This window comes from Bombyx mandarina, chromosome 01 (genome assembly GCF_030267445.1).
Source record: "Bombyx mandarina strain Sakado chromosome 01, ASM3026744v2".
Classification (NCBI taxonomy): Eukaryota; Metazoa; Arthropoda; class Insecta; order Lepidoptera; family Bombycidae; genus Bombyx; species Bombyx mandarina.
In genome coordinates, this window is record NC_143208.1 from 3,159,402 (window position 1) to 3,416,602 (window position 257,201).

Consider the following 257,201-nt stretch of genomic DNA (forward strand, 5'->3'; position numbering starts at 1 on the left):
TAATATAATATTTACATATAACACCAAACTAGCGCAATTTGTAATAACATGTATTATCAACTTTTATCTATTAAGTGCTCGCATCAATAAATATTAACCACATTAATATATTATAAGTATATACCATAATAGTCAATATTACAAACGTATTCTTCCAGCACATTTGCCAAAAATATACACGATAAAGTAATCAAAAGTATTAATTCAACGAAAACTAACTTCCCTTACTAAAAAGTATAGAATGATGTAGATATAATTCTAAAAAAAAAACAAAAAAAATCAAACTTCTTTATACATTGTTTTTTGTTTAAAAAAATTTTACGTTTAAATTGTCTAGAAAATTATTTGTAAATGACAATGGATATGTTTTTTTTTTTTTGTCTAAATTAACAATCATGTTTAATTAATTCTTCACCTCAGCAGCTCAAACATGTTGCTTTTGCTGCGAGACAATAGTGAACAAAACAAGATTTTGATTCGTCAAAGTAGCTTTTTAATTTTTCAATCTTCAGTGCCACGAATTGACATTGTTCAGCCATTAATTTGAAACATTCGAATTTTACTGTGCTCTGTCTCTTTCAAATGCATATAAAAAACGAGTGAAAAAAACAAACCAATTTTGGAATTCGACCTCAAAGAAAACACGTTCGGAAACGTATAATATCCTAAAATTTTAATATTTTTAATAAAGAAATCATATTAAATAATAAACGTTATTTCAATCTATTGCTCTTAAGTAATATGTGTTCTCACTGCTGAGGTGAAAAGTTATGTGTGCAACAGGAGAGCAAAGTATTTTGCATCTCGTGCTGTTGAGTCCCTCACTACGCTCGTGAATCAATCATAGCATCCTTCGCTTGCTCGGGACTCAAAATCAGCACTCGAAACAAAAAACAACTTTGCTCTCCTCTTGTTGCACAAATAACTATTGTGTTATTACTGTTATAAGAATCTCCATTCATGTTGAAATCCAGTGTGATTTATCAATCACTACGGGAGTGCCAAATTAATTTGTTTCAAATGTTCTTTACACAACATCGATTGAAATGTGGTTTATACATATGAATCTGTAATATTATTGTGACGTGTTTGGTACTTTGAATTTTTAGAGAATATTTCACAAAATCTGAATATTTCACACCACTGGTCAGTTGTCTCTTGTTTGATTAATTAATTATAATGTAAATTTTCATGTAAAAAAATGTTCCTACGAATACTAAAATATTCAGCGAATATAAAAATTTACATGGTCTGACTAGATTGTCGTGCCCCAATCTAAATTGAAAATGCATTGTGATGATGTAAAGATAGATTTTAATAAACTTAGAGTATTCGATTTAATGTGCTAAAAACTTGTTATTGTGTCAAAATATCTATTGTTGTGTGAAATTTCATCAACAGAATTAATTACTTAAATTACTTAGATCGTTTTCCCCAAATTTAGGATAATGCAACGCACATTTTTTATACACGCAACAGTACGGAAACGCGTGCGAGCACGCACGTGGTAGAGCGTACAAATAAGGTATGCGAATTTGCGCGTTAGATAGTTAACAATACGGTCTTTATTCGTATAAATGGACATTGACTATGTTAACGGAAAAAGTTAGTACGAATCCCATATTAGTAGTATCACGGAAACACATCAATGTTTTAGTATTATGTATATTGTAATTCCGTCTAATAATTGAATCTGTCGTTTTTGTTTTAAAAAATATATAGAATTTTATTAACATTAATAAATTTTATTTACATCAAAGTAAATTTATGTTATCTTTCAACGGAAGGGCGAGTTTTGTACTAATAAAATTACTTAAAAAAATTAATGAATTTTCTTGAAATGAGGGTAGAAGTACGATTCGTATGTATTAGTAATATATAATATATATAAATATTTTAGTAAACTTAGTGTTGTATCCGTCAAATGTGAATTATAAATTAACCGAAGGAAACTTCTTGTTGAACTAGAAAGATGTTTTATAGTTTTTGAATTTCATAGAAGTGTTTTTAACAAATTTGTAAATTAAGCTGTTATTGTTATCTTGTTAGTTCATCGTAAATTTTAAGCAAAACTTAGTCAATTACAAAAACAGAACTACCTGTAATAGCATGCCTCTCTGTAAAGTAGCAAATAGTTGGCATCCATTAAAACACTATAATATAATTTACATTTGGACGGAGTTTATATTATCAATGTTGTAATATGTAAGTCGGTAGTATTATAGTACTCGTAGTTGTTATAAAAAATGTACTTAATTTAGCTTCGTCATTCGAAAAGTATTAGTTTATTGTTTGAAATTAAATTTTTTCATATTATATTAAATTTAAATTTTTTTTATACGTGGCAAAATATAAATTTCTTTTAAAGTATTTTACTATGCCTAGTAACATAATTATTGATGTTAGTCGAATCCGGATATGCTATTACGAATCTATAAGAATATCGAATTATTTGAACGAATGTTATTTAGTTATTGTTTTTTTTTCGATCAGTCAGCGGTGAAACGATTTTTTTTAGTCGGTTTCGATAATTCCTTGTCGTCTCTATCGATAATATTTACGTAATAATATTATGTTATAAGAATGGATTGTTGGTCTTTTCGATGTTTTGGATAGCAAATCTTTGAGACATCTGTTTTAGAGATTGGCTCATATCGAACTAATAAAAAAAAACCTATTAAATAAAAACATAATGAAATCTGCGCTGCTATCCTGTATTAGGATGTCGGACGTCAGATACAATTGGACCAACGTCGAGAATTATGTGAACGAGAATCGTCTTAGTCTTCATTATTCAACATTAGCTAGCATAAGTATTCGTAATTCTTCGTGAAGTTTTCTGGACAGTTTCAGTTTTTAGTGACATGGCTTGTCGGTTTCCTGCGTGTCGTTTCTTTCATGTAACGCTGGATTCACATTTGTAGGAATTGAGACTGCGTTGGCCATTACGTAAGATCTAATGTCTTATGTGCAGAAGAATATTTCGCGAGCCGCTTTAAGAAAATTCGTTGTTGGTTTTGGAACGAAGTTCCTTATGGGACAATGCGGAGGGGTACCCTAATGGGGAAAAATGTCCGTAACGTAAGATTTTTATTAGTAATGCACAGTATGCATTATGTGTAAGACAACTTTGTAATAACGTACAAAAAATAACATATTTTTTATCATTCATTGACCACAATCTCAGAGCGTTCGTTCGCGCAATACACTAACTCTTATGCAAACAACCGTGAATGAAGTGTACCACAATAAGTTCGCACGTTACTTAATGACCGTGGGTTGTTGCGAAACCTCCAGTTTTATTTTCTTTATACCTCGAATAGAACTTAAAATTAATATTTTTGGCATAAGGAACTTCGTTCCTATCCGGTGTCCCGCGACACCACACACCTTTTCTATTGTAGATCGGTGTTATGTAAATATTATCGCACTCTCCTTACCGGATCATACGACCGCATCCCGACAGAAACACAATAGCACCAGTGAAATCCAAATCGTGATTTGCTGTAGAAATCATTATATTACGGCGATTAGCTTCTGTACCGTGAACGCCATGTAATCTCCTGTTATCTTCGCAGCTTTTTTGCTGTGAAAACGGTTTTATCAAATCTCCGCCTCTAATCGCGATTCAACATAGTAATGAACGTTTGCCGGTATAATTGTTGGCACTTCAGTTGTTTTTGTTTTAGTACAATCAATCTATGATAAATGGCGGGTAGGTTAATGACTGTAGTTACGATTTCAACCAGGACCTTCATCAGTACAATATTATATTTTTATGCGTTACTCTCTTCCCAAACCTTGAGTTTAAACAAATGCCCTAGGAAAATAGGCCTTGTGGTTCGCGTGTTAGTTGCGAAATCAGAATGACTTGTGATTTTGTGTACACATTATCTGGCCTACGCAAGCTGCTACTATAAATGTGGGTTCAGATTAAGCATCAACGATTGGCACCAGGGAAATAATGTTCCAACTGAAAAACAAAAAAGTTTGAGTACCGTTGACTTGGTGGTGAAGTGTGATGGCTTTATTTTTTTTAGAAACATAATACTGATCTTCCACAGTGGGATGTGTCTGTTTAACCATTAGTCCGGATCGAACCGATATCTGCTATAACCAATAGAAGTTGTTCCTTGTTTAGTTTTATTATTATAAATATGATATAAAATAATGATCCTTTCTTCACATTCCAACGAAGTTCTTAAGATATATATACCGTTATCAGAATGTTGCCAGTGTAAACATGTACCATATTTACAATGTTCGTAGATTTCAATTTAAAAAAAAATGTATTTTTTAACGAAATTACTGCGTTTTTGCAGTAATGAAAAAAAGTTATCCTTAGTTACTTGTTTAAAAAAATATTTTATTATATTTAACATAGAGTTGAAGTTATCAAATTGATTTTAGTCGGTTAGGAATTTTCGTTGAAATTATTGTTTCAATTAATGGTGCCATTTAATGTTGATAGCACTTTAGATTGTCTTTATGTAATTCTAAGGGAATTTTTCACTCTTTAAAACCTTATCTACTTAGTAAGTTTGAACAAGGATTTTTATCAATCGTACTTTGTTCATTTTCTTCTTCCGCCTATTACGGAACATTTTTGTTAGTAACATATTATGATTATTCATTTTAATATCCATTCATACGTTCATTAATAAATATTTAAATTTTATTCAGATATTTAAACTTGCAATCAGTAATATCATATTTTTTGACGTCCCCTCTTATCCATCTGCCTTTATAAGGTTTTGTTTTTCATGGATTTTTTTTTTCATTAGACTATACCATTTTATTTTAACCCTTTGACTGCTATAGAAGTCATCATTGCCCTACTTTGCGCATTGAAGTAATTATGTCGATCTCTGTTACTAAGGCGCCGGAATATCTAGTAGACTCTGGGAAAGACGAATACGAAGAAACTGAGAATGAATCTATTTCTAAGAAACCTAAAAGACTAAAATATATATAAAAAAAGATGTGTGGTGTCGTGGGACACCAGATAGGAACGAAGTTCCATATAAAAAAAAAAAAGAATTACTAGAAAAAAATCGCGCGGTGAAATATCGCTGTGCGGAAAACAAGGCCTTATTCCACGGACTTTTTCTTACGGTTTTTACTATCACATTTTTTTCAGTTCGGTCGCGCAGCAAAATCCCTAACTCCTCCAAGCCTGCCGTAAGGAACTTCATTCCAAAAACAAAAGAAGGCAAAATTCGGCAATCCCGACGCTTAGTAACAGAAATCGACATAATTACTTCAGTGCGCCGCGTAAGGCACCGGTGACCTACATCGCAGTCATTTATCGTAGTAAATAGCTTCCAAGTTCATTGTTTATCAACGAATTAAAAACAAATGTCTTTTTGTGGACAGATTTCGTATTTTAGTAGTTGCACGGTCGATGATCTTACTATAAACGTAATCTTTAAATTGAACGTGAACGATGATACGTCTTGCAGTTTTTGTTTTGCCTTGTATATCCTGTCCGTTGGTATTCTAAGCTAGATATTATGTAGATTTATCGAATTCTAGTTCATTTCCACATGACCCCACTCGTTAATTAAACACCTACAGCCGTCATTTTGATTACTGTTCTTTTTATAAACCAAACGATCTTTTTTTGCAGCTTAATACAGATGCCAAATTATACGTGCCATTAATATGAGACCGTCAGCGCAAAAGCGCCCTAAGCTTACCATAGACAAAGAAATAATAATGTTTACAAAGCCATCTGTTATCTATGAGTGAAACTATGGATAGGCCGGTTTCGCATCAAAATTTATTATATATTAAGTAAATTGCAATATTGCAATAAGCATGAAAGTTGTGGGTTAGGCCACTTTTGCGCTGACGGCCTCATATCTGTGTTCCTCTCGCAATTGGCACTTATTTACTGTAATTCTCGAAGTTATTCATGAATCGTAGCCGTGCATCGTTTCATCTTAGACTTAGTCTGTATTTGTAAGGTTTACATACATACATAGGTCATACGAGTAAGTTCCGAATGACTGAGAAAAAAAAAACAAAAAAAATTCTAAACCCTCTTTATAGAAGTGACTTATTTTAGTTTCCAACGATTTTTGTGGTGTTAAAATTTAGTCTCGTTCTTACTTCACTCTAACGATTAATGATTTCGGAATTTCAAAGCTTTTGTAACCGTAAATATTTTTGGTAAATAGGTTAATATAGATTTAGTGACTATAAGATGTTATAGGGTGTGTAGTGGCCATGTTGAAACATGATTTCTATGGAATTAAAAGTAATAAATATTTCACAAGAGTCTGATTGATTGAACAAAATGATTCTAAACACAATATTATGTGGGTTTATAAGATTTAAATTATTTTCAAATAAAAACAATCTTCCACTTTGACTATAATTAGTCCTATGTTCCTAGTGCTACTATCAATCAGTAACTGTATTCATCTATAATCTGCTCTGAACTGTGTCCTCTCTCATGTGCCTTAAAGTAGTAAAATATAACAACAATTTTTGCGTGTACTTAATATTTTCCTTCTAAATCGATAGAGTGAAGTATTTAAAGGGCTGTTTTCAACGAAATCACGTATAAATTTCTGCAGTCCTAGTGAAAGAAATCGTTTTTAATTGATTAGGCTGTGAATAACCACGTAATCATTGTCAAAATTTTACCTTTACTTTTAATAAATTTCCGTATGTTGCTTTTGTCATTCGTCTTTTATTTATTAACCTACCTTTATTCCTTTGTTGATGAAAAAGTAGTAATATTTAAAATGTTTTGCCGACACTTTTGAAAACTTACTGTACGACAAAAATCGACAGTTCGTTTCCAGGGATATTTTCTGCCACGTACCATCCGGCTTTAGAATGAAATCTCAACGGTGTTTTCCGAGCGCTATGACATGTCCTTCTTCAAACGAGGCTTGCGGAGAGTGTGCAATGGTAGCCAGCGACTTGGCTGTGCGTCTGGTATTGCTGACGTCTATGAGCGACCGTAACCACTTACCATCAGGTGGGCCGTCTACAAAGGCAATACAAAATAAAAGTGAAGAAACTCCCTTCCAATGTTAATATTGGGAAGGAAACAAAGTCTTGCAATACCGATAGCTGGAATACATATACATGAAACTCAAGAAGCCTGGCTTGCGAGATGCCAAAAATCATGTTGTTGCTATAAATTAGGGAGGAGATTTCGACTATTATGAGGACTGTCGAGCTTCAGTGGCAACATGGAGGATACTGTGTTCGCTCATGCGGCCCGCGTGCATATAAACTTTATCCAAGTAATCCAATCCCGTTTCTGAAGTATAGCCGTCGGAGCACCGTGCTATGTGACGAATGATGTGTAATACTGTTGTTCATAATCTAGTCACAATAGTTAATATGTGTATTATTTTTGTTATTTTTTTTCTACCTAAGCTGAGCGCCTTGAGAGGCTATATCAGCCATTTACAGTCAAACCTGGGTAAGTGAGAACTGGATAAGTGAGAAAACTCTATAAGTGAGAGTAATAGCCAGGACCCGTCATTTTAAGCTCCCAAAACCTCTATTAGCGAGAAACAGAAACCTCTGTAAGAGAGAGTCGTTTTTCCCTCATGGACCTCCGTAAGTGAGACTGCTACTTATCTATACCTCTATAAGCGACAGTCAAGCTTTATTTATTTATATTATTTAGGAGGAACAAATAAAAAAATCTATGTATCCGTTTTATATACAATCTCAGAAAATTCGATCATGTTTCTCATTTTCGCAAAGAACTTAAATGGCTCCCTATACGCCTTCGTAGGAATACTCGAATATTATGTCTCCTATTCAATATCCTACATAAGCCCACTTCTCCCTTATATTTACGTGAGCGATTCTCTTTCATTCGTTCTCCTGATGCTCCCTGCAGGTCCAACCAACGTTCTGTTTTGTTATTCCCTTCCCACAAAACCAATTTCTATTCTCACACCTTTACTGTGCACGCGGTCAGACTGTGGAATTCGTTGCCGGCTGACATCCGAGTTTGCAAGTCTGTTTCTGTTTTTAAATACAAGGTCAAACAATTTTATCTCTCATCAACCGAATGATCATGGTTCTATACTCTTCGCATATACGAGTGTTACTGTGTTACTTATAATATTTGCTATGTGTATGTGCATTACTATAATTCTCATGTTGTATTTGTTATTTTAGTTATGTGTTATCTGTTCTACACACACTTATCACTTTTTATTATTATTCTCATTATCCTCTCGCAGGTCTGCTGGAAGAGATTTCTCAAAGAAATAAGCAGTGCCTTTGTACATAATTTTCCTATTACTCTGTACTGTGTCTTGTTTTCTGTGTACATAAATAAATAAATAAAATAAATAAATAAATAAATAAAAAAACAAATTACAAATTTAACATCTGCTATTTTATGACTCTTTCTTAACTTTTGTGGAACTTCCTACCATTGTTTTTGAATTGTTTTCTCATCAATATTGAACCTATTCTATTTCGTGGAACTAAATAACGTTGTTATTTTATCGCATTCTTTTCGAATGGAAACATGTGCCTGTTTACCGTCCTGTTTGTTGGACTTACTCAATTTATCGTTAATCAATTGCGAAGGAAAGTTCTGTTCTGCATCATGTTAAAACGGACAATTAAAGTACTGTCATTAAGTGATAAGCTTAAAATAGTGAATGCGTTTGAATCCGGAAAATCGCGAAATGAAATTCAGAGGGTGCATTAGCGAGAAACTCGGGTTAGTGAGAAACCTCTATAAACGAGAATGAGATTGTGCTCCCTTGAACTCTCGCTTATCCAGGTTTGACTGTATACCATATTACCATTCTATATTACCATTACTGGCTATATTACCATTCTCCTTGAATGTCAATCTAGATCGTTTGCTGTCTCGTTTATCTATAAATTGTACATATAATAACTTATTTAGAATAATATAATCAATTGATAATAATCAACACAGGGACTTTTTTTTTTCCTACCTAAACTGATGGTCTAGACATCTAGACATCAGCGTAACCTTAACTAGTAGGTGAGTTCACGGGACTCAAACCTGACGACGTTGCTAGCACGAATCCTAGCAAGAGCCGTGTGTCGCATAATCTACCACCGGATCGGAAACGCGACCCACTGAGAAGATCCGGCGAGAAACTCAGTGGGCTGTGTCTGGGGGTTAATTTACTCGTCGAGCCCTTCGTCGCAAGCGACGGGTCCGACGAGAACGATGACCGGTGCTTGATGTATCTAAAAGCACCGTTAGTGGATCGGGAGGATCCGAAATGACGTGTTTGGGACGACGTCGAATGCTTTTCATTCTGTCCGCAGGATCGGGGATGTAGTTACCGGCGGCCACGATGAGAGGGTTCTCGTGTCGTGCCGCTTTATCGAAGTGGTTATTTTTGGAAAATTTTACATTTATACGAATACGTAATGGACAACACGACGATCACTGCACCATTTCACATCGTTATTTTTTTTTCTCAAACATTAAAAATCATCAAAACAATAAGATTAAAAAGACATGCACAGAGAGAGTCTTAGAGATAGTGGCACCTACCAGCCAAACATGTTCGAAATATACCAACCAGATTTGCACGTTCATAAACCGAAAGCCATACGTAGGTCCGTAGATATTTAAAATTCGCGTCACTCAATCCGAGTTAATCGGGCATTTCACTTACTAGATCACGGCGATTATAATAAAACTCCGCAGAAATAGGTAACGTTGATATTTAGATAGATACAAACAAATCTAATAATATGACGTTAATGTGATGTCTCCTTATTTAAACTACATATTATCAGTACTTTGGACTTAATATAAATATTTACGGACAATTACTGTACCATTTATTTTGTTGATAACCCGCGCACGATTAAAAACTCATACATTATGCAATGTCTTGAGGTCGCTGTCAAATGTTGACATACTGATTATTAAATTGGACATAAACGTACAAGCCAATATTTCAGTGAACAAAGCGAGTAAATAGCACTTGTGACTGATATATGTGATATATTTTATACGAGTATTCAAAATGTCGTATTTGGCTTTAGATAAATGGGCTCGAGTTATTAGAATGACGATTCAGAACGGTGGACTGTTTAAATCTCTTTATAAAATTTGGAGAATGGACACGTTAAAGGTATATAACACTTAATAAGTTTAATAAAATCTTGGAATAACTAATATACCTATTGTTCTATCGAAATTTTAGATCCGTCCTCCATCTATACATACTAATATTATAAATGTTTAAAGTTTGTTTGCATATTCTTTTTTCACATCGAAACGAAGCAACGAAGAGACATGAATTTTTTAAATGTGATTGATTTAAATTAGGAGATTTGAAATGGGCTATCTTTTATTCCGAAAATATACTCTTTCTCACCGGAAAATACATTGACGCTTTAGTTGGAGCTAAGCGCGGCGAACATTTACCAAAATCATATATTTGAGCTTATCGAGACAGGAATAACAAGACAGTTCATATAAATCTAAAAATGTAAAGTATAATTTTGTCTATGTTTGACGAAAAGCAGTTAGTTATACGTTCTGGTTTGGAGGGTGGGTCCGATGTTTTGAAATACAACAGGCAACCGGAAACCATTAATATAGAAAAGTGTAAGCAGTAGTAGTTGTAAGAGACCTTAATTAAATTAAAACGATCGTTATCACCATCCTTATTTTTGTGAAATATTGACTGACCATCAGGGACGTCTTAAGCTAGGATGGGGCCCTTGGGCACACAAGAATTGAGGCCTTTTGGAAAGTAAAAAAAGCGAATTATAATAACATTTTTTTACTGAGTATGACCATTTATTATGGGTAATCAAATATAACTATAGTATGATATAATATGTCTTTAATGATATTAGAATGCTGCTGGTTTTTTGGTTACGATTTCGATAACGGTTTCTTTCGGGATTTCTGTTGAGCAAAATCTTTTAGGTATAGTATATGCTTTGTAAATTCCTCGTAACCTTCTGATTACTGATTTGTGAAAAAAGTGTAATGTGCCCGACAAAAATGTTTTGAGAATAAACGTGTGAGAGAAGTTGTCGGTCTTTCGGGGTCCCTTGAGAATGGAGGCCCTGGGCACGGGCCCCGTGTGCCCTTATGGTAAAGACGGTATTGCTGACCATTTATTCTTGGTGCCGTAGTTAGCGGCCCTTACTGTTCCGCCTAGGGTCGTTGGTTCGATTCTCATACCGGGCAAACATTCGTGCTATAAATAGTTTCGTTTACCCTTTGTCTAGGTGTTCATTATCTGTATATGTATATATTTAAACATATATAAGTATGTTTAACAGTCTCTGGTACACATAACACAAGTATTCCTAAATTAAGGCCGAATGACTGTGCGTGTTTTTTTCCCAGTTATTATTCTTATTATACTTGAAATTACCAAACGTAATTTGGTAAGTAGCCCTTTATTTGATCACTGCGTAAACGCGATTGTCCAATAAATCGAGGCGCCGTGAATTTGTAGTGCATTTTTACAAATAATCCTTACTAGTGATAGGACCACTTGTGTGTCTGCGCGGGTAGGTACCACGACCCTGCCTATTTCTGCCGTGAAGCAGTAATGCGTTTTGGTTTGAAAGGTGGGGCAGCCGTTGTAACTTACTTGAGACCTTAGAGCTTATATCTCAAGGTGGGTGGCGCGCTTACGTTGTGGATGTCTATGGGCTCCAGCAACCACTTAACACCAGCTGGGCTGTGAGCTCGTCCACCCATGTAAGCAATAAAAATAAATAATAATAATACAATATTCTTTATAGGAAGGTAAATATATCGGCTGTGATGAGTTCGGTAACAAATACTACGAAAATAAGAATTACATGCTTGGCAGAAGTCGCTGGGTCGAATATAATCCGCAATTCAAATGGGACTACGACGCTTCGCAGGTTTGCATAGAATTCATATCAAAATAACATCTGAAATAGATCTGATAGCGTCGACCGACTCCTCGATCAAGTAGTGATTGTTCTATCATTGGCTCCGGAGTGGACTCCTGGTCAAAGTCGGTCATCTTATTGAAAGATATATATTAGAAGAATTAAAAGGAAGGTTAATAAAAGATAAGATAGAATAGAGATTCGAAGTCCGGACGTTTTTATTCTTTTCTGACAATCCGAGCGAGTGAGGTAATTTTTTTTTAAATCGGTTGACAGATTGCTTTTTTTTTAATCCTACCTAAGCTGATGGCTTGACCGGCCATTTTAGCGTAGCCCTAAGAAGTAGGTGAGCTCACGAGGCTCAAACCTGACGACTTTGCTAATACTAACCCTAGCAAGAGCAGTGCTTCGCTGAATCTACCACCGCCTCGGAAATGCGACTCACTGAGAAGATCCGGCGAGAAACTCAGTGGGCTGTGTCTGTGGGTTAATCTACTCGCCGAGCACTTCGTCGCAAGCGACGGGCTCGACGAGGACGATGACCGGCGGGTTGCTTCAAATTCTATGTGCTCTACATAGAATAAGAGTGAAAAATTTATATCTTCTAAGTATTTTATTGAACAGAACATTTTATTTAGCAAAAACTGTGATTGTATGCTTGGCCTACACGAATTAGTTCTGCTGTCCTGTTTATTGTGAATTAAGTGGTGATTTGAAAGAATCTTGTCCTAAAATGTTCGTAGATGGATTTTCCTAATGTTATAGATGTGAAAGTTTGTCTGTGTCTGTTACGCAATTAAGAAAAAAATGACTGAAGTTTTTTATAGCTTGAATTAACATAGGATACTTCGATTGGTAGTTTACGGTGCAAAATATTATAGAAGTAAATCTTTCTCCCGACTAATTTAAAACGTGTTTAATTTTTTGTGATTTACAAATCTTACGTTGGTGACGCAGCAGGGCCCGTCCTGTCGATTCCACATAATAATCTAATATCTCTAATATTGAGTTTTGTATTGTGTGGGACTTTGGCCAGACACATTATCTATAAAGAATTAATTTTATATAGGTAACGATAGCTGGCCTAGTGCTCTTATATTTGTGATGCGTAGACATTTGCTATGACTACGCATCACAAATATTTATAAAAATATTTATTTATAATATATATGTAAGCTTGAGGGTAGATATTATCTTGTTGAACACCAAGTAAAACGAAGTCACGTTTGGTTTCTGATTTAATCAACAATATGTTAACTTGACAATTCACTTTAACACTTGTCCAACTTTAACCAGTACGTACAACAGTCACTGAATCACACAACGTAACAACGATATAGTAAGTGCACCGGGCAAACGCAGTCGAACGAATGTTCATTTCATTTTTTTTTTTTTTTTTTTTTCCTACCTAAGCTGAGAGCCTTGAGAGGCTATGTCAGCGTAACCCTAACTTTAGTAGGTGAGCTCACGGGGCTCAAACCTGACGATGTTGCTAACACGAACCCTAGCAAGAGTCGTGCTTCGCAGAATCTACCACCGGATCGGAAACGCGACCCACTGAGAAGATCCGGCGAGAAACTCAGTGGGCTGTGTCTGAGAGTTAATTTACTCGTCGAGCCCTTCGTCGCAAGCGACGGGTTCGACGAGAACGGTGACCGGTGCTTGAAGTACCTAAAAGCACCGTTAGTGGATCGGGAGGATCCGAGATAACGTGTTTTGGGCGACGTCGACTGCTTTCCATTCTGTCCGCAGGATCGGGGATGTAGTTACCGGCGGCCACGATGAGAGGGTTCTCGTGTCGTGCCGCTTTATCGAAGTGGCGCATGGACGCCGACTGCAGATACTTACTGATGGACTCTAAGTCCAGGTCGTCATGGAGGTCGACGTTCCTGACGAACCACGGGGCTCCGACGGCTATCCTGCAAAAACGGGATTGAATAATTTGAAATGTTTTTAGGTGTATGCGGGCCGCGTGAGCGAACACTACACTTGCATAGGTCATGACGGGGCGTATGCAAGTTTTGTAGAGTGTCACCTTATTTCTAAGGGACATTTTACTTCGCCTACATATCATCGGGTAGAGACGTCCTAGAATGAAGGCGGCACGGTCGCGTACCGTCTTAATGTGGGGGCGGAATGTCATCCTACTGTCGAGGGTGACGCCTAAATATTTGACCTTCGGGGCCCACGGTATGGGCTGGTCGAACATCGTGATCGGGCGAACGGCGGGGGCGGGGGTATTGACGCGCCTAGTCGGGAGGGGGATGCTCAGCGTGGTGTTCGGAGGGCGACCCCTTTTGAAGAGCACCGCTGTGCTTTTCGTGGGGTTAATGTCGATGCGCCACTTCCGGAACCACTGTCCCATGGTGGTAGCTGCGGTCTGAAGTCGTCGATGAAGCAACGCCTTCTTCCTACACGAGTAGTAGATGGCGGTGTCATCGGCGAAGAGCGCCAGATGGGTCTCCGGAGACCGGGGTATATCGTTGATATACAAACTGAATAGTAACGGGGAGAGGGCGGAGCCTTGCGGGACTCCGGCTGTGACGTGACGGGGCCGGGAACGCGTTCCCTCGACTCGATATCGGAACGAACGGTTCGACAAGTAGTCTCGTATGATGAGCACGAGTCTGTCTGGCACTCCCATGTTATACAGTTTGAATATCAAACCGTTGTGCCAGACTTTGTCGAACGCCTTCGCTATATCGAAGAAGAGGGCTCCTGTCGGAATGGGTTCATTTCAAGGCACGTTCCGCCTTTTTATACTAGCCGGCGCAGCGGGCTTATGAGTCACTCTGTTGCAGCTGTTGTTTACGAGTGGAACGATACGGCCGGCGCACCTGGCTTGTGTGAGTCACTCCTATTGCACGTGCTATATAACATAAATATCGTTAACGCCGTCATATATTAAATTAAGGTCATATTGTCGTTTTTTTTGCTTTATTCGAATTGCAAAAGTTTAATCAATGCAAGGCAAAGGCAAACTTTTAATTCTTATCCTGTATTATAGATGGCGCTGACAAGTCCAAAAAATTAACATCGCATCTTTATACAGTTTTGAAAATTATATGCTGGCTGTTAATAAAAATGTGACAAAATTCGTATCGTCTCGACTCGAATTATTTAGTTAACGTACCTTTGGTTAAAAACGAACGGTTTTGTTTGACAGGATTGATACTTACGATTTCGTTGATCAGTACCAGAAAATATTGAAGTTATACTTCTTTAGGCGCGTTATGAAAAATTGATGAGAGTGAAATGTTACGATGCGCGCGCACCGTGACTCAAAATTAACAGAATGAAGTTGCGCACTAAATCGCTCATTACAATACGACCGACGTAACTTGGCGAGTCTGAATATAGCCGCAAAGAAATTTCGCGCATGTACACTCGTAAAAAAAAGTGTTATTAGCATTATTTTTTTGGTAATATAAATGACAAAATTATTATTTAATATAATTCATACTAAATATTATTAAATTATTAATGTTAAATATTTATTATTAATTATTTAATATTTAAAAAAAAAAGAAAATATTTAATTAAAAATAAAGTATAACTTCTTACGCGCGTACATAAGTACACGCACCCTTTTTTTTTTTAGACTACGGGTTCAAACTCAATGTTTGAACATTGGCTGTTAATGTGAAATTAAATCGATTCGAGCGACAGTCTCGATTTAGTTGCTGTTTAATGAAATGAAATGCGTTTATTTCAGGCAACTTAAGCCCATAAAATTTCACATACAATTACATAACATCTAAATCAAAATACAATAAAATTAAAATTACAACTTATCAGAATGACTAAACACAAAAACAAACAATAAATGAAACCATTCAAATGAAACCGTATCAAAATTATTAAAATTAAAATTGTCAAATTCTAATATAAAATTAAAATTAATAAAAGAACTACATAATACAATAAATAATGAATTAATGTTAACTGAGTAACCGCCACCATACCAGTCACTGTGTTAGATTAATGAGAGATAGATGCTTATTACAACAGTGTCTTATTATATAGGGGCAGTCCAGTCTGTTTGCAATGATGAGGATATGACTGTGATTTAGTCTACCTGGCTCATTAAAAAATTTAATAGTATGTGCCCTTGTGGTTCCAGGTAACGCCAGAATGGTTCGGCTGGTTACACTACAAGACAGATCGTCTCCCATGTGAGGACTGCGCGAAGCTGTGCCTGAAGTGCTGCTGTTGGACTCATAGGTGGAGGTTACCTCATACCGAAAACATGAGTGCCACCGAACGCGCTTACTACCCATTCAGTACGATCCGAACTAAAATTTCTGTTTGGGATGGTTAGTTCATTGAATGCGTACAGTTTTTTTTATTGCTTACACGGGTGGACGAGCTCACAGCCCACCTGATGTTAAGTAGCTACTGGAGCACATAGACATCTACAACGTAAATGCGCCAACCACTTTGAGATATAAGGGTCTCAGTATAGTTACAGCGTCTGCCCCATCCTTCAAACCGAAACGCATTACTGCTTCACGGCAGAAATAGGCGGGGTGGTAGTACCTACCCGTGCGGACTCCCAAGAGGACCTACCACCAGTAAAATTAGAGGACTTAAACTAAATATTAGATCCTTACATATGAAATTGACGGGAGGAATATAAAGTCAGTTTTTTTTTGGAAAATATATTTGATTAATCAAATTATGCATCGTTGTTATCTATGCACTTTTGCCATCTCATAGGTAGTTCATTGATCCCTTTACTAAAAAAAAACTATGGGGGCGAGAATCAATAAGCTCTTTGAAGGCGGTTTGGACTGCCGCATCGGAGAGTACGAGACTCGTAAATGTACCGATCTTTCATGTTTTCCATTGTGCGGTAATAAGCGACGCCAAAGAAAAAAATAATGAGGAAAAACAAATGAATGACTGTTTTCAAAATTCAAACGTACCAGCTAAATGAACTTATAAATTTGGATTTGGAACTCTTAACCAAAGAGGAGGAGACATTTTGACTCTTATTGATTCTCGCCCCCATAGTTTTTTTTTAGTAAAGGGATCAATGAACTACCTATGGGATGGTGGATGGTGCATAGATAACAACGATGCATACTTTGATTCATTAAATATATTTTACAAAAAGAAAAACTGACTTTATATTCGTCCCGTCAATTTCGTATGTAAGGACCTAATAATATATATTCTCTACATGTAAATACTATGTAATATTACTACCGTACTAAGTATTACTAGCACGCTCTAAATACTTCTTTCACAATACAACCTCTTGATTCAAGTCGCATTATAATTCGTAAAATAGGCAAACCTTTAAGGTTTTTGCCGAAGAATATACGAGTTTTTATTTGAATATTAGAATTATTTTTATTTCTGGAAAATAACGATAGCGAGTAAGACAGTGATATTATTGTGCTTTTTGAATTACTAACGTCCACCGTCGTCTTCCAATATAGGCTATGATTATTTGTTATTAAATATATATATACCTGTGCGCATTGATAAATGTGTAAGGGAGGTGTTTAGACTAATGATAGTGCCAGGGATTTGACACGACACGACGCCGCAGAAAGGTTGTGGCGATAAATAATTTAATTATGTAAAGGAACCATTCTCATAGATGTAATAATACAATAAATTCGCTTTTACTTTCACTCTTGTTGTTACAAAATAATTTATTACAAGAGAATAGTACTATTTTTAGATGAAGGGTGTTTATTCTATGCTGTTTGCTGTACTACAGACATTTTAGTTTAAAATTTCATGGGAATTCGTTGAATGGTTAAGCCGTGGAAGCGTAGCAAACAAACAAAGCATTTGTGATATTACTATTTTTTATTGCTTAAACGCAGGAACGAGTTCACGGCCCACCTGGCGTTAAATGTTTACCAGAGCCCATATGATAGACATCATAAAGTTTTTGTCACCATCGACCTATTTGCATAGTTATTACGTAAATTACAATTTTGGCGGTCCTGATTTTTATTACACAATAATATTACGTTTATTACGATAATAAACACATTTTCTTTCGTTTCTTTGAATGTTTGTGAATTCCTCATCCGCACCGTACCTCCAGACTAGATCTGCTCTCACAAACTAGCATCTTTTGAGATCTTAACCAGAATTTTTGTTTTTTTTGCGGCTCCATTTGTAAATATCTCGGGTATTGTTGTCATTGACTCGTTTTTGGGGTGATTTTTATGTGAACTCCTGTGTGCATTGCCATAATTACCCGCTTACGATAGACTCGTGTGTTCTTTGATAGAATCACGTGCTACGACAGACTTGCACAAGTTCAGACTCATTGAATTTATTCATTCAATTTTTAGTGAGATTTAGTGTCGCCCAAAAGTATTTGTGTTTGACTTGCTCTCAGTATGATAAGCATGTCCACTTCTTCAACATAAACCGGAAATATTATTCAAAACATCAGAAACGCAGCTTATGTTTGATGTTTGCGGCTAACTCTTCTTCTAGCGCTTAATTATGTGAGGTTGGCGCAGTCCTGTGTCTCCGCATATCCTATTCTTCCGTTCCAGCTTGTCATACGTCGTCTCTGCACAGACACCCTTCTCTCCCAAATCCTCTTTCACACTATCAGTATTTTTAAGATGCCCTCTACTATGTAAATACTTTCACACCCAGGATATTTTCAGCCACATCCTCTCTTCGCGTATATTTAAGTTGCTGGCTAACGAAATAGCTAATTTTTAAAACGATATTTTTTGTCTTAATTACGCTGTGAGTGAATAGATTTTTTTTTTGTAAAACATATCTATATATCATGCATCTGACACTTCGTAAAAATGTTATTTTCGCGTGATATTGTGCATAATCACAAGCGCATATCGTTTTTGCACTTTACGCCAAGCGATAACTTTTCAGTGGCCGCTGATAGCTTTTCGACACGTTACATTGTTGCGAAAATGTTTAATTAAGATTAAATTTATTTATCTTCAATTGTATTTTTTTTGTGTCTTTGACTGCTTATATTTGAATTACGTTCTGAAAGTTGTTTTATTGAGTGTTGGCCAAGATCAGGGGGCAGTTGACGATTGCTGTTGAAAGATTTTGTTACGTAATCTCTTATTACGCTATCTGTCCGTCAAGTACGAAAAATCTATCGAATTCGTAACGTAAATATATGGAGTCCTCGATACGAAAACGGATCATTACATTAGACGGTAGTACTCGGCAGTCAGCCCTCGAGATTTACGTTACCGTATGTCAAAACAGTTGACGTGCTCTCGATTATGAGTGCAAGTTTCGAGGCTCAAGATCGTGACGATTCAATTGCAAAACGAAAGTAAAAAAATTAATTCGTGCTACTGAAATTAATTCTTTTTACGGACGTTAGGGGTGCTTTTTAAATCCTATACATTTTTCTCGACAACCATACGAATACCTTTCCGATAGTCATTCGTGCTCACCGCTCTGTTGGAACGGTCATCGTTCTCGTCAAACGAGGAAATTAACTCACAGTGTTAGCCCACTGAGTTTCTCGCTGGATCTTCTCAGTGGGTCGCGTTTCCGATACCGTATTACATTCTGGGAAGCACGGCTCTTGCTACGGTTCATGTTAGCAACGACGTCAGGTTTGAGCCCCGTGAGCTCACCTACTCGCCCGGTGTGGCTGATATGGTCTCTCAAGGCCATAAGTTTAGGTAGGATTAAGAAAAACCTCTGCTGGTTAATGCGGGACATCAAATAAATTAGCTGCATTAAGTTTATAACGAAACGAATGAATCTCTAGTTGTGTTGAGGAGCCGAATAATAATGGTGCAGGTTAAACCAGCACCGTACCTTCTTCAGAAATTATGATGAATATTAAATATTTGGTTATGGAACCACGCTGTGTTTGGAAGTGCCTAAAGTTTATCAGGAGCGCGAGCAGTAGGCTAAGTAACACAGTCGTAATGGGCATCCTACGAAATATGCTGATTTCACAACTATCTTTCCGGGGCTGCCGCTAGTTATACAATCGAACCAGGCGATGGATCAACGCAACGCCGACTTTACTCTAAGCAGGTCTTGCCGGATCCACGAATCCTCTCTCCGTGTTTTTAGGTTCTTCAAAAAAAATGTGGGTGGCGGATTTACGTTGTAGATGTGTTCCAGTAACCACTTAACACCAGGTGGGCTGTGAGCTCGTCCATCTATCTAAGCAATAAATAAATAAAAAAGCACTGATGAGCGCCCTCGTTGAACTCATCGAATAACAACGAAGAGTTGATTGTGCAACCTAGCCGATTGACACAACTCACTGAGATTCTCGTCTGATCCTGTTAGTGAGTTGTGCTTCCAATCCAGTAGATTCAGCGAAGCACTGATCTTGCTAGGGCTAGTGTTAGCAAATTCTCTCAGGTTTTTTTTTTTATTGCCCTTGTAGGCAGACGAGCATACGGCCCACCTGATGGTGAGTGGTTACCGTCGCCCATGAACTTCAGCAATGCCAGGGGCAGAGCCAAGCCGCTGCCTACAAAGCTCACCTATCCATCCGGGCGTATCTAGAATAGCTCCTTAGGCTTTTCTTTAGGCTTTACCAGCGATTAGATAGGAAAAAAAAAATTTCATTTACAATGAGATACAGTACATTTCAGAGTTCCGCGTTGCGTAAAAGTAGGGCCATACTTATGGCCTCCATCCGATCACTTACTGTTACTGTTTTAAAGTTTGCTAAGGAAATGTAAAGAAAATGTTGAAATGTTGTCGTAAGCCGAAAGTATATTAGATATACCTATAGGTACTTTGAAAATTAAAATTACATGAAACGGCAAAAATGATGCTCTATAGGGCTTAGAATGAACGCCCCTCCATCGTGTTTCCCGAGAGCTATTACATGTCCTTCTTCAAGCGAGATTTGCCACCACTATTCATCGGTAGGCAGCGGCTTGGCTCTGCTGGTGGTACCTGGCACCTGGTACTTCTAATATCCACGAACGCCGCCAATCACGCACCATCAAGTGTGGCTTGCTCGCCTGACTCTAGGTGCAATAACAAAATGTTCGTCTTAGCTAAACATTTTTATTTTTTGTTATTTTCAAAGACATAATAGCGAACCGCTTGCTTCAGTAGTGCATGCTGTCAGCATCAGTAATTGCGAGCGAATTAACCCACAGACACAGCCCACTGAGTTTCTTGCCGGATCATCTCAGTGGGTCGCGTTTCCGACCCGGTGGTAGATTCTGTGAAGCACTGCTCTTGCTAGGGCCAGTGTTAGCAACACTCCGGTTTGAGCCCCGTGAACTCACCTACACGTTAGGGTGAAGCTGACACAGGTAAACCCAGCTATCGTACCTATTTCTACGGCAAATCAGTAGGTACCTAATCAGTTTTGATTTGAACGATGAAACAGCCATGACGCGTCTCGAGCTGACTGGCAGTATTTACGTTGTGGATTACATGGGCCCCGGTAAAACTATAAAGGCTGTAAGATTATACGATCGAGAAGTTACTTTTACACGATCGAGAAGTTAAAAAGCTCGCACTAATCACAGTTTTGAAATAAAAAAATCGGTCGTCTGTAAAGTCGGTTTATTGACGATAGTTGAACGTGACAACGTCATAAGAAAATACGCCTCAGAGCGAGGTAACGCCGCATGAGTCATGTTTTTTCGTGCGTGCAGCCGGCTCCATCGAATTATAAGACGTTGTCACGTCAAAAATAAAATTTGAAACGATCACTATGGCGCTGATAATGTTGAAGAACGAAACGTAGTATGTATGCTCTTTCGTGCGTCAAATCGAGAACTTTGCGGTATAATCTTGCACGAGTGAATTATTGCGTACCTAAGTCACGTTTGTGCTTGCGAGTGTTACCGCCGTTTCGTATTCACTCGTACCTATTCGCGCAGACAAGACGATGCGTGTAAACGAAGCTTTACGCTTCACAGTATTCTGTGAGAAGGACTGGATTAAAATGTTATTTGATATACTTATGTAACAATGAGATTTATTGTTGAAATTATTATTTCCTTAAAGAGCAAATAATATTCACTATAATTAACTGAGCTCTTCAAAATTACAATAAGTTTAATAATTGTGGTTTAAATTGATTGAATACGTAGGTATAGAGCACTGGTTTTTTTTAAATATAAATATATGAATTTTGGTATCTATATGCTCGGTAATAATATGTAGCTGTTTTTATTTTCAGGTCGTTCGATATGCAATCGTCCTTGCTTCCCACTGTAAGCCGACCTTAAGAAATTTAATCACGTGGCAATACATTTTTTTCAACACTCTAGATGAGTACTTTAATAAATATTTCTGAACTCATATTTGGTTTTGTATTTTCGTAGTATATACATAAAGTAACTAATGGCGTGTTGGCTAACAAAGTAAGGATTCTCGAATTTAATCATCGCAATTCGTTTTTGGCAGCGAAATTTTTTCGTTAACCGAAAATGTGACGAGCGTCGGAAAGTTATGAGCTCGAACGAAAGAAAAAATTCGTAAACAGAAATTTTACAAAAAGCATAAAATATTACCGGGCGGCCACGACACGGGGCGTAGTAAGGGGGCGTCGCCTGGCCCGCCTCCCCACGGGCCCGAGGCTCGGAGCCCCAAGCCCCCAGTTGTCCGGCAGCGGCGGCTACGCACGCTCGTCTGTTATGCTCCGCGAGTGAGTGCCGCAGTGAAGTGGGGCAGAGGCCCAAACATTCGAAAATAGAAAACGAAAAAATTGACCGCCAGATGGGCGTTTACGAGGAGAGGGGAGCGATGCACTGGGTAAGAGCACTTCCTAAATAAATACCAGATTAATTGCTGCCTACTTTTTGGATTTTCAAACTTGCCGCCTTTTATTACAGAAGACGAGATTCTTTTTTCACTATCAATTTAATTGTAAGCGTTCTTGAAAAATTAAAGCCATTTAAATTCGTCTAAAAATACTTAAAAAAAACGTCAGAGATACATACAAAAACATTTAAAAAAAATACCATTGCTCTAATAATAAAGTAGACATCGTTTTGTTAATGAGGATGTAATACAGAAAAATAATGCACTAAAACAAAATACTTTTAAATTAATTCATATTCATCTGCATAAGTTGAATAATACAAATGATACCCGAGATTTTATTTAAGTAAAATAAAACTAATACACTAGTACGAAAAGTTCTGGTTTAATAATTAATAAATTAAAAACAAAATGTTCATTAATTAATTCAATATTATATTTTATATTTATTATCATACTATATTATCTGCAGAGATAATAACGAGTAGAGATAATTGCGGGTTTATATTACGGTAAAAGTTTAAGGAGACAACAGTGAATGGATTACAATAGGACCGTAAGGTATCTTTGAGTTGATTGAAACTCTAAAGCAATACTCAGACATATGCTGGTAAGTTGAAACTATTGAGGCTTTAAAAAAGGTTTTAATTTGTCTTTGTATATATAGTATAGTAATAGTAATTTTTTTTTTTTAACTTTTTCTACTTCCTCAAAAACAATTCAAACTTTTGTTGTATGTTTCTTTAAAACAAATTTAATATGAACGATATGTATTAGAATTACTTTTGTTTCTTTTATTTATTTACTTATTTATTTTAGTCTTCTTACAAAAAAGCTTAATTGAAGCTTAATGTTGCGTTTATGATAAAAAAAATTCTCGACGTTTAGAATATATCACTCGTGGTCACAAACAAGCGGTCAGTCGCTAATCAAGTTATAGTTAACTTTTGAAATGTTTATCTTATTTTTTTAGTATTTATCTGTTTATGGGCTAATAGCATTGAAGTTAAAATAGGTGAACTACTATTATTTTATACAGTAATTGAAAAAATGTTCTGATTTTTTAGGTAAAGTATTACGGTCGGAAAAACCTAATAAATTTAGGTAATTGTATAATATTTTACAATCGTGTTTAATTTTCGTTTTCCTTTTGGCTGATCGGAGGTATGAATTAAAATATTAAAAAGATTTCCATTAAAATTTGCATACATTGAAGTGAATTTCGTGCAACAGAATCTGCTGAATTTTTGGTTTTGTTTTAAGGTTACGTCGTCTGTAACTAATTGTCATTGAAATAATTTTTTTTTATTCAAATAATTTAAAACATTGTGCGCTCTTTATTGAGTATAAATATTACTAAATATTTATTTGACATCTTATAATAATAATTTGTAGGAAAGGCATTAGCAAAGTTTGATCTTTTAATCATAGTTAATTCGACTGGTAGTATAATTATTTACTAATCAGCAACCTTTAAAATGCTTTTGTAATATTAATATTGATTCTTGGGCTGAAATGAAAGAAGCATTTGATTTTCGACGTTCGTCTTATAGTTACTTGCGATCACCGACGGAAATAAGTTTTCCATAACGGTGTCTAATAAATGTAATAAAAATATCTAAGAGTCATTCTGTTACCTTGTATTTTATGTTCGTCACCGCTGTGTTCCATAGGAAAAGATACAATTTGTATAACTTTGTTCTTGATAGACGTTTTAAGGTGTGTAAAGTTTAATTTCTTAATAATTTTTTTATTTATTGCTTAGATGGGTGGACGAGCTCACAGCCCACCTGGTGTTAAGTGGTTACCGGAGCCCATAGACATCTACAACGTAGACGCGCCACCCACCTTGACATACAAGTTCTAAAGTCTCAGTATAGTTACAACGGCTGCCCCACCCTTCAAACCGAAACGCATTACTGCTTCACGGCAGAAATAGGCAGGGTGGTGGTACCTACCCGCGCGGACTCACAAGTGGTCCTACCATCAGCAGAATTGTGATATTACTCGCGATTTTTTTTTCTTCGATAATTTGAATTGGTCTGAACTCGATTTTTTTATTTTAAGTTTTAATTTTATTATTTAAATTTGGCATTTTGTAGGAGTGACCATCGAGTATCTTCATCTTAGCCTAGATTTATTCCTTGCGGTTTTTCATTCCCTCAACGAATCACTTGAGCCGTACCAAATATTTTTAAGTGAATGTAAATGTAATGTACATATATATGAATATCTATAGCATCTGTTATAGTTATTGTTAATTTAACTAAATGATATCGTATGATCAAATTAATGAAGCGTTTATTTTATTAAAGTATTTGTTACGTAGTAACATAAGACCAATTTGCTTTATTTGTTAAGTTAAATCTGTTATAATAAGTTATTTCTGTGATGAGATTCTTGAGAGTGTTTCTTGTTGTTCTTTGTATCGAAAATAATTTACTATTTATAGAAAATCTTGAGCTTAGCATATAACTTACAAATTGGAGTTGTTCTAAGTTATTCCTATTTATGACTGTTTCAATATTTATAAGTACATGACCCTAGTGATTTTCAATCGCTATTTTCGCTTCGGTCTTCGTGAGCCGTGGACCGAATATAATCTAGTTTTAGGGTTAAATGTCGCGTTTTTCATTATCGTTAAATTATTTCCGACGTTTCAAATATTTTACAGTTTTTACAGTAGCGGACGACGAAGTGTTATTCGACAGTTGAATATTAAATTAAATACCTTGTATATTTCGATAAAAATTGTTTCAGTTTATTTTAATTTTAATTAATAAACTTCCGTAAGATGCCATCGTTTGGTACGGTACACAAGAATAAAGAAAAACACGAAAACAAAAATAAACGATGAATATTTTTCGTCGTGACTAGGATAGCTTTGTTTATAAGAAAAATAAATTTTGAATTTGAAGGCTACTGATCATTAGATTGAGTATAACTGTGACAAGAACGAAATGTTTATTATAGTGCACTGACGATTAACTTGAAACTATAATCCGAACTGTCTAGTTAGAAACGGTCTCCCCTTCAGAATCGACCGCAAGATAGCTTTGCGGTCCATAGACTCGTAACAATGCGAAACTGAGCAATTAGTTTAAAATCTACTCTCTCGTGATGTTCAATTACAAACACTTTCACGAGTGCCTTCGGTGCTAAGCTGTCTGAGCGTTGAGTTTGGCGGCCGTGTTGTTTCTACCTTGATGCACAGTTTCCGCAACCGCTAGTGGTTTTGTCTGACCCACCACCGTTCGTACCATTGACTTCGCATCCTTGTACATGTCAGCTGCGATGTTTTTATTTTTATTCTTTAGATGAGTGGACGAGCTCACAGCACACCTGGTGATAAGTGGTTACAAAGATTGGTTCTAGACAGTAAATGCGCCACCCAACTTGAGATATAAGTTCTAAGGTCTCAGTATAGTTACAACGGCTGTCTCACCCTTCAAACCGAAACGGATTACTGCTTCACGGCAGAAATAGGCAGGGTGGTGTTACCCACCCGTGCGGACTCACAAGAGGTCCAAGTAGTCCAACCAGTAATAAAAAGAAGTCCTACCGCCAGTAACATAGTGTTTGAGTACATTCTTCTTGCGTAGGCTCCACCAGATCTTAAGTCCTCACGAATGGTTCGTCACAATATACGGAACGGCTTCTGAAGCTTAAACGAAAATAAAGCACTCCCTTAATGTAGGTTAATGTAGGTTTGAAGGGTGGGGTAGCCGTTGTAACTATACTGAGATTTTAGAACTTGTATCTCAAGGTGGGTGGCGCGTCTACGTTGTAGATGTCTATGGGCTCCAGTAACCACTTAACATCAGGTGGGCTGTGAGCTCGTCCACCCATCTACGCAATAAAAAAAAAAAAAAAAAAAAAAAAAAGACCTAATAAAAATATGTATGTATATTACTATGTATGTGAATGTCGGAAAAGTCTATAGTTCGAAAATACTAGATGAGTACAAATTTAGTAATGGCCCCGAAACATTTCGAAGCATACGTTGTTATATTTATTGACCGATATTGAAAATGGCTGGATATTCTTAAAACGGTGCCTGCCGAAATTATGCATATCGACGCTTGAAAGGCAAACGTGACTAAGCGACAATGCGTGAACTTTACAGTAGACTAATTTAAAGTTGAAATACCTGAAAACAAAATCTATTTTAACGAATCTAGCTGTAGGATTGAAATGATTTTAATAGACCTAGAAATATTTTTTTTTTTGCGCATCGAATATGGTTATTGCCTATCATTTATTTACAAAGCAGTTATTGTCGCCTAGTCACGTTTGCCTTTCAAGCGTCGATATGTATTTTGCCCGAATGAGCCAAGGTTCATTAATTAACTATTGATACACATTGTTTTTTCGATAATAATACCATTACGAATCGTATCATTACAGTGTGGATAATTTTAGATCTGTTATGTTTTATTATTAGGAAAACGATGGTTCGTTCCGGATTTTTGCAAATATAGGTCTTGGCAATATCCGGAATAAATTGACAACTATAGAAAGGATGAGTTATTGTAATCAGAATTCTAAAACTAGACAGTATAAGATAGAAAATGGTTTAAGAATGGTTTACTCTTAAGTATATTTTTAACGTAATTGGCGTGACTCAAGTTTTTACAATGAAATCTTTATGCAAATGCGATATTGACGGTGTTGCCGATGTCTATCGATTTAAATTACAATTCCGCAAGTGAAAAATACATAAGTTTTTAAAACTATTCGTTAGGAATATAAACGTAGTAAAAGCAAATAAATAAATAAAAAATCTAGATCTTTGTATTCGGCGTAAAGTTTCTAAATATCACTTTTCTATTATTTAATAAGTTTTATGAAGAAGAAAAATAAAATAGCCATAAATAAAATATTCTCACATTCAATTTATGTATTATATGTAGCTGAACTTGAAATAAATTGTAAAAAAATTCTGAAACTTACTGAGAGCAATGGCAGAGGGTGGCGGATAAAGTAGTTTTAGAGTTAACAAAAAGGCGATCGCGCATGATTGCTTCCAAACGGGTTAAAAGTTTGTAGTGAAGTATGCCGTTAATCTGATTGAGAACATATGTGGTTGACTTCTTCTGTCGAGTACTATGGAGAAATAAATGTGAAGAAGTGAGATAGCTGTATTGGTTAAAATAACTCGTCTCCTCAGGACAGCTTAATTTCCGATGAGTCAGACATCATCGATATGACTTCGGTTCTGTCAGAAAAAAGTATTATTCCCACTTCTTGGTATTGAGTATCATTATAAAAGGCAACTAAGGGATACCTCGATAGTCCCGTTCTCGCGGTTCGCTTGGAACCTCTGGGTCTACGGAGGCACTTTGGTTCTCTATGTGTTTTGTTCTGTTTGTTCCATGGGGAATTATTCGAGATGATCCCCTCATCTCCTTTTTATCATCACATCTGCCGCCATCGGAGCAGAGTTCATCCATATTATCTGGAACCGCTGTGCTCATCGACAGTGCGTTTCCAAAAATATGTTCTGCCACGTACCCTCCGGTTCTAGAATGAATTCTCCTCCACGGTGTTTTAGCGCTATGATATATCCTTCTTCAAACGAGACTTGCGGAGAGTACTTAAAGGTACGCAGCGGCTTGGCTCTGTCCCTGGCATTGCTGGTGTCCATGAGCGACGGTAACCACTTACCATCAGGTGGGTGGTATGCGTGTCTGCCTACAAAGGCAATAAAAAAGTAGAAAAAAAAATCCCGGAGATCAGGGAGCGGATCTCAGATATACCAGCGCACCGCGATTGCTAACCCCCATTTACTTTTAGTAAGGGGTTGTAGTATTTTAAGCCGGCACGTAGGTTTTTTTTGCCTACCTATCCTGGGGCTATAACAGGTTCACCGAGTACATAGGCGAGCTCATGTGGCTCAGCCTGGCGAATTTGTTAACACTAGCCCTAGCAAGGGCAGTGCTTCGCTGAATTACCACCGGATCGAAATCGCCAGCACGTAGGTACCACCGTTCTGCCTATTTCTGTCGTGTAGAAGTCATGGCTTCTAGATTGAAGAACGGAACAGTCGTTATAAAATAGAGCTAAAACTTTGCCTTCTCAAGCTGAAAGGCGGAATATATGTTGTCTATACCAAGTTCATACATCTATGCCATAGACAGTAAAACAAGTCGTCCGTGCCCACCAAAACTGTAAAGTGTTTCCGAAACATCGTAAATAATAAAGTGAAAATAATAAACGCGAGATTAAACCGTAATAGTGTTACTGTATATCATAATAAAAGTTAAGTCATAATAAGAGGGGCTTACACGGGCCTAGATATAATATTTTATATTTTTTAAAATGTACTCTTTTTAGAAATAATGGGGGACAATGAATCAGTCAGATGTATGAAAGCGATTTCTTTAATAAATAAACTGGTGCATCTACAATATTTTTTAATGCGGAACTGTTTTTTACTCTTTCGTTAAAAGGTATTTTTTATTACTCTTGAAGTTAGCGATTCTGTAACGCGCCTTATCACATGTGGTAATTGTCGCGATGCTGTTGGCACAGTCGCCTTAAGTATTCATTTGGAGCCTTTTCCTAACTGTGATTGCGACTTTATTACTAAGCCTAAAAGCAATATAATTACCGAAGATATTTAAGTTTGTCAATATGACTCATTAAGGGTATAATAGATTCATCATAAATCAGATCGAAGCAAGACGAGAATATTTAGACGCAGAGAATAGTTTCTCAATAATTTATCGGCACACAACGAACCAACAAACTGTGACACATTATCTCGAATGTAATAAACAGTACATAATATACGTATAAAAGCAATTTAAGACGAAGCCCTAAAAATGTAAAACCCCTCGAGTGTGAACATTTAATACTTTCAAATGCAAATATGTTATATTATTTTTATAATTTTTTTTTGTTAGTTTTTTTTTACGCTAGCTGTACACGGTCGGAATTCATTATTAATTTTAATGTAGTGTATCGTAGGGCTTTAAATGTACAGTTTATAAAAAGAAGGGCAAGTTCGAATACCGTTTAGTAATGGCAGTAAAACGGTCTCATAACGTTTTGACTTGGCGTTCGTCTCTTCAGCTTCGAGCAGCTCTTCAAGCAGCGTCTTTACTGGTGGTAGGACCTCATGTGAGTCCGCGCGGGTTGGTACCACCACCCTGCCTATTTCTGTCGTGAAGCAGTAATGCGTTTCGGTTTGAAGGGTGGGGCAGCCGTTGTAACTATACTGAGACCTTAGAACTTATATCTCAAGGTGGATGCCGTATTTACGTTGTAGATGTCTATGGGCTCCAGTAACCACTTAACACCAGGTGGGCTGTGAGCTCGTCCATCCATCTGAGCAATTAAAATAAAAAAAACTTTTTTATTTATGTCATTATTATTAGGGAGTCCAACACTCATATAAATCTTAGCCTGTTCATTAAGTACATGTATTTTCTACATGGATACCAAGTTTCAAGTCAGTCGGATGCATGGTTCAGTAGTTATAACTAGTATAGTAGTAGATTTATATATTAGTATAGATGTAGCCGTATGATGAATAATATAATAATAATATGGCGGGCTCGAATCAGACACCGTCATCTGGCCCTTGATTAGGATTTATTGTATTGTGGGAACCAGAGATATAGATAGATACTTATATGCGTTTTTATATGTGTAATTTATGTGTGTAAATACATGTGTTCTAACACACAGACAAATAGCAAATAGCAAACAAACCTGTTGATTGGGTACATTAATTTTTGCATGATTTAGGAATCGAACACTTGATTCACGGGTTGGAATTCGTATATTTTGGATACTTAAAAATAGAACAAAAATAGACGAATTGAAAATGCACAGAAATTCTATTCAATTTTATTTATCAAAAGGCGGAAGTTAGCGTTAATCTTGAATTACATTTTTTTTATTAAATGTATAGAGATATACGTAGCAACGGCCTATTTTTCAACATGTCTGCCTTAATCACAATCAGCAATTTAATTATGCACAAAGAAACTTTAATGATAATAAATAATTCTACTAACCGTGATTACTGAATGTAATTATCTCGACTAATTTCTAAATACGCCTAATTTAACATACAAGTTAATAGTATATAAAATATATTACGTTGTTTATTTTAAATGTAACGGTTTGAAAAGTCTCAAGTAGAATTTCGCCATTTCGTGCCGTATTTTATTTAAAGAAAACTGATCAATGTTGAAGAATGATTTGGGTCACTGCCGTGGCTTATACTTGGATTATCCAAAGAGAAAGATATTTTTATTGACATTTAGGTAAGATTTGTAGGCTGCAGTCTTAAGTGTGATTAATAACAATGTCAATACAAAGCTCAAGTTGATGGTTTGATTTTTTATTTATTTATTAATATTGAATTAATATTTAATATAAGGATTTGTGCCCAAAATCATGTCTTATTTCTTCACGGGAATGCCTCATATTGGATCTTCTCGACTAAAGGGCTTGTACCGTCAGAATGGTAATAACTCATGGTTTTAAAGAATTTATGCTAGGTTGAAGAAACGTTACGTAAGGTTTGCATTTTCCTTTAAAATATTAAAATAAACGTGAAGCTTATTATTATCATCTACCTTTTATGTATTTAATATATTATAAGCAAAAGTAAAGTGGTTGTGTTGGTTTAAATTCGAACCCATTCAGCGACGTCCTAAGATTTAGATTCGTTTTGTAGGCGTTCACTAATGTCGTAATGTTCATTACTTGATTTAGCTCTTCTTCTTCTTCTTCTTAGTCGAATACTTCATTGCTGAAGTTCGTGTCCTTGAAAGCCCTTCGTGGCTCTTTGTACCCTCAGCTTCTATTTGCTTCGGTTTTCGGCTTCTCTCAGGGCGTTTGTAACAGAGAGTCCAGTGAGCGCAGTTATCTGATCCGACCAACGGTTTGGTGGCCGGCCGGCGGGTCTTTTCCCTTCTACCTTGCCCACCACAATCAATCTTTCAAGGTTGTCTGGTGGCTGCCGAGAAATATGACCAAAGTAACTAAGAACCTTCTGGTAGCAAATCGTCGACAGTCTCGTTTCTACACGAAGTTGCTCTACGTCAAATCTTTTGTCTGCCTCTGAACTAAAAAAGAACTCTAAAAATTAGGCGTTCAATGCATTTGTTTTTGTTCATATACCCGTATTCCTCATTATCATTGCACCGTATTTCAATAAATGCTTTCATACATTTTTGTGCGCGAAAATAGACATGTTACTTTTTGTTTGAACACAAGCAAACGGCTCGAGTAAACAAACTTTGACTATTCATACGGCTAATGCATAATGTATCTTGAATGAATTTACGAACGCTTATAAAAAATATTGAAATAGATTTAACACACAATTATCCTTGTTCCTTCGAGTCACAATAACTTTTTTATTGGTTTACGATGACAGTCGTGCACGCGGCATGAACGCAAGCGGTGCCCATGACATTAACAATGTGAATAAATTGCTAACAGCCTGCTTCGCGTTGCGTTTGACTTTTAGAATAACTGATAACACAGTCTTGAGCCTGTGACCTTTTTTAACACGATTTCATTAGCTTGATCTGAGCTGAACTGAAACTTTCAACGTAGTTTTCACCAACTTGGACATCTACAATTAATTTGAAAATTTGATAACAATGTAAGTACAAACTGTAATACAATATATTTTTTTCTTTGGCCTAATATAGACCTCCAGAATAGAATAAGTATTTATTTTAATTTTCACTAGTTTCGTTTTTATTTACGCTCGCCTGATCGTCCCGAGTTTGGTGCTGCAATACGTGATCAAATTCAAATATTTCGATTTTTATACCTGTAATTTAACTATTGACGACCATTTTGAATTAAACTTAGCGACCGCCATTTTGAGTTAAATAGATAAAAACTGTACGAGATCTTATTTGTCACTAGCACTATAAAGCATATTTGGGTGGAATTGGTCGCGAGGAACTGGTTTAGGATTACTCGCGAAAATTTTACCTGAGCATCGAAATAAGCAAATTTAAATGAATTCTTGAAAAAAGAACATTAAACGGAGATGCATATCGTCTTGACTGAAATCTAAGTGATAACACAACCTCGCCCCACTGACCTTGTCCACATTGATCTGCATAACCTATCTGATAAACGGTTCTTCTATTAAATAACCCATATTGGCATAACATATGTAATGATATTATATTGAATAATGACGGAATGCTAGTGGCAGTGCGCGTTGTGTATCCACACGGGTAGGTGCGTCTTACCAAACTTGTGTTTGGCTATAGGGTAGTAAATTCGTTCCGAGACTGTGTTCGGGGAAGGCTTTCGTGTAGATCTGAACGGATACTTAGTGACATATATGTAAATAAGATTTCGTTTGTCGATTGATTTTTTTAAAAACTCCGTGTCATGGTAAGTGTTTAACTTTGTGCGTTCATAGGCTTAGTAGTAGTATCTTATCTTATACCTTTAAACGAGCAGTTCTTGTATATATATATAATCTGAATCTCGGAAACGGCTCCAACGATTTTCATAAAATTTAGTATACAGGGGATTTCGGGGGCGATAAATCGATCTAGCTACGATTTATTTTCAGAAAATGTTGTTTTCTTCGTGTTTTCAATAATCAACTCTTCCTGACATCTATTGGCGAATAATAATACTATTTTTCTTAATTGAGGGCAACTAACCGCTTTAAAGACACAACAAGATGGCGTTATTAAAAAAAAAAACAAGCAAAGCTCTGTCATCATCTAGTGTAGTGTTAAATATATCGCGTTTGAAAAAAATGTGTCGCTAGTTCAAATAGTCGCCAGTCGGAAACGGCACGACTGGGTCATTGTGTTGTGGGTTTTATAATTTAATTATATCGATTACTTATCGATAAGTCATTATAATAGACTGGATGCGGACATAGCAGGATCGGTACTAATTGCAAACTTCAGGGACAATTGACTGATTTATGGCTGATGATGATCGAGATGTGGGCATTTTTAATTATGTCATGTGCTTGACACGCTTAACTTGACTTTTACATAAAGAAACGCTACCTGAAAGGCAGTTCAAAGGCAGTGCAATGTATATAAATAAAATAGCGTATGTAATACTAAAATTGCAATGTAAGATGAACACGATAAAGTCCTTACGCGAAATTACATATTTATATTCGTCTAACTTCTGAAACGGTGTCACTCATGCCTTTGTTGTATAGTTTTATTCGTAATAATAAAATAATAAATAAATTTATTTATGCATCACTTACGTGTCAAGGCAATACTCGTAGGTATGTGAATTAGTTAATGAGCTCGGATTCGTTCGATTATTTTTGTACGTTGTATAATATATTTTTTCTGTATGAACGACTGCTGTTGATGGCTTACAACAGGACAAACTTCGGAAATAAAGGTGTACATATGTGGGGAGTGTTATTTTTATTACGTTTTTTCATTTTTTTTTGGGGTATTTATTTTTGCCTGTTGCAATGGCAACATTCTATTAGGTTCAGAAAGAGATATCAGTTTAAGGTTAGAGAGGGTAGGTCGAAAAAGGTAAAGTTTTAAAAATACGTGTATGAAGTGATTGTGAAGTAAAATAATTTCGCTATATTCATCCCACTTTTACTCATGAACGATCCCACCTACATACGGTCCTTTTGATTATTTACCGACTCAAGTACGAAGCCGGTCTTATTGTAGACATTGACAAGACAATGGGTAGCCAAGAATAGATAGCGAATCAGAGGCAGACCGAAAATAAGCCGGGAACCAAAGATACAGATAGCTACTTATATATGTTTTTATGTGCGTATCTATGTTATAACATACAGATAAATAGCAAACAAACCTGTTGATTGGGTACATTGGGTATTAATTTTTGCGTGATGCAGGAATGGAACACTCAATCTAAGTAGGTATTGGTAGGTAGGTATCAAATGATCGGATTTGGCTTTTGTACGGACAGGTCTTTGGAAGGCATGGCTTACTGGTGGTAGGACCTCTTGTGAGTCCGCACGGGTAGGTACCACCGCCCCGCCTATTTCTGCCGTGAAGCAGTATTGCGTTTCGGTTTGAAGGGTGGGGTAGCCATTGTGACTATACTGAGACCTTAGGACTATATCTCAAGGTGTGTGGCGTATTTACGTTGTAGATGTCAAGGGGCTCCAGTAACCACTTAACACCAGGTGGGCTGTGAGATCTTCCACACATCTAAGCAATAAAAAAAAGCATTTATGAGGAGCAACCGAAATGACTACATTAGCCCTATATCCAGAATACGATGCACCAGATTTATTATAGGTCTTTATATTCGTAATTGCGTGCTAGTTAATATGTGGATGTCGACTATTCGGTCTGAAGCGCGCGCTCTCATTTGAAATACGAGTATAAGACAGTACAGTTCTCATGACGTATTTTGTTCGGTTAGACGTGTTAGCTTAAGATCCACTTGGTGCTAAGTTACAGGATCGCGTAGGTATCACCACATGAATCATCATCTCGAGATACTAAGTCTAGGAAAGTGTAACCCGGAATGTCTGCAGTAGAATTGGGCCGGTGCTTACACTAGCAACGATTTCGGCATAGGATAATATTAAGAATTTATAGTCGATTGTTTTTTCATTAATATGAAAGATGTAGATCGACACTTCGAGCTCTAGTCTGCTGGCTCCGGTAACCGCTTCACACTGGAAGAGCCGTGATAAAAGCTATGTTGGATGTAAAAAAAATCAACGGCAAAACTGTCCTAATGGGATTTGCATTTGTTTGAATTTTAAACAACATGGTTCCGATTTTTTTTGTTTTTTTTTATTGCCCTTGTAGGTAGACGAGCATACGGCTCACCTGATGGTGAGTGGTTACCGTCGCCCATGGACTTCAGCAATGCCAGGGGTAGAGCAAAGCCGCTGCCTAAAATCTATTTCTAAAAATTAAAAAAAAATCGAAATCTTCAATATTTTCAAATTTCAATAATATTCTGAAAAAATCGCTCATTAGAGCTTTTTTTCCTTTATCATTGAATTGTGTTTCCCGGTATACTCCCAGCGACAGACAGTCAAACGTTAAATTTGTAATAGTAGATTCCAATATGTTTTACATTATAATGTATTATTCAGTTTTGCAGCGTTATAGTAGGTGAACATAAATAATGGCTCGTAGACGGCTTGATGTTTCCAATGTCAACATGACAACAGAAAATCACCTATTAACAATGCAATAGAAAAACGTTTTTAATGTCTAAAAGTTTAAATAAGTAGGCACAGGAGTTCGGGCTGCATAGTTTTTTTTGTATCGGGCTGCGTAGTTTTTTTTTGTAGGCACAAGGAATAACTCATCCGCCGTCTGCCGTCAAGAATTTGCTGCCATACTGTAGTACTTTTTAAATGTATCGCAAAACATTTAATACTGTATATTGGTGTCAACTATTTCTGTCATGAAACACTCATCATCATCATCATCAGCCTTTATCTGCCCACTGCTGGACATAGGCCTTCCCCAATGCCTTCCACATAATGCGGTCCTCCACTCACCAGTTTGAAAAGCGTGCACGAAGGTCATAATTGCAATATATATTTGAGACTATAACATATTTTTTTAAGATATAGGATGTCCGATGATCACTTGATTACAGATGGATTTGGAGCTCGTCTGCTCATATTAGCAATTTAACCTTTCCATTTTAATGTATTTTAGGGCGTAGCTCTCCTCTTGTTTTCATAAAAGATTACATTCTGAATAGGGGAGGCCCTTAAATATACGTACTGCTTCAGCTTTTAACATTTTTGGGTTTTAATGGTTTTTGTAAGTGACAGTGAAGTGATTTTCGCTTTAATCTATTTATTTCGGCGGATCATAGATGTACCTACATAAAGCCACTCGCAACGATTTCCATACGCATTGATCTAGTCTGTGGCAGAGACAGAGATCCCGCCAAAACCGAATCAAATGGCGGGAACGCGAGGAGTGAAGTTGTGTGATTTGTTTTATTTTGTCTATTTCGTGTTTCTTCAGGTTTAAATGTGTAATAACGGTGGTTTATTAACTGTTTAGTATCTGTTAAAGTACATCTCATCTGATTTCACTTCATATTATCATTTTTCATTAAATTAAGAATATAAATTAAAATATAATAAGACTTGACCTAAAGGTCTTAGTTACCAGGTCATAAAATCCCTTAAAAAATCCCGCCAAAAATTAAACGTAAAATTACACTATTATTATCATTTTAATTGTAAGATGTTTTATATTACAATTATAATTAATAATTTACGTTCAATACAAATTCTATAATAATTACGTTGTTTAACTAAACGTCAGCGTGTATGTACCTAGTGCGCGGATTGCTTACAATTTTTTTTTTCTAAAATATTCACTGTGTATTAAACTATGATAGTTCGGAGTACCTTTGCAATTTGCTTGACCTTATTGTTTCAAAGTTTCGTAAATATATTTATAAATTAAATTTACTGTTCAGCGTATCTAATTCTATTCTTTATTTTATATAATCTATTATCTATTCTAAGTCGTTCTGGTTTTCACCTATGAAAAAATAAGAATATATATTTGTAAGCTTTGAAATCGCAGTTGACACACCGATGCTAAGTTTAATGTCTAAAGTGCGTCGGATGCCCTTAAAATAAATCATATTATAATCATGAAAAAAAAAACTTTACTTATCTTAATGTTTAATATTTCGTAACAATCGCACGGCTATACATATTTTATTATGTAGTATCATATTTAGTATACTAAGACTTCATGTAATTATGTGATTTCTAGATTATTATTTACCCTTAAAAAAAAATTATTGCATTTTTATGCAGACGAGCATACCGCGCACCTGATGGTGAGTGGCTACCGTAGCCCATGGACTTCAGCAATGAAACAAGAACGCTGCCTAATTTTTGACTTCTCGAATATTTTAGTGTTTCGTGGTCACGGACGAAGAAAGTGTAACAGAAGTCGAGTTCCACTAACGTCGAATAATTTGTAAAAGTTATTCACTGACGTTTATGTTTCTTTGTACAAACTAGCTGCTACTTGATAACTAGAAGATTGTTTCTTTTTTTATATAAATACATATTAATATTTGAATTATTTAAAAAATACCGTCTTTTGGTACGTACAATGACGAATGTGAATCAGGACATTATTCTGCGGACATTTACTGGTGGTAGGATCTCTTGTTTGTCCACACGGGTAGGGACCACCACCCGGCCTATTTCTGCCGTGAAGCAGTAATGCGTTTCGGTTTAAAAGGTGGAGCAGCCGTTGTAACTATACTTTGAGACCTTAGAACTTATATCTCAAGTTGGGTGGCGCATTTACGTTGTAGATGTCTATCGGCTCCAGTAACCACTTAACACCAGGTAGGCAGTGAGCTCGTCCACCCATCTAAGCAATAAAAAAAACACCCACACACACACAAAATATGTTTTCATTTAACGAATAATCCTCGTCATGCTTGTTTCTGTAGCTGTCGCTAGGTGTGTGCATTGCATAATATTAAATTTAGACGGTATAGGTACCATACTATGATTTTATTATGACAGAAATCTTGCCAACAGCAGAAATGCCAACAGGGACAGAAATTTCATTACACAATCAGACCAATGACATTCGAACGTATATAACGTGAACATACATACAATAATCACTAATCGATCTGTAGTACGCTTTAAGCGTATCAAAGTATTCAAATAAAGTTTAAATTACTTATTTGATTACCATTGGTTCTTGCAAGCGTGTATTAAAACTTCTACTATGTTAAGTGATGTACAATTGAAAATCAAATTCGAAGTTTGAAAGGCAGTTCCAAAGCTTAAATAGAATGTTTGGTTACAGCAACAAAGCGAGCGGTACATATCGTCATACGAAGGCGGCGGGGACCTATCTCCGGTGGCGCCGGCTACGTCACCCGGGTCCCCTCGCGACTGCACGTCGTGTAGGAAACGCGAGCCCCCAGACGAGCCGGCCCAGCCTCCAGCCGACGATCCTTGCGCAGGCTGCGGGTGTCGCATCACCGACCGGTACTACCTCCTGGCCCTCGAGAGGAGGTGGCACACGCCCTGTCTAAGGTGCTGCGAATGCAAGATGCCACTTGATTCGGAGCAGCGCTGTTATGCACGGGACAGCAATATCTTCTGCAAGAATGATTATATCAGGTTAGTATTTTTATTTTATTTTTTATTGCTTAGATGTGTGGACGAGCTCACAGCCCACCTGGTGTTAAGTGGTTACTAGAGCCCATAGACATCTATAACGTAAATGCGCCACCCATCTTGAGATATAAGTTCTAAGGTCTCACGTATAGTTACAACGGCTGCCCTACCCTTCAAACCGAAACGCATTACTGCTTCACGGCAGAAATAGGCAGGGTGGTGGTACCTACCCGCGCGGACTCACAAGAGGTCCTACCACCAGTAATAAAAAAATTAAAGCAGCTTAGAATTAATTTAGATTTTAATTTAGAGGCTTGGACGTTGGTTGTTGAGCGACAGGAGGTTTTAGTCAGTTCGACTCTGACATGCCCCGCCCTCCATCCCCAGTGGAGGGCGGAAGTCCGGCGATTTCCTCCTGACCAAAAAAAAAAGCATCAAACCTGTCAAATAATGGTATGTCTCTTCTATCATAAATTAAAGTGGTAAATTGAGGTCTGACCATACTACTATGACGTATTTATCTGTTTCGCTTTGGAAGGTGGGCTATTGATGTGGGTGGGATATAATGAGAATGGATATTTAGATTTATCTTTCAAATTCCATAACGGCGTTGTGATATTAACGGTGAGCGCTTAACATCGGGTAGGTACTAGGCTCGTTCAATTAATTATAGCCACTATACAAGCATAGCTTCTGTCAAAAAATCTAAACGACCACAATTAAATCCAAACAGCTTACTGAAATGAGATTCAGCTTAGCTTGGCATTCTAATTCGGCTGCTGTGTTACTTGATGCTGAACCACAAATGTTCTGTGTTACTTCTCTTTAATTGCCAACTTAAAAAAAATATGTTTAAAATGATCCAAGAAGTTTTGTTGAAAAACACATTTAACCTAATAATAATGTGTGTAACAAGCGTTAAACACGTTTATTTTAGATTTGTTTAATTTTGAACATTATTCAGATGATTATTATTATTATATTAAACAATGAATTATTAATAATATGTAATACATTTAATTACTTGGAAACGGACAGAATATTTTTGATACATAAAAAACGTCAATTTAACAAAATAATATAGAGCAAAATGAGGTGAAGTAGATTGAATTTAATGAAACGAGATGAAATAAAGTCGTAGTATAATATGGCTATTTACTGAGGTTTCAGTGGAGATCTTGGATGAAACTGAGAACCCATATTCAGCGGCTCTGCTTCATTTCCTCACATTTGTGTACTTTTACAGATGCTAAATAAGTATTAAGTCACTTTTTGGAGGATCACGAGAAGTTACGTCCAGCGGCTTTGTTTCATTTTCGCACATTTGTGCACTTTCACAGCTATTGAACAGTTAATAACCAGTTAATAACCACTGTTATTACACATTTAAACCTGAAGAAACACTAAATAGACAAAATAAAACAAATCACACAACTTCACTCCACGCGTTCCCGTCAAAAAGTCCTCAAGAGAAGAGAGACTAGAATGAGGCAGTAGAGCTGAGTCGAGAAAAGCATGCGAGGTAGCTCGAGGAATTTGTGATTTGCCGACTTCATGTCTCAAGATTGGTGGTTTTAAATTTACGATCGATGGGCTCTAATAACATCTTGTAATTGCTTATTTGTATATATATGATGTTCAAAATTGGCATTTAATTTGAAGATAATGCGAATAAAAAAAGCATCAGAGCATTTTAATGTTAGAATAATGAAGTACGGAGTCGTTTAAATTTTCCGCAATACCCATGCATTGTACATATATTATTTGGCCTTCGAACCACGTTACTGTGGCATTTCAGGTCGAGGCTTAGGCCACCTAAGACGCTCTAATGAGTGACGAAGCGGCAAAGCATCCAATACGCTCGCATGAAGTATCTGATACAAGAGAGCCCACCGACCGCGGGAAAGACTAAGAGATTTATGTTTTTAAAAAAAATAAAATAAAAAATTTACCCTTTTCATTCTTCTGTGAGCGTGGCTCGAAGAAAGGGGGAAGTTCTTGAGCTTCCTTTGTCATAATAAAGTATACATATACGAGTGGGGGGGGGGGTGCACTCCGCTTGGTACTCATATTTGTATGGAACGTTTGCCTACATTTGCCACTAGGGGCGCTGTTCCAACTGCATACAAATTTGAGTTAACTTGTACATTATCGAGAATATTAAAAAATTCGCACTAAGGACATTGAATCAGTAACTCAATTTTTTTACGTAAGGTTCGGAAAAAAACTAAGTTATGTCACTAGATTTAATATTCACACATCGTTTTCTGGGTGGCGGTACTTTTTGTAATCACGTAGGTAATGGGGCAGACGTATTCAATGTGTTCTGGTAATTAATGCTTAGATGCTACGGCCTTATGTGATCTCCCTTCTTTATCTAGTAGAACTTCGGTCTCGATGGGTAGCGGTCGAACCTCGTCTAATCTTTCTAATGATATACGTACATACTTAACGAATGTTCACGATTGACTTCCACGGTGAAGGAATAACATCGCGTAATAAAAATCAAACCCGCAAAATTATAATTTGCGTAATTACTGGTGGTAGGACCTCTTGTGAGTCCGCACGGGTAGGTACCACCACCCTGCCTATTTCTGCCGTGAAGCAGTAATGCGTTTCGGTTTGAAGGGTGGGGCAGCCCTTGTAACTATACTGAGACCTTAGAACTCATATCTCAAGGTGGGTGGTGATATTTACGTTAGCTTAACACCAGGTGGGCTGTGAGCTCGTCCACCCGTCTACGCAATAAAAAATAAATAATAAAAACGTGTTCGACTCCCACTCTGTGGCTCTAAAACTTGGAGAGGCGTTCGCAATGCTCATAAGAAGCTCTACTTGGTTTTGGGTAGTATCGATCACCACATAAGGCACCGGCGTCGAAACGGGAGATCAAAGTCTATTGTATTAGAATTATCAATTATTTATTCGTAATGTACCGTATTAATATTAAACTTGTTTATTTGTGATAATTCAAGTGATCATTATATAGGTATTATTAATTGAATGCATTACGTCACTGGACACGGTTCGCTTCGTCGGGGATCTTAAAGACCGTAATTACAATATCACCAGCTTGTTAATAATCAGTTAATTAAATATTTGCACATGTAATTTCTTTATATAGTTCGAATGCTTTTTTTCCTTGCAATTACTCTTTTTTTGTGCTGTGGTTCATTAAAACTGCGCTGGCGTCGAAGTTCGATACGTTGGTTGATTATTTTGCGACTTTTTCGAGTTATCACAAGCTCTTTACTTAAATATGTATAGTATTAAGTATAGTTTTAAACCGGCGTTAAACGGAATAAAATTAAAATACCCCAATTTCATGATAGTTATCCTGATTAGGATATTAAGCCAAAATATAGTTATGGTGTTATCCATCCGTGAGGCGAGTGCAAATTTTTTATTTAATTGGACGACTTGAAGTAATCTTTCCATATAACATGGAAATATGCTTTTAAATGGATAGATATTTATAAATAGGTCAAAGAGCGTTTTAAATATTATCATCTTGTTTCCTTACGAAAACATTAATCACAAATTCATTAATGCAAATATATTCTAAATATGATTTTGACTATTTATATATTGAGATAGCAAATGCTTGATTTTTTTTTCTGAAATTAGCCATGGTTTTTAAATCACTTAGAGGCTTTGCGTTTTTATGCGTAAGGATAGTTGGAGGAGATGGAAAAATGGAAACAACACGACTTTATTTTTGAAAATATAGTAACTGGTGGTAGGACCTCTTGTGAGTCTGCAGGAATACCCCTGGCACATATACCACCACCTCGCCTATTTCTGCCGTGAAGCAGTAATGCGTTTCGCTTTGAAGGGTGGGGCAGCCGTTGTAACTATACTGAGACCTTAGAACTTATATCTCAAGGTGGGTGGCGCATTTACGTTGTAGATGTCTATGGGCTCCGGTAATCACTTTTAATACCAGTTAATACCAGGTTAATACCAGGTGAGCTGTGAGCTCGTCCACCCATCTAAGCAATAAAAAAAATGTTTTTAATTTCAGAAAACATAACTTTTTGAGAAGTGATTTCAATTTAGTTGAAATCTCTAAATTAAAAATAAAAGACCTAGGTAATACTATAAAAAAAACTGAAAAATTTACGATTAGGTTCGTAAAATTAAGTGGTTTATTTATAATTTTTTTTTAAAGTAATAATAATACACAATAAATAATAAATAAATAAATAAATATTTACTAACAATCACGCCACGTTAACTGGTCCCGTGATAAGTTCGTAAAGAACTTGTGTTACAGGTACCAGATAACGGAAATAAATGTAAGATTTTTTATTATACACATACATATATTTAATATACATCCATAGCCCTGGAAAATACATTTATATTTATCATACAAATATCTTCCCTTGGCGGGATTCGAACCCGCGACCCCCTTGTGTAGTGACCATGTCACTTACCACTACACCAGACAGCGGTTAATTGAAATGCGTTTGGTCTTATCTCAATTAATTAGGACTGCATATGCCGAATCGATGGATGCGGATGAAAATGGCTGGCGATCGAACATTATAGTATAAAAAAGGGGAGCCTTATGCCCAGCAGTGGTTAATTAAAGCGAATATGTATAAAAAATTTATAGTCATTAGTAAGGCTTATTTTATAGATACCGAATCTGTTGTCTGTCTGTTGCGCTAAACGTTAATCCACAGATCATTCTCGAACACTACTCAGAATTAAACAATAAATTACATAAATGTCAGTAGATACTAAAAATTTGATGAAAGGAAATGAAACGAATAATTAATATTTAATCGCGTATTTCAATTCAATTTACTGAGTTGCCTTGTATATTAATTCGGTTCCAGAGAACGAAAAAAAATATATCTTAATAATGCAAAAAACCTTCGTAACCAAACTCATTCATATACGTAGATACACCTATACTAATCTATACTAATATATAAATCTACAGTGGTTTTTACGGATGTTCCGTTATAACTACTGAACCATGCACCCGATTGACTTGAAACTGGGTATCCATGTAGAAAATACACGTACTTAATGTATAGGCTAATATTTCTATGAGTGTTGGACTCCCTAATAATAATGACAATAAATAATGTTAATTTTAAATGCGCAGCGAAGCGGGCGAGTACGGCTAGTACATTATAAAAATAATGACTGTTTTGTATTAACGTTGAATGAATCTTACGAAATGTTTCATGAATTATCATCATTGTTCAAAATTTGCATAGTCGGTGTGTATCGACAGAGTATTCATCGTTGTTAACAATTTTGGAAATGCAGTGAGTGATTGATGCTGAAATGGGCACTCCCAGTATTTGGTAATACAAACGAAATAAAAAAAAACGAAATTTTGATATCTATTAAGCTTCCGTCCGTCTGATAGAAATAGAGGTTATAGATGAAATGGGCATATAAATAGTTTGGTAATAAAGGCTGCCCTTTTTGAACCATAATTAATTCATGCCAGTAACAAAGAGCTTAGCGTTTCCAAGTTGTATGGGATATCGAAACCCACCCAACAATATCTACTCGGGGTTCAAAGTAATTGGCTGCTCATTTTTGTAGATAGCGGCTTGGCTCTGGCTTTGACATTGCTGAAGTCCATGGGCGACGGTAACCACTCATCATTAAGTAGACCGTTGCTCGTCTGCCTACAAAGGCAATAAAAAAAAAAAAAAAAAATGGTTTTCGAGATTTGGAATGCCATGTACCTTTAAATCGAAGTTACTGAACAGGTACTAGCAAAATTGAACACTATGTATTTGAATATTGGGTTCAACATTTCCAATCCAACACAGGTTTCTTTGTGAGTGCGTCACTCATTCTGATCTTGAGCTAATCTTATCAATTTTTGACCAAAACAAGTCAGTTGAAACTGGCGATGTCTCGTACCTACTGATTGCATAAGCCGCGTACAATTATAGCCAGAATCTTTCTACCGTTTCCAAAGTCGTAAACAACAAAAGATAAAACAAAAAAACAAAAACCTATACGTGTTTTTAAATTATGATGTTAAAAATAAAAATTCCGCCATCCGACTGCAAAGGTGCTTCGCAAATTTATGGTCGACTCCCATAGTTATGTCACAATATGGCGTCGAGATGATAAATATCACAAGTTTCTCGGACGGCGCCCGAGAGTTATGACGTTACTTACAAACATGTTATGTGTGAGAATACGTGTGATTTTGAAGAAGTTCCCCGGTAGCCAAGGTATTCATGCTCCCAATTCCTCTAAATTTGAATATCTATCAAACCTGATACCTATGTATCAGAAAAAAAAATGTGAATAATACTTAAATTGCGTAACTTATCGCTAGGCAGATATTTGTGACAAAATTACATAACGATAATTTACCGAAACTTTACGTGAGCACTAAATTAAATGTCTAAATTAATGTCTTAATTTCCGGAATTGAGAAGTATTTCAATAAAACTAGAGGTCCCGCAGTAGTCGAAATTCGACTATAATTAATTGGAATTGTAAGATTGTACACTATTATGGTTGTATTTTATACTTCTATAATCACAAATTTCGCCAAGGCTACCCTATTAAAAAATATTAATAAAGACATACAATATTTAATCTATTCTCAGTTTGACTACAGACGTCAAGAACAAAAGTTTGACAATAAATAGTATGCATGCGTGTGTGCGTCAAATACATGGTATGTAGTGTGTGTAATTTTTTCTTTATTGATTTAATGTATCTTTTATGCCTTATTTAAAAAAATATTAGCATTGTGCACTTCTTCTCTGTATTCTCTATAAGTGTGGAAAATTTCGTACTCCTCCGTCCGCGCAATTTTCGTGAAAAGGGATACAAAGTTCTTGCTTCACGTATTAATATATAGATAGTGTATAATAAGTGTGACAGGGTAAGTCTGTCGCTTCGTCGACTACGAGAGACGCCGCCGGGAATCGGATGCTTAGGCCACGAGCGGTCGAGATATAAACAACAAAGCTAACAAGGCAAGGTTGAACTCCGACAAACCACCCCGATACCTGAGGCGATGAAACTGTTATTCAGTGAAACGAATTGAAATAAAATGACCATTTGCAATATTTAAATGGATTCCTATTGGATTTGTATAAAAGATTAGTTCTTTTAGAAACCGCTTACAAAAGTCCATCGTTCTATCATTTGGGATTCCGTTGAAAATGAACAAACCAGAACTTGTATTGTTTGCTTGGCCTGCGATAAATGAATTTTACATTTTTCAAATATTATATTAATATAATTTGAGACAGATGCGCGCGTGAGGTTCATATTTCAAAATTTTATGGACCGCATTCATTAAGTTCGGATATATTAAAAAGTTTGCCACAAATGCGTAATGCATTTCGTGCTAGATATTAACTGAACCTCGCAAACGGTCCCTCGTATTAAATAAAGACAACTTACCGACACCCGCACACAATATATACCAGTGTGCTTAGTGCGAGTTTTTTAATGCTCTTGATAGTGTAAAAGTTAACTCAAATTTGTATGGAGCTGGAACGTTTGCCTAAATTTGACGCTAGGGGGGCTGATCAAATTGCATACTTTGAGTTAACTTTTACGCTATCGAGAGCGTTAATAAACTCGCACTAAGCACTTTTTCTTCTTCGTCGCTTTCTTCATTGCTGAAGGTCGTGTCCCTGAAACTTGACCGTTGCCTGTCTCGTGAGCTGTTTCCATCTCGTCCGGTCCTCAGCTGCTCGAATGGCGGTTGCGACTGGCAACCCAGTTAGAGCGGTTACTTGATCACACCAACGGCTAGGTAATCGGCCGTGGGGTCTCTTTTCTTCTACTTTGCCCGTCACAATCACTTTGTCCAAGTTATCTGACTGTCGGCGGGCAATATGACCGAAGTAGCTGAAGATCCTCTGGTAACAGATTGTTGAGAGCCTGACTTGGATGCGAAGCTGATCCAGGATAGATTTATTTGTCCTTTTGGCCGTCCACGGAATTCGGAGCATTCGTCTCCAGCACCACATTTCAAATGCGTTTATTTTCTTGCGCTCGGATGCCCTAATTGTCCAGGACTCTGCCCCATAGAGAAAGATACTGAGCTATAAATCACAACTATCGAAAACCTTAAAACCTACTATGCTAAATAGTGTCGTATGTCTATTAGTGAACTTAGCTTAAGTGATGTACATAATAATTCTTCATACAGCCTGTTTTCTTTTTATTACCCGACTATGGCACCCGAGAAGGAGCCTTTTTGATTCTCCTCTGAAGAAATGCATGCCATGTCATAGAGCATAGAAAACACTGTTGAGGAAGAGCTCATTCAAATCAGAACCGTTTTAGTCTTGAGCTAATTCGTTTGTGTAGTATTGTTTTTATTAAGCCTCTTATTGTCGTTCACGGACTCATCAATGCCAAGGCCAAGCTCAAGAATAAGGGGAATCATCTTAAATAATTCCTAAGACAATTTCCGTCAACCTACCTCTTCCACAGACCGTATCTTCTATACAAAACACATTTAGGAACAAAGTATAATATGCATTTACAGATTCCAGACACATTTACAGATATTCCAAGCCATTCTAGTTGAACCAATCCTTATGCCAATGGGTTGAAGTTAGATCGCTTATTCACTGCTGCCGTTCCTTCGTTGTCTGTTATAAAACCACATATCGTATAAGGAATCAGAGTTAAAGTCACCTAATGCATATGCGTTGGTAGCTTTCATCACAACGGGTTGTCCAGAACCCAGACCCCGAGAACTGTTCAAGTGAAAGAAGGATAGCGTTTCCGTAAGCGGATAGCGTATTGAAAGTTGTTTTCCTTCGTCGAGCTGAGAACTTGTTATTCTTGTAATTGTGTGGACCAAAAACAAAAATTTTGTATAAGATTTTGTATTTACAACCAGAAATACTTTTAAAATGATGATCGTTCATGACTTAGACCCATTCACATAAATTAGTTAAGATACATTTTTATGACTTCCATATCTGTCTACCTGCAGCATCTCTCGGTATGTCATGTTTAAATTACAGATGTGTTTGTAAGGAGACTAATAATTACTTATCTTCAGTATCTCCAATCATTAGCTAAACAAAACCGATATGATTATAATTCTAAATTTCTGAATTTCATTTACGATTTTGATGGATTTTGAATTCCAATAGAAATGTAATATTAGACAACGAGCACATCAGTAAATGGCCACAAAATATTTGCCACCAACTTTTACGCAACTTTTATAATAATGCGGTTTGTTTTACGGTTGATTTCGGTTATAATAGCACCTTCATGTCTATAGCATAGTTGCATGAGTATGGCCCGACGGAGAAGGATATTTGCTAAATGAACACAAATGATCATAGCCATAAGACCTAGAAAATATGCATATAATACACCCGAACTATTAGTACAATTAATATTAAAAAGAAGTATAAATGTACATTTTTCAGAAAAAGATACATATTTACGGTAGGCAGCGTCTTAGCTCTGCCCCTGGCATTGCTGAAGTCCATGGGCGACGGTAACCACTCACCATCAGGTGGGCCGTATGCACATAGCGTGACATAGCCACAGGCGACTCAGCACGGTATAGATAAACGAAAAAGCTTCATATTTATAAACTTTTAGTATTATATTATTTTTATTTTACTTTCACTTCGTGCTATTGCGGGCTTCCTTTCATGAACTTTCTTCGACTTTATTTTTCTTTGGTGAAGTTTTTGCAAAGTTTTGAACCATTTATCGCAATGACGCCGTTCGCGAGTACTGCACTAGTTTTATCGGCTTAATCTTTTATACGATATTATTTTTTGTTCATTGCAATTGTGGATTTAGTGCTGTATTCTTAGAGGGGTTTACTTCTGAAATAAATATCGTAGTTAGTCGTTTTGGTTACAAAATGCTTTCATGTTAATACTGAAGAAGTAACCAAAGAAACTATAAAATTTGAGAAGCTACGTTCCGTCTTGTTCTGTCTTGCTATGTTTAATTTATTCATTTTGCTCTATATCAACCAATCAGCGCATTTTAAATAAACACATTCTCGATAAAGCGTTCACGCGCAAAAATCTTTTATAATTCAAACGAACGCAAACACGCATTTTTGATTAAAACGAGTTGTGCCCTCACACGTGGTTATAAAATACATATATTCATTTAGAATAACTAGAGGTCCCGCAGTAGTCGAAATTCGACTATAATTAATTGGAATTGTAAGTTTGTACACTATTGTGATTGTATTTTATACTTCTTTAATCACAAATTTCGCCAAGACTACAGTATAAAAAATATGAATAAAGACAAACAATATTTAATCTGTTCTCAATTTGACAACAGACGTCAACAACAAAAGTTTGACAATAAATAGTATACATGCGTGTGTGCGTCAAATACATGGTATGTAGTGTGTGTAATGTTTTCTTTATTGATTTAATGTATCTTTTATGCATTATTGTAAAAAAATATTAGCATTGTGCACTCCTTCTCTATATTCTCTATAAGTGTGGGAAATTTCATACTCCTCCGTCCGCGCAATTTTCGTGAAAAGGGATACAAAGTTTTTGCTTCACGTATATAGTATATAGATAACAAAAACGAATATTGTAGTTACACAACAATATTGTTGACGTTTGACAAATTAACAGGTACAAAAATTAGTTGATTAAATCGCTAGTGATGTGCACCAGTTCACTTATAATTATCTCCGACAAGATTTACTCTGTAATCAGCTCGGTCGTCCGGTTGTGTGCATGCGATGTGACGCGTTCATTGAATTGTTCATATTCGAGCATCGAGACGTTTTTTAGAATTTTCGACACTTTGACTGCTTTTGACAGGTGACGACGACGTATAACGTGAATTGAAACTGTATTGAAGATTCGTAATATTACGAGTATTTTCTTATTTTATTTAATTTTATGGTTTAGATCAGGGGTTCCCAAAGTTATTTTATCTTTTGCCCACTTTAAGAACAAAATTCTTTTTTAGGACCCCAATTTTTTCACCTACTTAAAAACCACTATAGCGAGAGCTCAGTTGGTGTCTAAGAGTCCTCCTAGATGAAATTACAAATCGCCACCCAAGCCTTTACACAATACTTCTATTTTTTTTCTGGGTCTCTTACCGCCCCCCTTAAGGCTGTAGCGACAGGGGGCGTTATCGCCTACTTTGGGAAAGGCTGGCTTAGATGGTTGGACGAGCTCACAGCCCACCTGGTGTTAAGTGGTTACTGGAGCCCATAGACATCTACAACGTAAATGCGTCAACCACCTTGATATATAAGTTCTAAGATCTCAGTCTAGTTACAACGGCTGCCCTACCCTTTAAATCGAAACGCTTCACGGCAGATATAGGCGCGGACTCACAAGAAGGTCCTACCACCAGTTTGCTATTGATATTTGATGTTAACATTCTAATTCAAATCAATCGGTCGTTTGTCTATTTGCACAGCGATAAGGAGTTGTTCCTTAACAATCGGGCCGAAAGTTAACTGTGTCCCCTACTACATGTCCGTCCTTTACCATTCAAATATTACTATTAACTCTCGGGCCACTTGAAATATAAGAAACAATAAACGTGCGTCGTAAAACAGCGTTATGCCGACATAAATCAAAGTAAGTCCCGACTACGAGACACTTGTTAAATTGCTAATAAAAGTCGTCAACGCAACGAATGCGCGTATATTAGAGCTGGGTTTACGGCGTCCGTTGACGGAGTATCGGCACATTTTATTGGACGACTCGTCATCGGCTACGGTCGACCCTGATCGACTTTGAGTGTACGACAAAAAACCGTTTCCTATTTTATCGAGTAATTATCCCTGTTATGTTTGTTTTCTGCATTGAGCTCCGTTGTGTATTTACATTTACCAGTGGAGTTTGGAATTTGATTTATCTAGAGTAACGTATTGATAAGGCGCAGACACAGCTCACACAGCTATTTACAATTAGAGCGACAAGGGATTACATAATAACGTAGAAACGTAATTAATGTTACTAGAGGTCCCGCAGTAGTCGAAATTCGACTATAATTAATTGGAATTGTAAGTTTGTACACTATTATGATTCTATTTTATACTTCTATAATTACAAATTTCGCCACTATAAAAAATATTAACAAAGACAAACAATATTTAATCTATTCTCAATTTGACAACAGACGCCAAGAACAAAAGTTTGACAATAAATAGTATGCATGCGTGTGGGCGTCAAATATGTATGTGGTGTGTGTAATGTTTTCTTTATTGATTTAATGTATCTTTTATGCATTATTTTTAAAAAATATTAGCATTGTGCACTTCTTCTCTATATTCTCTATAAGTGTGGAAAATTTCATACTCCTCCGTCCGCGCAATTTTCGTAAAAAGGGCTACAAAGTTTTTGCTTCGCGTATTAATATATAGATTTAACAATTTTTATACAGCTCCAATGACCTTCATAACCTCGGCTCTAGCACCTACGTGTTTTGACTATGATGTACCGTTATCGTGTAATCGGCACTGTTAATAAATTAAACTGGATTATAACGTTAGAACAATTTCATAATAAAGAGTGTAATGTTGAATTGAACGTGAGCTGACGTGGGAATGCATCAAGTGTACCATTGTGCGGCGATGGAGAGATTTTGTTGCCCACCATTATGTAGATAGTATCCGATATAAAATTTTAATGGTAATTCAAGAATATTTATATTTTATACTTTTTTTTTATAATTTGCGTGTCGGACAGACGCGATCACAGCCTACCTGATTTTAATAAATACAATCCATTACTTAATATTTTAATTAAATTTATTCGGGAAATGCTCTAGGTTTTAACTGGCTGGTTTTGCATTATGTGATGTCGAATAAAATAAAGTAATTTAGTTTTTAGCTAAATACGTTTTACTAGTTATATCTAGTCTAGTAACAGGGTCCATTTTCCTATTTAAACTCTCCCACTTAACGGTCTTCGGAATCCTTCTGGGTGAGGTTATTCTCCTCCATATCCACCTTTATCACATCCAACCAGCGTTTCTTGAGTTTACGTATGAATAGACCTTTTTGGACTGACTGACTGCAACACAAAGTTTTTGGTAAATTCGAAGTAACTCAGAACACGACGCTATGCATATGTCACGTTTTTCCCCAGCGACTAGCTAATACTTCATCAAGTATTGCCAGATTATTTTTTTCCTCCTACCTATGCTGATAGCTTTGAGAGGCTATTTCAGCTTCACCTCGACGTGTAGGTAAGCGCACGGGTTCCAAGCCTTAAGTGTTGTTAACACTAACACTAGCAGGAGCTGCTTCGCAGAGTCTACCACCGAATCGGAAAGGCGACCCACTGAGAAGATCCGGCGAGAACTCAGTGGGCTGTGTCTATGAGTTAATTTACTCATCGAGCCCTTCGTCGCAAGCGACGGGTTCGGCGAGGACGGTGACCGGTGTTTGAGGTACCTAAAAGCACCGTTAATGGATCCGAAGGATCAGCAGTGACGTATTTAGGGTGACGTCGACTGTTTACCATTCGGTCCACAGGTCATAGATTTTGTTGTTGTTTTGAAGTTCGCGCAGTGTATTCACAATGACTGATAATGAATGATAAGTTTGACCCACCCTTCCTTAGCTCAGCAAGCATTAAAACTTAATGTAATTGTGTGTAATCCACACCGAGTCCCTAGCGGTGATTCGGATCTCTAACATCTACATATCACGTGCCACATCGCGTAATGTGATATTACTTCTTCACAACGGAACGAATTGATAATGGTTGTGTCGTTAGAGATTCAGTTTACTGTTTTCTTCGATTTCGTTCGCGAGTAAATGAAAAATAAATTAGTACCTTATTGGTTTTTACTCTCCATTCATCAGGTCGAAAATTGTAGCGAGTGCTCGATGAAATAATGACTTGACGTTTGTTTCAGTCGAACACTGAAAATTGACGTTTGAAAATTACGAGCTCATTCCGTCTTTTATTAAAAGTTGTTTGTTATGAAGCAAATAACATCTTTTCCAATGTAAACAACAAAGCTTAGACGTTGTGAAATACAATATCGTGTTCAGTAAAAATCCAAGATAGCTTATTTCTGCGAAAGCGTTCGATATTCCCCGTGTACGTTGAACACTTTAAGCGACAGACTGGGAGCTTTTTGAAAGTTTATTTATGTGTTTTTTTTATTTTATTTTTTATTGCTTAGATTGGTGGACGAGCTCACAGCCCACCTGGTGTTAAGTGGTTACTGGAGCCCATAGACGTCTACAACGTAAATGCGCCACCCACCTTGAGACATAAGTTCTAAGGTCTCAAGTATAGTTACAACGGCTGCCCCACCCTTCAAACCGAAATGCATTACTGCTTCACGGCAGAAAATAGGCAGGGTAGTGGTACCCACCTGCGCGGACTCACAAGAGGTCCTACCACCAGTAAGTGTGTAGTACGGCGCTTCCATATAGAGGCCAGAATATTTAAATGTCATTTAGAAATTATTTATAATTAATTTAGATACTGATTTGGGGGGTTTGGTGAATCCGTGCGGGTAGATACTGCCACCCTACTTTGTCTGCCGTACTACTTACAGTTCTTGGCTTTGGTAAGTAAGCGCTTAGTACTAAGTAGCCTGAGAGCTCATTCATAATGTCGGGAATAAAAAAAATGAGACTGTTAACTGCCCACATGGACGTGCGGATTGTTATGTCAATAGGCTTTAGGAGCGGATTGACGTCAAAAGGAGCAGGGGATTCTTCTACCAATAGGCAAGGAAATTTCAAGGAATCTAAACATATTTTCGACAAGATAACAATACTTAGACGATAATTCTTAAGTTGACCTAGAGTAGAGAGGTAATCATTTCAAAATTAAATTGTCTAATAACTTTAGAAATTTGTTTCCATAAGCGGATTGTATGTTGAGTACTTATTAAATTATCTCAGTTCATGAATTAATAAACCTGTCTAGACGTACCAATGTTTCCCAGGCTTTAATATTATTATATGTGCCTTATGAATAAGCCGGCACGGTGTCAGGCACGGATATAACCCAGACCTCTTAAAAATAATTAGTGTTTTAATTAACTTCTTCTTCTTGTCCTTATCCAATATTATGTGGGTTCGGCACACCATATCCTCTTATCATGCTGTATAGGAATTTGGGATGACTTTTAGTCAGGCAAGGGCTTATACCATTCTTGGTTTATATCTCCAGTAGTATATCCATTGTAACGTGCCACCAGGAAGGATTGTTTTGATTGGAGAAGCTCTTTACACGATATTTTTCAACAGTGAGCGTTGTAAACAGTGAGATCTTTAATGCCTCTATTAATTTATACCAGAATTTTTAGCAATAAGGCTTTCATAAGGCTGAAAGCTTGAATGGACATTCTTCACATTTGTGAAGAATTCATTGTTCTCACAGATCTGAATGTCGCATATCTGTAATCTGAAAATTCAGACGAAACTAATTTTACATTGGTCTCTGTTTACTCAAAAACCAATACAATAGAAATGTAATAGGTAGGTAGAGTAATGTAGGTGTAACGTGTCTTCAGGCTAGGCAAGACAATCGGCATGTTTCAGAATAGCATGGTGCGTTGGCTTCTGTCCATAATTTGCACACGTTCGAATTATTATTACATTAATCTTTTTTTATGAAAATAAAAATAATTTCAATTATATGTAGAGTAAATTTGATAATTAATAAGCTTTTTTTTCGATATCTGTGAACCGTACATAATTAAAACCACTTTTACGGTTTAATATCGTGGTTATTATTTTCATTTTATGATTACCGGCGTTTCGGTTACTGAACAGTTTTCATGCTCACGTGCGACTAAGGTGTTCGTCAACATTTGCATATTGTGCTAACTACCCTCTATTTTTGAAATATTGTTAATGTTAAAATAATGGAGATCACGTAAAATTGGTGTATAGTAGAAATATCTCGCATCACTTTGGCGCAACGCTTCTCAAAGAAGGTATTGTCATGTTACGGAATTAGCATTCCCTTTTCATCTGACAACTACTAGATTTTCTAACTTAATGGAATATTCTAACTTAATGGGATTTTCTAGCTTTATCTTTCTTGTTTTGTATAAAAAGGGGTGTGATGAGCTAAAATTTAAAAAAAACATAAAAATCATTCATTCCCGATACTTTTTTGACTGATGTAGTTATGTAGCTATGCAAATAAGTAGATAGATACTGCTAATGTGAAGGATTTTTAGTTTCAAGAAAGAAAAAAAACATTTCCTTTTTAAAAAAAATCAATAGTTCTAAAACTTTGGTCTATTAAAAGAATAATATTATTCGTGCTATTTTTTCGCATAGACCCAAACACTAAATTTATCGCCGGATCTTCTCATGCGGGCGGCGACTCCAATCCAGTGTTAGATTCAGTGAAATACTGTTCTTGCTAGAGCCAGTGTTAGCAATCTCTCTCAGGGTGAGTCCCGTGAGCTCACCTATCAGCAAGAACGCAACTGGAATAGTCCCCTAACCTATTAGCGAATAGGTAGAACAAAAAGTGCCATTTTTAATCCAAAACTTAGTTACATCCTCGAAGCCATCTTAGAAAGATGTCTTTTCCATTTAAACATTTAAAATGTTTGAAATATGAATCTCACTTAAACTTGGAACCTGTGTGCAAATTATTACATTCATTTTACCTATGTGCATCTTTATTGCGCAAATCATTTTAAATAGTTACCGCTCTTCATAATTCAGTGTTTTAAAACACAATTTTCTGGGATTTTTTAAGTCTGTTTCATGTGAGTAAATTAAGTAATTTCCGTTGCTAAATTTCTAGCACCACTAATTAGTAATAATACGGGCCATTAAATAGGTATAATACAATCATTAATTTACATAAAACCGATGTACAATTACAATGTGAGCAATCTACAGCTCTGGACAAAGATGTAATATTTGCCGATATAAAATCATCTACACGTCGAAGCTACGAAGTCAATGAGGAAGCTTATGATAGTTGACATTCTAAATCGTATTAAAAAATAAATACAAACGCGTCAAGAATAAATTTGGCTCTTTGATATTTTGTGGTATTTCACGTGTCTCCATTGCTCTAAGCTGCAGTCAAGAGGGGGAAAAATAGTTAAATATTGTTAGCGTAATTTCTAGTTCGCAATTGAAAATATATTTTTTTCAGCTCTAAGATTAAATACCCGGCGTGTAAAAAAATAGCCACGATTCACATTGTAGTATCTGCGGTTGCCGAAAAATTTAACACAAGATGAATCACTGACAATCATGATAATTACCTGCGTTCTGTTAATATGAACCTTCAAGAGTTTCATTCAAGTACTGTTGCGTTTCTAAAACTACAAAGAACATTACCTTTCGTCTAGAGTACCCGAATAAAGAGCAGAATGAATATTGTCTTCCACATGCTACTGATGTTGGTATTAATAATCGTTAAGTATAAAGCCATCCGATTGTAATCAGTAACGACGATAAAGTTTTGAATAATTCAAATGTTTATGACGCCATCAGCTCCCGTCGTGTGCTATCAGCTTTTGAAACAAGTATATTTCTTTTTTAATGATTTTTTTTTATTAGTATCGTCCCATGGGAATGGTTTGGCTTTGGACGGTTAGAGTATGGTGGACAGTGAAATCTGATGGAAGCGTTGACTCGCGCGATTAATAATTTTAACTAACGGTCTACCTAGCACAAAGTTCTACGGGAAGATCTTTTTTAAATAAGATATTAAAATTATCTTAGTATGTAAATCTACATACATTACATACATATAGGTACACGAATATTAGTTTAAATAAATTTTACTGCATCTTACCGCCAATTTTTTACGCCAATTTTTTTATTTTTAATTTAAATTTTATGAATTGCTTAAAGTTTTCTGTCTAATTTAACTTCCATAATCAACCGCTTAATCTAGGGAGGGATATGGCTGCCGGGCACAACACATTCAAGCAAGATCAAGACCTCGAAAGCAAGATATTTTAATAAAGATACTGGTCTCTGACTAATAATCGCACTCCGATCCGTTGTAGGCAGCGTTGCTAGACCGACAGACGATCGACAAGACTAATAAGCTCGGAAGCAGATTGGATTTCATGCTGACTCGACGTGGTACCAACGCGCCACATGCTGAGCTTACATTTTGACGGATCGTTCATTCCATCACAACGTTTTCCTTAGATGCTGATGACAATAGTGGGTTCGTGAAATATTAATGGACGCCGATAGTGTAACTATGAACACTACTTGTTAGAATTGATACCGCTAACACAAAATAGTTTATTACTTTTAATTATTATTAGTTTATTTCTTAAGTGAACAAATCAAATTTTAATGTTCAAAATTATTTATGGGGGACATAAAAATTTTAGGAACGTAACATGTTATTACTGAAAATAAAATAAAATCTGTTCTCAGGTTAAGAGCGCAAAAATAATTTAAATGCAAAGTTTATTCTAAGACATGTACTTACATAGTCCGATTAGTAAAATAAATTCAAAGTTAACAAATTTATGCGGAAAATATAATTTTATTAATTATGTATTTTTTTTTGTGTAATCTTCTTCGAAACTCCATTGCGAAAGTTTTTAAGGCGAACGCGTAGTCGTGATTCGCGTGTTCGCAGCTGTTACGCGAATCAGAACTTTATTGCGTGAAGGGAAAAGTTCAGTTTGTTCTTATGCATTGTGTTATCTAGGGTGCGGGCTGTGATTGTATAATATTATCATAATAAATGTTCGTATCTCGCCCGTTTTGAACTGGACCACATTAAAATAGTCTATGGCTTCTCTTATCAAATAATACATTTATACTGAAATTTGTTTTACTTGCAGATTTCGACAGGTCGACAGTTATATTTATCTAATAATAATTTATACGAAATGGGAAACCTACGTAATATATAGGTTGTTTATTGTATTTTATTTTTATATTGTACAGAATTTGTAAAAAGCAAGGATCTTTTTTTTAACATAATATTCTCTGAATGCAATTGTTATTATGATTATAAGGAAAATTATAGGTTTAAATTTAAAGATTTATCCAAAAATTTATTCAGTTGGTGTGCTGTAAAGTTTATGAATGTTTTAAATTGCGCACAGGATGAAAGGAGGCAAAAAAAATTGTAAACATCCTGATAAAATTCGGTTCTGTTCGAAGAAGATTAAGATTAAAAAGTCGGTATTCTGATGCTGTAATAGAATTCGACCTCAAGTCTCAAGGATATTCACGTGGTAGTATCTGTAAGCTCCGTTAGCCGCTTACTACAAAAAAAAACAATAAACAGACCCACTCTTCTTTTCATTTAATATCAATTGTAGATTAATTTAATAACGAGGCAGGAACGGTCCAAAATATAAATATGTAAATAATTCAGAACAGGTTTAATAAACTGAGTGCGGCTTGAAGTAATTAACTGTAAAACAAAAAAGAATGGTAGAACTGATATGGTTTTATTGATTTTATATGTTCTGTTAGCGAAGATGATAATAGCTAATTTAGTAACACTGTCCCGATTAATGCTGCCGCAAAGACACCAGACCTCTCGGTTTGAAGGGCAATATATCTAATATAAATACAACAGATACACAAACATAATATAAATACATGTAAGCTTGAGGGTAGATATTATCTTGTTGAACACCAAGTAAAACGAAGTCACGTTTGGTTTCTGATTTAATCAACAATATGTTAACTTGACAATTCACTTTAACACTTGTCCAACTTTAACCAGTACGTACAACAGTCACTGAATCACACAACGTAACAACGTAGTAAGTGCACCGGGCAAACGCAGTCGAACGAATGTTCATTTCAAGGCACGTTCCGCCTTTTTATACTAGCCGGCGCAGCGGGCTTATGAGTCACTCTGTTGCAGCTGTTGTTTACGAGTGGAACGATACGGCCGGCGCACCTGGCTTGTGTGAGTCACTCCTATTGCACGTGCTATATAACATAAATATCGTTAACGCCGTCACGGCCATACTGACGTGCGCTCGTCCTCGTGCGCGCATTCTTATGGTATGTCTGTGAACAACAAACGTTCGTTCATCCTGACATTAACGGATGCAACTTAAAACGTGGTCTATGATATTAACAATCTAGTACGGTTCGGCTCGCATAATTCTTCAGAAAATCCTATACTGGCTATAAATAACCTTCAGACTGCTTACATACCTGGGCCAGTTCATTTAAAACTCTTCAGGTATGTAAGTATGTTCCTTTATGTAAGTATGTCCCTTTTAACTTAGACCGGAATTGTTATCCCTTCAGTTTTTCGAACTGGACCGGATAATGCTAGACCGAATCGCAATCCCTGTAGCTAATTGTTGTGGCTAATCTGGATGAAAATCCCTATAGCCAAGCCATTGGACCGGACAGACCCTTCAATGACTTCACACTTTTTTTTTTTTCTTTTTTTTCTCTCTTTTTTTTTGCTAGTCCGGATTAACATCTCTCTAGCCACATACAATTCTCTTTTTTTTTTTTTTTTTTTTTAATCTGCGTGTACGGTAGCGTTTGTTAAAACATTTCTTAAACCAGAACATTTATACGGAATTTCTTCAGAAATAGTGCGAGACCGACCATCGTTTTCTATATTTCCAACACCTGCACCTGAGGTGCCTGAGCTTACAGACATTGTATCACTACCCACAGACTATGTTTGCTGTATCGCTATTTGCGGACAAAAATTTCGCTTCTATTGTCAGTGATAGAGTCGTCATCATTAAGATCAGTTTCATGAACAAGATTAATTAACCCATCTGTGTACGCCGTCACGTCATCGTCACTATAATTTTCAGAAATTTCTAGTAGGCCTGACGGGCCCGAGGTATTTCACGTAAGTTTTCATGGGGAAATTTGTACACTCTATTAGAACTATTTACATGTCTCAATTCATACCTATCGTTTTCCAAAACTGCAGTAATGTTGAAGGGACCTTTACATTTTCGGTCAACTTATGAAAACAAAATCCCCAGCGGAAAAAAGTTTGACTTTAGCTTTGCCTCGACTAAACCAAGGGATTATCACTCTGTTGAAACTTTAGATATTTCAAGTGAACTACCCTGAACGGTAAACATCTATTCTATTGGAGTAAACCCTGTTACTTGACAACGTGTACTATTAAGGGCGAGTTGAATATCCCCTAACTGCTCTTGCCATGATTGGTCCGAGTTACTTTCAGATCAAAGAGTGACTTGTTCATGAAACCTCTTATCATTGAATAAATTACTATGGCTTTGTTTTATAAGACTACATTGTGACCCTCAATGGAACATAAAGGGGAAGCCAAAACCACTTATCTGTAACACACTGAAGCTCTGGAACACACGTTGACGTCTCTGGTTGCACCTGCCACAGCACCTGGAGCAGTGTCGTTTTTCTTCTTGTAGCGCATGGAACACCCAGAAGCTACATGACTCGCATCACCGCACACGTAACAGCTGACTTGCAGGCGAGAGCCGGGCGCCCACGGATGAGGAGGTTGTTCAGGTTTTGCTCACAGTCTCCTACGAGGCGGCGCGCCCTAGCGCAAGTGCAGCCGGAGCGCGGGGGCTCCAATATCGGCAGTCCGTGCTGGAGGCGTGGTCTCGTCGTTTGGCGGACCCGTCGGCCGGCCTCCGTACCGTCGAGGCGATTTGCCCGGTTCTCGCGGACTGGGTGGGCCGCGACCGCGGAAGTCTCACCTCCGGCTACCTGTGCAGACTCACAAGACATTTTACCACCATGCAAACTTCTTACCGCAACAAATCTTACCAGCCACCACGCAAACTACAATTTTACGGGTTCCACCTCTCTTACACGATGTTACTCCCACACTGAGGAAGCCAACCGCGAACACTTGTCAAGCACGCACAAGCACGCACTTCACCGGAAAAACTTGCATCCGCCAGCGGAACCCGAACACCGCCGCATCGCCAGACACGAACGCACCAGACGTCTTATCTTACAGGTCACGACGACTTCAGATGTGTCAATTTTTCTTCCCCACGGAAACTTGCTTGCTTTCTTGTTTGCTTGCTTGCTTGCTGGAGCCCGAAGTCATCGAACGTGTAGTGTTATTGGTATTGAATCGAGTAGATTCTAAAATTTCAGCGACAATTCAGTCTCATGTCCTGGTTTACTGTACTAGTGCCATGTAACTCTAGCAGTAGTCATTGGCTTAAAAACGATTCGTGTCGGAACTACCCACTCGTCATGACAGATCCATTATTGCGATCGAAGTTTCACTTGAGATTTGCACTTGCCTTAATTTCTTGCAATAGCTTGTTACGTGTTGTATTTCCGTTAGTAAATGCCATGTGATGAAGTCGACAGTCAAACTGGGCAACATGAGCCAGAACGTAAGATGTGACGATTTCTTCGTGGCTCAGATCTTCCATCGAGGTAACAGAGACGTTATTACACGACTTACGTATGCTGCATTCACGCTCTTGTGGCGTACCACTACTAGTATTCTGATCTGCATCATGTTTTTTTTGCTGTACTTCGAACATGTTCAAACACGTCACGCCAGTGAGAGTAGAGTCCTGATCTCACTTCTGATGTAAGCTTGAGGGTAGATATTATCTTGTTGAACACCAAGTAAAACGAAGTCACGTTTGGTTTCTGATTTAATCAACAATATGTTAACTTGACAATTCACTTTAACACTTGTCCAACTTTAACCAGTACGTACAACAGTCACTGAATCACACAACGTAACAACGTAGTAAGTGCACCGGGCAAACGCAGTCGAACGAATGTTCATTTCAAGGCACGTTCCGCCTTTTTATACTAGCCGGCGCAGCGGGCTTATGAGTCACTCTGTTGCAGCTGTTGTTTACGAGTGGAACGATACGGCCGGCGCACCTGGCTTGTGTGAGTCACTCCTATTGCACGTGCTATATAACATAAATATCGTTAACGCCGTCATACACAACTTCATGTATTAATGTGGACGATCGCATTCACGTTTTCATATCCAAGCACTTTAGTAGCCGCTCAACACCTGGTGAGATGTAATCTCATCTCCCAAACAGAGTGTTTGAAAAATATGAGACATAGCCGGTACCGGGCCTCGAAAGTCGTATCTCGAACGCTTCGACCGGAAATCGAAGTCGGGTCCCGTGGTGTGTCGATTGCTTAATAACCATTAGACCAACGAGCTATCGGTCAAAGATTAACGCGAACTGTGGGCGCTCGAACGGACTCGCCGCCCATCTGGTGTTAATGGTACATCAGAAAATTTTGAGATACGCCAGAGCTGCGTACGATTATCGTATTCTCCCCTTCAAACGGAAACAAATGATTAGGTCAGTCTTCCGTAGTGACCGCGAGGAGAAATGTAAAATATTCAAGGCCAGGGAAATTGAAATGATTAAAACCAGGATTAGGACAGTTTAATTTTGCTTTTTATTACTTTAAAAGAGATGCATGTGACTAAGAGATGTAGAGGAGAAGAGGTCGACCGAAGAAGACATGGATGAATTGTGTGAATGACGATATGAGAGAAAGAGGAATGAGTGTTGAGATAACGGCTGATAGAGGAATGAGAAAAATTTGCTGTGCCGACCCCACCTTGTGGGATAAGGTGGAGACAAAGAAGATTATTTTAAAAGAGATTTTAGTTTTCTTGGCGATTTTTCTCGGTGAAACTGCATTCAGAATTGACAGTAAGATCATGATTATTTGAAATGCCCATTGAATCATCCTTTTTTTTATGGAATTACTATTTATTATGTTCAGACTCACTACCATCCGTTAAAAGTAGTTTTTACCGATAGTAGTGAACCCTGAACCCGCACGGATAGGTACTGCCTATTTTTGCCGTGAAGTCAGTAATGCGTTTTGGTTCGAAGGATGGTAGCTGTTGTACTCTAAAAACGAAGATTCACGACATATGTGTCATGTGGCTGGTTGATGTGGCGGTATTAATTTGATCATGTCTATGGGCAGTGGTGATCACTTCACACCAGGTGGGTCGTGAGGTCGCCCATGCATCATAGCAACAATAACATGGTATTTTTACTTACTTCTTTATAATAGGAAGTAAAGGTTGTATCAGTGTGAAAGCAACCTAAAGAAATCTAACAAATAAAAGAACACTAGTAATACCCTATCACAATCCGCTGGAAGCATCACTAAATGTATGAAATACACACATTTATTATAACCACGCGTGCACCACATTTCTTTCTTTATTTATATAGAGTAGTAAAATCCCGCTTTACTTACCTGTGTTTCGCGAATGTGAGTCCTTTTCAAATATCTTCTTTCACAAAATCCTTATTGATAATTGCTCCTTTATCAACTTTATTAAATTTTTTTTACACAGGTTTGACGGTAGTTAACGCACCATTGAAATTTCAAATTGGGACAAATAAAAAAACTGTGATATCGATAGGTACTTGATAAAGTGATAATTGTAAATTTATATATATATAAAAATGAATTGCTGTTAGTTAGTTTCGCTGAAACTCGAAAACGGCTGGACCGATTTGGCTAATTTTGGTCTTGAATTATTTGCGGAAGTCCAGAGAAGGTTTAAAGGTAAATAAATATGAAAATGCTCGGAACTATAATATATGTAATAAATAAAAATAACATTTTTTTGCCTTTTGATGTGTCCCCCGTCGGACGGATTCCTTTTGTTTGTTTTAAGTTTATTTTATACCAAAGTTTAGGCCTTTTAGGGAAATAAAAATGTTAATGTAGCTTGTTCACACTCTCTAATATTTTCCCTCAGAACCCTGAGAATCTCATAAGGAAAACGATCCCAATAAACTCAGAACATCAAAATCAATAATGTTTACATAGTTTATTCAATAAAAACGTTATGTAATTCTTGTTGAGATACTGTTCAGAACGTTAGAGATGTACATACCCGTAGTAGGGTCAAGTACCATTTAACGACTCAGATCGGATGTATTGTAATAGGTTAGATTAGGTTAGCGCTGAGTGGGTTTTTTAAAATACAAGAGCTGTTGCTAAGCTCGCTGCAATAATATATTTAATATTCGCTTCTAACTTCGATTTCTGGGTTCTACGTGTTTCTTTTTTCTATAAATGTTTTTTTCAGTATGCCGTTTCAATATGTTGCTTGTCTCGTACCTAAAGCCTTGAAAGCTAAAAAAATACACTACAATCTTGAATTTTATGATTTACTGTTATAACGTATATTTTCTGGACCCACCTGAAACTGATATGGTATTGTTGAACCTGTTAAAACAGTAGCCAAGAAGTTCCATCTGTGCTCAAAGGTAACCCGTTCGTTGTGTGGTTTATTCCTTAAGAAATTTAAAAGGTTAGCTTTCCGATCAATAATATAATCGAGCTTTTTTAGCGCATTGCTTTATGACTGTTATTATAACGGTTATGTTATATTTCGTCTACTAAACAGAATGTCTCGAATAACCAAATGGTAGGCAGCGGTTTGGCTCTGTCCCTGGCATTGCTGAAGTCCATGGGTGACGATAACCACTCACCATCAGGTGGGCCGTATGCTCGTCTGCCTACACGGGCGATAAAAAAAATCAAAAGAATTTCCAAGTCATTTTTGAAAATATGTAAATATACAGTTGTCGATGGTGTGGAAAGACAAATGTAGCTCAGTGCTGAGTGGAGACCACAAAAGTAAACCATCAGTTTTATTTGCTTCAGTAATGTGAACTCAAAATTGATGTTTCTTGTTATAAAATCATCATGTTTTTGTTCTGTGAAGAGGGTGCGAGCTCGCAGTTGTATTTTATGAATAACAAATTAACATAATAAATCAATTGGTTGATTGTCGTTACGGATGGATGGTCTATGACAAATTTAGTACCTAGCTCGTGTCCCTGTAAGTTTTTTCTAGGAATAATTTTATGACATGTCACAAATGTACTAAAAAAATATTCATTATATAATTTTTTCCCGATAAAACGGCAGGTTGAGCCATCTGACATTTTCAAAGAATGTTCGCAATAGTTTTCGCCGTTTAGGTCTGCGTGTGGTCCTTATATTAACCCTCTCACGGCTCAAGTCGTATCATTTCGAACACAGACTATCGAAAAAAATTATAATTACCGCTAGCGTGATCCAAAGAAGTTTAGTGTTAATCCGGCGCACCGGCCGTGACGTCACGCGAGCTTCCGACGGGAAAAATCATTTTTACAAAGACAAAACTAATAATTCATACGAACGCTCCTAAGTTATACAACATTACACCTTAAATCGAGCGCAGAGGGTCGTTGCTACGTTTTTTTGCTTTTACACAATAAATTTGTCAAGTTTATGAAGATACGGTCTGATAGAGTCAGATTTAAGACATGCAGACCGGAGTCGAGCCTGGATCGACTGAGTTACGACACTAGTGATATCGAGCACCGTCTTTACGTATTGGAAACTCGTTCACGATTAATTATGCAAAAAATCAACTTTTTATCACCACAGCGATGTGCGAAGTAGTGTATGCCTTGGTGGAAACTGTTTGTCTTGAAACGTCGCGTGTCACCACTTGGAATAGAAACCGCGAGGAAGGCTAGTTAGGAAAATAAGTTGAAGACATTAGTATTGCACTTGACCCAGCCCGGCGAATTTGGAGCAGTCCCTCAAAGCTACTAGCGATTAAGCAGGGAAAAAAGCATCTGAATAAGGCAGGAACAAAACTGTTTACTTGAAAAATGACCGAACTCAGTATTATCTAGATCTGTCTTTTTTTTATTGTTCGTGTATGCAGACGAGCATACGGCCCACTTGATGGTAAGTGGTTATCGTCGCCGATGGACTTCAGAAATGCCAGGGGCAGAGCCAAGGCGCTGCCCACCATATAAATGCTGTCTAAAAAAAATACGTGTGGTACTCGGGGACTGCCGCGGTAAAGCTATTGCAAACCATTTTTTATCAACTTATGCAATTACAATTAGACAATAATAATTTAATATTAAAACAATAATAAAAATAAGACCACGCTATATTTATAAACATTAACAAAAGCAAAACATTAACTGTCCCCTTCACACTCATAAGCTAGACCGCGTGAGAGAGAGATGGGTAGACTTTTCATGGTGCTGATGCAGTGCGACATCACGCCGCGCGCTTATTCACAAACACTACACCAGCACAACGTGTGAATGTGTTGAACGCGAGCTACATGGTAGGCGTAGTGGGGGTGTCATGTTTTTTTCGTTACGGAATTTCTTGATTCAGTCGCCACACTCAAGGCCCGCGATAGAAGCTATGCAATAGCTTAAAAATAATTGTCATAAAACGTAATCACAATTTTAAAATTCGAAAACGAAGACAAGCGGTCGCGTCCAGGTCGTTTCACGGTCGTTGTTAAAATAAATAACATGTGTTACAATGTTATCAGTGCCCTGGCTCCCGGACGGTCACCATCGGGCGCGTGATCGAGACATCGTTTTCGTGCTTGATGTCGTCCGAAGCAACAAAGTATGCACGCGCTATCATTCGCATCCGGTTACAAAAGTTTCCGAATGTTGACTAAAAACATCGATAATGTATTACGATTAATTGAAATGGCGGTAATGTATTGTAATCGGCGAGTACACAGCGCGATTAGGTGTGTGTGTGCGCGTGCACACTCGGCCGGCGTGGTGACCCCGGCTCACCCAACGCTTATCGTCATAGGTAAACGAGAAGGTCTCTTTTGCGGATAAGCCCGTCGGCAACCGATTAAAATAAAAGACGTATCGCGTATACAACATTGTAACGCGTTCATGCTAGCTTGACCTGTAACAGTTTATTTAACGGGATCAACGTGATTATCACCAACCTCAAGATGCCCGATTAATTTTATAATTTTTCACATGTATCCACTACCCATGATAATACAATAATTTTATTACTTTGACTAATATCATGACCAGGATAACCTAGTTAAAAGTTTTAGTTCAACTTGCCATGGATAGATCCGAAATTAAGATTTATTATTTCGATTGGATTTCGATCTCGATTGGATAGGTATTGAAATACTTAAAGTATTAATTGTAATATGTAAATGGAAAAATTTGATTCGAGCCCTACACCCCAGCAGAGGGTAATAGGAAGGAATGATGATGATGATGATTAATTATATAAACAAAAATTTTATATTTGTTATATTTCGTATGGAATTAATAAAGTTGTTTGTTTCCGCGCTATACAAGCCTGTACAGTCTACTGCAGTGCTTGTACTAATAAAGCTTCGACTAGCTTAAGAAGCTTTCACTATTCAACTAAGTTAAGGGGATGGTGCAGGAAGCGTCATTCTTGAATTGGCGCGTATCGTCAGGAGATTTCTCACCCTGGAGCCCTATCCACTGTTGGCTTCAGTTATAAGTCGCCACCAGTGGAATATCTGTTTTGTATAGTGTATTTAAAAACAGTGTTATCGATAAAAATTAAAACTAATATATGATTGCTATGATTTTTACTAATAACAACTACACAATGAACCTATGCTATAGCTTGCGACGAAATGAAAATGAGGTTGGTAAGAGAGTGTTGACTATGAATGTGGAAGGATATAGAGGAAGAGGTAGACCTAAGAAGAAATGGATGGATTGCGTGAAAGACGATATGTGTAAGAGGAGAAAGGAAGGAAGAAGGAGAAAACATGTTGCCGAACCCTAGGTGACTGGGAGAAGGACAGGAGAATAATGACTATAACTTGCTCATATCTACCAATGGTTTGCTGTTTATAGATATGTAAAATAATCTTAATTCGTCTGTGTCTCAAGGTTCAATTTTCGGTAGACGTCGAAAGTAGCCTTTGTAGAGATAATTAATTATTATTTGATTTTATCGAAAAACTTCATTACTTCGGCACTCTGGAACCTAATATTTCGAATGTAAATTAATTCGTTCGTTTCAATTTATATTAACAATTGTAATAAATCGATACTATTTGTGTAATTCATTATTGTATAACGTTTAGTTTGTGCGGTATGTTTTTTTGACATTTTTTTTAGATTCATAGCGTAAGACGGTATGTACATTTTGACTGTCAAAGAACTATAAACCTTATTTACTCAAATATTTCGTGTCCGTTTTGAATAATCAGGTCTCCTGTTTGTTTACAAATAATTTTAGTTGGCAGTTTACCTCATTGATAATATAATAGTATAACGTATTAAAATACAATAATAATAATGTGAGTCATACAGTTTAAAATTCGGCCTTTTAATCCAATAAAATGGGAGACGTTTAAAAATTTAAAAGTTTCAGATTTGTATAACTCGTGCGAATGTAGAGGCATGCAAGAGGAGAGGTTAGAATCACATTCTATGTATATTAAAATACGTCTGTTGAAAAACAATGAATTCGTGTGGCGCCATTGTAGCAAGTTATTTCAAAGATAGACCCAACATTTTTAATATTAAAAAAAAAACATTTCAGTACACTTCACTCCATTTACAACTGCTACATACATTCTTATCATACCACCAGTTCACTGAGTTTTTCGTCGGATATTCTCAGTGAGTCGCGATTCCGATCCGGTGGTAGATTCTGTGAAGCATTGCTCTTGCTAGGGCTAGTGTTAGCAAACTCTCTGGTTGAGCCCGTGAGCTCATCTACCCCTCCAGGCGTAGCTGGAATAGTCTCTTAGGCTACCAGCGAATGGGTAATGAAAAAAACCACACCACTTACTACGCTAGCAATATATCGATTGGTTTTTAATTATCCGCTTACAGCTAGACACTATTTGACCTTGTCCCTCATAAAAGATACTTCGTACTTAACACTATACTTGTAATAAAATCCACAAGAATTCAAACCATTATCATGTCTGTATCAGCAGCAAAGCCATGCTTAAGGCGGAAGGAATAATATAATTTAAAATTCAATGCGGCTATTTCCTAGCACCAGATGAGGATCTGTTCGTCTATAAAACTAAATTAAAAGCCACATTATAACACAAAAATAGGCTCCAAAAAAAATATATATTGAAAAATTTAAATCCAAGTGACTCATAACTTGACTTTTAGCAGCGCTACATTCAAAGATTTCACTGGTGGTAGGACCTCTTGGGAGTCCGCACGGGTAGGTACCACCACCCCGCCTATTTCCGCCGTGAAGCAGTAATGCGTTTCGGTTCGAAGGGTGGGGTAGCCGTTGTAACTATACTGAGATCTTAGAACTTATGTCTCGAGGTGGGTGGCGCATTTACGTTGTAGATGTCTATGGGCTACAGTAACCACTTAACGCCAGGTGGGCTGTGAGCTCGTCCACCAATCTAAGCAATAAAAAAAAAAAAAAAAAAGATCGTTAGTCTGATTCGCAATAGTATTTTTCTATGTATTACGGCTGTATGTGTACAATGGTTCACACAACTTGGCATCACATTCGCATTTGTGAATTTACTGTCTAGCTGGGAAACGGTCGACGGTGCGGCCAAAATTCACACAACCACGTATTCGCTTTGTTTCATAAAACACATTTGGGAATGTCGCAATTGTGATATGTGAATCTAGAAGTTGGTCTAGCAAACAATTAATGAATGAATTAGAACCAACGAATTGAAATGAATTAGAATACTCGCACGGCTCGTAATAAAAATAAATAATAGTTTAAAAAAAACTAACAAAATACGCTTTTATAGAAAATCCAACTGAAAAATAGAAAATAAATTTTAACAAATTTGAATTAAATATAGTGTAAGGAAAAATGATTTTATTGTAAATAAGCGTGGGGTTGCTTTTCAGGATATTATCAAAAAAAAACCTTCTACTCATATCTGTTCATAAAATATTTATAACTACTATAATTTTTGTAAACTATTATTTATTTTTCATTTTTTTGTTGAATTTAATTTTTATCAATATTTTTCTTTTTTCAATATATTTTTTAAATATTGAATTGTCATCGGTCCTTAATAAAGTACATATACCAAATTTCGAGTTAATCCGACGTTTTGAAGGGGGTCAAAATCATGTTCAAAGATTCCGCTACAAACATACATACGTCTGAAGCTAATAAAAGCGTATTAAAAAGAGTATTCCATATTAACAAACAGTATTGGATATGCACGACCAGAAGTAAAAGAACGACTAGTACCTACTAGACTACTGCTAGATAATTAAATGTGTACAAAAAATCCTCGATTGCGAAGTTTTAAATATTAGTAAGTGGTTTCCGGAGCCCAACGATATTATCACATCGCAAAAACCCAACCTGAGACATGAGGTCGATGTCTCATTAGTGTCACTGTATAACGGCAGTCCCGTCTTTCAAACCGACGCGGATGACTGCTTTTTGGTGGAAATAGACTGGATGGTTATATGTAGCCATTTTGGCTTACTCTCTTAAGTCTTTAACTTTACTTTAACAGTATTTCTCAATTCTCTCAGTTTTAATATCAAGGCCACACTATATAGATCATTTAATTAAAAAAATAAATACGCCTACAGTTTTTTTATTAACAGCGTTTGTATGTAATTTAAATATTAAATGAGCGAAACGTTGGTCATTTAAAAAGCATTTTGAAATTAATATGCATCTGCCATGAGAACGACTTCTCACGTAGGCATATGAATGCAAACGGAACAGTTCGTCCATGATTTTAAAAGCTATTCGCATAACACTAATGAATTACCACCGTGTCACACAGATTATGCGCCTTTTGCACTCGGATAAGACAAAAGACCGATCTAACACATAAGTAGTTCGTATCAAATACTTTCAACGTTTTTATAATTATACTAGCTGTACCCGTCCGCTTCGCTGGGCATTTAAAATTAATATTATTATTTCTCATCCCCACAAAGATTCTCATCATTAACGCCCCCGCAACTGGTGTAGGGAGTCCAACACTCATATAAATATTAGCCTATCCATTAAGCACATGTATTTTCTACATGAATACCGAGTTTTAAGTCAATCGGATGGACGGTTCAGAAGTTATAACGGAACATCCGTAAAAACCACTGTAGATTTATATATTAGTATAGATTTCCCTTTACTTAGGGTCGACAAATCTCGTTCGTAATAGCCAGTGTGCTCTTACCCGTGGGGTGTTTGCGTGTTTGACTCTGCCTAGTCTCTACTTTAGTTGGCTTAAGAAAGTACCTTCTCCACTGCATGACTGCGGGCATCCTCACCCTTGTTCTTGTACTATTGAATTCTGCGAGGACTTTTTGGCGGGAACGCGAGGAGTGAAGTTGTGTGATTTGTTTTATTTTGTCTATTTAGTGTTTCTTCAGGCTTAAATGTGTAATAACGGTGGTTTATTAGCTGTTTAGTATCTGTGAAAGTGCACAAATGTGGGAAAATGAAACAAAGCCGCTGAACGTAACTTCTTGGGATCCTCCAAAAAGTTCACTGAAAAAGTCTCAGTAAATGACCACCATTTTACTGAGATTATCTTTCATCCCATACCATCTCATTTCATTCATTTTCATTTCGTTTTCATTTCATGCCATGTTTCATATTAATCAACTTCATTTCATTTCATAATATCATTGAAATAAAATTTTCATTAAAATTAAAGTAAGACTTGACTTAAAGGTCTTAGTTACCAGGTCAGAAAATCCCTTAAAAAAATGAATTCTGCGATAGTTCTGACCTTGTGACCAAATTGTTTTGACAACGCGTTCTTCATATAGGAAAGGAAATTTAATGTAATCTTTGGCACGTTTCGCGTGTCGTTCTCTGTGCTTAGTGTCGTATTGACCACCTCGATCGCGAGGAACTGTCAGAATTTGAAATCTGTCAACGGTGTTTCTAGAACGTTATGGATATGCCCTTTTTGAAATGAACGTTTACCGAATTAGCGGCTTAGAAATGCACGTATCGTTGCGTGAGTAAATACTGATAATACTAATACTGACGCGACCTGCGGTAACTTGGTCTGCCTTCATAGACAATAATGTATCTAATAACAATTTTAGTGATTCCATAATACATTAAATAGTTCATCAGTACGTACAACTAGAAAACAAATAAAAATATGAACTAGACGTCCACAATACGAATGTCCAGGCAATCATAGATCTTGAAGCATAACTCAATGACATCATCAGTATTATCTAAACGTGTATTTTGACTAGATTCAGATCTGTAGTGGTCTCACGTCGCCCGACCACCACATCAGTGTGTTTGACCTCGTTTTGACTCGCACGAGGTATTTTATTTAGCGTTTTCAAACTGATAGTGCGATGTTCATTAACCTGAACGTCCCCTATGACCCTCGTGGAATTCTTTCAATTGAATTACGGAAAAGGCAAATTCCTTTAATGTAATTCAAAATGATTACGCTGAGCACGCAGGCAGAATTTTTTATTTTTTTATTTTTTTTAATTGCCTGTATCCATCTAAGTGGACGAACTCACAGCCCACCTGGTGATAGTGGTTACTGGAGCCCATAGACATCTACAACGTAAATGCGTCACCCACCTTGAGATATAAGTTCGAAGGTCTCAGTATAGTTACAACGGCTGCCCCACCCTTCAAACCGAAACGTATTAATCCTTCACGGCAGAAATAGGCAGGGTGGTTGTACCAACCATGCGGACTCACCAGAGGCCCTACCACCAGTAAATTGAAAAATTATATATAAATTAGTTCTGATATTTAACAATATGTTGTCATTCACATGTTGCATACGTCATTTCTTTGTGAATTTCTATGACAGCTACATAATTTGTTACGTCTGATATTTTGGCTTCTGTTTCGATGCTTGAAAACATTAGCCAATTTTGCTTAGTTTAAGAGGTGGTTTAAAATACTGAAATAAAGAATTACAATAAAAGGCTATTCAAGTAAAATAATAATAACTAGCTAATTGTGCTTTTTGCGTCTGCTCCTCGTATCGTTGTTTAGTTCTTTATTACATTAGTATTTTTATTTCGACCGGTGTTCGCCCAGTAATTGAAATTCGACCACAACCACTGACACCACAAGATCCAGATTAGTTTTCTCGACATTGTCTTTTTAGTTTTACCACTGGAGACTGGAACTTAAGAAGAAAAGAAACTGTATATTTTTGAAACGTAACACTGAAGATCGTTAAAAGAATAATAAAAACGTTTAAAAAATCGGTTGACAAGCAAAGGATTTAATCGTAGTTAATTCATTTATATTATATAGACTAGCGACCCGCCCTCGCTTCGCTTCGGAAACTGTAATTTGTTATTGATTTCTCCACTATTTAATGGATGTTATTATACATATAAACCTTTCTTTTCAATCACTCTATCTATTAAAAAAACCGCATCAAAATCCGTTGCGTAGTTTCAAAGATTTAAGCATACATAGGGACAGACAGATATAGGGACAGAGAAAGCGACTTTGCTTTATACTATGTAGTGACGTACAAATGCAGTTTTGTTATTAATCTACGGTAAAAATGCTGTGGTCAGTTCCATTTACGCAACGAAAAAGCCATAACATTCATCATAGCATTCGTGAGACGCGTGACAGCTAACTTCCTCTTTTGACAATTTGTATTAAATTGAATTTAGCCGTAAGCGTGTTAATTTATGCGCTGTATCTATATATTAATACGCAAAGCAAAAAATTTGTATCCCTTTTTACGAAAATTGCGCGGACGGAGGAGCACGAAATTTTCCACACTTATAGAGAAAATAGAGAAGTGCACGATGCTAATGTTTTTTTTAAATAATGCATAAAAGATACATTAAATCAATAAGGAAAACCTTACACACACTACCATGTATTTGACACAACACATTTATATAAATATACTCTTTGTTTATTGTCAATTGTCAAATTTTTGTTAGTGCTTAAAGTCTGTGGTCAAATTGAGAATAGATGAATATTGTTTGTCTTTATTATTATTTATGTATAGTGTAGCTTTGGCGAAATCTGTGATTATATTATATAAGTATAATATTATATTATTTGAGAATAGAACCATAATAATGTTTAAACATAAAATTTCAATTGATTAAAGTCGAATTTCGCGGACTACTGCGGTACCACTAGTTTGAATAATTTTCCTTCGTAAGACTTATAGTAAAGTGAGCATGCTTGTATCAGCACTGATATTTGCGTCCGGGTCATCCTGAGTTCGTCCGGTTATCGGACACTGCGTGTACACGTGCCGCCCGAGCTGTTCACGGTGACATGCGAAAATTCCTAACTCACTTTTGACCTGGTAACTAAGACCTTTAAGTCATGTCTTATTTTAATTTATATTCTTATTTTTATGAAAAATGATAATATGGAATGAAATGAAATGAAATGGAATGAAGATGATTAATTTGAGACATTAATCAACTGGGATGAAATTAAATGAAATGATAAGAGATGATATGGGATGAAATATAATCTCAGTAAAATGGTGGTCATTTACTGAAATTTTTTCAGTGGGCTTTTTGGATGATACAGAGAAGTTACGTCTAGCGACTTTGTTTCATTTTCCCACATTTGTGCACTTTCAGAGCTATTAAATAGTTAATAAACCACCGTTATTACACATTTAAATGTAAAGAAACACTAAATATACAAAATAGAACAAATCACACAACTTTATTCCTCGTGTTCCCGCCAAAAAGTCTCAAATTCCTAACTCATTTCTACCAGTGTTGCCAGTCCACAGCCTAATGTTGCCTTAGTACTATCAAATGTACCAGATTAGGTAATTGAAGGTCCTTAAATTAATGTAGATAGTGTGCAATTTCATGGTAAATTAATATATTTTATTATTCGATATCAAAACATAAAGAAGTTCGTTAATAAGAAAATATTTTAGTAAATATTATAATACAAAATATATTTTTATTACTGAATTAAAAAGTACGTGGAACCGAAATGTTCCTTAACAAAACTATCAAAGATTTCGAATTAAGAAATTCTAATCTTTCAAAAATTAAACACACGCTATTGTAATTCACTGGGTCGTATTCAAGCATAATAGTCAAATATAAACTGATCTAGTTGCGATAGTGGCCCGTGAACATTAGGAACGCGGCGAATAAATCAATTGTGTTCACAACGGAACGAGCACCGCAGAACGCATACAGACGTCAAACACACAATGCGATCGGTCGCACAATGTAAAATTGTCAACATCTATTTGTCGGCAATGCTTGAAAAAATATTTATAAATATCCAAGTATTAGACAGTAAGACAACTTTTAGGATTTAAACCAGAAAATAATAATAAAGAAAACGTTTTATAACGCAAATAGCAAAGCTATGGCTCACTTAATAAAATTATGAAAGTTTCGACCCAAAACGTAGTTTGCTGGTATAATTTAAAATACGTGTTTTAAATGTTATCATACTGTCGTCTCCTTGCTTTGTTATGGAGCACCCTTATTACAACCGCACAAGAGGTTGACTTGTAAAATGAAAAAAAAGAACGTTTCCGCCATGCCATCTGCTGTTTGTAGGTCAAAATGTTTTTGTAAACATTGTGGTTTCGCTTTTGATTGAGCGATTTACAATATATCACAATGCGTTTTGTTATCGCTCACTTCCTTCACGAGTTTTGTGCAACAATAAACCGTTTTCTTAACGATCCGTTTTCGAATATATATTTTTGTGAATATTTCATATCATATTTTTATACACTGTGATGATGGGAGGGGTTGGGTGTTGTCTGGGTCAAGCAAGGGTTGGCCATTTCACTCGCAGAGCCAGAGAATCTTGAATCTTTAGAACGGACTTGTGTCTATCGCTCGACGTGTAAGCTTCTGTGTCTCCGTTGGTTGATTTTTAATTTTTATATTCCAGCTTCTCTAAGTGCTCGATGGATACTCGACTAATTACAAAAGACACAAATATATATATTTTTTTAAATGAGACTGATCCCCCCATGATCATCATGATTTTATCTCAAGGCAGGTATGTCATTCTATCAACGCTATTAAAGCAATGAAGTTGATTAATTTTTATCTTTTAGTAATTATTTTTCGACCCTTCTTACTTACATTATTTGAAAAACCACTTTTCCTAATTGTATTAGCTGGTTATGTTATTATAATAACGTTACTTTGGCACGGTTAGGTGTAAAAGCTTGTAGCGGTAAAAACCTGTTTCAAAGTATTCCAGGCGTATCTTTTGTGAGTTAGAGTTCATTTTTCTGTAATTTTCATGATTTTCAACGACAGTTCGTTCAGTCTAGACTTTCTTATATTAGATTAACGAATGCTTCAAATATTAATGTTATTTCTAGTTTTATTTTCAGACAGTAATTACGATTTTTCATATTTACGAAGAAGAAAATCAATGTTGTTGTTTCAGTTTTAAAAAAAAATCCCTTCTCAATTAATAATACCATTTAATTTTATGTAACAATTTGAAAATGTTATTAAATGAAATAAACTTTAAATAATTCTTTCAAATTACATAATAACGTAGATTATATGACCATATTACTTAATACATCTTGCATTATTCGTTAACCCTAGATAATCGAGGCGTGATAGCACTTTGGAAAACTGCGTAATACATATTTCAAGGTAATGACACTCATGAGTTATTTTGTTATCACATTTTTACGTGTGAGAACACAAAATGTAATATAACAATTCGATAAATTTATGGGACGTATTTTATTTTGTTGGTCTTAAAAATGAACATATTTGAATTTGATACTTACAATAAGCAAGCAATCAATAATTTGTAGGAAATTTAGTTTCATTTAGTTATTTTAATTTAATTTCTCGTTTCAGTTTGCGGTGGTAAAAAACAAATAGCTAAAAGGACACATCATGGATGTCCTCCGATTTTAAATATCTTTAACTGTCGATTCTTTTAGCGTTTGACTTTTTGTGACAAACAAACTTCAATGACATAATTAACAGATGCACAATTACTTTTGAACAAGGTCGGGTCAGTACTTATCAGTGGACCGAGTGGCATGGTGATCGGTCATATCAAAAACACCAATAGACTCTGTTGAATATGGATATGGCAACATGCACGTCCAACACAATGCGACTGTTAATTTTAAATTGTCATTATACATTTTCTTGGGCTTTCGCCAGTCTTATACTATAATTAAAACTAGTTTTGTGGATTTTAAACTCGCGTTTTTTATCGTCACTTCATCCATTATTCGTGTTCGCGGACGTCTGGTCGAAATATGTACCACGAAAAATATAAAGTGTTCGTAACGTTCGAATTAATAGCAATAACGTACTGTGCAGTAAGTAACGTATGCAACACATAAGTAGCAGCAATAACATAATGAAAAAAAAAAAGACGAGACATTAAACCGTGAAACTATTATTGATTATGTTCATTAGGTATACGTTTTAGGTATGAATACATTTAATTTATGTAGTATATCAATTTTTTCTTTTTTTTTTCTTTGTAATTAATAATTTTTTTAAATTTTTTAATTATGTTACAGATGCCTTTGCCTATGCATTCGGGTTTAACTTACAATTAAGGATCCAAAAAATATTAATTATTACTTACATTGAATATTGCATATTCTCGTGGACACTACAGTATATAATGTGTAATGCGGAATGCGCTGTTAAGATGCAGATTTTTGTGAAGGTTTAAAGCAAAAGTTGCCCGGTGTACGGTCGTATCAAGCGCGGCGTAAGCTCTAAGCTCGCTCGTGTAGGTATCACAATCTTGCCCATATCTGTCGCATCTCATTCGTTTGGGTTTCAAGATTGGGACACTCGTTAAGCTATACAATTTTTAGCCTCACAGACTTTAGCCATACACTTTACGCTATTTAGCCTCATGTCTCAAGTTAGGAGACGGCATTCATCTCGTGATATCGATGTCCTTTGGTAGCCACCTAACGGCAAGTGATTCGTGAATTCGTTCGCCTATCTATTTATTAAATAAAATAAAAAATCGAATCGATTGAAATCATTAATTAAACATTATTAATGTTCAATTGTAGATGTAATTAATTTATGTAATGATTTACTCATGTCATAAATGTTTGATCTACTTATATTTTATGAATCAACGTATGCTGTATACTCGTAATCATTCATTGTTATCTGACATTGTCACAGAGCTTTTTTTAATTATATATTATTACGACTATTATTATACATTTATTGAATGTAATTTATTGTGATTTACATATACATTTTAAATACAAACGATGAAAAACGATACAAAAACAATATTGTGGACAATTACAGAAAAAAAAAAAACATAGACACGTAAGTTCAGAGGTCCCATACAACTTAAGATTTTTATATCGATGTTGATGGTATCACAGTGGTTATGTATGCGAGTCGCATCCAGTATTTTTATATGGCAACGGTGCCACGCGCGCACCAGTGCGTACGTACATGCGCTGATAAGCCTGATATTTGAGTCCTACATTTTGTGAATTACAAATTTTGTTAAAAAAAATTGTTTTTTTAAACTTCATAATAATATATATTATTTGTGTGTGTGTATATATTATGTGTGTATATTATTTGTGTGTGTATTTAGTATTTTAGTATTAAATAATGTTATCAAAGTATAAAATTTTGAGAGCCACATAATAATGTGTTTTGGTCTACTATGTCTTTGGTTGGTATTTGTATTGGTTTTAGCGTATTGATAATTTAAATAAATTATCGGAAATTATGTATTTATAAAATGGCTAATAGTTTGTTAGCACATATCGTTCGGTTAAGCTTTGAGTCCTGTTGATGAAGTATCAACGGGCTTTTTTCGACACATCTATTAAACCAGTATTAAACCTTGCGCAAAGAAAATAATAATATTTTAATATAAATGATTCATCTGTAACTTTAGTGAACTTCTCCTATTGTGATATCCTCCTATATAGTGGTTTTGATGAAGTTTTGATTTAGGAAAATACGTCTGTTGGGTTCGCTCGTATTTATGTCAAAATGCAATTTGGTGTTTAAACGAAATTGATCCATAAATTTCTTGTTTAATTTTCCGTGGATCGGTTTTACACGTGCTTTTCGAATCTCGAGCAAAAGCTATCGCAGTTAATTGGTGGTAGTTGGACTTTGTGTTCTGTAGTTTCTTTATTATATCCCGATATTTAGGCGAGACAGAAGTAAGACGGGTGTTGCTGCTGAATTTAGTTTTCACTAAAATAGAGCGAGGTTTCCTATTATACTCCTGAATAAAGAAAAAAGACAAACAGTTATTATAAAGTTTTACAGTTCTTTAAAATAAAAATAAAGCATTAAAAAAAGTTTAAAAGAGACACCACAATGCTTAACCACAATGCGCGTGCGGGACTAGCTCTATAATGCGATTTGTCACTCGAGAACTCATGAATGTACACTCTTCGTGTTCATTGGGGCTTAAAAATGTCGATTCACATCCCTGTATGTTCACATCGCGACTCTATGTCCAACGCAATAAAGTTCGAAAGAGCCTGATATGTTTTCAGTGGTTTTTTTTCGATTCGTAAAGGGTAAAAGCTCTTGACTGCTGTAAGTAAATAAATTATGGTTTTTTTTTTCTCTCTATCGAGTGCTTGAGTGAAATGTCAAAAATGTTTGTTGGAGTGTTTTTGTTTTGTTATCGAAGTGTTTTTACCGTTGTTTATTTACTTGTTTCTTTGTTACAGTTTATTCTCTGGTAGAATTGTCGAGTACTTTCATGTTTTGTTTGAAGGGTAACGATTGTATTTGACTTCGAACAGAGTTGTGTGTTTTTGTTTAATAAATTTACTAAGATTATTGGAATAATCGATATTTTACATAACTCATAAAACGTAATTAATATCCGTTGTTATTTCGAATTGAAGGCGTGAGACATGATGTTAGTTCGTGACGACCTAACAACTGTGTAGCACGCAAACATAGAAAATCCCTTGAAAAATGTGGTCAACTACTGTTTCGAATGTTTTGTGGAACGAGCGAAACATAAACACGCGCAGCTTAAAAAAAATATGACAACAGCTTGTTCATTAACTTTTTAAAGGAACATATTATTTTTAAATTCGATGCCTCCAATGAATACTACTCTAACTCAAAATTTTTAAATTTTCGTTTTTCACGCAATTCGCTTCACTATTTTAAAAGTATTACAATACATTATTAATGGGGTTCGAAGCAAGTGTAAATCAGCTAGTTACACAAGAAAAAGCCATAAATATATCTGCAATAATAAAGATTTTATCAACTTTTTTCGATTAAACGCTCCTCTTGTAAACCTACGAATTTGGAGTTAGCGTAGTGTTCATTGGAGGCATCGATTTATGGATAATAATAATAATAATAATAACCAATAGTTGTGTCGGTACACGGTTTGATAGTGAAAAGTTTCGATCAACACCTTAAGAAACTTTCGTTATCCAGCTGGGTTAAGGGCCTAATACAGAAAGCAGTGATCCTCGATACTGCACGCATTGTGAGGAGGTTTCTCACTCTGGAGTCCTAACCACTGGTGGCTTGTGTCGTAGACACCGCCATCAGCGGCAATCTATTTTTATATAGTTTTTTTTTAAAAATTGTATATTTAATATCTTTTAAAAAATATATTATGTAATTGATAAGATTTTAAATAAATATAAATAAATAATAATAATAATAAAAAAAAATCAATAATAATCTGTGTAAACATTGAGCCTTGCGTACGATTCCCCTAGACGCGTCGTTTGCTTCACGTGAGAACGTCACCAGCGCGCTCTGTGTCGCGGCGACCCGCTGCTTGTCATTGTGCAACCGGCTGCAACTGTCGGGCTCTGGTTGTGTAACTCCGGACCGGGCATTGTATACCCCGGGGGTACTGCCGGCTGTTTATTTGCAAACAGAACGCTCTGCCCCCCGCTGGGCGTGACCCCACGTTACGATATCGCAATTTGTTACCGATTCGATGTAACACGATACGATTGCCGGATCCAGATACTTTCTTACTTCCTTGATGTGTGTTTTTTTGAAGATTTTTCGGTCTATTGTCGGGTAATTTTGTAAGGAATATATTGTGAGCGATGTAATTATTATTCCTTGTACAGTTAGTGATTTTTTATAAATTTTTCTTTTTGTATATCTTCCCTTGTGTTGTAGGTTCTAGCGGCTAATACTAGCCTACCTGTTTCTGTTCTAAACCAATCGGACGTATTGAATTGAAGGGCAGCGTAGCAGCCGTTTTATAATTCAGACACACACTTACCATCAGGTAAGCTTAAGCTAGTGTCTATTTGACGCAATAAAAAGTTGTTTTTTTTTTGGCTAATATTGAATAGAACAGAATTAAATTATAACCTTCAAGATTCTGGTCATGATGTGTGAACAAAATTCATTGACCCGTTCAATATGAAGAGTTTTAAGGTAGCCGTTTTTAATATCACTCTTTGATTTACAGCCCATCTTCAATCACATAAAACAAAACCCGAATCCATTAGTCAACTCTTAAAATTATAATTATCATTAACCAGTATACGCAGACTCGCTGTGACATCAACGAGGCCACTACTAGCAGCTCTTACAAAATGGTTTTTACGTTCTAGTCTTATACGGGGTATAAAATTCTCACAGAATTTCTCAATATCATCAAACAGTCAGCCATAAAATGTAGAACGGTAGGCTCGACATACGCAAATAAAAAAAAACACATTAAGATAAATATTAATAGATATTGTAAAAACGAAATGACAAATCTCCAATTTTACGACGGCCATCTAATAAACTCTATGTTTCAATTTTTTTTATTTCATTTTAATAATATGGAATTTAATTAATTTTATTATCAGAATAGTCTCCGTTTCATGGATGTATTACATAATAATATGTTGCCAATGCCTACTAATATGTGTGCCTGTATGTATATGCATATATAGAACGCACTTTCAGTATTTACTCTAAGCTAAACCGTTAATGATTTAATAACTAAATTGTCATTTTAACCTTTTCTTGGAGTTGTAAATGCCTTGTACTTTCAGTAGACATCTGCGCCAAACCTTTTATTTGTGTAAGAATGAAAATAAAGTCTTGCATTCCAAGCTCGCAAAGTCGCACCGTTACGTCATCGCTGGATTAAAAACCAATCGATAAATTAACATAAAACTTAAAACAGCCGAGATGGATTTCAATTAACACGAATATAAACAGTCCTTTTAATATGTTTACTTTGAGTGATCATAAAAGCGTAATAAAAAAAAGTGCCATCGAGTACACACTCTCCGTGTTATCTCCAGGAATGTATGATATTGTTAACTGTTCTTGAATGTGATTATGGTAAAAACGGGTCCAGAAGTTTCCGTGTTTCGTGTAAGTCAAGTTTCAAAATATATAGTGTTTTATTGCTGCAGATAGTAGGCGACCACCAGAGCTCGTAAACACAATAAAGTGAATGACACCGATCACTTAGAGACAAAAGGTTGGAGCGTCTACCTTAATTTTTATTTTTTTCGTGACCTTAAAGGAGGTTGGTATACTAACAACCATCCGAACGCCACGGAGATAAGTCTAACAGCTAAAATGCAGCTGCTTCGCGAATGCGGCTACCACTAGATTCGTATCGCAGCTTTGGAAAAAGCCGCGAGAAACTCAGCGGGTTGGTGCTATAGGAGGTCTTCATAATTTTGGGGGGTGAACCGCATGATTGTTTTTTTAGAAGCCGGATGTTGCTAACAAATCTTCTCACAGTACGCTATACAACTCTACCACGTCACACGGTTACTTAGTGTGTTGTCAGTTCTTATATGTGGGGATCATCTCTTATTAGGTCATTTGTGACTCCAACACGACACCGATTTTAATTCAGGCAAATATGTATTAAAAAGTTGGGCTATCCGTTTTCGTTCTTTATTCTTGCTCTGGTCTTCTATTCGTCTTCCGATACATCGGAACAAAGGAACAAGTTCTAAAGAGAAGAGCCAGTTAGTGTGGCCACCAGTTTTATTTGTTATTAAGCTAGTTGCACACCGCAGTTTCAATTGCTTAAAATTTTAAATCCAAAAAGATTTAGATATGTTCCATCTTGCTGAAGTAAAGAGTTGCTTACTGTTTCGATCTTTGGCCCATAAGCTGCCAGTCAATTTGTGCATCCGTTGGTACGTAAAATCATAAGCCAGCCAACACACTATCAAGTAACTATCGAGATAAAAAGTTTTCTAACTATTATTTGCGTGAAATTTCATCCTAAGTCGTTCACTGTTTTTTAACGAATAAGAAACACACTTTTAAAATATTACTATTGATAATAGTAGCCTTAATGAATAATTTTCATTTAAATTATTTTGTAATTATATTATTTCCGGCATTGTTTTGAAGTAAGAAATAAAACATACAAAGATATAGGTTTCTGAATTGGCGGGCTGTCTTTGACTTTCGGTAACCTTTTCAGACGAGCGAGCTCGTGGATCTATCTATGTAATAACAATAGAAAACGTAGACGTGTTCCTTCTATGTATAAGCCAATACGACCAATATTCATCTTAAGATCTCAGATAAAATTCTGCAGTGCTGGGAAAAAAATACTTCCCAACCCTTCGAACCGGAACACATACTGGTCTCACAACAGAAACACGCGGGGTCGTGATACGACCTTTTGTTTGTAGCCCAGTAGGAGATTTACCACTTTATAAGAACTATACTAAACTTTGCTACATTGTCATTATTCACAATAAATGTTAATATCGGAAACATTCAAAATCTCACATAATGTCGTTAAATGGAATGCTAACAAAAAACGCTATGTGGCAAATGTTTTTACAGAATAACCTAAACTAATCAAGATCTACATATATTATTTAAATAATGTGTGAAAATAACCTACTCGAAGGGTACTAAAAGAAATGTTCGAAAGCAGTTTTACGAACAGAACTTTGTACATTATTATAAAGTCAAAATATAATTCTAATTTTAAATACGAACTCAATAAAAGCTTTTTTTTTATATCAGTAAAGGCTTAGCGTCGTATTGAATTAGTACATATATGATACTTATTAATATGGCACATAAACACGTTTCGCTAATCAGGATGATAAAAAGAAATTGTTTACAAATAAGAACAGGACAGAACTAATTTTTCACTGGTGGTAGGACCTCTTGGAAGTCCGCACGGGTAGGTACCACCACCCCGCCTCTTTCCGCCGTGAAGCAGTGATGCGTTTCGGTTCGAAGGGTGGGGTAGCCGTTGTAACTATACCGAGACCGTAGAACTTATATCTCGAGGTGGGTGGCGCATTTACGTTGTAGATGTCTATGGGCTCCAGTAACCACTTAACATCAGGTGGGCTGTGAGCTCGTCCACCCATCTAAGCAATAAAAAAATAAAAAAACCGGGCATGTGTTGACCGTTTTCTTTAAAATTGTCTTTCGTTAAATAAGGTAGCGATACGCGCAAATATGTACATATCTGTTTGCGACTACAAATTTGGTCTTAAGAAATGTGAGGACGCGCTAAATATAAGAAAAATGTTAACTGCCATTTGTTTAAATCACTATGAAATAATATATTTCTTTTAGAAATATTTTGCATATCGCTTGCCAAGAATATAAAATGTTTCGACAAACCGAGGTCACGAAGGTCATGGTTTTAGAAAAGAGATTGGACGACATTCACTTGTGGGATTTTAATTATCTGCACACATGATTCTATGGATTTTCTTTGCTCTTTTCTTTTATTATAGCGAACTATTTTTACGGAAGTTGATGGCTTTTTTTTATGGGTGGATAAGCTCACAGCTCATCTGGTGTTAAGTGGCTACTGGGGCCCATAGACAACGTAAATGCGCCACTCACCTTGAGATATACGTTCTAAGATCTCAGTATAGTTACAACGGCTGCCCCGCCCTTCAAACCGAAACGCATTACTGCTTTACAGCAGAAGTAGGCAGGGCAGTGGTACCTACCCGCGCGGACTCACAAGAGGTCCTACCACCAGTAAAACGTACGTAGATCTGTTCGGTGTCGCAATAAGTGTCCATTACGTTTGATGGGCACTGTATTCGAGTCCAAAAGAAAACTTTTAGTCATAACAGCTCCTTGCCACGTACCAAAGTGGGCTGAGATCTGATCGTCTCTGAGTGTGGCAGGTCGCCTGTGCAAATCCTCGAACATTATCGTCACACGTACGGCTATTAGATTAGAATCGCGCACCCACTGTCCATCTTTAAACACTCATAAAAATGTACAATGCCTATCTCGTTGAATATTAACGTGCACCGTAAATATGTTGTTAGATTTTTTTTATTTCATTTTTTAAATACGTGACGTCGCTTGTGGTGACGAAATATCTCGCCTAGCTGTTCTTTGTTGAAATGCCCGGGATTAATTTAAGAATCCACGTTGTTTTTTTTTCGCATTTACAGGCTCAATTCACTGTGTAAACTATAATTTGTTGCGCTTTGTTTATGAATATCTTAGTCTAGATTTGAAACTGCTTTTGGTATAATGACTGTTAAAATATGAAAATAAAATCTTTATACAATTATTTTAGAGTAAAGAAACAAATGTATTGCATTGTATTTGTATTAACGAGTGGAGTTCGCAATTAAAATCAATTAAAATGAATTATTACTAAAATTGTATTTTACAATGAAAGTAATAAATCCCAATGAATACGAACAGTTATCAATTAATGTTGTAATTAATGAATAAAAGTAGAAATAAATAATGTGTTATGTAAACAAACCATATTAATTAATTTGCGAAGAACAAGAATCACAATCTCTGTGTATGGCCGCTGTAATCAATGACAGGTTTGTATTCAGACGGAAATGACATGGGAAAAACTTTTGTACTTCTAGATAAACAAAAGCATATCTTAATTTTATTATCATTCGAAACACGAGTAAGATATTTTAATTAAATTAAAATTTTTAATATTTTTAAAGTTTCAATTAACAACCAAAGAGTGTGAATTTATCAAACTTGTAAATGTTAATTTTGAAAATATATATGAGTGGGCTGAAAATTTTCAGGAGTATCCGAACTAAAAAGAAGTGTATTCATTGTTCAAGTAGCTATGTATTCAAGTATTTATATGAATAATAAAAAAGTTAAATAAATCCATGACCAGACGAAAGTTATTAAATTTGTTAATTCGCCATTTTGTCCTTTAATTCCATTTTTAAGTTAGTCTAGTTCCGACTCTGGTTGAACATGGACGTATCCACTACAATTACACTATCAACACCGTGTAAACTGCATCGCAATTTAACTGTACATCCATTTATGCACTCAGACAGGTAATTTAATGAACGTTTTATAGTTTTTTTTTAGTCTCGCACGTGACTATTATTTCTTAAGTCTTTAGTAAATACTACAATAAATAAATGTATTTACTTGAAGTTGAATGAAGTTTTTTAATTCTAAAGCATCTAGGTAAATTTTAACCTTGGATTTTATTCTATTGTATTTACATATTTGATAAGGAATAAATTAAAACTTGTCTATCTATGGCTGTGAGAAATTTTGACAAAGCCACAATTATAATAAAAAAACGTTTGCTGCCTAAAAAAAGATAAAATACTGAACTATATTGAGTACGTTCGTAAAGTGTGAAATGACAATACAAAAATACATATCAATTCACACGGTATGATGGAACGATCAATAGTATCTAAGTTGCGCCGGCACTTCTATCGGATGTCCAGAAATTATCGAAAACTGTCACGTAGCCCGCTTGTCAACGCTAAAATTGTTTAAGTGCACCGTCGTATGTGAATAATTTTAATCTCGGTGCGAGGTTCAAAAGGTCGGAAGTTTACTTTTGAAACTTCTCTTAATGAATATTTCGTGTTCGAAATTAAACTATTTGTAACGTGAACTGATCGACAAAGACACTTTATTTGTCTGGAAGTAACGAAAGAGAGGGAAGACTTTTCTAAGTGAAATAAAATTAAAGTGTAATTTTAAAGAATTTTATTCCAAAAATTTTTACACAAAAAAGAGTTTTTTCTTTTCCAATAAATGTTTTTGCTAAAAATATTTGAAAGCTGGGTGAAGATAAATAAATAGAAAACAATTATTTATCTGAAATAATATTTTTTTATTGTTCTGATAGAACAAGAACAAAGGACGAACTCACAACTTACCTGATGTTAAGTGGTTACCTCCTTGGTACCTCCGTGGTACTCCTTAGAGAATAAACAAGAAAATGCTGCCACCTATACCGTCACTTATTTCTGTACATTCAAAGTCTTACTTCTAAATATTTGAATAGAGTCGGTTGCGATAGCTATGTACCGAAAACAGATGATAGTTGACAGATGTCTGAATCACACTAAAGATATTTTCAAGGTATAACAGTATTCGGACTGTCGTTCTAACCAAGCAACTTCATTGGCTCGGGTAAAAATCATCCTTTTTTTCTCCAAAAGTCTATATATGTTTGGTATGACGATGTTATCGAAAAAAGAACCAATTTAATTGCTTTCACCAATACTTAATACCACGCGTAGGTACGCTTTTTGAAATACTAGCTGAAGTCGAAGTCATATCAAAGTGAATGCGTTCTGTATTCATGTAATAAAATAGCCTAATAACGACTTCTTTAACGACAATACGGAACGAAACAAAACATTAAATCATATTTTAGAGAATTTATGTTCACATTCGGGATACGGTTACCTTCTAATTTGGATCTCGAACGTCAAAAATAATGATCATAGCGATTAATCTCTCGTCGCTCACAAACGATATGCGACTTTAAGTTCACAGAAAACATGTGGCAAACGGCTTTTTGTTTTTAAATTATATAGATATTTTACAATTTATTGTATTGATAGTGATTGTTCTTCAATTGTGTCCTTTTTTTTTTTTTTTAACACTGGGGATCCATTTATGGATACCCGGTCGAGGGGGGTAACGGACCGGGTTATGTCGGACTCCGGCGCCTCCTGAGAGGAAGAAGGAGAGAAGGGCTACTAAACCCCATCGAGCTCCACCACACCGACTACACGAAACTTACGGTACCGCGATGCAATTGTGTCCTAGTGTATATCCACTTGAACATTTAATAAGTTTATATTATATTATAATACGTAATATAAAGGATTCTTTTGTGACTTTCTTTAATGACGAGCTTAATATCAGTCTTAAAGTTCACCGAGTGCTAGTCTCGCTGGAACACCACAACAAGTAACTCTATCAAGTAACTCTATTTAAAGATCTGAGACATGGAATTCTTAATTACTTTGGAATAACACCTAATTTACCCTTCAAAGTCGAAAGCTAATTCGCGGCAGGAATAGACAGCACTAACGATACTTATTCCTTCGTACGTGTTCAGGAAATGAGGGTAGGAAATGAGAATAGCTACATCAAAAATGGTGGATAATAAGAGAGTGGTATTGGTAATACTAGATGGCTGAGACCTAGCTCAGCCCAATTATATCTTTCTCCCGAAAATTATTCTATAGCGTACGCAGCTACATCTAACTGCTTTTAGAACTGCGTTGAGTAGATGCAATTGAATCTTTTTATTATACCCACGGTGTTTTATGTGGTGTTTTGCAGCAACTTTGAAATTTTAATGGTAATTTCCTTTTTTTGTCCTCCTCTAGTATCCGTCAGCAACTCTAAGATATTTATGTAGCGAAAAGGACTTGGGACTTGTATTGTAAGCTAGTTCAGTCAGGAATTCCACATATTTATTTTCATCAAAAACATTAGTTTATTAACAACAGTTGCTCGAAGCGTTATAATTTGAAACCTAAAATATGGTAACGGACATAAATAAAGCAAACAAATCGTTCTATTTCGGTTTCCAAGTCTAAAAATTCATTGGACGCGGTCGCGAGCGATTTGCATCCGTAACCGTAGCCACTCCGGCTTAACCTCAAACGCGGGTTGTTAATTAATGGAAGCGCCATCTACCGGTGACGCCTTATCAATCAAAATGACGTGTCATTGAATCTTTCAACGTCTTTGACAGTTTTGATTGCTGTCAAAAAAGTTCTCGTGACTGTGTTCTTTTAGGAAAAGAAAACTGTGTCTTTGCAGTGTTCTTTGTTTTCTTTTGTTTTTCGCAATCAATCTATTGTGGTGTTAGATTTAAGTATTTTTTACCTAATGGGTCTTATTCTCTTGTTCATTCATAGCCGATACAATTCGGTGTTTCAATGCAAATATTAACAGAGCCAGTCCCTAACAAGTAAGATTATTATTTTACCAGAATTTGGCATGGTTTTACCATAGACTATTGGATTCCATTTGGTTGGATGATAGGATAATCGTTATTCCAGCGCAATCGAAGCTTCGGCCGGGCATCAGAACTTATTTTGACGAGTGTTCGAAAGCCAAGCTTATAAATTTATTTGGAACCATTGGAACACACAAATGCTGCGCGCAAACACACACCAATATAAATGGACCAACATTGGAGCAAAGGTTTTTGTAATTAACCACAAGTTGCAACCTTTAGACATTGAAATACCCGTTCTTCACCTGTCCCATAAACGTTACACGCGCCTATACAGCTTTACATTTCACCCCGTAGGTTTATTTATGTGCTTCTTAGTCAATTATTATTAAATACAAACGAGTGACATCATTTCTTGTTTATTTTATTTGGTTTAATTTCGTACGCATTTTTAATATGTAGTAATAGTACAATTAGTAATTAAAGCTTTTTTCAGGAAAGTCTGTTTCCCGAAATCATTCCCATTTCCATTGCAGTTTATTTTAAACAGAATATACTATTTTCACATTTTTCTCACAGTATTTGTGGTTTCTTGTTTTATATATTTGACATTCAGCGCCCTCATGCCGGTCGTTAATCCGGTCGAATAAGCGTGTTAAGTTCACAGTCCTTGACGTATTACGGCCGAGTAAAGCCTGCCGCCTATTGTCGGCGGTTCCGTGGAGAATCGGCTCGTTTCCTACGCGGCGATCTAACAACGTCCGAAGGTGAAGCAGGGCGATTCCACAAACAGTGCAAGATCTCTCGCTCGTGCTCATTTAAATAAAATCGAGTGTGACAACGACACGTGCAGACGAAATTTCACAGATTCCCCCGCAGTCATAATTCGAACCTCGTTAGTGAAAGCTTTTTGTGAACCTTTGATATTTTATCACAATTTTTTTTCATACTTTGTTTGGTTTCATATTTACGAAATTAAATGTTTCGAGTTTTATTTTTGTGTTCATTCGTATTCGCTTAATACTTTTTATACGGTTTTTAGCGGTCGTGAAGGTCAATTACTGCAAAGATAGTTAATTTTGAATCTACAATTACGTTGTTTTGGGATATTCAGATAAAAAGTAACATTACTATAAAATTGTAATGAGGATTCGAGGTTCTACTGAGTTTAAATGTTGTCCGTGTCCAAAATTAATGCTTGAACACCACATTAGGCGTATTATTAAGGAATAGTTGCTTGAGTTTTAAGTTTTTAGTGTAGCCGGCCTTTGGCCTAAAATAGAACAACCACCCGATCTCTTTTCGTAGTTGTCGTAAAAGGAGATTAAGAACGAAGAATGGCGGCGCTGACAATTGTACTAGTGTACTGCAATCCCCAAGAGGCATTTACTGTTGATAGACCATATTGCAAGTTCACCCGAGTAGGTATCACTATCCCGCCTAAGTCCAGCGCGAAGCAGCAATGCGTTTCGGGGTATACCTTATTCAATTGAACCTTGACTCGATTTCTCAAAGTTGCTATGTCTATGGATTCTGGTAACCACAGCACCAGGTGGGCCGGAAGCTACTCCGCTTTTTTACACCATAAATAACCAGCAATAAGTGACCAGGTCCACTGTGTGAATGTCGCATCGCGTTTTGCGCCATAGACCAAACGTTAGAGAAAATCTTACGGCATCGTAATACAGCTTCGCGTGTAAAATGAAATTTACGTATTTTGTTTGGTTTTAAACGCAAACCAATCAATCATTTAATTAGCAGTGACCCATTCATTGCTACGAAGGCACGGCACGGCGCGGCGACGTGTTCAACCTATCTTATCGGAAATATTATGAAATTAATTATTTCATAGGGGAATTATAATGAAGGGATAAGCGAGTTAGTTGTATACCTACGCGTTTAGTTAATTTTTATACAGAAATAGCAAAGTTGAAGGAGGACGCAGATTTTGACCGTCTCGGCATGTTTTCGTTTCGGCGTACTAATGTTTACTAGATGATACTAGATGAAACGGTTTTTTTTTGATAACGCCATCTTGTTGTGTCTTTAAAGCGGTTAGTTGTCCTCAATTAAGAAAAATTGTATTATTATTCGCCAATAGATGTCGGGAAGAGTTGATTATTGAAAAAACGAATAAAACAACATTTTCTGAAAATAAATCGTAGCTAGATCGATTTATCGCCCCCGAAATCCCCTGTATACAAAATTTTATGAAAATCATTGGAGATTCAGATTAAGGTATAAGATTTACACTTTACTAGAAATTTATAGTCTTCTTTTTATTTATTTCAGAATACGTAAAAAATTTAAATTCAACTTCATCGAAAATCTAACTCTTGTATTATATTTTTTTATTCTTACCTATTTTAGTAACCTCGAGGGGTAATACAAGATTCTCTGGGCGAGCGTTTCGGTAATCTGTTGCGCGATTTGAAAAAAAAAAACCCAATCTAAATCAGATTCTGGCCCGTTTTCGAACAGGGTAAACCTAACTAGCTAAGATTTCCGTGTCGTGTTTGCAAAACAAAATGCTTAGTAACGGTTACAAGATCGCGAAGTACGCGGTGCGAAACGTTCAGATCTAGCTGATAAGTTACTGTTGTTCCGGTGTGGATAACAGAGGACTGCTCTGATTATACGTGTGCAAATTGAATTCGAAATTGTTTTAATCTAGGCTTATTAGCGAAACGACTCTCGGATGTTTTAATTGACTTATTTATTTAGTTCAAGTAACCGTTTATTTTTTTATTTTTAGATAGTCCATAGACATCCACGTGTAATCATCGACAACGTAAATGCGCCACCCACCTTGAGATATAAGTTCTAACGTCTCAAGTATAGTTACGATTAGTTAGAACCGTGTGCGTATCTAATATTCCTTAGTTTATTAACTGAAGCAGACACTAGTTTCGCCTTAGTGGTGATTTGTCGTTGTGGTCTAGCAACACCAGAACCCACAGCCGAATTAAGCTTTTAATTTAAAAAGAGAGTCAGCTGTGATATATTTACAACTAATTGAACTCATAAATAAATAAATAATAAATATTTACTAACAATCACGCCACGTTAAGTGATCCCGTGATAAGTTCGTAAAGAACTTGTGTTACAGGTACCATATTAACGGATAACGGATATAAATGTAAGATTTTTATTATACACATACATATATTTAATATTTAATATACATCCATAACCCTGGAAAAGACATTTATATTTATCATACAAATATCTTCCCTTGGCGGGATTCGAACCCGCGACCCCCTTGTGTAGTGTAGTGACCATATCACTTACCACTACACTAGACGGCCGTTGAAGGTGTTTTAGTATTTAGTGTTGCACGTTACTGTAGCTTGTTTGTGATGTGATAAAATCGGGTTGACGGAGATCGTATGGCGGAATTTTAGTAATAAAATTTGTCGCAACGCTGTTTCATTTTTGTGGGAGCGTGCATAATGTGATGGTCATGTGCTTTTCTTTTTATTTTTGCCAATTTTATGTTTCTTCAAATGTAAGCGGAGAAATAGAGTAGTGAAGAAACGAAAATGACAGGACGTAGCTTCTTAGAGTTCTGCGTTAAAGGCAATTCTAGTAAATTCCCGCCATTTTAATGAAAATAACCACTTGACTGAGGTATGCTAAAACAATTATAGGCTTAAAAGTCTATTAGCCAATAGTCGTAAATAAATTATAAAACCATTACTGGGCGTCCGCCAGCATAGTATTATAAAAAAAAAAACGTGATTCCTCGCTACCGACATTGGCTCATCAGAAACATGTAATATCACCGGAGAATTATATAAAAACCGGTATTAAAAAAAAAACAATTTCATCTATAACGGCTTGTTTTTTAATCTTCATATAAAAACTACTTTTACGTTTACTATCTCGCGTTTTTTATCGTCATCATAATATTACTTCTAACGTCTTCGTTACTTTACGGTTTTCGTGGTCAAGGACCAAGTCAAAGAAACTGCCATACTATTTACTGTGTGGGGATTACGACATAGGGAAGATCTTCCACCGAGCGGGTGATATTACTCGGTAGACCGACGGTCCGAATGTTGTTGTTCGGAACTTGTATATATGCAAGCTTATCTTGAATATGTCGTAAGCGAGATACGGGCATATGTCAAATATCTTGTGTGCTATGATGGTTACCTGCCACAACTGTTACTATATTATTCGTTCTGTGTGAAATGAAACGTAAAAGTCGAGTAAAGTTATTAAAGAAGAATAAGGTGATAGTTAGCACAATATTGACATGATATTGACATGTTTTACTGGTGGTAGGACGTCTTGTGATTCCGTAGGGGTAGGTACCACCACCCTGCGTATTTTCGCCGTGAAGCAATAATGCGTTTTGGTTTGAAGGGTGGGGCAGCCGTTGTAACTATACTGAGACCTTAGAACTTATATCTCAAGGTAGGTGGCGCATTTACATTATAGATGTCTATGGGCTCCAGTAATCACTTAACATCAGGTGGGCTATGAGCTCGTCCACCTATATAAGTAGTAAAAAAAAAACTCTGCCTATGTCTGCCGTGAAGAAATAGGCAGGGTGGTGGTACCTACTTTGTGGTAAGCATTTGGTTTTGTCATAGCTACAGCCTATTAATAATGAGAAGACAGACTATATTGTTTCTATTGGACTAAAACAATTGCACTGTGTACGGAAAGCTGTGTAGATATATAATTTAAATATATATGTACATATATTTACCATACGTCCACGAGCTTGGAGTCAATTGTACTGAACAGAGCCGGACTGCCGATAGGATCGCTCGTGACCGGCGCCCACAAGACGCTTCTTGTCTAGGGCTTCATTTCCACAGCCAGTGCATACATTAAGCAAAAAAAAAGTTATTTTAAAATACTTTAAGTAATTTCTTAACAGTATTGTTTAATTCGATCCAAAAAAAATATTTTCACATATAATAAAAAAATATGTATGTATTTCGTTAATAGTTTCCATTGAAATTTAAATAATTCAATTTCCGAACGGAATTTTAATAATTGTTAAGTCATCGAACACACAAAATAAAAAAATTAAAATCAGAACATAAAATATAGTTAAAAAAGTTTTTTTTTAAATTAAATTACTCACATTCTAGGACTGTTTTGATCGGAATTGTTATCGATTTTTTTTATATATATAATTGTGATTGCCTTATAGCATTTAATATTAAATAATAATAATTTTTATTCATTTATTAGATATAACTAGAGGTCCCGCAGTAGTCGAAATTCGACTATAATTAATTGGAATTGTAAGTTTGTACACTATTATGATTGTATTTTATACTTCTATAATCACAAATTTCGTCAAGACTACACTATAAAAAATATTAACAAAGACAAACAATATTTAATCTATTCTCAATTTGACAACAGACGTCAAGAACAAAAGTTTGACAATAAATAGTATGCATGCGTGTGTGCGTCAAATACATGGTATGTAGTGTGTGTAATGTTTTCTTTATTGATTTAATGTATCTTTCATGCATTAGTTTATAAAAATATTAGCATTGTGCACTTCTTCTCTACATTCTCTATAAGTGTAGAAAATTTCATACTCCTCCGTCCGCACAATTTTCGTAAAAAGGGATACAAAGTTTTTGCTTCACGTATTAATATATAGATTAGATTATTATTTATACTTATATATTTGAATTTACAAACTTAATGACTTATTGATTACTTGATATAGACTGTTCGAATTGTCGGAGTTTATAAAATTTAATATGTAATTAATATTTATTTGAATATCATATATCATAAAATTAAGTCTACGATCGCGATGTTTAAATAGCTCTTCATTTACTCGTAATTTATGCAACACTAACACCTGATGACTGGATTAAGAAGCATAAAGCAAAATAACACTTGTATTTTTATAAATAAGTTTTTATTAGATATATAATTTAGAACGTATAGTGGAAGAAGTTATAATGGGGCATAATGGTTATAATGATTAAAACGGTTTGAGGTTACGTGACGATTACTATCAATGAATCAGATTAAAACATTTAGTGCCGTTAAGGAACTTCTTTCCAACTAGCTAAGATGTATCAATATGTCTAATGCGAAATAAAATCAATAAACAAAACAAAACCGCTTCCTTTTAGTTAGCAGTTCGATTTTATAATTAAAAAAAACCTAACGATTAGAATGAATTTGATTATCGTTTAATACTTGCTACTTTCGATTTCAATTTATAACAATTAGTAGTGATATTTTATTTTTATTATAGTATCAACAGTATCGTATAGTATAGTATCAATCATATTTTTATTATAAAATCTATACTAATATTATAAAGCTGAAGAGTTTGTTTGTTTGAAAGTGCTAATGTCAGGAACTACTGGTCCGATTTGAAAAAATCTTTCAGTGTTAGATAGCCTATTTATCGAGGAATGATATAGGCTATATAACATCACGCTAAGACCAATACAAGCGGAGCACCAATAAATAATGTTTCAAAATCAGGGTTTTAATCCCTTTTGAGAACTTACACTGCGTGCGCTGCGGAAACGATTAAAGTTTCGCGAAAATAATGTATGAGAGAATTGTTCCCCTTTAAAAGATCTAAAAAAAGTTTGCGACAGCACATGTTTATATGTTAAAGTTGGCTCACTATTACCTTTTTTATGTTAACCAAATTTGTTCTAAAGTAAATCATTATAATTTGTGAAGGTGTTTTTATAAAGATGATATTCTACGTAAATGACGGGCGGTTACAATTTAGCCTTATGCCAAACTAACTATTCCAGGCGGACGAAGTCGCGGGCAAAAGCTAGTTATTTATAAACGTAGAAATATCTTGAATCAACTACCGATTCACATTATTTTAACGCATTGAAGGAACAGCACAGTATAAATACGGACATAAAGAAAAATGGTTATAAAAATCATTGATTTATTTTTGAAAATACGAGAAAAATCATTCACTTTCTAGATCAACAAAACAATATGTTTCAGTTGCATATTTCTGCGGTCGATGCTCATAGGTACATCCGGAATGCGGTGCAGTGGAATTCTCTTTATAGAAAATTATTTGAACTCGATTTTAACGGACTTTGAATACCGGATGTACTCTCAACGGTCGTTGTCCGTCAGGAATGCACATACTATATGTTGTTCTTGTACTATGTTGATTGTTGCTACAATTATGTTTTTATTGGTAGATAATTATGTTGATTCCCTTACTCTGTTAAGTTTGCATCGTCTTATTTTCCTATCCACGGACTTCAGTTGTAATGTACTTATTCTTCTTCTTTATCGTTCCCTCACTGCTGAGGATCGCGACCACATGTGACGTTCTTCCACTGTGTTCGATCATGGGTGGCATAGACCGCATGGTACAGATTACCACCAAGTGCTTAATGTATAAATATACTTATATAAATAGCCAAGAAAAAATTGCTTTTTTTTGTTAACAATTGCAATCGATTTTTTATACTTAGCTTAGTTGAAGAACTTATTATTATTAATTAAGAATAAATTTAAAAAGTTACTGCTTTCACATATTCACAAGTTAAAATGTCAATAAACAAACATAAGAAAAATGTATATAGTCGTACATAAAAAGAATGAACGTTTTGAATTGTCAGTAGTGCATCTCAAACTTTTTTTGTAGCGGTAAACTATGACGATTACAAAATTGTACAACATACAAAAAATAATTTAAGTATAAAAGTTTTTTAATTACCTATAGTAAATACACTGTGTAAAATTTTGCGGCACGATAAAGTCGACATAATAGTTGACAACCACTACACTAGTAACATTAAAATAAGACAATTTAATATCTATTAAAATCGCTTGCAGCTCATGACGAAAGTACACGTGCCAGCACAGACGGGCTACCAACAAATTTTCTAACAACTTGAATCACTAATGAACTAGTCCGGCGGTTTTAGCTTCGCGTGCACAGAGAGAGACGCGGTGAAATAGTTGTTAAGCGACAACTTCTCTTACGCGTTGCATCTGTAGGTACATCGCGTTGTATATGCTTATCACATTCATAAGACAAATAATCAAATTTAACATGTTCCACTTTTAAATGTTCATATTTGATTGTCAACAAAAGAATCACGAAACGTATTTCTTTGCATTACTATAGACAGCGAGACTCAAAAGTCGAATCCACGCTTTTTAGCCTAAATAAAAAAAAAAAACCTACCTATTCTGATAGCCTTGAGACGCTATTTCAGCTTCTCCTTGAGGTGTTGGTGAGCTCACGGGGCTCAAACCGGGAGTGTTGCTAACACTGGCTCTAGCAAGAGCAGTGCTTCGCAGAATCTACCATCGGATCGGAAACGCGACCCACTGACAAGATCCGGCGAGAAACTCAGTGGGCAATATATAATTATCCCAATAGTTAATGTTTAATTTGCTTCCAAACCTGGCCCGCTATTGCGGAGATAAAAATGCGATACACACAAACAGACAAGATAATATTTCTCACTATTATATGTACTATTAGCACGTCTAAATCGTTTTGTCCGTTTATTTATCTTGTTGTCTGTCTTTCATACAGTTATCACATCTGGTTCCTTCGATTACCTGAACTGGTTCAGTTAAACTAACTAATTGAGGTCTTATTACACCACGGGACAAGGGATTTCTGTTCCGATTGTTTGAACCGTCAACGGATAGATAGTAGGCGGAAGTTCTGTTTATTTTCTATTTATTTTTATTATAGTCTATGATTTAAAAAATCTCTGTAATTCAGTGTTTTTCTATCCGTAATTTAATTACGTGTTACGGAATACTTGTCTCTTTCATTTATTCTGAGGATAATATATTTTTTTGTAAAATTACAATCTTAATCCATCGCCACTCGATGTTTAAACTTAAAATCGTATTTTACTATTACCTAAACGAGCCGACTTAAAGGATGATTACAATACATTCGCATTATAGATTTGATGCCGAACAGTGAATTATCTTAAAGTTGCTTTAATTAAAGTAAACGGGTATAAAGTAACAACGCTAAAAACAAAGCGAGCTCGCAAGCTTTTGTCTAGAAGCAATTTTATAACAATACAAGCATCCCCGGCATCTCGTCCACGCAAATGGGAGTTCAGCTAAAGTTTTTTTGCGTTTTTTTTCGTCAAACGAGCGAACAAAATAAATTCTTTTTAGATAAAAATGCTTTCAATTCGCCAATATACTTCTGTTTCAGTTTATACTCGTTAATATGAATACGATGGATGATCGCATATTTTGTTTGTCCAATACTACATGCGCTATGAATACTTGTGGAATTGGTGGAGATTATTTTCGCAGTTTCTGAAAAGTCGTTCAGTTGGAGATTACTAACTAATGTCATTCAGCAGAATCGATTTCTCAAAAATTTTTTTTACTCAGCTCTCGATCACGATAAAGCCGGGTCGTGGAAACAGGACCACACGGAGACGTCTCGCTCGGGAGTCGAACCGGCAATCTCAGATCTCGAAACTTTACCGGTTGGCTTTTAATTACCATACTAAAATCGGTGGACATTCTGTAGCCTCGCTGGTCTTATGGATGACGTTTATTTTCCTCAACTTGAATGTTTGAATTAGAGTTTAGTTTTTTTTAACTCTTTTACAATGGATTTGTGCGGTTAGGTAATATAATAATAATTACATTTATTTACTGCACAATACAAATAACTTTTCAATTAATATGACACTAATTTCTAATTCTATCTAAACAATATTACAATATATTAATTAAACTGACAGTGGAGATAAAAAGGCCGCGGCTCAGCTTTATAATATAATTAGCTCTTTTTTTTTTTTTTTTTTTTTTTTATTGCTTAGCTGTGTGGACGAGCTCACAGCCCACCTGATGTTAAGTGGTTACTGGTGGTTACTGGAGCCCATAGACATCTACAACGTAAATGCGCCACACACCTTGAGATATAGTTCTAAGGTCTCAGTATAGTCACAACGGCTGCCCCACCCTTCAAACCGAAACGCATTACTGCTTCACGGCAGAAATAGGCGGGGCGGTGGTACCTACCCGTGCGGACTCACAAGAGGTCCTACCACCAGTAATTACGCAAATTATAATTTTGCGGGTTTCATTTTTATTACACGATGTTATTCCTTCACCGTGGAAGTCAATCGTGAACATTTGTTGAGTACGTATTTCATTAGAAAAATTGGTACCCGCCTGCGGGATTCGAACACCGGTGCATCGCTTCAACACGAATGCACCGGACGTCTTATCCGTTAGGCCACGACGACCAGAAGCTCAGACGGTTTTTTGTTTGTAGCATATTACAGTTCATTTCCCGTAAAATTTTGCATTTTTGTTGTACACTGGTAAACGCGAGGAACAGTTTTTTTGTGAGAAGTGAAATTTTACTCATAAAGTATGCAAAAAAAAAGAAAGAACTAAAATTCGTCGTTTCCTTTTTATTAACATAAAATTTATAATGGGTTTTCGTAAATAAGATTTAAAAATGGATTCGGCTTTTTATTTTAAGTAATACATTCAAAAAAAAAAATTGTAATACAATACTACTAGTAAAATATAAATTTGAAATATGTTCTACTCTAATGCATTTATATTTTTTTAAATAATTCAAGTAAATTAGCGCAATTTACCGCTCCGGCCACGCGACGTTAGCACTATTGATATAATATTATATTTACAAAGGCCAGGTCACCGACCCGAATACCTTAGGAAAATCATAAAGTATATATTTGTATCTTCTTTTAGACATGTTTAGTGTCTATCGAGATGTCTCCGTGTTTTAAATGAACTTGATTGTTTTGTAGCGAATTCGCTGACGAATAGCGATTTTGTTCAGCATTTTTTTCGGGAAACTTCGGGAATTTTTCGAGAAACTTCTATTGAGCGTTTACATGTTGTGGGCTCGCAGGGTAATCCCATATTTTTTTTGTCTGCAAAACGATTATATTTTCCTGTTCGAAGGATTCGGCAGTCTTTAGTTTACAATATATAAAAACAGTTGCTATAATAAACTATACCAGAGGCTATAACCAGTGAGGTTGACCGACGTCCCCGAAAAGGGCGACCACTTGGCTTTACTGGTGGTAGGACCTCTTGTGAGTCCGCATGAGTAGGTACCACCACCCTGCCTATTTCTGCCGTGAAGCAGTTACGCGTTTCGGTTTGAAGGGTGGGGCAGCCGTTGTAACTATACTAGAGATGTTAGAACTTATATCTCAAGGTAGGTGGCGCATTTACGTTGTAGATGTCTATGGGCTCCAGTAATCGCTTAACACCAGGTGGGCTGTGAGCTCGTTGATCTAAGCAATAAAAAAACTTACCATCAGCTTATTGTCAGAATGTGCAGAAAATGGACGAATTCATTTAAAAAAAAAACCCACGTAACCACGTCCGACATTTGAGTATTGTCTGGAGTATCAATTGGATTTGAATAGAGACACTCACGCTGATCTAATTGGTATACGATATACGGTCGATGATGAAACATACGTATAATGGATTGGTTTCAGCCTCTCAGGGTGCTTAACAATGTTATTCACATTACGACCACCAGCATATACCTACCTATACTATCAAGTAGCATCTTAGTTGTCTGTATCCGAGAAAACTGTATGTTATTCGAAAAAGCTGAAATAATACATAATGACAATTTAAAAAAAAAGGGTGCGTGTACTTATGTACGCGCGTAAGAAGTTATACTTTATTTTTATTAAATTTATTTCTTTTTTTAAAATTTAAATTTTAATCAATTTGAAAAAAAATCGATTAAACAACATCCTCAAACACGCATATTGGACATCCCTTTTCTTGACATATAAATTCGGTAATTCTCGGTACGGTTCGGAAAGTTCACCTGCGGCTATATTCAGACTCGACAAGTAACGTCGGTCGTATTGTAATGAGCGATTTAGTGGGCAACTTCACTCTGTTAATTTAGTGTCACGGTGCGCGCGCATCGTAAAATTTCACTCTCATAATTTTTTTATAACGCGCCTAAAGAAGTATAACTTCGAAAAAACAGATTTAAGCTGTTTAAGTGGTTTTAACTATGTGTACCAATCACGAAAACCGAAGAAAATACTAAAGTATCGAATAAGTTGAGAGCTACTCTAAATACTTTTATAACAGACAAATAAAAGATGAATTAAAAAAAAGAAAACAATTGAGGCGACAGAATTGCGAATCCAGCTCTGTCTTATTAGTATCTTATTATTGCTGCGTCTCAAGACTTTTCTGTGTCGTTATTTTTTGTTTGGATAATTTCTATTTGTTTCTTCTTTTTTTTGCTTTTTTTTTTAAATATGAAGTTTTATCATTCAATGTCATCGTCTTCGTATTTTTAATGACACGAAACGTGAGAGAGTGGCTGCGCTATACAAAACGTACAGCTAAAACCGTTGACTTGAGATATTAGATAGAAGCGATGCACAAAAACATTTATTTACTGGTGGTAGGACCTCTTGTGAGTCCGCACGGGTAGGTACCACCACCATGCCTATTTCTGCCGTGAAGCAGTGACGCGTTTCGGTTTGAAGGTTGGGGTAGCCGTTGTAACTATACTGAGAAACCTTAGAACTTATATCTTAAGGTGGGTGGCGCATTTACGTTGTAGATGTCGATGGGTTCCAGTAACCACTTAATCACTTAATACCAGGTGGGCTGTGAGCTCATCCACCCATCTTAGCAATAAAAAAAATTACATTTGAATATTTTTATCAAAATTAATTTATTGTCATCAGGTTGTACGGACCCAAGCGCTGTGCTCGCTGCAACACGGTGATCTCAGCGTCAGAACTAGTTATGAGAGCACGGGACCTCGTTTTCCACGTGCATTGTTTCTCCTGCGCGTTATGCAATACGCCCCTAAATAAAGGCGACACGTACGGCATCAGAGACGCTGCCGTCTATTGCAGGTAAAACACATTTTAGTATACAGGGTGTCCTAGAAATAATGGATAATCCTGAAACACCTCATGTTAGAGCTACTGGGGACACAAAATAAAAATAAAAATACTCTCAGGTAGTACCCAAATTAATTACCCAGATTAAAATACTACATTTCATGATTAAAACTTAAGTTCGAATTAATTTTTACAAAAAATTTGAACAGCAACTAAATAAGGTTTAGTGCATGTTTTTTCTTGAATACGTAATTTGGGTACTACCTAAGAATTTTTTTTATTTTTATCTTTTATATGACATCCCCAATAGCTCTATGAGGTGTTTCAAGATTATCCATTCTTTCTAGAACACCCTGTATATCAAAACATTAAAAGAGTTTTAAAGTTACAATATTCAATTTAAAATAATTTATGTTAAAACTAGTGTTACAATTGTAGGCTTCATTACGAGACTATGCCAGAATACGGACCACATATGGCCGTGCCGGGTCCCCCGCAAATGTGTCCTGGTACGTACGCGGGACCGCCTCCGGGGGCCCACTATCCCCCGTACCCGTCGCCGGACTTCACCCGAGTCGACCCGGATGTGCAGAAAGGCCCGTATTTTAACGGCGCCGCAGCGCCCCCTCCGCGACAAAAAGGACGCCCACGAAAAAAAAAGCCAAAGGATCAAGACATCATGACCGCAAACCTGGGTGAGTGTTGGTCACAGGAAACGCCTGAGCGAATAAGCAGTTTCGTTTTTACGACATCAACATTGTCGTATACATATTATTGGAGCCCACACTTGGGGTGGCTTAAGTGGCGTCTGTCATGACCATGTGGCAAATTAAAGTAATTAAGCTCAGCTCACGCAACCGGTCCTATAGAACTATCCGAGTATTAAGTGATTACTTAGTACTTCGCTGTCGGTACACAGTTGTTACTTAGTTGCGTTTAAATTACTTACGTTATCGAGAATGACTTAATTGCATTTAATTCGCAGTAACGAAAACTAATCCACTTAGGAGCGTGCCTGTTTTAAGTCTTTCAGCATTAGCAAGGCTGTTTCTGATTCTAGGTTTATTTATTTGCCGCGGATTTGTTTTAAGTTGTGAAATGACAAAGGCACAATATTTAAGGCGTGAATGGTTGTGGGACCTTCTTGTTGTCTCCCTCGCACATCTGCATGGTGGTTGTCGATGATGTCATGAAATATTAGATGCACAATTTTTTGTAATATAAACTTGATTTGAATTATATTAGACTTGGTGACTATTAATGTTAAACTTTTAGATTATAGTAAAGAAAACGAGATAAAAAACTTATTACACATCTGTGAATAAAAAATCGTTTTAGTCTGAAACGTATTCGTAAAAACATAGCTCGGATAAATTTGAAATTAATCTGGCGCGTCAATCACTGGTGGTAGGACCTCTTGTGAGTCCGCACGGGTAGGTACCACGCCTATTTCTGCCGTGAAGCAGTAATGCGTTTCGGTTTGAAGGGTGGGGTAGCCGTTGTAACTAAACTGAGACCTTAGAACTTATATCTCAAGGTGGGTGGCGCATTTACGTTGTAAATGTCTATGGGCTCTAGTAACCACTTAACACCAGGTGGGCTGTGAGCTCGTCCACCCATCTAAGCAATAAAATAAAAAAAAACTAGGTTTCACGGTTACACAAATCTACTGATTAAAAGTATTATCTATTATATATTTACGTATATATATAATATTTTATTTATTTAAACCTTAAAAGATCAACCTAACATTCGCATCATACATCTAAACAGGTTCGTCGCGACAAAACGTTTACACTTTTATTAACACATTAAAGTCTAAAGTGCATTTGTTTTGAAGATTATCGGGGACGATTTCCCGTCGACTTGTTTTATTCGTTTTTTTTTTCTTATTTTTTCTTAACATTCACGAGATAATGAAACCCGTTCGGTAAATTGTTTTAAATGTAGTCAACGAAGCAAGAATATATTTTGATCGATTACAATGTAGAAGGGCTTGGCGAAGCGAGTTTTTTCGATAGGATTTATTTGTTATTTCTTGTTTGGTTCGACGGCGTGGAGGTCTAGACTAGTCACGTTGTAGATGTCTATGGGCTCCAGTAACCACTTAACACCAGGTGGGCTGTGAGCTCGTCCACCCATCTAAGTAATAAATAAAAAAAAAGATAAAAGATTAAGGACTACGTCGAATAGATGTTACAAATTCGGGTAGTAATTGAGATTTACTCAGATATATTCCAACTTAACCTTAACTTAACCATTATAATTTCGTTCCTTGAACATAATACAGTCTTGAATTTTTATTTTAGATCGACGCAAGAGAAACCAAAAGCGTTACGTTACTTTTTTTTTGTTTATTATTCATTAAAGGAAAACAACTGTTACTCAATGAAGTTTATATTCGGATTTTTCCTCTTGAATAACACGAGGAAAACATTATTTTCATTTCGTTTATTAAAATGTAACTAAACAAGGATATTATTATCCATTTCGGGAGCTCTTTTGTTTCGTGAACACGTTCATACATACCTAAGTCATTACCAGAGGCTTTATTTGGAACTCTATATTCGTTTCACTTCGGTCCGATCTGTACTTGTTTTTTTTTTCTATTTAGTTAATGAAGATCAAGGCGAAACGTATCTCAGATCGCTTTTCTATTTGATCGTATTTTAAAATTCTTTATATAGATAACTAGCGACCCGCCCTCGATTCGCTTCGGAAACTGTAATTTATTATTGATTTCTCCACTATTTAATGGATGTTATTATACATATAAACCTTCCTCTTTAATCACTCTATCTATTAAAAAAAAACGCATCAAAATCCGTTGCGTAGTATTAAAGATTTAAGCATACATAGGGATATAGGGACAGAGAAAGCGACTTTGTTTTATACTATGTAGTGATTATGTACATGCATGTTACATTTCGTTTATACGAAGTCTAATAGGACGAAATTAAAACGCATATCTAATTTAACTATTTCTTATTGTAAAACCGTGAAAGAGAATTCGAGTATTTCGAGACTTAAACTAGTATTTAGCTTGATGACGTCATCGGTGACGTCACAATTAAAAGTACATTATCATGATCAATTTCAAATAATGTACAGGCAAGCGAGGTTTAATATAAAGCACTTTGAAGCTATTTAATAATTTGACACTAGTAAAATCGCCATATTCGTGTAGTTCTACATCGAATGTTACATATTTTTACTGAAATTTTGCAATAACCATATTAGGGAGAGCAGTGAAAAGAGTTCATCAAAGATTTTCTTTAATTCGGGTTTCAACTAGTTATCTTTATATAGAACGTTCATAAAGAATGTACATTAAAAACGAAATGAAGGTCATGTTGTCTGATACCGGGGACCAGTTCATCACGTGGTGGCCCCGGGGCTGATCGCGTGTCCGTAATCAAGGTTCATCATACTCGCTACATTTCAATGAACCGACGTTTTGCTCCGGCGCCTCACTACTACACACGGCCGATTTGAATGAAACACTTGTTCGATGTTGGCTCATTTTTAAGTAAACGATGAAAAACTAATTCACCAATTTTATTGTTAATTTAATGTGATAATTTTAAATCGAAATCTCTCAATTTCTTCTAAGCAAATTTTTGGTTTCCATAATATTTAAATAGAATTAAAACAGTGATAATCTGATTGTATCCGGGTTGGGAGATCTAGTGAAGTCTGTGTATAATCTAATTATCGTTAGCTTCTGTGGTTATAAAGAGGAATCTCATCGCGCTAGCATTGTTCTTATGATTTGTAGAGCTCGATTTAATTGTCGCTTTCTTTGATTTTATTTAATCGATGTAGAGAATGACCGACGCTACTTATCGTAACTTCTAAAACCGGTTCAATTCGGAGATAGATAACGATTTCCGTAATAAAAAAATATATATTAAACAATAAATCATTCCGTAACTATTGTATTTGAATAATGATCTAATCATTACTACTAAGATTTCGTCTCTAGAAGATGAAGATGCTCTAGGCTTAAGACAAAAATATTCCGGCCTCATTCGTGACTTGACGGCTGCTGACATTAAAGTTTGTTGGCATATTGTTTACCTATTACATCAAATTCATAATAAAAATATCTGGCGAGCGTTAGCTAATTTATTAGCTGACTAGCGACCCGCCCTCGCTTCGCTTCGGAAACTGTAATTTATTATTGATTTTTCTACTATTTAATGGATGTTATTATACATATAAACCTTCCTCTTTAATCACTCTATCTATTGAAAAAAACCGCATAAAAATCCGTTGCGTAGTTTTAAAGATTTAAGCATACATAGGGATATAGGGACAGAGAAAGCGACTTTGTTTTATACTACATATTATGTAGTGATATAGTATTAATTATCCTTTCAAATATCTACAATGCCAGATAATCGGCATTCGGAAAATTTATCTTCCACATTAATCCAGCGAAGAAAATATCTGTTCGGATTTCGCCTCACCCCGTGTGTTATAAAATTTTACGTGTAAGTTGGCGTCAAGTGAAGTTATAATGTGTTTTTTTTTCTCAGTCGTTCATTGTTCATTAAGTTGCGTGATTGTACAGTATTTAACCTCGAATAATAGTTTTGAACGTATTCAGGCAACCCGATTTTTAGTGAGGACGTCCTTCAGAGGTTGGTTATAAAAGTGGGTTTGGTTGAAATTTGTGACTTTTGACGATACGTTTGTACGCATACTTTATTAATAGCGAAAAGAGGTTCACAAAATTATTATCGTTGTTGAAATTCCGTCGGCTGTTATTGTTTTAACTAAGGAAATGCTGGTGGTGGTGATAGGTGGACCTCTTGTGAGTCCGCGCGGGTGGGTACCACCACCCTGCCTATTTCTGCCGTGAAGCAGTAATGCGTTTCGGTTTGAAGGGTGGTACAGCCGCTGTAACTATACTGAGATCTTAGAACTCATATCTCAAGGTTGTAGATGTCTACGGGCCCCGGTAACCACTTAACACCAGGTGGGCCGTGAGCTCGTCCACCCATCTTAGCAATAAAAAAAAATCTGAATTCGACCCTGTGTTTAGATTTATTCATAGACGAAAGGTGTACCCAAAACGAAAAATAAGATCACAATGTTATTGAATTATGAATTCTGTGGGAAATTATTATACACTTATTTATAAACCGGGAAACGTATATCCGAATTTTGAAGACGTAATTAAGAAATTTTAGGTTCGTATAAAATTCAATTCATTAATAACATACTCGTTTTCTGGTGTACGATTGAAGAACCAGAATATGAATGTAATGTATGCTCTGAGGAATTGTTCGAGATGATACCGGCATCTCGTTTTTACCATCGCACCGCCCGCCACCGGAGTAGAGTTCATCCATACTACCTGGAGCCACTGCGGTCATCCACAGTGCGTTTCCAGAGGTCTTTTTTGGCACGTACCATCCGGCTATGGAATGAGCTCCCCTCCACGGTGTTTCCCGAGCGCTATGACATGTCTTTCTTCAAACGAGGCTTGTGGAGAGTATTAAGCGGTAGGCAGCGGCTTGGCTCTGCCCCTGGCATTGCTGAAGTCCATGGGCGACGGTAACCACTCACCATCAGGTAGGCCGTATGCTCGTATGCCTACAAGGGCAATAAAAAAAAATTATGTAATGTTCGCGTGTTTGATTTATTAATTTTTGATTATAATACTGTAATTAGCTTATAGCGCTGTCGCGAGTGTCTACGTTGCCTATTTACCATCTTTATTAATTAGCTGTGTCTTGGTCTCGGTCATCGTTCGGTTAATTAACCCATAGACACAGCCCATTGAGTTTCTCGCTGGATCTTCTCAGTGGGTCGCGTTTCCGATCCGGTGGTAGATTCTGCGAAGCACGGCTCTTGCTAGGGTTCGTGTTAGCAACATCGTCAGGTTTGAGCCCCGTAAGCTCATCTACTAGTTAAGGTTACGCTGATATGGTCTCTCTAGGCCATCAGCTTAGGTAAAATAAAAAAAAGTTTTGGTCTGTTTAGGCTTAGGCTTTATAGTCTATAAAGAGACTGAGGCTGGAAATGCTGTTAATAAAAATATTAATTTATCGAAAATTGTATTCATTGAAGAATTAATTCCGGTCGTTTTAGGATGTTTATATTTTGAGAACTCTCAATGGAACGCCTAGATTGTGGCAAATTCTTACTGGTTGTAGGACCTCATGTGAGTCCGCACAGGTAGGGACCACCACCCTGCCGTGAAGCAGTAATGCGTTTCGCTTGAAGGGTGGGGTAGCCGTTGTAACTATACTGAGACCTTAGAACTTATATTTCAAGGTGGATGGCGCATTTACATTGTAGATGTCTATGGGCTCCAGTAACCACTTAACACCAGGTGGGCTGTGAGCTCGTCCACCCGTCTAAGCAATAAAAAAAAGCTTAATGCGCTGCATTATTTTCGGGCGTCAACTAATTTGAAATTGTATTAAATTGCGTGCCATTATAAATGATATTAGTCTGCAATGTTTTCTTCGGAAAACACTGCTTCCACCACTACCTGACTTTGTTTTTGGGTTCGTATACACTGCTTACATTTACTCTGCATTCTTTTAGTACACATTTTTAACATATTTAAATTACAAATGCTACATTTAAAAATAACATGTACAAAGGCCGTCTTAATTCGCAATAAATTATCTTCCAGGTCACAAAGTTGATGTTTACAACAAAACAGGCTCTAGATAAAAAATTGTTACTATAATTACATACATAATGTATTTGTTACGTCTGCAACATAAAATTATATATATTGTTTCCAAAGTACCTAATCATTGCCTTTTTTATTTTTATACTTAGTAATGATTATATTGTTCTGATTAATATCAATGGTTTTACAATAGTCGAGTTTACATTGTTTCCAGAAGGGAGTCTTCGCTTACGTACTTAGCTGAGGCTAAAGTTTTTATTGAATGTTAAATTGGTAGGTAATGTTTCATAAAGTAATCGAAGCCTTCGTCTTTATGTTCCAAGGTGAACAGCAGCTGGCGTTAATATAACAACGTGGGTTGTAGTCATCATTTCCGACATTTAGTGACCGCGGTCTAGGACAGGGCTCGCTGAACTTATGATATACTTAAAAAAGTCTTAAGACGTGCTTTTTTTTGGAATAATGTTTTTTTTTATTGCTTAGATGGATGGACGAGCTCACAGCCCACCTGATGTTAAGTGGTTACTGGAGCCCATAGACATCCACAGCGTAAATGCGCCACCCACCTTAAGATATAAGTTCTAAGGTCTCACGTATAGTTACAACGGCTGCCCTACTGTTCAGACCGAAACGCGATACTGCTTCATGGCAGAAATAGGCAGGGCGGTGGTACCTACCCGCGCGGACTCACAACAGGTCCTACCACCAGTAAAATCTGCATTTGAAGTCTATATATGTATAAATAGTTCAGTCTTCTCTCGTTATTCACAATAAAAATATGTAGATTTTCACTTTATACATTTGTTTATCACGACTAATGAAAAATTAAATCAAATGAATTGTTATCGTACCGGAGTATAGTGTCGCTCGTCATTATTGGACTAATCTTTTACTTATACTAATATTATAAAGCTGAAGAGTTTGTTTGTTTGAACGCGCTAATCTCAGCAGCTACTGGTCTGATTTGAAAAATTATTTCAGTGTTAGATAACCCATTTATGGAGGAAGGCTATGGGCTATATTATAACATCCCGGTAGGGCACAATGCAAGTGGAGCATGAATAAAGAATGTTTCAATATAGGGGTTTAAATAAATAGCTCCTTAACATTCTATAATTCAAAAATATTTTTACTTTCTACGTAAATGAAGAGGCGGGTAAAATTTTGCGTTATGCCAAAGTAGCTATTTCACGCGTAGGAAGTCGCGGGCAAAAGGTGGTATTTTAATAAAAATTCATAAAATACTTTCTTTTGGAACGGTATTACTGCACTCTCGGTAATAGCCTCGTTATCTTCATATCACTACGAAATACTGGAACGAATATTCTTGTGGCGGTTGATGCAAAACGTTGAAAAGGTTTTACGCAACTTCAGAAAACGTTTCGACACTAAATTCTGACTTAGGGCTTGTCTTTGTAGAATGAATTTGCATTGCAATATAACTCAAGATAGATGACGTCTTTGTATAGGCCCGTTTCAATAAGTTTGCGTAATTATTGGTGATATAGTGTTGTGTGAACCCGCATAGTTACGTAGCTAGTATATTTTGTTTTGTTTCCCTTGTGAATTAGCCACGCGTTTTCGTTTGAAGGGTGTGACAGGTAAATAGTATACATGGAATATCGGCTCCTATTTCTCAAGGTTAATGCCTGAATAGATGTTGTGATCTCAGTGGACTTCGTTATTTGCTTTAAGCTAAGTGGCCATGCACTTATTGGTCCACTAAATTCATTTATTTCATTAAATATCTGTGAAAAGATGCTTGTTGAATTTCAAAACATGCCTCTACCACGTGACGTGTGTGATGTGCGTAACGAACCGGTGAAACAAACTCAGCGGGACCTTTAAGCATTTAATTAAAAATAAAAAAAACTTTAAAATTCTATATAGATTAAAAAGTCAAAATAAATAATAATTTTAAAACGAACATTTTCATTCCCACCAGAATCTGCGGCGGTAAAAAATAATTTGCATCGCTAATGGCAAAATTACATAATAACTCAACTTAAGTTTAAGTCGAAGTTGTGTCACTTTATAATCTCCCCGTGACGAGATTGCAGGTGGACTTATAAAATGTAATTAGTTTAATGACATGGTTCGATATTAAACCAACAACGGGCCGTCGATCGGACGATACACCTTTGAACAAAACATTCAATTTAGTGAATGTTAATGTAAAATTATCGATACACTAAAATAAGGTATAATTTAGAAATTAACCTGTTAGCATTCAATAATTTATTTACGAATAAATTAATTTACGTTAACCAATTTAAAATTGTGGGTTTCGTTTTTGAAATAATCGCGTGGTTCTTTTAGGGTTGATTTTGTTATTTTTGGTACACCAAAACAACTAAAATAAAAAATTAGATTAAAATGGTAAAATCCGGTGAATGTATGTTGTGTATTAAGGAAAAGTAATAAAATACTGTCTGTTTGTTAGCGCGCATATACGGGACTATGGAACGTATTTCCATCTAGTTTTCACAGGTAGACTCTATAAAATTCGACTAGAATGTTTCATTAATATCGGCAAATTTGAAAACTTTTTTTTCTATTAAAGTCTATTGTTGTCTATTAAAGATTTCTGGAATTTAACCGTTAAGAATGTAATAAAATATAAATAAACTATTAGAAGATTTTTTCAAATAATAATATATTATTATGTACTATTAACACGAAACTTCACGAAAGTAGCTTTGCCTGTCTATTGTGTTTTAACGCCCAAGCCACGGAATTGATTTCTAGTATATTCGGCAAGGAAATAGAAAGATTCAGTTTCAGACTTGGAAAGGACTTAAGATTATCTTTCATACCACTGTTAAGCACGGGTCTACGTTATCCATGCTGGAGATATTCAGTATACGGAAAGGCTATCTTAACTCATACGTCACTGGCAGTGCTATAAGAGAGCGATGGACAATATTCATTGCCAATTTCTGGCACGAAGCAGTCTAGTTCTGAAATGTTTACTTCATCTCTAATCTGATATCTCCATGAGCTCGTCTATACAACTAAAGAAATAGTCGTTGACTAAAAATAAAATACATAAGGCGTAGAAATATTCAATACTTATTAGAAACATGTTTTGATTTAGATCTAGCATTGATAGATTGGCAACGATTTAAAATTCAGCTTCAACCCTTGTCATTGACAGTGTTGCTAAAGCCAATCGATTTGCATATATATATCCTTAAAATCGTATGGTATTTCTTTAAGAAAAACCGAGACCAGTAGCTGAGAGGATAACAGGAAGCATTATTATGTTATTTTCCATGTAAACGTGTTGATGCGTTATTACGAATGCAACCTCTATGAATATGATTTTATGTTAATTTAATTATAAAAGGTGAACGTTATTATGATTGGCATATTCACTTATCATATTAACACAGTACGGCTAGTCAAGTTTTTAAATGCGAATTTTTTACGCGTTAAGTGAAAAAAATCAGAAAACATTGAAATATTAGAATGAGTCTATCTTCTAGGCTAGTTGAAGGCTCGCTTGATAATAAGTAGTTCTCGTTACGGATGAACGTCGACATTACAATGTCAAAAATAAAACTAAGTTACCTAACTATTCTTCACTTCAAATGACAATAAAATTGTTTTTTGTCACACGGAGGGCTAGTTCACCCTCCGTAACTAGAAACCGAAATATGAGGTTCGATTCCCGGTTCATGTACGCGTCATAAATCTAACACGGGATAGGGGCTGGTGCGTTTCTCCTTAATTTGTCACTTACAACCATAAATTATGATATAAGTTGTTTTTTAAAAAAAAAGTGGATGATCTGTGCAAGAGGGGTGTATATTATTAGGGACACTGTTTAGACATATAATGTACAAGCCGCCGGATGTGCGGCCCACTATTCTTCGTATGACAACTAACCGGTGAATTTATTTATTTTTCCTACCTATGCTGATAGCCTTGAAAAGCTATATCAACTTCGCTCGAACGTGTAGGTGAGCTCACGGGACTCAATCCGAAGTGGTGCTAACACTGGCCCGAGCAAGAGCAGTGCTTCGAATCTACCACCGGATCGGAAACGCGACCCACTGAGAAGATCCGACGAGAAACTCAGTGGGCTGTGTCTGTGGATTAAACCGGCGAAGCTCGGTTGGTGTTCTTTTATACAAAACTCTTCAAGTGAAAACTTGCTTAGCCTCTCTGACTGAGTTAGTGGTCTAATAGCTATAGCGCCCCTATCGACATGTCTATTTGCTCTTTGTCTGTTTGATGCCTAGGTTTATTTACATACTAATTTATATAAAGATATACCTACTGGAGGTAGGACCTCTTGTGAGTCCGCACGGGTAGGTACCACCACCCTGCCTATTTCTGCCCTGAAGCAGTAATGCGTTTCGGTTTGAAGGGTGGGGCAGCCGTTGTAATTATAGTTGAGACCTTAGAACTTATATCTCAAGATGGGTGGCGCATTTACGTTGTAGAAGTCTATGGGCTCCAGTAACCTCTTAAAACCAGGTGAGATGTGAGCTCGTCCACATGGGTGGAGACTGATATACTTTTTTTTTTGCTTAGATGGCTAAGCAAAAAAAAAAGTATATCAGTCTCTGGTTTCCATAGTACAGGGAATCCTATTTTGAGGTGATTTTCCCTCAGTTATTATTATTTATGATTGGAAGCTTGATGAAACGAAAAAGCGACACTAAAAATAAGCATGTAGGACTTAGCTATAGAAAGAGAGCACTGTATGTTTTTCAACATTCCACGTTCAACGCCCCCTTAATATTATTTTCTTCTGTGTTAAAGGCAAATACCCTCGGTGGGCGATTCTCAAATATCATTTTTAATAAAATACTTTATTGTGTAGGCGGGTAGGGCAGTTAGCGGTCCCCGGGTGATAGTTAGAAATGTTAGACATTACAATGTAAATTTCGAGACCTACCTCAAGATGTCAGGTCTATGTATCGTACGATTACAGTTTTTCGAATTGAATACAACTGTAAATTTTAATTATAACTTAAAGTAGTATTATTTTAGATTATATAGTATTAGATTATATATTTAGATTAGATTTGAATGTATTATATTAAAAATGTAGGCGAACGTTTTCATTCCATATTGATTTAAAAAAAAAAAGCGTGGGCTACATGGTATATATAAATATTTTATGAACAGATATGAGTAGAAGGCTTATTTTGATAATATCCTGAAAAGTATCCCACGCTTTTTTTTACAATAAAATCATTTTTTCTTACACTATTTTTAATTCAAATTAATTAAAATTTATTTTCTATTTTTTTTGTTTGATTTTCTATAAAACCGTATTTTGTTAGTTTTTTATTATTTATTGAAATACAGAGTTACTTGCAGTTAGCTACGTTATTTCATTATGCTGGTCTAGGTAATGCAAAATACAACCTTTTTCCTCATTATCTTAGTGTACTGTGATGATTGTTAACATCAAATCAAAATAAAATTGTTTTTCTGTCCGGTCAGATTAAATATTAAAAGAAATAAATACCTACACGCATCGCCATTAACAATACTGTTGAGTTAAGTACAACGTCTCTGTCTAGTCCATTATAGTATTAGCGACACGATCGTGCGTATACACGTTTTAATAAAACGACAATCCATAACCTGTGGAGGTCGCGGTAACTTGCGGCCCGCGATAGAAACTCTCTCCGTATACAAACAGCCTAGCGCCCGACGCCTGTCTTCCAAGATTAAGCGATTACCTAGGCGAGCGTGCAATAAATTATACTAGTTGTAACAACACGCCCGCCTCTGGGATAAAGAGCGGCTCTTATCCGGATACGTCCGCGTATTTTCCTTTCGCCCCTGAGGTTACGGCGAGTATTTTTTTTTTATTGCTCAGATGGGTGGACGAGCTCACAGCCCACCTGGTGTTAAGTGGTTACTGAAGCCCATAGACATCTACAACGTAAATGCGCCACCCATCTTGAGATATAAGTTCTAACGTCTCAACTATAGTTACGACGGCTGCTTCTAACCGAAACGCATTACTGCTTCACGGCAAAAATAGGCGGGGTGGTGGTACCTACCCGCGCGGACTCACAAGTGGTCCTACCACCAGTTATTACGCAAATTATAATTCTGCGGGTTTGATTTGAGTATTTTTCATTTGAACAGCCATTGGTCAACATTGTATTTGTTGATTGGTTTACATATCGATTTATTTGTATTACATCATATTAATACTTTTTGCATGTAAAGCGTTACGGACAGTCACTGTCGCGTTTCTATTTATTTAAATATATTAGTCAGTGTCATACAGAGAAAGTGCTACACAAAACAGACGTATTTCATTATATATATATTAGTCTACTGCACAAATTTGGAATGCACGACTGCTTTGCAGCAGAAATGCGCTAGATGCGGTGATCTGTAACAAAATTCCACAATGGTGTTTCGTGATACCGGAAGTAGTCCGTGAATGCGGTTTTGATATGTACATATTTATTTAGAAATCTTCGTAGCTGCCACGGGTTTTGAATTTTGTCTTGTTTCTTGATAGGCTGCGATCGTTTAGAATAAGGTTGATTAATAGTAAATACATACTAGAGGTCCCGCAGTAGACGAAATTCGACTATAATTAATTGGAATTGTAAGTTTGTACACTATTGTGATTGTATTTTATACTTCTATAATCACAAATTTCGCCAAGACTACACTATAAAAAATATTAACAAAGACTAACAATATTTAATCTCAATTTGACAACAGACGTCAAGAACAAAAGTTTGACAATAAATAGTATGCATGCGTGTGTGCGTCAAATACATGGTATGTAGTGTGTGTAATGTTTTCTTTATTGATTTAATGTATCTTTTATGCATTATTTAAAAAAAAAATTAGCATTGTGCACTTCTTCTCTATATTCTCTATAAGTGTGGAAAATTTCATACTCCTAGGTCCGCGCAATTTTCGTAAAAAGGGATACAAAGTTTTTGCTTCACGTATTAATATATAGATTCCTGTAGTGACTTAATGCAAAGACATTAAGGTGGAAAGTACAATTAATTTTGACTGATCAAGTGAAAAACTTTATCAAACTTGATGAGTGCGTGCGCTAAGCCTTAGTTCGCGAATTATGGAGAACAACTGTCAAGAATCTATATATTAATACGTGAAGCAAAAAATTTATATCCCTTTTTACGAAAATTGCGCGGACGGAGGAGTATGAAATTTTCCACACTTATAGAGAATATAGAGAAGAAGTGCACAGAGCTTATATTTTTTTTAAATAATGCATAAAAGATACATTAAATCAATAAAGAAAACATTACTCACACTACATACCATGTATTTAACGCACACAAGCATGCATACAATTTATTGTCAAACTTTTGTTCTTGACGTTTGTGGTCAAATCGAGAAAAGATTAAATATTTTCTTTACAAATATTTTTTTAATAGTGTAGCCTTGGCGAAATTTGTGATTATAGAAGTATAAAATACAATAATAATAGTGTACAAATTAATTACAATAAGCTTACAATTCCTATTAATTATAGTCGAATTTCGACTACTACGGGACCTCTAGTAAACAACAATTACACATGACCACGACTACTCTGCCAAGAGTAACCGACTATGATGATGATGATGAAGACAGTTAATTTAAAAGGAAAACAATACTCATTAACGTTATACCGGAAAATTCGCTATAAATTTTGTGTTGGCTCGTTCCAAAATTACGTAACGAACGAAATGCGTCCCACACGTGCATGCGCGTATTCGATAGAGCAAACGGATAAACAGAACACGTTGTGTATAGGAATGCTTCGTGTGTAGGTGGTAATGATTTTTATGGGGACAATTCTAGATCGTAGATTAGTACGATTTAGGTACGAACGCTTTGGTACTCTGTGTACTTCTGTTTTGGGCGCAGTGGAATTTTCGTGTTTCGAACGATTAAGAGACGCGTTCGTTTGAAACATTCCTCTAATAATGTTTATCTATAAATTATAATGTTTTCACACTCGGTCCTTGACTGTGTTCGTAAGTTATTTTTTTGAAGCTACTTTATTGGTTTTATGGGATTTTACGTTTGAATTTTATTAGGTTTTGTATTTTTCATTAAGGTTCAGCAGACGACTGCTAAATCTTTGTTTACAATTTTTAGTATTGAAGCCACTAAAACCTCAATTAATCTTGTGGGTCGACAAACAAGAGTTTATTTTTTAAATTTTTATTTTAAAAATTATTTCTTCATTTATATCGGCTAGGGAATCAGTACAAACAATTTCCCAGCACCCAGACTCGGTAATATCAGATCGTGCGGGGTTATTCTGGTGTCAGCGCCGTACGTGAACGCTCGAGATAGTGTCGCTAGGGACGTGCGACCGCTTGACGTTTCGATGACAGCCCGTGTTCCGGCAGATGTCGCTAGATTTGATGTATTTATTGCGTACACGTCTTTGTTAGATCTAGATTTATGATAGATACATGTTTTCAAGACTTTAGTTTTTGAAAATCGTACCTATTCATCATTTAATTCATAATGAAAATGACTGACAATTTAAATGTACAAAAGATTTATTTATACTTCTAATATAAAGTAGTGAACTATTTAAAAACTTGAGATATGATATAAACTAGTTACATAAATTAATTTTACTATTAATAGTAATCCAGTTTGATTGGCATTGAATTTGAAGATTTTAAATTAATAATTTAATTTTCGAGGATCAAATATGAAATGGTAATTTTTTTAATTTAAAATGTTCTCCGTTTATGCCAACGTATGTATTTAAATAAATAGACGATATATCAAACAAATATATTTAGAAAGTATCATTAAATATGCAGGCATTAAAGATATTATATGGGGTTTTTAAGAAAACACCCGTATCTGTTTGAAAAATAATAACCATTTACTGAACAAAGATCCAGGTCTTGGTCGTAAAAAGTATTGGCAGCCAGGCCTAATTGGTGAGATGCCTGATGCATTTGTACTACGTACTACGTACAGATTACGCCTAAGTACAAATTCTAAGACAGGCATGGATTGATCTAAATAGATACGTACACAACACGTGTTCATGAACTATTTCTACGACGGTGGAATAAAAATAAAAGTCGTCTAATCAAAATTCAACCAGATTTTATTATTTACAGTAGTGATTATGAAAATTTACATAATCACTACTGGTTTGACGTAAAAAAAATCAATCGACAAATTGAAATCAAACATCGATGTTTTTGGAACGCTTTTAAAAATAATCTTATGTTATTTTGTAGATTTTAAAATACATTTTAAGATCCTCTTAGCACATTAGCATAATGCCCAAGTAATTTTGAAAATTTTCAAACTCTTCTCAATCGTGCTGAACAATAAAAATGAACCACCCTGCCTTTTTCTGCCGTGAAGCAGTAATGCGTTTCGGTTTGAAGGGTGGGGCAGCCGTTGTAACTATACTTGAGACCTTAGAACTTATATCTCAAGGTGGGTGGCGCATTTACGTTGTAGATGTCTATGGGCTCCAGTAACCACTTAACACCAGGTGGGCTGTGAGCTCGTCCACCCATCTAAGCAATAAAAAAAAAGCATACGTGTTTAGAATTATGTTGATAATTAAAATGTTCGTTAATAATAATAATTCGTTCGACTAGATCCAGAGGTGTAGATAATAGAGGCACTTGCTCCGAATTGAGCCTTTAAGCTTCTCAGTGAATAATTGCTTCATTGCCCTTGTAACGTCACTCAGTTGAATATAATATAATTGTGTCCGAGTCCAGGCTGCAGTTTCCTGGAATCCGCAAATGAATATTGTTTCAGAGCAACAATTTCATGCGAAATTAACAATTATTGGAATCCGTATTGTGATTTACAACTAGTTTCATCCAGTTGTTTAATGTATTCTTGCTTTTTCTATACAGTAAATAGGCTTCAATATTAACATTTTCTTTACTATTATCAAATAGTTTTTTTTTTTAATTCAAATATCCGCAAGTATTAATACCGTAGATAATACGAAATATCAAAACGAAGTTAGCTCCCGTCTCTGCCCTCTGATATCTCATTTATAACAATTATAACGAAACCGGTTCGAGCTCGGCGTTTCCCTAAAACATTCGAACACGTTGACAATAAATTACTTACTAAAGGACTGACAAAAAAAAAAACCTCTTCCTAGTTCAATAACGGGAGCGAAGTAAATTATATGTCGTAATGAAGTCGTCGCATCTGCGTCGGTCTCCATGCCCGCACCTTTACTTTCGGGGTACCGTGTACAAATAGTACGAACACAAAAATAAATGCGTGTATTTTAAAACTTCTAACGCACATCTCGCTTTTTCGCATTAAAAGTGTACAATTTCCGAAAAAATATTCGAAATTGATTTAATATGCGTAAATATTTCCAGTATTTTTCTCATAAATACTTTCAAAAGAGCGTAGTTATCTACCGTGTTTTGACTACTAGTAACAAAATTAATAAATCATTTCAACTTACTTTAAAAGACAGTTAATGTAACTGAATAAAAAAAAAGATTTATATTAAAAATATTACATGTTAAACCTTTAAAACACTCTCCTGTAAAATTAGTAAGTTTTGAGATTATACAGTTTTAATGCGAGAAGACGATACTTTGATCACTTCTGTTCTTAAGTTTGGTATTTGGTGGTTAGATTAATTAAAAAAAACGCTAATGCTAGCTAGATATTCTATTATTATTTTATTTCAATTCACTTTAATATGTTTTAGCTTACAAATTACTACGAGACGTATCTTTAGTTCTTTGACGCATCCAATTCAATATAAGTAACCATTAAAATCGCCTTAAGGAACTCCCGAAATAAAACTAACAGAACCAACCTATTTCCCTTTTGTTTTAAAGCATTGTTTTTTTACACACAGTGTTCGGTTTCGTTGCGATACCGCCATAAATTACCTATGGTCGCATCTACGGTGCGTGATTTATTTCCCGCCAAAATATGTGCCCACTTTTTTCGTTGTCCGATGTTTTGAGTAGCGTTCGACGATCGTGCCGATAGGGTGGCACTGCGTTCAGTCTCCGACGGTAGTTGGTTTTCGAAAAGTTCCTTACGTTATTTTCTTCTTCTTTTTTTTTTTCATTTTTTGTTTTAATCGAAACCAAAAAGGACGGTGACATTTTTTCCGTTCTCTTTTTAAATCGATAAGCGTTGTCACGAATGCTTTGAGAATAAGGACTTTTTTTTTTGTATCAATATGACTTTATTTTCGAAGTGTTTTGTTATTCATTTCCATTTCGATGTTGGTGTTACTTTTATTCTTTTTATTGTTATACTTTACTGACTTATTTTCGATAGTATTTCGATTGTAAATGTAAATAAGTCTAAAAAATTAAATTACTACCGGTGCTGTTATGAAATGATTGACAGACGTGGTATTAAACATCTGGAAAGGCAGAATTTTTCGCTAGGATTTCCCAGTAGGTCGCGATTCCCATTTGATCGTAGATTCAACGAAGCACTGCTCTTGCTAGAGCATGTGTTGGCAAGTTCTCTCAGGTTGAGGCCCGTGAACTCGCCTCCCAGTTAGGGTGAACCCAGAATATCCCCTTAAGGCTACTGGCAGATAGATAGGCAGAACTGAAATCAAACACATATTTGTTTCCATTGTTATTGCATTCATGTTTCACGTACAACAACCAAACTGTGTTCTCGTATGTTGTGAATATCGGAGACACACGTACGTTATAAGAATAAGCTCACACGGACCGTGAGGGCCGATTAGGATTAACAAAGAAACTGACCTCAGCTTCGAACCGATCTCGGTACAGTCGCCGAGGTCACTAACCACCAAAAACAATCGTGTTTAATTATAACTGGTGAGTTTTTCAAGAATACTGTAATGTGTTTGGACTGATAAATGAGTTAATGGCGTCTGATAAATAGTAATATAGGCGAAATCTTGTACATAATCAGCGGATTGTTTTATTTTTAGCACACATAATCGCAGCCGCAGAGGCAGTCAGATTCAGCAAAAATCAACCTTACGGTGGCGTAACGAAAGGCTATTATTTCCAACATCACCTCATTAACTACATACAATATCCGCCCTTATATTTAAAAGTGTTCTAAGATTGAGTAAAATTTTATAAGACGCGTTTACACCACGCGTCAATTAAGCGAGAACTTTTGGTTTTAAACAGAACTTCTTAAAACTATTTCTTCACTGAAAAGTTGTAATTATTTTAGAATACAGTATGCTAAATCAATCAACTTACAAAATATTTTATCTAATTATCTAACTAAATCTAACTTAATTATGAGAACAAATATTGCAGGTACGGTGCGGTGTACTATTAAAATTTTATTTATAGAACAAAATTGACAGAATTTTACCATAAAACGCTACTACGTTAATATTAAAATGAATGTACAATTTAGTAATGTATTAACATAAATTATATAGGGTTTTAATTTATTTCATTTATCGGGACTCTTTCCTTAATTAAAATTTGTGTTAAAATGTTTACTTAATCAATGTTTTGAATAGCAAAACAAAATAAAAAATACAACGGAATAGACGACGAAAATGATGATTGAGTTGAGCTACATTTTTACATAATAAATGTATATCGACGCTTGAAAGGCAAACGTGACTAAGCGACAATACGTGAAATTTACAGTAGACTAATTTAAAGTTGAAATACCTGAAAACGAAATTTATTTTAACGAATCCAGCTGTAGTAGAATCTAGCTAGTAGCTGTAGGATTGAAATGATTTTAATAGACCTAGAAATATTTTTTTTTTGCGCATCGAATATGGTTATTGCCTATCATTAATGTACAAAGCAGCTATTGTCGCTTTGTCACTTTTGCCTTTCAAGCGTCGATATGTAGATTTTAGTGCATGGAACGCGCTTTTCAAACGCTCCATGTAAAGTAACAATATTCAAATCTCGTGTAAGTCGATAAGAAAGCTATTACCGTATGTTTGCAATAAATGTATTATAAAATTAAATACAGGATTTTTGTGGAAAATCGTTCGAATAACTAAGCTATTAATGCTAATATCGAACAATATACAATTATACGCTCTATTGGACTGTGAAATGGAAAATGGCATATTAAATCGATGTTTTTTATTTATTTTATTACACATAAATTCGTTACTGCTACGAGCAGATAACAGAAGAATATATATAGACATCTTATTATTGTGAGTTTTTGTTTATATATGGATGACGTTTTCTGATTCGCTCTATAAGATGAAGCTTTTGATGGTGATGTAGGTACACAAAATCACCTTCCTGGTAATATGTGGTTACCAGTGCCCATTTTATCCTAGTGATCATTATGGAAACGTGAAAGCCTAACTAAAAGCACGAGACCAGACTCTAAATCTCGACAGTACAATTATTCCCGTACACAAATCGACTTATCGACAAATTTCGAGGAATGAATAAATTATATATACCTAGTCAGGTCATAAATTCTGTCACATGTTTAATGTAAAATAATTGAAACAAGTTTATTCATTATGTAACCATTCATATACCAAAATTAACTTAACAAAACATAGATTGTTATGACACTAAAGTTTATTCAAAATGACCTCCGTGATTTTGAATACAGGCTTCAATCTGCGCGGCCAGTCGTCTATCGCAGCACGAACGAGGTCCATGTCAATATCGGCGGCTGCCTTAATCAAGGATGTCTTGAGTGACTCCAAATTGGGATGAGGCTTTGAGCACGCCTTTTCCTCCAAGTGTTGCCATATCTTGTAATCTAACGGATTCAAATCTGGACTGGAGGAGGGCCAGTCTTCGTGCCGGATGAAGTCGATTTCACGCGCCGCCAGCCAGTCTTGTGTGCTCTTCGCTCTATGAGCTGGCGCCGAATCTTGTTGGAATACCCAGTGCCTGTTATTGAACATGGTATGAGAAACAGGTTCCACAAGGTTCGTCAGGACTGTATTTTGATACACAACTGCATTCGTTTTTACACCTTTCTCACAAAAATGTACCTCTGTTAAGCCCCAATAAGAAACTCCCAACCATACCATGAGCGAGGATGAAAAATGACCTCGTTGGACACGCGGAATACGGTTGCTCGCTTCTTTACTACTGTGTGCGTACACCTTATCATTTTGTTTGTTGTAGCTCTCCTCTACGGTAAAATTTTTTTCAACCGAAAAAAGAATTTCCCGATATTTTTTTCCCGCGTACCGCTTCAACAAAGCGCGGCATCTCTTCAGTCTCAGGGCCATTAGACGAGCATTCAAACGATGTCCTGTTTTTCTTTGATATGCCCGAAGCTCTAAGTCTTCATTTAACACCCTTTTCACCGTGGTTCTGCTTAACCCCATCTGAAGGGCCAACAGTTTCTGCTTATGTTTGGGATTTCTTTGAATTCGCGCCTTCACAGCTTTTATCACTGCTGGAGTCCTAAATGACCGAGGGCGGCCACTTCTTGACCTGTCGTCTACACTAGAGTCTTCATTGTATCGTTTGATGGTACGATAAACGAATCTTTTGGTTATATTCAAATTTTTCAGTATGTTAAAAATTTGAATTGGCGCGTAACCGCAACGATGCAACGCAATAGTTATAAGTTAGTTAGTTGCAAACTAGTTATAACTAGTCAGGTCATAAGTATTGTCACACAGTAAAAACTTTTCTTTTAGAATGCTGGCCACAAAAAAGTTTATTGAATTCGAATCTCGAATTGTTCATGAAAATAAAAATGTATACTTTTAGAATTTTACTCATTTTTAAATATGGAGTGGACGCTTAAAGAAGACCGTGTTGCAGTTATTGCGTTGCATCGTTGCGGTTACGCGCCAATTCAAATTTTTAACATACTGAAAAATTTTAATATAAAATTTTGACGGTGAAAAGGGTGTTAAATGAAGACTTAGGGCTTCGGGCATATCGAAGAAAAACAGGACATCGTTTGAATGCTCGTCTAATGGCCCTGAGATTGAAGAGATGCCGCGCTTTGTTGAAGCGGTATGCGGGAAAAAAATATCGGGAAATTCTTTTTTCGGATGAAAAAATTTTTACCGTAGAAGAAAGCTACAACAAACAAAATGATAAAGTGTACGCATACAGTAGTGAAGAAGCGAGCAACCGTATTCCGCGTGTCCAACGAGGTCATTTTCCATCCTCGCTCATGGTATGGTTGGGAGTTTCTTATTGGGGCTTAACAGAGGTACATTTTTGTGAGAAAGGTGTAAAAACGAATGCAGTTGTGTATCAAAATACAGTCCTGACGAACCTTGTGGAATCTGTTTCTCATACCATGTTCAATAACAGGCACTGGGTATTCCAACAAGATTCGGCGCCAGCTCATAGAGCGAAGAGCACACAAGACTGGCTGGCGGCGCGTGAAATCGACTTCATCCGGCACGAAGACTGGCCCTCCTCCAGTCCAGATTTGAATCCGTTAGATTACAAGATATGGCAACACTTGGAGGAAAAGGCGTGCTCAAAGCCTCATCCCAATTTGGAGTCACTCAAGACATCCTTGATTAAGGCAGCCGCCGATATTGACATGGACCTCGTTCGTGCTGCGATAGACGACTGGCCGCGCAGATTGAAGGCCTGTATTTAAAATCGCGGAGGTCATTTTGAATAAACTTTAGTGTCATAAGAATCTATGTTTTGTTAAGTTCAATTTGGTATATGCATGGTTACATAATGAATAAACTTCTTTGAATTATTTTACATTAAACATGTGACAGAATTTATGACCTGACTAGGTATATAGAAACAAAATCTCATGGATATTTTAGACGATTACGTTGCCGAATATTGTTAATATAAAAATGTTAATTTTGAGATAACTAATTATAGAATGAAAAGACATCTACATCTTATGCCATTTATATATTTAATATTATAATTATAATTGACGGTAGGCAGCGGCTTGGCTCTGCCCCTGGCATTGATGAAGTCCATGGGCGACGGTAACCACTCACCATCAGGTGGGCCGTATGCCCGTTTGCCTAGAAGGGCAATAAAAAAAACAAATTAAAAAAAAACAAATCTGTACTAATATTATTATACTGAAGAGTTTGTTTGTTTGAACGCGCTAATCTCAGGAACTACTGGTTCGATTTGAAAATTTATTTCAGTGTTAGATAGCACATTTATTGTGAAAGGCTATCACAGTAAGGCCAATACAAGTGGATCCACCAATAAAGAATGTTTCGAAAATAGGGGTTTAAATAGTTCCTTAAAATTCTATAATTCAAAGTAACTATTCCACGTGATCGGAGTCGCGGGCAAAACCTAGTTAATCATAAATTAGAACGTGTATTTCGCAACGTGTCTTCTAAGCAGAAGCCGTGAAAAAGAACCAGCAACAATATCGTGTCGTATAAATCGAAAAAAAAAAATAAGTCTTTAAATTATTCACGAAACTGATACGTAGGAAAAATAAGTAAAAAATGAATTTATAAAATTTTTATTTAATTGTAAGAGTTATCTTAATGTTTTGACATAAACAATTCCGACAGGTTTCCTTGTTTTTTTTTATTTTTTTTCTTAACATTACCACGGCTCGTTAACTTTATTCGCATAATTGTTTTTTCCGGTACACAAAATGTAAATAATATGTACTTACTATTTTTCGACAGGCCTTTTTGATATGCTTTTTTTAGCTTAACCTGTATCATTTGTTTACTTAACGGAATCTTTAAAGCTCATTTACACCAACTTCAAGACGTCCTATTAATTTGAAAGCTTGCACACGTGTCACATAGGGCCAATAAAATAACAGTACTTATCACTACCATTATTTGGGTCTAATATTGGGAATAGGCTCAATAGTATTAAAAAAAGATTTTTGGTGCGATGTTTAATTTTATTTATCTTTTGCAGAGGAATATCCATCGAATTTCCGAAATACTTTTTTTTTATTGCTTAGATGGATGGACGAGCTCACAGCCCACCTGGTGTTAAGTGGTTACTGGAGAGCCCATAGACATCTACAACGTAAATGCGCCACCCACCTTGAGATATATGAGATATAAGTTCTGTACTCAAGTATAGTTACAACGGCTGCCCTACCCTTCAAACCGAAACGCATTACTGCTTCACGGCAGAAATAGGCAGGGTGGTGGTACCTACCCGCACGGACTCACAAGAGGTCCTATCAATACTAACCTAGTAACCACTGCTAACATCCTCTCCCATTGGACACACACATTTGATGTTTCTTGCAATTATACCTACATAGATTTACGAATTTAGGAAGTTAGGAATTCCACAATAAGGCCCGCTTATAAATATTTAGTATTTGAAAATGTAATTGTTTTATGATCGGTTATTAATGTAGTTTACGGGCAGCTGAATTGACAGTTCATTTGGTATCGCCACTCTTTTTGACTCTTTCTCGGTAAGATACAACTCACTGAGTTTCTCGTCGGATTTTCTCAGTGGGTCGCGATTCCGATCCGGTAGTAGATTCAGCAAAGCACTGCTCTGCTAGGGCTAATGTTAGAAATTCTCTCAGGTTGAGCCCGTGAGCTCACCTACCGGTCTGCGCGAAGTTGGAACAGTCTCTAGGCTACCAACGATTAGGTAGGGAAAAAAATCGTTTTCGGTAGAGAAACTCCGAATATTCGGCATATACAGAGGAGATTTTTTGAAAATAATTACTAGCGCGATAAAGATTTACGCAATTAGACCAATATGTTCCATACGCGAGCCCTAATCGGGGCCAGTAAAACACAGCCAACAGGAATCTCGTGAACTAAACGCAAGATATAAAAAAGAAGAAAAAAAAAAACTAAAAGTTCTCATTCTGAATTTCTTAATTCGATAGGAGTCGAAGCAATAAATAAGGTTTGGATATAAAGCCATTGGGCCGGGCTGCCACCGATACAGATGTCTCGGCTCAGATAGCGGCCCGTACAAAACGAGCCTACACGGATATCACATTAGCTGTACGACTGCTGACGCACGCCTACCTAAAGGATACTAACACTCAACAAAATATTATTATACATCTATATATTATAATACGTGAAGCAAAAACTTTGTATCGCTTTTTACGAAAATCGCGCTTACGGAGGAGTATGAAATTTTCCACACTTATAGAGAATATAGAGAAGAAGTGCACAATGCTAATATTTTTTTTTAAATAATGCATAAAAGATACATTAAATCAATAAAGAAAACATTACACAAACTACATACCATGTAATTGGCGCACACACACATGCATACTATTTATTGTCAAACTTTTGTTCTTGACGTCTGTTGTCAAATTGAGAATAGATTAAATATTGTTTGTCTTTGTTAATATTTTTTACTGTAGTCTTGGCGAAATTTGGGATTATAGAAATATAAAATACAATCATAATAGTGTTAAAAATTACAATTCCAATTAATTATAGTCGAATTTCGATTACTGCGGGATCACTAGTTCAATTAATTCACTATACAATATGTATTTATATATCGAGAACTACATCAAATCTTTATTGGTTTCAAAACTTTCAAACTATTCTTGATAGGTTTTTCGTTTTAAATCTATACTAATATTAAATTATAAAGCTGAAGAGTTTGTTTGTTTGAACGCGTTAATCTCAGGAACTACTGGTCCGATTTGAAAAATTCTTCGTGTTAGATAACCCATTTATTGAGGAAGGCTATTATAGGCTATATAACATCACGTTAAGACCAATACAAGCGGAGCACCAATAAAGAATGTTTCAAAATCGGGGTTATTTTTACCTTTTGGGAGCTTCCGCTGCGTGCAATGCAGAAACGGTTTCAAGTTTCGCTAAAATAATATATGACAGAATTGTTCCCCTTTAAAAGATCTAAAAAAAGTCTGCGACAGCATAAGTCTATATGTTAAGGTTGGCTCACTATAACGTTTCTTATGCTAAGCAAAGTTGTTCTAAAATAAAGCATTAACTATTTATTCCATGCAGACGAAGTAGCGGGCAAAAGCTAGTGAACTTATATGGATACTTCAAGGTCCACCCAGGATTAAGCGGTTACTGGATGGATTTTGCCTTTTAAAGTGCATCGGATGAGAGCGTGACGGCAGTGATAGATGGGATCAGAATAAGCAAGCTAACAGCTCTTAGTGCTAGTAATTCATATTCGTCATCATAAGTGTTCGGAAACCATTTTCACTATTTATTTAAGTATGTACTTTATAATGAATTCCTTTTTTTCTCTGCCCGAACAAAATAAAAGGTGATACGATGTGTGCGATTCTTGTAATTCATTCATTTATGTATTTACAAGTAATATGAAAATATTTATATTTCAAACGATTTGTAAAACTGATATTTTAGTTTTCACGGATTCAAGTTCAAAGAGATATTATTCGTCAGTTGAAACCTCAAGTCGTCTGCTTCTTTGCCAGTAACAAAATACATGGAATGAATCATTTCAGTTCTGATCTCTATTCAATGCGGCTTAAGGTTTTCAATATAAAGTTCATCGACGCAAAAAAAAAACTATTTTATTTTATTCACGAACAATCGGAATAAATTAAATAAACACATTTTGCTATTTTTTACGAACAAAAGTAGCAAATATAATTGTGATGACGTTGAGCAGGCGTTCTCATGCTTACGTTTGTCGGTCGAGAAATTTCGAATCGTGTTTTTTTTCTGTTTATTTTTTTATACCTTAAAAGCCCTGACAATTTTATCAATATACGCCACATATAAAATAATGTACATTACTGCGTTGTTGCTCATAAAAGTTTTGTTTGACCCATGGGGTGCCTTGAACTTAGTGACGTAACGTTAACGCTTTATCGATAAGTTATTCTTTGACAGTATACAACTTTTTTTTTTTGAGGAAATGATCCCACATTCTTCTAAACTATAGAAGAATCTCAATTCAACAAGGTACTACCTCACGCTATCGCTATCTACCACAATGAACCAAGAAAGAGCCTCAGTCGGTATTTCAAATATATAATGAGAAAACTTGTCTCATTTCTGTTTTAATATTATTTTGCGATCGACTTACTCAGTAACGTATGCTAATCATTGTAAATATTTAGTATAAATAAATAAATAAATAAATATAAATAAATATTTACTAACAATCACGCCACGTTAACTGGTCCCGTGATAAGTTCGTAAAGAACTTGTGTTACAGGTACCAGATAACGGAAATAAATGTAAGATTTTTATTATACACATACATATATTTAATATACATCCATAACCCTGGAAAAGACATTTATATTTATCATACAAATATCTTCCCTTGGCGGGATTCGAACCCGCAACCCCCTTGTGTAGTGACCATGTCACTTACCACTACACCAGACGGCCGTTAAAATAGTATAAAATTAGAGATTTTGATATTTTCGCTTGTGACCGTAATATTTTATATTAATGCGTGTTGAGAGGAAACGTTGAATGATGAATGAATATTCATAATAAACTATGTGAATAAAATTTAAATTTTAAATTAAAAGGGAAAAAGAAAAAAAAAGTAGCTGGTATTTTTTTTATTATATCATAGACCTACACGCGTATCCCATTCAGTATGTTAAGTTCATTTTTTATTTAATTATAAAAATAAGAAACGAGGCGCGTTAATATTAACAACAATAATAAAAGCAAAATAAAGGAGAAATTAATGACGATACCGAAAAAATAAATATTATGTACAAACTCTATATAACTTAAAGCATATATTTAGAAACGCGGAACAAATGCAACATCGAATAAAACAATTTTCAATTTAAGACAAACAAACTTCACTAAGTAATAAAACCGTTTTTTTTTATCTTCATTTTCTTTTATACTCCATCGTCATCTGAATGTCCGTTTGATATCTATCGACGCCGTATAACTTTACCATTTTAAGTAGTAATAACATTTGAAAAATGAGCGTCCGATCGTCTGCACCGGTCTCCCTGCGTCTGACTTAGTGCCACGGTAGCACCCCCCGTTGCTCCGGCATCCGATACGACACATGGGACCGACAAAAATTTTTATAGCATACAATTTTTTAATCGTACTTACCCGACGTGCTGACGTTTAGTTATTTTCCGTGCATCATCGTCCCCTTTCGCATTGTCACACTTTAAGTTCATAATAATACCGAACATAAAAACCGGACGCCGGACGAAGCGTTATCATTTACGAAATCACTTGGTTTTTTTGCCCACCTCAGAACATGAATGGTGCGTAGGATTTATGAGATCACAATGATCTTTTTATAACCGACCGGTGGTTTTTTTTTCAATGTTTTTTTTATTCAACTCCGAGCGTTATCTCCGTACATTTTATGTATCAATCTATTAATAATGTCTTCTTTTAGCGGACGCGACGTTTTGTGCCTTGATGTTATTTATCGATAAACTCGCGTTGCACCGGAACATCGGAACATCTCTAGACGAGTTTTGATGCTGCAAGTAATTTATACTGGCTCCGATCATTGTCAAGTGAAATGTTAATACATATTAAGAACAAACATTATGAATTCGAAAACAGTAAATTAATGTACGTAACTGGTTTACGATGGAAGCGGTCCGAGAATAATTATGATAATTTGCTTTTGTTGTTTTGGTTTTTTTTTTATAGCACTTTCGTACAACTAGTGGGAGCTTTGAATCTTGTAAACGTAGTCACATGGTTGTATTGTTTTCATTCTCAAGTTTACATTAAGTGAAAAAGGCCGCTAATTAAAATTTGCATTTAAATAATGTTTTTTTTTTGACAATTTTTATCATTTTTTGCATGCTGACCAGGCTTGTTAGGCGCAGGCCTGGAGGTCAACGGAATCGTAGTGTGAAATCCGCTGCTCCTTTGATATCACCGTCTCAAAATTTTTGTAATCTAAGTTTAAAGAGTTAGGTCTCTCGGCAAAGTGTTACAGTATGTGTGTGTGGGTGAGTGTGAGTGCTCTGAGGAATTGTTCGAGATGATACCGTCATCTCGTTTTTACCATCGCACCGCCCACCACCGGAGTAGAATTCATCCATACTTCCTGGAACCACTGCGGTCATCCACAGTGCGTTTCCAGAGGTCTTTTTTGCCACGTACCATCCGGCTATGGAATGAGCTCCCCTCTACGGTGTTTCCCGAGCGCTATGACATTTCCTTCTTCAAACGAGGCTTGTGGAGAGTATTAAACAGTAGGCAGCGGCTTGGCTCTGCCCCTGGCATTGCTGAAGTTCATGGGCGACGATAACCACTCACATGCTCGTATGCTCGTCTGCTTACAAGGGCAATAAAAAAAAGATCACCAGTAATTAAGCATTTTTATAAATTCTGTTTCTGTAAGCTGATTTATAAACTCTTACAGAAACCAGTGTTTGTATAGTGGTAATTTGCCTCAATGCCCGATGACTCAAGATTTACATTAATTTTTTTCTACATTACATTTTAACATTTGATATTAATACTTTTTTATGTCAGGCTGGAAAAAAAATGTCGTGTGTTTTTAATTGCTCCGTTCATTGCTGCTAAGCAAAGAAGAAAACTGAAGGAGCCAAAGGTACAAACTGGTCTTTAACTATTTATAATTATATAGACATTTATATATTATGTATATGTACCTTGAGGTGCGAGGACGGCATTCGAGTTGAAATGTCTATTATAACCGCTTTAAATCAGATTAGCCGTATGCCCATTACCCGTCAAGTATAACCAAAAAATAACCACATCCACTACTTAACAATATCATCACGTAAAATAATACCGTTGTAATAAGCTGCGATCGTCCAATTAATTTAATTTTTCACTTTAACCCAATAATACGAGTAATAAAAACTTGCAAAATTCGTTCGACTTAATAAAAACCGTAGGTACAATAATAACGATGGTTTTTTTTATTGTTAATTTTAAATAAGCAATAAAATTGAAAATACGAAAATAATTTTAAGTTCGTAAAACTAAATATTGGATGTAGAAATATATATTTTCGTTCATTTCACCACCGTGTTGTTATCGGTTCTGCGAGGCACGAACGCCCGCAGCTCTGTTACGATGTCCGCTATAACTTGACCTTCCCCGCGTCCCGGTATCATACAGCTTCGGGAGTTATTAGAGGCGTCACAGCATTGTTCTAAAAGTCTAGTTTATTTAGCTGATTCGTCTGAGGCGTTTGAATACATCACGGCGAACAAATAATGCTCCATCAAGACTTCAATAGTCGACGCGATCGCCGCTGAAATAGCTTTATTTTGTTGAATACAGAGGTGACAAAGGTTATTGGTCGAATAACTTAAAGCTTACAATATTAGTTACGTTAGTTCTATAAAAATATTAGTGTAGAGTCAGGGAGCACCGCGCATCCAAATTACATTTTATTGGTTTGCTGATCATAATTTGTAAACATTTGTGTTGTTTTGTTGACTAATAAATGTTTGTTCGTTTTGTCATATTAAAGCTTTTACAAAAAAAAAAACCAATTCCCTTTTCTAATCTTATATATAAAATTACTTGTCTGGACTGACTGAATCACAACTGGCAGAGCATAATCGTAAATTTGATTTTGCAAGCACCGAGGAATGATTTTTGGAAGTTTCAACCTCAAGGAGATAGAACAAGGGTGAAGCACTTGCGTCCATTAGGGTTTAGATTATGGGTATAGACTTCTATCGGCCTTTTTTCAAAAATTTACGCCTTAGAAGATTCGAGCAGTTGAAAGCGTATATGGGAATTTCGTCACGTTTGAACTGTTAAAGTACCGTGAACCATAGATAATACACATAAACTAGTTATAGATACAGAAAATCAAGCACTCAACAAAAATGTTTATGGGCGTCGGTCACTAGATGGCTTTGCTTCGATTAGTTTCTCATTGCTCCTGTAGATGGCAGTAACATATTACCTATCGTATATTTTATTTTTAATAATGTATTTTGTAAATTTTCTAAAACCACAAATTGATAAAATTTAATTAATTTGTCTATAACAAATAGAGACTCGTATGATTTTTTTATTTTCTGTTTCAGTTATACAATAAATAAATGCCTTAACTTTAACAATAAATAAGTTTAAGGGCATCCGTTACAAGATGTCACTAGTTTCCATAAATATTTGTCTTAAAGTATCGCGGTTTCAGGGCCCTGCCATGAACTTCAATTTAGATTTTAGGTAAAATACTATAAATACTACATAATAGTTAATTACGGTGATGCACTTTGAACCGGATATCCTGTTATTCCATTAAAAATTAACACGGCATGAGTCCACTAAAGCAGGTAAAATAACTCAAATACACGCATGCTTTTTACATACAAATTGTTAGAATTTCAACCGCAAACAATAATAATATTATAATAAAATGTTGTATTAATGGAATAATTGGAAACTTGTCTGTTTACATTACCTCTACATGTAAATTAGTAATAACAAAAAATTAGCTTTTTTGGTACCATGCGCGCACGGAATTTGACATCAAACTTAAGGCTAAAATGGAGACGGAGTGGCGAAATATAATAATTTTGAAATATATTATTAACATCAGTTTTTTTTTTGCTTAGATTGTTGGACGAGCTCACAGCCCACCTGGTGTTAAGTGGTTACTGGAGCCCATAGACATATGCGACGTAAATGCGCCACCCACCTTAAGATATAAGTTCTAAGGTCTCAGTATAGTTATAACGGCTGCCCCGCCCTTCAAACCGAAACGCATTACTGCTTCACGGCAGAAATAGGCAGGGTGGTGGTACCCACCCGCGCGGACTCACAAGAGGTCCTACCACCAGTAATAGATCCACCAGATCCTTTTTAGGTACCATTTTTAAGCTAATTGCACGCACGAGGTTTGACATATTCAAAAATAACATTGTTAAAGTTGTGTACTTTATGCAAATCGTGTATGTACCAGAAATACATTTCTTTAATATCGTAAAACACATAAAATCTTGGTACTTGATCTGTTGTTATAACGAATGCAATTTAGAAAAACAGAGAGGGTTGTCGCCATAAGCCCCTCACGTATACACTCGGTTGATAGCTAAAGTTCAAGCAAATCGCGACATTTAAAGTATGCTTCTAATTGGCAACGTGTAATTTCAAAATAACGAATACTTATCCGCATAATTGTCGTTGACTTAAAATCTTATGTTATTCAGAACGGTCTTACGGACAAAACGGACTATATCTCGTTTTCGATCTCCCAAGGTATCATTCGACTTAAACGGCTTCTTGAAAATTTGTTCATTTCGAAGGACATCACCACACGCGATGATGTTTGAACAGAAACCGACAATTACGTTTGGCAAAGAAAAATGTTAAAGACTGTTTTTATTTGAGAGTTTTTTTTCTGCATTGAGAGAGTGCAATTATAGATTCTGAGATTAAAGATTGGAAAAATATGAGACGAGCATATTTTAGAACTCTTTGGATCTGAATCTTTTATTTTTGTCTTTCTTTATCTTTTATCTTGAATTATCTTTAGTTTTAATAATTATTCATACAATAACAAGCACACAGTTTAATTGGTGAGTGCCATCTGTGTACATCTAGTTTTTATTTCTTCTCATTGATGGGCAGCCAAGCTACACCTGGCGGTACAAGAGATCCTGTAATTAGTGTCAAAAGTCCATTGAAGTCGTATAGTGAAATACATCTTGAGAATTATGATTTGTTCGTGTTTCAAAAAGGAAGCCTTTCTTTGTAGTATATACAGAATCATTAAAAGCAGCCAAATCACACTCCAACGTCATTATCTAGTTTGTTTTTTAAAAAAAAAAACCGCTTCGTAAATTCTTTTCTTCTTCAATGATTATAAATCGTGTCTCGGTATTTCTTGTCTTCTCCAAAGTATGCCACTGTCCCACCACTACCGTTAGAATTAGAGTCCTGGCTTTAGAATTAATTAGGTTCAGTAGCCCGTCGGTCTCTTCAAATCATTCTTCCCACAAGCAGATTAGTGTTACTAATTCCGCTTGCCGATTCGTGGTCTCAGTTAGCGAAAACGTCTGCCCCACTGCGGCTATTAGTTCCGGTATTCCTGTTTTACAGCACGCTTATTAATAAGGCCGCGTTACATTAAACATTCCGTAATGCGATCTAATCCCGAACTTCAACATCGAGATTTATTTCAAGCGATCATAATTAACGTTGATTGCATTTCGTACCAAAACACGCAGGATTTTACGCGAATCCGCCTCGGTGGCCATTAGGTGAGCCGGCCAACGGATCCTGTGTAATTACGGCCCGGCTAATTGTTCTGGCTCGGTTACAGTACGACAGAAACGAATGCGGTCACTCGAGCAAATTTTTTTTTTAAACATATTTTTATTTGTTATTACGTATTCGATCCCAGAATTAATGTCTCGGTGATTACGCTTAACCAAAACATTAGATGCAGGTTTAAGCGTAGGTTACGTTGGAAGAAAATTAATGCAAATAATAATGGAGCAATTGAAGAACGCTTTTTAGATTTATTTTCGGTCTGTTTGTTTGTCAGGGACATCTCCGAAACTAGGCACTTAATGTAGGAAACGATTTAGAAAATATTATGTGCTTTCTTTTACTAGAAACGGTTGTTGTAAAAAAGGTATCATCATTTAGAATTTTTGAGACATTTCTTTTTATACTTATTAGATAATAAAAAATTTAAAAAGTAATAATAGGGTTGTTATTGCGAATGTATGGTATAGGTACGTCGGTTATGTTTTTAAGCTCAAATCATTGAACCAATTTTAATGAAATTCAGTAGGAACATGATTTTCAAAATAATATAACATGGGAAATAATGTAGGCTACCATTATCTCATTTGATAAGCACGGACTCTAGTAATTTTTTTTTCTTGAAAACAATATTGCATTTAAATAACTAGATATTGTCGCACAACGATCTACTTAATTACATTTTTAGTCTCTTAACGAAACTTTAGGTCTGTACGATCTGTGTGCTCCTTCAAGGCGGGTTCAAATACATAACACCAAGTACTAAGTAGCTATGATTAAAATTAGAATTCCATTCTTTTAGAACTACGCTTAACACTAAACATTCATAATGGATCAAATGACCCATTTTGAACTTTAGCATTGAAAATGCACATATCATCTTATTACTTTTGCACATTTGACTTCATGGCATTTCCTTACCAATTAATGTACATGTCATTACACTCTTTTTATTTTTGAAGTTATACTTCTTTAGGCGCGTTATGAAAAATTGATGAGACTGAAATTTTACGATGCGCGCGCACCGTGACACAAAATTAACAGAATGAAGTTGCCCACTAAATCGCTCATTACAATACGACCGACGCGACGTAACTTGGCGAGTCTGAATATAGCCGTAGATGAACTTTCGTGCATGTACACTCGTAAAAAAAAGTGTTATTAGCATTCATTTTTTAGTAATATAAATGGCAAAATTATTATTTAATATAATTTATACAAAATATTAATTATTAATTAGTTAATATTAAAAAAAAAAAAAAATAATAATTAAGTATTACTTCTTACGCGCGTACATAAGTACACGCACCCTTTTTTATTTTGAGTAATACTTGTCGTATACCGTTATCTACCCGCTATGGGAGAAATAGGTACCAGTAGGTGTTGGTATGGTTAGTGTTAAATAAGAAAAAGTTAATTTTAATGCGAACGTTCGTCGTCTCCATGGAACCGAAATTCTCTCAGCGAATATGAATTTTGAAAACAGAATGTTTACGGAGTTCTCCGTTTATTGGTCGTTAAACGGCTCGAGTCGCGGCAGCCCGCCGTACCCGAAACGGATACGTCACGGCTACGTTCCGTAACGGAAACAATGACTTTACGACTAATACATTCGCAATACGGAAAAATACGCAGCTGGTTGGTTGGTTGGTGCGTTCTAGACGTTTCTTTTTTTTTGTTTGTTCACATATTATGTAAACTAAAGTGCTCGTTTTGAGGAACAATTTTCGTTATTGTTTTACTAATTACTTAAGTTAATCCTTACTTCTTACTAATCGAGCGACTTAACCCACAGACACAGCCCATCGAGTTTCTCGCCGGATCTTCTCAGTGGGTCGCGTTTCCGATCTACCACCGGTAGATTCTGCGAAGTACTGCTCTTGCTAGGGCCAGTGTTAGCAACACTCCGGCTTGAGCCCCGTGAGCTCACCTACACGTTAAGGCGAATCTGAAATAGCCTATCAAGGCTATCAGCATTGGTAGGAGAAAAAAAACCGCCCGGCTTTGCTCTTTGATTTGAATTTGATCTGATAGCTACGAAACTAATAGGCACATTCGCTAGGCCAATCTAAGGGTTTCCTGAAATTTTCATCGAAATCGTTCCGAAGTCTACAGGAAGCATACAAACAAACATACATCGACGTTTATATATAGTTAGATTACAATGATTTTAAGAATGATCACATATTATTATTATTATTATTACTGTTCTGAACATAATATGGCCGCGACCATGAGAAACAAACGTAATCCTTATTGTATTCATAAATAAATCATTGGAAAGTCGATCAACAGAATTTAGTAAAATACGTTATTAACAATTCGTTACATAAAAGTTTGGTATCCTACGTAAGCTCCACATAAAATTGTAAGTAAATACTAACTTATCTATTTATTTAGAATGAAGTTTAATTGAAGAAAATACAGTCACAATCACGAACAGAACAGAAAAGAAAATATTAGATTAAATATATTAGAATATTAACAGATATATTTTTCTGTACTAATAAATAAAAATTCACAATATGTAATTAAGCGTAGAATACATTTAGTAAAACACACATCGTCTTATCTTTATTGTGTTTCGCAGTCGTTTCAAATAATAATAACAATTAACTTAATTACTTGTGTACATGTTTTTTATTATCATCGAAAGAACATTGATATCGGTTTAATTGAATATTGAATTGTGAACAGGTTTTATATTAGGCATCTGAATAGTTACTGTTAATACTTTCAGCATTCAGTCGATTATATAGTTTTATAATTATAAAGAATTTTCCTTCTAGAATGCTACAGAAAGAGATTTATATTACTGATAGTTACACATTAGCAGCTACCAATCTACTCTAAGCTGAAGAGTTTGTTTGAACGCGCTAATCTAAGGAACCACTGGTCCGATTTGATTCTGACTGACACTGAATTCTTTCAGTGCTAGATATCCCATTTACTTAGGAAGGCTATATAACATCACGGTAATACCAATACAAGTGGAGCACCAATAAAGAATGTTTCAAAATAGGGGTTTAAATAACTCCTTAACATTCTATAATTTAAAAATATTTACACTTTCTACGTAAATGAAGTAAGGGGTAAAATTTAGAGTTATGCCTATTCCACGCGGACGGAGTCGCGGGCAAAAGCTAGTATCGATATAAAACTCAAACGGGGCGTTATAATTCATTTTATTTGAATTTAAACGTTCATTCTGTCACTATTTGGGTATTAATGCACGATATTTATGTTTGTCTTTTATTTTGGCCCCAAATGACATCGAATGGGACTTGACTTGGTTTATAATCATAAAATGTTTGTTTTGAAGTTTAAAAGATATAATGAAGTTGCGATTTTATTACAGCTTGATGGGTAAAGATATAAAAAGAACACAAAATATAGAAAATAGAATAAAAAAGAAAACTGTACATCGCGGTTGACTTTGTAGAATACCATTGATTTAATGTAAAAACGAAACTGCGCTATTCGACTTTGGCTTATAAGTCGTTGACTTACTGTGTGAAAAGGATGCTTAAGTTTATCGTTGCAAAATGCTAAAATAGATATTCATTGAATAAAAATATCGCATTTTATATTTCAGATATCGGATATTATCAATGAATGTCTCTACGAGGGCCCTCTTAGTGTGTTTTTTGTTCACGTTGTATGATTTATTTTGTTGTAGATAAAAAAATAAACGCGAATTGGCAAAGCGAATTCACTATTTATACATTTGAAAGCAATAACCAATTTATTTACATTCGATCACTGCTAATGCTTTTAAAATCACTCCTTAAAATGAAAGATATAAAGTAGCATTTACATTGTGCTATTTAATACAAAACGTAATAAAACGGAGAGCGCCGCTGGTGTACTCTGTCGTCCCGAACAGAATTGCTCAGCATTTAGCAGCGTGACTCTCTTGTTTGGTCATCAGATTTGAATCCCGATTATCTGGAGATGGGTTTCCGTGGCGGTGGTACCCTGGGCTCCACGTCCAGAACTAAGCGCATGCGTACGAGCTTCAAGCACCACCAACTGAGGACAATGAAGTCCTACTTCGCGATCAACCACAACCCTGACGCTAAAGATCTGAAGCAGCTCAGCCAAAAGACTGGACTGCCGAAACGTGTTCTGCAGGTAATGAAAACCCAATCTACCCTATATAATTGTAGAATAATTTTTTATTGCTGATTACACTTTTCATTAAACTATAAAATTGTACCATACGTTTTTTTCTTTTCACAATTCCTACTATCATTAATGATAATAATGCGATACTAATTGCAATTGTTTATTAATAAAGCAATAAAATGTAATTTCATTCATAACGAATACCTGAGAGTTATTTCATGTCTCAGCAAAGCATCAAGAAATTTATTGCAAACACAACTAGTTTTCTTTTATTACGATGAAATTGTTAATAATAAATATTAGCAAAACTATTAACGATGAATTTGGAGACGATAACAGGAAAAAACATTTTCCACAATTTTTTTATTACTTAGGCATCTCTTTTATTTATCACCCGAGTCTATTTATTTTTAGGTAGCTATTGACGGATAATAACAAAAAATATATATTAAATACAACAAATTAATTAAATTGAAGTCTTGTTATGTTAGTGATTATGGTTGAAATTCGACGGGCGGGCAAAACCGAGTTCAATAAAAAAATAGGTTAATAATACACTTGATTCGTACTCTTGACAGAACGTAAGGAGCCCCGGATAATTCCTTCGATTTCCGTTTTCCTTGACGGAATATGAATCGAGAAAATAACAGTTAGTATTATCTTGTCTATTAAAATAGCTCAGTAATTTATTCACGTTTCCGCTTCTTGAATGTTTTCCCGGTCGTTCTGTAATTAAATATTATAAATATTCTAATTAATGTTTAATATTATAAATTTAATATTAATATAAATAATTTATCGGAATCGGTTTGGTCACAGGAGTTCCACGAACAAGGTTATCGTCAGGTTATCAACGTAGATTATAATGAACACGTACTAAATGTAGGTCTTATAATAATGTTTCGTAAAAAAACAGGTCGTATTTAATACATATTTTCTTAAACCTTCGCGTGCGTGAAGCCAGAGCGACTCTTGTTTTAGATCCCGATTATAGGTAGGTACATCGTAAATTGGCTTAGTTTCAGGTACTCAAAACTTGTAAAGAATTATTTATTTTGGTCCACCATTACCGTTGCGTGTATAGACGAAGGGCATAATTGATAATAATTAATTTGTAAGGTTTCATCTTATCTATAAATAATGTTAGACTTGTTTAGAATTGAATAGATTTTAAATGTTAGTTTTCAACGATACTATTATAATACATTAGTTCAATTTTGTCTGTACATTAATAATCGTATAAGCTCAATGAGTCTTTAGGATGATTTCATTCAGTGTGGTCAATTTCTAAACTCAGAAACCCAATGAAATTCTCGTCGGATCTTCTTAATGAGTAGCGATTCCGATCCGGTGGTAGATTCTACGAAGCACTGCTCTGCTAGGACTAGTGTTAGCAAATTCTATTATATAATTTTATTTTTTTCAATTCTTACGAAACAGTTAATTTATATAATTGATAACGTTGTGATAAAAGGAAACACTTTAATATGAAAAGTGCTGTTTGTTATGAATGAGAATATTTTTTAATTATTTGTTTTTTTATCTAAATTATATTTGAAAATAGCTCTACTGAAAATAATTACCGGTGAGTCTTAATTTTAGGTACACTTCATTACGAAATCTATTCGGTTTAATTAAAACTACAAAATATATAACATATTTTATATGGTATATATTTATATGGTATAAACAGTATTATAATACAAATGAAAAGTGTGGCAGTAATGGTTTAAAACGTTTGCATGAAATATTAATAAAGTAAATTCAAATTCAGAATTTCTTCGAAAATAAATTTACCTACCGCGAAATAAAAAAAAATCGATTCAAAATTATATTTATTATCGATACTTCTTGCAAACGCCACGAGACGTGTCGTGTCCAGTGGCATGTTAGCTCCGAGTTGCTGGACCGTGAGTGTCTCTGGAACCGGTAGTTAAAAGCTAATGCGAATTTAATGTAACCGATATCGATTCACTTTGCTTCTTACCGAGTTATCGACAGCTTTGCGAATAAATGTTTTATTTAACCTTCTTTTTTTGCAGCACTAATTCTTTTGTACTTTTCCTTTTTATTTTAGGCTCGTGTACTGATGGTACGTAATGGAGTAATATTTTAGATTTTAATTGACTTTTTTTATTTTATATCTAGGTGTTGTTTTTAGAAGAAAGCCATAGTGACAAATGACGGTAAGTCGCAAGTTACATGAAAAGACTGCGAGTAAATCGTTTTCATTGACCAGACGATCAGATGAGCTCGTAACCTCAAAGCTAATCGAAGCTCATTCGCGTTGGACTGTTTTAACTACACTAAACATATTATCCAGTACTTCTAATTAGGAAGGAAAGAAGGCAGTGACCTATTCATGCAGTCGAATAATAAGTCCCATAATCGCACTTAACTTCAGCTTCGTGAGTTCATTTGCTCGTTTATCGTAATAGTTCATCAATAAAACATTCTTCTTGCAGTTCTTCTTAAAAAATAGATTTGGAAACAGAATAATCTAGAGCCACTACATCATCATTTATTAAATTTACAGCTCCGAATAATGTTTTGGATTGTAAGGCGTTTGATGAAATTGTGTTTATCTTTCAAAACCGGTCGATTTTGTTTCGAGGTGCCATCGTGATGCTGCCGCCTGCGGTTTCTACTTCATCATCATAAGGTATCATTAGCAGATTTTCATGTGTTTATAGGCGTTTTTTTTTGTTTAAATCGTTTTGAAAATTTTCATTTAGGTTTTGTGGCGGCAACGCGACATCTCCGTTTGTCACTTTCGAAGGTAAGTAAACAAAAAAAAACATATTACGTATTGAACTTTTATTTGGAAGATTTTTTGTTTTTTTGTTGTTTTAACAGATCTTATGAATGTTGTAAATGACTACCAATACATTTGAGTAATCTTCATAAATCAGAAGGACACGAGGAAATCAGTCGAGGCTTCTTGCAAAAATCGCTTTTTTTAGTATGTGTGTGTATTTCCAAATATAAACTTTTTAGATCATAGGTCTAAATGAAATGAAAATTTGATAAAAAAATTGTAGAATTATTATTGACAAACATAACTATGAACTGCCATTAAAAAAGAAGCTTGAAAGATCTGTCAACGAAGAAATCAGAGTGCATTCAAAAATACACACATTATGAACACAGTGTCTCCATTTTTAATGTCGGTTAAAGTAACAATAAAAAAGTATTCTGCGTATGGTTCTTCAATTTGCATGTTAATGTCCACGTTCCGAGTCAATTTGGATGTATTTAGCCAGAATTTAACGTACATGTATTTCGCGGAAAATTGCTTTTGAGCATTATTCCTTCTTTGTCGAAGTCGTTTATAAAGACGCACTAGGTTGGTATCTACTTAAAAACAATTGGTAGGTACTTGCCAGAAGAAATGCACCTTAGTATCGTTGCGTTATTAGAGCAGGCCACGACCCTCGGCACTGAGGATTATCGATGCAAGGAGGAAAGATCCTAGCGACTATACGAAGGCATAAATGCTTGTAATTGCGGTCTTCCAAGTCGGTTGTTAGTCGGAATTTTTTTATTTTTTTGTTGCTTAGGTTGGTGGACGAGCTCACATTTACAATGTAAATGCGCCACTCACCTTGAGATATAAGTTCTAAGGTCTCAGTATAGTTACAACGGCTGCCCCTACTCTTCAAGCCGAAACGCATTACTGCTTACGGCAGAAATAGGCAGGGTGGTTGTCAGGGTCGTCGTGGTTGCGTTGACAACGTACATGCAGAAGTAAGTGCTTGGGGCGCCCATGTTCCCGACGATTATCTTCCTGGTGATGCGCTTATGGCAATCTGAGCGCACTTTAAAGCCTGGTTTCGCAATTAATTCACTGTGGTTCAGGGCCCGATTGAATGTGGTCGAAATAATACCTGCTAATGTACCGTACTCAGTGTAGTTCTGTCGGGGAAACAAAACGTGGCCACTGACATTCCATTTGGAACGGTCCAGTTGTATTAAAAGCGAGTCGTTGTTGACATAAGATTGCTGCACCGCATTGCTTCGCCCGCTAATACGCTGCACACACATCGGTGTTTCTCGACAATTTAGCGCTCCGTATTGCGTCTAATTTGTTTGCCAGCGGCGGCCCTTTAATGTGGGGCTCCGGCGCCTTCAAAGGGACCTCCTTTGTTTCTGCAATTACATTCCACCCTAAAAACGTTTAGAGTTACGTAACACATGTCTTTATTCGTTTTCCTGTGTCTAACCGTTCGTTTGTTCTAAGTGGTGCTTTTAGGTACCACAAGCACCGGTCACCGTCCTCGTCGAGCCCGTCGCTTGTGACGAAGGGCTCGACGAGCGAATTAACCCATAGACACAGCCCACTGAGTTCCTCGCCGGATCTTCTCAGTGGGTTGCGTTTCCGATCCGGTGGTAGATTCTGCGAAGCATTGCTCTTGCTAGAGTCAGTGTTAGCATCGCTCCAGTTTGAACCCCTTGAGCTCACCTACTAGTTAAGGTTACGCTGAAATAGCCTCTCAAGGCTCTCAGTTTAGATAGGAAAAGAAAAAAGTTCTAAGTTAGGTATTATTATTACGTGATTTTGCTAGGTTTCATCTCTAAACATAAATTGTTTGTTTTATAATATAATATCGATTAATCTGTTTCCTGTTAAAGTTTCAACGAGACTTCAGTTTCGATTGGCAGACACGAGAGTTTCAACAACAAACTTGCAATCTTTAATAGTCAAATGATAAGTGTATTCAAAAAATTACATAATGAGGAACGCGACGCGGGATTAGAAACTTCAGATCTCTCATTTATGAGGTGCGCAATGTTATTTATTATAGCTAAGTTAGGAATGCACTCGACATAATAATATTATTATCATAAACGCAAAACTATTATAATTTTAATGTATTGATGAAATGAATGATCTACGAACGGTATTAATGCATATAATTGGCAGTACAAATATCATTTATTTAAATATTAACAATTATATTAATAAATTTAATAATAAATATTATTTATCATTTCTTAGTAATTTACCTTATAAATTCTTTTAGAATTTTAAATCATTTATTAATATACGTTGAAATGAATTATTTTCCTCCTTATTTCATTTATGGATTCAATGAGCTATAAAAAAATTGAATTGTTAACAATTGTCTGTATGTACCTATTTTACAGTTTTTGAATCGATTAAAACAGTTCTGAGGTAGAACAGTTCTTAAATGCTCTAAAGGGTGAGTGAGAGGGGTGACTTTATCCCTTTCCCGCAACGCAACGGTTGCTAAAGAGTTGGTACTGCTCTTGTAAACGTTGACGTCATTATACAAAATAATGTGCTCTCTGTTAAGCTCGAAATTTTACTAATATAACTTGCGTATTCCTGAGAACACGTTACTGATTATATGTACGTTTTAATTCTCTTAAAACAACATTTATTGGTGGTAGGACCTCTTGTGAGCAGTATAGCGTTTCGGTTTTGAAGGGTGGGGCAGCCGTTGTAACTATACTTGAGACCTTAGAAATTATATCTCAACGTGGTTGGCGCACTTACGTTGTAGATGTCTATGGGCTCCAGTAACCACTTAGCACCAGGTGGGCTGTGAGCTTGTCCACGCATCTAAGCAATAAAAAAAACAGAATCGGTCAATACGCCGACTCTAATAATGACACGCTCCTGACTTGTAAGCATTGTACTTAACTTCGTGTCGTAGTCTGGAGAATCGGCTCCTGTATTATTTTACCTCAATGAAAACACATGCTAATACAGTACAGCACTGCGCGATTCCGGATCCTACGCACACAATGGAAAGCAGTCGACGTCGCCCAAAGCACGTCATTTCGGATCCTCCTGATCCACTAACGGTGCTTTTAGGTACCTCAAACACCGGTCATCGTTCTCGTCGAATCCGTCGCTTGCGATGAAAGGCTCGACGTGTAAATTAAGCCACAGACACAAACCACTGAGTTTCTCGTCGGGTCTTCTCAGTGGGTCGCGTTTCCGATCCGGTGGTAGACTCTGCGAAGCACGAGACTTGTTAGGGTTCGTGTTAGCAACGTCGTCAGGTTTGAGCCCCGTGAGCTCACCTACTAGTTAAGGTTACGCTGAAGTAGCCTCTCAGGGCTATCAGCTTAGGTAGGAAAAAAAACTGCTCGAGATTTAACAAGGGTAGGCTTGCCTATTTCTGCCACGAAGTAGCAATGCGTTCCACTGTGAATGCTGGGCAGCCATTGACCTAAGAAGGTGGGTGGCGGCATTTACGTTGTCAATGTCTATAAACTCCTGTAACCATTTAGCACCGGATAGTCCATAAGCTCGTTCATCCATCTAAGCAATGTATAAATAAAAACATTAAAATGAACTTAAACATATTTGTTAACAAAAGTGTTTTTCTTATTATGATGCATTATAGCAAAAATGTAAAATATTGCACAAAAAACACCTCTTTTAATTTAATCGGTAATATATCGCATTAAGATAATTATCATATTACATAATACACTAAGCTAGGTCCCAAAACACTCATAATAATCTTGTTTCTGTTATAATTGAATTAAATTGTTTGTCCGCGAGCTGGAAGCATTAAGCCGAAAGAAATTCCTTATATTCAGTTGGCAATTTAATAAGGTAGCCAAGTAAGGATGTCGTATAAAATATTCATATAGAATTCACAGGTTCGAGGAGATCTTGTATAATAAAGCGGGCATGCTTTTTATCATGGTACCGAGGTATGTCGATCGCGCCTGAGCGCCAGATACCGTGAGCCGCATAAATTTTCCCCTACCAATTATACGATACGAAGGCCAAAGGACCCTCCCTCCGACCTCCGAATATTGATCGAGATGTTTTTCGAACGAAATCCCTCGTCGCCATTTTGTGCAGATAAAGCCTTTTTGCTTTTATTTTTTTGTCTCGTTTTGTTCGGCGTGTACTCGGACGTAGTGCGGCACTTGCGCGAAAACGTTTGCCTTAAAAAAAAAACTTCAGTCCGACTTTATACGTCAATAGGATTTTTTTGGTTGAAATATACGTACAAAATTTTATAAGCAAAGGATATGTATAAACCAATTCTGTCCAACCATTAAATGTTCTATACTTATTGTTTTTTGTGCATTAAAATGAATTTCAGAATTCTTGAAAGCCGGCTATTAAGTTTATATCGGAACGCCAATAAAACCATAAAGACTTGTTATGGAGTAGCTGTGGCGAACTGGCCTCCGACCCGAGTCTTTGATTCAAACAAAAATAAATAAGGGGTTCCGAAAAGAAGCAAAAAAAAAAAACCAAGATTTATGTCTTTCGTTTCTTTGAACTATTCACTGATCCTAATTGATTATCAAATACGAAATTGAGCTTTGATTCCATAACAATAGAGTCCACGAGCGATTAATGTGAAGGAAAATTCAAAGGCTTTCGTTTGAAAGGCCTTAGCTACCGGCTACTGAACATGGTGGCTTGAATACGTTTTATGAATAGGCTTTTGAATGGTCTCGCTGTTAGCGCGCTGAAAATAAACAGTATCGGTTTTAATGTAGATTACGTGTAAATGTTGAAGCGGCTCAGGAAAGATAATGTTAACGTGGAATATTTTCAACCAAGGTCATGTTTGCTACTAGCATATAGTTTCACATTAGCGACTGACGCGTTAATTTCCCGGCCATTTTCATCATCTTTTAAATCTAATTTATTTTTGGTTGTTTTCGCTGGACAAACCAACTGGTTTTCAGTAGTTTTCGGAGTCCTTACGTAAACCTTAACGTGATGAGGTCCGCTTGAGAACCGAGATCGAAATTTCAGTTGTATTGAGCTGTATTGAGCTACGTATCAAACCCAAACAATGGACGATATTGCGGCAGTGAAATAATGCTAATTATACGCATGGGCTCTCACGGCAGTCCCTAGCATCAAGTCATCAGAAACAGTTCATATGAACAATGATAGGCAACATCCATTGACTACAACGCTAATTCATTGTCCTGTTAAACTCGACGGATTTATCACTTTCCATTTTAAATATTTTGAAAAATTATATACAGGGTGTTGTTACCTACATTCGCTGCCGAAATGGAAACGAAGTAGGTAGTTAAAAATAATAGCTGATCTAATTTAAGAAAACAGTCATAAATGGATTGACAGTCTAAAGGATTGAACTCATTTAAATTATAATTCCAACTACCCTGCTTAAGCATGTTTGATTCGTGGCGGAAACAGCCAGGATAGTGGTGGAATCTCTCACAGCAGGCCTATCAGATCCTACTTAATAAACACTTTAATACACGACGCGACTTCTTCGTTGGGAGACTTATTTCTTCATTAGTTCACGCACACATGCTTGCAGCACGTTTAAATAGAAACTGTGCTACCTGAGACAGCATTTGAAATTTGGTATAATCTTATCACTTAAGACGAATACATGTGTTGCTTACCAGACCGGAGACGAGCGATATTTCATGAACCTCCGACATAGCGCATAGAGATCGGTGTTCAAAAATCATAGTTTTGACGACAGCATATTGCATTAGAAAATTGGCAATATCTAAATACGAAAGTATTCCAAACGTGTGAAATAATAAAACGGTAATAAATACGAGATTAAGCCGTAAAAGTATAAACGATTTAATTACGAAAAACTAATTGCATTGCCTGCGGACGGCGACACGTTAACAACTGCCAATTCTGATTGTATCGTAGATTTTTAGCCGGCAAATTGTATAACAGATACGCTAATAACATGTTAACAACGAAACGAGCTATTCAAGTCGTCGTTAATTTAACAATGAATGCGCAAAATGACATTACTACATACAAAGTATTAAATAAATGTAGAAAATGTGTGACAAACATTGCAAACAGGTGCGCGCCCTGCGCTGCGTCTAATTGCCCGCGGCGCCTCGCAGTAATATATAGTGACGCTGTCACACAAGTCCCGACGCGGGCGCATTTAGAACAAACTGCACCATATTTCTCTCCTTGCGTCCGCAATTACGTGATTTGTCACTCGCTTCGTTTCAATTTTTTTTTTTTCATTCTCGTACACCATCTGAAAAATGGGCTGGGTTCAAGCAGCGCGCTCGTAATTAGTCGATTGAAAAAGTGCCTTTCCCTGTTCTCGTTATTGTTGCGATCAATCCGTTATAAAACGCTACCGTGTGTTTTTAATTTACACGATTAATTTTATCGACGTTTTATTAATCAGTTCGACTTCCACGCGAAGATCAAGGCTTCTCCACTCACCAGTACTCGGAGAATTTATCTTAATAATTTTAATTGTGTGAACGACTGTACATTCGCCGTCTCTATTTATAACGAAACGTATTCCGCCCGCACTATCTCTAAAATTATCAACGGGTTTTATTTTATAAACGTTTTCATGCCTTGACTTCAAACACTATAAAGATGCTTCTTAACGGCACACAAATAATGGTGACAACTGCGACGCGGTTCCAACCCCCGCAATTAGTATCGGATGGTCACACCTCGACATTCGGCCCGATATAATTTTACTTTCTAAGTACATTTTCTGACAATAATAAACGGGAGTAGTTTACCCGAAATCGTGCTTTAGCGTTGAGGATGTAAAAGCGCTTATCGCTCATTCGCGTTTACAAAGATCACAATCAAACGGTCCAGTAATTAGTACGGGCGCATCGTTCTAAGACGGTCGGTTGGGCAGATAATTTCCGCCGTACCTTCAAAAGGCGACCATTTGTCATTCGGTCGCGCGAACTCACGTCGAGCGGACGTGTCGCGTCGCCCTCCTAATTTATTCATATATTATTTATTTAAGGAAAACGGGGCTATTAATCACATCTCTAGATTTTTTATTTACACATGCGCGGAATACTTGAGCGCCTTTGATCGTATTCTGTTTAAATATTTATTAGGGTCTCCTTTACGTGAGGTTTCAAGTTAGGATACCGTTGGTTGCTTTTAAATAGGGACTGTTTTGTTTGTTTAATATTTTTTAAGTACGTTTATTGCCTACGTAAACAGCTTCTATCAATTACAAGGTTTTATTGGGTGCGTACTTTAAGTGCTCATATTTAATCAAATGATGTACAATTATAATTTTCGGGTTTCGTTAATGAGGCCCTTAATTAATTGTTTTTCTCGTTTTGTGCTCCCTTAATTGTATTGATCGTATTTTTACGATTCCACCTTTCATTAAAATGTGCTAATTGAGAGAGTAGTTAGGGCGTCTAAGGAGAAAGGCGTAATTTATTTTTAATTATCGTTTTGTTGCCGCATAGAGTAATTCGGGTGCTTTATTCATTAGCTAATATTTGATTGTATTTATTTAGAGTGTAAAACTAGTAGTGTTTCGTGTAAAATAATAGTTATATTGATGTGTTTAAAATATTCAAGATGTGCTTTCACAGTGCTCCACTATTTTTGCAACGTTACAAATGGACGAAAATCACTCGCGCACTGAAATAATAGGGCCGTTCCTGAACCAGACTTATGTTATTTATCTGTGAAACCGACCGACATTATTTGGTTGTTAGTCCAATTAATGGAAACGAAAAATCGTTTCCGATTAATATCCCTATTAAATGACGGACGATTTTTTTCGTAAAATAATCCGAAAGTGCGGAGATACGGTTTTTTTTATTTTTATTATTTCGATTTCGGAACGCAATATGTAATTAAATTGTATTTATCATTGATTGCGTAAAAAATGTAATAGCATATTTCTTTAACAGATACAAAAAAGCATTTTCAAGCAAAATCTGAAGGTGTGCTAGCGTAGACTAAAATAAACGCCTTTGTAGACGCACTTCGGTCACTGACTAATGCTGTCTAGCGGCGACTGATAGTCAAAGATAGGAATCATTGGCTAACAGTACAAAGCAGAAACGAATGTAGTAGCTGCGTTTGTAAGAATTTGACTTGTGGAAGTATGCGTGCTTTTTTTCAATTCTTGTTTTTGAAACTACTTTAAAAATCCTATGTCTAGTTTTTTTGCCTATTGTTAGAAAATACTTACCAATTTAAAAGCTTTGCGGTTGGTTAAGCTATCTTAGTGTAAGTCTCCTTTGGATATCCCTGCTCTTAGCTCTAGTTGTGACCTAGACTGCTTCAGTATTATTATATTTGCATAAATTCTGCTTTTTGAGCTTTTTGTCTGCATCATCTTATTTTTTATGTGTTATGTTATACATAGCATGGATAGCATAGTCGCTAGTGCAATATTTTGTAACAATTCAACGAGTTAATAATGCAATAACAGAAACTATTAAAACACTGAGGGAATAGATAACCATAGTACATACTATCGTTATTTAGGTAAGGATTTAAATTGCTAGCGTAATACATAGTCAGAATTATTTTTCGCGGCTACAGTACAAATCTTACATTTTACCTACAGTAAGTTTTAAGAGGTTGTTGTTGCCCATGGATATTACCGAAGACAGCGTCAAACCGCATACCACTGATAATAATCTCATTGGTACATTTTCTTTCATGAATATTTTCCTTAGTGTGTTCGAGGTTACATTTCTCTCATATAACTGGAAACTCCAAATAGCAACAACAAATCTAAGATTTTCATACGATAAGTGAACGTAGCGTTCGGGAGGATTGGGCTACGTTAGTAAAAATCAAATCACAATTTAATTTTGTTATGTTAGATAATTACATACTTTATAAAATATTCTTCGTAATGTTTTTCCGGTGTAGCCCCAAGGTTCACTTTCATGCTTAAGCTCCTCGACTTTGCGCGGTCTTCGGCATCCTCCTGGGTGAGGTCATTCTCCTCCATAACCGCCTTTACCACATCCAACCAGCTTTTGTTGAGCCTACCGCGGGATCTTGGACCCGGTACGTAGAGATTGAGCCACCTATTTCCGACGTAGTCTGGGGCCCTGCGGCTTATATTATATACTTCATATATGTAATATAATTGAAGGTATTAAAAAAATATATATTCCGAATATACCTTTTCGCGTAGATTCATTTGAAGACGTTAACGAATTGCTGTAGATTTCGTTTTATTGAATTGTCAAATACATATGTGTACACTCACAACACAATTTAGTCTCAACACGAACGCTCGCGTTTCAATAATAATTCAAACAAAGAAATCAAAGAAGTGAATTTGTCAAGACATGTACATCTGCTACTGAAAAACGTGTTTACAACAAGGGTGTCTGCTGAAATATATTCAATCTTAACGCGTACAGAACAGAGCGTGTTATCGTTTGTAACGTTTGACATGAATCGGTTATAAATGACTTGTTTAATGAGGTGCCGCTTGCGAACTTAGTTTATAGTCTGTGCGCAAACTGGGTTAGGTTCAAACAAAATTCATACATTAATTTTATTTAATACGAAAATTATGTATTAAAGTTTTTATTGTACAATTTTATTGTAGAACGATTGTGTTATTAAAAAATACAGCAATCATTTGGTTACGTTACAATTCGAAGACACGATTTAAATGTTAGGTATACATTATTTATCTCGGTCTCGTATGATTCATATACATAATTATCATATAAAAATATTTAAAAGTTTTCATTTACTAAATGTTTCTTTGAGCATTATTAAGCTTTTCATGTAAATCAGCCCGTGAGCTATTTCTCAATCACGCTCTGTTCTGTTCTACAAGCAATATTATTGTATGTTTCTCTTGATCTTTGTATCGTGCGATAGTGACAGAAGTATTGTGTGTTTGGTATATATAATTTTCGGTACTTTTCTTTCTGGTAGTGACGCGTCTTATTCCGATCCAGTGGCAGACGTACTGTTCTTGTTAGGGCCAGCGTTTGCGTACTCTCTTAGGTTGAGTCCTGTGAGCTCACATAACAGACATAGCTTAAATGAAATAGCCCCTTTGGCTATCAGCGAAAAGGTAGGGAATAAAATGACGCATCTAACAGCCCAATCCATGTATTTGTTTGTTTGGTCTTCCTATTTGAGTTTCCTATGACCCAGAGATGGTCAACAGTGTTTCGTCATCGCGTTCGGTCTTGGGTTAAGCGTGGTTGAGCTTTGCTTCGGGCCAGATTATATTTAAACAAAATACTATTATTGCACAACGAATACGGCCTCAGATGTAACTACAACGGAATTATCTCATTATCTCGACAATATTCGACCTTGAAATTTTTTTATGTAACTATATATTAGTTATAATCGTTCGTAAGTCGCCTATTTGATTAGCGATGCATAGTAAAAAGTCACACCTAAGGTATGATTCCGAACTACGCTGCACGCAGCAATGCTACCGCAGCAGTGTTGTCGCGGCACTGTGGCGCATCAGTGTCGCCCTACCGCCGCGACAGTCCAACACATTCACGTAGGTACTTTTGCTGCGGCGGCAGACGCCTCACTGCTAGGCAGTGACAGGCAGGCTAGGCAGCACCTTATTGGTAGCACTGCGGCAACACTGCTTGTTGCCGAGTTCGGAATCACACCTTAAACGTGTCTTACATTCCTTATTTGAACTACATAATACATGCGTATACTATATTTAATTTCTTACCTTATCCGTTGAAACATCCATCTATCGTGATGTGTTTTTATTATAACTTACTTTTATTACGAAGCAACGTAAGAAGTTATCTTTTAAAATACTATTCACGATATGACAATGAAACAGCTGATTATGGAATAATTTTCATTAGAACATAAACAATGAATTTAAGTAGGCAATTTACTTCAAGAAACGTCAACATAATTAAAAAATAACGTTCTATAGAAATGGTGGATTGTGAGAATACCTTTTTGTGCTTTTTTTTATTGCTTAGATGGGTGGGCGAGTTTACAACCCACCTGATGTTAAGTGGTTACTGGAGCCCATTGACATCTACAATGTAAATGTGCCACTCACCTTGAGATATAAGTTCTAAGATCTCAGTAGAGTTACAACGGCTGCCCTACCCTTCAAACCGAAACGCATTACTGCTTTACGGCAGAAATAGGCAGGGGGTGGGACCTACCCGTGCGGACTCACAAGAGGTCCTACCACCAGTAAACAATGCTTCCAATGAGGTTGAGGTGATGCGCTGTTTTTTTTTTTTTGGTGCGGTTAAACAGTTGACATACTAGTCGGGTTGGGTAAATAGGATCGATTATGGGTTAGTAAGAACACTTTTGGTATATTCCTTCTTGAGGTACAACAATTTTTAATACCTTTCCAGTACTTCTTGTGGTGTTACATTATAATAAAAACTCTTTTGTTTCATAAAAACTCGTTGTGTAAACGTTTTTTGTTGTTTGGGGTCCGGTACTATTTTCATTAAATTTAATCTTTTTTTTCACAAACAAATTAGGGTTGTCTTTAATCGAAATTCCGATTGCCATCAATATCAGCCGATCGTCATCCATTTCTTTTCGACCGTTATAAGTAAAAATATTCTATGGAACCACATCATAAATGTCTCTAACGGGTGAGACGAGTGACGAACGAGCCTAGAAAAACAACATCAGTATTTGTAAATAGAGATCGTTGGTTCCAAATTCGGGCCACCGCGACGCTGTTATCAGCAGGAGACAGTCGCGGACGTGCTACCATCAATCGTGCTGTTGACTGTCCGACGTTCATTTTTCATTCAGACGAACGGTACCATTGTTTTTAATTTTTGAAACGAGTCGTGTTCGAGTTTCGATTTTGTTCATTTTTTTATTCTAATCATTCATATGCAACGTAATTTCTAATTGGAGGGATCGGCTTACATTTGTAGAGATTCCATTTTTAAAATTAATTTGTTGTAATTTTAACGTAGGTATATTAAAAACTGTGCCTTTTGAAGAATATGAAAATACCAGTCAGGTTACCAGTGGTTACGTAATGAACGCAACGAACCTTAACGATTTGAATTAAAGTAGTTCAAAGTGTTCTATAATAAATATACACTATCAAGCGAAATATTTTTTTGTTTGTTATTCATTATCGATACAAACTCAATCGAATTGAACTCGTGGCAGCTTTATTAAAATCGATTCTAGAATACTCATCGTGATTTCATAGTAGCGGTAGAATATTTCGGTGACGTTGTCTTTAACATCAGTGTGTGCCATGAATTTATGAACTTGTAAAAAACGTAGGCGTTTCTTAGTAAATTAGTTTAAACACTAACTTGATCGGTTTTAAAGAAACTGAAGAGTAGTTTTTTTTAATGTGCCGCTTATTGATGAGGCATTCAAAAATATTCTCAAACAAAATTCTAGGAAAAAATCACAAAAATTTGCGACAAAAACAGCTGGCGCAATGACGCACGAACATAACCGAACTGAATAGTACATAAGTGCGTCAACGTCACCCTTTATCTCAAAGGGACATACTTCACTAGATCACCATATAAGTTCATCTTGAATTCATATTGATAGCCTCATTAAAATGCGAACCGAGCCCAATGATGCAGTTGTGCCCTTGTTTATTTGTGCTACCGTCAAGATGTTGGCCAGAAAAACAGGCGTCTAAATTTGGAGTAGGAGAGTGGTAGCGGCCATGACGCGGGGGGCGGGGCCACACTGCGAGCGCGTGCGATTGGACGCGATTCGCACGTCTTGGCTCTCGAGAACTTTGCACGTAACATGTTCGCGTCTCGCGCGCATATATCAGATTCGACTATAATAGTTGTCTCGGGCGATCCTAAATATTGTGCTCGTTATTTCGTAAACAACTCGGGCAATGTGTTAAGTTACTGAATTGCGATTCCGCAGATATCCAGAATTGTTTGGACGGCGACCCGCTGTGAGAGCAAGGAGACGGAATGTAAGTGCACGGGCAGCCCACGGCGACTCCTTACGCTCGACCGCCGGCGCTCAGCTGGATAATTTCGATAATTACAGATTAAATCTGCATTCTGGAACGCAACCCACATCAGCGTACGAGGAACGCTTTCACGCTCTTCGCCAAATGAAGCGCGTCGTGCAGATATTCAAGGAGGATGGAGCTTCCGCGTCCCGATGTCGCCGCGGGGCCAAACCACAGAGCCGCGAGCCGGCGACCGCCGCACAATTTAATGTTTCTTTTTTGTCCCGCCGCGCTATGCGACTCGTATTTCTCGTTATGGCGAATCCACTTTTTCGTATGGCTGGCGACAATTCGATGAACTTTATTTCGTGAGCCGACACCAATAATGATTTTTTGTTCGCAGGTATGGTTCCAGAACGCGCGGGCGAAATGGCGGCGCATGGTCACGAAACAGGAGAACAAGATGTCGGACAAGTGCTCACCGGACGGCTCGCTCGAGATGGACATGTACCACGGACCCATGGGCTCCATCCAGTCGTTGCCCCCGCACAGCCCGCCGTACAGTGTGATGGGAGGCCCGCCCAGTCCCAACTCCATGGAGTGTCCATAGCCTCTGTTCTGCGCCCTATGAGCGCATCCGTCAATGAGAACAGTGCCGACGATTCATTCCGAGATATTCCCGTGTCCTGTAGAAAATTAATACGATCTTTCTTTAGTGGTGAAATATTCAAAATATTCAAAATATAAATGAAATGTAGTGAGTTCCTTATATTAGCCCAAGCAAGTGACAGATAATGAATACGCTGCAGCGGCGTCTTGTGCAACAATCAACAACAAGCCGGCTACCTAACGATTAGGTACACTAGGCTATGTGTATAATATTACGAACGTCTAATATTTAATGTATTTTATTTAGTTGAATCTCAAATTTTGTTCGTTCCTGCATTGTAATTAGTGGCACATTGTAAGCGTGTAATAACAATAATAATTACTCGTCCCATTGTCAATTTAATTGGCTGAGTCGGAATTCTGAACATATTTTACTGATTTCAAGAAAAACCTTAGAAGTTAGTTATTATTATAATATGATAAATTTGAAAATTAACTATGTTTTTTATGTTTATCTTGTTCACAAAAACTGAAACTTGAAATTTCACGGACGATAATTATTAATTTAATTGAACTGTAAAAATCTCGAACCTTGAATCTCAACTATGTTGGGTGCTTTTAAAAAGAAGAAAAAAAAAACGTTTATGTACATATAACAAATTAGTTACAGCTAGATGAAAGATATTTTAAGGCACCTTCCGTTGTAATATTCGCAAGACATGTTTAAAACATCAATCTGTACAGCGTGTCGTGTTTATTCTAATAATTAACTAAGGCCTGGGAAGATGACCCTCCGAAATGATTGAAAATGAAAAAAATCAACATCACTAATACGTTTTTGTTTTTAAGCTTTACATTTTGAAAAATGTCAAAACTCCGCTAAATACAAATTCGTTATTTCATACTCCCACATTCACAAACCACGATCACAATTTTATAAACGTTAAATAATTATGTATATTTCGGTTCATCGAACCAAAACGGTTGAGAATTTTTTTTTTTATTAATATATACTATTTATTTATTACATATTTAAAGAAAATAGTTAAGTTAGTTGTAAGATGTAGATGTTTAAATTCAAACTTTTCCATAGTTTAATCAACTATTAGATGTAACATATTTTATAGGGATTGATCGCTGAGTGAGAGTTACTAATGGGAATTCAGTTTGGTTTGGTTATTTAAGCCAAACGACATATATCTAAACATCTCCGTTATTAAAAAGAAACAGTAAGAAATGCTAGTTACTAGATTTTAAATGTATTTTGTAATGTCCGTATAACACGGAAATGAACAACGAAAAATTACACGACTCTATGTTTATGGATGTATTTATTCAACAAAGACCAAGCATTATTATTTTTATAAAAAATGGAACGTTCCATTCTAATCACGATATTTTTGGAACACAGAGTTCAATGGATTATAACATATATTTAATTGTGAATTGCAAAAGTTTATGTCAAAATAGTTTGGTTACTTTTTGTTTAAATACATTCAAAATGCATACTTAATGCGGTCAACGACTAGATAATATAATTTAAGGGTTTATAATTATTCCGGTTAAGCACAAAGTTAGTTCCTTTTTGTATAGATATGTAACAATAAATTTACTGCAATAATATCGAAATGTAGTGAATATGGGGTTAGCAGATATTATTTCGGCATCGTGAGAGGTGCGCATTCGCAAGCCGCGAGCGCCCACTGAAAAAATCTGTGACGAAAATTATTTTAATCTGTTAAATAAAAATATTTCAACTATCATTTTTTTTTCTTTTCATTTCATTTCTCAATTAATTTTATGTATATATATTTTTTTATTGCTTAGATGTGTGGACGAGCTCACAGCCCACCTGGTGTTAAGTGGTTACTGGAGCCCATAAGCATCTACAATGTAAATACGCCACCCACCCCGAGACATAAGTTCCAAGGTCCCAGCATAATTACAACGGCTACCCCGCCCTTCAAGCGGAAACGCATTGCTGCTTCACGGCAGAAGTAGGCAGGGTGGTGGTACCTGCCCGTGCGGACTCACAAGAGGTCATACCACCAGTATATATATGTTTTGTCTTCTTCGACATTGAAATCGGCCGTTAGTAAAAAATTACACAGCGCCCCAAAATGAATAAAATCCTTTTGTTGTTGACATGTTTATGTTTCTATGATATTTACGTTTTAGAGAAATCAGATGTGCCAAGAGTTTCATACTTGGTCTTCAGTATCATACGGGCTACCAGAGCTTATCACAATAATAGAAATACTACAACTAGCATTGAGTTATTAGGCCAAAGCCTCAATTGTTTAACGGCTGTACTCCCTATAAAATGGAACCCGGGATTGCTTTGACCAGATAGTGCTCGTATTAATAATAGCACCTTAATGGTAATACTCGTATTAATAATAGCACCTTAATGGGGCGGTTTAATTCTAAAATATTCTGAAAGATAATACAATACGACACAATATAAAAACACTGTATTGCACTTATCGGTGGTAGGACCTTAATTTGTGAGTCTGCACGGGTAGTCCACCCCGCCTATTTCTGCCGTGAAGCAGTAATACGTTTCGGTTTGAAGCATGGGGCAGCCGTTGTAACTATACTGAGACCTTAGAACTTATATCTCAAGGTGGGTGGCGCATTTACGTTTCCTTCTTCAAACGAGGTTTGCGGAGAGTACTCAACGGTAGGCAGCGGCTTGGCTCTGCCCCTAGCATTGCAGAGGTCCATGGGCGACGGTAGCCACTCACCATCATGGGGGCCGTATGCTCGTCTGCCTACAAGGACAAGAAAAAAAGATGTCTATAGGCTCCAGTAACCACTTAACACCAGGTGGGCTGTGAGCTCGTCAAACCAAATAAGCATTAAAAAAAAAACTTAAGTACACCAAAATAAACACAATGTATGGAAAAAGCAAATGAGAAAAAAATTACTTATAAATTGAGTACAATTGGCGAACTTATCGCCGAAAACAATCACTTACAGTCAACCTTTGGATGAAAATGATTTTGAAAATAGGAGGAGAGGCAGGCGTTATCTAATGAAAAAAAAAATAGGTAAAAATTTAATACTGTTAAATTAGTTAGATTCACATGACATAACCACATAATTAGACGCGGAAACTTTTTTTCAGGCAGTAAGTAAGATAATTATAATGAATATAATTTTGGAGGACAGCGTTTCAAGATATTCTTGACTCGATTCGATAATGTTCCTTTGCAACAAAAAAACCCATTACCGAAGCAGAGATGATTCTCACTACAGTACAGTATGCCGTTTTCCCTTCGGTATTTTTGAAGCCTAATATTCTTATTAGGTTTAGTGTTGCCATTTGAATGACCACTCTCTAATATCTTACCCTCACTACATACTACTCTACCTACTCCTCTTATCAAAAACCGATCAGACTATTTTAAGGACGCTTAAACTACGAGCACACAGTCACAGTGAATACGATTATGAATTTATTCAGCAATAGCTAAAGATAATTGAAACGGATGCTGTGAAACCGATGAAAATCACGTTTATCTTGATCGGAAATAAAATATTCATCGATTATATTTCATAAGCGTATAGATTACACGTGATTAGCAAAACGTGTGCCGTCTATAATGAGTATTCAGTTATTAAAGTATAATTGATTGTTAGATTACCTGCGGGAGTGCATTGATGGTAGCATCATGGAGATATTTGCTATTGACGTCCTTATTAGGAGGTGCCTGCAGCCCTAGGAGTAGGCTTACGGACCCTGGTAACCGTACTCGTCGAATTCGTCAAAGAGTTCGACGTGAAAACTAGCCCATATATCAACCCACTGAGTTTCTCGCCGAATCTTTTCAGCAGCTCGCGATTTCGATCCAGTAGTAGATACATTCGCGAAGCAACTGCACTTAAGCTGTTAGGTATCTTTCGAAGGCGCTCGCACAGCTGTTCCCAAATCCAGCCCCAGTTGAGCCCATCCTCGACCTCCTGTCCTGATGAAACTGGAAAGGCTTTCGGACTATCAGAAATTCTCCATTTAAAAAAAAAGATGTCTGGGTGTACAAGTAAGTTATACTACGAAATTGGTGTTAGCTTCCGATACAAGCGTGCATTAACAGTACTATGATCAGTGGGTCGCGTTTCCGACCCGGTGGTAGATTCTGCGAAGCACTGTTCACGGGGCTCAAACCGGGAGTGTTGCTAACACTGGCTCTAACAAGAGTATTGCTTTGCAGAATCTACCACCGGATCGGAAACGCGACCCACTGAGAAGATCCGGCGAGAAACTCAGTGGTCTGTGTCTATGGAGGGGTCGGGCTGCGGTTTTACTATAGAATTAAGAATCTCCTAACATCTAATAAGAAGGCCTCGCATCCCAAGGAAGGGTGCAGTATTCATGTTGGGCTTGACTTTGCAAAGCATTTACAAGCAGTTGAACTGTGAGCTCCTTTACCGATGTAATAATAAATAGAAAAGCCATTTCCATCCAACGAACAGCACTCGTTAAGACAAACCTAATAATGCCAAATTCAATAGGTAAAATCGTATTTAATAACATTTGTTTATCGTCGATATTTCCTCTCCAAAATTTTATGCATGCAACTCAAAATGATCTTTGTTGTTGGTCGGCCTTTGTTGAATGTTCACAAAGATTTTTCACCCTGCTTTTAAGAATAGGGACTTGTTTCTGCCAAGCCCTCATTATTCATGTATGTTTCATTCAGTATGTTTTTTATTTCCTTCTCACTGTACAGCATAGGAGCAGAGGTTTAGTTAATCGGAGATGAGAGTGCTCCTAAATGTTTTGACTGAAATTGATAAATGTTTTTCTATGATCAGAATAAGCCACAATTAGTTACACAGTTTGATAATTTAATTATGTCATGCAGTCTATTTATTCTAATTCAATCATAATAATAATTAAAAAATATATGAAAAGAACTAATATTGTAGACATGCCTTTTTGCTTCTAATTTTGGGCGATTTAGTTTTTTTCAGGTAACACACGGATTGTCTGGTCATCGATTAGACTATTCAAATAATTTTAATATTGGATTTAATATTGATTAAAATTAGTGAACATAAAATCGCTCTTGCTTCGGGATTCACGGAGAGAACTTTAATACAAATATTTCAACTCTATATCAGATGAGGTCACAGATCTCTCAATGTATTAGTGATAAGGAGTGAAATTCTAGGAAGCACTCCACGACCACCCGGACCCAAAGCTGACGTCCTACTAATTTATTGTACTAATTAAAACTGAATAACTCATGAACTATGCGACATCTTCTTTATAACGTAGCTTCTGTACGAATGCTTAGTGTTGTTTATATTTGGTTATGGATTTTATAATTACTGTTTCAAATCGTATGATCGTTAAATGTTCATTTAGTTTCAATCGATAATCGTATCGATAGATTGAGTAAAACTATTTAGTAGAGTCTGCTATTGTGTAACTTGGTTTGTCATTATAAATAACCAAATAAATTATAAAAAAATTAAATTATTTATTTCAGAAACAAAATCGATACATAGAATCATTGATGTATTATCAAGATTAACATTTAAATATCCTCAATTAAAACAAAAACAAAAAACTATAATTTTTACGGTAATTTTAATTAAACTAATTTTTACGGTAGGCAACGGTTTGGCTCTGCCCTTGGCATTGCTGACGTCTATGAGCGACGTTAACCACTTGCCATCAATTGGGTCGTATGCCTATACGGCAATAAAAAAAACAACTATAAAAAAAACTCACTGTCATAGCCTAACTTACGGTTTCGGACAATATAACAAAAGCTGCAGATAGCTCTTGGAGTCGCCGTCTGCAATCCGCCTCAGGACCGCGACTCGCTTGCGTAGAATTGCCGAAAAACAATGTAGGTATATGGGGACCCTCATACCTAACGTACTTTTTTCCCTACCTATTCGCTGGTAGCCTGAGAGGCTATTCTAGCTACGGCCGGACAGGTAGGTGAGCTCACGGGCTCAACCTGAGAGAATTTGCTAATGCTAGCCCTAGCAAGAGCAGTGCTTCGCAGAGTTTACCACTAGATCGGAATCTCGACCCACTGAGAAGGTCCGGTGAAAAACTCTGTGGGCTGTGTCTAAGGGTTATTTCGCTCGTCGTAATCGACAAGTTCGACGAGGACGGTGACCGGTGCTTGAGAAGCGATAAAGCTCACGAACAACATGATGGGAAAGTTCCCAGAGCCTATCAAAACAACATCGATACTGCTATTATGTTTTTTCTTACCTAGTGGCTGGTAGTCTAAGGGCCTATCCCAGTTAGGCGCGGTCAGGTCGATGAACTCACGGGTTCAACCTGAGACAATTTGCTAACACTAGCCCTAGCAAGTACATCACATAATCGACTACAGGATCCGAATCGCGACCCATTGAGTAGATCCAACGTGAAATCCAATAGGCTGTTACTGCTATAGACAATGAGACATTCACAAATTGTATTTTTTGTACATCCGTACTGTTGAAATTTGAAAGTTTAATCGGTCCGTAGCAGAAATAGATACGAATTTTTTAACACGTTCTTTATTATGTACATTTATCTATGCGTTTCTCTAAAAAAAATGTCTAGTTCTTTAGGGTAACTTATATTTAGATAATAAATAAAAATTACAAACGGAAAGCACCGATGATACTATATTATTTTATCAAAATGTTCTAAACAGCATAGGTACGTAATTACTTAATTTAATATATATTATTATAAATTATGTACTATAGTTTATATTTAATATAATTATACTTAATTTAATGCGTACGTCAAATTCGAATTTATTCTTACATCACATTCTAAGTAAAATACAAATTCAAAACAGTTTGGTATATGCTCGACAGTGTGGCATTTCGATTTTAATGGAAGTCTCCGTAACCGTCAACTAATCCTCAAACAGAGTTTTATTAAGTTAATTCCTTAAACCATCAGAAGCGAACTTGAGCGAGCAAGTGTTTACTTTACAGTTCTACCGATACGGTCACCCCTAAGCGCTGTAAAAAAAGCTCCGTACAATGAGTTAAGTAAACAGCTAACTGTCTTATTTGACTTTCGAATAGTAAAACCCTTTTTTGAACTCTTTTCGCAATTCGTAAATCTCTCGGGATCATTTCTTAGTCCCGAAGTGATAAAACGAATCATTTTGTATTTTTACCCACACGGGTGCCGTCATTTTGTCGCGAGGCAAACATGATTGAGGCTTGGAGCAAGTGTTTATTTATTTTTCATTTTTTATATTTTTTATTGCTTAGATGGGTGGACGAGCTCACAGCCCACCTCGTATTAAGTGGTCACTGGAGCCCATAGACATCTACAAAGTAAATGCGCCACCCACCTTGAGATATAAGTTCTAAGGTCTCAGTATAGTTACAACGGCTGCCCCACCCTTCAAACCGAAACGCATTACTGCTTCACGGCAGAAATAGGTGGGGAGGTGGTACCTACCCGTGCGGACTCACAAGCGGTCCTACCACCAGTAAAGGAAGGAAGGTAGTGGCTTCCGATGGCGACTTAACACTAAGTGGGACTTGAGCTTCTAGAATCAGCTATAAAAGTTTTTAAAATTGAAATAGCTGTTGGCACTTTTGTTTTTATAACACGATTTCATTAGCTTGTTATGTTTATAAGTTTATTTGTTTGCAAAGGGCTCTTTGAACGTCAGTTTCACCTACTTCAAGACGATCATTAACTTAAAAATTTGCATATGCATCAAGGACCGATGACAATACAATAATTTTATTACTTCGCTCCAATATCTTGATCAGTAGACTAGTAGGATAAAAAGATGAAATTAATTGTTAGCTCGGGTTGCGTGATTAAGCGTATTAAGTTTTCTAAATACATAATAATATATATTATTAGTAATAACATATCTCGTGAAGGTACAGCGGCAAGCGCACACGTATGTAATTTAAGCAAACGGATGTTTTTAAAACATTTATCGATGATTAAAACGAGAACAAATTTCGCGGTATAAGTATTTGTTAAAAGTGATCAGGTTGTGATTCGAATTCGGAGACAATAATCATTTTTTCATACGTGAATACATCCTGCATCACGTGCTCCCGAACTAGACTACGATAGAGAAATCGCAGCTTCAATATTAATGCATAGTGAGTTGATTTAGATCAACTATGAACCTGCTTAAGTTGGTACCAATATCATGCTTTTTTGGGCACTAAGCTACTTTCACTTTAAGTTACTTTTTTATTTGTCACTGATTATTATGACTTTGAGTAGTCAGACATAATGAGATTATACGGAGCTACATATTTGGTGAGGAAAAAAAACTTCTCAAGATAGAGAACAAAGATTATTGTGAACTAAACCTCAGTTGAATAGTATATGAAATACCTACATAGGATCGGTCCAGAGAACGCTCACACAGCTTTTTCTGCGAATTGTTTATGTCCAAAACCTAAATGAGCCTGAAATCCCGTTATGTCCTTTATCTCTTTCTGGTATCTCCAATATGGCATAATTCTGTCTCCTTCTCCCTTCAATGGACGCCGGATCGCAGATTCTACAGTAGCAAGATTCAAGTTTTTATTTCGGAACGATAAAAGCCAAAAACCATCTAGGTATATCTACCCTCGAAGTAAAATTGGTCGAGTACTTAAACAAAAAACCAATTGGGTTCGTCAATTTAATAAATCATGATCTGGTTGGTAAGTGACATGACTCGTGACTTTTTGAAGCCACTCCTGATTGAAAGTAATGAGGCAGTTTTCTTAAACAACTTCACCTTCTGCCGTAAACGTTACATTGTTAAATTCATTACTTAACCGGTAGGTATTCAAAAAAAGGTGCTTGCGAAAGGAAAGCCGACAGAGATTTCTTGTGCCGACCTTTCGAGTAAGTTCAAGTATAGACATAATTGAAATCACGTAAGCGAATACTGAGTTTTTAAATGTTCGGAAATCATCATCGTTATCAATAAGCGACTGTTGTCTACTACAGGAACTAGACTCCTCCCAATTATACTATATTATTATTATACTTATAATAATACGATTCCCACCGTCGATAATAAGAAATTCGAGATTGTAGAAGACTGTAACTAGGATATACAATTTTAACAAAAAAATTTAATCGACTGTAACGAAATAAAGGTTAGATATTAATTTAAATACATTTCATTTACCAAGCAATTCAATTACATATCTAATATTAAGGAAAGGTCTAAAATTACTTGTCAAAAATTGACAATATTGAAATGGACTCACACGAGAAGCATTAGCTCTCAAATATAAAAAGAATCATCAATATCGCTCTCCCACAGACACAGCCCACTGAATTTCTCGCCGAATCTTCTCAGTGGGTCGCGTTTCCGATCTGGTGGTAGATTCTGCGAAGCACTGCTCTTGCTAGGGTCAGTGTTAGCAACTCTCCGGTTTGAGTCCCGTGAGCTCACCTACACACGCTAGGGTAAGCTGAAATAGCCTCTCAAGGCTATCAGCGTGGTAGGAAAAAAAATCGCTCCTCTAGAAAAAACTGTGAGGTACTAGACAAAAAAAAATAAAAAAAAATAAGAACCTATTTTATATGAAAGTTGGTTAAAAAGTAGTTTAATTGAAGTACAACCAATTTGCCAATTTTTTGGTGAGAAACAGTAAATCTTTTAGACATGGATTAAGTGTGTTAATGACGATATGAGAGATAGAGGAGTGTTGGGATGACGGCTGATAGAAGAGAATGGAAGAGAAAAGCTAGCTGTGCCGACCCCACCTAGTGGGATAAGGTGGAGAAAAATAAGAAGAAACAGTAATAAATCTTTGTAGTTTGAAAGGTGGAAAGCCATTATACAATTGAAGATTGAGACCAGGCTCAAATTGGGTGATGGCATTCGAGTTGTGATATCTTCAGGCTCAGACACTTGACTACTCTACTCTCTCCTCTTTGCGTCATATTCCTCAATGCTGAGTGTCGTGACCACCCTTCTGTAGGCATTACTTTGTCTCGCACGATCTTTCTCGATCTGTTTCTGTTTCTGGTGGTGTGGAGGGTGTTGTAAAACGTGGAGTCAGCTACTATTAAGTAACTAACACTAGATGAACCCTCAAAGTCCATACCATTGTAAGTATGGGTGACCCTCTGGGAACAATGCACGGTGCTGACTCCTTTCTTGGCTGAGCAGGTGTTCGCTCCCTGTCTTGGTGAATCTTGAAAGGCTTTCGGGTCACAATAGAACCTTCCTTCTTAATTACAAAATAACTAGGTGGTACAAAAACTCGTAGGCATATCGTCAGATTAAAAAAAAATATACAAAAAAAAACACGCACCATTTTTCGCGGCGTTTCAAAGTGTCCATTTATGATCACGCGCCGTGAACTAATGCATATTTAATGTTAATCACATTATATTGACATCGATATATAGCTTAAACCGGATCTCTGTTAACAATTTTATCGACATGTCAATGACCTTGTGACATGCGTCGAAACATAACAGAGACGTACATTAACGTTTTAGTATTCGGAATTAAAGAAATGTTTACATAATATGAAATATCATGACAATGGGATTCTGGTGGTTCTTTAAAATGCACCTTTCAAATATGAAGTATCCGTGGCCGACTTCATTACGAAATATTTCGGGTTGACAAGACTTCCTAATTAGGAACCATGGTACGGAGCTATATGTAGGCGAGGTTACCCCTATAGTATTTCACGGGTGGCTTGGGTCCAATGACGCTTGTAACCCTTTGTAGATTCATACATTCTCTGTTACCTATTCGTAATAAAGATGTATATAATTCGAGTCTTTCACGGATTTCTTTTGTCCCAACAGCATATTATATTTAGAATCGAATTCCTAATGTCTCTTCACGAAATAGATCGTTGCGATATCTGAAGTGAACGCGTTACCTGTTCATATTTGGATATTAGATGGGAATCTGGACGATATTAATTTATCAGCTGTCGTGCTCTTCCAGCAGGTGGCTTCGCGGTAGATCTAAGCACATTTCCAAATATACGTTCAGTTTTGTTAACTAAATGTTTAATTTGCATAAAGCGCATCATTTCGCTTCGATTGAACAAAGTAAATACATTTGTGATCTTATTAATGAGTTTGTAGGTATAACGATATCTAGTCGGGGTCACCAGTGGTAGACCGACGGTCCCAAAGTTGATGTTCGGAACTTATGATTGAAAGATTACTGGTGGCCCGGAGGCCTTTCCAGCTTCGCCAGGACAGGTGGGCGAGCAAAGACTCAGCCAGGAGGGGTGGGATTTGCTAACAACTGCCCGAGCGCCTCCGAAGGAGACCTAACAACTCAAGAGCAATTGCTTCGCGAATGAATCTACTACCGGATCGGAATCGCGACCCACTGAGAAGATCCGGCGAGAAACTCAGCGGGCTGGGACCACTGAACGGGCTGGTTCGGAACTTGTATTTGTATATATGCAAGTTTATCTTGAAAATGTCGTAAGCCAGATTCAGGTATCTGTCAAATATCTTGTGTTGTATAATGGCTACCGCCAAAAGTTAAACACAATTTAAACGCAGCATTAGAACTTAGTAACGATATTAAAAGGCATCGATATCGAATAAAGCGTCGAAGTATCATCATTTTATTTTAGATCACCGTAACTGCTACAACATTCTTGTAACACGAATACCAGCGTAGATGACAACATTAGTCTAAAATATAATTCTAACACACGACGACCAAATGTGAAAGACGCCCAAATGGTTGAAACTGTACGGTACATTGCACACGCGTTTGATTTATGCGAGCACCAGCAAAAAAATATATGTTGGGTTTAAAATTACGGGTGTATTTTGTAACATACAAGGACTTTATTTTAGAGACGTTCAATTTAATAAGCCCAGTGTACACTTTAATGTTTGTAAGTGTAATAATACTAGTAATATCGTCTTTTGATTAATAATAATTTTAAATTTCCTCAATTATTGTTAATTTAATAATGGTCTGTGAAGAAAATCAGTTGTTTTATAAAAAAGAAAAAAAATCCGCTATACCTACAAATATGTACAAAAAAAACATTCTAATATGTAGTGTAAGCATTCTTAAATAGCAAACCGATTTAACAATTTTTTTTTTTTTTCGTCCTGTTGATTCTGGTCAGGATATCAGAGCGAAGTTCTAAGATCATTGTATTGTCATCGGCCCTTGAGTCGTGTATAAATTCTCAAGTTAATTGGACGTTTTGAAGTCGGTTAAAATGACGTTCAAAGATTTAGTTACACACAAACATATTACATACAAAGCTAATAAAATCGTGTTAAAAACTCTGGGGCTACGTCGAGTTTTTGACGTTTGATGTTTGACGTTGACAGTCTACAGACTGTTCAGATTCACGGATTAATTTTAAGCATTTTTTTGTTATATTTTCATCAATACGACTTGTAAAAATAAATAACTTATGCATTAAGCCATGTATATTATCTATGCTCATATTTTTCGTGAATCTCATATCAAATATGAACGCGAACATAAGGAGGAAAATCTAACAATTTTTGTTTTTTTTTCACATGTCAGTTCACATGACAATTCGCTGTAAAAACCGACCATTGCTAATCATTATTTAAAGAGTTCGATGTACGAGTATAAAAACTTTTTGAAACCACAAGGTCCACAGTGGAAACGTAAATATTTATCTGTGGCCGTGGCGCTAGGAAAAAAAAAACTTAAACTCATACTTAAGCATAATATTTTAAGCTTACCCGGTAGTTTTTGCTCGTCGGAGTGACATTTGGCCCAGGAAGCGGCGTGAAGTGGACCAAAACGGCGGTGTGCTTCTGTCAGTTTTTGTGACCGGCGCTCCGAACACACACGGTGAAGGATCAAGGAACTGTCAAAATTAAGTGTTGCAGGCGCGGATTAGTATTGGTATTCACCCTCTTTGTATTGTGTTTAATTGAAGAAATGTGATGACTTGATATTTTAAGTAATCTTCAACGTGTCTCTCACGTACGGTTGCGGGTATGGTACTGGTATTCTAAGATTTTTGTTTTCTAAACTAGACTACGTGATTGCTTTGTGACTGAAAGAGCTTTGATTGAAGATTTGATTCAAGTTTCTTCAAGAATTCTATGTAACTGTCGCAACAATTCAATGTGCGTTATTTGATTGCATACTCGGTAAAATCGCTCTGTTTGCTTGTAACTAAAAACGACTACATGAACGACATCACTAAAATTAATTATAAAAAAAAAAACTGGCACTTTTTTGCTATGAAATAGTTCGATTCATTTCCACACCCATTCATTTTTTTTTTCCAAGCATCGAGTGCTAAAACAAAAAACCCTTCGAGTGCGTGCACGAGAGTCGTTAAATGTCGAGTGTTCCGTAGATGTAATTTTTAAATTGATTTGTTTTTATGGTAGTAAAGTTTTTTTTCATTGAATTATTTTTGGATACTTTATGTTGCTTGAACTGTATACTACAAAGCGTTGGACGTTATACTGGTATATTGTAAAGCAATCAAATTATTTTGATATGTATGAAATATGTATATTAAGCTAATATAATCTATGTAATTATTTGTAGAAATTTAGACTAAACGTCAGAAGCGTCAACTCACAGAATAGTCATCAAACTAAAAACGACCCTCAGATATGAAAATGCCGACCCGGAACAAGAAGAAAAAGTCAGAAAGCGTTTAGTAAAACGTAGACGCAACTGAATTATACTTTTTCTCTTTCTTCATTCTGTTACAGATCAGTTATTTTAAGAACCGTTCATATATTTGACAAAAATCATGTGTGTTAATCAACACGATATCAATTATGTTTGAAAATGTGAATGCTTTGCGCAAACTTCATACTTAATAAATAACCATCTCGTTATTTTCTTTAAATGTTTTTCTTGGCTCGACCTTTGTCTATCTATGGCGTGGAATCTTTCACATATATAAGTAGTTAAAAAACTGATTGGAAAATTTAAACATATATTATGTCAAGGATGGATGTTACTAGAATATTTATTTTTTTAACAAAATATGTCTCATAGCTATTAGTTTATCCTACTAGTTTATTTTGTACTACTACGACTTATTTACCACTACTACTACCACTACTACTACTACTTATTTTATTCCAACTAGTTTATTTTTTTATACTCGTTTATCCTGAGACGTTTTTAATTTTCACGTGTAGGTTTGTTTTTGAAAATGGAATTCTAAAAATGAATGTTAAATAAAATAAAAACATTGATAAGACGGAGCAACGACAGAAATGACACTACCCTTGTAAGAGGAGAGTGGGCATCTGCCCGATCTGGATCGATCAATTATGAATGATTCATTGAACAGAACCACGTCTCGGTTCGCCTCCAAAATATTTTGAGTTCGATTCTTATCTTTGTCATTTTACGTAGGAAAAATATGTACTTATGTAAGCGTTGTTCTTTCGAAACAAGTTACGTGTTTGTGTGTGTGTGCGTGTGTGTGCGTTTTTTTAAATTACATTTATTGAAACTTCCACACATATCAATGATCTAACCCAAGGTAAAACCTTTTTGCTAAGCTAAGAACCCATATATTTTCATACCTACTACAAGAATGTTAAAATTTCTATACCTATCTCCAGTGCTAAATGCCTGACTCTGTTCGTTACCGTTTGGTAAATATAAGTATTTTATAATTTTATTACTTGTAAATAATGATAAGTACTTCTAGAATGCATAAGAAATCCAGAATTGGAATATTTCGAATTCAATATTTCAAATTGGAATAATTGTTAAATAATTTTTAATAAATCCATGTCTAGAACAAGATTTCTTAAAAGGGATCGCAATTCATTCATTTCCATTCGTAGAAACAGCCCACTGAGTTTCTCGCCGGATCTTCTCAGTGGGTTCTGATTCCGATCCGGTAGTAGATATAGTGAAGCTTTTCTCTTACTAAGACAAGTATCAGCAAGTTATCTCAGGCCCTTGACCTCTTCTACCAAACAGTCGAAACAGCCCCAATGCTATTAGTAATGGGGAATTCATGGCGTAGCTCGAATGGAGGAGACCAGAATGCCAAGACAACTACTATATGGCAAACCAGAGATCCGCAGAAGTCGCGGCAGGCCCAAACTTCGATGGTTAGATGGTTAGAGCACGACCTCAAGGCTATTGATGTCAGGAATTGGAAGGAAAAAGCCCTGAACAGAGCAGTCTGGAGAGACATACTGGACCAGGCTAAGGCCCGCCCTGGGCTGTAAGGTCTAAGATGATGATTATGAATTAATGGTAGAAGTGAGAAGATCCACAGTATTCTATCTCCTATTTACTAAGTTGTACACAAAAAATCGTAGCAAAATATACCTGAATACCTGATTTTGGTTAATCTCCGTATGACCCCCAAATTAAGAATTAGTTACGAAAACAATCAATAGGTACCTACTCATACTAATAATTCGCGAACATATTGTTTTAATACGACCTGGATTTTGTATATAATTAACTCGTACTAACTTTATCGGGTCACACGACATATCAGAAATTAGTTAAAATTGATCGTAAGAGATTTCAAAAGGTTTTATTTAAAAAAAAAGCGCCCCAACATTTGTATTGAGTTTGTGGCGTACCGTGTTCCAAATAAGACTTGTAATTGTGATCGCCCTATAATCAGTTATAGTTAGGTAACAGGAGTTCTTGTATCTATTGAAAAATACGCATCAGTATTACGTTAGCGAGAGTCGCTGTTTTTTACAAGGCGGGTCGTAAACACCGGCTTCGCAGACGGAGAATGATAGTCGAGGGGTAATACCCTACCATTGCCTTGTTAGAGGCTCCATGAAATATTGAAATATTCATGTCAGAATATTACAATAATAAGAAGCTTTCTGGTTAAAAAGAGTTTATAAAATGATTAATAAAACTCATGTAGGTATGTATTTGAAATTTGTGAAGCAAAAAGTTATTATTTACCTTCGTCTTAGTTATAGTCTTCGATTTTGAAAACGTTTTAAAACGCAGTGTTTTATTATGACATCAATGCCGTTTTACTATTTTCACCAATAATTTTTTAATAGGAATAAATATGGTGTTTTATATAAGTATTATAGACTTCTAAAGCGCTGTTAAATGTTACATGTTAACTGTCACAGTTTAAAGGGCGGGATGGTCCTTGTACTCAGTCAGGGTCCTCGTCAAGCTCCGCGATTTTGATGAAGGGCTCGACAAGCGAACTAACCCATAGATAGACACAGCCTACCGAGCTTCTCGCCGGATCTTTTTAGTGGGTTGCGATGCCGATCCGGTGGTGGATTCTACGAAGAACTGCTCTTGCTAGAGCTAGTTAATACTAATAATAATAATATTTGCTAATGCAAATTCTCTCAGGTTGAGTCCCTGAGCTCACCTACCCGTCTGGGTGCAGCGCCTTTAAAACTACCAGCGAATAATTAGGGAAAAAAAGAAAGTCGTTGTATCAGTATAATTCAGACTCTTGCAATGACCTTATATTTTTTTTTACAGCTTACCACCAAACAAGCTATGAGCTCATCTGCTCTTGTGAATTTAACGTAATGCTCAATCAATATTTTATAATTTAGATGAATTACATTTTAACTTATAGAAAAAGTTCTAAGTAATAAGTACTAAATAAGTAATTGATTTAGTCTACACAATAGACATATATACATTTGGTATATACACCACACATAAGTCTCTTTGAGAAGCTCGATCAAAGTTCAGTATGTGTTCATAAAAAAACTAAGTTAATAATTCTTTCAAATAATTAAAGCGCGGTAGTAAATGAAATCATGAAGCGTGTTTTTACAAAATTGCTGTGTTACATCTTTCCAAATTACGAACATTTACGTAATCGCGAATCTAAGCGGTGATGCATTATTATAAAGTGTATTTTTCTTTGTGCGTTACAAACAATAGGTCAGCGTCACGTGGCGTACCCTATTGCCCTCTCCCGCCCCTTCGCGAGGGTCAAAAAACAAGCCAAAACTCACGTATAGCCCTTTTTGTTAGAACAAAAGAACTCGGTCTTGGGAAATAGCGAAACGGTTTTTTTTTTCAGGGTTATTGTTGGATGATTCTTTGTGATGCGTATTTCCCGTGGTCGTGCTGCGGGTGGGAATTTGTTTGGCTTATTGTGGTGTACCTGAGAGTATTATCTGGGCATAATTTACGTTCGTTGTTTGCATAAAGTTTAACTTTCACGATAAATACATTTGATTCTAGTCACGATCGAATGATATTACATTTAAAATTACGCATTAATAACTTTTTTAAATGCAGACGAATGTACTATAGACAATACGATGGATACGCTCTTATTAAGACGTTTTGGTTATGATTCACGGGTGAATAGATAGTGCGTTGGGACATATACATAGCATAGTATAATAGGCTAATCAAACAAAACATTTTTTTTATAAGTCCCACGTAATAGCTACGTTGTTATTTATTAAATGTTCTGATTACAAGAAAGCGCCGCGGTACAAAATTGAATTTTTAAATTTTACGATATATGTAATTACCGGTTACGATATTAAAATGAATTATATTATTATACGAAATGGAATCGAATGGAGAGCATCGAAAGGTTAACGAGGCCGGACACCTGCGTTCGTCAAATAACTAATAAATTATAACCCCCGAATTTACTCAGTCAGTGGAAATAATCCAATTTTGATACTTATCCCCTTGACGCGGTGAACGAAAGACGCAGGTGTCTGCCTTTATTGTCATTGTATTTAATTACAATTAACAAGGCTTAGTGCTTAATCATATCCGCGTAATCTTTATGTATTTCGGTTTTTTTTGTATAATGTCTTCATTTCCTAGATTATTCAACGGTTAATTGTTTTTATGCGATCGCCCGATCGAATACGATAAGTTTGGCGGTGTTGTTTTAAGTACGTAAGGCTGTGCGTCGCTTATTTGATCAAATAAAACGCATTCATTAAAATTTTAATACTTTAATGCGTAATCTGTGTGACGCAAACTAGTGAGTCGAGTTTCAAAGTTAAATGTTTTTTTTTATGATGTTATTATTTTATTTTAGTGAAATTGTTTTTTTTTTTTTTTAATCTGGTGAACGAACTCTTTACCCGTCTATCGTGAAGTGGTCATCGGAGGGCTACGGTAGCTTACCGACATCGCGAAATGAACACCGCCGCCCGATTTGAGACATCAAGTCAATATTTCGTTTATTAAATACATTAAATCTATACTTCTATACTATCTATACTTAATATTATAAAGAGGAAAGATTTGTTTGTTTGTTTGTATTGAATAGGCTCCGCAACTACTGAACGGATTTGAAAAATTCTTTCACTGTTTGGAAGCTACACTATTGTCGAGTGACATAGGCTATAATTTTTTTTGAAAAAAATATAGGGATCCTTACTAAAACCCCAATAATGTAATCCAAGGTGTAAAAAAATAAAATAAAATATTCTTTACATCGCGTGCCCTGCGAAAACTATTGATGATAGAATAAAATAATGTACTATGACTTTGTCGAACACACTATTATTTACAAAAAGTTTCGCGACAGCATATGTTTAACTATTATAATTATGCCGCAATAAGTGTTCTTTTATGTAAAAAAATAAAGCTTCAAATATTGTTGAAAATTTGTTAAAGACCCGAGCGGAGCCGGAGCTGGCCGCTTGTCATAGTATAAAGATTGTCTCATGTTTAAAACCGAAACGAAAATTTGAATAATTAAGTTGTAGAGTATTCATTCCGACAACATCCACGAGAGGTGGCCGGGTCGACGCTAATAATATAATCTAAACGCAAACAACAAAACAAATAAATGCAATAGAAATCCGAGCGGTACACAATATTAAAGCAAATACAGCAGGATAAACATGTTAAATCGCGTAAAAGCAAATAATCGGAAGGTCGAGGAGCACGCGGCCGACACGCGTCCTACTCATATACCCTGCGCCGTTTCAGAAAGTATTCTGTAGTTGCGCACGTTTTGTGCCCCCTCTGAATGGTGGAAAGCCGACAGGCTTCGCTAATGAGCGTGTGCCTCCGGGGGCCGTGAAATCTCATCCTACTGTCGAGTACGTTCCACTATTCTTAGAGCACTCGTTGGGACGGGCCAAGCACTAATGTGACTCGTTACGATGGCTCGTGTTTCCGAAAAAAAAAAAAAAAAAATGCAAAGGAAAGTACAGATATAAGAGTTTGTATTTTTTTTTTCGTTTTCCTTTTTCGTCATCTTTCATAGTTACTTTTACAATTATTCGTGTACTGGTGTTCTGACTAAATTTTCTTCTGAAAATTCCGATAATGCCAATGCTACTACTATATGCTATAACTAAATGACTTATATTAGTATTATTATATACCCAAAATGTTAGATGCATTTGAAGAAATCTTAGATCTAAGCTCATCACTATTTTATCTACAAGAATACTGAATTCTATGGAAATTATCACCACAAAGATAGTGACTATGATTGTCCTTTCATGAACACCTTTTGATGCAATATATTGAACTATCTGCCAATATGCTCGAGGGGCTATTCTGGCTTCACCTTGACAGGTGGGCGTACTCACGGGGCTCAGCCAGTGAGAGTTTGCCGCCATCTGCTAAAGCTAGAGCTGTGAATTCGTTGATATAGTCTTTTAACCTCAATTTAACCAATCACCATCATATGTCATTTATCAGTCAACACAATCTGTGTCCTGAATCCAAAAAACCTATTGAAATATTTTTTTGTAACACCCAAAACGTCTATCTAAAGAATTTTTTATAAATTTATTTAGCCTATGCTATAATAGCCCATTTCATTTTAACTTCGAGCACGCACCGTTAATTAAATACTTCCTAAATTACCCTTATTAATCTAAATTTTCATGTAATAAATTTCACTGATGACACTCGAAATTGTATTACGAATAGATCCGTAGCAGGGAATTTGCATACGAGCTCTTTTAGAACATCGGATTAGAACGTTGTTAATTCCGTCATTAACCTCCCATTTCGGTACTGTCATGTGTGTTGAATCACGCAGTGCTAATGCCTACCCCGTATCCGATTACCAAAAATGAATGGAAAAAAAATAATAATAAAATACTCGTAATAGCCGCGTGGCAAGGAATAATACGGAGTGCCGTGGAATAATATAATGAAGAGAGTCGCGTGGCGGGCGCAACGCCGCCTTCAGTAATGAGTCCGGTGCAAAAACCGCACGCATCCCATCCCATACGAACATTTTTTATGTGAAATCTATTTATATTTAATTGAAAGAATTTATTGATTTAAAAAAAAAAAGGTAATGGTCAGCTGAAAGCTTGTGTGATTGTGGAGCGTACCAACAGCTTTGAAATAACGGGAACGCTGAACCTTGACATTGTGAGCGACTTCGTCTACTTAGGGTCTAACATTAATAACACAGGATCATGCGAAACAGAGATTAGGAGACGTATAGGGATGGCCAAAAATGGAATGTCCCAGTTGCATAAGATATGGAGAGACCCTAACATCACGCGAAAAACTAAAACCAAATTGGTGAGTTCGCTAGTTTTTTCCATATTCAGTTATGGAGCGGAGACCTGAACACTGAAGAAGGCCGACAGAGATTGAATAGCCGCCTTTGAAATGTGGAGCTGGAGAAAAATGTAACAGATTCCATGGACCGCCTTTCGCACCAACGTGTTTATTCTGAGAGAGCTTAATATCAAAACTAGACTTTCCACTATATTTCGTCGTAGGGTGCTGGAATTCTTCGAACATATTGCTCGTAAAGAAGGTCACAATCTAGAACAGCTGATGGTGAAAGCTAGTTTAAAGGTAGGCAGCAGGCTGGCTCTGCCCCTGGCATTACTAACGTCCATTGGCAACGGTAACCACTCACAATCAGGTGTTCCGGGTGCTCGTCTAAAAAAGGTTAATCTTAAATAACGAAATTGTACTAATTGTCTTTTCTTGATAGCCTTAAACGGTGAGTAAGAGCTTAATCAGACGACGAGCGTAACTTATCTGAATAGTGTACCAGCGAACTGTGTGCTTAGTGCGAGTTTTTTAACGTTCTCGATAGCGTAAAAGTTAACTCATATTTGTATGGAATAGGAACGTTTGTCTACGTTTGCCGTTAGGGGCGCTGTTCCAACTGCATACAAAATTGAGTTAACTTTCACGCTATCGAGAACGTTAAAAAACTAGCACTAAGCGCACTGATATCGCCAACTTGCAATTCTTGGTGGCAGAGTCTGTTGTGAGCCAGCTATCTTCGTCAATCTTATATAGGGGGTGAGACAGCCGTTTTGTAAATACGATTGATGCTTTGAATTCAATTATAATCTTGAACTGGATCAACTACATAAAACGAAATGAGCGGTGAGTATCTAGTAATTTAGAGTAAAATAAAAATACGATCTGAAATCATCAAAAACTGAGCACTGAATGTGTAATGCAATTATTCCTAAATATTATTTACATTCAATTAACAATGGCTACGACAAATAAAATCACAAACCTTAATCTGGTGCGGCGTCGTGTCGAAATGCGCCCCCAACGATATTTTTACCAGCGCATGGCAGGTAATTCTCGACCCACCAGCACTAGGGTACATTAAAATGCTAGCTTTGCGTGAACATACTGTATACAGTTTATAGTATATAGTTGTCAGTGTCGAACTCTCACAAATACCTGAAATAATCGGTCCGCACCAGCAAGATTCCCACAGACACAGCCCACTGAGTTTTTCGCCAGATTTTCTCAGTGGGTCGCTTTCCCAATCCGGTGGTAGATTCTGCGAAGCGCTGCTCTTGCTAGGGCTAGTGTTAGCAACACTCAGGTTTGAGCCTCATGAGCTCACCTTCACGTTAGGGCGAAGCTGAAATAGCCTCTCAAGGCTATTAGCAAAGGTTGGAAGAAAAAAAAACCAGCAAGAGGGACATAGCTTTCTTCACCAGTTGTGCGGATGAAGAAAACTATTGAAATAGAAAGTATTGCGGTGGGCTGGTGTAGGCCTATTTCGCAGTGAAAGTGTTAAAACAGTTATATCTGTTAATATGTATATATTCCTAAAAAATATTTACATTCAATTAAGTTAACTCGTTAATTTTACAGTTGGACATTAAATAGGTGGTACCAGGAAAGGATTCTTTTAAATTTTATATCCGAAGCTTATTATCTAATCCTTTGCATTACGAAGAAGTTAACAGCCTTCGGTTAGTACCGTGCGACGATACGAACAAATAAAAAAACTCGAGATCAGGTAAGACAAAGTGACACATCCAAGTATAGGCCCGTTATGGTGGTGTCCACACGATCATCGGTCAAATACATTTGCCATCGCACCAACGAGCTGTGTTTGATGTCAAAACTCTTAATCCAAAGGTGTAAGGCTTATGATTGATTGTCCCCCGCGCCGTTGACAGCTAAGCGGTAAATAAACGGGGCCACGAAACGTACTGTTGTGTGGTCAATAATCTATTCTTATATTTTTTAAATAGTTCAAGTACATTATTAGCGCACTTTTCATTTCCAATGAATATTTTGGGTAATTTAATAGTAAAATTGTGGTAGATGGCAGTTGTTTATCAAAATACTAAAAGACGAGAGGTCTGATAGGAATGGTGCTATGACCAAAATCACTTCATGATAACCAAGATCGCTCTGTCAAGAAAGCAATGATAACAAAGACGAAGATGTAGCTGAAATGATTATTTTTAGTACCCTAAAAATTTCTTCATAGTAATCAAAGTTTTTATTGAGCTCATTTATAAGGAATATTTTTTAAAAGTTAAACATCACTTTACTTATATATATATATTATGTACTGGCTCACATGTGTTAAGTCATTTAAAATAAATAAATATCTTCTGCAAACGAGCGTACAACAAATAGCGTCTATAACATTTGCTTGTCTATTTATTTATTTCTTATTCTTTCCTTTTTTTCTTTTTCTCTGTCATTCTCATTTCATGGGTCCATGTTGTAGATAATTTTTCTATTAGAAGCCTCAAACTGTCGAAAGCTTAACGGACCATTGATTCATCAATAAACTTACCGCACCAGGTCAAGTACCACATACATATTGCTCTTAAGATAACGATTTTGATGTTCCGCTGTATTTTTCACATAAATAATGCTCATATGTTTTTAACATGTCATAAAAAAAAATGGAGCAAGCTCTAAATTATTTTACTACATTAAATTTGATTAATTAAGTACCATTTCATGCGAAAATTATTAAAATCGTTCGTAATAATTTTGTATAATTAAATTATCGTACGAACCAAAACGCACATCTCGTGGCCAAAACACGAAGGTGCCCGCTTTTATCTGTCTCTTTTTTGGAATTAGATACAAACGAACATTTTGTTATTCAGCGCCGTACTTATCAGAGCAGTTCGATCTTCGAAGGGTTAAACCAATAACGACAGGTCTCTTTGAAATGCATTCACACGTGACGTGATACTGGGCCACGTCGATAACAAAACAACGCAGGGTTCAGATACAAAGTGACGACGGAAGAAACTGTCATCCATTGATAAATTATTAAGCAGATGCTGTAGAACTAAGTGCCGCTGCGTACTCTATCTATAAAAATAAGGTTAAATTACTGTCGTAATTCTGACTAATGGAAAGGCGGGACTTTTTACCGGTCGGCATGGCATAACATCCTACCTTATAATACCGCAAAGCAGTTGTGCATGTTATGTTGCAGATTTATATGCACTATACTGATAGCAAGCAGGCAAAACTACTCTGCCTATATCTGCCGCGAATCACGCCTCATAGTTTAAAGTCTGGGACAGTACTATAAAATATACCGCACGATTCCAGATGGGCTTCACTCAAGAACATGATGTGTGTAGGATCTGGTAAATGCTTAACATATGATGAGCCGTATGATCGACTAACATTTTAAGCTAATTAGGGAAATGCTTAGAATGTTATTCTCTCACTTTTATCAGATTTTATGTGTCGTAATGAACGAATTTTTAATACGCACATAGTGGCCTTACTAAAAAGTGAAGGACCACGATTTTTTATGTAGGTCAAAAAGACGCACAAGTCAATTGAAAATTGAGACTTTGTTAAGTATCCTGTATCTATTATATTAGCAATTTTTAACTTATTTATTTACTAGATAGGTAGATTAGGTGATGTTCATTCTCTTGCTAAGCAGTTGCTGGAGCTTATAGCTTAGGGTACAGAGTGAATGTGGCCATTTTGAGACGCCAGGTTGTAGTTTCGATTGCATAATGGTTGTTCCACTCATCAGACAAGAGAGCACGACTGCTTCACTGTCGGACGCTTTTCGCTAATATTAAAAAGTAAAACTAATTTCTTAATGAGGGCGCGGACCTATCGTCTCGCTTACCCAGCCCTTAAGCTTACCAGCGATTAGGTAATGAAAAAACGTTAAGCTCTTCCACGTTCCGATAGCTTGGTCCATTCAATAATTTTGTTACTGCTTAAAGATGTATATCCTTTTTGCTACAAGATCATCCTTCAAGCTTACCCTAAACAAGATTAGTGAATGATGTTAAGCGAAAAATAAATTATAATTTAGTGACAGTCTTTATTGGTATCGTGAAATTGATATATTTCATTAAATCCACTATTCACAAGCCCTCGGACATGGAACTTGTATTGTATGCACCCTATTATTTGCTTTTTATAAAGCCGCGTACTATTTGTTGTGGTGGTGTGGTCTAAGTTAGGCGATGTATTATAGAAAGCGTATTTTTAAAATGGTGCTGAGTATCTGCTATTCCTAATGCATTTTTAAGTATTTCATATTTGATGATGTTCATTTATTGAGCCCTGGTATTTTCTTTGGTTTTTGCTAGTTGTAGATATATTTGAAAATATGTCATCCGTGGCCACGATAACAGCGAAGTATCCGAAAGGTCGGAAATAATAATAGTAGATAATGACATTAAGAAACGCGAGATTGAACTGAAAGTAGTTTTATTATTGACTTACTTATTGCTTACCCTAATTTTCTTCATATTATATTTCTTACATTCCATCATTGTATGTATACAGATGCTTTTCAGCAGATTTTTAGATGTCGTTTTGATTCAGTGGAATTTTTGTTTTGACCAACCGTTGAATTTTTTTTTTTTAATTGCCTTTGTAGGCAGACCAGCATACTGCCCACCTGATGGTGAGTGGTTGACGTTGCCCATGGACTTTAGCAATCCCAGAGGCAGAGCCAAGCCCTGCCTACCGTTAAGTACTCTCCACAAGCCTCGTTTGAAGAAGGACATGTCATAGCACCGGGAAACACCGTGGAACTTTATCACATCGAGATTGAATTTGATTAGTGTCACTAAATTAACCAGGGAATTCAATTTTTTCTTAAATACTAGTAAATCGCTGTCGCTCATACTTTGATTCGTATGTTTTTATTCGCAAGTGTTACTATGACGTTAAAATATTAACACGGAGGGGTACGTATGTATGTTTGTCGATAATTATTACACAAGTGCTTTGTGTGTTTGTTTTGTTGTTTTATTTTGAACAATAAGCTGTGATTTTGAATAATTACACCGGTTCGTGAAGGGATTCATTTTGGAGTGAGAGTCTCGTCGGATCTTTTCAGTGGGTCGCGATTCCGATGATAGATTCTGCGAAGCTCTGCTCTTGCTAGGGCTAGTGTTAGCAAGCTCTCTTAGCTTGAACCCTGAGCTCACTTACCCGTCTGTTTACGTTAAGATCTGATGTGTAAAGCACTCAAATATAATTTCCACTTGACTCCGATAATGGAGAATATTACAATATCAATCCCTCAAATTAAACTATTCTCACTCCAACTTTGAAGATGCTCCTTCGAGCCGTACTCTATATCGTATCTCTATAAAAAAAATATTCTATGGATGTTGACGAGAAAGTTTTGCTGATCGTCTAGGTCCGGTCCTCAAATTGCACCATAATCTTTAATACCACAACCGTGAATAGCCCGTCGAATGCAAATGCCAATAGCCATGAATTCGCGTGTTAATTTATTTATTTAAAACCTATGATGTTATGTACCGTAACTATTAATGACAAAGCACCACGTTATTTTTTATCAACGTCAATGAATTAAGCACATCACCAATTAAATTCACTAATCCGAATTATAAGGTAATTTGATGAAATATGATATTCTGTTAAAAATCAGCAAAATCACTTAATAATACCAGAAATCAGTGGATAAACTGCAGATAAATGCTAATTAACCGACCTCCGCCCCTCGTAGGGACGGCACGGGAGGGCGTCCGAACATATGTCATCCCCTCAGCATCATTATCTCAAATCAGATGGAAAATATCCACGTCAAACAAATTTAGCCGTTACCTTAAATGAGGGCGTCAGTGTAACGTTTGGGGGATAATTTTAGTATTGAGCATTTGTGGGTTTTTAGGAGTTTTTTTTATATTAATAATTTATTTATTACATTATTTATTTGTATACATTTCGACAACTTCGTGGCGAATAAGAAGGGAATGCGTTTTTTGGCAAAGAATGAGATCACGGATATCCTACTGTTAAGTAGTGACTAAAAGAGGTAGAGAACATGACTGTATGACATTGAGCCGTATACCTGTATTGAGACATGACACGGAAAACTCAATGATACTGTGATAATAGCTGTCTTACCCTTCGGATCGCACGGATGATTAGTGACAGATGTTCAGATTGCAGATATTTGGTCGGGTTATAGCCGTCATGCTTCTCCCACCAGTGTGTGTACCTGATACAGTATATTACTTATATTAAGATAGTAAATATAATATCAGACTGTCCTATTACTTTATTTTAACATACCTATTATTATTCTCAGTCGTATGCACTCTTGGTAGAGTGGTCGTGGTCATTATTTTGGGTGGTGGTGCGCTTCACCAGACGTTGCCATTCTTCTTGTATAGCGGCCCTCCTTGTGCACTCGTTAACGGGACCGTTTAGAGTTGCCTTTATTTGGTCGGTCCATCGTACGGTGCTCTGCCGCGCGATTTTGTACCCTCAATCATGCCCTGCACCACAAGGCGTTCGACTGAGTCGTCACCCCGTCCCGACGTATGTCCGAAGAAAGTGAGAATGCGACTCTGAACGATTGAGGATACTCTCTGCTTGATGCCAATTTCCTGTAGAATTGACTTATTTGTTCTGAAGTCCGTCCACGATATTTGCAGCATTCTTCTCCAGCACCATATTTCGAGAGCATCTATCCTCTTTTTCTCACTTTCTCCATACGTATACGTACGTACGAGGGCGGCACTGAAAATTTCGGGAATTAACGAAGTGACACAACTACTATTTAAAAATCTATTTATTGCTTTTCGAAGTATTCTCCGCGAAATTTGACACATTTTTCCATACGATGGAACCAATCATTGAAGCAACTATTCCATTCGGAAGTTGGGGTCTCCAAAATAGCCGTTTTGTAGGCGTCCACAACTTCTTCAGGTGATAAAAATCTCTGTCCACGCAATTTATTCTTTATTTTAGGGAAAGTATAGAAATCATTAGGGCTTAGGTCGGGGCTGTACGGCGGATGGTCTAATAATTCTATGTTTTCATGTTCTAAAAACTCTTTTGTTCTGTGCGCGGTGTGAGAACTCGCATTGTCGTGATGGAGGATGATGCGGCGGTTGCAGTTCTCTTTACGGAGTTCAGAAACGACCTGTGGCAAACAAATGCTAGCATACCATTTTGCATTAACCGTTCTTTGTCCCTCAAGAGGAATAGTCGTAACATGGCCGGTTTTGGAGACAAACGTGGCCACCATTTTTTTTGCAACACTCCGTGAACGAACAATTTTTGTTGGCTTTAACTCATTTTCGAACACCCAAACTCGTGACTGGTTTTTTGTTTCGGGTTCGTACGCGTATATCCAGGATTCGTCACCTGATACAATGTTGTATAAAGCATTTGAGGATCCTGCGTGGAATCTTTCGAGAGTTCCGGCGCACCAAGTAACGCGAGCCGCTTTTTGCTCTTCACAGAGCGAATGCGGTATCCATCGGGAAAACAACTTTTTTACACCTCATTGTTCATGCAAGATTATTTGTATTTGACTCATGCCAATGTCTAAAGTTGCCTGAATTTCGCGGTATGTCACATGTCGATCTTCCTCAATCAGCTTACGCACAGCATCAACGTTTTCTTGAGTGACTGCAGTTTTTGGACGACCTTGACGGGGATCATCACTGAGCATATTCAAGGTGTGTGGCGCATTTACGCTGTAGATGTCTATGGGCTCCAGTAACCACTTAACACCAGGTGGGCTGTGAGCTCGTCCACACATCTAAGCAATAAAAAAAAAAAAAAAAAAAGGTTAACACGTCCACGTTGAAACTCAGCAAACCAGCGACAAATTGTGGTTTTGGATGGGGCTTCATCACCAAATGCAGAAATCATCCGGTCAACACACTGTGTTTGTGTTAAACCACTTCGAAAGTCACAATAAATCATCGCTCTTGAATTTTCTCGAGTCAATTCCATTTTCTCAACGACTAAACAAGTTTGACAAAACTTCGTGACAAGACCGAGAATCTTTTTTAAAATAAATAAATGGTATTCGATTTTTAAAACCAAGGAGTTTTCAATTCAAAAGATTTTAATATGACAGGAACAGTGGAAATATTCCATTCCCGATACTTTTAGTGCAGCCTAGTACGTCCATACATACATAATACGTATTATATAATTGAAGTTTTTTTACTGCCAACCACCTAACGCCCTGCCTTTTTTTTTTTTTTTTTAACGCTGGGGAATCCATTTACGGATACCCGGTCGAGAGGGGTAATAGACCGGGTTATGTCGGACTCCGGCGCCTCCAGAGAAGAAGAGGGAGAAGAGGAAGACCAAAGTCCTCCTCTTCTTCCAATTCCTACCTGGAGACTACGCCTTGAGAAAGGCGCGCGAGGCGCTGCGCGGCGTCTACCACGCAGGACCCGCCCCGCAAAACCGACTACCGACTAAACCCCATCGAGCTCCACCACTCCGACTCCACGAAACCTACGGTACCGCACAATGCGCGCCGCAGGCTCGCCGTCGCCGGTACCCATCCTGACAATAGGACGGGATCCAATCCCCGGGAAGATCCCGCAGGACGTCGTCTCAGGAGACACCGTGAGTGGCGCATAGGAGCCACCTTGCGCCGCCTCACCACGGAACCGACAGCAGAGCACCGGGCGCCCCCGCACCCAGTACCCAACAGTCCCTACGGGAGATTAACGGGAGCATCGTGCCCGCGTCGCCCACCCCGCCTTCTTCGCTGAGGAGCCGAAGAGGGATTCCACTCCCTTTCGCGCTCCTCAGCCTCGCGGAAGGCCATGACCAGGTCGCAAAATCTGGCCATGGCCTCCCACGAACTCTCGTCCTCTAGCATGCGGGCAATGACAGCCCGCAAGGAGAGGTCCCTCCCCAGCACCGCGATGAGATCTCGCCGCGGGTGCTCCCAACGCGGGCACGCTTCGAGTGCGTGCTGAGCGTCATCATCCGGATGCCCGCACTGGTGACAACCCGGATGTGGCTCTCTCCTGCAAACCCTCCACAGGTACCTCCCGAAGCAGCCATGCCCCGAGAGGACCTGCGTAAGGCGGAAGGAGAGCACGCCGTGTCGCCGATCTGACCATGTCTCCAGCACGGGCACCAGGGCCTCGAGAGTGCGCCGGCGGGGGGCTGAGGTTTGATGAAGTTCCTCCAGCAACCGCTCCCTCCATTTAGCGTACGCCAGATGACGCGCAGCACGCCTCCACCGACTGACAGCCGACAGGCCGGGTATCCGTCCCCGACCCAGGGACTGTGTCCTGCGCCGGTATACCGTAGCCAATACCTCGGCCTCGAGATCCCAAGGAAGGGAACCAGCGAGGGCGCAGGCGACCTCTCGGGAGATCGTACGGTACCCCCTGATGACCCTCACCGCGAGCGCCCGCTGAGCTCGGAGCAGCAGCGCCGCATTGCGTGCGGAGAGTGTGGGCGACCACACGGGAGCGCCATACAAGGCCATACTGCGCACGACCCCCAGGTACAGGCGTCGGACACCGACGCTGCAACCACCAACGTTGGGCAGAAGACGGACCAACGCACCTGCCATGCCCAGTAGCCTCGGAATCAACTCACCAAAATGGTGGTCGAAGCGCCATCGACTGTCCAGCACGATGCCCAAATATTTGAGCTTCACCTAACGCCCTGCCTATTGCGGCCATGAAGCAGTAATGTGGTTTGAAGGATAATGTAGCAGTTGTATTGTTAAACTAAGACTTAGAACTCAAGTTTCAAAATGGGTGACGGATTTTACTTTGTAGACGTCTATAGACTTCGGTAACCGGAGTTTTTAATAGTGATTGTAGCATTGTAAACGTTTTAAACTAACTTTACAATAGACATGAGTACATGAGAGAGATTTTTAAATTTTAAAGTTGTAAACAATAAACAAATAATGGTACTGTTTTTTCAAGGAGCCCCTTCTACCAACAATGCTAGCTAGTATCATAATATAAAGTCATTATTGCCGCGATAATGATCCGTGACGAACAAACTAACAATTGTCACAATGACGACAATAAAACATTTGGCAAATAACAACCCTACCATACTGAATCAAGTGGCATGTCTCCATACAACGGAATGTGTAGTGTTGGTTTTAGCCGAATACAAAATATCTATAAGAGGGCAATGGAATAATGCAATTGAAATTGTACTATTTATAGAAAATTGAATATGTGATGAAAGATGAATACTTTTTTATTTTAACATGGTCTTTAGTCAAGTACAAATACGCTTGAATCTGCAATATTCTCAATAAAGGTGCCGTTTGGTAACTAAACCTTAGACTCTATTGTACATTAATAATCAGCGATTTTTAGATAAAAATCAAGACTTATTATGTGTTTATTTGTACTAGAGGTCCCGCAGTAGTCGAAATTCGACTATATTTAATTGGAATTGTAAGTTTGTACACTATGTATTATGATTGTATTTTATACTTCTATAATCACAAATTTCGCCAAGACTACACTATAAAAAATATATGAATAAAGACAAACAATATTTAATCTATTCTCAATTTGACAACAGACGTCAAGAACAAAAGTTTGACAGTAAATAGTATGCATGCGTGTGTGCGTCAAATACATGGCATGTAGTGTGTGTAATGTTTTCTTTATTGATTTAATGTATCTTTTATGCATTATTTAAAAAAAAATATTAGCATTGTGCACTCCTTCTCTATATTCTCTATAAGTGTGGAAATTTTCATACTCCTCCGTTCGCGCAATTTTCGTTAAAAGGGATACAAAGTTTTTGCTTCACGTATATTAATATATAGATATACCGTTTCAACTTCCTGCAAAAAATAAGCGAGCTGATGATACACCATTGACAACAAATAATGTTGTTTGCAATAAATGCGAAATAGTAACCTATAATTTTAGTGCATTAAGGTTATTCTATAAAGAAAAATTTACATGTATAATTATTTTGATTTCTTTGAATTTGAAAAAATTTTTATATTGAAAATTGTAAATTAAATTTCAAATATATGGGTACTAAAAATATTTTGATGAGCGAGTGCAAAACGATGTCTATAGATGTAATAAAATAAGGTGTGTGACACACGGTGCGATGTAACGCTAATGAAGCCATTGTCGCGAGCGTGGCGGATTCATTGCCACCGAGTAATTGTTCCATTCAGTGGTCGCTACCCTAATGCATTATGTTTATGACACACTGGTCTTACAACACGACATGAAACTTACGAGGAAATTAATGTTACAGTAAAATTGAGAATTGAATAAATAAAAATATCACTCAAATATAATTTTACATTATAGAATCGATATCTTGATTGGATCAGTTTTATTATAATTTAACAATGTCTAGCTTGGGAGCTATAAGAATTCAGTTGAACACACAAACTTTCCTATAATTACTGCTTAGGTTGTAATAATCTTTTGTTCAAACCGTGTTTGGCTAAAGATGAACTTATCTATTATTAAGATAAAATGTATCTTTATTGAAAAAGATATGGCCATTTCGATAATTAAAGTCAGATAAAGAAAATCTGTTTTCGAAAACATACTTTTCAAAATGTTTTTGTTATTTTCGCTACAAGATGACAACGTCGCTCTGCGTAATGTTTCGTAGCATATTGTTCGTTCAGTATGAACATAATTTAATGGTTTTTGCCACACGATATGATAATCATTGGTTCAAAGTGATTGCTTGTCAATTTGTGTTTGTTGAACCAATACTGATGTGGTTGACTCTACAAAGTACTGGGTGGTGATTTTATAACATGATTAGCCAAAATTGAAACCAATAATATGCGGCTATGTTCCGTTACAATTATAACTTACTGCATAAGAATTTAGTGGTAAATTCCAAAAAAAAAAATTATTAATTTTTATCTAATAATTACGAAGACAAAAGAAATTAGTAATGCCAAACTTATGGTAGGTCATTTTTATCGATAAAACGTTGCTGAATTACTAATGTTATCATTGCCGGAATTTTAACGCCCAATGCTAGATATGGAGCTGGCTCTTTCAAAAAGGATGGGGTTTACCATAATTGCCAAGTTTGGCAAGCGGCTGTTTTAAAAAAATACACGGAGAACGCTGACTGCCTATTTTGTGGAGAATCTCTTAGCCGTAATTTTCTTATTTGTTGTTGACCAGACACACAGCTTACCTGTTTTATTCGATCTCCGGAGACGATCGATTTACAAAGGATTTCCGCTCCGAAGTATAAATAAGGTTCAAAAACATAATTACATAGCAAAACCTATTCCTCGGCATTTCGTCTTCAGAGATATATTTTATACGGGCAGCTACCTCGGACAAAGAATTAGTTTAGCTATTCAAAGCGGGAAAGCTGCCAGTATCTTCGGAGCCTTGCCTTAAAGGGACTCCTTTTTATAATATATTTTAGTTATTAGTTTAATTATTATTAAGGTTTTTGTTTTAGGTTCATTGTTAGTTAGAGTTGATTGTCAATTAGCAATTGATCAATTATCAATGTAAAAATCATACGCAAAGTAAAAAAAAACATGAAAGCCGATGCGATATCTTCGCGCCGAAGATATAGTGCGAAGATAAACGTATTCCTCAGTGATACAAATCGGGAACAAGTATGTATACTCAACGGACAGGTGCAATGTTTTATCACGATTACAACAGAAGTCAGAAGGGTTTGTTCCCCAACGGAGGGTGCATCCAAACAGATTTCAGAGATAAGCCGGCGTCGGTGCCCGTATTGGCTGGATTGACATCTGTGAAATTATAATCCGCCGGTACAAATGTGAAGTGCTGATTTATTATTTCTCTACATATTTATAAATACACGAAATATTTGACCGAAATATTATTATAGACCATGTTTAAATTTCCTTCCGTTGGTCATTCTGTATCTTTTTTTTTCTATAGAAATTCCGATTAGACACGACCATCAGCGATAAAGAACATGACCAAGAAAAAAATCCTTGGACCTTTAAAACATTATTGCAACGCAATTACGGTGACACCTACATGAATCGTGAATAAAGTTTATTTTGGATTGATTTTAATTTTAAACATTAAGGTAACACAGCAAAATAGAACTTACAAAAAAAAATGTATTTAGATTGAAATAAAATTCACTATTTTAATTTCTGTATTGCACTTATTGAGCACCCGCTACTTATTGCCTTTCAGATGGCAAGCGTAGTCCTTGAATTTGTAAAAGTCACCTATTTTTTCAGTACGCACTGAATCATATAACAAACAACAACATACAAAATGTAGAATACGTTCACTGCAAACATGAAAATTTTATAACCAACTAACTAGGTGACCCGGCGAACTTTGTTCCGCTTTGAGGCAATAAATGAGCATTGTTTTTATCACGGTCATTTTTTTATTTGGATAATTAATGTAAATAAAAAAAGCAAGTATTTTAATGATACTTTATTGGCCATGTATTTTAGTTGCTATTATTATATTTTCTTGTTCTTCTTCAGTCCTTTCACTCGCAATGCTTCGAACCCTAGTTGCATTACGGCTTCGTCGGGAAAAATTCGATCATGTTGATCGCGGCATGGCTTTCTGGTAATGATTACCTATCTCGGCACAATAAGCTAATAGAAACTCGAAACAAACACATCAACCGGTCAACTTCAAAATTCTACTTTAATTAACCATAGACTACATTACGTTTAGCTGTCACTTGCGTTTTGTTATTCCATATCAGTTGCCTTTTGTTATACCACGTTTTATGTCACGTCCCACGGGAACGTGATAAAAAGTATCGTCCTTCTCTTGATTCTAAGCTACCTCCCAACCAATTTTCAGCCAAATTAGTTCAGCCGTTCTTGAGTTATAAATAGTGTAACTAACACGACTTTCTTTTATATATATAGATTTCGACCACGTACCGTAGACATAAGGTACCATACGAGAAACGGCTAAAATATTTGTTTAGTATTACATTTATATAGAAGTGTCTGGCTTTGTATAACGCGTACCTGTCTGTCGGACGTGTGTGCGAGTGATGTGCTTTAACGCCACCGACTGACTTTGAGGCGGCTATTATGACTGCTTTTCGACTTTGTAAAATTTATAATATAATGCCGACGTTTCGAAATGCCTTCGATATCAAAAAGTTTATTATTTAAATAGGTTTTTATAGATATTTAACGTCTAAAAAGAATAGACAAAAAAATCAAAACAAAATTCATTTCGGAATTGTTATTTTAAATTTGTAAATACATATTATTATATAAATACTTAAATTGCAATAACATTTTTATGATTTAAATTTCTTCATATTATTTTTCTGAATTCTATAAAGAGAATTATTACTTATTAGAAATTTATACCTAAAATTAGTTTGTTAGAAACTTTGCAAAGTTATCTTTTATGAAATCATAAGCTTATTCTTGTCGTAGTAAGAATTTCGAAAAATACATAGAATGAGTTTTGCAAATGTTTTTTTAAGTGTTTAATTTATCTAAACATTCCAATTGATACGATTTTCTCTGGGTTTGGTATGGTTTTTAGTTACATTGTAGATATTTGTGACAGGAAACATAAAACTCTAGAAACTCTAGAATACGGTAGTCACCGCCGTATTCAAATGGCGACGAATAACACCATAGTCGTCCGTGACCACGTAATGTCTAAAATAATATAAATATAATAAAGATAGACGAGATTAAACCGTGAAAATAGTTTTAATTATGACCACGACTGGCGAAAATCGAAGAAAATACCATTAAATAATATGAATACAAATCTTAGATAGTCTTACAACAGTAATAGTCTTTTGTTCGATCAGCCCTGGGCTAATTAGTACGTAAAATCAGAGCACCTTTCATTCAAGGCAATTCAAAAGACTCAGAGCATAGCACAAACTTTCAAATTGTAAGCTTTCGGCACGTTCATTTTGCCAAGATATTTATTTCACGTTTAAGCACTGAAATTTATGAACACAAAAACTCTTAAAGCGTTAAGCGCTGTATTGAAAAATCCTATTTTGGTTTCAGTTATAATAAAATACAATAATGGGATTCTTTAAATAGTTCTTTAGTATACAAAATTTGATACAACATATTTGATAAGATTTTTTATCACCATTTGTGGTAGAGTTGTAACAGCGCTCGGATGGGATTCACAATTTTGTCTAGGTCCACTATGATGTAGTCATTTGTCGTCATGTTAAGTTTAAAGGGTTAAGATAGCTATTATAATCGAAGGGATACTCAGTCTTATATGTGGGCGAAGAATGCCAATCACAGTTTGTAGTCCTTGGATCACATGATTTTCTAAGCTCCTTAACTACAGTCTCCTATAGTTATTTAAGTTCCATTTCCGAGCTTATTGTTGGCCGTTTTCATGAAATAGACAACTAGCCATAAATGTATATATCGTCTTCTCGCATTAAAACTGTATAATCTCAAAACTTACTAATTTTGCAGAAGGGGGTTTTAAAGGCTTAACATGTGATAGTTTTAATATTAATCATCTTTGCAACATTTATTTTTTATTTGTTACCAACTGGTAAATTATCTGTCTTTTAAAATAAGATAAAATTATGTATTAATTTTGTTAATAGTAGTCCTCTTTTGACAGTATTTATGAGAAAAATACTGATGATACCAAATAATTCCGCATATTAATTCAATTTCGAATATTTTCGAAAATTTTACATTTTTAATGCGAAAAGACGATATCTGATCTATCCAAATCAAAATTCACATTTCGAAGTTGCAAAAATTACCAATAAATAAATATCTACAGATAAAAATAAAAAGATTTAACAACGAGAATCGGTGCCCGTAGAAACCGCAGCGTCATTGAGCGGCCTGCAATCATGGACTCCTCAAATTCACTCGTTCATAATTTGTGGCCAACAAAAAACCGGGCGCTGTCCAATAATATAATTATGTGTGTTTTCTACGAGTGTGAAATGAGCAGTTCAATAGGGTTGGTAAGAAAATTACGAATCATGCATCCGAAAAAGTGTGTATCTGATGTTATTCAATTAAATAAATTAGGGCTTTGTTTTAATGTAATATGTTTCTTGGTTAATGTTGTAACAAATTTTATTGATATAGGTAGAGTGTTTGATGTACTATAAAATATTGATTAAATAACACAAGTCAAATCTCATTTCGTCCAAATAGATAGGAGGCGTAAGCTGGTACGTCATTTACATGTAATTTTCATAGCACGCTTATTTGGATCTTGTGTGGGTAAATAAGTTTGAAATTGAATATATTTTCCAAAATTTTTGAAACTTAATTATACATATTAAAAACAGGGCTTTGGTTGAATCCTGGGCTACTGCATACAGATAGAGGTGTGGTAGAAATAGCCCGTAAGACAAAAGTGATTAAATTTGATCCAAAACGAAGTTCCTTTTTCGTTATATCTTACAGCAAAACTATATAAAGACAAGTACGTAGGTATAACTACGGCACTAAGATTACTTATCCCGGATCTAGAATTAAGTAAATCTACAAATTAACCCCAAAACTGTCGAACTTCTTCAGGATTAGTTCATGTTCCTTAATCTATGTCCTTATGTTTATTAAACTAAACTCTTAAATATATTCCATAAAGTCTAAGTCTAAGTCTTTTCCTAGAAAACTAAATTCCCGAGAATTCGTTAAAACAAATCAATAATATAAATATTTATTTGTTTGTATCCACGATGACTTACCAGAATTATTTCCATAACTAAAAAGACATAGACGTCTTCATGCCGTACGATTGAAAACAGAACTGAAATTCGCTGGTTTGTTATTTAATGAAACAAACTAAAAGATTTCACTTGGTAAGGAACTTTGTTCTGAGTGTGAAACTTTATTGTAAAGGAAAGTTTTGGTACAGAGCGACTATATTCATATGCTAGTTTTGAGCAGTTCCAAGTTCCTTTTTGGAGTATTTTCACCTATTTAGTTTTTTTGAGCTAAATATGTCTTGTCGAAAAATCTAATTAAAAATTTCACAAGAAACATCTCACTACGTGGTGTCTTCAGTCGTGAAGCTGAAGTTTCTTTCAGTCCAGCTTGGAGTAGTTGATTATAGTAATATATAAACACCCTCGGAACGGAAGATGGCTTAGTTACTAAAACTAGTTTAAGATACGTAACTAAATAAATTTGTATTGAAAACATAATGACGGTAGTTGTTGGGTAATCTCACGATATATCCTACAGATAATCAATACGTCGAACATAAAAATCTTGGAAACGTTATTTTTTGAGAGCAACAAAGGTTTTCTTGACTAACTGCATCACTAATGCATTAACGAAACATTTGATTGTCATATGAATCCTAGATTTGCTTTAATGTAGATTCTTATTTCATACAATCTAATTTAATATCATGTGTGATATGTGACATGGAATGAAATATTTTGTAGTGAAAAGGAAAATACAGACTGAAAATGTTATTAACGTAAATAATGCAGGAAGCAATTTTTTCGTGTTTGCTGTTTCGGTTAGTAATACGAACATTACTAAATAATTTTAAGCTGCTTATTTCTGTCAAAGCAACTCAATGTTTGACATTGTTGTTTCTGAATAATGAATGATGATATAATGAAATCGTACAACAAAATTCAGAAATTTGCATTTGTTTTGTAGGTGTATTTTTTTTGAGGGCGTTATTATAGATATAACAATAAATAAAATCCTGTCTAAGCATGATGGTCACGACCCTCAGTGGTGAGGAAACGACACGACGAGGAGGAGGAGAGCGTTATTTGTGGCAGTCAAAAGTGGTCATTGTAAAATTCGACCAAGAATATTTCAGAAATTGTTCAATGAAATCCTCCACTTTAATCGTTATGTGATATATCCTCACAACTATACCATTATAAACTATACTGACGAAACTAATAAGTGAGATTTGAAACAAGTATCCTCAGGATCAACAGTCAGGGGGAAAAGTTTGAAGGCAACCCTTATGCAACATAATTACATAACTTTGGCATCACGTCTCAGGGTAGCGTTTATTTTTCGGTGTTCACGGACTCTGGTAACCACTTAAACAGCAATTAGTTGTGAACTCATCCGCCGTATAATAGCAATAAAATAGAAAACGTTATTATCACTGTTTGCATGCGTAGACAAGTCGCCGAGATGATTCAGTTTTTACACTTTAAAAAAATAAATAACGAACTGTGAAACTCGACCGATTTACGCTGAATATGACTGATTAGTCAATTTATCAATTAGTGATCTTATCGAAGCTCGAGTATAATTTAATTGTAAACCTCATCTTAATGACTCAAGCCTTCCGCTAATACCTACCTAGCTTGACAGAATAATCTACTATTTCGAAGAAGGATCGTTATAGACCAGTGTCAAAAATGCAATTAAACTATATAAATAAATGTCGTGGCTAAAACATCCTTAATACAAACGTTTTCATGAATCATTTATGCCAACCATATCCTTCTTCAAACGAGGCTTAAGGAGAGTATTAAACGGTAGGTAGCGCTCCTAGCATTGCTTGGACGTCCAAGAGCGACGGTAACCACTTACCATCAGGTGGGCTATATGGTCGTCTGCCTACATGGGCAATAAAAAAAACAATTTAAAAGGCGAAGTCTAAGTCTGGGTTTTATTTCGGGAATTTCAACCCTTTAAACCGAGACTAGTATTGCTTTGTGTCAGAAATATGTAGGTAGTAAGGTGGTGGTATGTACCGTGCAGGATCACAATACATATGATAGATAGACATAGATGCGTATACTATCATAGTGTAATTATTTTTGTACTTAATAAGTTAATATTTTTGTTTGTAATTATACCCGTGTCACTATGTGAGGTCAGTAACCCCGAGCGCTGACTGACTTTAATTGTATCAAATTACCATAGCTATGAGTTTATCAGTTTTATAAGTTTATAATTATGTCTTTTTTTTTTTATTGCTTAGATGGGTGGACGAGCTCACAGCCCACCTGATGTTAAGTTACTGGAGCCCATAGACATCCACAACGTAAATGCGCCACCCACCTTGAGATACAAGTTCTAAGGTCTCAAGTATAGTAACGACGGCTGCCCCACCCTTAAAACCGAAACGCATTACTGCTTCACGGCAGAAATAGGCAGGGTGGTGGTACCCACCCGCGCGGACTCACAAGAGATCCTACCACCAGTAATTACGCAAATTATAATTTTGCGGGTTTCATTTTTATTACACGATGTTATTCCTTCACCGTGGAAGTCAATCGTGAACATTTGTTGAGTACGTATTTCATTTAAAAAATTGGTACCCGCCTGCGGGATTCGAACACCGTTGCGTCGCTCAACACGAATGCACCGGACGTCTTATCCGTTAGGCCACGACGATTACAGTAAGTACAGTTAGTAAATAACTTTAATCCTTTATGGTCGTTCTAATATATTATATTTGCGTATTATGGCACAGAGCTCAATGTAGTGGCATTACTCGATGCGTGTACCGACACCGGGCGTTTTTTAACCGACTTAAAAAAAAGAGGAGGCTCTCAATTCGACTGTATGTTTTTTTCTATGTTTGTTACCTCATAACTTTTGACTGGGTCAATCGATTTTCATGATTATTTTTTTATTAGAAAGCTGACACTTCCCGTGTAGTCCCATTTCAATTTAGACCAGTTCTGATAATTATATCCATGAGAAAACCATATAAGTCTTATATTTGCATTAAGTACGTGCGCGACAAATAGATGAATAACTCAATATCACGCCAACCGATTTCGATGATTATTGTTTTTAGTGTATATTAATTTGTTTTGGAATATATGTATTTTTCTATTTGAAGTCGTTTTTTTTTAAAGCATGTCTATTTATAATTATTAGTCCAACCTATTAGCTAGTAGCCTAAGGGGCTATTCCAGTTACGCCCAAACGGGTAGTTGAGCTCGCGGGCTAAAAAAGCGTCTTATCCGTAAGGGCACGACGATGTCTAGGGTGTCGGTAATTCTAGTTTAAAACACGAATGAAAGAGATGTAATTTAGTGAAACTATTCCTAGGGTTGCCCGCGTTGCATATCATATTGACTACTCGTATCCTAATGTTGCCCGCGTTGCATATTATATTGACTACTCGTATTCCTAGGGCTGCCCGAGTTGCATATTATATTGACTACTCGTATTCTTAGGGTTGCCCGCGTTTGATATGTTGGTCGTGAATGTAAAAAATTTAAAACCTCGAATCATTGCTCACAATTGTTGATCGGTCCCACAATGGAACACGCAGAGGGACTACTAGTGTTACAGGAACAAAAGCGTGTTTGAATCGTTTAGAACGTACGTGATTGCGCCTTATTCAAAGTTGGTTAGAATAGCCGTGGGTTGTGGTACAAGATAGTAAAAGTTCTAACAAAATAATAAATCTTCAAAAATTCAAATAGTTAGTACCTACTTGTTATTTGATTTAGGACGTTATTATAGTTATTATTTATTTATTTATATATGGAAGTTAAGTTCAACCACATGGAGGTAACGCTCGAAAATAAATGAAATACAAAAACAGTTTTTAGAAAGGTAATTAATATAAAAATCGCGTTTGATTTACCTAAAGATTTCGTTAAAGGAAGTTATCGTCGATCTTCAGTAATAATGACACACAGATTGAAAACGACATATTATTTAGCATATTTTAAGTTTTTTTTTATTGCTTAGATGGGTGGACGAGCTCACAGCCCATCTGATGTTAAGTGGTTACTGGAGCCCATGGACATCTACAACGTTAATGCACCACCCACCTTAAGATATAAGTTCTAAGGTCTCAGTATAGTTACAAGTATAAGGTTTATGTCAAACTCTACTTTCTGTCGGTAATCTGAATCGCGCTATCAATATTGTCAAGATATTCTTGCACATATATAAGTACCGGACAATTGGACTTTCGGCTCAAAACATTCTCGCTCACGACGCGGACGTGCTTTCCGATCCGTGGCCCGCTTGCGAGCTGCGTCTCTGAACTCACAGCTGTGCTCGACAGTGTAGTGACCGTGAATACATCGTGCGTACAATTCAGTAGTGCGGACGTGCCGATCCGTTGGTCGCTTGCGATTTGCGTCTCGGAGTCCATTTTTGTGCGCTAAAGTTTTGTAACCGCGAACCCACCCTTTACCAACTGCCTTTTTCAAGGCAAAACCAATCGCTACGTTCAGGCTTCCTGTGGCACTCACAGGCTAGCGATTTCCTAACCCTTCCCAAAACAACAGTCTTTTTCAAGACTAGACCCCCGCTCGCGATTCTGCCTGCTGTAGCACTATACAGCCCGAGCGGGTTCCTTTCCTTTTCCCCGCCGATTGCCGTTTTCACGGCATAGGCATTCCCCCCCCCTGCTCCTTGCTGTCCTGCAGCACAGGGGGGTTACAAATCCTATCCGGGGCCTCGCCTTTCGGCGAGTTCAACAAAAGTCCCGGGGCCGCCCCCCCCGGGCAAGAAGACCGAAGAAATGGAGCAAGAAGATATTAGGGATATTGTCGGGTTCCTCCGGGATAGGTACCCGTCAATTAGGGCCGAGTACTTAGAGTATAGGGCCGCCCGTGGCAATCCCTCCCCCCCCGCGTCCGTCGCCGCGTATTTCAAACGTGCCTCGGAGGCACGCCGCGCGCCCCCCGCCGCCGCGTTAAGTTCGAGCGCACGTTCCGACGATGCGACTCAAGAAGCGCCTAGCGCTACCCCCACCCCCGCGCCCGCGTCGACTACGTCATCGCGCGTCTCGTCCGTCGCGACCTCGATCGTTTCGAGTTCAGGCTCCGATACCGAATCGGAGATGGATTTCGAATCCGCGTCAAGCCCTCAGCCTGGAACTTCGGATGGGTTCCAAACCGTAACGCGCGGTAAAAAGCGTACTCGCGCCGTGGAGTCCCGGAGCTCCACGACGAAGCAGACTAAATCCGCGACCGCCTCCCGCCCGCAGGTAGTCGTGACACCGGAGTCGGACTCCGCTCGTCGTGTAACCCCACCGCCGCGTCCCAAACCCGCGCCCGCTCCTAAAGTAGCTGCCCCGCCCCCGCTGATTCTCCAGGAAAAAACTGCGTGGAACCGCGTTTCCCAGGCCCGTCAGGCAAATAAAATTAATTATACCCATGCGCGTAACGTCGCGCATGGGATTCAGATAAAGGTCGCAACGCCGGGCGACCATAGGGCCCTCTCTTCATACCTCCGAAAGGAGAACATAGGTTTTCACACCTATGCTCTTCAGGAGGACCGCGAGCTCCGCGTAGTAATACGCGGAGTCCCAAAAGAGCTAGATATCGAGTACATTAAGGAGGATCTGACCGCTCAGTCCCTCCCGCTAGTTAGTGTGCACCGGATGCACAGTGGGCGGGGCAAACAGCCCTACAACATGATTCTAGTAGCGCTAGAACCCACCCCGGAGGCCAAAAAGAAGATCGCATGTCTCACGACAATTTGCGGCCTATCCGGGATCTCAATTGAAGCCCCCCATAGACGTGGCACTCCCGGGCAGTGCTACAGATGCCAGCTTTACGGCCACTCGGCTCGTAATTGCCACGCGCGCCCCCGCTGCGTAAAGTGCCTCGGCGACCACGCCACACTAGATTGCTCGCGTGTTAGGGAAACCGCGACCGAACCTCCAAGCTGTGTCCTATGCCTTAAGCAAGGGCACCCCGCGAACTACCGTGGATGTCCTAGGGCTCCGCGAAAACGTCCGACCCACCCAGCCCCCCGAACCGTCGGCCCAAAGACTTCGGCGCCTTCAGTGCCGAAACCCGCCTTCGTGCCGGCTGCGGTTCCCACGGTGTCGGCGTGGAAAAAACCGCTGCCGTATACGAAGGCGGGAACGGAAACCGCACCCCCGCCCCCGCTCGTGACACGCCCCGCGCCCCAGCCCCTGCTCGCACCTCGCCCCGCGCCCGCGTTCCGTCCCCCGCAACCCTCTGCCGTCAACGACTTCGCGCTCGTGCGTGACTTCGTCACCGCAGTCAACTTCGACCGTCTGCGATCGTTCGCAGACGCGATACGTAGGTCGGTAACCCCCGAACAGCGGCTCGCGGCCGCTTTCGATCACATGGACGTCTACGAGTCCGTGTCGCGTACGTTATAAAATCTTTACCGATAATCAATGGCGCAAAAAGGTAGAGAAAAACCGTATTCCCTTACGTTAGCATTCTATAATGCTAACGGACTCGCGCGGCAACGCGATCAAATTTTTGAATTCCTCCGCGATAATCTTGTAGATATTCTATTAGTGCAGGAAACCTGTCTGAAGCCCTCGCGTCGCGACCCGAAAGTCGCGAACTACGTCATGGTTAGGAATGACAGACTCACCGCCTCCAAAGGCGGGACTGCCATTTACTATAGACGGGCCCTGCACGTTGTCCCTCTCGATACTCCCTCGCTCTTACATATCGAGGCGTCAGTGTGCCGTATCTCGCTGACGGGACACCAGCCGATCGTCATCGCATCCGTTTATCTCCCCCCGGACAAGCCCCTTCTGAGCAGTGACATCGAGTCACTGTTCGGCATGGGAGACTCTGTCATCCTGGCAGGCGATCTAAATTGCCACCACACTAGGTGGAACTGCCATCGTACTAACGTTAACGGTAGGCGTCTCGACGCGTTTATAGACGACCTCACCTTTGAAATAGTCGGTCCCCCAACTCCAACATGTTATCCGTATAACATCGCGCTCCGTCCGAGCACTATAGACCTGGCATTGCTTAGGAACATAACTCTGCGCTTGCGTTCCATCGAAGCAATGTCAGAGCTCGACTCAGACCACCGACCTGTCGTTATGCAGCTCGGTCGCCCCCACAACCCAGTCACTGTTACGAGGACCATGGTGGATTGGAATAAGCTGGGCACGTGCCTAGCCGACACCGCTCCGCCAATCCTCCCTTACGGCCCGGATTCGAATCTATCCCCCGAGGACACCGTCGAATCCATAAACATCATTACCGATCACATATCTTCCGCGATCATTAGATCTTCTAAAGAAGTCGATGTGGAGGACAGCTTCCACCGCATCAGACTGTCCCCCGATCTTAGGAATCTCTTAAGAGTTAGGAACGCGGCAATCCGGGCCTACGATCGTCTTCCCACGCATTCAAACCGGATTCGGATGCGTCGTCTACAACGCGAAGTCCACTCCCGCTTAAGCGACGCGCGTAACGATAATTGGCATAGTTATCTAGAACAACTCGCGCCCTCCCACCAAGCATACTGGCGACTAGCTAGGACTCTCAAATCCGAAACTACCGCTACTATGCCTCCCCTCATACGCCCTTCAGGCCAACCACCGGCATTCGATGACGATGACAAGGCTGAGCTGCTGGCCGATGCACTGCAAGAGCAGTGCACCACCAGCACTCAACACGCGGACCCCGAACACACCGAGTTAGTCGACAGGGAGGTCGAGCGCAGAGCTTCCCTGCCGCCCTCGGACGCGTTACCCCCCATTACCACTGACGAAGTTAGAGACGCGATCCACAACCTCCAACCTAGGAAGGCACCCGGCTCCGACGGCATCCACAACCGCGCGCTAAAATTTTTGCCAGTCCAACTGATAGCAATGTTGGCTACAATTTTAAATGCCGCTATGACGCACTGCATCTTTCCCGCAGTGTGGAAAGAAGCGGACGTTATCGGTATACATAAGCCGGGCAAACCGACAAACGAAACTTCTAGTTACCGTCCGATTAGTCTCCTCTCGACGATAGGAAAAATTTACGAACGGCTCCTTAGGAAACGCCTCTGGGATTTTGTTACCGCGAACAAAATTCTCATTAACGAACAGTTCGGATTCCGCTCTAAACACTCGTGCGTACAACAAGTGCACCGCCTCACGGAGCACATTCTGATAGGACTAAATAGGCGTAAACAAATCCCGACCGGCGCCCTCTTCTTCGACATCGCGAAGGCGTTCGACAAAGTCTGGCACAACGGTTTAATTTATAAACTGTACAACATGGGAGTGCCAGACAGACTCGTGCTCATCATACGAGACTTCTTGTCGAACCGTTCGTTTCGATATCGAGTAGAGGGAACTCGTTCTCGTCCCCGTCAACTGACCGCCGGAGTCCCGCAAGGCTCCGCGCTCTCCCCGTTATTATTTAGTTTGTATATCAATGATATACCCCGGTCTCCGGAGACCCATCTAGCGCTCTTCGCCGACGACACGGCTATCTACTACTCGTGTAGGAAGATGTCGCTGCTTCATCGGCGACTCCAGATCGCAGTAGCCACCCTGGGACAGTGGTTCCGGAAGTGGCGAATAGACATCAACCCCACGAAAAGCGCAGCGGTGCTCTTCAAAAGGGGTCGCCCTCCGAACATCACTTCGAGCATCCCACTCCGTAGTAGGCGCGCAAACACCTCCGCCGTTAGTCCCATCACTCTCTTTGGCCAGCCCATTCCGTGGGTCTCGAAGGTCAAATATCTAGGCGTCACCCTCGACAGAGGGATGACATTCCGTCCCCATATAAAAACGGTACGCGACCGCGCCGCGTTTATTCTAGGACGACTCTATCCAATGCTTTGTAGTCGAAGCAAACTGTCCCTCCGAAATAAGGTAACTCTCTACAAAACTTGTATACGCCCCGTCATGACGTATGCAAGCGTAGTGTTCGCTCACGCAGCCCGCACCAACTTGAAATCCCTTCAGGTTATTCAATCACGATTCTGCAGGATAGCCGTCGGAGCGCCTTGGTTCCTTAGGAATGTGGATCTCCACGACGACCTGGAGCTCGACTCCCTTAGTAAGTATCTACAGTCGGCATCGCTGCGCCATTTTGAGAAGGCGGCACGACATGAGAACCCTCTCATCGTAGCCGCTGGAAATTACATACCCGACCCAGTAGACCGAATGGTAAACCGTCGACGTCGCCCAAAGCACGTCATTACGGATCCTCCTGATCCATTAACGGTGCTTTTAGGCACCACAAGCACCGGTCACCGTCCTCGTCGAACCCGTCGTTTGCGACGAAGGGTTCGACGAGCGAACTAACCCATAGACACAGCCCACTGAGTTTCTCGCCGGATCTTCTCAGTGGGTCGCGTTTCCGATCCGGTGGTAGATTCTGCGAAGCACTGCTCTTGCTAGGGTCAGTGTTAGCAACTCTCCGGTTGAGCCCCGCGAGCTCACCTACTAACGTTAGGGCGAAGCTGAAATAGCCTCTCAAGGCTATCAGCATAGGTAGGAAAAAAAAAAAAAAAAAAACTTTCGGCTTACCAAGCATTAACAAAGAGTCGGTAGAAGAAGGTTTTCCGTTTTTCTTTTACATTCTTATAGACTCTAATTTCTTGACTTCTCTGGTATCTATTAAATTATGTAGATATGTATTCTGTGTATAAAGACAAGAAAGAGATACGGTCTCTAGTGGACCACGGTCTTTAAAGATTAATACCAATTTTCTTACTTAATTCGTACATTTTAAACGCACCAACCTTTACAAGTTTATCGATTGCGTCAATCGTAAACATTTTAGATCCGAGATCTGATTGAATATCACAAATGAAGACGCGTTTACATTTAAAATAAGTAGCCGATCTTCGGTCATTTATCAAATGATTGTGCACGACGTATGATAAGTCTGAAGGGCCACTGGATGCGCCTAGTGGCACGCATTGTTTTTGTTTTACTGTTTTTTTCTTTCTTTTCCCTACCTAATCGTTGTAAAGCTAAGGGGCTATTCCAACTTCATGCCGACCGGTGGGTGTGCTCACGTGTTCAACCTGAGAGAATTTTCTAACACTAGCCCTAGCAAGAACACATTTTCGCTGGATCTACTACCGGCTCGGAATAGCAACCCACTGAAAAGATCCGGTGAGAAACTCAGTGCGTTGTGTCTATGCGCGTTTTGCAGTGATCAAATAATTATACTTAGATTCAAAGATTGGCAGTATGAAATTCCTGTTTGTCTCGCTTTTTTCGTAAAACAACTACACACTTTATACATATAACTATAAATATATTAGGTATAAGGAATAAAAGGCCGTCATTAACCGTGTATTCAAACCTTGTGTCTGTGGACAACAGCATCAGGGCTTTAGGTCGCTTCTGAGTTTGTCTAAATCTAAATCATCATGTATCATAGTGATCTAAACAGATATTAAAAAAGGGTACGTGTACTTATGTACGCGCGTAAGAAGTTATACTTTATTTTTACTAAATTTATTTCTCTTTTTTTAATTAAAATTTTAATCAATTTGAAAAAAAATCGATTAAACAACATCCTCAAACACGCATATTGGATATTCCTTTTCTTGACATCGTATAAATTCGGTAATTCTCGGTTCGGTTCGGAAAGTTCACCTGCGGCTATATTCAGACTCGCCAAGTTACGTCGGTCGTATTGTAATGAGCTATTTAGTGGGCAACTTCATTTCTGTTAATTTTGTGTCTCGGTGCGCGTGCATCGTAAAATTTCACTCTAATCAATTTTTCATAACGCGCCTAAAGAAGTATAACTTCAAAAATTAAATGATTGGTGCATCTATTTCTCTTAACTCCATGTGTGAACACGACTCGGCAGCGTTTAACCTATGGCCATGAGTTGGCATAATACCACGATAGAAATGTTACCGCTGACCACTTGTTACTGGAAGACAAGCATTGTCGATGACTGTAAACGAATATTTCAAGCCTTTATCTATACCCCAAAATATATATGGAGAACAAAAGATTTTGCTTGAGGTCTTAATTTGAAGCTGTTTTTTTTCTTATGTTAAATTCAAAGGATTTTTTGGGTTGTTGCTTTTAAAAATGGACGTCTCGTTGCGAAGGATAGCAGACGGACGTATAGCGTTATTGGATTGACTGTTCCAGCCTAGATACGTCTGTAAGTGATACGCTTGGTGCAATCTTGGCTCGCCACTATGCCGTGGCTGGTTTTTAAGGCAGGTACTATGTTTATCACTTGTAATGTAGTCAAAATAAATTCTTATTTTAAAATTTACAACATTTTGTTTTTAAAATTTTACATGCTGTATACATGACTTAATGTCCCTGTTTTGGATATAGACTTTGACGAATGCAAGAAAGAACGATATTGTGTTACAAAATGAAACCTGCTTATTTATTTGATGGAATAATGAAGTATTTTAGTAAAATTGAATTAGTTGATACAAGCTACAAGATTATTATTGATACTTTTTCACCCGTCGATGTGGCTAACGCCAAATGATATCGTAAGTTAATGATAATATCATATAAACTTTCCCTGGAGTGCCAATTACGAAACTGTCTAATTAACGGCTTAGGAGAAATGAAAAAAAAAAACCATAATGGGTTTTTTAATACATATTTCAGATAAATGTTTACTGCACAGTTGTTGCCGGTAATGAATTCTGGAAGTCCACCCAGGTCGCTGTCAGCCTTTGTAGCAAAAGAGGTGGTATGATTTGAGGATCGTAAAGGTCCTGAGATTTTCACCGATCTACACGCCCTTGTAATTTCTCATGTACCTACCTACCTACGTACCTACGTACTTACGTTCCACCCATTTAAAAGTAGGAATTTTAGCTGGTTACTTCATGACTGTGTCTTTTGGAAAATAAATTAATTTATAATAGTGTTTTACTTCACCTTTATGAGACATGATTAACCGAATTAAAAAAAACCTTTTTTCTATTCTTATTAATCATAGACGTAACTTACGTATACATGTACGTCTGTCGGAATAAGATGTACAAGATGTCGCAGTGTCTCATCCTAGTGCAATCTTCCGTCTAGTAAATAAAAATTACAAAGAAGCTTCATTAAAACAGATGTAACATTTGCAAATATATAATTTCGTCATTACGTAAGACAAAATCAATTATGCCCCAAAAAGCGTTCGGTAATTGTATGTCATTAGTCTGGCAACACCGTTCGGACGGTGAATGGTGCACTACCCGCCGAGCCGATGTCATCATCGGACAGATTTACTGATAATCATTATTGATGATTGCGACCCCATAGGTAGGTATGAGATTTTTTATTGCACCGGCCTTTCATGGTACAAGTTACAAGCTTACTCGTGTATTGGTGGCTTACGAAGAGCTATTGTTGTTTTGTTCGACGCCAATATTACATTGGAAAGCTAAATTTCCAGCAACTAAGTAATTTTAATTATTTCGTTGTACATTTTATGAAATGTTTATCATAAATATGTGAAGTAATCATTTTTTATTGGGCTTCGTAAGTCGTAAATATAATATTAAAGATTTATTCAGAGGCCATAATTTTTGACTCACTAAGGTCACTTGGAACGAGATTAATCTGTTACTTATTTAGTTTCCATTATATCCTTAAAAGTTAAAAATACTCCGATTACTACATATTGCAATAACTCAGATAGTTATATTAACAATAGAAATGAATTAAAATTATACACAGCTATTAAAGCTTATAGTAAAAAATATTTATGACGATCAATAGAAACGTTTTTTTTTGTACTTAGTCCAGATAATAATAAGATGTGTATGCATTTGTATTTTTAGATTCCTAATTTAGTTTCTACTTTAGGGGTATGCGAGCCTTGTTTTGAAAGAAGCACCTATCAATAAGGCGATAATAATAAAAAAATCTTCGGTTTTCGCGAAACGTAATATTTACATAATTAAAATTCATTTTACGATTTACCCTCGACTGGCCGTGTATTGGTGTGAATTTTAAAAGGAAAATAACCGTATGAGGGGTGTGAGCGAAGAAATGGCATATGATAGAAGAGTATGGAAGGAGAAAACATGTTGCGCCGACCCCAGGTGACTGGGAGAAGGGCAGGAAAGGAAAAAAAAGGAACCGTCGTCCGTGACCACGATAACTGAACGTGTTCGAAAATGTGTAAACAATAAAATGACAGTAAATAAAGCCAGCTTGAAAAATAAAAAATATTTTAGTTATGTATATTTTCATTTCATACTCCACTCTTACAACTTAGACCACGCGCAAATACCAAAGATATTGCCAACTCACCGCGGATTGTACAGAACCGCCGGTAACCGCATTCCCATATAATAAAGAACGTAACGTGTTAGTTTGTTGATTGACCGATTCATGTCCCTCTTTCAAATGTAGACAGTGGTAGCCAAATGTGAAATTCAACTACATACATGCTCTTACAAATTGCAAATAGTAAATAAGCATTTGTGTTTTAATCTATATATATAAAAGAAAGTCGTGTTAGTTACACTATTTATAACTCAAGAACGGCTGAACTGATTTGGCTGAAAATTGGTGGGGAGGTAGCTTAGGATCAGGAGAAGGACATAGGATACTTTTTATCACGTTTCTGTGGGATGTGACATAAAATGTGGTATAACAAAACGCAACAGATATGGAATAACAAAACGCAACTGACAGCTAAACGTAATGTATTTTATGGTTAATTATAGTAGAATTTTGAAATTGACCGGTTGATGTGTTTATTTTGAGTTTTCATTAGCTTATTGTGCCGAGATAAGTAATCATTAAGAAAGCCATGCCGCGACCAATACGATCAAATCTTTCCCGACGAAACCGTAATGCAACTAGGATTCGAAACTTTGTGAGTGAAAGGACTGAAGGAGAACAAGAAAATACAATAGTAATAACTAAAATACATAAAATACTTGCTTTTGTAATTTACATTAATTACCCAAATAAAAAATTGACCTTGATCAAAAGTCTGCTCATTTATTGCCTCTAAGGCGGAACAAAGTTCGCCGGGATCGCTAGTTACCAATAAAAGCCCATTGATCTGTTTTAAACGAATACCTTGGCAGGGCGACCATTGAAAGCCAAGTATGGTTACATAAAAAAATGTCAAGTATTTCAGTTTTCGTTATTTATTTCATTGTACGTTAATATTCTAATGTTGCGTGAAATAAATTAAAAAATCACGAGTGTAATCAGTCCTATCATTATCTGTGCTGTTTATAATTATTCTATCTTAGTTCTTACTCTATGATTAATTTGGGAACTATTACTTCAATCATGTTTGACGTTGAAATCTTTAAAGTCGCTCTGTCTCTCTCTCTCGGGCTAAGGATTTTCGATAATTCCAATGTTACTTGTTTATTAAACTAAGTCTCAACGATTTAGTTTCAACTATTTACATATGTAGAGGGTTTCGCGGTGCAGGGTGGAACATCAAATCTGTCATTGTGACTATTACACAATTGAATTTCAAATTGACTGCACTAAATTAATTACACGTTATTAACTAGACGATGAAACGTTTCCATTGAAGCTTATGTTTAGTTGATAAAATCAAAAAATTAAATAAACATTGAAAAATGAATAAACTGCCACTGAAAATATGATTACATATTTTGTAAATCAGATATAGGCTAGTATTTTAGAACTAAAAATAAAAAAAAATAGAAAAAAAATTAGGTACTTATTTTTAATTTGAAGTCGGTTAGACTAAGTGTGCTTCTCAATTAAGTCGACAAGTGTAGCTTCTTTTATTGCCCTTGTAGGTGGATGAGTATACGGACCACCTGATGATGAGTGGTTACCGTCGCCCATAAACTTTAGTGATGTTAGGGGCAAGCCAAGCCGCTGCCATCTTTAACACTAAATATACAAATGAATCATTGCTTAATTGAAGAAGAGGTTTTAAAACGATATTTACGAATCTGCCAATAAAATCAAAGTGTACATACTCATTTATTGAATCATTTCACTAGAAGAGAAAAGGGAACTTTGTCGCCTGAAATTAGGGATTATTACCGAAACCGAACAAACTCTCGCTCAAGCGTAATAGTAATCACTCCTTCTTGATTTTCCACCACCCCGGTAACTTAAAGAAATCTGCCACCTCGCTTCAATCCTCTATGCGTGTCTCTTCAACGTGAATCGAAGGCTCCAGTAAAAAGCCTTGAAAACACAATTACAACAAATCATATTTAAATGCTATAATTTTCGGAGGTCCCGTTGTTTAATTTAAGCGGCTAAAAGAAAAAAAAAACGAAACAAAAACTAATATTTAGAACCGACTTCGAACTGAACCTGTTAACTTCCTGTTGCGATTCATCAAAATTGTTATACTCTTCGGAAAGGAAGGTCGACCCTTATGATAATGAATTATCGCCCTGCCAACATAAATGTAGGCCTGTGTCATAACCCAACAGTCTTATTTCTAAGCTTTAAAGTTCATAATCGGATTTCGCCCAGAATACATCGGAACGACCATGAAATAATTCATAAACATACCAAAAACATTCATTAAGAACCGTGTGTCTATATACCTTGAGTTCAAATATGATTAACAATATTTTTGTATCGTAAATGTTTGTGCATGAAGGTAAGATCATTTTGAGTTAGGAAGCTTAATGGTTGATTTTTTGTTCTAAAAGCGCATATATCATAAATTATGACATATAACACCTACTCTTTGAACGTTTAAGCGATATCGGGAAAATGCTTCACGGTTTTAATATTTATGCCAGCGATGCTACCATGAGAACTCGAGAGTGAATCGTTTTAAAGTCGAAAACAAGAAAAAAATACAGCGTTGTGTGTAATGACAATATGAAGTTATTGAAGTTAGTGATATGTCACTCTGAGTGGTTTAGTGATTTGTTGTATACCTTTACAAAAAATACTCTGTTAACAATTTTCCCGTTCACAAAATAAAATGTTCTGTAGTATGGTTTTGCCTGTGAGAATGAGTTATGAGAATAATTAATACTGTTTGAAAACTTTCTCAGTCCCAATTCTTTAAAATCACTTACGACTTGAATTGTATGTATACACCTATATAACAATAAATAACCCTTTTTTATTTATTTTTTTATTCGTACCTTAGCTGATGGTCTTGAGACCATATTAGAGTAATCGGGCAAGTAGGTGAGTTCACGGTGCTCAAATCTGACGTTGTTGCTATCAAGAACCCCAGCAAGAGCCGTGCTTCGCAGAATCTACCACCGGATCGGAAACGCGACCCACTGAGAAGATCCAGCGAGAAACTCAGTGGGCTGTGTCTGTGGGTTACTTCACTCGCCGAGCCCTTCGTCGCAAGCGACGGGTTCGACGAGAACGACGATCGGTGCTTGGGGTACCTAAAAGCACCGTTAGTGGATCGGGAGGATCCGAGATGACGTGTTTTCGGCGATGTCGACTGTTTACCATTCGGTCGGTAGGATCGGGAATGTAGTTACTAGCGGCCACGATGAGAGGAATTCTCGTGTCGTGCCGTTTTCTCGAAATGGCGCACTGATGCCGACTGTAGATACTTACTGATGGGCTCTAGGTCCAGGTCGTCGTGGAGGTCGTCGACGTTCCTGACGAACCACGGGACTCCAACGGCTATCCTGCAAAAATGGGATTGAACGATTTGAAGGGGTTTCAAGTTAGTGCGGGCCGCGTGAGCGAACACTACACTTGCATAGGTCATGACTAGGTGTATGCAAGTTTTGTAGAGTGTCACCTTATTTCTAAGAAACAATTTACTTCGCTTGCAAATCATTGGATAAACCTATTTAACAATAACGTAAGATCACCACTGAATGTATTGCAATGAAATATTAACCACTGAATTTTATTTCTATAAGTTTAAACAGGCCCGAATCAAACCAAACTAGTATTTTTTTGACTCATTAGATTCAATATAGCCTTTTTAATGAATCGAATAATATATATTAGATTTTTAGTTGAATATTAAAGACAATTAGTAGTGAACAAGCGGCCGCTGTTTGTAATATGAGTAGAGTCAGAGCAGGCGCCGTCTCAACGCAGTCATGCGTGCCTCCACAAAAACGTACCGTGGAACAACACCACTAGTTTTAGAGTTCCGTCGTATTTTATTAGTTACCGATAAACCCAGTTACGCTAAGTCTTGGTGGATATGAAATTAAACTGGTGGTCAAGAGGTGAGGACAAGAGGTCCTTTGTGAGTCCGCACGGGTAGGTACCACCACCCCGCCTATTTCTGCCGTGAAGCAGTAATGCGTTTCGGTTTGAAGGGTGGGGCAGCCGTTGTAACTATACTGAGATCATTCATAAATCATTTCACAGAATAGTTTTAAAAATAAGGATCTGATATGATACTAGCTGTACAGAATATGCTCTTCGAATTTACACGTTTGATTTTTAGTTTAGTATTGTAATGGCAATGACTAAAAAAAATGAGCAACGGTCATCATATTAATTATTCTGAAATTGTATGCTGAGCGACATAAATAGATAGGATGTAATATTGAGGGCTAATGTCACGTGACGTAGTTTGGAACATGTTCTAGAATAGTAAGAATATTAGCAAGTGTACAGGTTCTTTAAAATTTATTTAGAATCCCGAAATAGGCAATGATTGAGTTTTCCGGGCCTCTTTTAGAGGTAGAAGGAATGAAATGTATCCGCGTTTGTATGTTATTCAGTGTATTCATATTCATCGGTGTGGATTTTTTTTTTTTTTTTTTTTTTTTTCCTACCTATGCTGATAGCCTTGAGAGGCTATTTGGCTATTTCAGCTTACCCTAGCTTGTGTAGGTGAGCTCACGGGGCTCAAACCGGAGAATTGCTAACACCGCCCTAGCAAGAGCAGTGCTTCGCAGAATCTACCACCGGGTCGGAAGCGCGACCCACTGAGAAGATCCGGCGAGAAACTCAGTGGGCTGTGTCTATGGGTTAGTTCGCTCGTTGAGCCCTTCGTCGCAAGCGACGGGTTCGACGAGGACGGTGACCGGGGTGTGGATTGATTACGATAAGTCGAAGTAATCTGAAGAATAGACTTTTTGTGAGTTTTTGAGATGAAGCACGTAGCGTGACAAATCATGTTCCAATCTTACTCGTGTTACCTATACTGTAAATTCTCTGAGAAACAACCAAACGCAAACAACATTCAAAATAAACCTCCAAGAGAAACTAGTTTTTTGTTGTTGTTGTCTTTATTATGTTATTATAACAAATAATGTGAATTTTTTAAATTAAATTCTTAATAGGCTAACAGAGATTTTCTCATGGAAAATTTTCAAATGTATTGTTTATTTTGTTCACAAATTAATGTTCATCTTTGTACCGTGCTACTTAGAGATTTCAAATGTATGTAATATTTTCATTCAAAGGGAAATAGATTCAAAGGCCTGAGATATACAAATTATAATATAAGAAAGATCTGAAATTCGAACAAATGCTAAAATTACTTATGAAGTTTAAAACAGATTGATTTAGTATTTTTTATTATTATTCTATCTTTTGAAATTTAAGCTACACCAATTAATCTATAAAGTCATAAGAGTGTTTTTTTATTGTGTTTTACATTTTGTTCTGTAAGTCGTCGTGGTCTATAGGATAAGGTACTCATTTGGTATGTTCTTCTCAAGCGATACGACTATGCCAATGGTCAAATTATCTAGACTAGAGGCCCCGCAGTAGTCGAAATTCGACTATAATTAATTGGAATTGTAAGTTTGTACACTATTGTGATTGTATTTTATACTTCTGTAATCACAAATTTCGCCAAGGCCACACTATAAAAAATATTAATAAAGACAAACAATATTTAATCTACTCTCAATTTGACAAAAGACGTCAAGAACAAAAGTTTGACAATAAATAGTATGCATGCGTGTGTGCGTCAAATACATGGTATGTAGTGTGTGTAATGTTTTCTTTATTGATGTAATGTATCTTTTATGCATTATTTAAATAAAAATATTAGCATTGTGCACTTCTTCTCTATATTCTCTATAAGTGTGGAAAATTTCATACTCCTCCGTCCGCGCAATTTTCGTAAAAAGGGATACAAAGTTTTTGCTTCACGTATTAATATATAGATATTTGCACAAATGTTTCTAGGGACGTACGCTATAACATACGTATTTGACATCTGTGTTTGTAGTCATTTGATGAATAAATAATATCGTGTCAAAATATAAAATTCTCATATTTTAAAGATGTAACTTATAGTACATTTGTATAATTACTTGTAGAGCGTTTTTGTATGCTCACACACATGGGACCTATTTCTTCCGTGAAGCTGTTATTTATGTAATGGCCGATTGAAGACTGGGGCATCAGATATACAATATGTGAGCTTACACGCAATTATAATATTGAACTTCTTTAAAACTGTAATTATTGTTTAAACCTTATATAAGTATAGATATCTGTCTGACAATTATAACTTTTAATATAATATAATATAATATACTAGCAGTTGCTTGCGGCTTCGCCTGCGTGGTCAATGAATAGTTTAAATTGCTTTTATTAAAGTGGTAGTAATATTTCTTAAGATATTAAAAAGGGTTTGAGAATGAGATTTTTTTCGAGATAAAAGGTAGTCCGTGTCACTCTTCTAGCCTAAAATTATCACTTAAGAAATTTTATATTATACGGTTGTTTTGTTTCGTAGTGAAAGAAGGATAGAAAAACACACAAACAAATATACATTCATATTGATAACTAGCGACCCGCCCTCGCTTCGCTTCGGAAACATTAAATTTTATTATTGATAGCTGAGTCCCGCAATATTACTCGCGGTTATTGTCGTGCCGTGGGTGAAGCCGCTGGGCGAAGCTAGTCTTAAAAAAAGTAGCCTAAGTTACTCCTTATAGCATCAGCTACCTATCATTGTAATTCTCGTCAAAATTGGTCCAGCCGCTCCAGAGATTAGCCGGAACAAACAGACAGACAGACAGACAAAAATTGTAAAAAATGATATTTTGGCATATGTACCGTATATACCTATATATTCATATGCATGTAGTAAAAAGCGGTTATTTCAATATTTCAAACAGACACTCCAATTTTATTTATATGTATAGATATGAAAGTACATAAAATAGTATGGATATACGGAACCGAATGAAAATCAATCATAAATCATTTCACAGAATAGTTTTAAAAATAAGGATCTGTTATGATACTGTACTGATGTACAGAATATGCACTTCGAATTTACACATTTGATTTTTAGTTTAGTATTGTTATAGCAATGATTAAAAAAATAAGCAACGCTCATCATATTAATTATTCTGAAATTATAATGATAATATTCAATTGTAAATTGTAATTATGTATTCAATAATTATTCAATACAAGTATCTGGGTAGTATGATGCACAGATCTGGGAACTTAAAATGCAACATTGAACACTGAATAGCCGCAGCGTGGCTAAAATGGCGAGAAGTAAGTGGTGTCACCTGCGACAGGAGAATGCCCGTTAAGCTCAAGGGTTTGATCTATAAGACCATAATAAGGCCTGTTCTTATGTATGGCAGCAAATGATGGGCGGCAACCAAAAGGAACGTGCTTACCATTCAAGTTGCTGAAATGAAGATGCTGAGGTGGATGTGCGGCGTGACTAGGTTCAATAAAATCGCAACGAGTGCGTGCGTGGAAGCCTCAGTGTACGGGACATCGCCGACAAGATGCAGGAGGATAGGCTGAGATGGCATGGTCACGTAAAAAGGAAGCAACTTGACTACGTCGGAAATTTGGCACTACTGCTCGATCTCCACGGTCGAAGACCTAGAATTAGACCCAAGATAAGGTGGAAGGATGTAGTGCTGAAGGACAAAAGGGAATCCAATGTTGCTGACGAGGATATTGAAGACAGCGAAGTGGAGAAGTAAAGTAAGAAAATCTGACACCACCACCATGTGGGATAAATAGCTGGGAAGAGAGAGAGAGAAAGATGTTTCGTCGAAATAATAAAGTTAAAATGGAATGCGAAATTGTAAATTATACACGCCGAAGCAAAAAATGAACAGTTTTAAATCAAACTTTAATTTATGTAATGAATCCAAAGGCAACTAGTCATATACAACAGTTTACTGCATACTTCAAAGAGATAATTGTAATACTTTTAAATAACTGAAATAGTTTTAATGCTGCACACATACAAGTTTTATTTGTCGGTATCATAAAATAAAGAAATTAATAATTACACTAATACATACAGTCTAGCGATTAAGAATGCGTTAATTAACATATTAATGGCTCAGTGGTATTTCGATCATGTGCAATACTTGTGCAGAAAAAATATGGCTTTACTTGCATCGTTCACCGTTGGAGCCTGTGAGCTTGAACCCAGTGAACTTGTCTAGCTAATTGCTCAGACTGGCAAATCAGAAAGAGACTGATAAACTTTTAGTCTATCGTATTGTCCGTGTTTATACGGAAGATTGTGAGATTGCACTAAAAATGCCTTTAGCTTTATACTAACTCCGGTGGTTTAAATTAAGAATACTTATACCTAAATACTTATGGTGGTCTATGTTTGCAGCTAGAACTTACAGAAGTGCATGACTTATCCATTCATAGATTTAAAAAAATCTTCAAGGTCCATTTGTGCAACAAGGCGTGTTATAAGGTTAACGATAATTTAGTAGATGGCACTGCGTGGGAATAGGGCGTTCATTGTCGACCATTCTATTCTATGTCCCCTGACCTGATTATGTACCACATCTTTTTTTTAAATTAAAATTGTGGAATTAAAAAAAAACATACACGAGTATATAAGTGCTAATAAAACTATGATTAATTAACGTTATCTCTATTTATATAGATCTATGTGCTACATTTCACTAGTGACATTAGATTTGAGCATTTTTACCAAGCGGCCTAAGCACTTCGGAGCAACCTATAGCGATTTCATTAACAATGTAATTATATTGCAAACAGGTTTTTTTTCACTTGCACACATTTCATATTTCATAAAAATTATATAAAGCTGAATTCCATAAAAATCTAAAATGAAGTTAGTTCTCAAGTAGAGCGTATCTATTGATGCGACTATAAAAAAGCCTTGCCTTATATGCTATATACAGTATGATAAGCTTGAGGGTCACTGACAAAATAATTTGGCAAATTGAACAACCTTTTATAAAACGTTAAACACACAAGCGAAACAGATAAATGAACACACATTTGAATTAAACGAACGACACAGTAACAAACGTCTTGTGTACGCCACATATACATCTATATTAAATCTAATTCTTTCGATCATTTTTCGAGAGAGCAGTGCATTTTAAAAGTAAAAAAAAATCGCTAAAACTTGAATAGTTTATTGTCCGACGTTTATATCACTCTTTATACATGCTATTGAAAGCGACTTACAGGAACGAGGATTCAGAAAAAGATCGAATCGAGTTTTAAAAATGCTTAATAAAAAACCATTTATTTGCTAGCCCTATCGAGTAATCTCAACGACCGTGCCAACCCTACTGGAGAATTTTAGTCTAGAAGCTAGGAATGCGTTTTTTTACCGAAACTCCACATATACGAATAAAATTTTACTTAATTAACGAGCCGTGAATAATGACTACCACAAAAACACGCGACCGGCCCGTTCTCTTGTTTGCTTTTTGTGTGTATATATTTTTTTTAAATTATAAATTATTAATTCCCGTTCTTTTCAACTAGCCGCTTCTGAACTTGGATCGTAAATACTTCAATTGTGGATTTCGAATTGAATAATTAGTACCGTAATGTATTTAATGCTTCTTGCGTTTGTATTGTGGTTTTAATGTCAAATCGTAACTCATCAAAGCGTATAGTCCCATTGATTGGTTTTGCAGCTAAAGGTGGTTATAATTTCTAGCGTTTGATATTCAAATACGACTTTTGTTTTTGATAATTTGATTTGTTTTAGCATACGAACGGCGAATAGAAAACATTTTAATTTTTGTAGGGAGGGTTTTGTTGCACGGAATCTATTTGGATATCGACTACATGAGTAAAATCTTATATGTTTTTTTTTATATGCACAGTCTCACCCAAATTTAATCTACGGAAAGGGAACGCCATGAACTGAAGTCAATTCCTATTTCTTTGAAGGCTCATGACTAACGAATGGCCGATCGCCAATCAAGATTTACCTTAAGTGGTTTCGTGAACCCGTAGAAATAATAAAGTAAATATTGTTCATCTTGAGGCACGAACTGTAGTTTAATTTGTATTTTATCAATTATATTTTATGATGGTTGTTTTACCTGCACAGACCGGTAACGGTGACTGCTTCGTACTAGATATTCAGTGGTGGTACGTGTATGTGGTGTACAGTGTACATGCGGGCACCACTACTTCTTTTTATTCCTACCTATGCTGTCGGTGGGTTATTTTACTCGTCGAGCCCTTCATTGCAAGCGACGGGTTCGACGAGAACGATGACCGGGGCACCACCATATCAAACGTGTCATACAGTGAATCAGTTTCATTTATATTAAGTTAATCTTGTTTTTATGAAGCCGCAATCTAAAGCAAACAATTGGTATTGTGTGAGTTCAATCACCTCACGTACTAGTTGATTTTAATTGAATTCTAATTTTCGATTGTTTTATAGGATCAGGTATTTGCCACATCCAGCTTTTGGAAAATCCTTTAACCCGCTATGAGTAGTTAATGTGCAATAGAAGGTTACTTAAAGTCTTAGTAAAATGCTTTAATAAGATATTACCATAAATCTTCGTCTGAAGTATGACCTAAGGTTTATATCCCGTGCTTTGAACGCTTCTATTTGTTCGTTCTGTGAGTTAATACTGTCATTTTAATTTTGCAACGATTTACGGCCACGCTTTTCATTAAGCGAACGTGAATAAAAGGAATAAAAATAAAACTTGTTTGAATTGTTATGAATGCATAAAGTAATGCACTAAAATTGTGTTATCCCACTTATTTTAGAATATATATTTTTGATTCAGTCCGCACATTAAAATTGTTTTCATTCCCGTGGAACTGTATTTAAAAAATGATGACCCCTTGTTCGAATTCGGTGACTTATTTTGATTGTTGGTTATTTATTTACTAGTGTGATGTTTAAAACGCTTCTTCGCTCATGGTACTCTTTTAATTCGTGAAAGGGTTTAAATGAAACATTGGAAAATTTGTACTAAATAAAAATATGTTTCAAGTTGGACATATTGTAACTAAATTTAAGCTTTGACCTCAAGGTTAGGTCAAGGTTTTATTTTGATAGGTGGACGAGCTCATGGCCTATCTGGTATTAAATGGTCACCGGGGACCATAGACATCAACCATGTTAATGCCTTCGCCAATTTTGAGACATTAGGTTTAGAAGTCTTGCGTTTGCTAATATTTGTGTTGTCAATGTCTACAGTACTGCCTTCAGTAGGTAGTCCCTCAATACCGGGTAAAATGTGCGATTTTGTTCTAAGCATATTTATTGAATATTTGAAATTACATATTACATATTTGAAATAGTTATTTGTTGTGTGTTGTATGAAAGTGTTACGAGTATTATATGTTATTAGTTTTAGTCATAAGGACAGTATTCAGAATTTTAATCATTGTTATAACTAAATGATAATGCTTTTTTTTATTGCCCTTATAGGCAGACGAGCATACGGCCCACCTGATGGTGAGTGGTTACCGTCGCCCATGGACTTCAGCAATGCCAGGGGCAGAACCAAGCCGCTGCCTACCGCTTAATACTCTCCACAAGCCTCGTTTGAAGAAGGACATGTCATAGTGCTCGGGAAACACCGTGGAGGGGAGCTCATTCCATAGCCGGATGGTACGTGGCAAAAAATACCTCTGGAAACGCACTGTGGATGACCGCAGTGGCTCCAGGTAGTATGGATGAACTCTACTCCGGTGGCGGGCGGTGCAATGGTAAAAACGAGATGCCGGTATCATCTCAAACAATTCCTCAGAGCACTCCCCATGGAACAAAATACAGAGGGAACCGAAGTCCCTCCGCAGACCCAGAGGTTCCAAACGATTCGTGAGAATGGGATTATCAACAATCCGAACGGCCCGCCTCTGTATGGAGTCAAATGGAAGAAGCTGGTATTTGGGAGCCCCGGCCCAGAGATGGGAGCAGTACTCCACGCGAGGCCAGACTTGTGCTTCATAAAGCAAAAGCCTTTGTCCAGGCGTGAAGTACCGCTTCGCTCTGTTGAGGACTCCCAGCATTTTAAAACTTAACAATATAGCATAAAAGTCCGGTAACTAAGAGAAAACGTAAAAGCGATTTCAGCAAAAAACTAATACCTTACTTCTTTAAGAAATAAATAAAATGTCTGGCCGTTGAGACAGTGTATGCGATCAAATTAAAGGACCAAATAACTTTGTAATTTCGTTGAAAATCCATATAAAACATTTTTCTGTCTATTCGTCCTATTTATAAATGATTTTTATATAAATGAATAATCAACTTAAAACAAATGCTATAATATAATTTTGCGCTTAATTGTATTCAATAGAATAGCTTTCCGTCGGCGGTCAAGATTTAATGACTAATAAAATATTAGCTACGTTAGCTTGTACTCTTTAATTTGAATGGACAATAATAAAAATAAGAAACCTTCTTCCAAAGAACAATAATATTTTTAAGACTTAATTGGAGCATCTCTATCGGTCGGCCATATCAAAATGGCGGTGTTGGCTTGTCAAGATCCACTTATTATTAGACAATCTTATTTATTGTGAATTTCTGAACAGATTTTTAATATTTCTGCTATTTTCGATACTGGAAAGCAAATTATATTACTGAAAATAATGTCAGTATTCTTTTCCATTTAAATTATTTGTCCGATCCAAGGTACCGAGGAACTTAGTTACAATTAAATATAACTATAATAAATTTAAGGCCGAACATAGTTACGCAAATTCACGTACTGCCCGTATTTGATAATTTTTTTTATTGCTTAGATGGATGGACGAGCTCACAGCCCACCTGATGTTAAGTGGTTACTGGAGCACATAGACATCTACAACGTAAATGCGCCACCCATCTTGAGATATAAGTTCTAAGGTCTCAGTATAGTTACAACGGCTACCCCACCCTTCGAACCGAAACGCATTACTGCTTCACGGCGGAAATATGCGGGGTGGTGGTACCTACCCGTGCAGAATCCCAAGAGGTCCTACCACCAGTGATATTTAAAAACATTTATTTTTCTTATATCATATATTTATTATATCTTATATTTATATTTTTTAATACATCAATGACTGCCCGCTTTCGACTGAACTTTAAACACTAATCCCTCAATTTCCCGGCAACGTATATTGAAGGTAAATCATTGCCGCTGTTATTGTAGGAGTAGGAACCATAGAAATGCGTTTCGTATCGGAGCCACGTCACACGTCTGTCACAGTACAATATACCACCCAAGTTAATAGGAATGGTTGCCCGGGGCAATTCTGAATGAAGGCTATATATCAATTGGAATGAACTATCGCTGTGCTTAACCTATGTGGGCCAATAGCCTTTAGCGCGGATGTCGGTTCAATGACTTTGGTAGCTCTTAGTCTAGTGAATAAGGATGAGTGATAAATTCAACGTTTGCGACATAATTAATAAGTTTTCACAAAAAATGAGATACATACTTGAATGTGAAACGTAATTAGTTTTTGTGTAGATTTTATGATGTGTTTAATAGCATACAATATCGCACAATGCCTTTAAGCATTTCCCAAGAAGAAAAACTTGGGATAGAGATCCGGCAATTTGATGTTCCGTCCAAAAAATATATATTAAAATTGAAATTCTTGACATGAGAATATTATAAAAATCTATTGAAGATCGTTTTTGTATCCAATTTAAATGCCTCTGAAGGTATAAGGATCAGACAGACAGAGTTGCCAGAGAGTAAGTATCCTGAGCCGCTTTATTTCATTTGCAATTCCTGGTGCAAGAGAATAGGAATCACCAAAAAAAAATTAATATCGACTATTGTGCATTGCACTCAATGTAAGCAACACTTCACTATAAGCGCTAGTACGCGGAATCCCGTTAGATCTCTTTGCATTACGATGCGACGTCACGAAATAGGAACTCTTTAAACAACTAGTGTTCTCGCTTAGTTTATGTTTTCCGATCACGTTGCGTTAATTTATTTTGCTTCTGAACGAACCCTGACGAGATGGTATAAAAAATAATACTTCATTAATTTAAGCTAAAATTATTGTCCCGCCCTTCGTTCGATGGCTAAAATCGTGTTATCTTATTTGCAAATGTAATTCGATTCGTTTCCGAGTTTATTAGCCGAACTATAATTAAACAATCAAGAGTAAACAGTAAACTTGTCTCGTAAATCTTTTCGTAATAACTCAGGTAAATAACGGGCGACGAGTTACACCGTTGTGTAATAGAACAATATAGGAAACAGTTGAGATTAGTAATTGACTCGGATCTCGACCTCATGTCATGGATTTTTATTTATTTTGTTGTATTGCTTAAAAATGATTCGACGAGTTCACCACTAACAAATAACATATAATAATAATAACATTATGATGCCGATATAGTAACAACTTAACGCCATGCAGGCCGGTAGAATTCGATTTTGTTAAGTTGTAAATCTAATTATTTTTTTGTGGAATGTAACCTATTGATAGTAAAACACATGTCTGATGTCTAATATTTTTTCACTGAATTGCAACCCACTGCATTATTATAAATGCTAATGGTTGGGTTTAAGTGCGACTCGCTTATCTTGGCCCCAAATTACGTCAAACGCGATCAGTGATGGTTCAGACGCGTTTCGTAAAATTGGCACTGAAACTTTTTAAAATTAACAACACTCCGATCCACAGTTGTCTGGAACAATCCAGTTAAAAATTGAAGCAAATTAATTGCCTATTTGTATTTTCTGAGGTATTCGTGAGCCGCAGACATAAACTTTTAAGATTTAATCATCTGTTTTATTTGATTCATTCTACGTTTTAAGCAATACTTTCTTGTACATCTGATTTCTAGTTACGATATACTATTTCAGTATTACTGCGTTAATAGGTATTGCAGTAATGTCGCGGGCACTTTCTTTTGACAATATTAGAAATTATTAAATTAGATTAGTAAATATTTATCTCTACATACGACATTAATAAAAAACTATTCTTTAACTACCCGTTTTATCAGATGAAATTAAAATAAAATAATACATCACTCACTTTTCAACCGACTTCAGAAAAACGAGGGGCTCTCAATTTGTTTCTATTTTTTTGTTACTGTTAGTTCATTTTTTTTGTGAATCAATTTTAACGGTTGTCTTTATATTTATAAGCTGGTGCTTGTTGTGTGCTCACGTTTAAGTTTCATTAATATGTAATCATTAATATGTTTTCGAGCTATCCCTAATATTACATATATACATACCGCATACCCGCACGGCAGGTGGGGATCCGGCGATTTTCTCCTGTGGAAAAAATATATATATATTACATATATAGACAAATTCATGATAATCTTATTTTTATTTATTTATGTATTTATTACACTTCATGTAAAATTTACACAGGCGGACTTAATGCCTAAGGCATTATCTACCAGTCAACCAAAGGTAGTGCAGAGTAGATAGTGGTAGGTGCAATGAAATTATTTTGTTTATTTTGTTGAAGCCGGTTTTATTTTCTGTTAAAGTTGTATGGTGAGCATTAACATGAGTATTACGTTTGCACTGTCAAATTACATTATGGTGTGTAAGGCAGTTTTGTTAATAAGCTTTAAGAATTTGTTATTTCGCTACTCGTGGCCAGCTATGTTATTATTTGTTGAATTAAGCTGAACGCGTTGGACAAGTAATCATATTGAAACGAATTTGCAATGAATATTGCCGTATATTCGATAAATCGAATATTTAATAATCTAATAGCTTGGATTAAAATCTAAGGTATTCGATTATTACTTTTAAATTGGAATAAAATGAAGAGGCGATTATAAAAAAAAAATACAACGCTTTGTACGCAAAAAATACATTACTACCTATTGTTAACTAAACTAAACAATAATTGTAACAGTTTCGTAAAGGACCGGAGCTATCTTGTCCTAAAAGATGAGACAGCCGGTCTACTCGTATGAAATCCCGCAGATAGATCGCGATTTCTCTAATGAAATATGTAATTAAGAACAAATAACTTCAACGGTAAAGGAATAACATCGTGTACTAAAAATGAAATTTGCAAAAATTTAGACATTTCTTTCTTCGAGGTCCCTGCGCCTATGGGGCGCGCTGGGTATGTGGGACTTAACGATCTCCAGGTGTTGGGAGCTGACCGCGGGTCCAAGGAACTTAGGGCCCTGTCGCACTAAACGATTGCACTCTTCCACCAGACGTCTCTCCGTCTCTTATCTCGATCCGGGGTCAGAACCCGGTCAGAGTAGGGGCGTTCCCGCGTTCAACACTACAACCAGACACGCGGCGTCACCCTGAGGACGCCCGACCGACGGGTCGTCGAGGCGATAGTCGATGACCTACGACGCCGGTCTCCGCGGTAGATGTGTATGGGTTTCGGTAAAAACTTAACAATAGATCTCCCGTGGGAGCGTTCATCCCTCATCTTCTTCGTCGCTTTCTTCATTACTGAAGGTCGTGGTGTCCTTGACACTTGACCGTGGCCTGTCTTGTGAGCTGTTTCCACCTCGTCTGGTCCTCAGCTTCTCGCATGGCGGTTGCGAATGGCAGCCCAGTTAGGGTGGTTATTTGGTTACCCCAGCGGCCGCGTGGTTTCTTTCCTTCCACCTCGCTCGTCACTTTGTCTAAGTTATCGGGCTGTCAGCAGGCAATGTGACCGAAGTAGCTAAGGATCTTCTGGTAGCAGATTTTTGAGAGCTTGACTTGGATGCGAAGTTGATCCAGAATAGACTTATTTGTCCTCTTGGCCGTCCACGGAATTCCGAGCATTATTCATCTGTCTAGGCAATTAAAAAAAGAGCCTTTGCAGTTTTAATTAAGTACTTAAATGGAAAGTTCAATTTATCCCTATCCACGGTACCTGTGACAGTAAATAATAATATTATGTATTGTAACGAATTGGCTTCAAACTTTATTTCATGGCACGTTTGAAATTTTTCAAAGTCGAAACGTACGCGCAAATGTATTATCCTCAAACATTAAAATTACTAATTACACATTATCATTTTCACGATCATAACTCGAATTAGACAAAGCAATAAAATCTTAATTACATTTTTATTGACTGTTTTGGGTAGTTAGTGGCCTTGAGGATTTAAACATTTTCAACATTTTGTTTGAATTCAGCGAGCTACAGTTTTAGCTCAATTAGCCTGTCGAGAAATTTTACAACAGAATATTTTGTTTAAAGACTCACTCATTTGCGAGCTAATAAATAGAAAGTAAACAGAAATCATAATTTTTAAAACATTTGTGAGTCGAGATGTGATGCCTGACGAAGACTATTGGTAAATTAATTGTGAAACTATCTAACTCGATAGACTATTTTCTGTCAAATCTATATACATATAGTTATGTATATTATAATGGTTCTTGGTGTGTGCGTATTGATCTTTGCGTGTGCGTCTGTGCGTCTTGATTTTTTTTGTGTGTGCCCAAAATTTAATGTCCACTCCATTATAAATTATCTTTTAAATTAAATTCTCGTGTCACAATGTTAGCTACCATACTCCTCTGAAACGGTTTAACCGATTTTTATGAAATTTTATATGCATGTTCAGTAGGTCTGATCGGCTACTATCTATTTTTCATACCCCTAAGTGATAAGGTATTATTTGGTTCAATGAGGTTTTGTTATTTTTATATTCCCTCATCATTCACAGCGCTACATACCTCTTTCACTCATTTACCATATGCTTACATACTTACAACAAGTTATTTTTTTTTTCTACACTAGAAATTCGCTGGAGATCTTATATATGGCAAAACAACGTTTGCCGGGTCAGCTAGATTTTTTATAAAATACATATAGTTTGAAATTTCAAATTTAAGACGTGCCTACAGAACGTCTGTCGATTCCACTGGTTCTTCCAATTGTTTTAGGCAACATGATAATATACGTACACACACAATGTATCAGCGATTGTTATTTATTTAATTACAGGCATGTTTAGTCACACAGGAACAGCACTTACCCGATGCTATACGAGAAACCTTGAATTACCAAGAACGACTTTATGAAATTTCAATTTAATCAGATAAACGACTATAGGCCATGCAGAAATACACTGACAAAGATTTGGTTATAAGATTTTTCTCTAATATCACTTTTAAACTCTATAAATATATGTGCCTAAAGAAAAATACAAGGTAACCTATTTACCGCTATGAACCTTATTCGATCAATTCAAATTAGACAGCTTAAAGAAATTTCGAAGGAAAATGCATTCACATCTGCATTACACTTCTTTGTTTAATCCAAAAACACACAGTTCGCATTTTTGCTAGAAATGTCTTAGTGCTAATGGTATTATTATAAATACCTCATCTAGTGATCTATATAATTTACCTACATAAATAATTCAGTTACATACAATAAACCGACCTGTTAAATGAAAAAAACTATCGTGAACCGCACTAAAGCAATTAAATATCAAACAATCAAGGTTTACAGCATTAGGAGTGACGCTTACCAAATCGGTCCGGTGCGGGTTTATTTGACCGTTTCCACCCAAGTTTAGCGACTGCGTACAGATTACAGTGTCATTGTGAGGCAACAGAAGGCATTGGTTATGAGGTTATTTTGTGTAGTTGCCTGTTCATTCGTGCTTGTAAAATGGTTGGAAGTATTAACTGGTGTGTCCCTTTATATGGATGTACGAAAGGGACTCAAAAAAGAAAAGATAAAATAGACCCTTTTACATTGACAGTTTTAGGAAATGATCTTTCATGATTGAATATATTTATTGAAAGTATATGAAATTTTAAATAAACTCGTAATAAAATAAGCCGGTTTTAAAATAAAACTCTGAGAACAAGCCGCGAAACAAGCTTAGCGAGCTTGTATTTTTATATGATAGATTGTTGATAGAATTGCTTACCACAAGATGGTATCTATATATTAATACGTGAAGCAAAAACTTTGTATCCCTTTTTACGAAAATTGCGCGAACGGAGGAGTATGAAATTTTCCACACTTATAGAGAATATAGAGAAGAAGTGCACAATGCTAATATTATTTTAAAATAATGCATAAAATATACATTAAATCAATGAAGAAAACATTACACACACTACATACCATGTATTTGACGCACACACGCATGCATACTATTTATTGTCAAACTTTTGTTCTTGACGTCTGTGGTCAAATTGAGATTAGATTAAATACTGTTTGTCTTTGCTAATATTTTATATAGTGTAGTCTTGGCGAAATTTGTGATTATACAAGTATAAAATACAATCATAATAGTGTACAAACTTACAATTCCAATTAATTATAGTCGAATTTCGACTACTGCGGGACCTCTAGTGATGATAAATTTAAGTCAATATGACTGTGTTTTTTTTTTTTAAAGAACGAATCGATGATCTTGGTTTTCTGTGATTTCTCATGTCTGAGTCGGCTTGTATTCGTTCGTTAAAATATTGAGGTTTAAACTAGTAAATCTAAATATCTTAGATACATTTCATAAATGTATATTTAGTTTTTTTTTTCCGACCTTTTTAGTAACCTTGAGGTGTTATTCTAGATTTGCCGAGCTAGTAGGTGAGCTCACGGGGCTCAAACCTGACGATGTTGCTAATACGAACCCTAGCAAGAGCCGTGCTTCGCAGAATCTACCAAGGTCCGACGAGAAACTCAGTGGGCGTATATTTAGTATTACCGTATAATCGATATAGCTCGAAATTAATTTCATGAAGCAAAACACATCGTTCCGGATTGCTTAGTGGGCGCATACGTTTCAAGGGATGGTCGAGTTATACTAACCGACGTTAAAGTATTCAGAAACTGTAAAAAATATACTGTATAATTGTAGAGTCGTAAACGGGGTTCACTATTAGAGCTTTCACAGCAAAAGCGCTCGCTTGTCTTTTATTTCGAAGCTCGATTTCCGAATAATGTTTTAAATGTTTTACGTAGAACGATCGATGCGCTTGTAATATAGTCGTCCGGTATATTAATTGTTTTTTTATTTAACTATTCAGACTTTGTTATTCAGGATCTTACTACATATCAGAAGTTGTTTGCATCGATTCCCTTTCTCATTCCTAATCCAACGACTTGTCCGAATACATTATATTGGGTTTCTAGAATACTTTTTGGATCTAATTCTGACATGTTCTTCTTCAGTCAAAGCTTATGTGTTGCGAAATCCAAAATCGGTGTGACCTTTTATAAAAAAAGGATTCATTCGCCTATGAAGTCTTATTAAAGATTATTTTTAGGTGTCGGGATTGTCATTTAAAATCTGTTCTAATCTGTGAGATAATAATTTCTTAAGGTTTATAGGAGGAACAGTGGGTTTTGTTTGTGCAATGATAAAACATTAAGAGCTATTTTATTCTTTATTTATCAACCAATTATTTTCCTTTTTATTTAGTAGCTACTAAGAGGCTTTGGTGTCATCAACAAATAAAAAATATTTAAAAATTTAATTTATTTGATTTTTTTTTCACATCAAAGTTAAAAAAGTAAGTTTAGTAGATGTAAGTCTTGAAGGTCAGTTATGGTTAAATCTCGGTCATTAAGTGATTACTAAGTGGATTAATGACTCAATATTCGCGAGAAATATTTACAGTGCGATCACAGAAATTAAAAACCTAATTAAATCACGTGAATACCACCAAATGAGCCGATGAGAAACCAGTCAATCCACATCTAAATATAAGTCAAAAAGTGACGTGTGTTGTCATTTAAGGACCAGGCATACATTGAGATAGGTATCATAACATTTAGGACGTAATGGTTACTATAAATGTGGATCTACTTTAAATTTCTTCAATTCCTTCAATTATTTTAGTCGCATCGCGAATGTCCGTCTTTACTTTAACCTCCATTACATGTGTACAAGGTTTAAGCTTGTATACATAATAAGTGTATTTTTCTTTTATTCGATACGTTGCCCATACAACGCAATCAGCGAGAAAATGTTTTATATTACGTAATCAGAGCGATTTAATCAAACAATTTTAATGTTCTGTAGTTTATTAGTGCATCGTGCTAACGGTGACTTAGTTCTAAGCGCCAATTCAATTGTTTTATTATACACGTGTAATACGAACAAGTAGCCTCCAATTACATTTTTTATTTAAACTAGAGGTCCCGCAGTAGTCGAAATTCGACTATAATTAATTGAAATTATAAGTTTGAACGTTATTAGGGCTCTATTGTCAAAGACTATTTATTAAACTTCTATAACCATAGATTTCGCCAAGACTAAACTATAGATAAATATTAATAAAGAAACAATATTTAATCTATTCTCAATTTGACCACAGACGTCAAGAACAAAAGTTTGACAATAAATAAATAGTATGCATACGTGTGTGCGTCAAATACATGATATGTAGTGTGTGTAATTGTTTCTTTATTGATTTAATGTATCTTTTAAGCATGTTTTTTTAAAAATATTAGCATTCTGCACTTATTCTCTATATTCTCTTTATGTGTGGAAACTTTCATACTCCTCCGTCTGCGCGATTTTCGTAAAAAGGGATGCAAAGTTTTTGCTTCACGTATTAATATATAGATAATATTAATAAAAAGAGCTTATCAACTGGATCTACTGGTGATAGGACGTATTGTCTTCTAGCATGGAAAGATACTGTCATCTTGAAGCACCACTAAGCAATTATATTTTCCGATTTGTTATGTAGGATAGCCGTTATACGGTATAATTAAGATTTCAGCCTTATGCCTTCAATGGTGGCAGTGTTCATGGTGTGATATATATATGGATTCCAATTATTAATTTACGTAATTTTATAATACTTTTTGTCCCTCTGTATCGATATCATAAGCACATAATGAATTGTAATGATGACACGTTGCGTATTTCTAACGCTATATTTTATATTTTTTCCAAAGATTTTGATTCTTTAATCTGAAATATAAAAATTATTAGTAAAAAAAAACGAACGCCATGGCTAATAAGTCTGAAGATCATTTTTGTTTATAACGAATGCCTTACGAAATATTGATTTACATAATAATATTATTCCTTAAAACGCAAACACGGAATAATTTTTAAAACTATTTATCATCGTTTAACGTATTTAAAAATGAATTAATTCAACATTGTAATTTTAAATGTCTTCTCTATACATCATAAAGCACACACGAGGCATAAATACGACCAAAAACAAAAGCTTTAAGCTCGAAAAGGTATAAAGCTAAAATGAAGTGTTAATTGCGTGGAAACATTGAGTAATGATCAACATATGTTATATAAATAGTAATAAATAATGCTTCGAAATTCAGTTTAAATAATAATAAATGCAAGAGAATAAGAATTAAAAATACAAGTGTTATTAATTTTGTGACCGGGTGAAGTGTGAGATGAGATGAGTACGACAGCCGTGGAGTCGCTATTGTACGATATGTTGTTAATTATTAATTTTAGTGACAGTATTTTTACAAAAAGTTTAATATTTGATAATCGTTTGGTCATTATCAATCGTCATAGTTTAACTAAGATATACGATAGCACAGATATTTATTTGCAAGAAATAACAATAGATTAATCGCTGCTTAAGCATCGTGATTTATCTGATAGAAATCGATGGAGTCATAAATTATTAACAATATTATTAATAATTTTCCTGCTGTATTACTGTACCGAAGCAGTCATAAATTCCGAATAGAAAGTAGCCGTTATTTGCAATACAATTCAAACTTCAATCTTATCTCTCAAAACGTGACAAAGAACTATTGTGAGTAGCTGATGAGATTTTGTTTTGTTATCCATTAAATAAGATTCGCAAGAACTTTCTGTTTTATATTTACAGTAGTATATTAGTTTATGAATCCTTTAAAACATATCTTTGCATTAAAGTAATAAGCTATTAGTTCCAAACGAGTAGTATATTACAATAAATAATAAACTTTTTATTAGGAATTCCTAATTCTGTAGAAGAAAAAGAAAATGAACGTTTATCGACTCTATGTAATCTTTTGTTTCAGGTTCAATTCCAAACCGGAGTTTGACTTACGAGGCGATTCTAAATAACAGCCGACCACTCATTACGATCCCGATCGCTATTTGCATAACTATTGGAATCGATGTCTGGACCTTGTGTGTTTAGAGTCTGACACACGACCCACGGTGCTAAATGAATTCGCCGTTTCGTGCTTTTTGTTTATTTTTCATATGTTATTTTGATTTGCGACGTGTTTTGGGTGTTTATTGAAATTTTAAAGTTTATTACGTTGTTTTAAATTGCGTTTTACGGCCACGTCAATGATATAGGGCCATAACACGCAGCATGGCATCCAGCGTGAAGGCCAAATCTTCTATATAGGAAACGTTGTAGTTTATGCTTTTTTTTTGGTATCGATGGGAAATCACAGTCTTTACGGATACCCTATCGACGGAGGTTGGACCGGGTTATGTCGGACTCCGTGTCTCCAGTGAAAAAAGAGGGAGAGCTCGCGAACCAAGGTCCACGCCCGCCCCCACTTATTCATAGGAGAGTACGCCTTTAGAAAGGCGCGTCGGGCTAAGCTTGGCTCTCGCCAAGCCCCCCCAGCTTAACGACTACCGACTAAACCCCAACGAGCTCCTCCACTCCGGCTGGGTGGGGACCCAGGTACTGCCATTTCCGCGCCATGGGTTGTAGTGTATCCTAGAGCAGACGAAAGGTCTTTCAATTAACGTAAACTCGGTAAGTCGACACATAATACTTTAGTTGCACGGTTGGAAGTAGGGATTTACAAGATGTCTCGGGTTCGTCGATTGAAAGTTATCCTTACAGAAAAAATGGAAATGCAAATGAAGATATCAACATCATGGTCGTATACCATGTATTTCGACCAGTTTGTCAAGTGTGAAAACATTACGAAGAACAATAGAGATAGACACAAGCATTGCAAAATAAAATAAAAATCTTTAAAAATATATGTAAATACAAGAGCGAGAGTATAAATTTAAAGCATTTATCTTTTCTAAATAATTAAATATCACATCAATCATGATTAAGAAACGAGCTATTGAAATTTGAAAGCCCTTTCAACGTTTAAGGTAAATATTTTAACTGATAATAATTTTGCGTATTTTTTTTTGTGAAATAGTTTTGGTTAATTACATTTTTTTTGCTATTGTGTCCTATGACAACATTTTGAAAATGGTTATTTGAATTAGGGTTAGTGATGAGAAAATAGTTGGTTGAAATTTGATGGTTTATGGTATGGTTATGGGGGAAAAAACAGTTTATGGTATTCTTAGATTTATGATCATACGTTAGAAATCTTATTTCTGAACGTATTGTGATGAATCAACATGCCTTTTATAACTAGCTACTTTATGTTTTATGTATTACCATTTAGTTAGCTTCAAAATCGATCGAAAGAGACAAATCATGTTGACCTAGGACTTCATAGCGTTTTTTAATAAATTGCAAAGATTTAATTGCATTTCATTTTAAACTAAGGCCCTTTTTAGTATGCATAGTTTGACAAACTTTGTTCCTTAAATAGCGCGTTTTTCGGAAGTCAAGTTGAATAACAAATGTGAACTAACTATACGTGGAGCCCTCTGCCAACTTCTGTCATACTAAAGAGTTTCGTCTGGAACATGACGCCTTTCTATTGAGATGAGCTTACGTAATTAAAATTTTGTCGAATAAGTTTGAAATGAGCAAAAGTTTTGTCATTATCTTAGTTTCGTTTGTAATGCTGAATGCTAACAAATATTGTTGTCTACGTTTTCTAGTTTTGCGACAATAACGAAAGTAAGTTTTTCGTTGACAATAAGTTGATTAACATAACTTAAACTTGAATAAAAAATAACTACCCTCAAATTTCACATTTTTTAAATTGAATTCTAACCCTACGAAATTTCGTTATCCATTTTGTTACGTGTTTTTCGAATTTCATAGCGAACAAACAGTCTTTATTCTATTCACGTTAAAATATACGGAACTACTGAAACTAAATGTCCAGATCACAAGACCCGCTACCGTAAACCTACAAAGGCAGTCCGGGGCAGCCGAGGTAAAAAAAAAACAATTTTATTGAACACTCGACGGGTCTATTCTCTCGAGTGGCGGAAAAAACAAGAAAAATATTACACCCAAATAACGTCATATAAAGTTGGGCCGCGTCTTTATTTCTGTATCAAAAGCTGACGTTTCTCGGAACTGATGAGTTGGTTTTCTCACGGCAGCGGGCTTAGGGCCGCAACACACTTATTACAGAAATCTTAATTTTTCCATCTTAGTCACTTGTTTGGTATGTTTTGGTTAGGAATGACGATACTGCTGAATTAATGCATTACTGAGTTTAGGTTAAAGGAATGCTTCATAAGCTTAGAGGAAGTACGAGGAGAAAGCGAGAGAGTGTGTATTGACATATCGAACTAATGGACAATATTAGCGAACTAAAACAAGTAGAAAATGCTAATCCAGAAGTGCAAACACATAGACACAAGATACACCAAGATCTAAAATATCTCAATGATGAATGCAGAGATTATAAATATTTTTATTATTTCCAATTTTCATAAATCATGACGCTTTCGTCTGCTTAGACTGACGCATTAGTTGATTCAATTCAACATCGAATTCAAAGGCAACTTGCAACTGACTTGGAAGGAGAATAGGACTGTGCATTGTAGTCTAAAACACTACGAGTATACGAGTCTATAGTCTATTGTCAGAGATTTCCTTTCAGCCGTGAATCGAGTAATCAAATTTAGTACTAATACTGTAGACTAATGTTGTTTGAATTTTTTATTTATTTTTTATTTTTTGCTTAGATGGGTGGACGAGCTCACAGCCCACCTGGTGTTAAGTGGTCACTGGAGCCCATAGACATCTACAACGTAAATGCGCCATCCACTTTGAGATCTAAGTTCTAAGGTCTCAGTATAGTTACAACAGCTGCCCCACCCTTCAAGCCGAAACGCATTTACAGCAGAAATAGGCAGGGTGGTGGTACCTACCCGTGCGGACTCACAAGAGGTCCTACCACCAGTGAATACTGAAATCTGATACTGATCTGATGAATACTGAAATCGTTTTAAATACAAAAATATATTCTAAATTAAATTATTGATAATACGAATTTTTAATGCGTATTACGTGATTTGAATCCGTATTGGTCTTATATAAATAAAGGTCTGTATGGCTATTAGTTATTTATAATTCAGGCATTTTGACGAAACCTGCTATAGAAATTGTTTTAATATAGACAAGAAGACAAGCTTTATCTCAGTGCAGAGCACAGGTATTCTCCCACGTAATATAAGGTGTAACCAACGCGAACGAAGCTTAGAATTTCATGACTCTGGGGTGTGTTCGCCTTTCTTTATTATATAAACTAATTATAATAAAACCATACGTATTTATGTTTCATTAAGATAACGATTATTATTGTTTTTAATGTTGTTAATAGATTGCCATTTCGCTATGTAGGACGCGAGCTGTTCGCATTTCGTGGCAAATTGATTTAGCACATTTATATTATAATTTATATTAAAAAAAATTGTCGGAATATTCGTAAGATAAACCATATGGTAATGAAGTAACTAAATGCATTATTCAACTGTGAAGGCTTGTTGTGTAGATGATGTTAATTTGATCAAAATAAATTTGTATTAATTTGTTTATTGATAGAATTTGAATTATCGGTTCGCCCTGCAACATTACGAGCAGATTTTTTATAGCCATCAAAGGCAGATGTGTTAGTCATCATTGTTCCTTGTGGATATCAGATATTAGCCAGGGGCACAATCAAGTCTATTGCTGCGATATTTTCTCAAATCTTTGGACTTTTCGCAGCTACTCCCCAAATATGTTGCTTCTACACAAGTCATCTTGTCTATGTACTTTAGATCAACTTTGAGTTTGCTTGCCTATTCTTCTTAGCGGTAAAACTGCATTACGAATCTGTGCTAAAGTTATGACGGTTTAAAGGCACTTGAAAGATCTGCTAAAAACTTTTCAATATTTTTATTTATCTTATCTTTATTTGTCTATTTGTATGTATGCCTTTTAGGGTAGAATCAATTAAAATGCAACAGAGGTTTTTCTCCGAATATTCGAATAGGTGAATAGAAATCAATTATTCAAATATCGAACGAAAACTTCACAAATTGATATTTATTTGTGAACAAAATATTCAATCAACAAATTCAAGTTCCAATAATTGAAAGTGTACCGTTGCCCTAAAACTAAAAAATAAGCGCTTGCATTCTCATTTGATAATGTTAACAGTTATAAATCGTTGATTACAGACGGCTCACCGGTGGCTGTAAAAATGTAGGTTTGGTTTACGACGGGTCGCCGGTTCGGAGACTCGTGTGATTTGCCGAATCCCGAGACGAGACGGGTTAAACTGTGTTGTATTTTGTGTGTCTATATATTTTTACGACGACCCCTTTTATGTTGTAACGTAGTGCGTACTTCTCCTAAGCAGATTTTATTTGTACTATGCTAGTTTATATTCAAATGTGGAAACAATTGACTGATTAAAAATAACTGTTGATTATTGAGACCAATAAATGTTAATGTTAATAAATTAAGTATTAACTGATTGATGTACTGTGAAAAAAAAATTTTTTTTTCTTAATCTTTTCATAAGATTGCCGGACTCTCTTATCTACACATGTGAGTACAGCCTTCTATCTTTATACATGAACTCGAAGTATGATTTGAATCCTTTAAAACCGTAACACTGCTAAGGTACTCCAGGATCACATAAGAATCTGTGGTTACTTCTTAAGGGCAATAAAAACAGGCTAGTGAAATTTATAGGTATAAAATATAAATTGGTGGTTTTTTATATTGAATTGTAATATGTCTAATTACAGTTCTTGTGCATTCTTATACTAAACAAAAGGTCACTGATTTCAATATTTATTTGTATGTCTGGTGCGTATTGGTTCTAGGAGAATCGTCATTTATTTAAATACAGATATCGGCATTATGTCTGTAAGTGAGTGTGATGTATTTCATGTTGTGAAGACAATGTGCTCCGGTATCCAATAAACGCCGGCAATGTCAAAGTTTACACCGTCTGCTTCTAACTTTTATATCGTTTTTGTCCAAAATTAAAATCAGCCTAAATACATACTATTATATACTTTTGATTTTCACGTTCACGGGAACGAAATTTAATAACTTTGAAAATTTCTGTGCATTATATTTTGCTATGAATTGAATAAACAAACAAACCCTTTTCTTAGAATTGATCAAAACGATAGTGACTTAAATATCATGCACACGTATTACACGTTAACAGTCCGTAATGTTATCAGTATATAGTTTTGTTTACATTATTAGAACATATGCAGTAATATATTACACATCTCTTCCATTAACATGTTGCCCTGGTAAGCGAAGAAAACAATATGTTTATGTTTACTCGTGTTCTGACGATAAATTGATGATCATCAAAATAAATTTGTTTTCGTTGATTAGTTTAGCGACACCGTATTGTGTGTGTGTCATAGTCGTGTACAGCATTAATTTAATTCATGATTATAAAAAATGACCTTTTTTTAACGCTGCGAATTCCATTTAAAGATACCCGGTTAAGGGGGGTAGCAGACCGGGTTATGTCGGACTCCGGTGCCTCCCAGAGAGAAAGAGGATTTTTTTTCCGACTAAACCCCATCGAGCTCCACCATACCCAACCCTACGGAGCCTACGGTACCGCAGTGCAGTAAGTCCGCCTTATAAACAAATAATGATAAAATAAAATACAAACATAATATAAAAATATACAATAAAAAATAACCTACAATTGGAAAGCTCGACAGTAAAAAGAGTAATTTTATGTACGGGTGTATCATAATGATTAAAGTTCAGGTACATTCTTCAACTTACTTAATATCGCTATACTTTTACATTTTAGATTTAGATTTTTTTTATTGCTTAGTCGGATGGACGAGCTCACAGCCCACATGGTGTTAAGTGGTTACTGGAGCCAATAGACATCTACAACGTAAATGCGCCATCCACCTTGAGATATAAGTTCGAAGGTCTCAAGTATGGTTACAACGGATTCAAACCGAAACGTATTACTGCTTTACGGCAGAAATAGGCAGGGTGATGGTACCTACCCGTGCGGACTCAGAAGAGGTCCTACCACCAGTAAATGTTAGATTTTTAGATTGTTAATAAGTTTCTAGATATCGTTTTAAATTTTACAAAAATTATCAATGTTATTTTATCGTTACACCAAAAATGCCGCGTCGTGTATTTTCAATGTTCATTATTGTTATTGCAAACTGGCTATTTCTCAACAGACAACCTACTTCCACCTCCTTTAGATTATGCTAGCCTGGTGCTCCCTTGCCCGTACCGTACAGCTTAATATGGCTTCGGATTCATCCTAATTAATTCCACCTCCTTTAGTTTATGCTAGCCTGGTGCTCCGTTACCAGTGACATACAGCTTTTTTTTTTTTTTTTTTTTTCCACAGGAGAAAATCGCCGGATCCCCACCCGCGCGGCAGGTGGGGTATGTGGGAGTTGAACCTCACTAAAAACTCCTGCCGCTCACAACCGGCGCCCTACCTCGGACCGGGCCGGAACCCAGTCGGGGTTATTGAAACGGCGGGACAGGGTTGACGCAGAGCACATTACATCCATCCCACCGTCCCACGGACGCCGGACCGGTGGCCGCCAACGACACGACCACCGGTTCCCTCGTTCAGCGGGCCGAGAGCCCGCTTTGATGGCGCCGCGTTACACCTTCCCCCAGAGCGGTCGGGGGAACGCGGTCTACCATCACCCGGCTTCCTATTGCGGGTGAGCGTGCAGAGCACGCCACCCCACGTCTGGGTCCCTCCCCGCACAAAACGGGTGGGACCCCTAACTCTTAGGGGGCCAGGTCACGGATACGACCCCGGTCCCGACCCCCTGCTCGGCGGCGGCGGGTTTCCGCGTAGTGAGGAGAAGTGACATACAGCTTAAGATGATTTCGAATTCAATTTCAATAATTCCAACTCCTTTAGATTATGCTAGCCTGGTGCTCCCTTACCAGTGACATACAGCTTAAGATGGTTTCGAATTCAATTTAAACAATTCCAACTCCTTTAGATTATGCTAGCCTGGTGCTCCCTTACCAGTGACATACAGCTTAAGATGGTTTCGAATTCAATTTAAACAATTCCAACTCCTTTAGATTATGCTAGCCTGGTGCTCCCTTACCAGTGACATACAGCTTAAGATGGTTTCGAATTCAATTTAAACAATTCCAACTCCTTTAGATTATGCTAGCCTGGTGCTCCCTTACCAGCGCCATACAGCTAAGATGATTTCAGATTCAATTTAATTAATTTCAACTCCTTTAGGTTATGCCAGCCTGGTGGTCTCTTGCCTATACCGTAGCTCTATAACAAGCCGTGAACGGAATCCATCGTGAACGGAATCCATGTACCAGGACGTAATGACAGCATTGAAGTTATTTTACAAGTAATTAATGCGTAGTAAGAAAATAGAATGAGAACTCAACTATCTGTTGTTTAATGACTCGCATAAATATTATGATTAATTAATTAATTTATTTCACTTTAGCGAATGTTTCTTTTTTTGTTGATATATCACCATTTTATCGGATTCAGTTGTTAGATCAGCTGAACAATAGTTTTAGTATAAGGCACACCTTGTATCTCAGGAATTAGTTTAAATGCAATACTAAACACAAACTAGGCCCGTTCAAAGACTGGTACTTTTATCGAAACACTACGTATTTATGTTCTTAAGTATATTATTCATTATTATAAAGTGCGTATACAGTTTTTTTTACGTAACAACTATTTTGGGCAGTGAACTGTATTTTGTGTTGTGTCGCTGGCTAACTTCAATAAAACTATAAAGAAGGCTGTTTTGTTTCTGTTGATACACAATAGAACACACATGCTAAGTACGACCAGATTTTTTTTTATAATAACAACGACTAGTGTTGCCATATGTTAATGTGTTGCCACACTAGAAACGCGTATATTACATAAAATGTTATGTTTATGATTGCCCTAAATAACAACAAAGATTTTTGAATCAGCCTAAGATTGAGACCGATTGCGGTCTCATGTTTTAGAAGACGAAGTCCGTTTCAGGTAGACGCTATTCAAGTATTCAACAATTATTTTTGTTTTAACGGGTCAATGAGCTTACTTCAGTAGTGGAGTCCATGGGTATCACTACCAAAGTGCCACTACACGACTTGAGGCTTGAGGTCTAAACCTATTTGTCAAATATACGTCCAATTCTTCAAAGCAGCATATATTACTTCATCGCGGTAGTAGTCTTAAGTGATTGCAGTAAATCTAATCCTCAATATGAGTGACGTTTAAGTATTATCCCTAAGCAGGCTAAGGTTGCTAAATTAAATAAAACCCACTGGTATAGGGAATCCTCGCTCGTAAGCACTCACGAATCTGAATCAAAACAACTATTATTGCAATAATTAGTAACATAGATCTCAAATCTCAGCATTTATTTCGTGCTGTCAGCGGTCTACACTCATCACTTAACACCAATAAAAGACCAATTCATTCGGACAGTGAATAACATGTGTAATTATAGGTGCGAATGAACCAATTGGATTCGAAAAGCCACAGCTGCAAGAAAACAATGCAGCGACTGTCTTGAAAAAGTCTACTTATCACACCGTAGGTACATGAATAAAAACCAATATTCTGTTCATTCGAGATATTATTGTAATTATTCTTTGGGTATTTCATTAACAGCGTAGTTGAACCTTAATATTGCCTACATTCTTATTACTAGCCAACTTACGTATTTGAGGCCGTCAGCGCAAAAGTGGCCAAAGCTTACCATAGTTAGTATGGAGGCAATTGGGTTTGAATTTTCATTGAGTATGCAAAATAATAACAATGCGCGCAAAAATAATGTTTACAAAGCTATCTGTTATCTATGGGTGAAACTATGGATAGGCCGGTTTTGCATCAAAATTTATTATATTTTAAATAAATTCCAATATACGTAATATAAGCTTGATTATAAAAAAATGTGGGTTAGGCCACTTTTGCTCTGATGGCCTCATTTAATATAGCCCGCGATACTGAACCAGGATTGAGGAGATTTGCAGAAGAACAAAGGTAACTGATATAGCTCAAAGGATGGAGATATTGAAGTGGCAATGGGCAGGAAACATTGCTTGTAGAACAGATGGTTGATGAGGTCGAAAAGTTCACGACTGGCGACCGCATACTAAAAAAAGCAGCGTGGGTAGGACCCCCACGAGGTGGACCAACGACCTGCTAAAAATCGCAGAAACCCGCTGGATGCAGGTTGTGCAAGACCGGCTATTATGGCGAACTTTGGGCCGGAGCCCAGTCGGAGCTATTGAGACGGCAGGACAGGGTTTAGGCAGAGCATGCCTTTATTTGGTCGGTCATCGTGACGATAATCTGCCGCGTTGTCTTAACCCTCAATCATGCCTTACGCCACAAATTGTTTTGTTTGTTGTTCGCTCTTGTTGTTTGTTGTTACCTTGTGAACTTGTTTTGTATAACAAATTTGTCGTGCTCATCATGTTTCTCATACTTTTAATGAATTCTTTTTTTGTTTTAAATCTCCATAAATTATTTTGTATTAAAAATTTTATAAATGTCTTTAAAGAATGTATAGTTAAATGCAAATATTTTATTATTGTGAATTGCGGTGTAAGGGAACGTCATGGGCTAGTGCTAACGGCGCCCTCGCGTGGTCGCGTTAAACTTTTGATAATTGCTAGGTGTTGAGTGATAACCTTTGTGGTCCAGTTAGCGAGCTACTGAGGTTGAAATTGACTAGCTAATTTTTAGTTTCCGAGAGGTTTCGAATGTAGTAATTGTAAAATATAATATATAATAGTACAACATGCAGTATTTGACTCTTAATCACATTCAAGATCTACCTATTTTTGCCATGAAGCTGTAATGGGTTTCGGTTCGAAGGGTGCTATTACGCATATCGGTGACACGAGCCCATAATATTATCCCCTACCAAAATGTGCCCAACACGGCTAAAGAAGTTTTCATTTCAAAAATAGTAGTAGTAGTAGTAGTAGTAGTAGTAGTAAAATATTAGTACATACTTCCGTGAGAGTCATAATAAAGATTACTTCTACAGCTTAATTTACGGACTCATTCGTCCGTGTTTACGGAAATCTAAAGTACCTATTCGAAAAGCTGGAATATTGGAATAAGAATGTGAATGTGAAGTTGTGAAGTGTGTGATGGTGGCTGGTGAGCATTTAACGCCAGCAGGTCCGTGATCACAATCAGCCATCAACTCAATAGCAATAAATCTTTAACACGAACAAAAACGGGTACAACTACTTTTATCAAACAAGTCAAATAATTCACAAAATACGTAATAATTACTCTTAAGAAATTCTTTCCCTCGTTAAACCAGTAACCGTATGCGAGTCGTCGGGAATCGAACCCCGTAACGAGAGATCGGGGCACGCGCCTTTGATCCGGCGGCGCGTTTGTAACGCAACACCCCATGTGTGAGCCATCAGGGTGCCCTATTAGACAACCGATGATAGAATATATAACTTGTTGATTTTCAGACACAAATCTCTCGCTGTTGAACATTTTCACATATATTTTTTTCACAAATGAGAATTTTTTTTGGTATTTTATTGCCATAGCTTAAAATCTGGTTTTCAATAATAGGACTTTATTGTCTGAGCGAGTTCCCGGTCTACCCGTTGTTTAATGCTATAAATAAAATAAATCTATCAGATATTAATAATTACTCGTAATATTTAAAAGCTATGTAAAAGTCATTCACAAAATCATATTGGTTTTGTTGGATTTATCGGTTTACTAGATTTGCGCGTCAGATTCAGATTCAGATATTTTTTTATTGCTTAGATTGGTGGACGAGCTCACAGCCCACCTGGTGCTAAGTGGTTACTGGAGCCCATAGACATCTACAACGTAAATGCGCCACCCACCTTGAGATATAAGCTCTAAGGTCTCAGTATGGTTACAACGGCTGCCCCACCCTTCAAACCCAAGCGCATTACTGCTTCACGGCAGAAATAGGCGGGGTAGTAGTACCCACTTGTATGGATTCACAAGAGGTCCTACCACCAGTGGTCGCAAGAGTTCCTACCTCCAGTAGATTCAGGCATATCTCGAATACCTGTCTGCTACCATAGCAACCAGCTATAAGTGCTTTTTTTTCTATCAGTCGTATCTGAAGTATAGGCATAGAAGTATATATTCGTAGGCAGCGGCTTGACTCTGCCCCTAGCATTGCTGAAGTCCATGGGCGACGGTAACCACTCACCATCAGGTGGGCCGTATGCTCGTCCGCCTACAAGGGCAATAAAAAATCCTTTCATAAAGACAAAACCCTGTCTGGTACTTGTAGCAGTTTCTAAGTTCATTAATTAAATAATATACCGTATGTGAATAAATCTACTTATAATTGAAAGGATTCCGTTAAGGGGTGAATTTCACAAAAGTTGCCATGACTACCTAATCCCTTATAATACGCCATTGAACGGGAAACATATATAACTACGCGCGAATGCTCACACAGAATTACAATAAAATGTCAAAGTAACGTTTGAATAAATAAAAAAAACGTCATCAGGTTTGAGCCCCGTGAGCTCACCTACAAACGTTAGGATTACGCTGAAATAGTCTCTCAAGGCTCTCAGCTTAGGTAGGAAAAAAAAAAAAAAAAAGAATAAAAAGTAGGTACTCCGTGAAGATTTTTCGTTTCAACTATGGATGGTAGAAGTAAGGAGAGCCATCTCGGTGTATTAAAAAGTGTCCGCAAAAGGGAGCCAATTAAGGTGGCGCCACAGTAGCAAGTGGAAAGATTTTTAAAACAACGCCATAAGCTACCACTCTTCACTTCAACCAGCACACTTATCTCTTTTTTGGCCTTTTTTCGCCTATCTCTGCTGGTAGCCTCGACTTCACTCTGTTTAAAACTACTATAATCATATTATTTCTACTCCCTACACTAGCGGCATTTCGGTGAGTCTTCTAACAGCAGCTTGCTGTTTACCAGGGGACGCTTTTTCATCTGGTCCCTTATACAAGGTGGTGCTCCTAACATCACTAGCCTCCATAGTTACAACCGAACTATCAAAATTTACCCATGTAAGTATAACATCAGGGCTTTCGATTCGATGCCGTTGTTACAATCCGAACGAAGAAATACGACGATAAAAATTAAATTTGAAACGGAAATGAATTAGATGAACTTTCACACACATACAACATTGCCTACTGAGTTGCTCGCCGGATTTTCTCAGTGGGTCGCGTTTCCGATCCGGTGGTAGATTCTGCGAAGCACTGCTCTTGCTAGGGTCAGTGTCAGCAACACTCCGGTTTGAGCCCCGTGAGCTCACCTACACGTTAAGGTGAAGCTGAAATAGCCTCTCAAGGCTATTAGCATAGGTAGGAAAAAAACACACATAGTACTTACCTTTGCATGCTTGTTTATATTCAGTTGATTTATTTTTAGGCTAAGGTCTTCCACATTGTACGTACGATTTTAGTTCGAGAGAAGTCACCTAACGGAAGCATTGGCTGCTAGTTAATAAAAAGCAATAATGTGGATCAATAAAAACAAATCCTTTTTAATTTCATTAAATTACTTGTGACATCGTTGTCGTTTATAAGTCCTGTTGATTATTCTGCTCTGAGGTTCCCGATTTGAAAGAGCATGTCTAGCATAGCATAATAAGGTACTTACGGCCTTTGCACCTCTTAGATGGAGCTCGGAAATACAAGCAACGTCCACTTAACTGCATACCGAAGAGTGTCGTTCGGTTCGGAACTCACGCTTGTGGTTCGTTTGGAAAATCTGGGTCCACCGAGGGTCTTCTATTTCGCGCCGTGACCTAATAAAACCAAATAACCCGACCCTCTTCAAGCAGAATGTAAAAAAAGTTTAGCAAAGAAAGCTAGTTGCTGTTGGATGAAAGATTTGCTGTAGTATTCATTTATTGATCGAAAAAGTCAAGGAATCATTAGGATTTTTTTACAAACAAATCAGGTAAATAGTTCAGAATTTCATTTAAGTGAAATACACATAAACACTTCTTATTCGTAACGCATCAACAAACTGCGAATAGTCTCTTGTAAGAGAATTATCACGCAAGAGCTCTGTGATTGAAATAGTATGATTAGTACAATCAATTTAAAACAATTTATGTTGTAATCAAATTTTGTGTTTTCAGTAATGACTTTATATGTTAATTACGAGCTGGGTTTTCTCGTGTGTAATGAGTATCGGAAACACACTTATTACATACACATATACAAGCAGAATTGTGTCTAGGCACGACTATTGAAAAGTTTGGCATACTTACACGAAAAGTAATCACACATAACGATATTGTGTCTAAGAAGCGATTAATTACATGTTTCTATCATTGGAAGAATCTGATAAATTTGTGGTAGCCTACAAGGTTTAATTTGCGGCTGGCATAAGGGTCATCTTAAAGTACCGTCAGTCAATTGGCTGGAAACATAGGCAGTCCTACTTAATACCTTAACACTCTTATAATGATGCCTATTTGTAAATTCACCAGAAGATACTCGAATCCGTTTTAGTAATGATGAAAACGTAACATTTTAGGTTCATTAATATCGAAATTCTATCAATCAGATAGAATAATTATCGTACATTGGTATTTTAACGTAAAATACTTGCTGTTTCGATCTGATAGTGGATGAAGTGGTTTACGTCGAATATATTATTAGTACGAAATAAAATAAATAATAAATAAATAAATAATAATAAATAAATATTTACTAACAATCACGCCACGTTAACTAGTCCCGTGATAAGTTCGTAAAGAACTTGTGTTACAGGTACCAGATAATGGATATAAATGTAAGATTTTTATTATACACATACATATATTTAATATACATCCATAATCCTGGAAAAGACATTTATATTTATCATACAATTATCTTCCCTTAGCGGGATTCGAACCCGCGACGCCCTTGTGTAGTGACCATGTCACTTACCACTACACCAGACGGCCGTGAACCGAGAATGGCTCGAAATACATGATGTATTCCCGTTAATAAAATGATAATTCACGAATCAAAAGTGCACTCGCTCAAAGTGAACGAGAATGATTCGAAATCATAATTGGAAATTGTTTTAACAAAATGACAATTTTAATTGAGCATATAATTAATAAGATTGTAGTGTTAAATATAAAACATATGAAAATTTATTTCATGATAATTTAATTTGGCCAATTAATCGTGCATACGTTAAATGTGTAATTTGTTGTTTCAGGAAAATTAAAATGGAAGAAACAATATAATGAAAAGCTTGAAGCTCATTTAGCTTTATGTCGCAGTTCCATTGTGTTCCAACTGTTCCAAGTGTACAGTTTTCAATTCGTAAAAACTGTGTAAAAGTCGTTAAGTACATATATATGTATGTGGGAATGAGTTGCTCGCTCCGGGCATTTCAATATTGCAATAACTGTTAGGTTATAATACTCATTGTAAAAATGAATGTTTAAAAAAAAACTAATATAAAAAAAAGACATGCCCGCTGAATCTCTCGCCAGTTCTTCTCAGGACGGAGGCTAGTTTTTGTGAATTGGTGGTAGTTCTTTTTGACGTTCAACAAGTATGTACTTTCATTTATGTTGAATAAAAAAAAATTCATTTGATTTATGAATGTATGTTCCCTTCGAACTGCTCGTATTTCTAACTCCTACTCTGAAAAGGCAAGACCGATTTCAATGATTTTTTCTAGCTAGCGATCCTGTACACAGTTTGATAGCGATTGGATCAAAGTCGAATAGAAAATCGGCCAGCAAACCGGACCGAGTTGGTTAGGTTATTGTGTGCATTTGTATTGTGTGCACCAAAAAATTGTTTTTCGGCATTAGCCGGCATATTAAATACATTAAGATGCACATTCAATTATTAGTTGAATTAACTTAATTGAATTAGTCATTTTAGGAATGCGCGATAACAAAACAAAGCTTAACATAATTGATTTAAAAATGATTCTGATATTTAAATAGTATAGTAATAATTCTATTTATATAAGGAAAATCCTTGTTTATTAAAATAAATGTACGTACATCGCAATATCTGATTGGTTAAAGGAAAACTTGTAATTTTGTGATTGGTTCAATAAAACGTCAACCTCGAATCAATCTCTAATGTTAAAAGTGCACAAGGAAATTTCAGTTAATCTAGGGATATTTACAAACAACATTATAAAGAACTAATGTTTTTTTTTATTTTTTATTTAAATTATGTCTATTTCTACTAACTTATCGATATTATTTGTTTGATATCTCTTTTCTGCTGGATTTACCACTGCCAAAACCCCTTTTTTATTGCTTAGATTATTGAACGAGCTCACAGCCCACCTGGTGTTAAGTGGTTACTGGAGCCCATAGACATCTACAACGTAAATGCGCCACCCACCTTGAGATATAAGCTCTAAGGTCTCAGTATAGTTACAACGGCTACCCCACCCTTCAAACCGAAACGCATTACTGCTTCACGGCAGAAATAGGCGGGGTGGTGGTACCTACCCGTGCGGACTCACAAGAGGTCCTACCACCAGTAAAAAAGTCTCAAACTATCATTGGTTCACAGCTGAAATATGCAATTTTGCGTTTTTTTTTTGTCTTGGTACGCTCCAATTAAAAGCCTTAGCTCACAAAAATAATTAAAATCGTTTAAATTCACGGCCTCATCTCGTACACGACTCTGAAATGATTGCACTCAGTAATTGATTTGTAAGTATTTTTAATTACTACTGTCAAACCAACTTACAATGTAAGTTCGTTAAATGATGATATAAAATGTTACGTGCACTGTAAGCTTTTTTATTTTTCATTGTATATTTGTTTTAAAGCTCTCCTTTGTAGTGTAGTTGATTCAGTAGTGCCGCTTACAATGTTCTGTAAGAGAATCTGTTTTATGTCATTCAAGCTTTTTTTATTGCTTAGATTGGTGAACGAGCTCACAGCCCGCCTGGTGTTAAGTGGTTACTGGAGCCCATAGACATCTACAACGTAAATGCGCCACCCACCTTGAGATATAATTTCTAAGGTCTCAAAGTATAGTTACAACGGCTGCCCTACCCTTCAAATCGAAACGCATTACTTCTTCACGGCAGAAATATGCAGAGTGGTGGTACCTACCCGCGCGGACTCACAAGAGGTCCTACCACCAGTAATTACGCAAATTATAATTTTGCGTATTTGATTTTTAATACATTTTTATTATGGTTTAATTTGTTTTATTATTTTATTATTATGTTGGATTAACATCTATTTTTAGTAATTCATAATATTTATTCATATGTAATTTTGTAGAAGAGAGTAGTACATTTTATTAGAGTTATACTACACCAAAAATGTAAGAGAAAAATCTAATTATTTGTTGTGGGTCGTGTACCAATAATCTGTTATATATTTGACATGTCGTTATAGGGTTGACTACGCTTTTATGGAAATGTTGTTAAATGACGGATCCATGTGTGCTAAGCCCATTAATTGAAGTAAATCTGATCCGAGAAATGTTTAGATCGAATTTTATAATATCTAAGTATATATTAATACGTGAAGGAAAAACTTTGTATACCTTTTTACGAAAATTGCACGGACGGAGGAGTATGAAATTTCCCACACTAATAGAGAATATAGAGAAGAAGTGCACAATGCTAATATTTTTTAAGATAATACACAAAATATACATTAAATCAATAAAGAAAACATTATACACACTACCATGTATTTGACGCAGACACGCATGCATACTATTTATTTATTGTCAAACTTTTGTTCTTGACGTCTTGGTCAAATTTAAAATAGATTAAATATTGCTTGTCTTTATTAATATTTTTCTATAGTGTAGTCTTGGTGAAATTTGTGATTATAGACGTATAGTGGTATTTGAAAATAGAATCATAATAGTGTACAAACTTACAATTTCAATTAATTATAGTCGAATTTCGACTACTGCGGGACCACTAGTTAGGACTAATTACACTTTGAAATTGAGGTTGTTCTTATATCATTTCCTCCTGTAAAATGTTTTAGTCGCCGCAGCAATGTACGACAAAAAAATATTCTCCACTGTGTATTCCTTTTGGTTGAAACACTTGACACCTGCAGAATACTCGAAAAGTCAACACGAAACAAGTTCTCCCAACGAAGGCAGTTCCAAGTTTTTGCTGTGCACACAAGGCATCCACAATTGATATTAATTTTATGAGGGTATTGCAATAAAAAAATTGCAATGCGCAGTACATACACGTTATTAGTTCGACTCTCAGTCATCTGACTATTCTGATTCATCATTGATCTGTATTGATTTAATTTTGCTTGGTAATAAGGAATGTTCACTAATAACGTTTATAAAAATTACATATATTTTAAACAAAAAATTATAAATACTTACTTATGCACTTTTTTTTTTCGTTTTTTTGTTTATTTTTCTACAATGATAAAACATTGTAAAAGTATAAGATAGTATTTTAAGTTGTATTAGTTTTATGAGAACAATAAATATTAATATTATTGTCATTCAAAGTAAACAGTTATTTGTTTATTGGATCCTTCTTGTAAACTAACATCCAATTGCCTTGGTAATGTACATAATATATTGTAATAACGTAGAACTTTGCAATACCTACACGAGCTGTTTAAGGAAAAAACATGCTAATTGAGGCAGCCCTTTGCGTTTATTTATTTTCAATCCACGAAGTACTTTAGGAGTTTTTACAAATATTTACCATTTTATTTGACCGTGGAATATTGTTATTGCTTTTATCAGAAGCCCCAATTGTGGCAGCCTGGTTTTTTAGCTTATTTTTCCTTGCGGGCATCGGAACTGCCGATTTATTATGCTAGTCTCCTTTATCAAGTCTCAGTCAAGAAGCAATTAATAAATTACTATCTACTTATTCTTTTAACTTAGCTGGAGGGTCGAGGAGCAGATGGATCGACGAAATAATAGCAGCAACTGGAAAAGAATGGAGAAACAAAGAATAGGGAAGAGTGGAGTAAGCTGGAGGGGGCCTATACCTGACTGGGGTTCCAATAACACAGGTTTATATTTAATTTTGTAATTTTTATTTGATAAGGTGTTTTTTTGTTCTTTGTTTTTGGAAATAAAATGGTCTTATTATTATTATTATCTACTTATTAGCCCACAGACGTACACTACTGACCTACCTTCGTGACCCCTTTAGTTCTAACACTAGGGGTCAAGGACTCCGGTAATCGCAGGTACTCTTCGATCTCGGCAAAGAGTTCGACGTGCGACCTAACCTAAACATCAGCCCGCTGACTTTCTCAGCGGGTCGCTATTGCGATCCAGTAGTAGATTCATTCGCGAAGCAGTTACTCTTGAGTTGTTAGGTCTCCTTTGGAGGCGCTCGGGTAGCTGTTAGCAAATCTCACTCCTCCTGGCTGAGCCCGCCCGCCTTTCCTGGTGAAACGAAATGAAAACAAAATGAAATGAGATGATATGGAATGAAATATAATCTCAGTAAAATGGTGGTTACTTACTGAGACCTTTTCAGTGCTATTTTTGGAGGATCCCGAGAAGTGTAATTGTTCCACATTCGTGCACTTTCACAGATACTAAACGGTTAATAAACTACCGTTATTACACATTTAAACCTGAAGATACACTAAATAGATAAAATAAAACAAATCACACAACTTCACTCCTCGCGTTCCGCCTAAAAGTCTATGAGTTCATGAAAGTTTAATCTTTTTTTTATTTTTTTTTATTGCATTTGTAGGCAGACGAGCACACGGCCCACCTGATGGTGAGTGGTTACCGTCACCCATGGGCTTCAGCAATGCCAGGGGCAGAGCCAAGCCGCTGCCTACCGCTTAATACTCTCCACAAGCCTCGTTTGAAGAAGGAAATGTCATAGCGCTCGGGAAACACCGTGGAGGGGAGCTCATTCCATAGCCGGATGGTACGTGGCAAAAAATATCTCTGGAAACGCACTGTGGACATCCGACGGCAGTGGCTCCAGGTAGTATGGATGAACTCTACTCCGGTGGCGGGCGGTGCGATGGTAAAAATGAGATGCCGGTATCATCTCGAACAATTCCTCAGAGCACTCCCCGTGGAACATACGGTACAAAATACAAAAATCTACCCTACAAACGACTTATTTATTATCACTAAATTAAATGTGCTCCACCGCATTCATTAGTTCATCTTTAAGCTTATTGTTGTAACAATATGACGTCCAGAAAAACAAGGTGTGGCTCACAAGCGTATATTCAAACAAAGATTTAAAAAATGGAAAATAATAAATAAAAATAAATACACCAACACGTATTATTCGCCGTAAAAACAAATCAAAAAAAAAAACTTAAATTCGAAATATGAAATCGAGCGTGTTATAAATCCTTGGCTTATAATTAACATGAACAACACTTGCTCGTGTGAATTTAGTCGCCGGGCGTATTACAAAAAAAAAAACGACTACACAGTGTCGTCTTGCATCGCCGACGACAGATTTATAATAATTAGGGACGATACTCACGGCTCACAGGGGTAACTAACAATACTTTTACTTACAATTCTGGGAACGGGTGAATGCTTGCTTGCGGCTCTCCGAGAGTTAAGTGTATACCCACCTTAAGACATAAGGTTCAAGTTTCAATCGTTTTGTATAGCTGTCTCAAACCGAGAACCGGGAAATTCTTCTTCTATATCGTTCCCTCACTGCTGAGGATCGCGACCACATCTGACGTTCTTCCACTGTGCTCAATCATGGGCGGCATGGACCGCATGGTACAGATTACCACCAAGTGCTTCCCTTACTAGATCTGATCTGATTTGGCTGGTGTTCTGCCCAAATAAAATACCGAATTGAATCATGCTGGATTAACACTCATTTAGACGCTGCTGCATATACAATAACTGCCTAATTTTAAAACAATTCGATCGATTTATGTACCGCCACCCAGTTAGGGTTTTCGCCTATTTTACATGTACCATCACACATAGAGGTACACGTACATCCAGACCACAAATGTCATGTATATCTCAACAGAGTAACAGATTCTGTCCTGAAATCGAACACATCGTATTCCGATAATTAAACCGTCAATGTATCTTGTAAATGTACATAATATTAGTATTATTGTCATTCTACAAGATTGCAACCAATAAATAAGTTATATGAAACCATCGCAACTATGTCGCGTGTGGTCGAAAATAGATACTATTTCTTTCATCTCGTTGCATTCGTGACAATTACGTTCCCGTCGATGGATAGCATCTGTTGGCTCGTAACTCAACTGGATACGGTTCAAAGTGTAATAGAAAATGTTAAAGCGAACGTTCAAATCGCTGTTATTGAAAAATCATCTTTGAAATATGTATGTTTTTGAATTTAAGGTTCGTTTCATCCTAAGAGCTTCTTTGATTTTTATTTATTCCCTTTGTAGGCATACAATTATACAGGTACACCTGGTGCTAAATAGTAACCGTCACTCATGAACTTCAGCCTTGTCGGGGACACATCCAAATCGCCACCCACATTGGTTGTACTGTTGACTAACGTATTTCAGGTATCTGCCTATTTCCTCTCAACCCAGGTGGGTTTGGATTTGCTTTACCCGAGTGCTTCCCAAGCAGACCTAGTTTAAAGACAGCTGCTTCGCGAATGCACCTGTTTCTGGATTGGAATCGCGACTCGCTGAGAAGACCCGGTGAGAAAAACTCAGCGGTTTGGTGTGTTGATTTAGTTTCACTCGAACTCTCCAGTAAGGCTACCAGGGTCTCTATGACAGCTGCTAGTGTCAGAGCTGCAGGCGCCTAATGACAGTGTCAGTAGATCGGGCGGTGCCGTATGGTCTTGATACAAAGCCACGTCTGAATCCTACTAAACTATTGCTTGTTTCCTTGTGTTAAAACTTACAATTAAAAGCGAAATCTGCACCATGGGCTGTTATATACCTCTACGTTATATTATAATAATTATTATTCCCTTTAAGCTGAGCCAATATTGAGACCCTGGCATTGCCCATGTTCATCAGCGACGGTAACCATTCACTGTCAGATGGGTCGTACAGTCCTGAAGCTAAAACTGCTAAGATAACCAGGAAAAAATATGTAATCTTTCTTCCGTTGAAAACCAAAAATCTAAATGACGATTCAAAACAGAAAATATTGAACATTAATATTTTTGAATGAACAGTTACTTAAATACATTTCGTGAGTATCATGTTTCATTTTAGCGAATAAGTTCCCCCGAAATCTTTTGTCAAATTTAAGGAAATTATGTTGCTACGCTTCGAATATTCTGGTACAGTCCATGTAATATGCTCTCGAAAATAATTAAACACGGTGCTTTTATGCGCGACTTCCATTAAAATATCGGGCGAATATTTAATAAAATCATCTTTGCTGTCTTAAATATTATTTTGGGACATGAATAGTATATTTGTCGTAAGACTTATTGGAAATATACACCCAGTTATCGCCTACACACTCTCTCCTCTCTTCCTTCCGCTTAAAATTCCTGCAGATTAGACCAAAGGGAATGCTCTGCTTTAACATGTCCTGATTTAAACAAAAAAAACTCAACCTTATTCACATCCTTAACAAATGATTCGTTTTACCAACTAACCGAATTCCCTCATAAGACGTTGTCGAATCGAATACAGAAATGAGTGTTTTAAAAACCTCCCGGGTATTAGCGTTGGTGATCAAAATCGTATTGTTTAAGGATGATGCTTGAGGTAGTTTTTATTTATATTATACGTATGTATATAATAATACGCTTTTATTAGCTTGAGTTGCTTCTATCTCTCTATTTAACTTTATCTTTAAAATTCATTTTTAATAGGCTTTAATAGGCTTGGTTAAGATGATTTTTTTACACGTACCCAAGACGATGACAACTGTACAGACAATGACTATATTACTTTCGGTCAATGTCCTGACCGGAATAACCAGGATAAAAAAATCAGATTTCGGTTTGCTATTAAATTTATTTTTTGAATAGCATGTGATCATTTTTACTGTATCATTTAAATTTAAAATGTGATACTACTGAAGGTAGAGTGAGTTAACGTCTTACGATACGTAATTCACGAATTTCAGTCTCTTTATCTCTGTTTTCTTCAACCCATGTCCATCCAATGCTTAGTGTAGTTTCATATTCATATGCATTCCATTCTTTTCGATCTCTTGCCTTTCGCATCCAGTCCTACCAACTATTTTGACCAGGTCGTCCGTCTACCTCACTGGTTACGTGCCCACGTTATGACCACCACGAGGTCTCCACTCCAGTTCTTTTCTGTCCCCGCAATTGTCAGTAGGGCAAAAGTACTGGAGTCACACAAAGTTCCTATCACGTCATGCCAGTAAACTATTTACTTTCGAAATCCACCATTTGCTGTGTTTTTGTTTTTTATAGCCCTTGTAGGCATACGAGCATACGGCCCACCTGATGGTGAGTGGTTACCGTCGCCCATGGACTTCAGCAATGCCAGGGGCAGAGTCAAGCCCCTGCCTACCGATATATATATATTATATAATTTCATCAAGTACCTAGTCTCGCCTGTCTAAAATACAACGTCATGTTTATTATATGATCAGACAACGTTTGATACGACTATTAAAGCTATCTTCAGAGCATTTAAAATAAGGCGCTCTACACAATACTGTAAATTAAATTTGTTGCTATAATTTTTATAGCACTAATTTCTGTCTCACAAAAATTTCAGTATAGTACTTTAATACTTCAATCTTCTTCTTCTTCCAGTGCCTCTTCAATCCTGAAGGTTGGCCGTTAGCTTTCTGTATTCCTTTCTGTCAGCAGCCAGCCGGAACAGCTGTTCGACGGAGGCAATACCGGTCCACTCCCAGATATTCCCGGATATTATAATACTTCAATAAGATGAGTTATATATAACACTTAAAACAAATGGTCCACTAAATCGCCGAATCCTGTATCTTTTACCAAAAACCAGATCTCAGAGAAGTACCATCAAATGAATCTGTAGCGAAGTCTAGTTATTCTACTGGATTAAGTAAGACAGCTTATGAGTGTAACGAGCTTTTCTATCGTAACTGAACTTGACGCTCACCGTACCGTGGTGTGGTTAGCTGTAACTTCCGCTGCCATGATCTCATCTCGTGTAGTGCCGTGATGCCACATGAATTTCTGTGTGTCTAGCCCCTGAAACAAGGCACGTGCCGCTGATTGCGGGTACTTGGCGTTGGCTAATGAGTCCTTCACGACGAGTGATGACTGCCGTAGATTAAAAAAAAGTGTAGAAAGAACTACTTTTGAATTTTGATTTTTATTTCATTAAAAATTCAATGGGGTCCATTGTATCAATCGACTGATCGAAATACGACTGAATAAACACTATGAAAGACGAGAATATGTGAGTGAAACTTAAATATTGTATCGTAGCTTCTTGCACAATCTTCCTTTTTCGTATTATCAATTATATCTATTGTTTTGCCGACAAGAGCAACGCCATCTGTCATCAAATAGCAGAAACGAGCATCAAAAGAGTTCTTTTGATTGATATGGAGAAATTTTAATGTTCGCGATAATTATAGACTTGTCGTGGCGACTATAAAACTGTTGCAGAGATGATATAACAGTTAGTAATCGGTTCTACTCGAAGCGAAACTGCGAACGCAACACCTGAAGCGAAGCTGGGAGAAGTGAATTGCGAATTGTGAATTGAATTGCCTTAAGGGTTTAATAGAGTTTTAATTTGTACTTCGATGAAAGTTTTATTTATCGCGAGCTCCAGCACGTAACACTATTATTAAGTATTTCAAATCAAATCAGAAAATATAAATTTGTTTTTGTTTCTAAAAGCCAGTCGGTTTGTAGGCATTTAACTGAGTTACATAGCTGTAATAATTAGTCTATGGGTGAGCCACGATCCGAAGCCGGGGCGAATGGCATGGCCCACCGACATTCATTCATCTGACGCCAGCGCTGCAGCCACGCTCGTGTGAACTCGCCCTAACGCGCTCATTTAATTATGGGAACAAAAAAAATGACTCCACAACCCTAAGCTTATTTCAATGAAAATTTCAATTTGTTGAGAATGTGGTTGTTTTTTATTTTATATCGCGGTTCTATTTGATTTGACATATTATCTATTGACATAATAAAAAATTTTCGAGTTCTTTGAATCCAATGTAGTACCTACATAATATTTGCTTTTATCTGTATTTTTAGCTTTATTTTATAACTATTCGCTTTTTTTTATTGCTTAGATATTTGTCGAGCTCATAGTCCACCTGGTGTCAAGTGGTTACTGGAGCCCATAGACATCTACAAAGTAAATGCGCCACCCACCTTGAGATATATGTTCTAAGGTCTCAATATAGCTACAACGGCTGCCCCACCCTTCAAACCGAAACGCATTACTGCTTCACGGCAGAAATAGGCTGGTACCGTGCGGACTCACAAAAGGTCCTGTCACCAGTATAATTATCGAGTTTATTATAGAGAAAAACCTATGTATCAAAAGAATCATTCTTCTTTAGGTTTACATGTATTAGATTATTCTCTACAAAATTATATATTATGTACAGTAACACATCTTATTGTTTGTTTGAAATGAATAGTTCTTTGATCCTTTGAAATGTATGAAATAAAATAAAGATGTTTGCCGCTGTCATGCATGGTACGCGTCCTCTCGAGCTTTTATTAAATGATTCACGTATAAGTTTTTTTTTTTAATTTCTTTTTGGCACCTACTTTCTTCGTTTAGCTCGGGAGTTGCAACAAAGGAAAGATCTTCTATCGAGAGCGTGAAATTGCTCGGTAGACCGACGGTCCTAATGTTATTATTCGGAACTTGTATATATGTAAGGTTATCTTGAAAATGTCGTTAGCAAGGTTCATGCATTTTTCAAATATATTGTGCTTTGTGATAGGTACCCGCTACACAGAGTGGGTGGGTGAATCGTTATGTCCGTTTGGAATCTAATATGGGAGCTATGGAGAGTTTTGCTTTCAATGTAGTCCGGATCACATTTTGTCGAACAAACAATTTATCTTTCGGAAAGTTATATAGGAAAATAAGGCAACATCATTGATCGTGGATCGCTTCACTAGTCATAGCGAAGTTCTTTGCAACACTGAAACAATAAACGGGATTGCTATTCCTCAATGAAACGTTCGTGACTCTTTATATAACGATCCACTAAAGGAGTCATATTAAGGGGTCGCCCTCCGAATACCACTTCGAGCACCCCACTCCCCAATAGGCGCGCAAACACCTCCGCCGTTAGCCCCATCACTCTCTTTGACCAGCCCATACCGTGGGCCTCGAAGGTCAAATACCTAGGCGTCACCCTCGACAGAGGGATGACATTCCGTCCCCACGTAAAAACGGTACGCGATCGCGCCGCGTTTATACTAACTAGGACGACTCTACCCAATGCTTTGTAGACGAAGCAAACTGTCCCTCCGTAACAAAGTAACCCTCTACAAAACTTGCATACGCCCCGTCATGACGTATGCAAGCGTAGTGTTCGCTCACGCGGCCCGCACCAACTTGAAACCCCTTCAGGTTATACAATCCCGATTCTGCAGGATGGCCGTCGGAGCACCATGGTTCCAGAGGAACGTGGACCTCCACGATGACCTGGAGCTCGACCCCGTCAGTAAGTATCTACAGTCGGCATCGCTGCGCCACTTTGAGAAGATCACGACATGAGAACCCTCTTGTCGTGGCCGCTGGAAACTACATACCCGATCCTGTAGACCGAATGGTAAACCGTCGACGTCGCCCAAAGCACGTCATCACGGATCCTCTTGATCCATTAACGGTGCTTTTAGGCAATACAAGCACCGGTCACCGTCCTCGTCGAACCCGTCGCTTGCGACGAAGGGCCCGACGAGCGAATTAACCCACAGACACAGCCCACTGAGTTTTTCGCCGGATCTTCTCAGTGGGTCGCGCTTCCGACCCGGTGGTAGATTCTGCGAAGCACTGCTCTTGCTAGGGCGGTGTTAGCAATTCTCCGGTTTGAGCCCCGTGAGCTCACCTACACAAGCTAGGGTAAGCTGAAATAGCCTCTCAAGGCCATCAGCATAGGTAGGAAAAAAAAAAAAAAAGAGTCATATTCTGATAGTGAAAATATCATATATTGATGTGATATTTGAATTATCAAACGATTCATCAACAAAGAACATTTCTTTTCAATCGAATGAAAAACGTGAATACCTATAGTTCTCAAATTAGTTTATTTTGTTTAAGTCACCTAGTATGTACATGTAAATATGTAATTATAAATATATGATCTTAAGACCATTATTGGCTCGCGGACATCTAAGTCACATAAGAGTAAAACATTTGAAAGTTTGGACCACAAAATCAGGACAGACCCCTTTCATTCCCATTCTCTCTTCACCTTTTTAGTAGCTATTTTATTTTATCTTCTGCAAAAAATCTACAATCTATGATCTTAAATCTTTATTAGACAGCTCTCTTTTTGACATCAGAATGACGTTTTGTTTCATTTATTGTTGTTGTTGTTGATAATAAATTACGAATAAAATCTAGGAACATTGAAATTGTGTGACTCTTTCTACTTGTAGAAGATGATCTATTATAAAGGTGAAAATGGACAGCCCTATGTGCTTAGTGCGCGAGCTTTTTAACGTTCTCGAAAGCGTAAATGTTAACTCAAACTTGTATGGAGTTGGAAAATTTGCCTACGTTTGCCGCTAGGGGCGCTGTTCTAATTTAGTATTCCGGAACTATATTATATAAATACATAAGTAGATATGGAGCGTGCTGGTTAATTAAAATACAAAAGTTTTATTGTAATTTTTCATGGCGCTATTAATGTTTCTTATCTGTGTTTCGTTATCGGCGTACGAAAGGTTATCTTTTGGTTCGCAGCGGCGTTTCTGTTGCTTTCCGATATTAATATGTTCACGCCCTTTATCGCGTACAGCGTAGGCATAGTTCGTGAAATGCTTTTAGTTATTTATTATTGTTAGGGCACGTTTAAATGAGAATAGGTTTGCTAGCGATACTTAACATGGGAAGAGTTTTTTTTTATTGCTTAGATGTGTGGACGAGCTCACAGCCCACCTGGTGTTAAGTGGTTACTGGAGCCCATAGACATCTACAACGTAAATGCACCACCCACCTTGAGACATAAGTTCTAAGGTCTCAGTATAGTTACGACAGCTGCCCCATCCTTCAAACCGAAACGCATTACTGCTTCACGGCAGAAATAGGCAGGGTGGTGGTACCTACCCGTGCGGACTCACAAGAGGTCCTACCACCAGTAATTACGCAAATTATGATTTTGCGGGTTTGATTTTTATTACACGATGTTATTCCTTCACCGTGGAAGTCAATCATGAACATTTGTTGAGTACGTATTTCATTAGAAAAATTGGTACCGGCCTGCGGGATTCGAACACCGGTGCACGAATGCACCTGACGTCTTATCCTTTAGACCACGACGACTTCAAAATTTGTTATGTTTGCCTTAGAAAACTTTGGCGAATTTTCGTCGGTGCCCTTGGATCTAGCAGCCACTGCTTCCCAGAGAGCTCATCCCAGAGTCGGGTGGTACTTGAAAAAAATGTTTTCTGAAAACGGACTGTGCGATGAGCGCAATATTTCGAGGCAGTGTGAATAAAATTATATCAAACAATTGAAAATACATCGAATTTAGTATCTTACAACTTTTTTATGAATTAGGAATTTGTGGTGGCCCTAGAGGCCTTTCCAGATTGACCAGGACAGGTGGACGAGCAAAGGTTCAATCAGGAGGGGGGGGATTTCCTAACAGCTGCCTGAGTGCCTCCAAAGGAGACCTAACAACTCAAGAAGAACTGCTTCGCAAATGGGCTTACAAATATTGCTATAGCTGAACTACAGAAAAATGTGCAATTAATCCGTGGGGCCATCGTGAACGTGTCAAATACAACCAATTGTTAGATTACGTACGCTAATGATTTGCGTAATAAATACGAGTGACCTGTACTAGATTGGCATCGTCATTGTCTTTGTTAATACGGCCTAATAACCGGCACTACCATGTTGGAATCCCGATTGAGGGCCACATTGTTATTGGCCGGACAGAACTAATTGCTTGGGTAGTAAATGCTATATTTTTCTTTAGGATCAAAGTCCCAATTTCATTGCTAATATGCGAGGGTTGCGCCATACGTAGGCAGGTCAGCAGTATCCACTTGATCTTTTCATTGGTTAAAGATGGTGCAATTTCGATCTGTGTCCATTTAATTTCGTTTTTCTCTCGTGTTTGTTGTTTTAGCGTCTCACTTAATTTTCATTTGCTTAAAATTCAACAACGAATACTTTTTAAGGTTTTTATAAAACTTTGTAAAGTATGTAATTCAATTGTTTTTTATAGATATTTCCAAGAGCTTGCAAGAACATTCGCGTTTTTTAAGATTTGTAGGCAGTGCTGATATCAAACGATATATTAATAGAAATGTTTGAAAAATCATTACGTTGACTTTGAATACGAAATAATTTTAGAACTTCTTTGATTGGCAATAATATTTGCGTTGAATTTCCCGCCTTTCAGTAGATGGATGTGGGCTTATACCCACATGTGTTCTCGTTTTCGCCAACCCAGCCCAAGTGGGAGGTATTATTAGCAATCTATTTTGAATCTCCAAGGCTCCTACGAGGATTTGAAGTGAATTAATAACGTGCGAACTTACAGTACTTGTGATAGGGCGTATTATGATTGCGGTTTTTCACTGTGAAGAATGGTTTTTAGTATAACGATTCTCTTTGGCAGGAAATTCAGAAATCCGGGGTCAGAGATTTTTATTTAGAAGAGCCCATTAGTGGACAAGAACATCATGGTAATGATGGTAATGGTAGTCACTTCTATTAGAGGCGAGATAGCCGTAATACAACACAATTGGGATCCAGACACAATGTCGAAAGGGGAGCAGCGATATTAAATGAAAAGGTCAAAGATAATAATATATTTTATTCAATTAGAACAAACAAGCAATGTCCATCTTTTTTTGTGAATTTAATTAAATTTATGATCATCCAATCGATATTATTTTCAATTTTAACCGAATTAACTATTAATAAAATAATATTACAATTAACTAGTACAAGTTATCGAAAAAAGTTCCTAATTATACCTAGATATCTAGTAGGTATGGCTGGTAACACTAGCTACCTTATTACGTTCTTCGGAGTTGAGATGTCGTCATATTAATTGTTTGTTTTTAATCAGATACTTCTTTGATTGGTTATTTAAATCCTTCAATTTCATGCAATTTTAATTCTGAAAATTATAATTGTTTTTTAGTTTGAAATATATTTTAATAGATTATTTCGCAAGGCGAAGTTTGGCTTCCTGATATCGCCGCGACAACGTCGTGGCTTCCAATGATTACGTGCTTGATCTAAGGCATTGTCTTGATATTAGACCTCCAATTTAGCTCGTACAGTGCAATTTCCATCTTGCTGCTGTTA

At 36.6% G+C, this 257,201-nt stretch overlaps 2 protein-coding genes across 3 annotated transcripts; both read left to right on the forward strand.

The window, feature by feature from the left end:
- The first annotated feature begins 9,917 nt into the window (after window positions 1-9,917).
- Window positions 9,918-22,314, forward strand: LOC114245115 (putative NADH dehydrogenase [ubiquinone] 1 alpha subcomplex subunit 12). The gene is made up of 4 exons (XM_028177127.2): window positions 9,918-10,124; window positions 11,764-11,889; window positions 16,004-16,196; window positions 22,031-22,314. Exons 1-4 carry the CDS (start codon window positions 10,017-10,019, stop codon window positions 22,066-22,068), a joined length of 465 nt encoding a protein of 154 aa, XP_028032928.2. The 5' UTR covers window positions 9,918-10,016; the 3' UTR covers window positions 22,069-22,314.
- Window positions 22,315-22,438: 124 nt separating this feature from the next.
- Window positions 22,439-156,373, forward strand: Bmap-A (apterous A). 2 transcript variants are annotated; one of them, XM_028178274.2, is made up of 6 exons: window positions 22,440-22,605; window positions 38,427-38,746; window positions 101,312-101,485; window positions 101,912-102,168; window positions 138,134-138,336; window positions 154,405-154,753. In XM_028178274.2, exons 1-6 carry the CDS (start codon window positions 22,570-22,572, stop codon window positions 154,609-154,611), a joined length of 1,197 nt encoding a protein of 398 aa, XP_028034075.1. In that variant the 5' UTR covers window positions 22,440-22,569; the 3' UTR covers window positions 154,612-154,753. The 2 variants fall into 2 exon arrangements, with proteins under 2 accessions (XP_028034084.2, XP_028034075.1); XM_028178283.2 differs by lacking the exon at window positions 138,134-138,336 and having other exon boundaries at window positions 22,439-22,605; window positions 154,405-156,373.
- The last annotated feature ends 100,828 nt before the right edge of the window (window positions 156,374-257,201 follow it).

Bases quoted from the DNA above. Each gene is read 5' to 3' on its own strand.
- LOC114245115 (XM_028177127.2), top strand. From the start codon at position 10,017: ATGTCGTATTTGGCTTTAGATAAATGGGCTCGAGTTATTAGAATGACG. The intron at 10,125-11,763 runs GTATATAACACT...TATTCTTTATAG, and splicing joins GGAGAATGGACACGTTAAAG to GAAGGTAAATATATCGGCTG. The intron at 11,890-16,003 runs GTTTGCATAGAA...TTGTGGTTCCAG, and splicing joins GGGACTACGACGCTTCGCAG to GTAACGCCAGAATGGTTCGG.
- Bmap-A (XM_028178274.2), top strand. From the start codon at position 22,570: ATGGGCGTTTACGAGGAGAGGGGAGCGATGCACTGG. The intron at 22,606-38,426 runs GTAAGAGCACTT...GTTTGGTTACAG, and splicing joins AGAGGGGAGCGATGCACTGG to CAACAAAGCGAGCGGTACAT. The intron at 38,747-101,311 runs GTTAGTATTTTT...TATTGTCATCAG, and splicing joins TGCAAGAATGATTATATCAG to GTTGTACGGACCCAAGCGCT.